Source organism: Ambystoma mexicanum, chromosome 1p (assembly GCF_040938575.1).
Source record: "Ambystoma mexicanum isolate Mex_15411 chromosome 1p, UKY_AmexF1_1, whole genome shotgun sequence".
NCBI classification, from domain to species: Eukaryota; Metazoa; Chordata; class Amphibia; order Caudata; family Ambystomatidae; genus Ambystoma; species Ambystoma mexicanum.
The window spans coordinates 56,278,024-56,566,381 of NC_090921.1; positions in this window are offsets into that span (position 1 = coordinate 56,278,024).

Here is a 288,358-nt window from a genome sequence, read left to right on the forward strand (position 1 = left end):
TTTGGGAGACTAGCCTTTTTGGATTCAATCTTGTTTTGTAATAGGGTGATTTTGTCAGGAAGGACTTGTTGAATTTTTGTACACCATCCAGCATCTTTAGTACAGTCCTGAGAGGGAGGTGCAGGGGATCCGAGCTCTTTTATGATACTGAAGAGCTCCTTAGTGCTTGATTTTGCATTGTGGATTCTCGAGTTATAAGCTTCTTTTTTTGCAGAGAAGATAGCAGCTTTGTACGTTGCGGAAGCTGACGAAAATGCAGTTTCATTAGTGTTGGTGGTCGATTTCCGCCAGGTGGATTCCTCTGATCATTTGGTGTTTCTGAGGATTTTTAGTTCTGGGGTGAACCATTTATTAAGGTGTTCGATGGGTTTGGCTTTTCTAAATTTAAGCGGTGCTGCAATATTTAGCGCTGATTTTAGAGTGTCATTGTATAGGTCTACCAGTTTATTAGGTCCAGGTTCTTGAACTTAGACTCCTCAAGAATGTTGTTGATGAGGGGCTGCAGGCTGTCAATGGTGATATTACGACAGTTTCTAGATAGGGATGGGGGCTGAGGAGGCCTTAGAAGGGCAAGATTCTGGGATGGAAAACAAGATGAGATGATGATCTGACCAGGCTACTGGGTCATTTTGGAGAAAAGTGATGGAACAGTTATGGTCTGACACCCAGTCCAATTTACGACCTTTGAAATGAGTTGGTGTTGTGACTCTGTGTTTAAAGCCCAGATGTGTGATGGAGTTATCCACAGCTAGGGCAAGAGCATCATTGGGGTCTTGAAGGCCAAGGTTAAGGTCTCCTAAAAGGATAGTTTGTACCCGAGTTTGGTGTTGGTGGAAAGGAGGTTTGAGATGTGTACCATGAAAGAGGGAGAGGGGACGGGGGCCGGTAGATTAGGTGCATGAGTATAATTTGAGTGGGCGAGAGTGTAAGTTTCACTGATAGGAGCTCTGCAGATGGGAAGCTGGTAGGGGGTAAGGCTCTGAGGGCCAGTTGGGTTTTCGCAATGAACACTACTCCTCTGCCTTTGTTTGTGTTTCTGTCTGCCACAATAATGGTATAGCCATCTGGAAGGGCTAGGGAGATTGCTGGGCCAGCTGCATGGTGTAACCAGGTTTCTGTAATAGCCAGGAAATTGAGGCTATTGGCGATGATGAGGTCAGAAATCTCTATGGCATGGGCTACGAGAGATCGAGCGTTGATGAGTGCTGCTGTAATGCCGATTGGTAGAGGGATGGGGCTGGGGTGGTTTGAGCTCATGTTAAGTGGTGGGTTGATGGTTGGGGCGCGGCAAGGAAGCTGCTTGATGGGTGGAGAGGCTTTTTTAGTTTTGGCGAGACGTTGTGGTTTGGGAATCGGGAGCCTAGTATCAGATTCCTAATGTGGACCGGTAGTGGTAGAAGTGGCATGGGAGGTGTTGCAAAATGCTATAGCCATTCAATAGGGCTGAGTATGGTGCCGGCTGCTGTGTTCATGGAAGATTTTCCGGTTGGACTGTGAATGAAAGTGGATTGGATAGATGGCAGGAAGTGTGTCGGGGTACTAGTTTAAACTAAGTGTAGGCTTGAGGCCATGGCCAGAGTAACTGTATGAAATGCGGTCACTGTATGGAATTCTGGGAGCGGAATCCAGTAGGAGGAAGGTGGGCAGCTGGGCGATAATGGCTGAGAGGGCAAGCAGTAGTGCGGCTCAGTGGGGAGTGCAGAGCAATAGGTCTAGCGCTGTCTGATGCCGGAGGCAGAGGAGGTCACAGTAAGTTCAATTACTTGATAACCCTCTGTGTGGAGTATAATGGGCTGGCGGGCATGAGACCAGATATATCACGGGAGGCTGGTTGAGTGAGAACAGGCTGGGATGTGTGCCGGATCCTGGTAGGGCAGCTCAGGCAAAGTGTGAACACAGTGGGAGACGTGAGGAGCTTTCTCCGCAGAAGTGCATAGTGCACGTTCAATGAGTGAGCATGTGCGTTCCCATTAATGATACGCTGAATGAGCTGGTACGAGGGATGCACCAAGGGAATAAATGGAGCAGGAGTGCGCAATGGGCATGAATAGAGCAGGGCACAGAGCATATGCAGATGGGAACATAGCAATTACGAATGGCTAGTACAGTTAATGTCCTACGGGACAGGAACACAGTACATATGTAGTGGGCACTTGGTCAAAACAAAGTAAGCTGGTTCAAAAGATAGCGAGGGGGGCAGGAACAAAGTATATATGCAATGGACACTTGATCAAAACAAAGTAGGCTGGTTCAAAAGATAGCGAGGGGGGCAGGAATACATTATAATTGCAATGGGCACTTGATTAAACAATACAATACATGTGCAGTGGGCACTTGGTCAAAACAAAGTAGGCTGGTTCTAAAGATAGCAAGGGGGGCAGGAACACAGTATATATGCAATGGGCACTTGGTCAAAACAAAGTAGGCTGGTTCAAAAGATAGCGAGGGGGCAGGAGCACAGCATATATGCAATGAGCACTTGGTCAAAACAAAGTAGGCTGGTTCAAAAGATAGCGAAGGGCGCAGGAACACAATATATATGCTCATATATGCAATGGGCACTTGGTCAAAACAAAGTAGGCTGGTTCAAAAGATAGCGAGGGGGGCAGGAACACATTATATATGCAATAGACAGTTGATCAAACAATGCAATACATGTGCAATGGGCACTTGGTCAAAACAAAGTAGGCTGGTACAAAAGATAGCGAGGGGGGCAGGAGCACAGTATATATGCAATGGGCACTTGGTCAAAACAAAGTAGGCTGGTTCAAAAGATAGCAAAGGGCGCAGGAACACATTAAATATGCAATGGGCACTTGGACAAGATAACATAGTACATGTGCAGTGGGGTGATTCGTCAAATTGGGGGCACAGATCGTATGCACAAGCACTTGTCATAGTTAATATTTCTGATGGTGGAAGTTCAGTGTTTGGGGCTGGGGGAGGTAGGTACTCACTTAGTATCCGGAGCAACGCTGGATCGTCAATAATTTATGGTGAAAGTGGTCTGGCGGCCACAGACAGGCACAGACAGGTTGCGTGTGCCTTAAGGGTGCCTTTAGGTAGGAGCCGGCTTGTGCCTCCTGGTGCCAGTGGTGTAGGGAAATAGGCCACACTCACCAACAGGATGCAGGCCAGTTGCTTAGCAACCTAGAAACAAAACAAGCAGCGGCCATTTGCAGAAGCTCCACGAGGTAAATGGCGGTGCATGGAGCAAGAATCAGCTGTGTGGCGGCCGAGGCTGCTGCTGGCTGATCAGGCCTTTGCTGGCCATGAAATAAACAGGGTGTGAGGCAGCCACTGCATCAGGGAGTTGGCAGGTAGCTTTACCATAGCACTATTAAGCAGTGCAGTTGGTTCTTTTTGTCGTGTAGAATTACTGTGGAGGTGATCTCGAGGATGGACTCCTGCCCATCCAGAGGTCGGGAAGAGGAGTCACAGGTCCAGACAGGCTGCATGTGCCTTAAGGGTGCCTTTGGGGAGGAGCCGGCTCGCGACTTCCAGTGCCGGAAGTGCAGGAAAATAGGCCACACTCACCAATAGGATGCATGCTGGTTGCTTAGCAACCTACAAACAAAACAAGCAGCAGCCATTTGCAGAAGATCCACCAGGTAAATGGTGGCACATGGAGCAGGAATCAGCTGGGCGGTAATCGGGACTGCTGCTGGCTGATCAGGCCTTCGCTTGCCATGAACTAAACAGGGTGCGAGGCAGCCACTGCATCAGGGAAATGGCAGGTAGCCTTACCATAGCACGATTCAGCAGTGAAGTTGGCTCTTTTTGTCATGTAGAATCACTGTGGCAGTGATCTCGAGGATGGACTCCTGCCTATCCAGAGGTCCGGAAGAGGAATCACAGGCACAGACAGGTTGCTTTTGCCTTAAGGTCCCTCAAATCCTCAGCTTAGACCACAGCCTCTCCCTAATAACTCGATCGAAAGCACATGTCATGCCCATGCTTGCACTATAGATATTTTACCCAAATTCAATTAAGAAAGATAATGGAGATGAGTTAGCAAAGTGCTATTGGGTGAGGTGTCCTGTGACTTTTGAAAGCCCACTTGGAACTATAGAATGAGCACAATTTCTCTACGCAGGAATCCATCTCTCTAAGCAACAATGCTGCAAAGACCGTGCTACAGGTGTCCAGAATTCCTATTGGTCTATCATTTCTTGCACTCTCTCTCTATCTCCTTTCTTATAGATAGGAATGATATACGAAAGTTTCGAAGTAGGGAGTAGGATATCTTTTTGGATAATATCATTGACCAAAAAATACTGCAACCTAGCCCACAACAAGGGGTTTGACTTAAGGATACAAGGAAAAACATACACCAGTCCTAGGGCCTTTGAAGCCTTCAACATTTTGATCGTTGTCAGGATGCCATCCCCCGAAAAGCATCCTTCCCATTTAGGAAGTTCATGAAGTAGCAACCACTACCATTAAAGAGGAGGAGTCAATGGAAGCATATTATATAGTCTTGAAATGAGATATTCCTCTGTTTTGGTTGCATAGAATGGTCATAGTTGGTAGCTTCAAAAATGTATGAGGTTCTCTTGCCGTTAAGTGTGTATAACATTTTGTGGCTATCAGCCACATCAATAGCTCATGCTCTTACAAAGGTTTTGATATCTCTGTCGAATTCTCTTGTTAGCTTTGGTCTATCCCTTAGGATACATCAACTCAGCTCTTTTCACTCTTTTGGCTTCTGTTGTTTGTTCATTATAGACATGTTCTACCATTTTTCTAACCATGTAAATACCTCTTAAAAATCTTGAGAGGCAAGCAAATATAGTCTCGCTATAGGTAAAAATACTTCTCATACCAAAAGCCAGATTGTTCTCAAGAAACATAAGCAAAGAGAGATTTAATTTATCTAGTTTTACTGAATTCCCAAAAACACTCAGACCATTTCTACAAGGAGTAGTAAGAGTTAAGGACAGCGCTCAAGCAAGACTTGTGAATTAAATATTGAGTGTAAAGGTGATAGGCATGTCAGCGCTTAGGAGGTTGGGCTGATTAAATAAGGGGGAACTAATGATACACATTCCAAGAGGATGATCTCCCTCGCTCCCAGGTTACGATGATAGGCAATAGGAGATGAATACCCCAGGAATTCATACCATTTATCCAGATGTCCCTGCTTTAATTCTCTGGTTGTTGATTTCAAGAGAGAACGAGATTCCCTATAAGAAGAAGCAAGAGTCCCTATAAAAAAGAGCTGCCCAATCCGAATGAAAGTCTCCCGCTATGATAACATTGTTGGGGTTTACATTACCAAACCACATCTCCAAAATTGATTTTTAATATATTGCAGGGCCTGCGGTAGCGTCCCTGTAGTTATGGTTCAGTTGATCAACCCAAAGGAAGAGCACTTTTTGATCCGCTTATAAGTTCGCCCCCCCCTTGCACGAATCCTCACCAAACTGCAAAAGAAGTATATATGGCCCCCTTGGAGTGATTCTGTGAAGTTTGGTGAGGTTTCGTCCAGATGGGAAAAGTTATAGTAGGGGTTCCAAAATGGGTGGTTTTCCTCATAGACTTAATGGCAAAAAAGGTTTTGCTCACGCCTAAAGCTGAAACTGCTGGATCGATTTTCACCAAATTTGCTGAAGCTTGGTCCTGAAAGCGTGCTTTTGTTATTTGAGGGAAAATCCGCCCACTCATTTTTTTTTAAAACAGACAAAAAGTAGGTCCCAAAAAAATTGTGATATCTGGTTTCAGTCTGTGGACTCACTTCCCTGTTTGGTCAGCGGACATGCCTCTGATTGGTCCAGGGACCTGCGTGATGTTTGCAGACATGTTCGTGGACATCAGACGTGCCCATCATATTTTTGGATACGCCGCCATGTTGGATTCACGGACAGCGGCTGGTGTCCCCGAACATTGCAGAAAAAACGTCAAACTAATGAAACAATCACTTGGGAGCTGAAGAGAAATGTTCGACCAAATCATAAACTCGGTTCTGGGGGCTGCGGGGGTGTCCCCTGCAACCTTGCTCACTATAGTGTGGCCCCCGCAGCCATCCACAAAAAAAGAAAAGGACACTGCAGCTCTGAGTCCCGATCACAGAAGTGAAAGGGAACAGGCGTCACAGGGGCCCACGGTAAGTAAGGGTATGGGGGTGTTGTGGGGGAGTTGGTGTGGTGGGGGTGTGGTAGGGGTGTGCATTGGGGCGGGTGCCAGGTTGTAAATGTTCAGGGAAGAAAAAACAGAAGATTATTTTGGAACATTTGCATTGCGCGCTTTCAACCCCGATCCAACCCCAAAAAGCCACAAAACAGGCGGTTTTTAATCTCCGAAGTCTGTAAAAAGTTCGGGGACAGCCCTGTGATGTTCGCGAAAATCTGAGAGGTTCGGGGGCATCCATACATATTTTTGCATTACAGGGTTGGTAAAAAGCCGTTTTTGGATGGTGTATAACTTTGGCGCCAATCAATGAAGCTGCATGAAATGTTGCGATTTCACTGTAAACACATGTTTAAATTGTCCTACAAATTTTGGTGCTGTTTTGCCGAGAGGGAACAGAATTAGAAGGGGCATCCTGTTTGCGTCCTGGAGCGCGCCGGAGCGCCCTACTCTGCTCTTCCTTATACTCAAACTATGTTCACTGCACCAGTATCTCCACTGAAGTCTAGAGGAGAAGGAGCTCCCTCCATTCTTTGTAGGAGTAGCAGGCTACAGGATCGATGCCCGCGTGCCCTGCCATATGCAAGGTAGGCCATATGCCTCCCTCATCTGCATTCCAGATGTCGGCAGCATGCTTGTTTCTTCTCGTGCCTATAGTTCTTGGGCTCTCACTAGCAAAACGGCATCGAGACTGCTTTTTCTGCCACATGTAGTAATTGTACCCCAGCATCCTAACCTGCCAGCTTGTGCCTTATAGATTTGCGCTCTGACACACTACTGCTGTCTTCGCACATGACACCTTAGATTTACAGCTTTAAGGTACGACTCGGAACTCAGTTGCTGCCCCACTGCATTATTAGCTAAAGTGTCCCACCTGAACCCAGGCGTTGCCTAACTCCTTCTCAGCTTATGTCCTATTCTGAACTTAGATGCTGCCCCAGTGCATTATATGTTATACCTTATGGTCGCTAACAGACCACACTGTTTGTGTTGTGCATTATGGTCGCTAACAGACCACATTGATTGTGTTGTGCCTTATGGTCGCTAACAGACCACATTGATCGTGTTGTGCCTTGTGGTCGCTAACAGACCACTTTGATTGTGTTATGCCCTATGGTCGCTAACAGACCACATTGATTGTGCCTTATGGTCGCTAACAGACCACATTGATCGTGTTGTGCATGGTCGCTAACAGACCACATTGATTGTGTTGTGCCTTATGGTCGCTAACAGACCACTTTGATTGTGTTGTGCCTTATGGTCGCTAATAGACCACATTGATTGTGTTATGCTCTATGGTCGCTAATAGACCACATTGATTGTGTTATGCTCTATGGGCGCTAATAGACCACATTTGACTTGTGTTGTACCTTATAGTTGCTAGCTAGCTACTACCTGATTCCATATCTGAACTATGCCAGCCTGGCTAGGATTCATCATGTTCCCTTTCTGCATTATGCCCGATTGCACGCCATGTAGCAGTAATAGTTATATCCCATTCAGCAATGGACTTGCCAAGCTTGGCTGTCCTAGACACCACCCCATTCCCTTCCCCACACCCTTCTTGCCCTCCCTACCTCCTTTCCCCCACAGTGCACCTACAGACCATAGCACTAAAATCAGCGTTACTTTAGGTAACCCTCCACCTAACCTCGCCACAGATGACCATTCAGACAACATCCTGAATTCACGCAATTTGCTAGAACATCACCCTACAGCCTACCGCAACCTCATGACCCGTAATGACAGACTAGGTTGTAGACTCCCCACCTTACTTAGCAAAATGACCAACAAATTACTATTAAAAACGCCATTGCAAACTCTATGCCACTTAAAGGAGCCTTACTTAATGTTAGATCCCTTGTGTCCCACCCTACGGAAATTGCAGATATTATCCGTTCAGCAGACCTGGATTTCCTCGCCACCACAGAAACTTGACTTCATGCCACAACAGGTCCATCTCTAACACTTGCAGTTCCAGACAACTACTCCATCCTCAGGGCCGACAGACCTAATGCCCGTGAAGGAGGTGTAGCACTTATATTCAAATCTTTGCTTGACATTAGATCTGTGCGCTCCCTTCCTCTAAATTCCTGTGAACACCTATCCATTAAAATTCAAACTACCCCTAAGAACTCCATCACACTGGAACTATTATACAGACCCCCTGGTCCCATAGGTTCCTTTGAGGAAGATATAACATCCCTCATAGCTGAAAACTCTAAACCTCTATCACAGAATATTATTCTAGGTGACTTTAACTTGGATTACAATGATCCCCACGACACTCCAGCATCTTCCCTTGCTAATGCACTTGGCGAACACAACTACATTCAATTTAACACCTTACCTGCACATCAGAAAGGCAGAACCTTAGACTGGCTAGCTGCCCACAACTGTAACATTATCTGCAAGGACCCCCAACCACTTATATTTACCGACCACTTCCTACTCTCATTTGCCATTAGTACTAACAACCCTCTCCACACACAGCGCACACCTGCACCAGCATGTCTGACATGAAATAAGTGGAACATCACCGCTGAAGCCCTCATTCCACTAATTCTACCCACCCTAAACATGATCCCCTAACACATCGGACCTCAATTTACTAGTAGACACCTACAATAACACCATGACCAAAGCTTTTGACCTTGTTGCCCCTCTAAAGCTACGCAAAATCAAACCCAAAGCACATCTTTCCTGGTACACACCAGAACTCAAAATATTAAGAAATAAAAAGTCCAAAATGGAAACCCTATGGAAAACGAATCCATCAGAGGAACACAAAGTCAATCTCATAAATTAATCCTCCCTTTATAAAAAAGAAATAATTTGCACTAAAAAGGAAGCCTACAATACAAGAATAAGTAATGCTAGTACCAGTAGTGCATACAGGTGATATCTCTGAGGATCTGAGATATATCTTGGCATCAAGGGCAAAAGCGTTAGGGAGTTCCATCGCGAAGAAGGAGTCCCTCTCACCATGAGGGGAGTCTCTCCCTGCGAGGTCCCACTTTCCGCCACCCCGTGGGAAATTACTGCGTAGAGGATTTGTCTCCCTATCCTCACATGGAAGGATAACCCCCGTGGAAAAGTGAAGAGATCCCTTAAATTGTTACACTCTGCACTTCCGACAAATTATCTATTAGTCTGTTAGTCCTCTTGCTTGCTCCAGAAAACTCAGTGGCCTTGGGGGTCTATTCCTTTTAAGGCAGACCTTTAGAGATCCACTGCATCTCAGCTCAATCGCCTCAATATTAAGTCATCTTTACTCTCCGTTGAAACAGTCTGCGCCGGCTTCTGACTTCACCAGTCTATTGATGGGGCACTGAAGTTCAATAAGGGGCCTCCACTTAGGTTCAAATTCTATCCTCAGGCGTTGTAGGCTCTGTCAGCTCAACTTCATGATGACTGCCTCCACATTATTAACCACAGAAAATCAGATTTCGTGGTCTTTCAGCATTTTCACGTTACCCTCTATGTGCATCAATGTTGCTGAACATTTTCTCCTCACTGCTGATCATCACTTTGAGGTCTGGTTAGATGCAGGCTATTCCAACCTCTGGGCATCATCATACTCTTAATGAGCCATAAACTGCCCTTAAACATCTCCGGTTGCTGTCTAAAAGCACACAATGTTGGCTTCATGCTAGACCATGCACTGGTATAATTATTTAACTATTGTTGAATGCCTCATGAGTTAATGTAGCAGTCGTGCTACAGAAAACAAGCATATACATAATATCTGGAAATGAGTCCTGTGTCTGTATGGGATTTCCTCTGTAAAATGCAAGCACATTGCTTTGCTTGTTTCCTCAGCGGACATATTCCAAGCCAGCAATGAAAATGGATGTTTACTGTTTTCGTTTGGACCATATGTCCCACACACACAGGAATGACACACACAACAGGAACGAAATACAAAGTTGAGCCATACTCTCTGTGCATTGGAACTAGTGCTCCCCTTACTATTAGATTTCACTAACAGCAACCTATTAGTTCACAAACCAGATTTAAATATGGTGGGCCTCATTACGACCCAGGCGGTAAGTTACCGCCTGGGCCGTGACTTTACCACCATGGCGTAAACTACGTTTACGCCATGGTGGTTGGCGGACTTACCGCCCCATTCCGACCTTGGCGGGTCGGTAAGTCCCCAATCCCCATTTACCCTTCCCCATTCCCATTTTTGCCCCATAGGGCATAATGGGAGTGGGGAAGGCGTTAATTACGCCAACGTAAATTACGGTGGCGTAATTAACTCCATGGTCCCTTAGCGCCATGGATTTTAACACCCGCTAAAAGCAGGTGTTAAAAGCACCATGGCGCTAGGGGAACTCGTAATTGGCGGTAAGGGGTCGGCGCAGCTAACGCTGGCGTTAACCCCTTACCGTCAGGGTCGTAATGAGGCCCGGTGTGTTATAGCAGCCATATATATTTTGTATTGGTTACTTTCACCCTTCAGAATAAAGACAAAACAGGAAAGGGTGTTACCACTTTCAAATACTTCACCTTATTGTGAACTTCCTCAACACGCCACATAAAGTAGAGGCGTTCAGAGCCTTATTTCTCTTACAATTTAAAATTTCAGTTTATACTTCACTATCCACACCTCCAAAGGCCATACACTCCGGTGAAAATGTATTTAGATATAGGCTGCCAGGGTTATTCAGCCCTCCTCGTTTACTCAGAGGAAATACTCCAAGTCAGTACACAGAATAAAGAAAATGGACACTTACCTGCAGTTTGGGATCCATAGTTGCTGCCTCCTAGAAGAGGATTGCAAGACAAAGTTGAGCAATTCCCTGTTTGAATTGTATATATTTTTGCTCTCATCAGTAATGCTCAGTACCAACAATGCATTACATTAGAAACCAGATGTACATATAATGTATATCAAAAGTCACACATGTTATGACTTGCTGTCATTCACCCTTCAAATTCAAGACGTGAGAAGAAATTGTGCTACCCCTTCCACATGCTAAAACTCATCCTGCCCTTCCTTAATATGTCACACAAAGTAGTGGTGCCCCGAGCCAAAATTGTTCACTGCTCCAGACTATTCTTGATTGCACCCAAAGGCTTGATTCTGCAGTTATAAGTTATTCAGAAAAAGATGGCCAGGTTCATCCAGGGCCTGAGAGGAAACCTCCACATCTTAGTAGTCCTCAGTTCCCTGCATTAACTCCCAGAAGACAAACACATTTCCATAAAACCCTTGTGTGCTACTCGCTAAGCGTACTGGGATGTTTGCGAGGATACGTTCATTGGAACGTCACCACGCACTGCCCTCCCACGGTATTTTGATCAGCAAACTAATTTGTATTTGTATTTTATTGTTATTTATATAGCGCTTTAATCAAAAGCGCTTTACAGTTTAACAACCTGGAAACAACCAACAAGGAACATAGAAGCAATAACAGTATACATGATTCAAACCAGGAAAACAGTGGGCCTCATTCTGACCCTGGCGTTGCCTTGGTTGACGGCGGTATTTTTCCAACTCCGCCATGGTGAATGGCGGAATTACCGCCCCATTCGAAGATTGGCGGGGCGGTAATTCCCCATTCACCATGGGCCTTTCCCCATTCCCATTTTCGCCCCCATAGGGCTGAATGGGAATGGGAAAGGAGGTAATTACGGTACCGTAAATTACAGTACCATAATTACCTCAAAGGTCCCTTTGCGGGTTTGTTTTTTAGCACCTGCAAAAAGCAGGCGTTAAGTACCAACCCGCAAAAGGAACTCAGAATAGGGCGGTAAGGGTTTAGCAGCACCGGTCTCGTTTCCGGTGACTGTTAACCCTTACCGCTCGACTCGGAATGACCCCCAGTATGTGGAACAATTTGCATTTGAAAAGGAAGAAGAAAGGAGGGGTAGGAGAGGAGAAAAGGAAGAGAGGGTGGTGAGTAGCGGGAGAAGTAGGGAGGATGTAGATCATGGGGAGATAGGAAGATAGAGGAGCAAGGAAGAGGGTATTGGGAAGAGAGAGAAAAGGTGAAAGGGTGGGGGGAAGGAGTCACGGAGGGGAGCAAAGGAGTGCTTTCAAGGAGGACCGGAAGGAAGAATAGGTGGACGTGGAGCGGATAGTGAGTGGAAGGGAGTTCCAATGAAGGGGGGCAAGGAGCTGAAAGGAGTGGAAACAAGAAGAGGAACAAGGAGGAGGGGGGACAGAAAGTAAGAAGAGATCAGCCGAACCAAGGGAGTGAGAAGGGGTATAGAATGAGAGAAGAGAGGAGAGGAAAGGAGGGGCAAGGCCATGAAGAGATTTAAAGAGAAGACAAAGGAAGTGAAATTTAAGTTGGGAATGGAAAGGAAGCCAGCCTAGGTTGGAAAGTGAGTTGGAGATGGAGTCATGGGGAGAGAGAAGACAGAGGGTATGGATGGCAGAGTGGCAGATGGATTTAGGGGGGCAAGATGAGAGGTAGGGAGACTGTAAACGAGAGAAGAGCAGTAGAAAAGGCGAGAAGAAATAAGGGAGGAGATTAAGAGCTTAGTAGCATGGAAGGTGAGAGAAGAACAGACTTTACGGATATTGCAGAGGTGGTAGCGACATGAGCGAGAAGTAAGGGAAATATGGTGAGTAAAGGAAAGGGATGAGTAAAAGTAGATTCCAAGATTCCTGGCATGGGTGGAAATAGGAAGATTAGAAGGGGGAAAATGAACTGAAGGAGGGGAGAGGGAGGAGGAATTGTGTTAGAAGGGAAGAATAAGTCCTCAGTCTTGTCAGTATTAAGAGAGCGATAATAAGAAGACATCCAGTTTTTAATGGCGGTGAGTCAGGAGGTGAGATTTAGATGTAGATCAGGAGGGAAGGGAGAAAAGGAGAGGAACAGCTGAGTATAATCAGCGTAGAAATAGTGAGAAATTCCAAAAGAGGAGATGAGAGGAGTGAGAAGAAAACTATAGAGAGAGAATGAGAAGGTTCCAAGGACAGAGCCTTGGGGAATGCCGTAGTCCAGAGGGAAGGTGAAGTAGGTTTGATCTGCCCAAGAGACGGCAAAAGTGCGGTCGGAAAGGTAAGAGGAGAGCCAGTTAAGGACTGAGCCTTTGACGCCAAAGGAGGAAAGAGTATTGAGAAGTAGGGGGTGATCGACAGTATCGAAAACAGCAGAGATGTCAAGGATGATAAGGATAGTGGATTGTTTAGCATAGCGAGCTGTAAGGAGGGCGTTAAGGACATAGGTAAGAGCAGATTCAGTGGAATGTTTGGGGCGGAAGCCAGATTGAGAGAGAGGAAGGAGGGAGTGGTTAGAGATAAAGGTAGAAAGTTGAGAATAGGCTAGGCGTTCAAGTAGTTTGGAGAGAAAAGGAAGAAGTGAGATTTGGCGAAAGTTAGATGCAAGAAGGGGATTAGCAGAAGGCTGCTTAAGGATAGGGGTAATAGTGGCATGCTTAAAGGCAGTAGGAAAGGTGGCCGTAGAGAGACAAGTATTGAAGAAGGAGGTTAGATAGGGAATAAGAAGGGGTAAACCTTGGGAATACAATGGTAGGGATGGAATCAGAAGAGGAAGCAGTAGGGTGGGATTTGGTTAGATATAAGTGTGCACACTGATTTAAGACCGAGATTTGAATGCTTTCACAAAGTTTGGTGGGGTTTTGTGAAGAGGTGGCACATTTATAGGGGGGTTTCAACATTTTTAGATGGATTATAACTTTATTGCCATTTGAAGAATGTGCACAAAAGATTTTCGAAGGATTATAGACTGATACATTGAATTTTGCTGCAAAGTCTGAATGGATTTTGTCAACGGGGAGCTAAGTTATATGACTATTTTATGTACATACATTTTGACACTTTCCAAAAAATAAAACATGGATGGGTTTGCAGGAAATTTCTGCAAGGAGCATTGGCAAGGACCTGTAAGCATGGTTTGGCAAATGTGTCTGTGTTTTATTTTTGGAAAAGTGTATTAATGTAGGTACATAATATAGTGGTATACATTTGGGCAATGAGATATAGCCTGTGGCCCTGGGAAGTGGAGTCATGGCCTGTGCTCATGGGCAGTGGCCAGATTGTCCGGGTCATGGCCAAAGGCCATGACTCGGATAATCTGGCTACTGGCAATGACCACAAAGGACTGGCAATGGGGTTAAAGTGGGCATACCCACCAGGTCCTGGCTATGTGGTGAAGTCTTTCAAAATCGGGATATATTTGAATAGGAAAATAAGTTCTGGCCGTGACTAAAGCTCTGTTTGTGGCTAGAGCCTACAGTGCTGCAAAGGATTGCATTAACATATCGCTGTGACTTTCACTATATACACTCAGAGAAAATGCTAATCAACAGATAATTACCAAGCACGCTGAACCAGGTGCCCACGTGGTCACCAAGCCACCCCTTGAAATCATTAACCACCCTTATTTGTGACCTTAGTAGGACAAGATATTGGGATTGGATGCCAAACTCATTCCCACAACCTCGCAGCAATGACTGTCCCACAATCCACATGCCTTGAGAAAGACCCTAGATCGCTGAATCACGTGTCGGCTGACTTCTGACAATAAACATAGCATGAAGAATGGTTTTGAAGACTGCTTCATTACGGCAACAGTTACTTATTGAATAACTGAGTTCTGAGGTGAACAGGGCTCACGCTCCTATTCGGAACCTAACACTTGTAGAAGGAAGGGCACATTCACCAAAGAACCCCATCACCTGCAGCAAGGTGATCTTTTTAAAGTACTAGATGAATCGCAGTCATCTACCCATTCCAGAGCCCTGCAATTACTTGGTAATCATGCACTCTGATTTGATTATTGGGGCATGCAGCATGGACGAAAACCTAGGTTTGAATGGGAAGAAATATACTGCTTGCGGGTACAGCTTGAAGGTCTGTACTGAATTACAACAAACCTGCGAAAGGAACATCAGCAAGGACTGAAATCATGGTTTTGAGAATCTATTTTGTGTTTTATTCTTTCAAAGTGTACAAATGTAAGCACAATATATGTTTGGTGCATGGACAACGGGCCTGACCCTCACCAAGGACAAATGCCTAATCTGAGTTACTTATTGGGGCATACGACATAGCCGAAGCTCTAGGTTGAAATGGGGAAAACAATTCTGCTTAAGGCTGTCTCTCCCTGTGAGGTCCCACTTTCCGCCACCCCGCGGGAGAATACTGTGTAGAGGATTCATCTCCCTATCCTCACATGGAAGGATCCCTCCTGTGGAAAAGTGAAGAGATCCCTTAAATTGTTACACTCTGCACTTCTGACTAATTTTCTATTTGTCTGTCACTCCTCTTGCTGGCTCCAGAAATCCCAGATGCCTTTGGCGTGTATTCCTTTTAAGGCAGGCCCTTAGGGATCCACTGCATCTCAGCTCAATCGCCTCAGTATTAAGTCATCTTTACTCTCCGTTGAAACAGTATCTGCCTCCTTCTGACTAAACCAGTCTGTTGATGGGGCATTGAAGTTCAATAAGACGCCCCCACCTAGGTTCAAATTCTGTTCCCCAGGCTGGCATTAGGGTTTATTTTAGTGAAAGGTTGTAAAGGCATCCTGACACAGTTTATATTGTTCACCACAGTGTGGCAGAAATCTCTGATCAAGTGAAATGTGCCTTTCTGATAGGGTGCACCCTAGTGAAAGGGCTCTAAAATGAGTCCAGCAGCCACCACACAAGTCACTCAGTTCCTGATAAGGGAGACAGGGATCCATCTTCATCTGAAAACGACTCTACTGCCTGATGGTACTCATGCTCTCACCCTCACATTTCTAGTGTTAAACATGTTCTCTAGTGATCAAACTCTTAAGTTATGGGCCATCCCAGTGCGGTGTAGGCTCCATCAACTCCACTTCATGACGACTGCCTCCACATTAGTAAATCAGATCTCGTGGTCTTTCAGCATTTTCACGTTACCCTCTATGTGCATCAATGTTGCTGAACATCTTATCCTCACTGCTGATCATCATTTTGAGGTCTGGTTAGATGCATCATGAGGTAATTTAGCAGTTGTGCTACAGAAAACAAACATATACATAATATCTGGAAATGAGTCCTGTGTCTGTATGGGATTTCCTCTGTAAAATGCAAGCACATTGCTTTGCTTGTTCCCTCAGCGGACATATTCCAAGCCGGCAATGAAAATGGATGTTTACTGTTTTCGTTTGAACCATATGTCCCACACACAACTGCAACGAAACACAAAGTTGAGCCATACTCTCTGTGCATCGGTACTAGTGCTCCCCTTACTATTAGATTTCACTAACAGCAACCTATTAGTTCACAATCCAGATTTAAATATGGTGTGTTATATCAGCCACCTATATTTTGCCTTGATTACTTTCACCCTTCAGATTAAAGACAACACAGGAAAGGGTGTTACCACTTATAAATGCTTCACCTTATTATGACCTTCCTCAACACCCCACATAAAGTAGAGGCGTTCAGGGCCTTGTTACTCCAAATTGATCACCGTTTCAGTTTATACTTTACTCTCAGCACTTCCAAAGGCCAAAAACTCCAGTTAAAATGTATTCAGAAATAGGCTGCCATGATGATTCTGCTCTCCTGGTTTACTCAGAGGAAAATTCCAAGTCCAAGTGTATAGAATAAAGTTAATGGACACTTACCTGAAGATGCGGGGGTAGAGGGGGTTTCTAGAAGAGGATTGAAAGACAAAGTTGAGCCATTCTCTTTTTGAATTGCATATAGTCTTGCTCTTATTAGTAATGCTCAGTACCAGCAATGCATTACATTAGAAATCAAATGTACATATAATGCATATCAAAAGTCACACATGTTACGACTTGCTGTCATTCCCCCTTCAAATTCAAGACGTGAGAAGAAATTGTGCTACTCCTTCCACATGCTAAAACTCGATCTGCACTTCCTTAATATGTCACATAAAGTGGAGGTGGCACGAGCTAAAATAGATCACTCCTCCAGAATATTCTTGATTGCACCCAAAGGCTTGATTCTACAGTTACACGTTATTCAGAAAAGGTGGCCCGGTTCCCACAAGACAAACACATTTCCATTAAATCCTTGTGTGCCATTCCTAAGCGTACTGGGATGTTGGCGAGGATAAATTCATTGGGACGTCACCATGCAAGGTCCTCCCAAGAGTCATGTGATCAGAAAACTACTTTGAACTTGCCATTGACTGTTTACGTAGGAGAAACTCCTGGTCGGACTGCACAGCGCTGCAGGTTTCTGCTTATGGACCAATTTCTTCAGCTGCATGAAATCATTGTGCACCCGTCTGCACTTGGCCTCACACTTTTGTCTGTGTTTGCCTAAGAGTCGGGTCACATATTACGTGGTGAGAGATCCTTTTCAGGTGTAGGATTCTCCTTGATCCTGATTGCACCAGAATGGTTAAACAAGATACTGCTGCAGACTGCATCTGCACTTGGCCCCAGATTTGTCTTGTGTGCGCCACGGATGAAGCACATGTAGCGTATTTAGCGTGATTATCCAGGGTCAGGTTTTTCCTGCATCTTAAAGCTGCTGCCTTGCAAAAATGAACGATTGCTGTAGATTTTATCTGCACTTGGCTACTCTAAAGGGTTGGTACTACTAACTGAAAAAAAACTGGATGGCATCTCACTCACTCATTGTCAACTCCACTGCAACTGTATTTTACTATTTCTCATCCAAACAGCCTATCTCTTCCTCTCCCCCTCTTCTATTTTTTTCTCTTGACTACCTTCCCTACTATGCTTCTGCTTGCAACCCATGGTGTCGTCTTCGACCAATCTCACAACTTCTGACTCTACATCTCCAAAATAGGGCACACATAATCTTCTCAAGATCAAAAAAATAACACTGTAAAGTAACTAATCTCCCCTTTAGTACTCTCTCTACTGTGCAGGTCTACTCTATGGCCTTCCCAACCATTGTTGTTTAACCTCTCGACACAATCTTCACCATTACTGTCCATTCATATTTCAACCTTCACTGCTTCAGCTCCACCTCACAGCCTGTCGTCAGTCAGGACGGTTAACTATGCAACAGAGGGCATAGTATAAACTCATTCCCATCATCTTCAAAACTATATACAAACTTGCACCACCCTATCTATCGGCCAATCTGACTCCCTACTCTCTCCTTCACCTGTTAAGATCATCCTCGGCTCGCCTCATTACTACCTCCCGTAACTCGTGCCGCCCTCTGGTTTTTGCTCACTTCTTCGCATAGATCCCTTACTCTGTAATGCTCATAATCAACATCTCCTGACTACTGCCACTGTATTTCTATGTTTAAGCCAACCTCCTAACTCTCCTCCCATCTGAAGAACCACGTGCATAGCATTCTACACCACTACATATCCCTGTTCTCCTCTGCCCTTACTTTGTTTCGGCAAAGCACTTATCCCTCACCCCTTCATCCTAAAACATAGCACTTAATCCACTATCCCATTCCTACGTGAAGCCCTACTGTCCTTGTGCCTTGCTCATGACTCTACCTCCCCAGGTCTTATATCAATACTCTCTCTCCCATTGTTAAGGACACTGGTCCTCCACTCTGTAAATTAATGTTAACACTTTTGGTAAGCAATGTCCATTAAATAAATAAATACTATTGCACAACCCTGAGGAAGTATTCTATAGGCCCTTATATATTTAGTGTATTTCTTAGATCTTGTTGAACTGTACTGACAATCCTGGGTGCTTCCTTTTAGTTAGTTCCCTGCCTATTAGATTGTCTTGGTTGCAATCTTGGTTGAACATGCGCGTTCTAATTTCTTGAAGCCCTGACAGCGTTTCTTCTTTTGTGCAGTTTTCCCGTTGGTGCACCAGTGCGCCAGTCACTGAGATCCTCAGGAAGACTTGGGTTTCCCCTTTTCCTGATTTTGGAGCTAGGTTCCTGCCTGGTGGCCCTCTTTATATTTCTTGAAGGATTCCGCTATTCTCCATGTATTCTGCAACGCCACCATGGTTCTGACAGATCACCTGTTTGTTTACCTCATTCCATCTGACTCAGGAGAGCCAAAGGTCTGCTTGTTCTCTCCCTTTTAAGACATGACCCTGGGGATCCACACACTGTCAGCTTCATCTCTTCACTGTTGTGCTATGTGCCTGCTACTGGGCTACATCACCCTTATTCATAGGGCGCGGAAAGTGCAACAGACGCTCCCTACATAGGTCAACTTTGGTCCCCATTCTAGCTCTGCTCTTTGTAAGCAATAGATTCTACTGGCATCTTGACCAAACATATATATTTAATGTACCCTGCCAGTAAAACTCTCCGGCTAAGTAATATTTTACTTTTGTCTAGGCTACACCCTAATGGACGTAATTTAACAATTTCTAATTTCATCTCAATTTAATTCTAGTTGCAGACAAATGTTCTATGTAAAAGCCACAACCATGCAAGGAAGTGTTTTATATGTTCCTTGAAATAGTGAGGGTGGTCCTCTTTACAAGGGCAGCCTCTTTGCCCGGCTTTTACTCAGAGGTTATATGCAAAGTCAACATTCTGAGTGATTAAACTGACACTTAACTGGTGCACTTTCACCTGAGTTGGAACCTACATAGGAAAAAACAATCAGTTGAAGTTTTCTGTGTCCTCTTATGCACAGCCTGCCTCTTACTCACAAGCCGATTTCACAAACAGCAGCTTCTGTTTCCAAACCAGATTAATAACCTTTATTGCAAACTATATTTCTCAATGTGTGAACCTTATACTCATTTGAGTTCCAGATTCGGAATTTAATGGTTGGAGTTACTTTATCTCCGGGCACAGCTTGAGTGGCTCCTGAAAGCAGGTCTGTTCACTGCTTAATGAGGTGGTCCTTTCCCAGAGAGGTTGGTTCATTGCATATGGGTGTCGCCCAGAACAGCAATACTCCCTTTGCCTACATATAACTACTTTTATTGATTGTGTTTACCAAACCGATATCTTTTATACTTTCATATTGAATTGATTTGTATTATATATATTGTTTGCATACATATAATAAAGGAATATTCATTACATCCATTAAGTCAATAAATCTATTTTAATAGTACATACAATATAGACACATATTAAATATAAACCTAAAATCAACATACTTTGGGCATAATTCTAAGTTTGCTAGTATGCTGGCAATCAGCATCACTTTTACTGGCACTTGGTCTGCCGGCATTACCTGCAGATTACAAGTGCCAGTAAGGGCGGTAAATCCCCATTCCATGGAGTCCCCCAGGACTGCATGGGGGGATTTGCTGGTATTAACGGCACTGGTATTACCGGCACTGGTAATTACTGGCTATTTCTGCTGGTGGGGTGGTGGAATAACCTTCAGCTTTTAGCTGTGTGGGTGCAATAGGTAATTTCAGCACCCCCAGCAGCAAATGTGGAGTTTGGATCAAGGAGATCATTGCTCCAAGCATAAGGGAAGCCCACAGACGCTCACCAACAGCAACATATTTATTTATTTATTTATCTGCATTTATATAGCTTGCACACAGCCTGGGGGCATCAAGGCACTGTTACAGGATAATGGCTTAGTTACAGTACATAGATAGGCGGCTAGGTTACATTTGCTCACAGGGTAACATGGCTTGGTTGTATTCCTTGCAGGTGCCTGGGTTACATTGGCCCATACCTGAGTTTAGATGAGACGGATTGGCTACACATGTGATAGTGCAGCACAGGGTTACAGGTTGAGCTGCATATCATGCTTCATTGTCAATAGAATAAAGTTGTTTGACATTAGACATGTAGTGGTAGCTGGATAGAGCCTTAGGGTGGTGTGTGTGACTTTTTAGGCAAACTGTCTTGTTTTGATTGCTTTGCGGAAGGAGGGATGAGAAGGCTCAGCTCTGAGGATGCGTGGCAGGGAGTTCCAGTGCCTGGAGGCAATGAACGGATAGCTCACCTCTCCCCCTCTTGCACGTTTAACTCTGGGAACCGGCAATATATTGGCATATGGTGTTTTTGTTGGTCTGGAGGCGTGAGGAATGATGACTTTGTGAGAAAGGTAGGAGGTGCTGTATGATGGATGCATTTGTGCAGGAGAGCAAGCGTTTTGAAAAGAATGCGCTGGCGGACAGGCAGCCAGTGCGCTTGCTGTTTGGCTACTGAGATGTGTTCTCTTTTGTGGATGCCCAGAGATGCACGAAGGGCATTAATTTGAATGGTTTGGAGTTTTTCCAAAGTATTAGTTGAGGTGCCCGTGAAGAGGCTATTGCAATAGTCCAACCATGAGCCTATTAGGGCTCTAGCAATTGACAGGCAATTTGTGGTGGAAAGGAACGGTCTGGCATTGAGGAGTTTGTAGTAGTAGGCTGCCGAAGCAGCAATTGTGCTCACTTGTCTAGACATAGGTTGGAATCTAAGTTGACTCCCTGTATTTTGACTGATTGGTGGATGGGGATGGTAGTGTTGTTGATGATGAAGGATAGATTCTTGTCATCAAGTTTGATGCAAGAGTCAGTGGCCCTAACAATAGTAGTTCAGTCTTATCCCCGAAAATTTCCAGCCATCCATGGTTGAGAAACTTATAAAAGTATTGGACTCTATATGAGTATGATTTTTGAAAGTCCACATGGAACTATAGAATGAGCCCAATTTCGCTACCCAGGAATCCATCTCACTAAGCAACAATGCTGCAAAGACCGTGCTACAGGCATCCAGGATTGCTATTGGTGGATAATTTCTTGGGCTCTCTCTCTATCTTTTTTCTTATCGATAGGAATGATACAAGAAAGGTTCCAAGTAGGGGTTATTTGACATAAGGATACAAGGAGAAACATAGTCCATCCTAGGGCCCTAGAAGCCTTCCATTTTGTGATTGTTGTCAGGATGCCATCCGCCGAAAAGCGTCCTTGCCATTTAGGAAGTTCATGAAGTAGCAACCACTACCGTTAAAGAGGAGGAGTTAATGGCAGCATTTATAGTCTTGAAACGAGATACCCAGGCCTCCTCCGTGATCGTAGAAACGGCAATGTTGGTTGCATAGAATGATCATAGATGGTAGATTCCCAAATGTATGAGGTTCTCTTGCCGTTAAGTGGGTACAAATTATTCTGGCTATCAAGCACATCAATATCTCATGCTCTTACAAAAGTTACTATATCTCTGTCGAATTCTCTTGTTTGCCTTGGTCTATCCCTTAGGATACATCTCAACTCAGCTCTTTTCACTCTTTTGGCTTCTGTTGTTTGTTCATTATAAACATGTTCTACCCTTTTTCTACCCACACAAATACCTCTTAAAAATCTTTATAGGCAAGCAGAAATGGTCTCGCTATAGGTAAAAACACTTCTTATACCAAAAGCCAAATTGTTCTCAAGAACAGTTAGCAAAGACAGATTTGATTTATCCAGTTTACCTGAATTACAAAGTACACTAAAACCATTTCTACAAAGAGTAGTAAGAGCTAAGGACGGAGCCCAAGTAAGACCTGTGAATGAAATATTGTGTGTAAAGGTGATAAGTCAGCACTTAGGAGGCTGGGCTGATAAAATAAGGGGGAACTAATGATATATATTCCCCTAGAGAGAAAAACATGGTCTGTCCAAGAAGATGATCTCCCACGCTCCCATTTACGATGATAGGCAATTGGAGATGAATACCCCAGGATTTCATACCATTTATCGGGATGTCCCTGCTTTAATTCTCTGGTTGTTGATTTCAAGAGAGCGAGATTCCCTATAATAAAGAGCTGCGCAATCCGAATTAAAGTCACCCGTTCTGATAACATTGTTAGGATTTACATTACCAAACCACATGTCCAAGAATAATTTTTAATATATACATATATTACAGGGCCTGCAGTAGCAGCCCTGTAGTTATGGTTAAGTTGATCAACCCATAGGAAGATCACTTTTCGGGTGGCTTATAACTTTGCCCCCCCTGCAGAAATCCTTGCTAAACTGCAAAAGAAGTATATGGCCCCCTCGGATTGATTTTGTGAAGTTTGGTGAGGTTTAGTTCAGGATGGAAAAGTTATAGGGGGGGTCCGAAAATGTGTGGTTTTCCTCATAGACTTATTGGCTATAAAGGTTTTGCTAACGCCTACAGCTGAAACCACTGGACGGATTTTCACCATATTTGCCGCAGGAGTGCAGACTTGGTCCTGAAAGCGTGCTTTTGTAATTTTAGTGTAAATCCGTCCAGCAGTTTTTTAAAAAACAGCCAAAAAGTAGGTCCCAAAAAATTGCTAATATCTGGATTCGGACACGGACTCATTTCCCTGTTCGTTCTGTAGACAGGCCTTCGTTTGGTCCAGGAACCTGCATGATGTTTGTGGACATGTTCATGGACTTCAGACGTGCCCACTGATTGGTTGGTGAAAAGCGTGAGGTGCATCATATTTTGGGAAACAGCGGCCATGTTGAATTCGCGGACAGCGGCATGTATCCTTGAACATCGCGGAAAAACATTTTATAAAACACAACATTGCAACTAATGAAACAATCTCTAGGGAGGCGAGGGCTAATAAGGATGGGATGGGATATGGAACTGGCCAAAATGACCAAGCTTAAAAGCCTTAATGGGTGATTTGTCCGAAGTGCGGCAGAAAAGTTTGACCAAATCACCCGTTCGGTGCTCTGGCCTGTGGGGGAGTCCCTTCACCCTTGCTCAGTATATTGTAAGCGAGGGTGTCCCACAGAGCCACCCAATTTTGTTTTTGTTTTACATTTTTAAAAAAAGACCATGCAGTGCCGGTTCACGATCATGGATGTGAAAGGGAACAGGCGTTGCAGGGACACAAGGTAAATAAGGGTGTGATGGTGTGGTGAGGGGTGGGTGTGGCGGGGGGTGTAGAATGGGTGTGGGTGGGGGCGGGTCCATGTTGTACATTTTCAGGGGAGAAAAGACCGAAGAATATTTCAGAAAAATAATCTTCAGTCTTTTCCCCCTTGAATAGGGTTGGTGAAAAGCAGTTTTTGGATGGCGTATAACTTTGGTGCCACTAAATGAAACTGCATGACATGTTGCAATATCACTTTATTGCCATTTGACGAATGTGCACAAACGATTTTAGAAAGCTTTTAGACCGATGCATTGAATTTTACTGCAAAGTCTGACTATTTTATGTACGTACATTTTGACACTTTTCAGAAAATAAAACATGGATGGGTTTGCAGGAAATTTGTGCAAGGAGCATTGGCAAGGACCTGTAAGCATGGTTGTGCAAATGTGTCTGTGTTTTATTTTTCAAAAGTTTCATAATGTAAGTACACAAAATAGTGCTATACATTTGGTGACTGAGGTATAGCCTGTGGCCAAGGGAAGTGGCCAGATTGTCCATGCCGAAGGCCATGACTCGGATAATCTGACTACTGGCCATGACCACGAAGGACTGGTAATGAGATTAAAGTGGGCATAGCCAGCAGGGCCTGGCTATGTGGTGAAGACTTTCAAAATCGGGATAGGGTTGAATGGGAAAAGAAATTCTGCCCATGGCTAAAGTTCTGTTCGTGGCTACAGGCCGCAGTGCTGCACAGGTTTGCATTAACATATCACTGTGATTATCGCTGCTTACACTCAGAGAAAATGCTAATCAGCAGTAATTATCAAGCACGCTGAACCAGGTGCCCATGTGGTCACCAAGCCACCCCTTGAAATCATTAACCACCCTTAATTGTGACCATAGTGGGACAAGATATTGGGATTGGGTGCCAAACTCATTTCCACAACCTTGCAGCAATGACTGGCACTCAATCCACATGCCTTGAGACCCTAGATCGCTGAATCACATGTCGCTGACTTCTAACAATAAATATAGCATGAAGAATGGTTTTGAAGACTGCTTCATTACGGCAACAGTTATCTATTGAATAACTGAGTGCTGAGGTGAACAGGACTCACTCTCCTATTCGGAACCTAACACTAGACGAAGGAAGGGCACATTCACAAAATAGCCCCTTCACCTGCAACAGGGTCATCTTTTTAAAGTACTAGATGAAGCGCAGTGTTCTACCCATTCGACCGCCATGCAATTACTTGATAATCATGCACTCTGACTTGATTATTGTGGCATGTAGCATGGCCGAACCCTAGGTTTGAATGGGAAGAAATATTCTGCTTGCGGCTAGAGCTTGAATGCTGTACAGAATTACAACAAACCTGCACAAGGAACATCAGCAAGGACCTGAAAGCATTGTTTTGCAAATCTATTTTGTGTTTTATTTTTCCAAAGTGTACGAATGTAAGCACAATATATGTTTGTTGCATGGACAATGGGACTGGCCCTCAGCAAGGACGAATGTCTACTCTGAGTTACTTATTGGGGCATGCGGCATGGCCGAAGCTCTTGGTTGAAATGGGGAAAACAATTCTGCTTAAGGCTGCAGCCCGGAGCGCTGGACGGGATTGAAGCAAACTTGCGCAAGGAGCATAAGCAAGACCTGTATGGATGCTTTTGCAAATCTGTTCTGAGTTTTACTTTTTTGAAATTGTCAAAAATAAGTACAAAAAATAGTGATATAACTTTCTGCCGTGGACAGAGGGGCTGGCATTAGACAAGGACAAATGTCTACTGTGATTTGTCTATTGGGGTATGCGCTGCTGATAACGACTCACATAAGTATGTGTTGCAAACAATATGTTTGTTAAAGGAGGTTTATAGTTCTTTCATATATGTTAAAAGAGGAACTATTAATAACTTATATACAATGATGTCATATTATGAAACATTTTCCTTTATGAAAACGTATTCAATAGACAGAAAAAATGTTGTTAAAGGGACATTAAAGGTTAAGATGTACCCCACCCTGGGGACTCCTGTGGGACTCCTGGGCCCCAGCAGTTAGCTAGTGGCCTCACACCTTGGGAATCGCCCGGCACGTAGATACCAGATTTAAGTATAATGTGTTATAACAGCCACATATGCTACGGCTTGCTCACTTTCAGCCTTCAGATTAAAGACATCACATGGTGTTACCATTTCCAAATGCTTCCAAATACTACACATTATTCTGACCTTCCTTAATAAGTCAAAAAAAGTAGAGGCGTTGAGAGCCTTACTGCTCTTTCAAATGTATCACTGATATACGGTTTATACTTAGCTCCCCTCACCTCTAAAGGCAAAACACTCCAGTTAAAACATATTCAGAAATAGGCCACCAAGATCATTCAGCTCTCCTCATTTACTCCACATTCCAAACCAGTACAAAGAATAAAGACAATGGACACTTACCTGCAGTTGTGTTTGCAGGTGTAGTTGCTAGAAGAGGATTGCAAGACAAAGTTGAGCCATTCTCTGTTTGAGTTGTATGTAATCTTGCTCTTATTAGTAATGTTCAGTACCAGCAATGTATTACATTAGAAACCAGATGTACATATAATGTGCATCGTAAGTCACATATGTTACGACTTGCTGTCATTCACCCATCAAATTCAAGATGTGAAAAGAAATTGTGCTACGACTTCCACATGCTAAAACTCATTCTACACTTCCTTAATATGTCACACAAAGTGGAGGTGCCCCGAGCCAAAATAGATCACTGCTCCAGAATATTCTCGATTGTACCCAAAGTCTTGATTCTGCAGTTACAAGTTATTCAGAAAAAGATGGCCCCGTTCATCCAGGGCCTGAGAGGAAACCTCCACATCTTAGTAGTCCTCAGTTCCCTGCATTAACTCCCAGAAGACAAATACATTTCCATAAAATCCTTGTGTGCCATTCGCTAAGCGTACTGGGATATTGGCAAGGATACAATCATTGGGTCGTCACGATGCAAGGTCCTCCCAGGGACTTGTGATCAGCAAATTACCTTGAACGTGCCATTGACTGTTCAAGTAGGAGAAACTCACAGTCGGACTGCACAGTGCTGCAGGTGTCTTCTTATGGAGCAATTTCTTTAGCTGCATGAAATCATTGTACACCTGTCTGCACTTGGCCTCACACCTTTGCTCTGTGTTTGCCTAGGGGTCGGATCACCTATTACGTGGTTAGAGACCCTTCTCAGGTGCAGGATTCTTCTTGATCCTGATTGCACCAAATTGGTTAAACAAGATACTGCTGCAGACTGCATCTGCACTATGCCCCAGATTTTGCTGTGTGTGCACTACAGATGAAGCACATGTACCGTATTCAGTGTGATTATCCAGGTTCAGGCTTCTCCTGCATCTTAATGCTGCTGCGCTGCAAAAATTAACGATTGCTGTAGATTTCCTCTCCCCCTCTTCTATTTTTCTCGCCTGACTACCTTCCCTACTATGCTTCTGCTCGCAACACTTGGTGTCGTCTTTGACCAATCTCACAACTTCTAACTCGACATCTCCAAATTAGGGCACACATAATTTCCTCAATATCTGAAAATAAGACATATTCTTCTCTTCACTCTGTGAAGACCCAAATCTCCTTGTTAGTACTCTCTCTACTGTGCAAGTCTACTCTAAGGCCTTCCCACCTATTTTTTTTCTCCTCTCGACACACTCTTTGCCTTTCCTGTCCATTCATTCTTCAACCTTCACGCTTCGCCTCCACCTCCACAGCCTGTCGTCAGTCAGGACGGTTAATTATGCAACAGAGGGCATAGTATAAACTCATTCCCATCATCTTCAAAACTATATACGAACTTGCCCACCCCATCTATCGGCCAATCTGACTCCCTACTCTCCCCTTCACTAGATAAGATCATCCTCGGCTCGCCTCATTGCGACCTCTCGTAACTCGTGCCGCCCTCTGGTTTTTGCTCACTTCTTCTCCTAGATCCCTTACTCTGTAATGCTCATAATCATCATCTCCTGACTACTGCCACTGTATTTCTTTTTTGACCCAACCTCCTAACTCTCCCCCTATCTGAAGAACCACGTGCATAGCATTCTAGGCCATGAAATATCCCTGTTCTCCTCTGTTCTTACTTTGTTACGGCAAAGCACTTATCCCTCACCCCTTCAGCCTAAAACATAGCACTTACTCCACTATCCCATTCCTATGTCAAGCCCTACTGTCCTTGTGCCTTGCTCATGTTTCTACCTCCACAAGTCTTATATCAATACTCTCTCTCCCATTGTTAAGGACAATGGTCCTCCGCTCTGTAAATTAATGGTAAAACTTTTTGTAAGCATTTTTTTATGAAAAAATGCATTGCATTCCCTGTAATTTCCATTAAATAAATAAATACTATTGCACAAACCCTGATGAAGTATTTTGTAGGCCCTTATATCTTCAGTGTATTTCTGAGAACTTGTTGAACTGTACTGATGTCAAGGGTGCTTCCTTTTAGTTCATTCCTTGCCCCTTACATTGTCTTGTTTGCAATCTTGGTTGAACATGAGCCTTCTAATTTCTTGAAGCCCTGACAGCGTTTCTTCTTTTGTGCAGTTTTCCCATTGGTGCACTGGCAGCTTGGAGCCCCACTGCGCCAGTCTCTGAGATCCTCAGGAAGACTTGGTTTTCCCCTTTTCCTGATTGTGGAGCTGTTCCCGCCTGGAGGCCATCTTTTTACGTCTTGAAGGATTCTGCTATTCTCCACTATGCTGCAGCACCTCCATGGTTCTGACAGATCACCTGTTTGATTACCTGATTCCATCTGACTTAGGAGAGCCAAATTTCTGCTCTTTCTCTCCCTTTTAACACATGGCCCTGGGCATCCACAGGCTGCCAGCTCCATCTCTTAACTGGGCTACACCATCCTGTTCATAGGGTGCGCAAGGGCAACAGACGCTCCGAACATATTTTACTTTTTTCTATGCAACACCCTAATGGAAGTAATTTAAAATGTTCTAATTTCATCTCAATTTTATTCTAGTTGCAGACAAATGTTCTATTTAAAAGCCACAACCACACAAGGAAGGCTTTTATATGTTCCTTGAAATAGTGATGAGGGGTACACTTTACAAGGGCAGCCACTTTGCCCGGCTTTTACTCGGAGGTCATATGCCAAGCCAACATTCTGAGTGATTAAACTGACACTTACGTGTTTCACTTGCACTTGTGTTGACACCTAAAGAGGAAAAAACAATCAGTTGAAGCTTTCTGTGTCCTCTTATGCACAGCCTGCCTCTTACTCACAAGCCGATTTCACAAACAGCATCGCCTTCTGTTTCCAAACCAGATTAATAGCCTTTATTGCAAACTATATTTCTCAATGTGTGAACCTTATACTCATTTGAGTTGCAGGTGCTGAATTTAATGGTTGGAGATACTTTATCTCCGGGCACAGCTTGAGTGGCTCCTGAAAGCAGGTCTGTTCATTGCTTAATGAGGTGGTCCTTTAGCCGAGGGGCTGGTTCATTGCATATGGGTGTCGCCCAGAACAGCAGTAATCCCTTTGCCTACATACTACTTCTTTTGTGTTTACCAAACATATATCTTTTATACTTTCATATTGAATTGATTTGTATTATATATATTGTTTGCATACATGTAAGAAGGGAACATCCTTTACACCCATTAAGTCAGGGAAACTATTTTAATAGTATAAACAATATAGACACATATTAAATATAAACCTAAAATCAACATACTTTGGGCCTAATTCAGAGTTTGCCGATATCCTGGTATCCCCCAGGATACTGGCAATCTGCATCACTGTTACTGGCACTTGGTCTGCCGGAATGACCAGAATTTCAAGTGCCGCAGGACTCTATGGGGGGATTTGCTGGTATTACCGGCACTGGTAACACCAGTGCCAGTAATAATGGCTATTTCTGGTGGTGGGGTGGTGGAATGGCATTCAGCTCTTAGCTGTTTAGCTGCCAGGGGAATTTTCAGCACCCCCAGCGGAAAATTTGGAGTTTAAATCAAGGAAATACTCTCTACAAGCATACGGGAAGCCCACATGCGCTCACCAACATCAGAATAAAAGGGGTTATTTATTTCGTTAATTGCATTAATATAGTGTGCGGACAGCCCAGGGGCATCAAGGCGCTGTTACAAGATAATGGCTTAGCGACAGTACAAGATAGGCGGCCCCGTTACATTTGCGCACAGGAGAACATGGCTTGGTTGTATTACTTGGTAGGTGCCTGGGTTACATTTGCCCATACCTGCGTTTAGATAACACGGATTGGTGACGCATGTGATAGTGCAGCACAGGGTTACAGGTTGAGCTGCATATCATGCTTCATTGTCAATATAATACAGTTGTTTGACTTGTGACACAAATAGTTCAATGTCAATGGAATACATTTGTTTGGTTTGCATTTACATTTGATAGACATGTAGTGGCAGCTGGGTAGAGGCCGTAGGACGGCGTGTGTGACCATTCAGGCAAAAACAATCATGTTTTGATTGTTTTGCGGAATGCAAGATGAGAAGATTGTGGCACAGAGTTCCGGTGCCTGGAGGCAATGAAGGAGAATCTCGCCCCTCCAAATCTGGCACGTTTAACTCTGGGAACAGGCAATAGATTGGCGTATGGTGTTCTGGTGGGTCTGGAGGCGTGAGGAAGGATGACTCTGTGAGATAGGTATGGGGTGCTGTGTGATGGATGCATTTGTGCGCGAGGACAAGCGTTTAGAAAAGAATGCGCTGGCGGACAGGGAGCCAGTGCGCTTGCTGTCTGGCTATTGAGATGTGTTCTCTTTTGTGGATACCGAGAGCTGCACGAAGGGCAGTATTTTGAATGGTTTGGAGTTTGTCCACATTTTTAGTAGAGGTGCCCGTGAAGAGGACATTGCAATAGTCCAACCTTGAGTCTATTAGGAATCTAGCAATTGACAGGCAATTGGTGGTGGAGAGTTACGGTCTGGTGGCGTTGAGGAGTTTGTAGTAGTAGACTGCAAAAGCAGAGATTGCGCTAACTTGTCTAGACATATTTAGGTTCACATCTAAGTAGACTCCCAGTGTTTTGACCGATTGGGAGACGGGGATGGTGGTCTTGTCAATGGTGAAGGAGAAATACTAGTCATCGAATTTGATGCGAGAGTCAGTGGGGGCTAACAATAGTAATTCAGTATTCTGCCCATTCAAGCAAAGCCAATTTTCAGCCATCCATCGTTGATAAACTTATAAAAGTATTGGACTCTATATGTGTACCCTTTTTGAAAGCCCAGGTGGAACTTTAGAATGAGCCCAATTTCTCTACCGAGGAATCCATGTCACTAAGCAACAATGCTGCAAAGACCGTGTTGCAGGTGTCCAGGATTAGTATTGGTCGATCATTTATTGGGCTCTTTCTCTATCTCCTTTCTTATAGATAGAAATGATATAAGAAAGGTTACAAGTAGGGGGTAAGATATTGTCACGACCTTCGCCCAAAACCCCGTCTGTCAAACCCATTGGCCAGGTGGAGTCAGGACTCGGGCCTCTAGAGCCTGGCATCCTCTTCAAAAACCCTCATGGGGCCAATCCTGGCGCCTATGGCGCCAGGCTCATACACCATGAAACACAATGTGCTTGGGAACTTCTTTATTGTATTGTCAGCCAACATGGAGGCATACACATAGTTTGGTTCCTAAGAATATTTTGTTGGAGCTATTTAAACCATACCCGAGCAAGACAACACGCTTTGCGTTACTTTGCAGCTGGCAACGCGACGCTCACCGTGTCCAGCTATTCCCTCGAACCTCGGAGAAGCAGAACCTGCAAGGAGACAAAAGGAACATCATTAGCAGCAGCATCGTACCTGCAGTCTTCATCTTTAGCCACTCGCAGCTACTGACAACAGCTTCCTCGAATCTGCACGCCTCCTGGACAGAACGACCTGAAAGCAGAAGATAGAGGCAACATTAAAGAAAGCAGTAGAGACATTTCTAAATTACGAACTGTTCAAAAGGCTCACCTGGCTGGTCGCCTCTTGGCGGGCTCCACTCCGGACATCCACTCACGCTGAAGAACACTGCAACCTACAAGGAAGGAAAACACAGGTTAGCAAAGGCAAGACTTTGCAGCGCTGCGCATAGCGCTTACTTACCGCATCATAGCGCTCTTAATGCGCCATCATTTACCAGCGGGGCTCAACCAAGCTTGTTCGCCGCGCTGAAGCTCTGCATTCCTAAGGGAGAAAAAAATACATTTTAAACAAAGAAAGGCATGCAGGATAGCAACAAAACTAAAGAACAGCAATAAGACCTATCTGAACAATATCAAACGGGCCGACGTCAGTGAAGTAACTGGACCGCACTCGCCCATGAAAGACAAAACGCCCCTGCAAAGAAGGCAGGACGGAGAGCATGCCTAATTCTACCACAAGGTGAGGAGAGGGCGCCAGAGGGACTAAAATCATACGGGGGAGGAGGGAGGATACTTACCCCAGTCGGTCAGTCTTGAACACAGTCCTCCTATATTTTCAAGCAGAACCTTCCCCGCAGACCACATCAGGGCAAAGCTGAGAAGCATACCAGCGAGTAATACGGCTGGGTGGGGTCCCTGTGGATACCAGGTGAGCGTAACAGATATCTTTTTGGATAATATCAACCAAAAAATACAGGATCCTGGCCCACAACAAGGGGTTTGCTTAAGGATATAGTGAGAAACAATGCCCAGCCTGGGACTTCGAAGCCTTCAACTTTTTGATCGTGGTCAGGATGCCATCCTCTGAAAAGCATCCTTCCCATTTAGGAAGTTCATGCCTAGCAACCACTACTGTTAAAGAGGAGGAGTCAAAGGCAGAATATAGAGTCTTGAAATGAGATACCCCTCCGTGATCGTACAAACAACGGTATTGGTGGCATAGAATGATCAAGTTGGTAGCTTCCCAAATGCATGAGGTTCTCTTGCCGTTAAGTGTGTACAAAATGATCTGGCTATCAAGCACATCAATATCTCATGCTCTTACAAAAGTGACTATATCTCTGTCGAATTCTCTTGTTAGTCTTGCAAAATCATCTTGATTGAAAAATGGTCTATCCCTTAGGACACATCTCAACTCTGCTTTTTTCACTGTTTTGGCTTCTGGTGTTTGTTCATTATAGACATGTTGTGCCCTTTTTCTACCCATGAAAATACCTCTTAAAAATCTTGAGAGGCAAGAAAAAATAGTCTTGCTATAAGTAAAAACACTTCTTTTACCAAAAGCCAAATTGTTCTCAAGAAACGTAAGCAAAGACAGATTTAATTTATCTAGTTTACCTGAATTCCAAAGTACACTTAAACCAGTTCTACAATGAGTAGTAGGAGCTAAGGACGGAGCCCAAGTAAAACCTGTGAATGAAATATTGTGTGTAAAGGTGATAGCCAAGTCAGCACTTAGGAGGCTGGGCTGATAAAATAAGGTGGACTAATGATATACATTCCCCTAGAGAGAAAAACATGGTCTGTCCAAGAAGATGATCTCCCTCGCTCCCAGGTTACGATGATAGGCAATAGGAGATGAATACCCCAGGATTTCATACCATTTATCCAGATGTCCCTGCTTTAATTCTCTGGTTGTTGATTTCAAGAGAGAGCGATATTCCCTATAATAAGAAGCGAGAGTCCCTATAATAAAGAGCTGCCCAATCCGAATTAAAGTCACCCGTTCTGATAACATTGTTGGGATTTACATTACGAAACCACATCTCCAGGGTTGATGTTTAATATATACATATATTACAGGGCCTGCGGTAGCGTCCCTGTAGTTATGATTCAGTTGATCAACCCATAGGAAGAGCACTTTTTGGGTGCTTATAAGTTCGCCCCCCCTTGCACAAATCCTCACCAAACTGCAAAAGAAGTATATGGTCCCCTTGGATTGATTCTGTGAAGTTTGTTGAGGTTTCATCCAGGGGGGAATAGTAATAAGGTGGGTCCCAAAATGCGTGGTTTTCCTCATAGACGTAATGGCAAAAATAGGTTTTGCTCACGCCTAAAGCCGAAACTACTGGATCGATTTTCACCAAATTTGCCGAAGATTGGTCCCGAAAGCGTGCTTTTGTAATTTGGGGAGAAATCCGCCCACTCATTTTTTATAAAACAGACAAAAAGTAGGTCCCAAAGAATTGATGATATCTGGGCTCTGTCCACAGACTCACGTCCCTGTTTGCTCTGCGGATAGGCCTCTGATTGGTCCAGGGACCTGCTGATTGGTTGATGAAAAGCATGAGGTCCTTTTTTGGATACGCCCGCTATGTTGGATTCACTGACAGCGACCGGTGTCCTCGAACATCACGAAAAAACATATTTAAAAACACAACATTGCACTTGTCAAACTAATGGAACAATCTCTTGGGAGGTGAGGGGATTTGGTGCTGGTGGCTAAGGGGGTGTTCCCTGCACCCTTACTCACTATATTGTGGCCCCCGCAGACATCCCCCAAAAAAAAAAAAAGGACACTGCAGCAGCGGTTACCGATCACAGAAGTGAAAGGGAACAGGCTTCACAGGGACCCAAGTGGTGGGGGTGTGGTAGCGGTGTGCATGGGGGCGGTTACCAAGTTGTAAATGTTCAGGGAAGAAAAGACAGAAGAACAAGTTACTTACCAACTGTAACGTTCTTTCGACTGGGTGTTCCTCCCACGTATTCCTCATCTTATGATATTCGTATCTGCCAGCTTTGCTGCTTCGGAAAAAAAAAATTCGGCAGAGGGTGCTGTGCATGACGTCCTGGCATCGATGTTCATCGACGGGCTCTGTACCTTGTTGACCTCACCATCAGTATAAGTAGCTCGTGCCGTGCCCCGTTAGCTTCAGTTCTGTTTTTTCGAGTGAATATTCGAGGAACACCCAGGCGTGCCCCATGACTGAAAGACCCTTTGTGTGAGAGAAGTGTAACTAACGTAAACTGTACTGCGGGGTAGGATGGGAGGGGCGATGAGGAATACATGGAAGGAACATCCAGTCGAAAGAACGTTACAGTTGGTAAGTAACTTGTTCACCGAAAGGATTGTGTCCTCCCACGTATTCCTCATTTTATGATAGACTCCCATAGCAGTGGTAATTTTGGAGGTGGGAGTACTAATTATTTTTGTCATGGACGGAATGGATTAACGCTTTGGCAAATAAACCTTCATTGGAAGAAGAAGCATCTAAGCAATAATGCTTGATGAAGGTATGCATTGATGCCCATGTTGCAGCTGAACAAATATCTGCTGCAGGGACTCCCCTCTTCAGTGCCGAGGAAGTAGGCATCCCCCTAGTGGAATGGGATCAACGCCCATCCGGTGCGTCCTTTCCCGCCAATCTGCAGTACTCAATTATAGCCAAAATGATCCAGTGGGATATGGTCTGTTTTGTCACCGCTAATCCCAATTCATGGCCAGTATAACTTACAAAAAGTTGGTCATCCTGATGCAATTTTGACATTCTTGAAATGTAAAAACTGAGACTCCTTTTAGGGTTCAGTCTATGCAATCTCTCCTCTTCTTTTCCCAAATGAGGAGGAGGGTAGAACGTTGGTAATATGATCTTTTGTGACAAGTGAAAGTCAGAAACTACTTTTGGTAAGAAAGAGGGTTTAACCTTAAGAACTACTTTGTCCTTGTAAAAAGTAGTATACAGGGATTTGCATGAGAGAGCCTGTAGCTCACTAACCCTGCGGACTGATGTTAAGGCCCCAAGAAGGACCGTTTTTAATGTTAGAAGCCTGAAGGGACAGGAGTGCAGAGGCTCAAAAGGTATACAAGTTAGAAAATTAAGTACCAGATTTAAATCCAAGTTGGGACATGAAAAGGGACTGGAGGGTACACATTAGTAAGCCCTTTCAAGAATTGAATCATTAATGGAATTTTGAAGTAGGAAACTTCTTCTGAGGAATGCGTGAAAATGGACAGCGCAGCCAGATATCCTTTAATTGTCCTGATCTGGAACCCCAGATTGGCTAGATGCAATAGAAAAGAAAGCACCATTGGGTTGCCACATTGGAAAGGGTTCACATTCTTATCCCTGCACCAGATACTGAATTCATTCCGACGACATCGGTACATGGATTAAGTGGCTGGCCTTCTGGCCGAAAGCAAAATCTCCATTACGTCATCTGGAAGATCCCAATCCTTGTATCAGAACCTCTCAGAAACCATGCGTCAAGGTTGAGTGTTTTGACCTCTGTATGGAGAACCCGACATTCCTCTTGCGAGAGAAGATCCTCTCTTTGCGGAAGATGTATTCGAGGACAGATGGACATGTCCAGAAGGTCCGGGTACATTGTCCTCCTGGCCCAATCTGGGGCAATTAGGATCATGGTCTTCCAGAACTTTCTCAGTCTCCTGATAACCTGAGGAATCACGGGGACTGGAAGAAACACGTACAGAAGTGGAAACTTCCAGTCCACCACGAACGCGTCTCCTAGAGCTCCTCTCGAGGAAATTCCCTTGAGAAGTACTGTTCGCACTTCCGGTTGACCATGCTTGCAAACAGATCCACTTGAGGGGTTCCCCAAAGGGCAAAGTTATCCAGAAGGACTTCCTGAGATAGCTCCCACTCATGGGAGAATGTGCTCTGCCTGCTCAGAGTGTCTTCCGCTGTGCTCTGATCTCCGGCTTGGTGAACTGCAGATAGAGAGATTCCTTCTCTTATCGCCCAGAACTAGAGCGCCATTGCCTCTCTGCGGAGTGGTATTGACCCTACGCCTCATCTCTTGTTGAGGTAGTACATGGCCTCCGTGTTGTCCGTCATTGCCCCCGGCTAGAATAGGTTGTTTTGTAGTTTGGACTCTGATGGAGACCAACGACCGCTGATCGTCAGATCGTTGGTGTGGGCTCCGCACTCCGTGAGTGAGGCGTCCGTCACTACTGTTATCTCCGGCCATAGTTGCCAAAAAGATTCTCCCTTGAGGATGTTGTTGCTGCAAGCCCACCATAGTAGAGTAGAGTAGAGTTCTGAGGGCCCATCGAAGAGAACTCATCCTTAGTCGAGCCTGTGGCACCAGAAAAATGCAGGATGTCATGAGGCCGAGCAACCTCAGAAATCGAAGGCCAGCAGAAGCTGGGCACTCTGGAACTTTGTTACAATCTGCAGAATGTGGAGAGCTCTCACCTTGGGAGGCGAGGTTTTTCCCAAGGCAGTATCCAAGACTGATCTGATAAACTGGAGATTTTGGGATGGTATCATGTAGGACTTCTTGAAATTGAGGGAGAACCCCAGTTTGTGAAGGAAGTGACAGGTGATCGACAGATGGTCCTGAGCTTGTTCAGGAGAAAGCGCTCTGATCAACCAATCGTCCAGGTAAGGGTAGACGTGAATCGCCCCTCTCCTGAGACTCTCTGCCACAACCGCCATCAGTTTGGTGAACACCCTCTCACACAAAGACCCTTTGTGTGAGAGAAGTGTAACTAACGTAAACTGTACTGCGGGGTAGGATGGGAGGGGCGATGAGGAATACATGGAAGGAACATCCAGTCGAAAGAACGTTACAGTTGGTAAGTAACTTGTTCACCGAAAGGATTGTGTCCTCCCACGTATTCCTCATTTTATGATAGACTCCCATAGCAGTGGTAATTTTGGAGGTGGGAGTACTAATTATTTTTGTCATGGACGGAATGGATTAACGCTTTGGCAAATAAACCTTCATTGGAAGAAGAAGCATCTAAGCAATAATGCTTGATGAAGGTATGCATTGATGCCCATGTTGCAGCTGAACAAATATCTGCTGCAGGGACTCCCCTCTTCAGTGCCGAGGAAGTAGGCATCCCCCTAGTGGAATGGGATCAACGCCCATCCGGTGCGTCCTTTCCCGCCAATCTGCAGTACTCAATTATAGCCAAAATGATCCAGTGGGATATGGTCTGTTTTGTCACCGCTAATCCCAATTCATGGCCAGTATAACTTACAAAAAGTTGGTCATCCTGATGCAATTTTGACATTCTTGAAATTTAAAAACTGAGACTCCTTTTAGGGTTCAGTCTATGCAATCTCTCCTCTTCTTTTCCCAAATGAGGAGGAGGGTAGAACGTTGGTAATATGATCTTTTGTGACAAGTGAAAGTCAGAAACTACTTTTGGTAAGAAAGAGGGTTTAACCTTAAGAACTACTTTGTCCTTGTAAAAAGTAGTATACAGGAATTTGCATGAGAGAGCCTGTAGCTCACTAACCCTGCGGACTGATGTTAAGGCCCCAAGAAGGACCGTTTTTAATGTTAGAAGCCTGAAGGGACAGGAGTGCAGAGGCTCAAAAGGTATACAAGTTAGAAAATTAAGTACCAGATTTAAATCCAAGTTGGGACATGAAAAGGGACTGGAGGGTACACATTAGTAAGCCCTTTCAAGAATTGAATCATTAATGGAATTTTGAAGTAGGAAACTTCTTCTGAGGAATGCGTGAAAATGGACAGCGCAGCCAGATATCCTTTAATTGTCCTGATCTGGAACCCCAGATTGGCTAGATGCAATAGAAAAGAAAGCACCATTGGGTTGCCACATTGAAAAGGGTTCACATTCTTATCCCTGCACCAGATACTGAATTCATTCCGACGACATCGGTACATGGATTAAGTGGCTGGCCTTCTGGCCGAAAGCAAAATCTCCATTACGTCATCTGGAAGATCCCAATCCTTGTATCAGAACCTCTCAGAAACCATGCGTCAAGGTTGAGTGTTTTGACCTCTGTATGGAGAACCCGACATTCCTCTTGCGAGAGAAGATCCTCTCTTTGCGGAAGATGTATTCGAGGACAGATGGACATGTCCAGAAGGTCCGGGTACAGTGTCCTCCTGGCCCAATCCGGGGCAATTAGGATCATGGTCTTCCAGAACTTTCTCAGTCTCCTGATAACCTGAGGAATCACGGGGACTGGAAGAAACACGTACAGAAGTGGAAACTTCCAGTCCACCACGAACGCGTCTCCTAGAGCTCCTCTCGAGGAAATTCCCTTGAGAAGTACTGTTCGCACTTCCGGTTGACCATGCTTGCAAACAGATCCACTTGAGGGGTTCCCCAAAGGGCAAAGTTATCCAGAAGGACTTCCTGAGATAGCTCCCACTCATGGGAGAATGTGCTCTGCCTGCTCAGAGTGTCTTCCGCCGTGCTCTGATCTCCGGCTTGGTGAACTGCAGATAGAGAGATTCCTTCTCTTATCGCCCAGAACTAGAGCGCCATTGCCTCTCTGCAGAGTGGTATTGACCCTACGCCTCGTCTCTTGTTGAGGTAGTACATGGCCTCCGTGTTGTCCGTCATTGCCCCCGGCTAGAATAGGTTGTTTTGTAGTTTGGACTCTGATGGAGACCAACGACCGCTGATCGTCAGATCGTTGGTGTGGGCTCCGCACTCCGTGAGTGAGGCGTCCGTCACTACTGTTATCTCCGGCCATAGTTGCCAAAAAGATTCTCCCTTGAGGATGTTGTTGCTGCAAGCCCACCATAGTAGAGTAGAGTAGAGTTCTGAGGGCCCATCGAAGAGAACTCATCCTTAGTCGAGCCTGTGGCACCAGAAAAATGCAGGATGTCATGAGGCCGAGCAACCTCAGAAATCGAAGGCCAGCAGAAGCTGGGCACTCTGGAACTTTGTTACAATCTGCAGAATGTGGAGAGCTCTCACCTTGGGAGGCGAGGCTTTTCCCAAGGCAGTATCCAAGACTGATCTGATAAACTGGAGATTTTGGGATGGTATCATGTAGGACTTCTTGAAATTGAGGGAGAACCCCAGTTTGTGAAGGAAGTGACAGGTGATCGACAGATGGTCCTGAGCTTGTTCAGGAGAAAGCGCTCTGATCAACCAATCGTCCAGGTAAGGGTAGACGTGAATCGCCCCTCTCCTGAGACTCTCTGCCACAACCGCCATCAGTTTGGTGAACACCCTCGGGGCGTAGGTAAGCCCGAATGGCAGAACTCGAAACTGATAGTGAGAACCGCCAACAGCGAACCTCAGGTATTTTCTGTGCTTGGGATGGATTGGCACATGAAAGTAAGCATCTTGAAAGTCCAATGATACCAACCCGTCTTGGAGTTGAAGAGCCTGAAGGATCTGAGAAAGGGTTACCATCTTGAACGTGTCCTTGCTAAGGTACTTGTTCAAGTTTCTTAAGTCCAAGATGGGTCTCAATCCTCCGTCCTTCTTTGGGATGAGAAAGCAGAGGGAATATTAAACCTTGTTCCTCTCCGCAACAGTTACATGTTCTATTGCACCTTTCTCTAGCAGGGTTAAAATTTCCTGCACAATGAGCGGATCTGGAATTTTGACAGAGTTGGTTCCCGGTGGATGGTCATGAGGCCTTTTTAGGAAGCAAAGCCAGTAACCTTGAGCTACTGTCTCCAGTGCCCAAGCATCAGAAGTAAGGCCCTGCCATTCTTTCAGATGCTGTGAGATTCTGTCTCCTACCAGGGTTTTGTGTGATAAGGCCTCAGAGTGACTTCGAGGCGGCTGCAGAAGCGGCTGAGGGCAAAGATGTCGTTCCTGAGGCTAGTTTTGCACTTTTTCCTCGTCCACCACGAGCAACATTTCCTTTACCTCTTTGGATGGACTGTCCTCTTCCTCTACCAAAAGAGGAGTAGTACCGAAAAGAACAACCTCTCCAGGAAGAGAATAAGGTTTCTGAGGCTGTCTCATAGAGGCACTAAGAGATATAGCCGCCGCTTTTGAGGTTTGCAGTTTTTGTAAGCTTTCATCAGCTTTACTGCCAAACAGCCTCAATCCATCAAAAGGCATGTTGAGTAGTCTGGCTTGCACGTCTGGTGCAAACTCCGACTTCCTCAACCACGCAAATCTGCGTAGCACAGTGCTTGCAGCCATGGATCTGCTGATACTATCAGCAGTATCCAGTAGAGACTGGAGACATTCCCCCATTGCCTCCTTTCCATCTTTGACAATATTCAGGAAGCCGAAGCCTTCCCTTTCCTCACCTTCCGGAATACACTTAAAGAAGTCTGACTTTCCTGTGCTTGAGTTTGGGTCGAAGGAATTTATGGAATCTTTGATGGTATCGAAGGAATCTTCGACGGCACCCTTGACGTCGTCGACAAAGGTGTCGAAAACAGCTGTGGCTTCGATGTTAAAGCCATTGGTGCCAATGGCATCAACAAAGTCGTCGAGGGTATCGACGATTTATGTTTTTTGTCGGTGTGGGGGAAACACTCGATTCATGATGAGTCTTCGACGATTTAACGTCGACTCGAGATTTTCGATGTTCACCTTTACTACTGGATCTTTCCAAAGTAGTTCCTGACATCCCTGTGTCGTCCAACGGAGCGACTGAGGTCTAGCTATTTTGAAGTTTCTTTGAGAGGGTCGAGGCTGCATTCTCAGAGACCTTCATAATCTTCCTTCTAAATTCATCCCATTTTCCTGTGGAATCCGACTTAGTCGGACATCTTACCACTTCGGTAGATGTATCAGAGGAAGAGGAGGGAGATCTATGCATCCTTTTAACCTTCTTCAATGAAGAAGATGAAGAACGTCTCGATCTACTGCGTGATCGAGGCCTCTTAGAATGTTTACGGCGATCCGATTCCTTCGAATCGCTCGACTTTTTATATTTTTTTGATGAGGCCTTTCCTCTCACGAAGGGCGTTCTCCTTCATCAACTGCAGGAGCCACAGTCGCCGAATCGATGGTCTGAACCTAGGCACCGAAGACAAACGCAGTGAGGGTCTGTAAACTTAATTTTCGATCTGCAGTCGAAACATTTTTTGAACCATGTCTTGGGAGTAGAAGTGGTGGAAAAAGACGACATTTTCTTGAAGAACACTTCGAAGGGCGACGTTGACGAGAGCAAAGCAATCAGATAAATGGAACTGAAGCCAACAGACGCGGCACAAGCAACTTATACTGATGGTGACGTAGACACGGTACGGAGCCCGTCAAGGAACATCAATGCAACAACCTTGTGCAGAGCGCCCTCTGGCGAGAAAACCTTTTCCGAAGCAGCGAAGCTGTCGGATACGAATATCATAAGATGAGGAATATGTGGGAGGACACAATCCATTCAAAGATTATTTTAGAAAAATAATCTTCAGTCCTTTCTCCCTCAAACATTTGCATTGGCGCTTTCAACCCTGATCCATGAGTAATGGCCACAAAAATCCACAAAACAGGTGGTGTTTAATCTCCGAAGTCCGTAAACAATTTGGGGACAGCCCTGTGATGTTCGCGACCATCTGAGATGTTTGGGGGTATCCATACATATTTTTGCATTACAGGGTTGGTGAAAAGCAGTTTTTGGATGGTGTATAACTTTGGCGCCACTCAATGAAGCTGCATGAAATGTTGCGATATCACTGTAGACGTGTGCTTGAATGGTTCTACACATTTTTGTGCTGTTTTGAACAAAATTAGAGGGGGCGTCCCAAAATATTTGAAAGGCTTATAAATGTTATACTACACAGGAGTGTGCAAAATTATTTAAACGCCGGATGTGAATGCTTTTGCAAAGTTTGGTGGGGTTTTGTGAAGAGGGGGCAAAATAATTGTGGGGTTTCAACTTTTTTAAATGGCTTATAACTTTGTTGCCATTTGACAAATGAGCACAACAGATTTTAGAAAGATTATAGACCTTGAATTTTGCTGCAAAGTCTGAATGGATTTTGTCAACGGGGAGCTACGTTATAGGACTATTTTATGTGCGTAACGTTTGATAAACATGGATGGGTTTGCAGGAAAGTTGTGCAAGGAGCATTGGGAAGGACCTGCAAGCATGGTTTTGCAAGTGTGTTTGCGTTTTATTTTTTGAAAAGTGTCATAATGTAGGTACACAGCATAGTTATATACATTTAGTGACTGAGGTATAGCCTGAGCCATGGGCAGTGGACAGATTGTCCGAGTCATGGCCAAAGGCCATTACTCAGATATTCTGTCTACTGGCCATGACCACGAAGGACTGGCTATGAGGTTAAACTGGGAATAGCAAAGACATCACAAAGAAATTGTGCTACCCCTTCCACATGCTAAAACTCAACCTGCACTTCCTTAATATGTCACATAAAGTGGAGGTGCCCCAATCCAAAATAGATCACTGCTTTAGACTATTCGAGATTGTACCCAAAGGCTTGATTCTACAGTTACACGTTATTCAGAAAAAGATGGCCAGGTTTATACAGGGCCTGAGAGGAAACCTCCACATCTTAGTAGTCCTCAGTTCCCTGCATTGACTAAAACTGTGCAGTACTGGCATGGAAAACATCATGATGGCCAGAACTCCCCAGAGAGTGCACAGGGAAAACATGAAGAATAGGCTGCCACCCATTTTTGCCTATGTTGTGAGCACAGGAGGGCACTTCCTAAAACCACCATTGGGCTTGTCATGCCGTTTGCAAAGAGATTCCCTTGGAGTCTGAGAAGCCAATGGCAACTCCGCCGTCATTGATTGTTCCACTTTTTTCCCCATTTCCTGTTGCTACGCTCTAGTCTTTTTCCGGCCTCTTCCTGGTTTCGCTCTTAACCACGCCTCTTTGTTTTGTCCGGCGCGTTGCAACTGAAGCTTTCATGCTCCGTTTCGCTAGCGCTCACTCTCGGGTTCCTTGCCCGCTGCTTGGCCGGTTTTTTGCCAGTTATAGTCCCTTTCTGCCTTCTTTCTTAGTTTTTCTCCTTCTGGTGCCCTTTCCCTCCTTGGTCCTTCGCTATTTCGTCTATCTGCTCTTTGCCTCCTCTCCCGGTTCCCTCTCTCCTCGTCCTGCTTTCTTTTCCCGGTGCCTCGGTCCTCCTCTTTTTGTGCTTACCTTCTTCTGTGCTTACCTGTTTCCTTACCCTTTCTTTACGGGTCTTTTATTCTTCCTCCGTTCTGACCTCTTACTTTCTCTCTCCTTCTTCCTTTTCGGTCTTCGCTTCCATTCTTCCGCTCCCCGGTCTACCGCCGCTCTTCCGGCATTCCTCTCTTACCTTTTCCCCTTCCAGCCAGTCATTCACTTGATCCTCTGCGGTCTCTGCTATCCTCTTCAACCCGGAACTTCCTCTCCTTCGGATACCTGGAGAAACAACTTGTCTGGTTTACCTTGCTCCACATCAAGATCGAAATACAAGAGAGAGGTTTTTTTTAGCATACGCTTTTTTCCTCTCCTACGGCTTCTGCGGAAAGGGTGTCCCTTGTTTCCCTGGTTTACTAGGGGGAACAGGGTGGCTTCTAACCGCGGAAGACCATATCTCTTCTCAAAAAAGAAATCCACAAGAAAAAAGGGGCAAAGACGCGAGGAGCCTACTGAAGAATCAGGTGAGGAGGAGTGGGTTCTGCATAAAGACGATTCTGGTTCCGACAAATTGAGTGATCAGCCTGACATTCATGAGAGATTGCAATGCCTAAATGATCCTACAATGGCTACAGCTGAACAGATACAGGAGTTGCTTGCTGCGGTACATAATCTCACACAGGAACTACAAACTGTCAAGGTAGAGAATGCGGCCCTAAAGCAACGTATTGATAACCAAGAAAGAGCACGTGCAGAATTACCCCCTATGCCCCTGGCATCGGGTAAATACGACGGCTCTCCACAGAAATTCAAAGAATTCATGGAGGCATGTATAATACATTTTACTTTCAGACCCCAGACATATGCCTCCGATAATGCCCGCATAGGGTTTCTCATTTCCAACCTTACTGGAAATGCACTGGCATGGGCCACCCCATTAGTAACCAGTGCTAGCCCACTGCTGCAAGACTATAGTGGTTTTACGGCACAATTCAAAGAAGCCTTTGAGAGACATGAAAAAGCCTTGATATCCAGTGAGCAGTTGCTTGACATTCGTCAGGGTAACTCAGATTTGCTATCCTACATTTCCCGTTTTAAGAGGGTCGCCGCTGATACCGGGTGGCAAGAGGCGGCTCAATACACCATTTTCCGTCGTGGCCTCAGAGAAGAACTGAAAGATGAATTGGCACGCATGCCCAGACCTGCAACCTTGTCGGAATTGTGGTCTACCGTTCTCCAATTGGATTTCCGCCTTTCCGAGAGACGTTCAGAAAAACGAAGAGGTCGATTCACACCTATTCTCTCCGAGCCTTGTCTACCCACTGCCTCCTTCACCCATCAAACCAAGGATGAACCCATGCAGATAGGTACTACCCGGGGGCCCCTTTCGTCTGATGAACGAAGGAGAAGAAAGGACAATAATTTGTGTCTGTATTGTGGTTCTAACCAGCACCTGTTACGTGACTGTCCAGAAGTACCTCCACGACGGTCGGGAAACGCCCCACCTCGGAACTAGTGGGGACAAGTTACCGAGGGGGATTTCCTGGTCCCTACGTCTCAATGTCGATAACATCCATCTCATCCACAGAGGACACCCGTCTTATGGTTCTGGCAGTTCAGCTCACCCTTCATCAAAGAACTTATGATGTCCTAGCTTTACTGGACTGCGGAGCAGCAGGATGTTTCATGGACATCATGTGGGCTAACCAATCTGGCATAGAACAACTAGAGAAAGATGAAGTCCAGAAGGTGGAAGGAGTTGATGGCAAGCCCTTAAGTTCTGGTCTGATTACCCATACCACTCCACCCATGACTATGAAGTTGCTTCAGCATACAGAGACTATCCAGTTTGACCTAATAAGAGCTGCCCATTTCCCGGTCATACTAGGGGTATCATGGCTACGCAAACACAATCCTACCATAAACTGGAAAACCAATCAGATGTCTTTTTCTTCTGATTATTGTTTGAGGAAATGTCTCCCGGAGACCAACTATGCCACTGTCCAAGCCATCTCTGAATTCTGTCCAACAACTGATACCTTGGGAATTCATACCATTCCCATCGACCTGGCTCAGTATAGTGAAGTTTTCCAAGACCAAGAAGTCCAAGAATTACCTCCACATAGACCTGAGGACTGCACCATTGATCTAGTCCCAGAGGCCCTAGTTCCGTTTGGGCGAATGTTCTCCCTTTCTCTGAAGGAAAAAGAAGTCCTCAAGAAATACCTTGACTCCAATCTCCAAAACGGTCTCATTCAACCTTCACGTTCTCCTGCTGGGGCATCCTTGTTGTTTGTGCCCAAAAAAGATTCTGTAGAACTAAGACCCTGCATCGACTACCGAGGTCTGAACAACATCACCATTAGAGATCGGTACCCGATGCCATTGATTAAGGATATATTAGAAGCCGTACAAGGGGCCACTGTATTCTCCAAGTTCGACCTTCGAAGAGCCTACCATTTGCTATGCATTCGATCCGGCGATGAATGGAAGACTGCTTTTAGGACCCCCTTCGGCCACTTTGAGTATAGGGTGATGCTGTTCGGTCTGGTAAACGCTCCATCAGTTTTCCAGCGATTTATGGACTGCACCTTTTCTGACTTGTTGTATAACTGTACCATCATCTACTTGGACGACATTCTAGTGTTTTCTAAATCCCAGGAATTACATGCACAACATCTTCATCAAGTTGTCCAAAGACTTAAGGATGCCCATCTAAAGGCTAATCCAGACAAGTGTGTTTTCCAGGTAGCTAAGGTTCCTTATCTTGGGTTTATCTTGTCTGCCGAGGGAATTCAGATGGACCCTCGGAAGGTAGAAGCCATCCTACAGTGGCCAAGTCCGACTTCATTAAAGGAAATCCAAAGATTCCTCGGGCTAGCGAATTTTTATCGCAAATTCATTTCTGATTTCTCCAATAAGGTATTGCCCATTACCTGTTTGTTGAAGAAATCTACTTCTCCCTTTCTTTGGTCCAAAGAAGCAGAGGACGCCTTTCACCAACTTAAAACTGCTTTTTGTTCGGCCCCAGTTCTACGTCAACCAGATCAAGACCTCCCATTCATAGTAGAAACTGACGCTTCGTCTGCAGCTTTGGGAGCAGCATTGCTACAAGAACGTGATGGCGTTGAATTTCCGGTAGCCTATGTGTCAAAGACTCTAACCCCTAGCCAACGGAACTATTCCGTAATAGAGAAGGAGCTGCTCGCGTTGAAGGTGGCATGTGAATAGTGGCGACATCTCTTACAAGGGGCTGCTTTCCCCTTTGAACTGCGCACGGACCATAAAAATCTAAAGGTCATACAAAATATGGAGTGTATAAATTCACGACAAGCCCGATGGGCCCATTTTTTTTCCCAATATGACTTTGTGCTCACTTACTTACCTGGAACCCAAAATGTGCTTGCTGATGCATTATCCAGAAGACCGTCTCCTGAATGTTTGCCCGATCAACATCTAAACCTCATGTTGCCTCAGAAAAGGGTGATATGTACTGTTAATGCCGTTCTAGAAGGGGTACGCAAGGCCACAGCCAACCTGGACAAACCCCCTTTGGTAAGGGCTTCAGAGGATCTCTTCCTCCAGGATGGCATATAGCTTTGCAAAGGACATCTCTTTCTTCCAGACTCCACCTCCCCTCTACAGGTTTTAAAATGGTGTCACGATGACCAAGTAGCTGGACATCGAGGTATTAAGAACACTCTGGATTTACTCAGACGTCATTTTTGGTGCTCAGGAATGGGAAAGACAGTAGATAAGTATGTTTTGACCTGTCCCATCTGCTCCAGATCTAAGTACAGTACTCAGAAACCGGTTGGATATCTACAACTAGAAGAACCACCTAGGAGACCATGGAGAATAATTTCCACCGATTTCGTAGTTGACTTACCACCTTCGGATGGTTGCTCCTGCATCATGGTGACCGTGGACTGTTTTTCTAAGATGGCACATTTTACCCCCTTGGCAGGACTACCAACAGCAGCCGAAATGGCTTCTATTTTTTCCAAGGAAATATTCTGGTTACATGGAATTCCAGACAAGATTATATCTGACAGAGGTACTCAGTATACCTCCCGCTTTTGGAAAGAGCTCTGTAAGAGGCTTGGTATTGAAAGGGCTATGTCCTCAGGGTTCCATCCGCAAACTAATGGTCAGACAGAATGGATAAACGCTCTGTTAGAGCAGTATCTTCTTTGTTTTACTAATTCTCAACAAGATGATTGGGTGGGCCTGTTACCTACAGCCGAGTTTGCTTACAACAACTCCACTCATAGTGCCACCAAACTAAGTCCTTTTTTTTGTACCTATGGCTTTCATCCCCGTTTCTTGCCAATCAGAACCTTTCCTCCTGGGGATGTACCTTCCGTTGACGCTTTGCTTGCCAGCATTTCTGAGGCACATAAGACTGCTTATACTAGTCTGCAAGCCAGCAAGATCCGCTATAGCTCTTCCAGCAATCCACAGCGTCTTCCTTCTCCCCATTGGCAAAAAGGGACCCAAGTCTGGTTATCTACAAAGTACCTTCCACGCTGGTTGCATTCTTCCAAACTAACACTGCGCTATCTGGGTCCTTATGCCATCTTGGAAAGGATAAACCCAGTGGCCTATCGACTTCTGTTGCCCAACTACATGAAGCGTATTCATCCGGTCTTTCATTCCTCTCTTTTGAAAGAATATCGGGAAGACCCCTACAAGCGAAGAATACCGAAAGGTCAGAAACCCAAAGACTTACCACCTGACGAATATGAAGTAGCAGCCATCCGAGACTCCAGATACAAGGGAGGCAGACTGGAATATCTCATTCATTGGAAAGGCTACCCGCATTCGGATGATTCTTGGGAACCTGTTTCCCATATCCATTCACCTCGTCTGGTGCGGATATTTCACAGACTTCACCCCGGCAAGCCAGGGGTGTGCCCCATGGAAGGGGGCATACTGTCATGCCGTTTGCAAAGAGATTCCCTTGGAGTCTGAGAAGCCAATGGCAACTCCGCCGCCATTGATTGTTCCACTTTTTTCCCCATTTCCTGTTGCTACGCTCTAGTCTTTTTCCGGCCTCTTCCTGGTTTCGTTCTTAACGACGCCTCTTTGTTTTGCCCGGCGCGTTGCAACTGAAGCTTTCACGCTCTGTTTCGCTAGCGCTCACTCTCCAATTCCTTGCCCGCTGTTTGGCCGGTTTTTTGACGGTTATAGTCACTTTCTGCCTTCTTTCTTAGTTTTTCTCCTTCTGGTGTCCTTTCCCTCCTTGGTCCTTCGCTATTTCGTCTATCTGCTCTTTGCCTCCTCTCCCGTTTCCCTCTCTCCTCGTCCTGCTTTCTTTTCCCGGTGCCTCGGTCCTCCTCTTTTTGTGCTTACCTTCTTCCGTGCTTACCTGTTTCCTTACCCTTTCTTTACGGGTCTTTTATTCTTCCTCCGTTCTGACCTCTTACTTTCTCTCTCCTTCTTCCTTTTCGGTCTTCACTTCCATTCTTCCGCTCCCCGGTCTACCGCCGCTCTTCCGGCATTCCTCTCTTACCTTTTCCCCTTCCAGCCAGGCATTCACGTGATCCTCTGCGGTCTCTGATATCCTCTTCAACCCGGAACTTCCTCTCCTTCGGATACCTGGAGAAACAAACTTGTCTGGTTTACCTTGCTCCACATCAAGATCGAAATACAAGAGAGAGGTTTTTTTTAGCATATGCTTTTTTCCTCTCCTACGGCTTCTGCGGAAAGGGTGTCCCTTGTTTCCCTGGTTTACTAGGGGGAACAGGGTGGCTTCTAACCGCGGAAGACCATATCTCTTCTCAAAAAAGAAATCCACAAGAAAAAAGGGGCAAAGACGCGAGGAGCCTACTGAAGAATCAGGTGAGGAGGAGTGGGTTCTGCATAAAGACGATTCTGGTTCCGATGAATTGAGTGATCAGCCTGACATTCATGAGAGGGCTACACACATAGTAGCCTGAAACCATTGGGAATGGCAATGCAGATGCCAAAAAAAGCAACTCGGAACTGTGGGGAATTCATTTTCTTAATCCCAAAAATGGTTGCATTACCAGTACTCACCACTATCAGAAAGCCGGCGTTTTAAAACCACCAGACCTTTGTGTAAAACTGCACAAATGAAACAAAACCAAACCAAGGAAAGACTTGCTAAGAGGTGGATACAATGTAAAACTATATTCTGAAATGACTTGAAGGAAGTAATTATTTAATGTATATGTAAAAATTGTAAGTGATTTAAACTGGGAACAAAAAGTGACATTTAGCTGAAACCTGGCTTAGTGAAACTGGATTCTGCCTGACAACTACCCCCGACAGGAGAAACCTGTTCAGCCACTCTTCCCAGGCCTAGCTGCATCCTGCTGCCCCTGGCCAAAAGGAGTTGTCACCTCTCTGATTAGATTAGGGGTGGAGCAGCTGGGGACTACTGGGAGTTGAACAAAGGCCTGTCCTGGACTCAGGCAAATGTTATATTGGGGGCGGCGTAAAAGTGGCTTCCTCTTAGGAGAAACTGGGAGGGGCAGTGCCTCTGCTAGCAGCTGAGCTTGGGGGAAGTGGATAAACCCGTTATTCCACCCTGTGATGTGGGAAGCCACACCCCTTTTTGACCAGAGCATAATTTTAAAAAGATAGATAACTCATAGTGCGGACTTGTCAGAAATATATAAGTAATATCATTATTTTTGTGATTTTTCTGTGAACATTTTAAGAGGCATTAGGACCCTGTGGTCTATTCTGGGGGGTTGCTAGCGGAAAATAGGGTCTCACTCCAAATGTATGCATGTTAAAAATCTGACACTTTATCATCTGTAAACCATATCCCTGGTGCACATTTGTGTAAAATCTGGAAAGGTTTAGAGGTCATTATCTGGATGAAAAGGGGAGAATTCCATCATCAGTGGACACGACATCGTACAAAGACAGGGATCAGATGGTTTGGTGCTTCAGAAAATATGTTAACTGGACCTATAATATTAGAAAAATGGTGCATAGATAAATATGTATTTGGGTCAGAAATAGATTTGTGTGCAATCTGACGAGGGGAGGTTCCTCTGACCATAAAACCTACAGCATCACTCTGACTCACATTTCCTTCCCCCAATCAAGGGAGAGAGGAGGAATTGGCCAATGATAAGTGAGAGGGGCAGGCTTAGACTTCAATCCATCAATCTCCAAAGACCAGAACTTTACTTCAGAACTTAAAGCAAGGGCCTAAACCCACAAACTGAGAACTCTTCTCAGCAGGCCTCAGCAACCTTAAAATCATTTGCAAACTCTTCCACAGCCGGGGGAGCTGTTCGAATTCTTTTGTCAAGAACAATTGCCAGAGACCAGACCATAGATCCAGAGTGACCCAGACCGCTGTGAGCAGAACCAGAGAGCTGACCCAGATCACTGTGAAGTGCCGAGACCAGAACCGGAGTCCAGTCCAAAACCTGACCAGATCCGTGGCGAGGCCTATTTCAAAAATATATTGTGAGTACCTAGCAGAACTGTGCAGAACCAATCTCTTAGTTAAAATAATCTAATCCAAACTATTTTAACCTAAGTAGAACAGCCTCATAGAAATCGTGTCATCTGTCATTTTTAAAGCTGCACAACTGTCACCTGTCAATTCTGCAGCTGCAAGCTGTCACCTGTCATTTTGAGTTTTACTTTAAATCCAAAAATCTACCTTAATTTAATCTTCCGTATCTCTGGAACCGTTTGGGCTAGGAACGAAATTTAACTTAGAATCTAAGCTTTCCAATGAACCTAAAACGACTTGCGTTTGTGCTTTTTTAGCACATTTCTCACTTCATTGTCATCACATTCAAAGCATTTTGGGCCTGTGTTTCAAACTTCTACCTGTTTCCTCTAAGCTTGCTGGGGGGGGGTCTGAATTTCATATTGTATTTGATTGCATTCCTGAGAACTGTGTGCTCCTCTTTCCATCTCCTTCCATTTCTTACATTGCACAGGGGGTGGGGGGTGAATTGCCAGAGAAAAAGTGATTATCTTATCTTTTGCTAAAATCATATCAAGTATTTCTGTACTGCATTTTATTCCTCATTGCTTTTCACTTGAAATCACAAAAGTATTTTTGCTACTTTATCCATCCTATACTAACTCCTCATTGATTGTAAAGAAGTGTGCTAATGTCAGATTACCCATTGTTGATTAACATTATATTTATAAGGGCGATATCGATTATTAATTTATTATAAAAGCGTGGTATCTATATTTTGTTTTATTTCTCAAATAAACCTTTTAAACTTGCAAAACAGAACTACTTCTTGGCTCAGTGGGGTCAGGGGGATTCTAAGAGAGGGGTGTTATATAGGGGTAGTCATCCAGAACTCATGAACTGGACATAAAGATATATCAAGGGTTTCCATTCAGTATCCCAGACTAGGCATTGACATAGCTATAGTGTTGGATTGAATCCTCTTACAAAGTGGGGGCTCGAGCCGGGATATTCTGGGTTAGATTTACCATTTGTGCAGATTAATACAGTGTGCCAGCTGACCAGATACACATATCCGGTCAGATCACCACGCTGTGTTACGCTGTAAAGCACTCCTCAAAGGAACGCTCTAAGGAAACGGTCTGTTTTGCAAAATAAAATACAAACTTCTGTAAGTCAGGAAGGAACTCAAATTCCAGAATGACGACCGTGGTAGACATAAAAATAGCGAGGGAGCACCTCTTACATAAGCTATTTGTGAGAGGTGAGTGGACTCATCAGGACCAGGCGGTCTGGTTGTAGGCAATCGCGCAACAGGTCACTGAAACAGGGTCAGATATCTGGAGAGATCAGGGTCCCCTACATGTGGCCCTGAGTGAACTATATATGGCCCCTAAGGCAAAAGAGGAACACAATAATATTGCCAGGATTGCGGCATATTTGTATCTATATATGGGAGCCATGCAGGACAAATGTGCTGAAGGCCAAGATCTGGCAAATAGGCAACAGATAGTGTTAGAAAAGGCCCAATCTGACCTGGTCTCTTCTGAGCAGAGGCTGCAGAGGAGCCAGGAGTCAGAAAATGATAGCAGACAGTACATCACTAAAATAAAGGAGGATATGGATATGCTGCAAAAGGAAAAGGCTGACCAGGATACCAGATTTCTGGCCTTGCAGAAGGAGTACCAAGAAGGTTTGGACTCCCTTCTGCAGAGCCAGAAAAAGCTGGAGCAACAACTGGACTTCAACAGGTCATGCACAGAGCAGGTAGCCACCCTGCAAATTCGATTAGACAGAGAGAAAGAGGAAAGCAATAAATTGATTCTGAAAGACCTGGATACCCAGGCAGAGTTTGATCAGGAGCGCCAGAAAGCTGGTGCCTTCCAAAGGCAAAGGGACGACCTGGCGGCACAGATGCAGGCTCTTAGTCAGGAAAGGGATACCTTAAGCCAGGAAGTCTGCCACTTAAAAAGGAAAATGGAAGAAAATCACATGGCCCTCCAGGGACTGGGTAACCTCCAAAAAGAACACCAGAACTTGTTAGAGCACACCAGGAGGGTGGAGGATGCTCTGGCAAGAAAGGAGCAGGCCAATAGGGACACAGCTCAGGAGGTAAACCTCCTGCAGCAGAGACTGGCCCAGTACTCCAGGACCAATCAGGAGGCACAGAGAGAAAATGAGGCTCTCTGTCAGCACAATGATAGGCTCCAGCAACAGGTAGCAATGCAGGAGAGACTGATAGAGTCTAGTAAGGCCTTAACTGAGGAACTGAAAGCGCAGGCTCTTGCATTGCAACAGGAAGCAGGGGCGGATAGAGATGAGGTTCGCTGGGAAAGAGAAACTCCTGAGCATAACCTCAGGAGCCCTAGTACCAGAGGCCTTCATCTCTCCCAGTCCCTGGACTCTGCCAACCCCATGTCGCCTCGCGCACATGAGCCCAGGGCCACGGGGATGGCAGATTACTATCCAGCTAGAAGTATGGGGCTCATAGGCCAATACCTCCCAGGAATGGATGGGCGGGCATCCGGGTATGGGCACCCAAGCACAGTGCAATTTAGTGGGGAACCCCAGGAGAGTAGGCCCATTAAGGGCATCCTGAAAACCTCTGCCCAGTTAGGTCAGTGGGGGGGTACCCATCAAATCCTGGCAGCAAGGAGGGGTCTGAAGACTCCTCTGAGCATTACAGGACACAGGAGACCAGGTCCCACATTCTGCCAGCCATTTCCAGGCTTGCAGAATCCGGGAAAACCTGGAAGATCAGACGGGCACCTCTGGGAGCAGCGCTTCTGAGTCGGAGGATGAATGGACCAGGGTTACCCGAACCAAAAAGGCCAATAAGGCAAAAAGGGCCTTGCTTAAGGATCCATTGAAACAAATAAAGGCAATAAGGAGTGTCATCACGCCTTATCATAAGAAAGCCAAGTATTCTGTTTGGGAACACTTGGAGCTCTATGAGAAAATGATGGAGACTTTCCATTTGAAGGACAGCCAAAGCTGATTCAATATGTAAAGTGGACCTTCTCACCAGAATACTCCAGTTTCTTTGCGGGGCTGGAGGATCAAAATCATTCAAGGTGGTCCACATACAGGGCGGCCATCTTGAAACATTTTTCTGTGCACAGAAATCCTCAAGAGGCTCGCAAGGCAGCCTACAATTTGCAATGTGGGGAGGATCAGGCCCCACAAGAGTTTGTGCAAGAATTAAAGCGTGCTTTTGCGCAGACCACCAAAAGGGTGCGCACGGATAGCAGATAATTTATCAATACGTTTTTCCATGCCTTACCCAAATACATAATGACCCAGCTCGTGAGAGATTTTCATGAGAAAAGATCTTTAGACTGGGTCATTGAACAGGCTACCCGGATATATGAGGTGCAGAAGCCTATCGAAAATAAAAATAACGCGCCGAAAAACCCCAAAACCAACAGCACCCCTGCTGCTGCCAAGGTGGCAGAGGTAAAGGTTGCCCCCGTTTTAGATTTGGAGATGGGGGGGCCTAAAAACCTGCCTGCACCAACTAATTCACAGCCCAGAAGGCCCTGTGGCCAGTCACAGACAGGGAGTCGAGGAGGTAGTCCCACAAATGGGGTCCCCCGCTCTCCTCACTATGTAAGTCCCCGCTACAAGGGAAACCGACCAATCCTGGGTTATGTGTGGACTCCTCCAGCCCAAGGGGGGGATCCAGCCAAGCACCTGACCCGGGGAACTTCCCTCCTAACTTCCCCCAGGAGGGCAGAAATTCTCCAAATCCGGGCAGAACTTTTTCCCCAGGTATCCGCCCAATTTCCAGCCCCAAAACTATCCATCCTTCTTTCCCCAATTCCCTGAGCCCAGACAACCTAATCCGGGAGAGGGGAGGCCAAGGGTGGAGGGTTACCCAAATCTTCCCAATCCGGGGTATTACCAGAGAAGGGATAGCTACCCTTCCCGGGATCAGCCCAGGGGAGAAAATAGAGCCCCGTATCAGCCTGAGCGGGTTTCACAACTTGAGCGCCAGGTCCAAAATATGGCACGGGATCTGGGGCACATACTGAGGGCTCAACAGAACCCTCAGATGAGCATGCCACCGCAGAATGCCCCAAACTCTGGACCTGGTGCTCCAGAACAATGACGGGGGCAGCACCCCGATAACCCACCGGTTCCCAGGGAGGAGGCACAAGGGGAAGGGGTGTGTAAAGCCTTGGAGGAAGCTTCCTTCCCAACTTGTAAACAGCCCCTGGAAAACCAGGAACCGGAAACAAAATCTCCTGCCCCTGAAAGCCTGCCTCCCAAGGAGCAGAGGGGGGGTAGGAGAAACAAAGGACCCAAACAGGAGGTACAGGTCTTCCAATTTGAGGGAGAGAGATCCTCAGAAGATCCTGGGAAAAGGATCTTCTCCTTCAGAGATGGGGGAACTCCTCCCAAGGAAAAATGGGTCCCAAGGGATGCCAATTCAGACTGGGGAGATGTGGAGACTGAGCTACCGCCGCCTATCATCTCATCCCAGAACCGACAATACCAAAATCCTGTGGGTCAAACCCATCCTGAGGACTGCCTCCAAAAAGGGGGGGTGGCCCAGAACCCGAAACCATTTCCAGTTGCCAACTTTTTCTTTCAGATTCCCCAGGCTCTCCACAGAATTCTCCCCAAATCTCTTCACTAGCAATGTCCAAAACCAGAAAGTTAGCCCACCAGTTGTCCAAAAATGTGCAATATCTGTGCCCCCTTGAGGAGAAGGAGGGAATATACTATGCCCCGGTACAAGTACAGGGGCAGGGTACAATTTTGGCACTGGTGGACACTGGATCCCAAGCTACCCTTCTGTCCAAAAGGGCCTTTGAGGAACTAAACGCAGGAAGGGGGAGAATTACCGTATTCCTCTCACCTCTCTTCCTGGACAACTGCAGAACTTTGACAGGAAGGAAATTCCTGTCGAGGGGACTGTAGATTTGGACATCAAAATTGGGCGACACAAGGAGAAACACCCGGTCATAGTAGTGACTTCAGAGGGCACCCCTTGTTTACTAGGGAATGACCTCCTGAGAAGGTTGTCACCCCTAATAGATTGCGTAAACAAGGTCCTCTGGACCCAGACTAGCCGACCAATAAAATTAAAACAGAGTGTCAACCATGTCAGTTTAAACGGCACCTGCCACATGATTGAACAAAAATCTGACCAAGTAGAATTTCACTTCCAGAACAACCAAACTCCAGACGTGACAGTAATAGCAGTAGGACACAGACTGGTGATGGGGGGTCCTCTCTATTTCTGAAAATCAACCTTCCTTCCAGTTTAAGGTGGTATTCCACACTGGAAGGAAATAGCCTGAAATTCTTTACTAATCCACAATCAGAAACTCCCACTCCTATAGTCCAGAAAGATGTGAAATCAGCTCAGAGCCTGGCTGATATTCAGCAAATTGGAGAGCAGTTGTTCATCCCTGTTCAGTTAAATGATGGGAAGGACTCTGTTCTCACTCGAGTGTGTGTGAACAACGGTAAGAGCTTCATCAGCGAAGCCATGTTCCGCCAACTCCCAAAAGATCCAGCCATTCCCACATTTAAACTGATAGACAAACGGGAAATGGATCTGGAAGCACCTAAATCCAAACATCTCCTGCCAAGCAGGTGTATGCTCAAGATCTCCATTGGCAACAAGAGCATAGTCCATAATTGTTGGGTCGTGCGAGATGTCACTGCCGCCTTTTACTTAGGCAGTGACATTCTCAATCGCTATGCCATTAGTTTGGACCTAATAAACTTCAAAGCTTGGTCCCGATTAGCGGATAATCCCGTGGGCTTTGATGATCCAGAAAAAGCATTTAGGTCAGCTCAATTGCTACCTTATGCAGTTGAAATTCAGATTAAAGAGGAAGTCACTATCCCAGAAAGGACCCGACAATTCTCCCTGGAAGTGAAAGTTAAAAGAGGACAAAAATTGAAAAACCCTGATGCTTATATTCATTTAAATGCTTCACCCCAACAGCAAGGGTTGGGGGTAAACCCAACACCATTAGTCAAAATAGAACATGACACCATTCCAATAGAGGTGGATAACAGCGACTTAAAGAGTATTATTCTAGCCGCAGGCACCATTATTGGAATGGCGGTTGATGACCGACATTTCTCCATTGATTTAGGAAATGAACTGTTAGGACCAATCCCCAAGGACTGTTTTGACAGTGACAGTGATGACGACACACCAGACAGGATTTTCACCCAGCATGGGGGGAACTTCCTGGTGTACACTTCTTGCCCTTATGGTAAGGAAGATGTGACTTGTGACTTCAGGAGGGATGAGGTGATTTTCCAGGTCCATCAGGGCTGCCTTTCCCGCCTGAAGCCTCCAGTCCAAATCAGCACTCTGACCAGGGACTTCTCCGCCCAGCTGGAGGAGGCCGCTGAGATAGCCAAACCAGAAGTCTTTCCAGGCTTCAGGCAGATGGTTGAAGAGAGAGTCAACCTAGCTGATGCCTGTGTGACTCTGGAACAGAAGCAAAAGTTGAAACAAGTTTTCTTGGATTTCCAAGATCTCTTTGCGGTAGACTCATATGACTGTGGTCGCACCGACATCCACACCACAACAATTCCCACGGACCCTGGAATGACTCCAGTGTTTGGGAAGCAATATCGCTTGCCTCTCGCATCCATGGAGTCCCTTACTGAAATAATTAAGAACCTTGAGTCCCGGGGAATAATCCGTCCAGTCCACAGCACTTTCAATAATCCGGTGCTGGGAATATTGAAGCCAAACGGCCAGTGGAGACTCTGCGCCGACCTTAGGGAGCTCAACAAACGGGTCCATACTTCCCGATGGCCTCTGCCCTACATTGACCAAGGGCTGGCCCAGATTCAGGGGTCACAGGTATTCACAGCAATAGACCTGACCAATGGATACTGGACCGTGCCGGTCAGTATGGAGGACCAATACAAACTGGCTTTTTCCTTTGGGGGCCAGCAGTACACATGGACCCGGACTCCCTTCGGATACCTCAACTCCGGCAACGAATTCAACATTTTCCTACATAAGGCCATGCCCGACCTGGGTGCGAGGGGTAACCTGGCTTATGTAGATGATGTCCTCATCAAAAGTTCATCTGTGGAGGAACACATAGCGGAGATCCGTTATGTTCTGACACAGTTGAGGGCCGCCGGAGCAAAACTTTCCTTTCAGAAAGCACAGTGGTGTAGAACCCGTGTTAATTTCTTGGGGCATGAGATTACTTCTCAGGGTCTCTGTCCCCAAGAAACGAAAGTGGAAGCACTCCAGAAACTGAAAGACCCCACAACTCTGCGGGAACTAAGGAGCCTCCTTGGACCGACTAAACTAATTACAGCAGAAAGTTAATTGAAGGCTACGCAGAGATCACTAGACCCCTAATTTATCTCTTGAAGCTGGGGGTCAAGTGGGAATGGGGTCCAGAACAATCAGAGGCGGTAAGACAACTCAAAAGAAGCCTCTCACAAGCGCCTTGCCTAGCTTACCCTGTCAGAAACAAGGAGTTCTTCCTGGAGATGGGGTTCTCTAATACGTGCTTGACGGCAGTATTATACCAAAAGCATGACAAGGTCAATAAAGTAATCTCCTATGCGAGCAAAACTTTATCCTCTGTTGAGGAAAAATTCAACGATTCTGAGAAGGCACTCCTGGCAACGGTGAGGGCATTGAAGAATTACCGCCCGTTTATCCAGGGGGAACACATCATAGTGGAGACTCCACACCAGCCTCTGCAATATCTCCAAAGTGACAGAATCCGGGCCGGAAATGTGAGTAATTCCCGAATTACTTCCTGGATTCTGTCAATGCAAGGCTTTCCTGTGGAGGTCAGATATGGCCAAAACAAGAAGAGTCCCCTCGCGCAAGGTCTGGCTGACTTGCATGATTGTGCCAGAGAAAACTGTCTCGAGGACGAAAGTCTAAAAATCAAGGACAACATGGAGGCATAGCTTCATTCCCCACACAAAGTCTTTGAAGAAGACAAGTGTGAGGGAATGCCCACTGTCTATGTGGATGGATGCTCTTACCATGTTGACAACGACGGGGAGAAAGAACTGGTGGCTGACGTAGGGAATGCATGGGTGAAGGAGTTCCCAGAACCCTCCGCTGGATACAAAATTGGTCCCCGAAGTAGTCAGGTGGCAGAATTGATGGCTGTGCATCAGCCATCCTCACTGCTGTCCAGCATCAACTCCACGAACTGGACATAATCACAGATTCGGATTATGTACGGAACGGGTTAGTGGAGCACCTGGTCAACTGGAAAACCAGAGGCATGTTATGCGCTAATAACAAACCCCTGAAACATGGGAAGTTAATCCAAAACATTGATGATCTGTTCAACTCGAATGGGATGACCATCTACTGGTAGAAGATCAAGGGTCATTCCAAATTAGAGGGACCAGACAAAACTGGAAATGACTTAGCTGATCAGCTGGCCAAAACCGGGGCCATCCAAGGGGATCTAATCGAAATAGAGTCCCTGTTGGGGGAAATCCAGGTCACCGCTATCACTAGGTCCCAGACAAATGCTCACAATGATCTTTCAACTGCACAATGGAGTAAGGAGACCCCTGATGCTGATTTAATTAAAGCTCAGAAGAGGGATCCAATTATTGGTAAGTTTTACCAACACCTTGAGGACCCTGAGAACTTTCCCCTGACGGATCCACGACGGTTTGTTGGTAAGGAAATCCCAAGCTGGCCATGATCAGTGGGTGGTTCCTACCTCATTCCGAAGCCTGATGTTAAGTCACACCCATGATGCGGCCACCGCCGGTCATAGGGGGTTTCACACAACGCTGGAAATCTTAAGAGAGGTTGCATACTGGCCACACATGGGGCAGGACCTCGACCAATACTTGAAGGGGTGTCTTGTGTGTGCACAATTTCAACCATCATCCCTCACACATCGTGCGCCTCTCCAAAAGAGGGGGATGACACTGCCATGGTCAGATTTGCAAATCGAATTTGTAGGCCCTGTGATTCGCTCGTCTAGAGGAAACAAGTACATGTTGACCGTTACATGCTTGTTTACCAAGTGGGTGGAATGTCTCCCAGCCCCAAACTGCAAAGCAGAAACAGCAGCTGCCCTGATGATTAACCACATCTTTTCCCGTTTTGGTCTACCTCAAAGGATTGAGTCAGACAGGGGTAGCCACTTCACCAGTGAAGTAATGACGAAGATGTGGGAGATACTGGGGGTCAAAAGAAAGCTACATATCGCTTACCGGCCAGCTTCTTCTGGAGCAGTGGAGAGATATAACCGAACCATTGTGAGCATCTTAAAAAAGTTTGTGGCAGATTCTGGGCCAAGTTGGGATATCCGATTACCTCTGGTCCTAATGGCCATCAGATCTACCCCTTCATCTGCAACCAAAATGTCACCATTTGAGTTGATGACTGGACGCAAGATGGTGCTTCCCCAGCATTTGCTCTACAGAACCCAAGAGCAAACATTGATAAATGCCTCCACAACTCATGAGTATGTGGAGAATTTAAGGAAACACCTTCAGCATGCTTTTGCCTATGCGTAGCGGAATCTAGAAAGATCAGCCGAGAGCATGAAGACCCACTATGATTTAAAAACTACCCGAAAGGAATATAAGGTGTGTGATCGGGTCTATCTATAGAATTGCCAAAGGAACCAGGCCAAACAGCGAAAATGTTTGCCTACATGGAAGGGACCGTTTGAAATTATAGACAAGATCTCCCTTGTAGCGTACAAAATCCGCATCCCCAAAGGCAGTTCGGCAGAGGGGGAAGACAAGTGCGTCCATATTAACCAGCTAAAGTGTTGCCATCCCAGGCACAATTTGCAGCAACTGGAGGAGTCCTCTGCAATACCAGAGGGGATCGCTCCAGATGAATTCAGTTCCAACCCTAAAATATCCCACATATAGTCTCTAAAATATTATACTCTTGTAAGCCACTGTCTTTGAATGATAACTTGTATCTCAAAAGTAAAATGTTAGATATGTTAAAGTATAAAATGTATATGTCTGCCACACCATTAGTAGTGATGGAAAAATGTCTATGAATAGGTATTGCTGCTTTTCCTTTGTCGTCCTAGGAGAAAGAAAACCTGGAGACTGGCCAAGGAGGACGATCCGGAGACCGGGAGCAGAGACCCAAGGGGCCCGGGGTACCGCCCAATCCTCCCATCAGGACCAGCAAGGAGAACTGATTGATCGACTGGAGGGAGGAAAAGATGCTGAACTGTGCCACCTATGGAATTGGAAGAAGAGGAAGCGAACATCCCAGATCTTGCGAGTTCCATCAGTGAAAGGACAGAATGGCCATTGCAAGAGGGGGGGCTTGTGGGATGTTTTTACCCATGCATCCAAGCCCTACAATAAAACTGTGCAGTACTGGCATGGAAAACATCATGAAGGCCAGAACTCCCCAGAGAGTGCACAGGGAAAACATGAAGAATAGGCTGCCACCCATGTTTTGCCTATGTTGTGAGCACAGGAGGGCACTGCCTAAAACCACCATTGGGCTACACACACAGTAGCCTGAAACCATTGGGAATGGCAATGCTGATTGCCAAAAAAAGCAACTCAGAACTGTGGAGAATTCATTTTCTTAATCCCAAAAATGGTTGCATTACCAGTACTCACCACTATCAGAAAGCCGGCATTTTAAAACCACCAGACTTTTGTGTAAAACTGCACAAATGAAACAAAACCAGACCAAGGAAAGACTTGCTAAGAAGCGGATACAATGTAAAACTATATTCTGAAATGACTTGAAGGAAGTAATTATTTAATGTATATGTAAAAATTGTAAGTGATTTAAACTGGGAACAAAAAGTGACATTTAGCTGAAACCTGGCTTAGTGAAACTGGATTCTGCCTGACAACTACCCCCGACAGGAGAAACCTGTTCAGCCACTCTTCCCAGGCCTAGCTGCATCCTGCTGCCCCTGGCCAAAAGGAGTTGTCACCTCTCTGATTAGATTAGGGGTGGAGCAGCTGGGGACTACAGGGAGTTGAACAAAGGCCTGTCCTGGACTCAGGCAAATGTTATATTGGGGGCGTCGTAAAAGTGCCATCCTCTTAGGGGAAACTGGGAGGGGCAGTGCCTCTGCTAGCAGCTGAGCTTGGGGGAAGTGGATAAACCAGTTATTCCACCCTGTGATGTGGGAAGCCACACCCCTTTTTGACCAGAGCATAATTTTAAAAAGATAGATAACTCATAGTGCAGACTTGTCAGAAATATATAAGTAATATCATTATTTTTGTGATTTTTCTGTGAACATTTTAAGAGGCGTTAGGACCCTGTGGTCTATTCTGGGGGGTTGCTAGCAGAAAATAGGGTCTCACTCCAAATGTATGCATGTTAAAAATCTGACACTTTATCATCTGTAACCCATATCCCTGGTGCACATTTGTGTAAAATCTGGAAAGGTTTAGAGGTCGTTATCTGGATGAAAAGGGGAGAATTCTGTCATCAGTGGACACGACATCGTACAAAGACAGGGATCGGAGGGTTTGGTGCTACAGAAAATATGTTAACTGGACCTATAATATTAGAAAAATGGTGCATAGATAAATATGTATTTGGGTCAGAAATAGATTTGTGTGCAATCTGACGAGGGGAGGTTCCTCTGACCATAAAACCTACAGCATCACTCTGACTCACATTTCCTTCCCCCAATCAAGGGAGAGAGGAGGAATTGGCCAATGATAAGTGAGAGGGGCAGGCTTAGCTAAGCCCAGGCACACACCCATTTTCAAAACACATAAAAAGAGACTGCTGGGAAAGGTAGAGACATTCAATTCCATTTGCTGCGGAGCATGCTGACCGACGACTTCACATCCAGAGATCCAGACTTCAAATCCATCAATCTCCAAAGACCAGAACTTTACTTCAGAACTTAAAGCAAGGGCCTAAACCCACAAACTGAGAACTCTTCTCAGCAGGCCTCAGCAACCTTAAAATCATTTGCATACTCTTCCACAGCCGGGCGAGCTGTTTGAATTCTTTTGTCAAGAACAATTGCCAGAGACCAGACCAGAGATCCAGAATAAATCTCAGACCCAGACCGCTGTGAGCAGAACCAGAGAGCTGACCCAGATCACTGTGAAGTGCCGAGACCAGAACCGGAGTCCAGTCCAAAACCTGACCAGATCTGTGGCGAGGCCTATTTCAAAAATATATTGTGAGTACCTAGCAGAACTGTGCAGAACCAATCTCTTAGTAAAATAATCTAATCCAAACTATTTTAACCTAAGTAGAACAGCCTCCTAGAAATCGTGTCATCTGTCATTTTTAAAGCTGCACAACTGTCACCTGTCAATTATGCAGCTGCAAGCTGTCACCTGTCATTTTGAGTTTTACTTTAAATCCGAAAATCTACCTTAATTTAATCTTCCGTATCTCTGGAACCGTTTGGGCTAGGAACGAAGCGAGCGTGAGGTGGGGCATTGTTGTTCAGGCATTTGTGAGTCAAGGCTAGTGTTTTCAGGGCGATTCTTTGTTTTACCGGGAGCCAGCGTAGGTCCGATCTGACGGAGGAGATATGGGAGCGTCTCAGGATGTTTAAGGCTGCCCTTACGGCATTATTTTGTACAGTTTGCAATTTATTGAGGTTAGACTGACTGGTCCCTAAGTAGAGAGCACTGCAGTAATCAATTTTGGACATGACAAGTGTTCTGGCGAGGGTGATGCAGTTGGTATAGTATAGGAAGGGTCTACAGGCGGTGATAAGTTTACAAGTGTAGGCGGATGCCGACCTGACTGCATTAGTTTGTATGTTCAGGGAAAGCGTGGAGTCGAGATAGACGCCTAGAGTCTTAGTGTCTTTGGAGCCCTTAATATCGTTGCCGTCGATAATGAATGATTTGTAGGTATGATCTAGTTTGTTAAGCCAATGTTTTGATCCTAGAAGTAGGAGCTCGGTCTTATCATCGTTAAGGCAAAGTTCGTGATGTGCCATCCAGGCCTGAATGACCAAGTAGACATCGTTAAGGGCTTTAGTGTCAGCTGTGTAATCTCCCGTGATAGGGATGAGTATCTGGGTGTCATCTGCGTAGTTGGTTTATGAGACACCCAGATAGTCAAGCACATCGGAGAGGGGCTTAGTGAATACGTTATACAACGTAGGGGATACACACAAGCATTGGGGGACGCCACAGTGAGCCTTGGGGGACGCCTAAGGGTTGGGTCACATATTAAGTGGTGAGAGACCCTTCTCAGGTGTTGGTTTCTCCTTGATCCTGATTGCACCAGATTGGTTAAACAAGATACTGCTGCAGACTGCATCTGCACCTGGCCCCAGATTTTGCTGTGTGTGCACTATGGATGAAGCACATGTAGCATATTCAGTGTGATTATCGAGGTTCAGGCGTTTCCTGTATCTTATTGCTGCTGCATTTCAAAAATGAACGATTGCTGTACTTTTCATCTGCACTTGGCTACTCTAAAGGGTTGGCCCTACCTAACTGAAAAATAACTCGGCTGCTCGTTGTCAAGGTGGTGTCAAACTAAGGAGTCTGTCCTCTGTGCAACTCTGCCCTGCACTGGCTCTACCACTAATCAAAAGAAGGTTTTAATAAACAGAAATAGATCCAGGATAATGACTTCCTTCTCCTGGTAAACTGAGTCAATCTTAGGCTGTTCATCAACAATCATTTGCAATGGCTTCTGATTCAACAAAAGGTAAGAGCAGGACAATGACTCCCTTCTCCTGGTCTCAGCGGCTCAGCCTTAAGGGCTGTCCCCAGAGAGTCTATGTTAACATTCCTTAAATGTTCTTGTAGTTCTTCCCAGGGATTTCCCTGGCTTGACCAATGTCCAGCAGTTGGCTCTTTTCAGCGCTATATATATTCAGGTACTTCCATTGTATTCTTCTTTATTAACTAAACAGGGGAGACCACTCCCAAAGTGGTTTTGGCTTCTTCTACTATTCCCACCAACACTATTGTTGGAAAGACCACTCTAGTAACTTCCTTGGTCTAGAATGTCTCTCTTATGATCATTGTGACGAGGGAGATTACTCCTCATGCACTCTTCACTTGTGATGCCTTTAACACTGTTACTGTGAAGAGGGAGATTACTCCTCATACACTCTTCACTTGTGATGCCTTTAGCACTGTTACTGTGAAGAGGGAGATTACTCCTCATACACTCTTCACTTGTGATGCCTTTAACACTGTTACTGTGAAGAGGGAGATTACTCCTCATACACTCTTCACTTGTGATGCCTTTAACACTGTTACTGTGATGAGGGAGATTACTCCTCGTGTGCTCTTCAATTGTGATGCCTTTAACACTGTTACTGTCACAAGGGAGATTCGTCCTGCTGCACTCTTTAACCTGGGAAGCTTTAGCGCTGTTACTGTGACGAGGGAGATTTCTCCCATTATATTCTTCACTCTTGATAACTTTGACACTGTTACTGTGATGAGGGAGATTACTCCCGAGGTTACTCTTGGTAGCTCTAGTGCTCTTACTTTGACGAGGAAGATTTCTCCCATTATATTCTACACTCCTGATAACGTTAGCACTGGTATTGTCACAAGAGGGATTACCCCTGATGCCCTCTTTAAGCTTGGTAGCTTTCACGCTGTTACTGTGACAAGGTTGATTTCTCCCATTATATTCTTCACTTCTGAGAAATTTGACAGTGTTACTGTCACAAGGGAGATTACTCCTGATGCACTCTTTAAGCTTGGTAGCTTTAGCGCTGTTACTGTGACGAGGGAGATTTCTCCTGATGCCCTCTTTAATCTTGGTATTGGTTGTTTGTTTCCCTCGACCCCACCAGGTTGTTCAGAAGCTCCTGTTACCTTCCCTGTCCTGTGAAGGCATCTCTGGTTCTTCCCAGGTTTTTCATTCCTCAATCAACACTTTCAGCATCTATTCTTTCAGACTCTTGTTCGAATATGTGTCTCCCGGAGTCTTTGAGCTGACAGCCTCGGCGTCCTTGTTCAACCTCATTGTTCAACTCCCAGAGATCATGCCACCGCCTGGACTTCCCCAGTCCTTAAGTGAGTCGGCTCCCTGTTGGATCACATAGTGCTTCCTCTGCTGCTGCTCCTTCTGCTTCTCGTTACCTTCTCCTCCAGGGACCAGCTCCTTCGCAGAACTGTCATGGTCTGAGGTTTGAACTTCCCGGGCTCTGCTGGCTCGATACCAGCTGTTTATTTCATCAAGTCCTTTTTTTGTTTTTTTGTCTTGTAGCTGGTTCCTCCCCAGCACAGTGCCAAAGTCCCTCCTTAGTGTCACTGAAGTACTTTACATGCCTCTTCGGTGTACTGTCTGGACGTAAAAGAGGCGTAGGTTGCATTACTCCTTCAATATTCCTCTCTCAGTAGTTTGGGGAGATAAGTTATTATCACTGTGTCTGTACTTTCCATTCTTCCTCGTCTCAGTGATGTCAAGTCTTAAACAAGGAAGGACGGGAATATTGCAGTAACGAACAGTCGTTCAGGTGAGATTTCTGAGGACCTGAGATATATCATGGCCTCAAGGGCAACAGCGTTAGGGAGTTCCATCGCGGAAAAGGAGTCTCTCCCTGTGAGGTCCCACTTTCTGCCACCCTGCGGGAGAATACTGCGTAGAGGATTCATCTCCCTATCCTCACATGGAAGGATCCCTTCTGTGGAAAAGTGAAGAGATCCCTTAAATTGTTACACTCTGCACTTCCTACCAATTTTCTATTTGTCTGTCACTCCTCTTGCTGGCTCCAGAAAGCCCAGTGGCCTTTGGCGTGTATTCCTTTTAAGGCAGGCCTTTAGGGATCCACTGATTCTCAGCTCAATGGCCTCAGTATGAAGTCATTTTTATTCTCTGTTGAAACAGGCTCCGCCGGCTTCTGACTACACCAGTCTGTTGATGGGGCACTGAAGTTCAAAAAGAGGCCCCCACCTATGTTCAAATTCTGTTCCTCGTGCTGGCTTTAGGGTTTATTTTAGTGGAAGGTTGTAAAGGCATCCTGACAAAGTTTATATTGTTCACCCCAGTGTGGCAGAAATCTCTGATTAAGTGAAATGTGCCTTTTTCTGATGGGGTGCACCCTAGTGAAAGGTCTCTAACATGAGTACAGCAGCCACCACACAAGTCACACAGTTCCTGATGAGGGAGACAGGGATCCCTCTTCACCTGAAAGCGTCTCTTCTGCGTGATGCTACTCATGTTCTCACCCTCACATTTCTAGTCTTAAGCATGTTCTCTAGTGAACACACGCGTAAGTTATGGGCCTCCCCAGTGCATTGTAGGCTCTGTCAGCTCCACGTTACCCTCTATGTGCATCAATGTTGCTGAACATCTTATCCTCACTACTGATCATCACTGTGAAGTCTGGTTAGATGCAAGCTCTTCCAACCTCTGGGCATCTTCATACTCTTAATGAGTCATACACTGCCCTTAAACATCTCCACTAAAGTTAGCAATGGATTAGCCATGTGGTCTAGTAGATTTGGGGTTACATTCTGTCATTATCCTGGACACATTTTCCTTTTCACCCCCGGCCAACGGTTGCTGTCTAAAAGTACACAATGTTGACTTCATGCCAGACCATGCACTGGTGTAATTATTTAACTATTGCTGAATGCATCATGAGTTAATTTAGCAGTCGTGCTACAGAAAACAAGCATATACATAATATCTGGAAATGAGTCCTGTGTCTGTATGGGATTTCCTCTGTAAAATGCAAGCACATTCCTTTGCTTGTTCCCTCAGCTGACATATTCCAAGCCAGCAATGAAAATGGATGTTTACTGTTTTCGTTTGGACCATATGTCCCACACACAACAGGAATGACACACACAACAGGAACGAAATACAAAGTTGAGCCATACTCTCTGTGCATTGGAACTAGTGCTCCCCTTACTATTAGATTTCACTAACAACAACCTATTAGTTCACAAACCAGATTTAAATATGGTGTGTTATAGCAGCCATATATATTTTGTATTGGTTACTTTCACCCTTCAGAATAAAGACAACACAGGAAAGGGTGTTACCACTTTCAAATACTTCACCTTATTGTGAACTTCCTCAACACGCCACATAAAGTATAGGCGTTCAGAGCCTTATTTCTCTTACAATTTAAAATGTCAGTTTATACTTCACTCTCCACACCTCCAAAGGCCAAACACTCTGGTTAAAATGTATTCAGAAATAGGCGGCCAGGATTATCTGCTCTCCTCCTTTACTCAGTGGAAACACTCCAGGTCAGTACACAGAATAAAGACAATGGACACTTACCTGCAGTTGTGTTTGCAGGTGTAGTTGCTAGAAGAGGATTGAAAGACAAAGTTGAGCCATTCTCTGTTTGAATTGTATATAGTCTTGCTATTATTAGTAATGCTCAGTACCAGCAATGCATTACATTAGAAACCAGATGTACATATAATGTGTATCAAAAGTCACGTATGTTACGACTTGCTCTCATCCACCCTTCAAATTAAAAACATCCCAAATAAATTGTGGTACCCCTTCCACATGCTAAAACCCATTCTGCACTTCCTTAATATGTCACATAAAGTGAGGTGCCCTGAGCCAAAATAGTTCACTGCTCCAGACTATTCTTGATTGTACCCAAAAGCTTGATTCTGCATTTACAAGCTATTCAGAAAAAGATGGCCCGGTTCATCCAGGGCCTGAGAGGAAACCTTCACATCTTAGTAGTCCTCAGTTCCCTGCATTAACTCCCAGAAGACAGACATTTCCATAAAATCCTTGTGTGCCATTCCTAAGCGTACTGGGATGTTGGCGAGGATACATTCATTGGAATGTCACCATGCAAGATCCTCCCAGGGTCATATGATCAGCAAACTACTTTGATCTTGCCATCGACTGTTCAATTAGGAGAAACTCCTAGTCGCACTGTGCAGCGCTGCAGGTGTCTGCTTATGGAGCAATTTCTTTAGCTGCATGAAATCATTGTGCACCCGTCTGCACTTGACTTCACACTTTTGCTCTGTGTTTGCCTAAGGGTCGAGTCACATATAACGTGGTGAGAGACCCTTCTCAGGTCGAGGATTCTCCTTGATCCTGATTGCACCAGATTTGTTAAACAAGATACGGCTGCAGATTGCATCTGCACTTTGCCCCAGATTTTTCTGTGTGTGCACCAAAGATGAAGCACATGTAGCGTATTCAGTGTGATTATCCATGGTCAGGCTGTTCCTGCAGCTTAATGCTGCTGCGTTGCAAAAATGAACGATTGCTGTAGATTTCATCTGCACTTGGCTACTCTAAAGGGGTGGCCGTACCTAACTTAAAAAAACTGGATGAAATCTCACTCACTCATTGTCAACTCCACTACAGCTGAAGTGATCTACTTGTCATCCAAACAGCCTATCTCTTCCTCTCCCCCTCTTCTATTTTTCTCTCCTGACTACCTTCCCGACTGTGCTTTTGCTCGCAACCTTGGTGTCGTCTTCGACCAATCTCACAACTTCTTACTCTACATCTCCAAAATAGGTCACACATAATCTCCTCAATATCAAAAAAATAAGACATCTTGTTCCCTTCACACTGTAAAGCACGTAATCTGCCGTTTAGTACTCTCTCTACTGTGCAAGTCTACTCTAAGGCCTTCCCAACTATGCTTATTCACCTCTCGACGCAGTGTTCCCCTTTCCTGTCTTCAACCTTCACTGCTTCACCTCCGACTCCACAGCCAGTCGTCAGTCAGGTTGGTTATCTATGCAACAGAGGGCATAGTATAAACTGATTCCCATCATCTTTAAAACTATATACAAATTTTCCCCACCCTAACCCCCACCTAATCTGACTCCCTACTCTCCCCTTCACCAGATGAGATAATCCTCGGCTCGCCTCATTGCCACGTCTCGTAACTCGTGCCGCCCTCTGGTTTTTGCTCACTTCTTTGCTTAGATCCCTTACTCTGTAATGCTCATAATCATCATCTCCTGACTACTGCCACTGTATTTCTTTTTTGACCCAACCTCCTAACTCTGCTCCCATCTGAAAACCACGTGCATAGCATTTTACGCCACGAAATATCCCTGTTCTCCTCTGTTCTTACTTTGGGACGGCAAAGAACTTATCCCTCACCCTTTCATCCTAAAACATAGCACTTTCTCCACTATCCCATTCCTACGTCAAGCCCTACTGTCCTTGTGCCTTGCTCATGTTTCTATCTCCCCAGGTCTTATATCAATACTCTCTCTCTCTTTAAGGACACTGGTCCTCCACTCTGTAAAGAAATGTTAAAACTTTTTGTGAGCATTTGTTTATGAAAAAATGCATTGCATTCCCTGTAATGTAGGTTAAATTAATAAATACCATTGCACAACCCTGAGGAAGTATTTTGTAGGCCCTTATATCTTTATTGTATTTCAGAGACCTTGTTGAACTGTACTGTTGTCAAGGGTCTTCCTTTTAGTTAGTTCCCTGCCCATTAGATTGTCTTGGTTGGAATCTTGGTTGAACATGCGCATTCTAATTTCTTGAAGCCCTTACAGCGTTTCTTCTTTTGTGTAGTTTTCCCGTTGGTGCACTGGCTGCTTGGAGCCCCACTGTGCCAGTCACTGAGATCCTCAGGAAGACTTGGGTTTCCCCATTTCCTGATTTTGGAGCTAGGTTCCTGCCTGGTGGCCCTCTTTATACGTCTTGAAGGATTCTGCTATTCTCCATGTATGCTGCTGCGCCACCATGGTTCTGACAGATCACCTGTTTGTTTACCTCATTCCATCTGACTCAGGAGAGCCAAAGGTCTGCTTGTTCTCTCCCTTTTAACACATGACCCTGGGGATCCATAGACTGTCAGCTCCATCTCTTCACTGTTATGCTATGTCCCTGCTACTGGGCTAAATCATCCTGTTCATATGGCGTGGAAGTTCAATAGACGCTCCCTACATAGGTCAACTTTGGTCCCCATTTTAACTCTGCTATTTGTAAGCCATAGATTCTACTGTCATCTGGACCAAACATATATATTTAATGTCTCCTGGCCAGTAAAACTCTCCGGCTAAGTAATATTTTACTTTTGTCTAGGCTACACCCTAATGGAAGTAATTTAACAATTTCTAATTTCATCTCAATTTAATTCTAGTTGCAGACAAATGTTCTATGGAAAAGCCACAACCACACAAGGAAGGGTTTTATATGTTCCTTGAAATAGTGAGGGGGGTCCACTTTACAAGGGCAGCCACTTTGCCCGGCTTTTACTCAGAGGTCATATGCAAAGCCAACATTCTGAATGATTAAACTGACACTTACATTGTTCACTTTCACTTGAGCTGCCACCTATAGAGGAAAAAACAATCAGTTGAAGTTTTCCGTGTCCTCTTATGCACAGCCTGCCACTTACTCACAAGCCGATTTCACAAACAGCATCTCCTTCTGTTTCCAAACCAGATTAATAACGTTTATTGCAAACTATATTTCTCAATGTGTGAACCTTATACTCATTTGAGTTGCAGGTGCTGAATTTAATGGTTGGAGATACTTTATCTCCGGGCACAGCTTGAGTGGCTCCTGAAAGCAGGTCTGTTCAGTTCTTAATGAGGTGGTCCTTTAGCCCAGGGGCTGGTTCATTGCGTATGGGTGTCGCCCAGAACAACAATAATCCCTTTGACTACATATACCTACTTCTTTTGTGTTCAGCAAACCTAGATTGATATTGATATTGATATTTTATTTCTATTGCGCTCATAGACAAATGTTTCAGAGCGCGACAAGGCAAGGGAAGGGGAACAGAGGAGAAACAAAAACAACAACCTTACTAGGCCCTTTGACATTGAGAACGCGCAAGTGCATGGTAGAGGGGGAGAGGGAGAAGTGCATGGAAGGGGGAACAAAAGGAGGAAAAAAAAAACATAAATAATAATAAATACATTAATAAATAAAAAAGTCAACAGAGGGAGTGCAGCCAGCAAGTGGCAGTACTGGGTTTAAGGCAGCAGGCTGGGTAGGTCTGATAAGTGCAGGAAGAACAAAACCAAGGGGTGGGGGCTGTATGGGTACAGATACAGACCCCAGTGCAAGGGGTGGCCTGGAGGCAGTGCGTGTGGGTGGCAAGAGGCGCAGGTACCTGGGCCCAGAGGAAAGAGGGTGTCCAGGTACATGGTGCAGAGGGAGAGTAGAGTCAGCAGGGGAGAGGGGGGCAAAGGCAGAAGCAAAGAGGAAGGACTTGAAGTGCTTCCGGAACCGGAGATGGTTCTCGTCAAGTTTTAGAGTGGCAGGGAGGCTGTTCCAGAGGGAGGCCCGAGCCAAAGACAGAGATCTACCCCCAGCTCGTTTCTTTGAGAAACCACAGACCATGAGGGAGTTAGAGGTAGAGGAGTGCCCGAGATGGGAGGTATTTGCGGAGGGTTAGCTGAAGGTATGTTGGACCCAGGCCCCAGAAAGCCTTGTGGACAATGCAGAGGGTTTTGAATTTAATCCTGGCATCCACTGGGAGCCAATGGAGAGATTTCAGAGCTGGAGAAATATGATCCCAGGGCTTGAGGCCAAGGACAAGTCTTGCAGTCCTGTTCTGAATAAGTTGCAAATGGCGGAGAGTAGAGGTAGGTAGATTAAGAAAGAGGCTGTTGCAATAGTCCAACTTAGAGAGAACCAGATCTTGAGAGACAGTGAGCTGCTGGGGGAATGAGAGGGAAGGAAGAGTACCTCTGAGGAGGTGCAGTAGGAAATTTGACTTTTTTGATACATCAGCAATGTGGGCGGAGAAGGAGAGTGTGGAATCAAAAGTCAGACCAAGGTTCTTGGCCTCGCAGGTAGGGATAGGAGGAGGGCCAAGGGAGGCCGGCCAGAAGGTGAGGGGAAAGGAAGGTGATGGTGTCCCGATGAGGAGGATCTTGGTCTTGCTGGCATTCAGACAGAGATCGCTGGCAGCACACCAATCTTGAATGGCAGTTAGGCAATCAGTAATGAGAGAGGTGGAGGAGGTGGCTGAGGGCAGCCTGAAAATGAGCTGAGTGTCATCTGCGTAGCACTGGAAGTTTGAGCAGAAAAAGGCAATACAGCGGGTGAGAGTTGCTAGGTATTGGTTGAAAAGCCACGGCGAGAGGTTAGACCGCTGGGGAACACCTCAGGTGGAGAGGAAGATAGATGATAGGAAGGACCCAAGTTGGACCTGGGAGGGTTGATCAGAGAGGAAAGAGGTCAGCCAGGCCAGTGCCTGATCGGTGATGCCCAGGTTATCACGGAGACGGTTGAGCAGGATGGTATGGTTGACCGTGTCGAAGGCAGAGGAGATATCGAATAGGATGAGGACAGAGGGAATGCTAGAGTAAAGGTTGGCAAACAGATCTTCACGGATGTTCAGGAGAGCAGTTTCCTTGCTTCTGCCAGATCTAAAGCCAGACTGATGGCCATGGAGACAGCCAACAGAGTCAGAATGAAGGATTAGCTGAGAGATGGCCAGCTTTTCAAGGGGTTTGCCCAAGAAGGGGGTAATGGAAATTGGGCGATAGTTGCCTGGACAAGAGGGATCAGCTATGGGTTTCTTGAGGAGAGGATTCACAAAGGAGTGCTTAAGGGGGGATGGGAAGGATCCTGAGGCAAAGGAGTGGTTGCAGAAATCGGCAAGGGCCGGAGCAAGGGTATCAATGTGGTCCTTGATAGATCTAGAGGAACAGGGATGGACCTGTTTTGACGAGGCTTTCATAGATCGGACTTGTCTAGCGACCTCATCAGGGGAGAAAAGAGGAAAGGAAGTGAAGGAGGGAGGGGGGATGGCTGGAGGAGAGTCAGTGAGTACAGACGGAGAGGGGCAGGGGAGGGAGTGGAAGAGAGGGTGGACAAGATGTCCACCCTATATCTTTCATACTTTCATATTGAATTGATTTGTATTATATATATTGTTTACATACATGAAAGAAGGGAACATTCATTACATCCATTAAGTCAAGAAAACTATTTTAATAGTACAAACAATATAGACACATATTAAATATAAACATAAAATTAACATACTTCGGGCCTAATTCAGAGTTTGCCGGTATCCTGGTATCCCCCAGAATACTGGCAATCTGCATCACTGTTATCGGCACTTGGTCTGAAGAAAATTACCAGAATTTCAAGTGCTGCAGGACTCTATGGGAGGATCTGCTGGTATTACCGGCACTGGTATTACTGACTCTATGGAAGCATCTGCTGGTATTACCTGCACTGGTATTACCGGCACTGGTAACACCAGAGCCAGTAATAATGGCTATTTCTGGTGGTGGGGTGGTGGAATAGCATTCAGCTCTTAGCTGTTTAGCTGCCAGAGGAATTTTCAGCACCCCCAGTGGAAAATTTGGAGTTTAAATCAAGGAAATATTCTCTCCAAGCATACGGGATGCCCACATACACTCACCAACATCAGAATAAAAGGGGTTATTTATTTAGTTAATTGCATTTATATAGTGTGCGGACAGCCCAGGGGCATCAAAGCGATGTTACAAGATAATGGCTTAGCGACAGTACAAGATAGGTGGCACAGTTACATTTGCTCACAGGAGAACATGGCTTGGTTGTATTACTTGATAGGTGCCTGGGTTACATTTGCCCATACCTGCGTTTAGATAACACGGATTGGTGACGCATGTGATAGTGCAGCACAGGGTTACAGGTTGAGCTGCATATCATGCTTCATTGTCAATATAATACAGTTGTTTTACTTGTGACACAAATAGTTCAATGTCAATGGGATACATTTGTTTGGTTTGCATTTACATTTGTTTGACATTAGACATGTAGTGGTAGCTGGGTAGAGGCCTTAGGGCGGCGTGTGTGACAATTTAGGCAAAAACAATCATGTTTTGATTGCTTTGCGGAAGGCAAGATGAGAAGATTCAGCTCTGAGGATGCGTGGCACAGAGTTCCGGTGCTTGGAGGCAATGAAGGAGAATCTCGCCCCTCCACCTCTGGCACGTTTAACTCTGGGAAATGGAAATAGATTGGCGTATGGTGTTCTGGTGGGTCTGGAGGCGTGAGGAAGGATGACTCTGTGAGATAGGTAGGGGGTGCTGTGTGATGGATGCATTTGAGCGTGAGGGCAAGCATTTAGACAAGAATGCGCTGGCGGACAGGCAGCCAGTGAGCTTGCTTTCTGGCTACTGAGATATGTTCTCTTTTGTGGATACCCAGAGCTGCATGAAGGGCAGTATTGTGAATGGTTTGGAGTTGGTCCACATTTTTAGTTGGTGTGCCTGTGAAGAGGACATTGCAATAGTCCAACCTTGAGTCTATTAGGAATCTAGCAATTGACCGTCAATTTGTGGTGGAGAGTTACGGTCTGATGCCGTTGAGGAGTTTGGAGTAGTAGGCTGCAAAGGCCACAATTGCACTAACTAGTCTAGACATAGTTAGGTTTGCATCTAAGTAGACTCCCAGTGTTTTGACTGATTGGGAGACGGGGATGGTGGTCTTGTCGATGGTGAAGAAGAAATACTGGTGTCATTAGGTTTGATGCGAGAGTCAGAGGTGGCTAACAATAGTAGTTCAGTCTTCTGCCCATTCAAGCAAAGCCAAATTTCAGCCATCCATCGTTGATAAACTTATAAAAGTATTGGACTCTATACGTGTACCATTTTTGAAAGCCCAGGTGGAACTATAGAATGAGCCCACTTTCTCTACCCGAGAATCCATCTCTATAAGCAACAATGCCGCAAATATTGTGCTGCAGGCGTCCAGGATTGCTATTGGTCGATCATTTATTGGGCTCTTTCTCTATCTCCTTTCCTAAAGATAGGAATGATATAAGAAAGGTTACAAATAGGGGGTAAGATATCTTTTTGGATAATATTAACCAAAAAATACAGGATTCTGGCTCACAACAAGGGGTTTGCCTTAAGGATATAGGGAGAAACATTGTCCAGCCCTGGGCCTTCGAAGCCTTCAACTACTTGATTGTGGTCAGAATGCCATCCTCTGAAAAGCATTCATCTCATTTAGAAAGATCATGCCTAGCAACCACTACTGTTAAAGAGGAGGAGTCATGGGCAGAATATAGAGTCTTGAAATGAGATACTCCTACTTGATAGTACAAAAAACGGTGTTGGTTGCATAGAATTATCATAGTTGATAGCTTCCCAAATGTATGAGGTTCTCTTGCCGTTAAGTGTGTACAAAATATTCTGGCTATCAGCCACATCAATATCTCATGCTCTTAGAAAAGTTACTATATGTCTGTTGAATTCTCTTGTTAGCTTTGGTCTATCCCTTAGGATACATTTCAACTCAGCTTTTTTCCCTCTTTTGGCTTCTGTTGTTTGTTCATTATAGACATGTTGTACCCTTTTTCTACCCATGCAAATACATCTTAAAAATCTTGAGAGGCAAGCAAAAATAGTCTTTCTATAAGTAAAAATACTTCTCATACCAAAAGCCAGATTGTTCTCAAGAAACGTAAGCAAAGAGAGATTTAATGTATCTAGTTTACCTGACTTCCAAAGTACACTAAGACCAGTTCTACAAGGAGTAGTAAGAGATATGGACAGAGCCCAAGTAAGACCTGTAAAGGTGATAGCCAAGTCAGCACTTAGGAGGCTGGGCTGATAAAATAAGGTGGACTAATGATATACATTCCCCTAGAGAGAAAATCATGGTCTGTCCAAGAAGATGATCTCCCTCGCTCCCAGGTTACGATGATAGGCAATAGGAGATGAATACCTCAGGATTTCATACCATTTATCCAGATGTCCCTGCTTTAATTCTCTGGTTGTTGATTTCGAGAGAGAGCGAGATTCCCTATAATAAAGAGCTGCGCAATCCGAATTAAAGTCACCCGTTATGATAATGTTGTTGGGATTTACATTACGAAACCACAACTCCAGGGTAGATGTTTAATATATACATATATTACAGGGCCTGCGGTAGCGTCCCTGTAGTTATGGTTCAGTTGATCAACCCATAGGAAGAGCACTTTTTGGGCGCTTATAACTTCGCCCCCCACCCTGGCACGAATCCTCACCAAACTGCAAAAGAAGTATATGGCCCACTTGGATTGATTCTGTGAAGTTTGGTGAGGTTTCATCCATAATAATAGGGTGGGTCCCAAAATGCGTGTTTTTCCTCATAGACGTAATGGCAAAAAAAGCTTTTGCTCACGCCTAAAGCCGAAACTGCTGGATCGATTTTCACCAAATTTGCCGAAGATTGGTCCAGAAAGCGTGCTTTTGTAATTTGGGGGGAAATCCGCCCACTCATTTTTCTAAAACAGACAAAAAGTAGGTCCCAAAAAATTGGTGATATCTGGATTCAGTCAGCGGACTCACGTCGCTGTTTGCTCTGCGGACAGGCCTCTGATTGGTCCAGGGACCCGCTGATTGGTTGATGAAAAGCATGAGGTCCGGCATATTTTTGGATACGCCCGCTATGTTGGATTCACTGACAGCGACCAGTGTCCTCGAACATCGCGGAAAAAACATATTTAAAAACACAACATTGCACTTGTCAAACTAATGAAACAATCTCTTGGGAGGTGAGGAGATTTGGTGCTGGGGGTTGGGGGGGTGTCCCCTGCACCCTTGCTCACTATATTGTGGCCCCCGCAGCCATCCCCCAAAAAAAGAAAAGGACACTGCAGCGGCGGTTCCCGATCACAGAAGTGAAAGGGAAACTTCTTCTGAGGAATGCTTGAAAATGGACAGCGCAGCCAGATATCCTTTAATTGTCCTGATCTGGAACCCCAGATTGGCTAGATGCAATAGAAAAGAAAGCACCATTGGGGTGACACATTGAAAAGGGTTCACATTCTTATCCCTGCACCAGATACTGAATTTATTCCAACAACCTCGGTACATGTATTTAGTGGCTGGCCTTCTTGCCGAAAGCAAAATCTCCATTACGTCATCTGGAAGATCCCAATGCTTGTATCTCAACCTCTCAGAAACCATGCGTGAAAGTTGAGTGTTTTGACCTCTGGATGGAGAACCCGACATTCCTCTTGCAAGAGAAGATCCTCTCTTTGCGGAAGATGTATTCGAGGGCAGATGGACATGTTCAGAAGGTCCGGGTAAAGCATTCTCCCGGCCCAATCCGGGCAATTAGGATCATGGTTTTCCCGAACTTTCTCAGTCTCCTGATAACCTGAGGAATCACAGGGACTGGAGGAAACACGTACAGGAGTCGAAACTTACAGTCCACCACAAACGCGTCTCCTAGAGCTCCTCTCGAGGAAATTCCCTTGATTAGTACTGTTCGCACTTCCGGTTGACCATGGTTGCAAACAGATCCTCTAGAGGGGTTCCCCAAAGGGCAAAGTTATCCAGAAGGACTTCCTGAGATAGCTCCCACTCATGGGAGAATGTGCTCTGCCTGCTCAGAGTGTCTGCCATCGTGTTCTGCTCTCCGGCTTGGTGAACTGCAGATAGAGAGATTCCTTCTCTTATTGCCCAGAACCAGAGCGGCATTGCCTCTCTGCACAGTGGTAGTGACCCTACGCCTCCTCTCTTGTTGAGGTAGTACATGGCCTCTCTGTTGTCCGTCATTATCAGGGCATTATTTCCCTGTACAGTGGGCAGGATGGCCTAAAGCACTAGTCTGATTGCCCTTGGCTAGAATAGGTTGTTGTGTAGTTTGGACTCCGATGGAGACCAACGACCGCTGATCGTCAGATCGTTGGTGTGGGCTCCGCACCTCGTGAGTGAGGCGTCCGTCACTACTGTTATCTCCGGCCATAGTTGCCAAAAAGATTCTCCCTTGAGGATGTTGTTGTTGGAAGCCCACCATAGTAGATCCTGAGCGACTGCACTCAGGACTTGCAGAAGATGCGACATATTCCCCGAGAATTGGGATCACTGAGTTCTGAGGGCATATTGAAGAGAACTCATCCTTAGTCGAGCCTGTGGCATCATAAAAATGCAGGGTGCCATGAGGCCGAGCAATCTCAGAAATCGAAGGCCGGCAGAAGCTGGGCACTCTGGAACTTTGTTACAATCTGCAGAATATGGAGAGCTCTCACCTCTAATCGCCAGCCTCAAACCATCCAACTGCAAAGGTGACATTTGCCCAGCATCCGCCATAAAAGATGGTGCTAATGAGTTAGCCCCTCTCCTCACCTCTCTGATCAACTCCTCCTTCAAAAATTCAGTGGTCCCCAACAACCTTAAAGAAGCGTGGGTCCTACCCCTGCTCAAAAAACCTAACCTAGATCCCAACATTCCCACAAATTACAGGCCCATCACCACAGTCCCATTTCTTCTCAAAATCTTGGACAGGGTAGCCTATCTCCAAATACAACAACATTTGGAAGATAACAACCTAGGCCTGCGACAATCCGGCTTCAGACCAAGGCACGGGAATGAAACTGCCCTCTTGGATCTAAAAATCCAAATGGATGACGCCAAAGACAAGGGCAAACTGGCCATTTTGCTCTTGGTGGATCTCTCTGCTGCCTTTGATCTGGTTGACCACCAGATCCTCACTCAACACCTCTCCTCGGCTGCTGCATTCTCCCAGAATGCCACTAAGTGGATCCCGTCATTTCTGTCTGACAGGACGACTAGAGTCTTCGCCCCCACTGCGGCTGCGGACCCTATCCCAATCACATGTGGAGTGCCACAAGGCTCCTGCATTTCTCCCACACTTTACAACATCTTCACAAAACTCCTATTTGACCGTCTTGACGATCTGGGTGTCAGCTACACTAATTATGCTGACGACACCCAGGTCCTCATCACGCTCACTGGTAGCTATGAGGAAGATGTTGCAAAGCTTAATGATATCTACTTAGAAATCCAAGCCTGGATGGCCACACACAGTCTTTGCCTTAACGTCGATAAGACAGAATTGCTTATCGTAGGCTCCCAGGCGCGCCTCAACAAACTGGACCAAAGGTACCATTCCTTTACTATTGATGGCAACATCATAAAAGTCTCCAAAGAGGTTAAAACACTAGGTGTATACCTCGATTCTACCCTATCACTAAAGAAACAAATAAACTCTACCATCGCAGCTACCTCATACACCAATAAATTGATCAATGCCTGCAGGCCTTTTCTCTCCACCTCTAGCTGCATCACTCTATCTAGAGCGCTGATATTGTCTAAATTAGACTATTGCAACACACTCTACTTAGGCACTACCACTAAAAACTTGAATAGACTCCAGATCCTGCAAAATAATGCACTAAGATGTGCCCTCAACCTCCCGCGCAAGGCGCACATATCTATGGCTAGAAAAGAAGTCCACTGGCTCCCGATCCGTGACAGAATTAAGCTAAGAACACTGGTCATCACCCACAAGTGCCTATCACACACTGCCCCACGGTACCTTTCTGACAAATTTTCTAGACACTGCCCCATTAGACCCACCAGAACACCTTACCTACACCAACTAAAGATCCCGAATTATAACCTAAAAACAGCAGGGGGCTCCAGTTTTCCAGTGCTCGCAGCACAATGCTGGAACACCCTCCCCACTACAATTAGATCGGAAGCCGCATTCTGGCCATTCAGAGCCATGGTAAAATCATGGCTACTAGCCTAAACACCCAGATTCTCACCGTCATGACCTGCTATCCGCCGCTCTCCACCTGTAGTAATGTTTACTCTACCTACAGCATAGTCAGGACCAACCTGTAACCTGGTCCGCATTAGCCACTGTAACTTTTATTCCTCATTCCATATTCTCTGTACATACTTTTCTTTTCTTGGTATATTCTACTCTTGTATGTAAGCACTCAGAGCTTGGACTAATGTACGCTCTGTCTGTTGTAATATGATGTTTGTGCAACGATATGTAACCCTGCTGTACACATGATTATGCGCCCAGTTACCTGAGGGTTCGGATGCGCTTTATAAATAAACAAAAAAAAAAATACTTCGGGAGGCGAGGCTTTGCCAAAGGAAGTAGCCAAGACTGCTTCGATAAACTGGAGCTTTTGGGATGGTATCATGTAAGACTTCTTGAAATTGAGGGAGAACCCCAGTTTGTGAAGGAAGTGACAGGTGATTGACAGATGGTCCTGAGCTTGTTCAGGAGAAAGCGCTCTGATCAACCAATCGTCCAGGTAAGGGTAGACGTGAATCGCCCCTCTCCTGAGACTCTCTGCTACAACCGCCATCAGTTTGGTGAACACCCTCAGGGCGTAGGTCAGCCGGAATGGCAGAACTCGAAAGTGATAGTGAGAACCGCCAACAGCGAACCTCAGGTATTTTCTGTGCTTGGGATGGATTGGCACATGAAAGTAAGCATCCTGAAAGTCCAATGATACCAACCCGTCTTGGAGTTGAAGAGCCTGAAGGATCTGAGAAAGGGTTACCATCTTGAACGTGTCCTTGCTGAGGTACTTGTTCAAGTTTCTTAAGTCCGAGATGGGTCTCAATCCTCCGTCCTTCTTTGGGATGAGAAAGCAGGGGGAATATTAAACCTTGTTCCTCTCCGCTACAGTTACATGTTCTATTGCACCTTTCTCTAGCAGGGTTAAAATTTCCTGCACAATGAGCGGATCTGGAATTTTGACAGAGTTGGTTCCCAGTGGATGGTCATGAGGCCTTTTTAGGAAGGGAAGGCAGTAACCTTGAGCTACTGTCTCCAGTGCCCAAGCATCAGAAGTAATGCCCAGCCATTCTTTCAGATGCTGTGAGATTCTGTCTCCTACCAGGATTTTGTGTGATAAGGCCTCAGAGTGACTTTGAGGCGGCTGCAGGAGCGGCTGAGGGCAAAGATGTCGTTCCTGAGTTCCTCGTCCACCACGAGCGACATTTCCTTTACCTCTTTGGATGGCCTGTCCTCTTCCTCTACCAAAAGAGGAGTAGTACCGAAAAGAACGACCTCTCCAGGAAGAGAATAAGGTTTCTGAGGCTGTCGCATAGAGGCACTAAGAGATTTAGCCACCGCTTTTGAGGTCTGCAGTTTTTGTAAGCTTTCATCAGCTTTACTGCCATACAGCCTCAAGCATTCAAAAGGCATGTTGAGTAGTCTGGCTTGCACGTCTGGTGCAAACCCCAACTTCCTCAACCACGCAAATCTGTGTAGCACAGTGCTTGCAGCCATGGATCTGCTGATACTATCATCAGTATCCAGTAGAGACTGGAGACATTCCCCCATTGCCTCCTTTCCATCTTTGACAATATTCAGGAAGCCGAAGCCTTCCCTTTCCTCACCTTCCGGAAATGATCAACCGCCACCAAAATGCAGTCCCACAGGGTATGGGTGAACCTGGCCAGGGTACAGGTGACATCTGTAGACTCGAGAGCCATGCTACCCGAAGTAAAGACCTTACAGGCCCAAGCATCCACCTTTTTATCCTGTTTATCCGGGGGGATAGATGGATAGGCTGTTTGTCTTGATGAAGTTGCTGCCTGACTAACCAGATTTTCTGGAGTGGGATGGCTCCTTAAGTAATCGGGGTCAGAACTCGCAGTTCTGTACTTCTTTGTAAAATTACTGTTGACTGCAGCAGTATCAAGAACCTCCCAGTTTTTGTCCACTGTTCTCTGAAGTGCCCTATGGAAGGGGAGAACTGGGTCCTTCTGGGGGCCCTGGTCAAGCATATCAGTCATATCATCCTGATCAAATGTGGGTGAGGTTCTAACCCAGCCCATGTATTCCACAACCCTATTCATCAAACTCCTGTAACCTGAATCTGCATGTTCTGCAGGGTCAGGTTTTGCAAACTCTAGCTCTGGTGACATATCAATGCCACTAGAAGAGTGACGAGTGTCACAGAGGTCTCTCATTTTCGATTCTGGATCGATTAATTCTTCTGGAACCTCTCTGGTACAATATTGCACTCCAAAAGGAGAAATTTCCTCTTCTTCTGAGGCACTTTCTTCAAATATAGAAGACATAGACTTAAAGAATTCTGACTTAGGTAAGTAAATCTTCCTTCTTGTGCTTGAGTTTTGGTCGAAGGAATTTAGGGAATATTCGATGGTATCGAAGGAATCTTCGAATGCACCGATGACGTCTTCGACAAAGGTGTCGAAAACAGCTGTGGCTTCGATGTTAAAGCCATTGGCACCGATGGCATTGACAAAGTCGTCAAGGGTATTGACGATTTATGTTTTTTGTCGGTGTGGGGGAAACCCTTGATTCTCGATGAATCTTCAACGATTTAACGTCGACTCGAGTTTTTCGATGTTCACCTTTACTACTGGATCTTTCCAGAGTAGTTCCTGACTTCCCTGTGTCGTCCAACAGAGCGACTGAGGTCTGGCTATTTTGCGGTTTCTTTGAGGGGGTCGAGGCTGCATTCTCAGAGACCTTCATCATCTTCCTTCTAAATTCATCCCATTTTCCTGTGGAATCTGACTTAGTCGGACATTTTACCAATTCGGTAGATGTATCAGAGGAAGAGGAGGGAGATCTATGTATCCTTTTAAACTTTTTTAATGAAGAAGATGAAGAACGTCTCGATCTACTGCGTGATCGAGACCTCTTAGAATGTTTACGGCGATCCAATTCCTTCAAATCGCTCGACTTTTTATATTTTTTTGATGAGGCCTTCGAAGAGGTCTTGGAAGCTTCCCGCCCCCCCGCCAGTTTACCTTTCCTCTCATGAAGGGCCTTCTCCTTCATCGACTGACAGGAGCCACAGTCGATGGTTCGATGGTCTGAACCTAGGCACCGAAGACAAACGCGGTGAGGGTCTGTAAACGTCATTTTCGATCTGCAGTCAAAACAATTTTTGAACCCCGTCTTGGGAGGAGAAGTGGTGGAAGAAGACGACATTTTCTTGAACAACATTTCAAAGGGTGACGTTGACGAGAGCAAAGCAATCGGAAAAATGGAACTGAAGCCAACAGACGCGGCACATGCTACTTATACTGATGGTGAGGTAGACACGGTACGGAGCCCGTCAAGGAACATCGACGCCACAACCTTGTGCACAGCACCCTCTGGCGAGAAAACTTTTTCTGAAGCAGCGAAGCTGGCGGATAGGAATATCATAAGATGAGGAATATGTGGGAGGACACAATCCATTCGAAGATTATTTTAGAAAAATAATCTTCAGTCCTTTCTCCCTCAAACATTTGCATTGGCGCTTTCAACCCTGATCCATGAGTAATGGCCACAAAAAGCTACAAAACAAGTGGTGTTTAATCTCCGAAGTCCGTAAACAATTTGGGGACAGCCCTGTGATGTTCGCGAACATCTGAGATGTTCGGGGGCATCCATACATATTTTTGCATTACAGCGTTGGTGAAAAACAGTTTTTGGATGGTGTATAACTTTGGCGCCACTCAATGAAGCTGCGTGAAATGATGCAATATCACTGTAGATGTGTGTTTGAATGGTTCTACACATTGTTGTGTCTGTTTTGAACAAACAAATTAGAGGGGGCATCCCAAAATATTTGAAAGGCTTATAAATGTGGTGCTGTTTCACGAATCTACACACGAGTGTGCAAAATTATTTAAATTTATTTAAATGCTTTTGCAAAGTTTGGTGGGGTTTTGTGAAGAGTGGGTAAAATTATCGGGGGTTTTCTTTTTTTTTTTTAAACTTTTATTTTTGTCGGCAGAGGTTCACAAGACACAAACAACAAGGCAACACGCATAAACCAGGCAGATCATAAAGCAACACAATGATCGCAATACATTAGTTACAACAGTCATTTCAGAGCATCAGGGGGAAGGAGAACACAACAGAGATCACGATGCATGGTCAGATGCCGGAGACAGGCCCGACCCAGGCGTGCTCCCACACTGATTGTTGAGGTACGTGTTAAATTCGCTCCAAATGTTCTTGGGGCGAGAACGAGCGGGCAACATAGTCAAATATTCCTCCTCACAGTTTCGAGACCATGTGAGCAAACCCAGCCACTTCCTATGGACCGGGGGAGAGGAGGACTTCCAGCTCTGAAGTAAACACTTCTTGGCAATCATACAGCTTATGTTTAAGAACTTTTTAAACCGCTTAGTGTCATCAGTCTTCCAGATCCCAAACAGTACTGCTAAAGGATCGGGGTCAATTACAGTTTCAGTTACTGCAGTGAGACAATTTGTTACAGGACCAGAACATATATAAATGATCAGCTTCAGCCGCCTTGCAACGCGGACAGAGGTGTACCTCGGAGCGAGTAAACCCTGAAGTCCTACGTGGAGTATAATAAAGCCTATTAAGGAGCTTATATTGCATGGCGCGAAAACGGAAGTTGAGAGAGACTTTTTGGGTATGAAGGCACATATTCTCCCAGACTTCATCGGGTATTTCTAGGCCAAGTTCTGTCGCCCTTCCACCCCGTTCCCCCAGAGATGGAGTGGGAGTGGTGTCCTGCAGAATTTGATACAGTGAAGAGATGACACCCCGAGCACCACCCGAGTTGGCGATATAAGCTATTGCCAGGTTATCTGGGGGTTCATCCGGAAATGAGGGCCATGTGGTGCGGAATGTGGCACGGAGCCTGTAGTATTGGAGAATCTCTAAGGGGGATCTGGTGTGCCCCGGTTTCCAAGTTTGGGGATCCATGAATCTACCCTCAGGATAGAAGTCAGACCCCGCCCGATATCCCAGCGCGCCCCAGTGTCGGGCCAAAGCTGCATCCAGCGTGGGTTCCAGGCCAGGGAAGGCCCACACAGGGAGCCATTTGTAGTACGGAGGAAGCCCGCCTGTCGAGTCTAGCAAGCGTGACCAGGCATATAGGGTCGCGGCAACGGGGTCAATAGGGGACTCAGGTGAATAGTGTCGATTATGTTGATACCAGCAGACGCTAGTCGCTCCAGCCCGACATGTTGGCGCACCGGGGAGCCGGGGTACCAATGAGTGGCATACTGGGCCTGGGCTGCAATCCAATAGAGTGTCAGGTCAGGAGCCGCAATACCCCCCCGTTTGTACGGGAGCGCCATGTCAGCCCACTTCTTGCGCACCGCACCAGAGTGCCATAGGAATTGTGCACATAGCGTATGCAATTTAGTGAAATATGCCCTCCTAGGTCATATAGGTATATTACTAAAAGTGTAGAGGAGCTTGGGGAGCAAAATCATTTTAATAAGAGATAGCCGACCGGCGATGGACAACGGAAGAGGGCGCCATCGTGAGATTTTAGTCTCAACCGTCCGTGCCACCGCTGTGTAGTTATCAGCAAGCAGAGTGCATTTGGTGAGGGATATCTGCACACCCAGGTACCCAACACCCTCCGGGGACCAGCGCAGGGGATATTCGGTAGTGGGCTGTATGGTAGATTTAGTGAGCCGGAAGATCTCAGATGTTGAATACTTAATTGTAAATCCGGAGTGGGTGCCAATGCGGGTGATGTCTCTTAATATGGGATCAAGGTGGGTCTTGGGATCTCTGACATGTAATAGGACATTGTCCGCATATAGGGATATAATTTCGGGATCCTCTACCAGTCTCAACCCTTTACGGGAGTGCCGTGCATGACAAAGTCCGCCATTGGTTCTATCACCAACGCAAAGAGGATTGGGGATAAGGGGCAACCCTGCCTGGTACCCCTGAATAGCGTGAAAAGCTCAGACGTCAGTGAGTTAGCCCTTACTCGCGCCACGGGTAGGTATACAGTAGTTTGATGAACCCAATCATGTTCGGGCCAACACCCATTGTTTCAAGCACCAGCCACATGTATTTCCAAGAGACCATGTCAAAGGCTTTTTGAGCGTCCAACGTAACCGCTACAGCCTGGACGTCTTGATCCACACGGGACATGACATTAAACAATCTCCTGATATTATGAGAGGTGGACCTGCCGGGGACAAAGCCTGCCTGGTCTTCATGTACCAAATGTGTCATAATGGGCAGAAAGCGATTAGCAATGATCTTAGCAAAAATCTTTCTTTGTGTCAAGATTCATGAGGGAGAGAGGTCTATAGGACCCACACTCGTCATCAGGTTTACCTGGTTTGAGCAACACCGTGATAACAGCCTCACCCATGGAAGGGGGAAGGATAGAGGCACGAAGTGCCTCATTCCAGACCTCAAACAGCCGGGGGGCCAGAATGACCACATGTTCTTGATAGAAGCCTGTGGTGAGGCCATCAGGGTCAGGCGCCTTGCCTTTGGGTAAGTCCGAGATGGCCGACACTATCTCGTCCAGTGTAATCGGGGAGTCTAGTTGGTCCCGGGTAGAAGAAGAGATCTGAGTGGGGATCTGATCAAGGAGCTCGCCCATATGATGTTCGGTATGCTCAACGGGCTGAGAATAAAGGGACCTGTAGAACTCAGCAAATATATCCAATATCTGCTGGTCCGCCCATCGAGCATTGCCATATTGATCTTTAATGGAAGTGATTTGTGTACGGCCCGATTCCCCTCTCACAAGTGTCGCTAGGGTTTTCCCGGGTCTGTCCCTCTCACCGTACTTCCTGGCTGCCCGTGGGCGACTGAAGTATTGAATTTCGTTGGTAGCTAGTGTGTTGTATACTTGGAGTTCATCTGAGATCTGGGCGAGTATATTGGGGTCAGCACCCGCGGCACATAGCTGCTCCAGCCGTTTTAGCTTGATCTCAGAGCGATCAAGGGCAGCTCTAATAGATTTCAACACCCCAGCCTCCCGAGAGATAGACATACCCCTAATGTACACCTTAAACGCGTCCCATCTAACCGCGGCAGACGTGTCCTGAAGGGAGTTGAGTTCAAAGAACGATTCAATGTCTGCGAGTATGCCAGACTTAAACACAATGTCTTTTAGGGCTTTGGACTTAAAACGCCAGGTGCTGAGTGTCGGAATGGAAATTCCCAGTCCCAAGGATAGTATGACCGGAGCGTGATCAGAGAGTGTGCGGGGCAAGATACTAGTACGCTCCACCCTACCCATGACCTCCCTGGAGACCAAAAACAAATCTATCCTGGATGAGCTGTCGTGAACAGACGAATAGAAAGTGTAGTCCCTCTGCTGAGGATAAAGCGTTCTCCAAGCGTCACAGATGTTGAGCGATTGTATGTGGCCACGCAGCCTGCGCGCCGCACCAGACAGAGCTCTGGTAGCAGTACCAGTCCTGTCCAGAACAGTGTCCAGGATGAGATTCAGATCTCCCCCCCATATAATCCGCACTCCCACAAATCCAAGCAGTGTGGTGGTTACCGTGTCGAAGAACTCTGGAGAATCTACGTTGGAACAGTAAGTGTTGACTAACAGATATTCTGTATTGACTAATGTGCAATGTAGTATGACATAGCGACCTTCCGGGTCGATGTAGCTTTTATGTAATACAAACTTAATTGATTTGTGGATCATCGTGAGGACGCCCCTGGATTGAGTAGAGTAGGAGGTAAAGAATCTGGCAGGACCCCAGGATGGAGCAACAGCCCTTGAAATGACTCCGTTGGAGTGTGTTTCCTGCAGAAGTAGTATCTTGCAGTTGTGTCTGCTAGCATAGGCCATAATTTTACGGGCCTTAGTGTAATTGCTCAGTCCCCGGATATTCCAGGACATTATGACAGTAGACATTCCTGTGCAGCTATCAATATCCACAATAACCATGTTTCAGTGAACCTCCCACCTCCAGTGATGGTGTGAGCTCCCAAAGTTAGAACTGCTGGCATGCATGCAGCCTTTCAGTGTGCGCGCTGCGAAACCTCGTGTGCCTTTTTGAAAAACCACCCCTTTCCCGCCCCCCACCCTCACCACCAACCATGGATCAGCAGTGCGAACGCCACCCACCCTAAACTGCGTGCAGATGAGCCGTCCCCAACTTGGCCCAACCTGCCTCAAGGCCCAACCGGGGCCAACAACTACTAAAGACATAGAGAACAACAATGCACTCGCAGTGGGGTGCAGAACAAGAATGAACATTGCAATCGCAGTGTGGTGCGCTGTTGCCGTGAGGCGGAACCAGGACAGATACGGATGAAGTATCAGGCGGTATAGTAAACATTAGTGTGCATGTTAGACACATTATGCCACAGCTAGCAGAGGAGCACTGGGGTAAATGCGAGACCTGACGTGAGTAACTGAGGACAAACCCGCGGGGGCCAAGGAAGGACCGCAGATGGCCATCCAGTAAACAGTGCCGGGCATAGTTAATGTGAAGATCTAGTGTAAATGCGCACTTAGGGCGGTGTAACGTTGTTACCATCGGCACATCAAGAATAAACAGCAATGACTAGACTACATGATAAGGGATCAACTAGGATTCAGTCACAGGCATCAGGATCCTCGTTTGCATTATGTAGTGGTATCTGAGATTCTATGAATTTCACAGCTTCCTCCGGGACCGTGAAGAAGTATAGCTTGTCCCTGAAGGTGATCTTGAGGCGAGCCGGAAAAAGGATTGCATAGGGAACATTACGTTCCCGTAGTAGCTACTTGACGCCAAGGAACTGGCGTCTCTCCTGCTGCACCCCGATGGAAAAGTCGGGGAATATCCTGATAGTGTGTGAATCAAGGCGAAGGTCTCCTTTCTCGCGGGCCAGGCGGAGGATGAGGTCTCTATCCCTATAATTAAGGATCCTAGCAATTATAGGCCTGGGGAGGTCCCCAGGCTTGGGGCGTGGTGATAAGGCATGGTGGGCTCGCTCGACCGTAAAGTACGGTGACAGGGCAGGGTCACCTAGGAGATCCTTAAGTAGAGTCTCAACTGCCAATTCCATACGCCCATTAAGGGCGTTCTCAGGAACCCCGATAATGCGACGGTTGTTCCTGCGTGAGCGGGATTCGAGGTCATCGCATTTTGCCTTTACAGTTTTCATGTCCCGGGTCAGAGTGGCCACCACGCCTTGCAGTGAGTTTAAAGTATCTTCATTTGCCCCAATGCGATTTTCGGCCTCCGTGATCCTGGCTCCCGCCTGGTCGACACAAGATTTGAGAGACGCCACATTAGCGTTGATGTCATTGAGTTTTTCATGGAAGGATGCAAAGTTTTTAGCCATAGATTCCATCATTGCTGGCTCCAGAAAACCCAGTGGCCTTTGGCGTGTATTCCTTTTAAGGCAGGCCTTTAGGGATCCACTGCGTCTCAGCTCAATCGCCTCAGTATTAAGTCATTTTTACTCTCTGTTGAAACAGGCTCCGCCGGCTTCTGACTACACCAGTCTGTTGATGGGGCACTGAAGTTCAAAAAGAGGCCCCCACCTAGGTTCAAATTCTGTTCCTCGTGTTGGCTTTAGGGTTTATTTTAGTGTAAGGTTGTAAAGGCATCCTGACAAAGTTTATATTGTTCACCCCAGTGTGGCAGAAATCTCTGATTAAGTGAAATGTGCCTTTCTGATAGGGTGCACCCTAGTGAAAGGGCTCTCATGAGCATAGGACATGGGGGGGACAGGGGGGACAAATCCCCCCCAAAATTGTAAGTGGGGGGGTGTAATGTCATTTATCCCCCCAGAATATGTTTGGTGTGTCATAGAGGCATCTGTTTTTGAATTGGGGGGAGTGGCGGCGTACTATGTAAGCAGCCCTCTTCCCCCCAACCCCCAAAGCATGGGGGCAATACCCTGGGGGCAGTTGGGTGATCATCTGCCCCCAGGGAAGGGGGCAAAAAAAAAATATCTATATTTTTTAAATGTAGTTTTGGGTGGGTGCGGGTGGTGCCACTAGCCACCGGAGATTTTTGCAAGGGGGCGGACCTCTCCCTCCACCCTAAGTGGATGGGGGCACCTATGTAGCCCTCCCTGGGGGCAGATTTCTGCCCCTAGGAAGGGGTACATGCGATGCCCCCCATCCATTTGGGGTGGGGGAGAGGCCAGTGTAAATATTGGCAGAGCCACCGCCCAAGCCTGGGGCAGTACATTTTGCCCCCTGAGGGCAGATGGCCACACACATGTGCCCTTCTGCCCCTAGGGAAGGGGCAAAACAAAAAACATATTATATCTTGTTTTGGGTGGGGGTGGGAATTTCCTAACCTAGTGAGTCCCCCAGCAGCTTTGCTGGATTTTTGGGGTTTATTTTTTTCTCCTGCCAAGAGTGAGACTCTTTTACCCTCACTCTTGGGCATGTGTTGAGTGTGTTTCTTTGAATCTAGATGTGTTTAATGGGCTATGGGGTCTTTTACTCCATAGGGCTTCATGTGTTTTTGTGATGTGTGTTACACAGCACCCTCAGTTCAGTGACACAGGGGTGTAATAGTCACCCCCAGTATAGACTCCATACCCTGGGGCTGACTACTGTCTCCCAGGGCATGTAAAGTCACCATTTTTTTACTAGTCTTAAATTCTGAACAGAACCAGTACAAACCATCATATTGTGGATGTACTGACTTAGCATGTTTGAGTGACAGCTAGGCTAAGTGAATGGGGGTTCTCTGCCTAAAAGCAGGGCTTTGGGGACTGGAACTTCAGAAGTCACCACAGGACCTAAGAATCCGACGAGGGAGAAGCTAAGCCGACCTGCCACGACACCACCACCGGTGGAGCCCTGCTGGACCGTCTCACCACTTTTCCCAACGACAGAGGAGATCTCCCGCCGGAGAGTCTTCTTCCTTTGACTGGTGGGGATAACCAGTTTCACCATCATTTTTGCCTTCCCGATGTACCTCATGGCCCCCTTGCCTGTGCCAAGCACCCCGGCAACCGGGATACCACGTTTTACCACGACCGTAAACAAAGGTACCACCTTTAACCGGAAAACTCTGCGGCTGGTTTCTTCCCTGGTAGTGCAACGACCTTCATCTTTCCTCCAAGTCGAGATCTTCTCTTCCCCTGGACGGCGACGTGACTTGCACCCACTGCCAGGAAAAACTGCCACCGCTGGAGGATCCTTCCCACTTAAGGTACCGTGTCCCGCCTGGCTTCCCTTGCTACCGACTGTACGGGGTGGATTTAGCCCCCGGCTTTCGAACCTGGGTTAGCCTGGAACACCGTGGCCAAACTTTCCGAAAGCCTCTCTAAACTCTTTTTGAACCCTCTGCAAGACTTTCCAAGCCTAGTGTAACTGTGTGATCTTGGGCGCATTTGTGCTCTGCTCTCTCTAAGAGTGGGCCCAGCCTTTGGACTTTGGCTCACCAGTGACTTTTGCTCTTCTGCCTTGCTAACAGTGTTCCTGAATCTTAGAGGGGTGTACCTTTCCATATTCTGTCTTTTTCCCTCCCTTTCTCACAAACTTATTGGAGTGCCATCTAGTTAAGCGCTCACCACTGTATGAAAATAAGTAGTGTTTTACTGTGACTTATCTGATAAGGAAAAAGGGGTGTATATATTACAATAGTAACTGTGTTTAGAATATTTTACAATAAGAGTGCTGGAGTGTTTCAAACAGTGTGTTTTTAAATAAATAATTATATACCTTGATACCAAAGCTCTGGTCAGTGTTTGCTTGTATTGGTGTGTCTGAGTGCCTATTGTGTATACTTTGCATACTGCCTAACTCTTCTTGAGAGAAGTCTGACTGCTCAGCCACAGCTACCAGGTAAATCTGGGTGGTACAGGCTACTACCAAGTGGGTTTACTGCCAACACCTGTAGCCTTAAATCTTTTACAGTGCTCCCTAAGGGAACTGCACAGGTTTCTGCCTAACAGTGGGGTGACCGGGGGACCCACTAGACCACCAGGATTTCTTGTGTTTGAAAGGGGGGTGGCTCTCTCCCCCCACCCTAAGTGGATGGGGGCACCTTATGTAGCCCTCCCTGGGGGCAGATTTCTGCCCCTAGGAAGGGTTACATGAGATACCCCCATCCATTTGGGGTGGGGGTAGGTCACTGCAAATATTGGCAGGTCTGGCCCCCAAGCCTGGGGCAGTACGTTTTGCCCCCCCCTGGGGGCAGATGGCCACACACATGTGCCCATCTGCCTGTAGGAAAGGGGCAAAACAAAAATAAAACAAATTATAACTTGTTTTGGGTGGGTGTGGGGGTCCACTGAACCACCACGGATGTTATTGGTGGAAAGGGGGTTGCCCTCTCCCCCCACCCCAAATGGATGGGGGGCATCTCATGTAGCCCTCCCTGGGAAAAATTGCTATATTGGGGTTATCAGTGGGTTAGCCTTTTCCTTTTGCGCCCAGGTAGGTAACCCCAAGCCGTTCGGCAGAGCAGATTTTGCTCATGTGGACAACATACAGATTTGGGCCTAGGGTGTCGAAGCCACCAAGGAAAACAGGGAACCTCATGCATTTCCGAAAAGAGGAAACCCGTGGGAATCCACAGAGGCCTGACTTGCGCAAATCGCCCCATAATTTATTACCCACAATCCCCGGAAAAGTCAGAAACGTTACGACCGCCTACATTTGGGGAAAAAAGGGGCCAAATTTGGCCGAGATATCTTATGTAACAAAAAAGTTACAAGGGATTGAATGGCGACAAACCGAAATCACCAAAAAAGGCCTTGGCAGAAATACCCATGGAAGTTAAGGGGTTAAGACAGTAAAGCCTCAGTAGAGATATCATTTGTAAGGTAGCTCAGTGAGTTAATGCTCCAAATGCAGATTGTACACAGGAATATGCAAAACCTGTGTTCAGCACCTGCCTTAATCTTCCGGTGGGATAATATGCGAAGTGACTGCATTCAGCTTCCGATGCAACACAGCATTTTCCAGGTCAATTGGTTCAGAAAAAGTGGTCGAAAACACTATTACTGTCGCTTTTTGTAATTGGCCGGATTTTCGTGCATTTTCTGGGTGGAGTTCGGGAGCCGAGTGGACACACCAGGACCCCCTGTATTTCCCGCTCCACCAGACAAATGCAGCCTTACTGCCAGCATGAATTCTCATGCTGGAAATAAGGAAAGGCATTCCTCTGGGATCTCCTTGGAAATTAAACCCGGTAAAAGCGGGCGGAGTCCAGAGGAAGCCATTGTCAATTACGCCAATAATCGCTAATTGTGCTAGGTATTTACACTCTTCCACAGTGGAAAAGCAATGTGATTTCACCTGCCTTTTACACTAAAATCTTCCATTTTGTGGCGGAAAAGTAAAAACTTGTGCCAATGGAGGTGGTCCACTCCATGCAGTTTACTTTGCGCCTTGATGCTTGTGGGTTTTGCGTGATGCTACACATGTAATAAATAAATAAATACATTTAATCTGACCCCAGATAAATGGCAATTCGTGATCAGAATGAGTGAGCATGGCATTTCACTGATAAGAGGGTGTGATTCTTGAGTGTGTTGGCAAATTCCCTTAATTGCCATCTCACATTAAACAGGTGCTTAAACCCATCAGTGTGGATTGCACAATAATAATTCGACAGAGGTATTTCAAATGGCCAATTTAGCTCTTTGGGTGACATTGTCAAAGTGGGAGAATGTTGCCCAGAATGTGCCACTTTCTCTGCGGAGTGAATTGTGCCCACCCCGAGGAAGAAGTGTGAAAAACCCACAAGGGCACCTTGCCCTACTCTTTCTGTCTGTTTCTTCCCCACAGGGCGACAGATGCCGACTCAGACATGGGTAAGTCTCAGGTGGCAAGCCTTGTACCCTAGTTGATGTGGCAAAGGATTCCAGACTTCCGAGGCTGATAACATTAGTAGCATTGAGTTGCATGCCATCTGACAGGTATGTGTGATAAAGTTGCAAAGCAGTGCTGTTAGTGGGCTAAAGCAGGAGGCAATGTCTGCCCACCGTCAAAGGGTATGTACGACCAAAAGTAATAGGCCCCTCCCCCCATCATGGCCGGAAGGGCCAGGCTCCAAACCAGGGCAAGAATGCCCTCCAATCATCCATGCCCACGAGTAGGGTACCCCTTGTGCTCCAGGAACCCTGTTGAGCAATCTCTTTGCTTTCCAGGTGATACTAACATTATTTAAAGCCAGAAGTCTAAAAGGTAATCGCTAAATTGCAGCTGGAAATTAGCTCCTGGCAGGATCAAAATGTCTTAACCAAGTGTGACATCATCTCCTTCATTTATAAGCAATATGTGTGTTCTTGCCTTTCTTCATCCACTGAATTACTGTTAGAAACAAAGGCAAGAGTTGTGTCTCTTGTGTAGGCATAAGGAAGGCAGTTGCCAGCCTCTGGCACAATATGCCCATGTTCTTCCAATAGTGGCTAGCTGTTACCCTCTTAAGGCCAGGTAGAACCATATGGCAGTGACTGGCAAATGCCTTTCCCCGGCAGACAGTAAAGCGGAAATAAGAGGCCAATTCAAGACACAGAACAAATAGCAGTTAAGACAGACTGCAGCTGACATTGCTGTGTTAGGGAGAACATGTTGAGTGTTCAAGCAAGGAGGTATGTATTAAGCAAGTAAGCAGTGAGACAAGGGAGAGGCAAAGAAAGGCCAGAGGGGTTCTTTGAATAGTGTAACAGGGCAGAGTACCCATGCTCTGCCGTCCTAGTAACATATAAGAGAATCAAATGGATCAGGCTTTGCAGAAAATGTTAAACGAGAAAGGACAGAGTCCAGCTCTGCATTCAGAATAACAAAGGCAAAGAAAGGCTAGGCTCTAAAGCATGAGATGGAATAAGAGGGACCAGACTCATCATGAGAAGCTGGCCTGGCCCTCGCAGGAGCACTAGAGGGGGGCAGCCCACATAGCAGGCTGCCCCTCTGGCCACCCCCCTGGGTCCACATACACCCCACTTACTAGGCATCCCCTGGGTCTGACGCAACCCGGCGCGGACCTGGGGAGTGCTTATAAGGGGGTGGGCTTGCAATCGCTCATCCTCCTTATTTGCTGTACCCCCCACCCCCCGGAGGACAATCAAAGCAGCAACATCACACACCTGGTCCCTCTACTCCTATAACAGGGCTTTCTCAGTGGTACAAACAAGATTTCCTCTTTCTTTGAAACCCCCATCCTTCCATTCCAAGAGACACACACGTCTCCTTGCCCCACACAAAAAAGTAGCAACTTGCAGTTGGTAGAAAAGGCGCAACTCCTTTATTTGGCAGGAATCTGCTTACAGGCGATCTGCCTCTTAACGAGCTGGCGTCCTAGCTGTGGCCCACTGGAAGTAATTGTTTTTTCCTCTCTCTTACCATGAGCTCATAGTCAGATGGCAAATCCAGAAATGCAACATATAAAGACATGTTCTTTGCTGCTTCATCCTTTAATTGTATTCTGTTTTCTTTTCTTCTTTTCTCTTGTTTTATACAGTGATATTTGTAATTTAATACTTACTGCTATTTTAATTTTAATGTTGTGAAAATTCGAGTTCTTTGACTAAAACACAATAAATAAAGAAAGCAAAGTCCCCAAGGTGTCCCCTGTCCCCCCCAGATTTTATGTGTCTCCTTCGCCCCTGAGGGCTCTAACATGAGTCCAGCAACCACCACACAAGTCACTCAGTTCCTGATGAGGGAGACAGGGATCCATCCCAAGCGTCTCTTCTGCGTGATGGTACTCATGTTCTCACCCTCACATTTCTAGTCTTAAACATGTTCTCTGGTGATCACACTCTTAAGTTATGGGCCTCCCCAGTGCATTGTAGGCTCTGTCAGTTCCACGTTACCCTCTATGTGCATCAATGTTGCTGAACATCTTATCCTCACTGCTGATCATCACTGTGAAGTCTGGTTAGATGCAAGCTATTCCAACCTCTGGGCATCTTCATATTCTTAATGAGCCATAAACTGCCCTTAAACATCTCCACTAAAGTTAGCAATGGTTTAGCCATGTGGTCTAGTAGATTTGGAAGGGGTTACAATCTGTCATTATCCTGGACACATTTTCCTTTTCACCCCAGGCCAACGGGTGATGTCTAAAAGTGCACAATGTTGACTTCATGCCAGACCATGCACTGGTATAATTATTTACCTTTTGCTGAATTCATCATGAGCTAATTTAGCAGTCGTGCCACAGAAAAAAAGCATATACATAAGGGGCCTCATTACAACCCAGGCGGTAAGGGGTTAACAGCGCCGTAAAATGTGGTGGCGCCTTTAACCCCTTACCGCCTAATTACGAGGTCCCTTTGCGGGCCCCACCTTAACGGCTGGTTTTACCAGCCATTAAGGAAGGAAACCGCAAAGGGACTTTTGAGGTAATTATGGTACTGCAATTTGCGGTACCGTAATTACCACCTTCCCCATTCCCATTGAGCCCTATGGGGTCAAAAATGGGAATGGGGAAGGGCCAATGGTGAATAGGGAATTACCGCCCCACCAACCTTGGAATGGGGTGGTAATTCCGCCATCCACCATGGCGCAATCGGTAAAATACCGGCGTCAACCATGGCGCTACTAGCGCCATGGTTAACGCCTGGGTCGCAATGACCCCCAATATCTGAAAATGAGTCATGTGTCTGTATTCGATTTCCTCTGTAAAATGCAAGCACATTGCTTTGCTTGCTCCCTCAGCATACATATTCCAAGCCAGCAATGAAAATGGATGTTTACTGTTTTCGTTTGGACCATATGTCCCACACGCAACAGGAACGAAACACAAAGTTGAGCCATTCTATCTGTGCATCAGAACTAGTGCTCCCCTTACTATTAGATTTCACTAACAGCAACCTATTAGTTCACAATCCAGATTTAAATATGTGGTGTTATAGAGTTCACATACATTTTGTATTGCTTACTGTCACCCTTCAGATTAAAGACAGCACAGAAAATGGTGTAACCACTTTCCAATGCTTCACCTTATTATGACCTTCCTCAACACGCCACATAAAGAAGAGGCATTCAGAGCCTTATTACTCTTCCAAATTGATCACTCTTTCAGTTTATAATTTACTCTCCACACCTCCAAAGGCCAAACACTCCAGTTAAAATGTATTCAGAATAGGCGGCCAGGAATATTCTGCTCTCCCCAATCACTGAGAGGAAATACTCCAAGTCAGTACACAGAATAAAGACAAGGCACACTTACTTGTAGCTGGATTTCCATAGTTTGAACCTAGAAGAGGATGGAAAGCCAAAGTTGAGCCATTCTCTGTTTGAATTGTATATAATCTTGCTCTTATTAGTAATGCTCAGCACCAGCAATGCATTACATTAGAAACCAGATGTACAAATGATTTGTATCAAAAGTCCCATATGTTATGACTTGCCGTCATTCACCCTTCAAATTCAAGACATCACACAGAAATTGTGCTACCCCTTCCACATGCTAAAACTCACCCTGCTCTTCCTTAATATGTCACATAAAGTGAGGTGCCCCCAGCCAAAATAGATCACTGCTCCAGACTTTTCTGGACTGTACATAAAGGTTTGATTCTGCAGTTACACATTATTCAGAAAAAGATGGCCAATTTCATCCAGGGCCTGAGAGGAAACCTCCACATCTCAGTAGTCCTCAGTTCCCTGCATTAACACCCAGAAGACAAAGACATGTCCATAAAATCTTTGTGTGCCGTTCGCTAAGCATACTGGGAATATGGCGAGGATACGTTCATTGGAACATCACCATGCAAAGTCCTCCCAGGGTCATGTGATCAGCAAACCTCTTTGAACTTGTCATTGCCTGTTCAAGTAGGAGAATCTCCATAGTGGAAAAGGAGTCCTTATCACCATGAGGTGAGTCTCTCCCTGTGAGGTCCCACTTTCCGCCACCCCGCGAGAGATTAGTGCTTAGAGGATTCATCTCCCTTTCCTCACATGGAAGGATACCCCCTGTGGAAATGTGAAGAGATCCCTTAAATTGTTACACTCTGCACTTCTGACCAATTATCTATTTGCCCGTCACGCCTATGGCTGGCTTCTGAAATCCCAGTGGCCTTTGGCGTGTATTCCTTTCAAGGCAGGTTTTTAGGGATACACTGTGTCTCAGCTCAATCGCCTCAGTATTAAGTCATTTTTACTCTCCGTTGAAACAGGCTCCGCCTGCTTCTGACTACACCAGTCTGTTGACGGGGCACTGAAGTTCAATAAGAGGCCCCCACCTACATACAAATTCTGTTCCTCGGGCTGGCTTTAGGGTTTATTTTAGTGATAGGTTGTAAAGGCATCCTGACAACGTTCACATTGTTCACCCCAGTGTGGCAGAAATCTCTGATTAAGTGAAATGTCCCTTTCTGATAGGGTGCACCCTAGTGAAAGGTCTCGTACATGAGTCCAGCAGCCACCACACAAGTCACTCAGTTCCTGATGAGGGAGACTGGGATCCATCCTCACCTGAAAGCGTCTCTTCTGCGTGATGGTACTCATGTTCTCACCCTCACATTTCGAGTCTTAAACATGTTCTCTAGTGATCACACTCTTAAGTTATGGGCCTCCCCAGTGCATTGTAGGCTCTGTCAGTTCCATGTTACCCTCTATGTGCATCAATGTTGCTGAACATCTTATCCTCACTGCTGATCATCACTGTGTGGTCTGGTTAGATGCAAGCTATTCCGACCTCTGGGCATCTTCATACTCTTAATGAGTCATAAACAGCCCTTAAACATCTCCACTAAAGTTAGCAATGGATTAGCCATGTGGTCTAGTAGATTTGGGGTTACATTCTGTCATTATCCTGGACACATTTTTCTTTTCATCCGAGGCCAACGGGTGATGTCTAAAAGTGCACAATGTTGACTTCATGCCAGACCATGCACTGGTGTAATTATTTAACTATTGCTGAATGCATCATGAGCTAATTTAGCAGTTGTGCTACAGAAAACAAGCATATACATAATATCTGGAAATGAGTCCTGTGTCTGTATGGGATTTTCTCTGTAAAATGCAAGCACATTGCTTTGCTTGTTCCCTCAGCTGACATATTCCAAGCCAGCAATGAAAATGGATGTTTACTGTTTTCGTTTGGACCATATGTCCCACACACAACAGGAATGACACACACAACAGGAACGAAATACAAAGTTGAGCCATACTCTCTGTGCATTGGAACTAGTGCTCCCCTTACTATTAGATTTCACTAACAGCAACCTATTAGTTCACAAACCAGATTTAAATATGGTGCGTTATAGCAGCCACATATATTTTGTATTGGTTACTTTCACCCTTCAGAATAAAGACAACACAGGAAAGGGCGTTACCACTTTCAAATGCTTCGCCTTATTGTGAACTTCCTAAATACACCACATACAGAAGAGGCGTTCAGAGCCTTATTTCTCTTACAATTTAAAATGTCAGTTTATACTTCACTCTCCACACCTCCAAAGGCCAAACACTCTGGTTAAAATGTATTCAGAAATAGGCGGCCAGGATTATCAGCCCTCCTCGTTTACTCAGTGGAAACACTCCAGGTCAGTACACAGAATAAAGACAATGGACACTTACCTGCAGTTGTGTTTGCAGGTGTAGTTGCTAGAAGAGGATTGAAAGACTAGAGTTGAGCCATTCTCTGTTTGAATTGTAAATAGTCTTGCTATTATTAGTAATGCTCAGTACCAGCAATGCGTTACATTAGAAACCAGATGTACATATAATGTGTATCAAAAGTCACGTATGTTACGACTTGCTCTCATCCACCCTTCAAATTCAAAACATCCCAAATAAATTGTGCTACCCCTTCCACATGCTAAAACCCATTCTGCACTTCCTTAATATGTCACATAAAGTGAGGTGCCCTGAGCCAAAATAGTTCACTGCTCCAGACTATTCTTGATTGTACCCAAAAGCTTGATTCTGCATTTACAGGCTATTCAGAAAAAGATGGCCCGGTTCATCCAGGGCCTGAGAGGAAACCTTCACATCTTAGTAGTCCTCAGCTCCCTGCATTAACTCCCAGAAGACAAAAACATTTCCATAAAATCCTTGTGTGCCATTCCTAAGCGTACTGGGATGTTGGCGAGGATACATTCATTGGAATTTCACCATGCAAGATCCTCCCAGGTCCATGTGATCAGCAAACTACTTTGATCTTGCCATCGACTGTTCAATTAGGAGAAACTCCTAGTCGGACTGTGCAGCGCTGCAGGTGTCTGCTTATGGAGCAATTTCTTTAGCTGCATGAAATCATTGTGCACCCGTCTGCACTTGACTTCACACTTTTGCTCTGTGTTTGCTTAAGGGTCGAGTCACATATAACGTGGTGAGAGACCCTTCTCAGGTGGAGGATTCTCCTTGATCCTGATTGCACCAGAGTGGTTAAACAAGATACGGCTGCAGATTGCATCTGCACTTTGCCCCAGATTTTTCTGTGTGTGCACCAAAGATGAAGCACATGTAGCGTATTCAGTGTGATTATCCATGGTCAGGCTTTTCCTGCAGCTTAATGCTGCTGCGTTGCAAAAATGAACGATTGCTGTAGATTTCATCTGCACTTGGCTACTCTAAAGGGGTGGCCGTACCTAACTTAAAAAAACTGAATGAAATTTCACTCACTCATTGTCAACTCCACTACAGCTGAAGTGATCTACTTGTCATCCAAACAGCCTATCTCTTCCTCTCCCCCTCTTCTATTTTTCTCTCCTGACTACCTTCCCCACTATGCTTTTGCTCGCAACCTTGGTGTTGTCTTCGACCAATCTCACAACTTCTTACTCTACATCTCCAAAATAGGTCTCACATAATCTCCTCAATATCAAAAAAATAATCATCTTGTTCCCTTCACACTGTAAAGCACCTAATCTGCCGTTTAGTACTTTCTACTGTGCAAGTCTACTCTAAGGCCTTCCCAACTATGCTTGTTCACCTCTCGACGCAGTGTTCCCCTTTCCTGTCTTCAACCTTCACTGCTTCACCTCCGACTGGGCTAAATCATCCTGTTCATATGGCGTGGAAGTTCAATAGACGCTCCCCACATAGGTCAACTTTGGTCCCCATTCCCCATTCTAACTCTGCTGTAGGCAATAGATTCTACTGGCATCTTGACCAAACATATATATTTAATGTATCCTGGCCAGTAAAACTCTCCGGCTAAGTAATTTTTGTCTAGGCTACACCCTAATGGAAGTAATTTAACAATTTCTAATTTCATCTCAATTTAATTCTAGTTGCAGACAAATGTTCTATGGAAAAGCCACAACCATACAAGGAAGTGTTTTATATGTTCCTTGAAATAGTGAGGGGGGTCCACTTTCCAAGGGCAGCCACTTTGCCCGGCTTTTACTCAGAGGTCATATGCAAAGCCAACATTCTGAATGATTAAACTGACACTTACATTGTTCAATTTCACTTGGGCTGCCACCTACAGAGTTAAAAACAATCAGTTGAAGTTTTCTGTGTCCTCTTATGCACAGCCTGCCACTTACTCACAAGCCAATTGCACAAACAGCATCTCCTTCTGTTTCTAAACCAGATTAATAACATTTATTGCAAACTATATTTCTCAATGTGTGAACCTTATACTCATTTGAGTTGTAGGTGCTGAATTTAATGGTCTGTTCAGTGCTTAATGAGGTGGTCCTTTAGCCGAGGGGCTGGTTTATTGCGTATGGGTGTCGCCCAGAACAACAGTAATCCCTTTGACTACATATACCTATTTCTTTTGTGTTTAGCAAACCTAGATTGATATTGATATTGATATTTTATTTCTATTGCGCTCATACACAAGTGTTTCAGAGCGCGACAAGGCAAGGGAAGGGGTACAGAGAGAAAAACAAAAACAACAACCTTACTAGGCCCAGTGACATTGAGAACGCGCAAGTGCATGGTAGAGGGGGAGAGGGAGAAGTGCATGGAAGGGGGAACAAAAGGAGGAAAAAAACCCATAAATAATAATAAATAAAATAATAAATAAAAAGTCAACAAACAGAGGGAGTGCAGCCAGCAAGTGGCAGTGCTGGGTTTAAGGCAGCATGCTGGGTTCGGTCTGATAAGTGCAGGAAGAACAAAACCAAGGGGTGGGGGCTGTATGGGTACAGATACAGACCCCAGTGCAAGGGGTGGCCCGGAGGCAGTGCGTGTGGGTGGCAAGAGGCGCAGGTACCTGGGCCCAGAGGAAAAAGGGTGTCCAGGTGAATGGTGCAGAGGGAGAGTAGAGTCAGCAGGGGAGAAGGGGGGCAAAGGCAGAAGCAAAGAGGAAGGTCTTGAAGTGCTTCCGGAACCGGAGATGTTTCTCCTCAAGTTTTAGAGTGGCAGGGAGGCTGTTGCAGAGGGAGGCCCCAGCCGAAGACCGAGATCTACCCCCAGCTCGTTTCTTTGAGAAACGACTGACCCTGAGGGAGTTAGAGGTAGGGGAGCAGAGTGCCCGAGATGGGAGGTATTTGTGGAGGGATAGCTGAAGGTATGTTGGACCCAGGCCCCAGAAAGCCTTGTGGACAATGCAGAGGGTTTTGAATTTAATCCTGGCATCCACTGGGGGCCAATGGAGAGATTTCAGAGCTGGAGAAATATGATCCCAGGGCTTGAGGCCAAGGACAAGTCTTGCAGTCCTGTTCTGAATAAGTTGCAAAGGGCGGAGAGTGGAGGTAGGTAGATTAAGAAAGAGTCTGTTGCAATAGTCCAACTTAGAGAGAACCAGATCTTGAGAGACAGTGAGCTTCTGGGGGAATGAGAGGGAAGGAAGAGTACCTCTGAGGAGGTGCAGTAGGAAATTTGACTTTTTTGATACATCAGCAATGTGGGCGGAGAAGGAGAGTGTGGAATCAAAAGTCAGACCAAGGTTCTTGGCCTCGCAGGTAGGGATAGGAGGAGGGCCAAGGGAGGCCGGCCAGAAGGTGAGGGGAAAGGAAGGTGATGGTGTCCCGATGAGGAGGATCTTAGTCTTGCTGGCATTCAGACAGAGATCGCTGGCAGCACACCAATCTTGAATGGCAGTTAGGCAATCAGTGATGAGAGAGGTGGAGGAGGTGGCCGAGGGCAGCCTGAAAATGAGTTGAGTGTCATCTCGGGGCACTGGAAGTTTGAGCAGAAAATGGCAATACAGCGGGTGAGAGTTGCTAGGTATTGGTTGAAAAGCCACGGCGAGAGGTTAGACCGCTGGGGAACACCACAGGTGGAGAGGAAGATAGATGATAGGAAGGACCCAAGTTGGACCTGGGAGGGTTGATCAGAGAGGAAAGAGGTCAGCTAGGCCAGAGCCTGATCGGTGATGCCCAGGTTATCACGGAGACGGTTGAGCAGGATGGTATGGTTGACCGTGTCGAAGGCAGAGGAGATATCGAGTAGGATGAGGACAGAGGGAATGCTAGAGTAAAGGTTGGCAAACAGATCTTCACGGATGTTCAGGAGAGCAGTTTCCGTGCTTCTGCCAGATCTAAAGCCAGTCTGATGGTCATGGAGACAGCCAACAGAGTCAGAATGAAGGATTAGCTGAGAGATGGCCAGCTTTTCAAGGGGTTTGCCCAAGAAGGGGGTAATGGAAATTGGCCGATAGTTGCCTGGACAAGAGGGATCAGCTATGGGTTTCTTGAGGAGAGGATTCACAAGGGAGTGCTTAAGAGGGGAGGGGAAGGATCCTGAGGCAAAGCAGTGGTTGAAGAAATCGGCAAGGGCCAGAGCAAGGGTATCAATGTGGTCCTTGATAGATTTAGAGGAACAGGGATGGACCTGTTTTGACGAGGCTTTCATAGATCGGACTTGTCTAGCGACCTCATCAGGGGAGAAAAGAGGAAAGGAAGTGAAGGAGGGAGGGGGGATGGCTGGAGGAGGGTCAGTGAGTACAGACGGAGAGGGGGGAGGGGAGGGAGTGGAAGAGAGGGTGGACAAGATGTCCACCCTATATCTTTCATACTTTCATATTGAATTGATTTGTATTATATATATTGTTTACATACATGAAAGAAGGGAACATTCATTACATCCATTAAGTCAAGAAAACTATTTTAATAGTACAAACAATATAGACACATATTAAATATAAACATAAAATTAACATACTTCGGGCCTAATTCAGAGTTTGCCAGTATCCTGGTATCCCCCAGGATACTGGCAAACTGCATCACTGTTATCGGCACTTGGTCTGCTGGAATACCAGAATTACAAGTGCTGCAGGACTCTATGGAAGGATCTGCTGGTATTACCTGCACTGGTATTACTGACTCTATGGAAGCATCTGCTGGTATTACCTGCACTGGTATTACTGGCACTGGTAACACCAGTGCCAGTAATAATGGCTATTTCTGGTGGTGGGGTGGTGGAATAGCATTCAGCTCTTAGCTGTTTGGCTTCCAGGGGAATTTTCAGCACCCCCAGTGGAAAATGTGGAGTTTAAATCAAGGAAATACTCTCTCCAAGCATACGGGATGCTGACATACACTCACCAACATCAGAATAAAAGGGGTTATTTATTTAGTTAATTGCATTTATATAGTGTGCGGACAGTCCAGGGGCATCAAAGCGCTGTTACAAGATAATGGCTTAGCGACAGTACAAGATAGGCGGCACAGTTACATTTGCTCACAGGAGAACATGGCTTGGTTGTATTACTTGATAGGTGCCTGGGTTACATTGGCCCATACCTGCGTTTCGATAACACGGATTGGTGACGCATGTGATAGTGCAGCACAGGGTTACAGGTTGAGCTGCATATCATGCTTCACTGTCAATAGAATACAGTTGTTTGACTTGTGACACAAATAGTTCAATGTCAATGGGATACATTTGTTTGATTTGCATTTACATTTGTTTGACATTAGACATGTAGTGGTACCTGGGTAGAGGCCTTATGACGGTGTGTGTGACGATTTAGGCAAAAACAATCATGTTTTGATTGCTTTGCGGAAGGCAAGATGAGGAGATTCAGCTCTGAGGACGCGTGGCACAGAGTTCCGGTGCCTGGAGGCAATGAAGGAGAATCTCGCCCCTCCACCTCTGGCACGTTTAACTCTGGGAACAGGAAATAGATTGGTGTATGGTGTTCTGGTGGGTCTTGAGGCGTGAGAAACGGTGAATCTGTGAGATAGGTAGGAGGTGCTGTGTGATGGACGCATTTGTGCACGAGGTCAAGCATTTAGAAAAGAATGCGCTGGCGGACAGGCAGCCAGTGAGCTTGCTTTCTGGCTATTGAGAAAGGTTCTCTTTTGTGGATGCCCAGAGCTGCATGAAGGGCAGTATTTTAAATGGTTTGGAGTTGGTCCACATTTTTAGTTGGTGTGCCTGTGAAGAGGACATTGCAATAGTCCAACCTTGAGTCTATTAGGAATCTAGCAATTGACCGTCAATTTGTGGTGGAGAGTTAAGGTCTGATGCCGTTGAGGAGTTTGGAGTAGTAGGCTGCAAATGCCACAATTGCACTAACTAGTCTAGACATAGTTAGGTTTGCATCTAAGTAGACTCCCAGTGTTTTGACTGATTGGGAGACGGGGATGGTGGTCTTGTCAATGGTGAAGGAGAAATACTGGTGTCATCAAGTTTGATGCGAGAGTCAGTGGTGGCTAACAATAGTAGTTCAATCTTCTGCCCATTCAAGCAAAGCCACATTTCAGCCATCCATCGTTGATAAACTTATAAAAGTATTGGACTCTATACGTGTACCATTTTTGAAAGCCCAGGTGGAACTATAGAGTGAGCCCACTTTCTCTACCCGAGAATCCATCGCTATAAGCAACAATGCCGCAAATATTGTGCTGCAGGCATCCAGGATTGCTATTGGTCGAACATTTATTGGGATCTTTCTCTATCTCCTTTCTTATAGATAGGAATGATATAAGAAAGGTTACAAATAGGGGGGTAAGATATCTTTTTGGATAATATCAACCAAAAAATACAGGATCCTGGCTCACAACAAGGGGTTTGCCTTAAGGATATAGTGAGAAAAATTGTCCAGCCCTGGGCCTTCGAAGCCTTCAACTACTTGATTGTGGTCAGAATGCCATCCTCTGAAAAGCATTCTTCTCATTTAGAAAGATCATGCCTAGCAACCACTACTGTTAAAGAGGAGGAGTCATGGGCAGAATATAGTGTCTTGAAATGAGATACTCCTACTTGATAGTACAAACAACGGTGTTGGTTGCATAGAATTATCATAGTTGGTAGCTTCCCAAATGTATGAGGTTCTCTTGCCGTTAAGTGTGTACAAAATATTCTGGCTTTCAAGCACATCAATATCTCATGCTCTTACAAATGTTACTATATGTCTGTTGAATTCTCTTGTTAGCCTTGGTCTATCCCTTATGATACATTTCAACTCAACTCTTTTCCCTCTTTTGGCTTCTGTTGTTTATTCATTATAGACATGTTGTACCCTTTTTCTACCCATGCAAATACATCTTAAAAATCTTGAGAGGCAAGCAAAAATAGTCTTTCTATAAGTAAAAACACTTCTTTTACCAAAACCCAAATTGTTCTCAAGAAACGTAAGCAAAGAAAGATTTAATTTATCTAGTTTACCTAAATTCCAAAGTACACTAAAACCATTTCTACAAGGAGTAGTAAGAGATAAGGACGGAGCCCAAGTAAGACCTGTAAAGGTGATAGCCAAGTCAGCACTTAGGAGGCTGGGCTGATAAAATAAGGGGGAACTAATGATATACATTCCCCTAGAGAGAAAGTCAAACTAATGAAACAATCTCTTGGGAGGTGAGGAGATTTGGTGCTGGGGGCTGAGGGGGTGCCCCTGCACCCTTGCTCACTATATTGTGGCCCCCACAGCAATTCCCCAAAAAAAGAAAAGGACACTGCAGCGGCGGTTCTCAATCACAGAAGTGAAAGTGAACAGGCTTCACAGGGACCCAAGTGGTGGGGGTGTGGTAGCTGTGTGCATGGGGGTGGAGAAAAGACAGAAGAACAAGTTACTTACCAACTGTAACGTTCTTTCGACTGGGTGTTCCTCCCACGTATTCCTCATCTTATGATATTCCTATCTGCCAGCTTCGCTGCTTCGGAAAAAAAAAATTCGGCAGAGGGTGCTGTGCATGAGGTCCTGGCATCGATGTTCATCGACGGGCTCCGTACCTTGTTGACGTCACCATCAGTACAAGTAGCTTGTGCCGCGCCCAGTTAGCTTCAGTTCTGTTTTTTCGAGTGAATATTCGAGGAACACCCAGGCGTGCCTCATGAGTGAAAGACCCTTCGTGTGAGAGAAGTGTAACTAACGTAAACTGTACTGTGGGGTAGGATGGGGGGCGATGAGGAATACATGGGAGGAACATCCAGTCGAAAGAACGTTACAGTTGGTAAGAAACTTGTTCTTCGAAAGGATTGTGTCCTGCCACGTATTCCTCATTTTATGATAGACTCCCATAGCAGTGGTAGTTTTGGAGGTGGGAGTACTAATTATTTTTGTCATGGACGGAATGGATTACCGCTTTGGCAAATAAACCTTCATTGGAAGAAGAAGCATCTAAGCAATAATGCTTGATGAAGGTATGCATTGATGCCCATGTTGCAGCTGAACAAATATCTGCTGCAGGGACTCCCCTCTTCAGTGCCGAGGAAGCAGGCATCCCCCTAGTGGAATGGGATCAATGCCCATCCGGTGCGTCCTTTCCCGCCAATCTGTAGTACTCAATTATAGCCAAAATGATCCAGTGGGATTTGGTCTGTTTTTTCACTGCTAATCTCAATTCATGGCCAGTATAACCTACAAAAAGTTGGCCATCCTGATGCAATTTTGACATTCTTGAAATGTAAAAACTGAGAGCCCTTTTAGGGTCCAGTCTATGCAATCTCTCCTATTTTTCCCCAAATGAGGAGGAGGCTAGAACGTTGGTAATATGATCGTTTGTAACAAGTGAAAGTCAGAAACTACTTTTGGTAAGAAAGAAGGTTTAACCTTAAGAACTACTTTGTCCTTGTAAAAAGTAGTATACAGGGATTTGCATGAGAGAGCCTGTAACTCACTAACCCAGCGGGCTGATGTTAAGGCCCCAAGAAGGACAGTTTTTAATGTTAGAAGCTTGAAGTTGGGACATGAAAAGGGACTGGAGGGTACACATTAGTAAGCCCTTTCAAGAATTGAACGATTAATGGAATTTTGAAGTAGGAAACTTCTTTTGAGGAATGCTTGAAAATGGACAGCGCAGCCAGATATCCTTTAATTTTCCTGATCTGGAACCCCTGATTGGCTAGATGCAATATAAAAGAAAGCACCATTGGTGTGCAACATTGAAAAGGGTTCACATTCTTATCCCTGCACCAGATACTGAATTTATTCCAGCAACCTCGGTACATGTATTTAGTGGCTGGCCTTCTGGCCGAAAGCAAAATCTCCATTACGTCATCTGGAAGATCCCAATGCTTGTATCTCAACCTCTCAGAAACCATGCGTGAAAGTTGAGTGTTTTGACCTCTGGATGGAGAACCCGACATTCCTCTTGCGAGAGAAGATCCTCTCTTTGCAGAAGATGTATTCGAGGGCAGATGGACATGTCCAGAAGGTCCGGGTACAGCGTCCTCCCTACCCAATCCGGGGCAATTAGGATCATGGTTTTCCCAAACTTTCTTAGTCTCCTGATAACCTGAGGAATCACAGGGACTGGAGGATACACGTACAGGAGTGGAAACTTCTAGTCCACCACGAACGCGTCTCCTAGAGCTCCTCTCGAGGAAATTCCCTTGAGTAGTACTGTTCGCACTTCCGGTTGACCATGGTTGCAAACAGATCCACTTGAGGGGATCCCCAAAGGGCGAAGTTATCCAGAAGGACTTCCTGAGATAGCTCCCACTCGTGGAGGAATGTGCTCTGCCTGCTCAGAGTGTCTGCCGCCGTGTTCTGCTCTCCGGCTTGGTGAACTGCCGATAGAGAGATTCCTTCTCTTATCGCCCTGAACCAGAGCGGCATTGCCTCTCTGCACAGTGGTAGTGACCCTACGTCTCCTCTCTTGTTGAGTAAGTACATGGCCTCCGTGTTGTCCGTCATTATCAGGACTTTATTTCCCTGTACAGAGGGCAGGAAGGCCTAAAGCGCTAGTCTGATTGCCCTCGGCTAGAATAGGTTGTTGTGTAGTTTGGACTCCGATGGAGACCAACGACCGCTGATCGTCAGATCGTTGGTGTGGGCGCCGCACCCCGTGAGTGAGGCGTCCGTCACTACTGTTTTCTCCGGCCATAGTTGCCAAAAAGATTCTCCCTTGAGGATGTTGTTGTTGCAAGCCCACCATAGTAGATCCTGAGCGACTGTTCTCAGGACTTGCAGAAGATCCGACATACTCCCCGAGAATTGGGACCACTGAGTTCTGAGGGCCCATAGAAGAGAACTCATCCTTAGTCGAGCCTGTGGCACCAGAAAAATGCAGTATGCCATGAGGCCGAGCAACCTCAGAAATCAAAGGCCGGCAGAAGCTGGGCACTCTGGAACTTTGTTACAATCTGCAGAATGTGGAGAGCTCTCACCTCGGGAGGCGAGGCTTTGCCCAAGGAAGTAGCCAAGACTGCTTTGATAAACTGGAGCTTTTGGGATGGTATCATGTAGGACTTCTTGAAATCGAGGGAGAACCCCAGTTTGTGAACGAAGTGACAGGTGATCGACAGATGGTCCTGAGCTTGTTCAGGAGAAAGCGCTCTGATCAAACAATCGTCCAGGTAAGGGTAGACGTGAATCGCCCCTCTCCTGAGACTCTCTGCCACAACCGCCATCAGTTTGGTGAACACTCTCGGGACGTAGGTCAGCCCGAATGGCAGAACTCGAAACTGATAGTGAGAACCGCCAACAGCGAACCTCAGGTATTTTCCGTGCTTGGGATGGATTGGCACATGAAAGTAAGCATCCTGAAAGTCCAATGATACCAACCCGTCTTGGAGTTGAAGAGCCTGAAGGATCTGAGAAAGGGTTACCATCTTGAACGTGTCCTTGCTAAGGTACTTGTTCAAGTTTCTTAAGTCCAAGATGGGTCTCAATCCTCCGTCCTTCTTTGGGATGAGAAAGCAGAGGGAATATTAAACCTTGTTCCTCTCCGCTACAGTTACATGTTCTATTGCACCTTTCTCTAGCAGGGTTAGAATTCCCTGCACATTGACCGGATCTGGAATTTTGACAGAGTTGGTTCCCGGTGGATGGTCCTGAGGCCTTTTTAGGAAGTGAAGGCAGTATCCTTGAGCTACTGTCTCCAATGCTCAAGCATCAGAAGTAATGCCCAGCCATTCTTTCAGATGCTGTGAGATTCTGCTTCCTACCAGGGTTTTGTGTGATAAGGCCTCAGAGTGACTTCGAGGCGGCTGCAACAGTGGCTGAGGGCAAAGATGTCGTTCCTGAGGCTGGTTTTGCACTTTTTCCTCGTCCACCACGAGTGACATTTCCTTTACCTCTTTGGATGGCCTGTCCTCTTCCTCTACCAAAAGAGGAGTAGTACCGAAAAGAACAACCTCTCCAGGAAGAGAATAAGGTTTCTGAGGCTGTCTCATAGAGGCACTAAGAGATATATATCCGCCGCTTTTGAGGTCTGCAGTTTTTGTAAGCTTTCATCAGCTTTACTTCCAAACAGCCTCAATCCATCAAAAGGCATGTTGAGTAGTCTGGCTTGCACGTCTGGTGCAAACCCCGACTTCCTCAACCACGCAAATCTGCATAGCACAGTGCTTGCAGCCATGGATCTGTGACACTATCAGCAGTATCCAGTAGAGACTGGAGACATTCCCGCATTGCCTCCTTTCCATCTTTGAAAATATTCAGCAAGCCAAAGCCTTCCCTTTCCTCACCTTCCGGAATATGATCAGCCGCCACCAAAATGCAGTCCCACAGGGTATGGGTGAACCTGGCCAGGGTACAGGTGACATTTGCAGACTCGAGATCCATGCTACCTGAAGTAAAGACCTTAGAGGCCCAAGCATCCACCTTCTTATCCTGTTTATCCGGGGGATAGATAGATAGATAAGCTGTTTGTCTTGATGAAGTTGTTGCCTGACTGACCAGATTTTCTGGAGTGGGATGCCTCCTTAAGTAATCAGGGTCAGAACTCGCAGTTCTGTACTTCTTTGTAAAGTTACTGTTGACTGCAGCAGTATCAGGAACCTCCCAGTTTTTGTCCACTGTTCTTTGAAGTGCCCTATGGAAGGGAAGAACTGGGTGCTTCTGGGGGCCCTGGTCAAGCATATCAGTCATATCATCCTGATCAAATGTGGGTGAGGATCTAACCCAGCCCATGTATTCCCCAACCATATTCATCAAACTCCTGTACCCTGAATCTGCATGTTCTGCAGGGTCAGGTTTTGCAAACTCTAGATCTGGTGACGTATCAATGCCACTAGAAGAGTGAAGGGTGTTACACAGGTCTCTCATTTTCGATTCTGGATCGATTAATTCTTCTGGATCCTCTCTGGTACAATATTGCACTCCAAAAGGAGAAATGTCCTCTTCTTCTGAGGTGCTTTCTTCAAATATAGAAGACATGCATTTAAAGAAGTCTGACTTAAGTAAGTAATCCTCCTTTCCTGTGCTTGAGTCTGGGTCGAAGGAATTTAGGGAATCTTCAATGGTATCGAAGGAATCTTCGAAGGCACAGTTGACGTCTCGTGTTGAAAACAGCTGTGGCTTCGATGTTAAAGCCATTGGCGCCAATGGCATCAACAAAGTCGTCGAGAATTTCGATGTTCACCTTTACTACTGGATGTTTTTCTAGAGTAGTTCCTGACGTCTCTGTGTCGTCCAACGGAGCGACTGAGGTCTGGCTATTTTGAGGTTTCTTTGAGAGGGTCGAGGATGCATTCTCAGAGACCTTCATCATCTTCCTTCTAAATTCATCCCATTTTCCTGTCAAATCCGACTTAGTCGGACATCTTACCAATTCAGTGGATGTATCAGAGGAAGAGGAGGGAGATCTATGTATCCTTTTAACCTTCTTTAATGAAGAAGGTGAAGAACGTCTCGATCTACTGCGTGATCGAGACCTCTTAGAATGTTTACAGCGATCCGATTCCTTCGAATCGCTCGACTTTTTATATTTTTTTGATGAGGCCTTTCCTCTCACGAAGGGCCTTCTCCTTCATCGACTGCAGGAGCCACAGTCACCGGATCGATGGTCTGAACCTAGGCACCGAAGACAAACGCGGTGAGGGTCTGTAAACTTCATTTTCGATCTGCAGTCAAAACATTTTTTGAACCCTGTCTTGGGAGTAGAAGTGGTGGAAGAAGACAACATTTTCTTGAAGAACATTTCGAAGGGCGACATTGACGAGAGCAAAGCAATTGGAAAAATGGAACTGAAGCCAACAGACGAGGCACAAGCAACTTATACTGATGGTGACGTAGACACGGTACGGAGCCCGTCAAGGAACATCAACGCCACAACCTTGTGCACAGCACCCTCTGGCAAGAACATTTTTTCCGAAGCAGCGAAGCTGTCGGATACGAATATCATAAGATGAAGAATACGTGGGAGGACACAATACATTCGAAGATTATTTTAGAAAAATAATCTTCAGTCCTTTCTCCCTCAAACATTTGCATTGGCGCTTTCAACCCTGATCCATGAGTAATGGCCACAAAAAGCCACAAAACAGGTGGTATTTAATCTCCGAAGTCCATAAACAATTTGGGGACAGCCCTCTGATGTTCGCGACCATCTGAGATGTTTGGGGGCATCCATACATATTTTTGCATTACAGGGTTGGTGAAAAGCAGTTTTTGGAGGGTGTATCACTTTGGCACCACTCAATGAAGCTGCATGAAATGTTGCAATATCACTGTAGACGTGTGCTTGAATGGTTCTACACATTTTTGTGCTGTTTTGAACAAAATTAGAGGGGGCGTCCCAAAATATTTGAAAGGCTTATAAATGTTATAATATGATTTCACGAATCTACACAGGAGTGTGCAAAATTATTTAAACCCCGGATGTGAATGCTTTTGAAAAGTTTGGTGGGGTTTTGTGAAGAGGGGGCAAAATAATTGTGGGGTTTCAACTTTTTTAAATGGCTTATAACTTTGTTGCCATTTGACAAATGCGCACAACAGATTTTACAAAGATTATAGACCTTGAATTTTGCTGCAAAGTCTGAATGGATTTTGTCAACAGGGAGCTACGTTATAGGACTGTTTTATGTGCGTACAGTTTGATAAACATGGATGGGTTTGCAGGAACGTTGTGCAAGGAGCATTGGGAAGGACCTGCAAGCATGGTTTTGCAAGTGTGTTTGTGTTTTATTTTTTGAAAAGTGTCATAATGTAGGTACACAACATAGTTATATACATTTGATGGCTGAGGTATAGCTTGGGCCATGGGCAGTCGACAGATTGTCCGAGTCATGACCAAAGGCCATGACTCAGATATTCTGTCTACTGGCCATGACCACGAAGGACTGGCTTTAGGTTAAACTGGGAATGACAAAGACATCACAAAGAAATTGTGCTACCCCTTTCAAATGCTAAAACTCATTCTGCACTTCCTTAATATGTCACATAAAGTGGAGGTGCCCCAATCCCAAATAGATCACTGCTTCAGACTATTCTAGATTGTACCCAAAGGCTTGATTCTACAGTTACACGTTATTCAGAAAAAGATGGCCAGGTTTATACAGGGCCTGAGAGGAAACCTCCACATCTTAGTAGTCCTCAGTTCCCTGCATTAACTCCCAGAAGACAAACACATTTCCATAAAATCCTTGTGCCATTCGTTAGCGTACTGGGATGTTGGCAAGGATATAATCATTGGAACGTCACCGTGCCAGGTCCTCCCAGGGTCATGTGATGAGCAAACTACTTTGAACTTGCCATTGACGGTTCAAGTAGTGGAAACTCGTAGTTAGAGTGTGCAGCGTTGCAGGTGTCTTCTTATGGAGCAATTTCCTTAGCTGCATGAAATCCTTGTGCACCCTTCTGCACTTGGCCTCACACTTTTGCTCTTTGTTTGCCTAAGTTTAGTTTAGTTTATTTATTTATAAAGCGCAGAAACCAGGCCCTGGGGCAACCGGGCGCATACACTTGAGGACATGTTACAAAAACAGTAAGTACACAGTAAATTTACACAAATATACAGCAATATACAAAAAGGGTAACCTTAGCAGATAATGGTACAAGTACATTTGCAGGTGTAAATACATGACCTATAATACACGAGGGCACTGGACTGAGTGAGGGTCTCATAAATCATGGCAAAACAGCCACGTTTTAACGTTGTTCTTGAAGGATTGGAACGTTGGTTCAGTTCTGATAGGCGTGGGCAGAGTGTTCCAAAGTTTGGAAGCTAGGACAGGGAAACTCACCCCACCTGCTTTTTGGAGTTTGAATCTAGGCAAGGTGAGGCTGTGAGTTTGGGCTGATCTGATGGGTCGAGAGGATGTGTGGAGTGTAAGGCGAGCGTGAGGTGGGGCACAGTTGTTCAGGCATTTGTGAGTCAAGGCTAGTGTTTTCAGGGCGATTCTTTGTTTTACCGGGAGCTAGCGTAGGTCCGATCTGACGGAGGAGATATGGGAGCATCTCGGGATGTTTAAGGCTGCCCTTACTGCATTATTTTGTACAGTTTGCAATTTATTGAGGTTAGACTGACTGGTCCCAACGTAGAGAGCACTGCAGTAATCAATTTTGGCCATGACAAGTGTTCTGGCGAGGGTGATGCAGTTGGTATAGTTTAGGAAGGGTCTACAGGTGGTGATAAGTTTACAAGTGTAGGCGGATACCGACTTGACTGCATTAGTTTGTCTGTTCAGGGAAAGCGTGGAGTCAAGATAGACGTCTAGAGTCTTAGTGTCTTTGGAGCCCTTAATATCGGTGCCGTCGATAATGAAGGATTTGTAGTGTGATCTAGTTTGTTAAGCCAATGGTTTGATCCTAGAAGTAGGAGCTCGGTCTTATCATCGCTAAGGCACAGTTTGTGATGTGCCATCCAGGCCTGAATGACCAAGTAGACATCGTTAAGGGCTTTAGTGTCAGCTGTGTAATCTCCCCTGATAGGGAAGTGTGCACTACGGATGAAGCACATGTAGCGTATTCAGTGTGATTATTGAGGTTCAGGCGTTTCCTGTATCTTATTGCTGCTGCATTTAAAAAATGAATGATTGCTGTACTTTTCATCTGCACTTGGCTACTCTAAAGGGTTGGCCCTACCTAACTGAAAAATAACTCGGCTGCTCGTCGTCAAGGTGGTGTCAAACTAAAGAGTCTGTCCTCTGTGCAACTCTGCCCTGCACTGGCTCTACCACTAATCAAATGTTTTAATAAACAGAAATAGATCCAGGATAATGACTTCCTTCTCCTGCTAAACTGAGTCAATCTTAGGCTGTTCATCAACAATCATTTGCAATGGCTTCTGAGTCAACAAAAGGTAAGAGCAGGAGAATAACACCCTTCTCCTGGTCTCAGAGGCTCAACCTTAAGGGCTGTCCCCAGAGAGTCTATGTTAACAATCCTTAAATGTTTTTGTAGTTCTTCCCAAGGATTCCCCTGGCTTGACCAATGTCCAGCAGTTGGCTCTTTTCAGCGCTATATATATTCAGGTACTTCCATTGTATTCTTCTTTATTAACTAAACAGGGGAGACCACTCCCAAAGTGGTCTTGGCTTCTTCTACTATTCCCACCAACACTATTGTTGGAAAGACCACTCTAGTAACTTCCTTGGTTCAGAATGTCTCTCTTATGATCATTGTGACGAGGGAGATTACTCCTCATGCATAATTCACTTGTGATGCCTTTAACACTGTTACTGTGAAGAGGGAGATTACTCCTCATACACTCTTCACTTGTGAGGCCTTTAAAACTGTTACTGTGTTGAGGGACATTATTCCTCATGTACTCTTCAATTGGGATGCCTTTAACACTGTTACTGTCACAAGGGAGATTCGTCCTGCTGCACTCTTTAACCTGGGTAGCTTTAGCGCTGTTACCGTGACGAGGGAGATTTCTCCCATTATATTCTTCACTCTTGATAACTTTGACACTGTTACTGTGATGAGGGAGATTACTCCCGATGCACGCTTTACTATTGGTAGCTCTAGCGCTCTTACTTTGACGAGGAAGATTTCTCCCATTATATTCTTCACTCTTGAGAAATGTGAGAGTGTTACTGTCACAAGGGAGATTACTCCTGATGCACTCTTTAAGCTTGGTAGCTTTCGCGCTATTACTGTGACAAGGTTGATTTCTCCCATTATATTCTTCCCTCTTGAGAAATTTGACCGTGTTACTGTCACAAGGGAGATTACTCCTGATGCACTCTTTAAGCTTGGTAGCTTTAGCGCTGTTACTGTGACGAGGGAGATTTCTCCTGATGCCCTCTTTAATCTTGGTATTGGTTGTTTGTTTCCCTGGACGCCACCAGGTTGTTCAGAAGCTCCTATTACCTTCCCTGTCCTGTGAAGGCGTCTCTGGTTCTCCCCAGGTTCTCAGGTTTTTCATTCCTCGATCAACACTTTCAGCATCTATTCTTTCAGACTCTTGTTCGAATATGTGTCTCCCGGAGTCTTTGAGCTGACAGCCTCAACGTCCTTGTTCAACCTCATTGTCCAACTCCCAGAGATCATGCCACCGCCTGGACTTCCCCAGTCCTTAAGTGAGTCGGCTCCCTGTTGGATCACATAGTGCTTCCTCTGCTGCTGCCCCTTCTCCTTCTCGTTACCTTCTCCTCCAGGGACCAGCTCCTTCGCAGAGCTGTCATGGTCTGAGGTTTAAACTTCCTGGGCTCTGCTGGCTCGATGCCAGCTGTTTATTTCATCAAGTCCTTTTTTGTTTTTTTGTCTTGTAGCTGGTTCCTCCCCAGCACAGTGCCAAAGTCCCTCCTTTGTGTCAGTGAAGTACTTTATATGCCTCTTCGGTGTACTGTCTGGACGTAAAAGAGGCGTAGGTTGCATTATTCCTTCAATCTTCCTCTCTCAGTGGTTCGGGGAGATAAGTTATTATCACTGTGTCTGTACTTTCCATTCTTCCTCGTCTCAGTGATGTCCAGTCTTAAACAAGGAAGGACGGGAATATTGCAGTAACGAACAGTCGTGCATACAGATGAGATCTCAGAGGACCTGAGATATATCATGGCCTCAAGGGCAACAGCGTCAGGGAGTTCCATCGCGGAAAAAGAGTCCTTATCACCATGAGGGGAGTCGTTCCCTGTGAGATCCCACTTTCTGCCACCCTGCGGGAGAATACTGTGTAGAGGATCCCTATCCTCACATGGAAGGATCCCTTAAATTGTTACACTCTGCACTTCCGACCAATTTTCTATTTGTCTATCACTCCTCTTGCTGGCTCCAGAAAACCCAGTGGCCTTTGGTGTGTATTCCTTTTAAGGCAGGCCTTTAGGGATCCACTGCGTCTCAGCTCAATCGCCTCAGTATTAAGTCATTTTTACTCTCTGTTGAAACAGGCTCCGCCGGCTTCTGACTACACCAGTCTGTTGATGGGGCACTGAAGTTCAAAAAGAGGCCCCCACCTAGGTTCACATTCTGTTCCTCGTGCTGGCTTTAGGCTTTATTTTATTGGAAGGTTGTAAAGGCATCCTGACAAAGTTTATACTGTTCACCCCAGTGTGGCAGAAATCTCTGATTAAGTGAAATGTGCCTTTCTGATAGGGTGCACCCTAGTGAAAGGGCTCTCATGGGTGTAGGACATGGGGGGGACAGGGGGCACAAATCCTCCCCACAATTGTAAGTGGGGGGGATGTAATGTCATTTATCCCCCCCAGAATATGTTTGGTGTGTCACAGAGGGATCTGTTTTTAAATTGGGGGGAGGGGCGGCGTACTATGTAAGCAGCCCTCTCCCTCCCCAACCACCAAAGCATGGGGGCAATACCCTGGGGGCAGATGGGTGATCATCTGCCCCCCGGGAAGGGGGCAAACAAAAAAAAAAATCTATATTTTTTAAATGTAGTTTTGGGTGGATGGTGCCACTAGCCACCGGAGATTTTTGCAAGGGGGTGGCCCTCTCCCTCCACCCTAAGTGGATGGGGGCACCTATGTAGCCCTCCCTGGGGGCAGATTTATGCCCCTAGGAAGGGGTACATGAGATGCCCCCATCCATTTGGGGTGGGGGGGAGGCCAGTGCTAATATTGGCAGAGCCACCCCCCAAGCCTGGGGCAGTACATTTTGCCCCCCTGGGGGCAGATGGCCACACACATGTGCCCATCTGCCCCTAGGGAAGGGCAAAACAAAAAATATATTATATCTTGTTTTGGGTGGGAGTCGGAATTTCCCAACCTAGTGAGTCCCCGAGCAGCTTTGCTGGATTTTTGGGGTTTATTTTATTCTCCTGCCAAGAGTGAGACTCTTTTACCCTCACTCTTGTGCATGATTTGAGTGCGTTTCTTTGAATCTAGATGTGTTTAATGGGCTATGGGGTTTTTTACTCCATAGGGCTTCATGTGTTTTTGTGATGTGTGTTACACAGCACCCTCAGTGCAGTGACACAGGGGTGTCATAGTGACCCCCAGTATAGACTCCATACCCTGGGGCTGACTACTGTCTCCCAGGGCATGTAAAGTCACCATTGACTTTACTATTCTAAAATTCTGAACAGAACCAGTACAAACCATCATATTGTGGACGTACTGGCTGGGGCAATTCAATAGCCCCGGGGTCTGTTAGTCGAGGGGGCACGTCTCCGTCCCCCCTGATCGAGTTTTGGCTGGTGGCAGTGGATACTACTTTTTATATTCAACCGGCAATATTTTCATATGGGATTTCCTATTGTTTAAGGCTACTAACTTTATTTAATTATTTACGGTAGCCTCGAACATACCGCCGGTTTATTTAATTAATATTAATTCTCCGGTTGGTATTTTTTGCCAAAACTTGATTCTAAAATGGCGTTTGTGTTCTCTTCTGTGACTCCAACCCAAGTCGAGCCCTTTGTTCCACTTTTTGGCGAGCTTCTCCACAGAGCCCTCCAAAGTGGTGCCACTCTGTCTGGGGTATTTAGGAGGGGTGGAGGGGAATTTAGGAACCCTGGACTGAGTTGACTAGGCAACCCAAGTCGCACTCCGTCCTGATTGTCCCAAATGGTGAGCCGGACGGCTCACCACTTAGCATGTTTGAGTGACAGCTAGGCTGAGTTATTGGGGGTTTTCTGCATAAAAGCAGGGCTTTGGGGACTGGAACTTCAGAAGTCGCCACAGGACCTAAGAATCCGACGAAGGAGAAGCTAAGCCGACCTGCCATGACACCACCACCGGTGGACCCCTGCTGGACCGTCTCACCACTTTTCCCAACGACAGAGGAGAGCTCCCGCCGGAGAGTCTTCTTCCTTTGACTGGTGGGGATAACCAGTTTCACCATCTTTTCACCTTCCCGACGTACCTTGTGGCCGCCTTGCCTATGCCAAGCATCCCGGCAACCGGGATACCACGTTTTACCACGACCGCGAACAAAGGTACCACTTTTAACCAGAAAACCCTGGGGCTGGTTTCTTCCCTGATAGTGCAACGACCTTCATCTTTCCTCCAAGTCGAGATCTTCTCTTCCCTTGGACGATGACGTGACTTGCACCCACTGCCAGGAAAAACTGCCACCGCTGGAGGATCCTTCCCTTGCTACCGAATGTACGGGGTGGGTTTAGCCCCCGGCTTTCGAACCTGGGTTAGCCTGGAACACCATGGCCAAACTTTCCTAAAGCCTCTCTAAACTCTTTTTGAACCCTCTGCAAGACTTTCCAAGCCTAGTGTAACTGTGTGATCTTGGGCGCATTTGTGCTCTGCTCTCTCTAAGCATGGGCCCAGCCTTTGGACTTTGGCTCACCAGTGACTTTTGCTCTTCTGCCTTGCTAACAGTGTTCCTGAATCTTAGAGGGTTGTACCTTTCCATATTCTGTCTTTTCTCCCTTTCTCACAAACTTATTGGAGTGCTATCTAGTTAAGCGCTCACCTCTGTATGAAAATAAGTGGTGTTTTACTGTGACTTATCTGATAAGGAAAAAGGAGTGTATATATTACAATAGTAACTGTGTTTAGAATATTTTACAATAAGAGTGCTGGAGTGTTTCAAACAGTGTGTTTTTAAAATAAATAATTATATACCTTGATACCAAAGCTCTGGTCAGTGTTTGCTTGTATTGGTGTGTCTGAGTGCCTATTGTGTATACTTTGCATACTGCCTAACTCTTCTTGAGAGAAGTCTTGACTGCTCAGCCACAGCTACCAGGTAAATCTGGGTGGTACAGACTACTACCAAGTTGCTTTACTGTCAACACCTGTAGTCTTAAATCTTTTGCAGTGCTCCCTAAGGGAACTTCACAGGTTTCTGCCTAACACTGGTGTACAGCGGTGGGATTTGTATTGAGTATACATTTTAGAGTGCTTGAGGATACCTTAGTACAACTAACCACAAAGCTTAGCAATGAAAAAGTAATCTTTCTAACATGTCAACTATGGAAACTTATCGTCAAGAGTCCCTTGCTACAAAAACTGCAGATTGTTTAAGAGTTCTATGTAAGCATAAGAATCTCCTGACTAAAGGCAAGAAAATGGAATTGATAGAAAGGTTGTTACCTAACCAAAGTCTGGATGATGGTTCAGAGGAACCTGCCATGCCGGAAAATGTAGATAACAGTATAGAAATCGATATTGATCAAAATGTTGATAATCTTGAGGAAGAGTCAGAAGAGGAGGGTGAGGCTGCTGTGACCGTCCCCTCTAGGCCTCTGTCTGCTCTACCTGCTGTACCTAATGGGCCTTTGCCAAGCCCCACACTTAGTCCTCAATATCTTAGTCCTCTGGAACAGCCTTCCTGCCCCCCTGAAACTTGAGGAGAACCATCTCTGGTTCCGGAAGCACCTCAAAACCTTCCTCTTTGCTTCTGCTTTCTCTCTCCCTCTCCCCTGCTAATTCTTCGCTGAAACTGCACTGAATCTGCAACTGGGCCACTCTCACCGACCTCGGTCCTGGGCCCAGCCACTCTCCACTTGCACTGCCTCCCTGGCAACCCCTGCACTGCGTGACTGTCTCTGTATCCCTACAGCCCCCCCTTCCCAGCACTTGTTCTGCACTTACCTTGCACTTGCCACCAGCTGGCCCTTTTATTTATTTATTCTACTTACCTTGTACTGCACTTCCCCCTCCCCTTCCCCATGCACCTCTCCCCTCCCCCTCCCCCTGCACTTGCGCGATCTGAATGACACCTGGCTTAGTAGGATCGTTGTCTGTCTTCCCCTTGTTCCCCCCTCCCTGTCTCGTCGCGCCTTGAAACACCTGTGTATAGGCGCGTTACAAATGCCTTATCATATCATATCATCATATCTTGAATTAGAGAAAATGACACTTGAACTAGAGTTCAAAAGACTGAATACTCAGGCTGAACAGAGACATCAGGAACTGAATCAAGAACTAAGGCTAAGGGAAATGGAGCTCAAGCATGAGCTAGAAATGAAGAAATTATCTGTCGAAAATGCTTCTCTCTCTGGCTCCTCTAGAAGTTTCAGTCCTAAAAGACCCCGGATGCCTAAAGAATTGGTTGGTAAGTATGAGCCTAAGTTGGATGTGTTGGATTGGTTGTCTCTGTTTGAATATAATCATGGGCTCCAGAACATCACAGGAAATGACTTGCTCACCTGGTTGTTCTCTAGGCTTCCCCCTGTTGCAACTGATGTGGTAATGGAGTTGGGGGAGGAGGATAGGAAAGAGTATGAATGTGTGAAACTAGCTCTGATAGTTAGATTTGGGAAGACCCCTTCCCAGTATCTTAAGAGGTTTAGAACCCTCAAAAAGCATGATGGTACCCCTTGGGCTGCCTGGGTGAGTGAAGGGTTGAAAAACATAGAGGGATGGATTAAGGGTTACAAAGTGAACACTTATGAAGGTATGAATAATCTTTTTATGTTGGAGTCAATTTACGATGCCTGCTCTCCTGAGCTCTGACAGCACTTGGCTGATTCAAAGGAATTAGATTCCCGAAAACTAGCTAAGGCTGCTGACTTTTGGGTTGCCAAAAGGGCCACTCACACGGATTCTGGGGTAACTCAGAAGAAGGATGAGGGGAAACAGCCAAAAAAGGGCTCCAAAGAGAATTCTAATACTGCAAATTCCAAAGAGGGCCCCAAACAAAACCAGAAGGGTAAGCCACCAGGGAAACCACAGCAGATTAGTGTCTCCTCTAGTGCCAAACCAGAGGGTGGTCAGAACAAGCCTCCATTCCAGAAGGCATTTGGTAAATGCTTTGTTTGTGGCTCTACTGACCATGTGAAAGGAGATCCCAGATGCAAGGGTAAACCTTCAGGGATCCAACTTGCCTCCTTAGCCTTCGCTCCAGAAGAGGAAGTCCCAATGGCAAGTGGAAACTTTCTACTGCTGCCTGATGAACCCATTGGTGTCTCAGCCAGTGTTTCATTAGTCTCTCTGGGGTTGTGGGAACAACAGAACTTAGATGTGTATAATTCTATCCCAGATAATACTATAATACTAAAGAGTATTAAAAAGACAGTGTCCAGGTGAATGGTCAGGAGACACCTGCCATTAGAGACACTGGGGCCAGCATAACTGTGGTGGATGAATCATTTTTCAAGGCAGAGGATGTTGCTAAGGCACCCAAATGCCTCACCAAGTTAGTTGGAGGGCCTGTGCAGATGTGTCCCCAGTTACCAGTTCTCATCCAGTGTAATGACATGGCTGTAAAAATGCCTGTCAGTGTACAATGTGAAGTACCAGGTAGGGTTCTGTTGGGTAGTGACCTGAAAGCTCTTGTAGTTGTGTCACATACCTCCAGACCACCTAGTAAAAGGTTACAGGAGCTCACAAAACCTGCAAGAGAGAAAACCCTGCGAGGGTTATCTCAGGAGATGATGACAGAGATCACTCCTTTACCACTGGAGCAACTCACTGCAGTAACTACCAGATCAGGAGCAAAGGGGCAACCCAAGACTCCTAGGAAAAAGTCAGCAGCAAGCACTCCAGTGCTTCCAACAGTTACACCTGTAACTCCACCTCCAGCAGAGGCTGAGAGGGAGGTACAACCCTGTATGGTTGAACTAGACTCTGAAGAAGAGCTAGTGGGAGGCCAAGAACTTATTTGAGATCTAGACCCTGAGGACCATCCTGAGCTGCAGTCTTTACTGGCAGAAGGTGGGCCCAGCAGGGCAGCTTTCCGTAAGGGACAAAGAGAATGTCCAACTCTGGAGGGTCTCCGCCACCAGGCAGCTGCTCAGGCTGATGGGCAAGAGCCTGGGAAGTATAGGTTGCACTGGGAAGATGGCCTCTTCCACAGTGAACCAACTGAGTCTGAATCTGGAGACTACAAACGCCTTGTAGTACCTCAAGAAAACAGACAACAGTTCTTGCACTTAGTCCACGAGATTCCTTTGGCTGGTCACTTGAGCTTCAAGAAGAACAAGGAAAGGCTCTCACTCTACTTCTATTGTCCAAAAATGAGGGCTGAAGTAGATAAGTTTTGCAAGAGCTGCCATACCTGCTAAACCTCTGGTAAGGTTGGCTCCAAGAATGTGGCACCATTAGTGCCTCTCCCAGTTGTGGGAGTCCCATTTGAGAGGGTAGGGATTGACATTGTTGGTCCCCTTGATCCCCCTACCTCCTCAGGCAACAGGTTTATCCTTGTTGTAGTAGACCATGCTACTAGATACCCTGAGGCAATTCCGCGAGGACTGTTACAGCTCCGGCTGTGGCTAAGGCCCTCCTTGGTATTTTTACCAGGGTTGGGTTTCCTAAGGAAGTAATATCCGACAGGGGGTCAAACTATATGTCCCACTACATGAAAGCCATGTGGAAAACCTGTGGAGTTACTTACAGGTTCTCAACCGCCTACCACCCCCAAACCAATGAGTTGGTAGAAAGATTTAACAGAACCATGAAGAGCATGATAGGTGCTTTAGAGGAACTTCTGAAAAGAAAGTGGGACCTTCTACTGCCATGCCTTCTCTTTGCTTATAGAGAAGTCCCTCAGGAGGCAGTAGGTTATTCTCCCTTTGAACTTCTCTATGGCCATCCGGTCAGAGGTCTATTGGCCCTGATTAAGGAGGGGTTGGAAGGTGCTCCTCCCCTCCCCTCAAGCCAGTCAGAGTGACTGACTATGTGATAGGTCTCCAAAGGAGAATGTCACACATGATGGCAGAAGCTAGTGATAACCTGAAAGCTGGACAAGCTTTGGTCAAGCATTGGCATGATCAAAAGGCTAACATGGTTGAGTTTACCCAAGACCAGCTAGTTCTCGTTATGCTCCCAACAAGGCAGAGGGACTTGCAAGACAAATGGATGGGCCCCTTCAAAGTTGTGGGAAAACTTGGAGAGGTCAACTATCTGGTGGATCTGGGCAGACCCAGGGAAGCTCCTAGAGTCTTCCACACCAACCGACTGAAAGCATACGCCTCCAGACCTGAAGTAGGAGCCTTGCTTCTAGCTTCAGCAGCAGAGGAAGAAGAGAGTGAGTCTCTCCCTGATCTCCTCAGAGGTGTAGCTTTAGATGAAAACATTGAAGGAGTCAATCTCTCTTCAGATCTGACACCTGAGCAACAAGAGGAGTGCAAATCTATGTTAAATCAGTTTGCCTCCCTGTTCTCACTCTCACCAGGCTTGACCCCTTGGGGACAGCACGAGATACTCACTGGTGACTGTCTGCCAGTCAAAAAGCAGAGGATACCGAATGTCAGAAAATGTGAGAACCCATATCAAGGGGGAGGTCAAGAAGATGTTTTATCTCGGGGTAATAGAACCCTCTACTAGTCCATGGTCTAGCCCAGTTGTGTTAGTACCAAAGTCAGGATCCAAAGACTTGAGATTCTGTGTGGACTACAGAGCTCTTAATGCAGTCACCAAGACTGATGCCCACCCTTTACCAAGGACAGATGAGTTGGTGGATAAACTTGGCGCAGCCAAGTACCTCAGCGCATTTGACCTTACGTCAGGTTATTGGCAAATAGCCTTGACAGACCATGCCAAGGAGAAAACTGCATTTTCCACCCCAGTTGGCGTGTACCAGTTTAAGGTCATGCCTTTTGGACTAAAAAATGCACCTGCTACATTCCAAAGGATGGTGAACCAAGTTCTAGCTGGGATGGAGGACTTCTGCATGGCATACTTGGATGACAGTGCAGTCTTCAGCCACTCCTGGGAGGATCATGTGAACCACCTAGGACATGTTTTGCAGGCTCTTGGACAGGCCAATTTGACTATCAAGGCAAGTAAGTGGCAGATAGGTCAAAGTAAGGTGGTCTACCTTGGGCATGAGGTAGGAGGTGGAGAAATAAGGCCTTTGCTCAGCAAGATTGAAGCTGTGCAAAATTGGACAACACCTACTACTCAAACCCAAGTGGGAGTCTTCCTAGGCCTCACTGGGTATTACAGGAATTTCATTGAGAACTATGGGACCATAGCTTCTCCACTGAATATAATCTCCTCTCCAAAATTCCCTAAAAAGGTCAAATGGAATGAGAAGTGCAATCAGGCCTTTGAAAAACTGAAGAAAGCTCTTTGCCAAGCTCCAGTATTGAGAGCTCCTGACTACCACCAAATTTTCATTGTACAAACTGATGCTTCCAATGTAGGTATAGGTGCAGTTCTAAGCCAACTGGATGAGAAGGGTAGGGAGCACCCCATTTGCTTCATCAGCCGTACGCTGAAGGATCCTGAGACAAGGTGGGCAACAGTCGAAAGAGAATGCTTTGCTATTGTGTGGGCACTGAAGAAGTTTAGGCCATACTTGTATGGTTCTACTTTTGTCATTCAGACTGACCACCAACCCTTGAGATGGTTAATGCAAATGAAGGGAGAAAATCCAAAACTATTGAGATGGTCAATCTGCCTGCAAGGGTTTGATTGCACCATTGAGCACAGGTCAGGGTGTCACCATCAAAATGCTGATGGACTCTCTAGAATGTATGTCATCGACTAGAGGTATGAGGTTCATCCAGGAGTGGATTAAATCCTCGTGTCCCTTAGTCTGGGAGGGGCGAGTGTTAGGGGGAATTCTCTGTTTAGGCTGAATTTCCTATCCTAGTGAGTCTCCCAGCAGCTTTGCTGGATTTTTGGGGTTTATTTTTTTCTCCTGCCAAGAGTGAGACTCTTTTACCCTCACTCTTGGGCATGATTTGAGTGTGTTTCTTTGACTCTGGATGTGTTTAATGGGCTATGGGGTCTTTTACTCCATAGGGCTTCATGTGTTTTTGTGATGTGTGTTACACAGCACCCTCAGTGCAGTGACACAGGGGTGTCATAGTGACCCCCAGTATAGACTCCATACCCTGGGGCTGACTACTGTCTCCCAGGGCATGTAAAGTCACCATTGACTTTACTAGTCTTAAATTCTGAACAGAACCAGTACAAACCATCATATTGTGGATGTACTGGCTGGGGCAATTCAATTGCCCCGGGGTCTGTTAGTCGAGGGGGCACGTCTCCGTCCCCCCTGATCGAGTTTTGGCAGTGGATACTTCTTTTTATATTCAACCGCAAATATTTTCTTATGACATTTCCCATTGTTTTAGGCTACTACCTTTATTTAATTATTTACGGTAGCCTCGAACATACCGCCGGTTTATTTAATTAATATTAATTCTCCGCTTGGTATTTTTTGCCAAAACTTGATTTTAAAATGGCGTTTGTGTTCTCTTCTGTTACTCCAACCCAAGTCGAGCCCTTTGTTCCACTTTTTGGCGGGCTTCTCCACAGAAGCCCTCCAAAGTGGTGCCACTCTGTCTGGGGTACTTAGGAGGGTGGAGGGGAATTGAGGCACCCTGGACTGAGTTGCCTAGGCAACCCAAGTCGCACTCCGTCCTGATTGACCCAAGTGGTGAGCCGGCCGGCTCACCACTTAGCATGTTTGAGTGATAGCTAGGCTGAGTGAATGGGGGTTTTCTGAATAAAAGCAGGGCTTTGGGGACTGGAACTTCAGAAGTCACCACAGGACCTAAGTATCTGACGAGGGAGAAGCTGAGCCGACCTGCCACGACACCACCACCGGTGGAGCCCTGCTGGACCGTCTCACCACTTTTCCCAACGACAGAGGAGATCTCCTGCCGGAGAGTCTTCTTCATTTGACTTGTGGGGATAACCAGTTTCACCGTCTTTTTGCCTTCCCGACATACCTCGTGGCCGCCTTGCCTGTGCCAAGCACCCCGGCAACCGGGATACCACGTTTTACCACGACCGCGAACAAAGGTACCACCTTTAACCGGAAAACTCTGCGGCTTGTTTCTTCCCTGGTAGTGCAACGACCTTCATCTTTCCTCCAAGTCAAGATCATCTCTTCCCTTGGATGACGACGTGACTTGCACCCACTGCCAGGAAAAACTGCCACCGCTGGAGGATCCTTCCCACTTAAGGTACCGTGTACCGCCCGGCTTCCCTTGCTACCGACTGTACGGGGTGGATTTAGCCCCCGGCTTTCAAACCTGGGTTAGCCGGGAACACCGTGGCCAAACTTTCCTAAAGCCTCTCTAAACTCTTTTTGAACCCTCTGCAAGACTTTCAAAGCCTAGTGTAACTGTGTGATCTTGGGCGCATTTGTGCTCTGCTCTCTTAAGAGTGGGCCCAGCCTTTGGACTTTGGCTCACCAGTGACTTTTGCTCTTCTGCCTTGCTAACAGTGTTCCTGAATCTTAGAGGGGTGTACCTTTCCATATTCTGTCTTTTTCCCTCCCTTTCTCACAAACTTATTGGAGTGCTATCTAGTTAAGCGCTCACCTCTGTATGAAAATAAGTGGTGTTTTACTGTGACTTATCTGATAAGGAAAAAGGAGTGTATATATTACAATAGTAACTGTGTTTAGAATATTTTACAATAAGAGTGCTGGAGTGTTTCAAACAGTGTGTTTTTAAAATAAATAATTATATACCTTGATACCAAAGCTCTTGTCAGTGTTTGCTTGTATTGGTGTGGCTGAGTGCCTATTGTGTATACTTTGCATACTGCCTAACTCTTCTTGAGAGAAGTCTGACTGCTCAGCCACAGCTACCAGGTAAATCTGGGTGGTACAGACTACTACCAAGTGGGTTTACTGCCAACACCTGTAGTCTTAAATCTTTTGCAGTGCTCCCTAAGGGAACTTCACAGGTTTATGCCTAACACTGGTGTACAGCGGTGGGATTTGTATTGAGTATACATTTTAGAGTGTTTGAGGATACCTTAGTACAACTAACCACAAAGCTTAGCACTGAAAAAGTAATCTTTCTAACATGTCAACTATGGAAACTTATAGTCAAGAGTCCCTTGCTACAAAAACTGCTGATTGTTTAAGAGTTCTATGTAAGCATAAGAATCTCCTGACTAAAGGCAAGAAAATGGAATTGATAGAAAGGTTGTTAGCTAACCAAAGTCTGGCTGATGGTTCAGAGGAACCTGCCATGCCGGAAAATGTAGATAACAGTATAGAAATTGATATTGATCAAAATGTTGATAATCTTGAGGAAGAGTCAGAAGAGAAGGGTGAGGCTGCTGTGACCGTCCCCTCTAGGCCTCTGTCTGCTCTACCTGCTGTACCTAATGGGCCTTTGCCAAGCCCCACACTTAGTCCTCAATATCTTAGTCCTCTGGAACAGCCTTCCTGCCCCCCTGAAACTTGAGGAGAACCATCTCTGGTTCCGGAAGCACCTCAAAACCTTCCTCTTTGCTTCTGCTTTCTCTCTCCCTCTCCCCTGCTAATTCTTCGCTGAAACTGCACTGAATCTGCAACTGGGCCACTCTCACCGACCTCGGTCCTGGGCCCAGCCACTCTCCACTTGCACTGCCTCCCTGGCAACCCCTGCACTGCGTGACTGTCTCTGTATCCCTACAGCCCCCCCTTCCCAGCACTTGTTCTGCACTTACCTTGCACTTGCCACCAGCTGGCCCTTTTATTTATTTATTCTACTTACCTTGTACTGCACTTCCCCCTCCCCTTCCCCATGCACCTCTCCCCTCCCCCTCCCCCTGCACTTGCGCGATCTGAATGACACCTGGCTTAGTAGGATCGTTGTCTGTCTTCCCCTTGTTCCCCCCTCCCTGTCTCGTCGCGCCTTGAAACACCTGTGTATAGGCGCGTTACAAATGCCTTATCATATCATATCATCATATCTTGAATTAGAGAAAATGACACTTGAACTAGAGTTCAAAAGACTGAATACTCAGGCTGAACAGAGACATCAGGAACTGAATCAAGAACTAAGGCTAAGGGAAATGGAGCTCAAGCATGAGCTAGAAATGAAGAAATTATCTGTCGAAAATGCTTCTCTCTCTGGCTCCTCTAGAAGTTCCAGTCCTAAAAGACCCCGGATGCCTAAAGAATTGGTTGGTAAGTATGAGCCTAAGTTGGATGTGTTGGATTGGTTGTCTCTGTTTGAATATAATCATGGGCTCCAGAACATCACAGGAAATGACTTGCTCACCTGGTTGTTCTCTAGGCTTCCCCCTGTTGCAACTGATGTGGTAATGGAGTTGGGGGAGGAGGATAGGAAAGAGTATGAATGTGTGAAACTAGCTCTGATAGTTAGATTTGGGAAGACCCCTTCCCAGTATCTTAAGAGGTTTAGAACCCTCAAAAAGCATGATGGTACCCCTTGGGCTGCCTGGGTGAGTGAAGGGTTGAAAAACATAGAGGGATGGATTAAGGGTTACAAAGTGAACACTTATGAAGGTATGAAGAATCTTTTTATGTTGGAGTCAATTTATGATGCCTGCTCTCCTGAGCTCAGACAGCACTTGGCTGATTCAAAGGAATTAGATTCCCGAAAACTAGCTAAGGCTGCTGACTTTTGGGTTGCCAAAAGGGCCACTCACACGGATTCTGGGGTAACTCAGAAGAAGGATGAGGGGAAACAGCCAAAAAAGGGCTCCAAAGAGAATTCTAATACTGCAAATTCCAAAGAGGGCCCCAAACAAAACCAGAAGGGTAAGCCACCAGGGAAACCACAGCAGAATAGTGTCTCCTCTAGTGCCAAACCAGAGGGTGGTCAGAACAAGCCTCCATTCCAGAAGGCATTTGGTAAATGCTTTGTTTGTGGCTCTACTGACCATGTGAAAGGAGATCCCAGATGCAAGGGTAAACCTTCAGGGATCCAACTTGCCTCCTTAGCCTTCGCTCCAGAAGAGGAAGTCCCAATGGCAAGTGGAAACTTTCTACTGCTGCCTGATGAACCCATTGGTGTCTCAGCCAGTGTTTCATTAGTCTCTCTGGGGTTGTGGGAACAACAGAACTTAGATGTGTATAATTCTATCCCAGATAATACTATAATACTAAAGAGTATTAAAAAGACAGTGTCCAGGTGAATGGTCAGGAGACACCTGCCATTAGAGACACTGGGGCCAGCATAACTGTGGTGGATGAATCATTTTTCAAGGCAGAGGATGTTGCTAAGGCACCCAAATGCCTCACCAAGTTAGTTGGAGGGCCTGTGCAGATGTGTCCCCAGTTACCAGTTCTCATCCAGTGTAATGACATGGCTGTAAAAATGCCTGTCAGTGTACAATGTGAAGTACCAGGTAGGGTTCTGTTGGGTAGTGACCTGAAAGCTCTTGGAGTTGTGTCACATACCCCCAGACCACCTAATAAAAGGTTACAGGAGCTCACAAAAACCTGGTCTTGTCGATGGTGAAGAAGAAATACTGGTCTCATCAAGTTTGATGCGAAAGTCAGTGGTGGCTAACAATAGTAGTTCAGTCTTCTGCCCATTCAAGCAAAGCCAATTTTCAGCCATCCATCGTAAAAGTATTGGACTCTATAGGTGTACCATTTTTGAAAGCCCAGGTGGAACTATAGAATTAGCCCAATTTCTCTACCCAGGAATCCATCTCTATAAGCAATGCCGCAAATATTGTGCTGCAGGCGTCCAGGATTGCTATTGGTCGATCATTTATTGGGCTCTTTCTCTATCTCCTTTCTTATAGAAAGGAATGATATAAGAAAGGTTCCAAATAGGGGGTAAGATATCTTTTTGGATAATATCAACCAAAAAATACAGGATCCTGGCTCACAACAAGGGGTTTGCCTTAGGGAATAGGGAGAAACATTGTCCAGACCTGGGCCTTCGAAGCCTTCAACTTTTTGATTGTGGTCAGAATGCCATCCTCTGAAAAGCATTCTTCTCATTTAGAAAGATCATGCCTAGCAACCACTACTGTTAAAGAGGAAGAGTCAAGAGCAGAATGTACAGTCTTGAAATGAGATACTCCTACTTGATAGTACAAACAGCGGTGTTGGTTGCATAGAATTATCATAGTTGGTAGCTTCCCAAATGTATGAGGTTCTCTTGCCGTTAAGTGTGTACAAAATATTCTGGCTATCAAGCACATCAATATCTCATGCTCTTACAAAAGTTACTATATGTCTGTTGAATTCTCTTGTTAGCCTTGGTCTATCCCTTAGGATACATTTCAACTCAGCTTTTTTCACTCTTTTGGCTTCTGTTGTTTGTTCATTATAGAAATGTTGTACCCTTTTTCTACCCATGCAAATACATCTTAAAAATCTTGAGAGGCAAGCAAAAATAGTCTTTCTATAAGTAAAAACACTTCTTTTACCAAAAGCCAAATTGTTCTCAAGAAACGTAAGCAAAGACAGATTTAATTTATCTAGTTTACCTGAATTCCAAAGTACACTAAAACCATTTCTACAAGGAGTAGTAAGAGATATGGACAGAGCCCAAGTAAGACCTGTAAAGGTGATAGCCAAGTCAGCACTTAGGAGGCTGGGCTGATAAAATAAGGGGAACTAATGATATACATTCCCCTAGAGAGAAAAACATGGTCTGTCCAAGAAGATGATCTCCCTCGCTCCCAGGTTACGATGATAGCCAATAGGAGATGAATACCTCAGGCATTCATACCATTTATCCAGATGTCCCTGCTTTAATTCTCTGGTTGTTGATTTCCTATAATAAAGAGCTGCGCAATCCGAATTAAAGTCACCCGTTATGATAATGTTGTTGGGATTTACATTACAAAACCACATCTCCAGGGTTGATGTTTAATATATACATATATTGCAGGGCCTGCGGTAGCGTCCCTGTAGTTATGATTCAGTTGATCAACACATAGGAAGAGCACTTTTTGGGCGCTTATAACTTCGCCCCCCACCCTTGCACGAATCCTCACCAAACTGCAAAAGAAGTATATGGCCCCCTTGGATTGATTCTGTGAAGTTTGGTGAGGTTTCATCCAGGGGGGAATAGTAATAGGGTGGGTCCCAAAATGCTTGGTTTTCCTCATAGACGTAATGGCAAAAAAAGGTTTTGCTCACGCCTAAAGCTGAAACTGCTGGATCGATTTTCACCAAATTTGCCGAAGATTGGTCCAGAAAGCGTGCTTTTGTAATTTGGGGGGAAATCCGCCCACTCATTTTTCTAAAACAGACAAAAAGTAGGTCCCAAAAAATTGGTGATATCTGGGTTCAGTCCGCGGACTCACGTCCCTGTTTGCTCTGCGGATAGGCCTCTGATTGGTCCAGGGACCCGCTGATTGGTTGATGAAAAGCATGAGGTCCGTCATATTTTTGGATAGGCAGGCTATGTTGGATTCACTGACAGCGACCGGTGTCCTCGAACATCACGGAAAAAACATTTAAAAACACAACATTGCACTTGTCAAACTAATGAAACAATCTCTTGGGAGGTGAGGAGATTTGGTGCTGGGAGCTGAGGGGGTGTCCCCTGCACCCTTTCTCACTATATTGTGGACCCAAAGCCATCCCCCAAAAAAAGAAAAGGACACTGCAGCGCTGGTTCCCGATCACAGAAGTGAAAGGAAACAGGCTTCACAGGGACCCACGTGGTGGGGTTGTGGTAGCGGTGTGCATGGGGGCGGTTGCCAAGTTGTACATTTTCAGGGGAGAAAAGACAGAAGAACAAGTTTCTTACCAACTGTAACATTCTTTCGACTGGGTGTTCCTCCCACGTATTCCTCATCTTATGATATTCGTATCTGCCAGCTTTGCTGCTTCGGAAAAAATAAATTCGGCAGAGGGTGCTGTGGATCCCCAGATTGGCTAGATGCAATAGAAAAGAAAGCACCATTGGGGTGCCACATTGAAAAGGGTTCACATTCTTATCCCTGCACCAGATACTAAATTTATTCCAACGACATCGGTACATGGATTTAGTGGCTGGCCTTCTGGCTGAACGAAAAATCTACATTACGTCATCTGGAAGATCTCAATCCTTGTATCTCAACCTCTCAGAAACCACGCATGAAAGTTGAGAGTTTCGACCTCTGGATGGAGAACCCGACATTCCTCTTGTGAGAGAAGATCCTCTCTTTGCGGAAGATGTATTCGAGGGCAGATGGACATGTCCAGAAGGTCCGGGTACAGCGTCCTCCGGCCCAATCTGGGGCAATTAGGATCATGGTTTTCCCAAACTTTCTCAGTCTCCTGATAACCTGAGGAATCACGGGGATTGGAGGAAACACGTACAGACGTGGAAACTTCCAGTCCACCACGAACGCGTCTCCTAGAGTTCCTCTCAAGGAAATTCCCTTGAGTAGAACTGTTCGCACTTCCGGTTGACCATGGTTGCAAACAGATCCACTTGAGGGGCTCCCCAAAGGGCGAAGTTATCCAGAAGGACTTCCTGAGATAGCTCCCACTCATGGGAGAATGTGCTCTGCCTGCTCAGAGTGTCTGCCGCCGTGTTCTGCTCTCCGGCTTGGTGAACTGCCGATAGAGAGATTCCTTCTCTAATTGCCCAGAACCAGAGCGGCATTGCCTCTCTGCACAGTGGTAGTGACCCTACGCCTCCTCTCTTGTTGACGTAGTACATGGCCTCCGTGTTGTACGTCATTATCGGGACATTATTTCCCTGTACAGAGGGCAGGAAGGCCTAAAGCGCTAGTCTGATTGCCCAAGCAGCCACCTTCTTATCCTCTATATCCGGGAGGATAGATGGATAGGCTGTTTATCTTGACAAAGTTGCTGCCTAAATAACCAGAATTTCTGTAGTGGGATGCCTCCATAAGTAATCAGGTTCAGAACTCGCAGTTCTGTACTTCTTTGGAAAATAACTGTTTACTGCAGCTGCAGTATCAGGAACGTTGCAGTTTTTTTCACTGTTCTCTGAAGTGGCTTATGGAAGGGGAGAGCTGGGTCCTTTTGGGGGCACTGGTCAAGTATATCAGTCATATCATCCTGATCAAATGTGGGTGAGGATCTACCCCAGCCCATGTATTCCACAACCCTATTCATCAAGTTCCTGAACCCTGAATCTGCATGTTCTGCATGGTCAGGTTTTGAAAACTCTAGCTCTGTTGATGTATCAATGCCACTCGCAGAGTGAAGGGTGTCACACAGGTCTATCATATTCGATTATGGATCGATTAATTCTTCTGGAACCTCTCTCGTACTATATTGCACTCCAAAAGGAGAAATGTCCTCTTCTTCTGAGGCACTTTCTTCAAACATAGAAGACATAGACTTAAAGAAGTCTGACTTAGGTAAAGGAGTAAATCTCCTTTCCTGTGGTTGAGTTTGGGTCGAAGGAATTGAGGGAATCTTCGATGGTATCGAAGGAATCTTCGAAGGCACTGATGACGTCTTTGACAAAGGAGTCAAAAAACCAGTGGCTTCCATGTTAAAGCTGTCAGCACCGATGGTGTCATCAAAGTCGTCAAGTGTTTTGACAATTTATGTTTTTTTGTCGGTGTCGGGGAAACACTCGATTCTCGATGAGTCTTCGACGATTTAACCTCAACTCGAGATTTTCAATGTTCCCCTTTACTACTGGATCTTTCCACTGTAGTTCCAGACTTCCCTGTGTCGTCCAACGGAGCAACCAGGGTCTGGCTCTTTTGAGGTTTCTTAGAGGGGGTCAAGGCTGCATTCTCAAAGACCTTCATCATCTTCCTTCTAAATTCATCCCATTTTCCTGGGGAATCCGACTTGGTCGGACATCTTACAATGCGGTAGACATATCAGAGGAAGAGGAGGGATATTTATGTCTCCATTTAACCTTCTTTTATGAAGAAGATGAAGAATGTCTCAATATACTCTGTGATCGAGACCTCTTACAATGTTTACAGCAATCCGATTCCTCCGAATCGCTCAACTTTTTATATTTTTTTGATGAGGCCTTCGAAGAGGCCTTGGAAGCTTCCCACCCCACCGCCAGTTTACCTTTCCTCTCACAAAGAGCCTTCTCTTTCATCGACTGTCAGGAACCACAGTAGCCGGTTCAATGGTCTGAACCTCGGCACCAAAGACAAACGCAGTGAGTGTCCGTAATGAACATTTTCGATCCGCAGTGGAAATTTTTTTTTAACCCCGTCTTGGGAGTAGAAGGGGTGGAATAAGACTACATTTTCTTGAAGAAAATTTCGAAGCATGCTGTTCACGAGAGCGAAGCAATTGGAAAAACGGAACTGAAGCCAACGGGAACGGAACGGCACAAGCTACTTAGCTGATGGTGACGTCGACACGGTACGGAGCAAAATCGCGGAACATCGACGGCATGCCGAGAATTTTTTTTTTCAAAGCAGCGAAGCTGGTGGATACGAATATCATAAGATGAGGAATACGTGGGAGGAAACAATCCATTTGAAGATTATTTTGGAAAAATAATCTTCGGTCCTTTCTCGCTCAAACATTTGCATTGGCACTTTCAACCCTGATCCCTGGGATATGGCCACAAAAAGCCAAAAAACTGGTGATTTTTCATCTCCTAAATCCGTGAACAGTCCGGGGACAGCCCTGAGATGTACGCGAACATCTGAGATGTTCGGAGGCATCCATACATATTTTTGGATTAAAGGGTTGGTGAAAAGCAGTTTTTGTATGGTGAATAACTTTGGCGCCACTCAATGAAGCTGCATGAAATGTTGCGATATCACTGCAGATTTGTGTTTAAATGGTTCTACAAATTCTGGTGCTGTTTTGCCAAGAGGGAACAATTAGAGGGGGTGTCCCAAAATCTTTGAAAGGCTTATAAATTTGGTGCTGTTTCACGAATCTGTATATGAGTTTGCAAAATGAGTTAAACCCCTAATGTGAATGCTTTTGCAAAGTTTGGTGGGGTTTTGTGATGAGGGGCCAAAATATAGGGGGATTTCAACATTTTTAAATGGGTTATATCTTTGTTGCCATTTGACCAATGTGTACAAAAGAATTTAGAAAGATTATAGACCTTGAATTTTGCTGCAATGTCTGAATGGAGTTTGTCAACGGGGAGATAAGTTAGAGAACTATTTTATGTACGTACATTTTGACACTGTTTAAAAAATAAAACATGGATAGTTTTGCAGGAAAGTTGTGCAAGGAGCATTGGGAAGGGCCTGGAAGCATGGTTTTGCAAGTGTGTTTGTGTTTTATTTTTTGAAAAGTGTCATAATGTAGGTGCACAAAATAGTGATATACATTTGGCGACTGAGGTATAGCCTGTGGCCATGGGAAGTGGCCAGATTGTCTGAGTCATGGCCTGTGGCCAAAGGCCATGACTCGGATAATCTGGCTACTGGCCATGACCACGAAGGACTGGCAATGGGTTTAAAGTGGGCATAGCCACCAGGGCCTGCCCATGGCTAAAGTTCTGTTTGTGGCTAGAGCCGGCAGTGCTGCACAGGATTGCATTAACATTCTATTTGACTATCGCTGCATACACTGTGAGGAAATGATAATCAGCAGATAATTACCATGCCCACATGGTCACCAGGCCAACCCTTGAAATCATTAACCACCATTATTTGTGACCAGATATTGTGATTGGATGCCAGACTCATTTCTACAACCTCGCAGCAATGACTGACCCACAATCCATATGCCTTGAGAAAGACCGTTGATCACTGAATCACGTGTCAGCTGATTTCTAACAATAAATATAGCATGAAGAATGGTTTGGAAGACTGCTTCATTACGGCAACAGTTACTTATTGAATAACTGAGTGCTGAGCTGAACAGGGCTCACTTTTGTATTCAGAACCTAACACTTGAAGAAAGAAGGGCACATTCACCAAAGAACCCCATCACCTGCAGCAGGGTAATCTTTTTAAAGTACTAGATAAAGTGCAGTCATCTATCCATTCTAGCGCCCTGCAATTACTTGATAATCATGCACTCTGATTTGATTATAGGGGCATGCAGCATGGACGAAACCCTAGGTTTGAATCGGGTACAGCTTGATGTGCTGTACAACACACCTGCGCAATGAACATCAGCAAGGACCTGAAAGCATGGATTTGCAAATCTATTTTGTGTTTTATTTTTCCACAGTGTACAAATGTAAGCACAATTTATGTTTGCTGCATGGACAATGGGCCTGGCCCTCAGCAATGACGAATACCTACTCTGAGTTACTTATTGGGGCAGACAGCATGGCGAAGCTGCAGGTTTAAATGGGGAAAGGAAATCTGATTGCGTTTGCAGCCCGGCGTGCTGGATGAGATTGCAGCAAAGTTGCACAAAGAGTGTCAGCAAAGACCTGAAAGGATGCTTTTCTGTGTTTTACTTTTTGGAAATTGTCACAACTAAGTACAAAAAATAGTGATATAACTTTTCTGCCGTGGGAAGTGGTTCTGGCATTTGACAAGGACAAATGTCTACTTTGATTTGTCTTTTGGGGTATGCACTGCTGACAACGACTCACATAAGTATGCGTTGCAAACAATATGTTTGTTAAAGGAGGTTTATAGTTCTTTCATATATGTTAAAAGAGGAACTATTAATAACGTATATGCAGTGTTGTAACATTATGAAACATTTTCACTTAAAACATAAAAACGTATTCAATTGACAGAAAACGCTTTATTAAAGGGAATTTACAGTTAAGATGTACCCCACCCTTGGTACTCCTGTGAACCAGCAGTTAGCTAGTGGCCTCCCACCGTGGAAACCACCTGGCACTTAGACACCAGATTTAAGTATGATGCGTTATAATAACCACATATGTAATGGCTTTCTCACTTTCACCCTTCAGATCAAATACATCACATGCTGTTACCATTTCCAAATGCTTCCAAATGCTACACGTTATTCTGACTTTCCTTAATAGGCCAACAAAAAGTAGAGGCATTCAGAGCCTTACTGCTCTTTCAAATGTATCACTGTTGCGGTTTATACTGAGCTCCCCTCGCCTCTAAAGGCAAAACCCTCCAGTTAAAACGTATTCAGAAATAGGCCACCAAGATCATTCAGCTCACCTCATTTACTCCATATTCCAAACCAGTACACAGAATAAAGACAATGGACACTTACCTGAAGATGTGTTTTCAGGTGTGGTTACTAGAAGAGCATTGAAAGACAAAGTTGAGCCGTTCTATGTTTGAATTGTATATAGCCTTGCTTTTATTAGTAATGCTCAGTACCATCAATGCATTACATTAGAAACCAAATGTACATATAATGTGTATCAAAAGTCACGTATGTTACAACTTGCTGTCATTCACCCTTCAAATTCAAAACATCTGAAATAAATTGTGCTACCCCTTCCACATGCTAAAACCCATTCTGCACTTCCTTAATATGTTACATGAAGTGAGGTGCCCGAGCCTTAATAGTTCACTGCTCCAGACTATTCTAGATTGTTCCCAGAGGCTTGATTCTGCAGTTACACGTTATTCAGAAAAAGATGGCCAGGTTCATCCAGGGTCTGAGAGGAAACCTCCACATCTTAGTAGTCCTCAGTTTCCTGCTTTAACTCCCAGAAGACAAACACATTTCCATAAAATTCTTGTGTGCTGTTCGCTAAGCATACTAGGATGTTGGCGAGGATACATTCATTGGAACATCACCATGCAATGTCCTCCCAGGGTCTTGTGATCAGCAAACTACTTTGATCTTGACACTGACTGTTCAGGAAGGAGAAACTCCTAGTCGGACTGCGCAGCGCTGCAGGTGTCTGCTTATGGAGCAATTTCTTTAGCTCCATGAAATCATTGTTCACCCGTCTGCACTTGACCTCTAACTTTTGCTCTGTGTTTGCCTAGGGGTCGGGTCACATACGTGGTGAGAGACCCTTCTCAGGTGTAGGATTCTCTTTGATCCTGATTGCACCAGACTGGTTAAACGAGATACTGCTGTAGACTACATCTGCACTTGGCCCCAGATTTTGCTGTGTGTGCGCTACGGATGAAGCAAATGTAGCATATTCTGCGTGATTATCCAGGTTCAGGCTTTTCCTGCATCTTAATGCTGCTGCGTTGCAAAAATGAACGATTGCTGTATATTTCATCTGTACTTGGCTACTCTAAAGGGTTGGCCCTACCTAACTAAAAAAAAGCTGGAGTGCATCTCACTCACTCATTGTCAACTCCACTACAGCTGAAGTGATCTACTTGTCATCCAAACAGCCTATCTCTTCCTCTCCCCCTCTTCTATTTTTCTCTCCTGACTACCTTCCCTACTATGCTTCTGCTTGCAACCTTTGGTGTCGTCTTCGACGAATCTCACAACTACTAACACTACGGCCCTCATTACAACCCTGGCGTTAAGGGGTTAACGGCGTCGTAAAAGGTGGCGGCGCCGCTAACCCCTTAATGCCCGATTACGAGGTCCCTTTGCGGGTTGGAGATTTTAACGCCTGCTTTTTGCAGACGTTAAAAACCAACCCGCAAAGGGACCTTGGTGCTCAGTACGGTGCTGCAATTTGCGGCACCGTACTTAGCGCCTTCCCCATTCCCATTGAGCCCTATGGGGCAAAAATGGGAATGGGGAAGGGCCATGGCGGCAGGGGGAATTACCGCCCTGCCAACCTCGGAATGGGGCGGTAATTCCCCATTCCGCCATGGCGGAGTCGGTAAATTACCGGCATGGACCATGGTGCTATTAGCACCATGGTCCAGCGCCAGGGTCGTAATGAGGGCCTACATCTCCAAAATAGGATACACATAGGGCCTCATTACACGGTAGGCGGTGAGCCATGGCGCTATTAGCGCCATGGCTCATGCCGGTAAAATACCGGCACCGCCTTGGCGGAAAGGGGATTTACCGCCCCATCCCAAGGTTGGAGGGGCGGTAAATCCCCCTTCCGCCATTGCCCTTCCCCATTCCCATTTCTGCCCCATAGTGCTCTATGGGAATGGGGAAGGCGCTAATTACGGCACCGCAATTTTGCGGTGCAGTAATTAGCTCCGAGGTCCCTTAGCGGGTTGGTATTTAACGCCTGCAGGCGTTAAAATTCCAACCCGCTAAGGGACCTCGTAGTAAGGCGGCAGGGATTTACTGGTACCAGTATTTTACCGGTGCCGGTAAATCCCTACCGCCTACCGTGTAATGAGGCCCATAATCTCCTCAATATAAATACGTCATCTTCTTACCTTCACACTGTAAAGCACCTAACCTCCTCGTTAGTACTCTCTCTACTGTGCAGTTCTACTCTATGGCCTTCCCAACTATGCTTTTTCACCTCTCGACACAGTCGTCACCTTTCCTGTCCATTCATTCTTCAACCTTCACTGCTTCACCTCCACCTCCACAGCCTGTCGTCAGTCAGGACGGTTAACAATGAAACAGAGGGCATAGTATAAACACATTCCCATCATCTTCAAAACTATATACAAACTTGCCCCACCCCATCTATCGGACAATCTGACTCCCTACTCTCCCCTTCACTCCCTAAGATCATTCTCGGTTCGCCTCATTACCACCCGTCGTACCCCGTGCCCATCTCTCATTTTTGCTCTCTTCTTGCCCTAGATCCCTTACTCTGTAATGCTCATAATCATCATCTCCTGACTACTGCCACTGTATTTCTTTTTTAACCCAACCTCCTAACTCTGCTCCCATCTGAAGAACCACGTGCACCCACAGGATACTGGCAATCGGAATCACTGTTACCGGCACTTGGTCTGCCGGAATTACCGGCAGATTACAAGTGCCGGTAAGGGCGGTAAATCTCTATTCTATGGAGTCCCGCAGGATTTTCTGGCATTATCAGGACTGGTTTTACGGGCACTAGCTATTTCTGCTGGTGTGGTGGTGGAATAACTTTCAACTCTTAGTAATTGGTAATTTCAGTACCCCCAGCGGCAAATCTGGAGTTTGAATCATAGATAAGGGAAGCCCACAGATGCTCACCAACCTCTGCATATTTATTTATTTATTTGCCTTTATATAGCATGCACACCGCCCGGTGTCATCAAGGCACTGTTACAGGATAATGGCTTAGTTACAGTGCATAGATAGGTGGCTAGGTTACATTTGCTCACAGGATAACATGGCTTGGTTGTATTACTTGCTAGGTGCATGGGTTACATTGGCCCATACCTGAGTTTAGATAATCCGGATTGGCTACACAGGTGATAGTGCAGCACAGGGTTACATGTTGAGCTGCATATCATGCTTCATTGTCAACTAATAGTTCAATGTCAATAGGATACAGTTGTTTGACATTAGACATGTAGTGGAAGCTGGGTAGAGGCCTTAGGGCGGTATGTGTGACTTTTTAGGTGAACTGTCCTGTTTTGATTGCTTTGCAGAAGGCAAGATGAGAAGGCTCTGATCTGAGGATGCATAGCAGGGAGTACTAGTGCCTGGAGGCAATGAAGGGGAAGCTTGCCTCTCCCCCTCTGGCACGTTTAACTCTGGGAGCAGGCAATAGATTGCCGTATGGTGTTCTTGTCGGTCTGGAGGCGTGAGGAATGATGACTCTGTGAGAAAGGTAGGAGGTGCTGTGTGATGGATGTATTTGTGCGGGAGAGCAAGCATTTTGAAAATAATGCACTGGCGGACAGCAGCCAGTGCTCTTGCTGTCAAGCTGCTTAGATGTGTTCTCTTTTGTGGATGTCCAGAGCTACACGAAGGGCGTTATTTTGAATGGTTTCTAGTTTGCCCAAATTTTTAGTTGATCTGCCTGTGAAGATGGCATTGCAATAGTCCAACCTTGAGCCTATTAAGGCTCTTGCAATTGACAGGTGATTTGTGGAGGAGAGGAACTGTCTGGTGGCAATGAGGAGTTTGGGGTAGTAGGTTGCTGAAGGAGCAATTGTGCTATCTTATCTAGACATAGTTAGGTTGGAATCTAAGTAGACTCCCTGTGTTTTGACTGATTGGGAGAAGGGGATGGTGGTCTTGTCGATGTGAAGGATAGATAAAGGTCATCAAGTTTGATGCAAGAGTCAGTGGGGGCTAACAATAGTAGTTCAGTCTTATTCACGTTTAAGCAAAGCCAATTTTCAGCCATCCATGGTTGAGAAATGTATAAAAGTATTGGACTCTATACGTTTATGATTTTTGAAAGCCCATTTGGAACTATAGAATGAGCCCATTTCTCTACCCAGGAATCCAGCGATAATGCTGCAAAGACCGTGCTACAGGCATACGGGATTGCTATTGGTCGGTCATTTCTTGGGCTCTCTCTCTATCTCCTTTCTTAACTCCTTTCCAGGCCTTTTCTCCCTCTATAGGACTCTAAAATCTAGGTGGCTATCCACTGGTTTAAATGTGCCTTTATCTGCCATACCAACATTTGCATTGCTTGCATTGTTTAAATTGCTTGTTTCTGCCTCAACTAAAATTGCATTGTGAAACCTAGGCCTTTTCTCCCTCTCTAGAACTCTAAAGTTTAGGCTTCTCCTCTCTCCAGTCTTAGAATGTGATGTGTTTTTCTGCGCTTGCATCCAGATTGCCGTCTTCTTGTCCCATAGCTCTACTCACTTGCCTCTATCTGTCTCGTCTGTCTACCCCTGGTACCTCCTCTCCTACCTACTCTGTGGTGCTCTCTATCTCCCCTATCTTTTCTAAATGCTTCTCTATTGACTATCCTGCTCTCCTCACTAAGTCTGGTAGGAAGAAGTTTAAAAAGGACATCCTGGTCTCCAACCCAGGTCTCCCTATCGCCGACACCTACACCAGTGCCTCCTCCAAGGAAACTCTCACCGACATCCTCTTTTTCGTGCCTTCACCTAACCTATGGACCCTTCATATGGTCTATGTGCTCTCTCCTTTCTCCTCTTCTCCCATTAATGGTGGCACCCGTTGGGATGTCCTCTTGGCCTCCTTCCACTCCTCTAAGGCCATCATTAATATCTACTCTAATGGAACCGTCTTGGTCCAAGGCCCTCAGGCCAACCTCCACCTCTTTGATAGACGCTTCCCATGCCTCATCAACTTCCTTTCCTCTCCTGCTGTCCCCCTCCTCTGTCCTCGGCTACCTTGCCTCCTCCCTCCCACCCTCCCCCCGCCAGTGCTCCTTCTTCACCTCCGCAGGGCGTACCTCTGATCTGTACCCCTCACCGGAAGTCCTTCAAGGATGGCAAACTTCTCCACATTGCTACTCTTAACTCTCGCTCTGCTGTCAAACATTCCACTGATATCTGTCGCCTTCTTGAGGAACTGGACCTTGATGTCCTCGGACTCACTGAGACATGGTTCACGGCCAGCTCTGTCACCAGCTTTGACACACTCCTACCTGACGGCTACAAGATCCTCTCCGTGCCTAGGCACAACCGTGCTGGGGGGGTGTTGCCCTTATCTTCCCAGAGTGGATTCCTGCCACTGTCACTGCTACACAGGCCTACTCCTCTTTTGAATGCCTTGTCTGCCGACTCTCTCTCTCTTAGCCATTCCCTTACTGTGGCTACTATCTATCGGCCACCAGGTCAAATTTCCTCCTTCCTCTCCGAGTGGGCGGATCTCTCCTCCTCACTCCTGTTCTCTACCACTCAACTCCTCTTTCTTGGAGACTTCAACATCCACCTGGATGCCTCCTGTCCCCCCTCTGGACACCTCTCTGACATCTTTTTCTCTACCTGTGGTGTCCCCAGGGATCTAACCTCTCTCCCTGGCTGTTCAACCAGTATCTGGCACTCCTTGCCCACCGCATCGCCGCTCTCTGCCCCAACTTTCAGTGCTATGCAGTGATACCCAGCTCATTTTCAGGCTACCCTCGGCCACCTCCTCTCCTTCCCTCATCTCTGACTGCCAGTCTGCTATCCAGGAATGGTGTGCCGCCAATGACCTCTGCCTTAATGCCAGTAAGACTGAGATTCTACTCATCGGCACACCCACTCCCTCCTTGCCCGCAGCCCTCTGGCCAGCCTCTCTTGGTCCTCTTCCTGCTCCTACCTGCAAGGCAAAAAACCTTGGTGTCATATTCGACTCCACACTCTCCTTCTCTCTGCACATTTCTGACGTGTCCAAGAAGTCACACTACCAGCTGCACCTCCTCAGAGGTATTCCTCCTTTTCTCTCCTTCCCCCAGAGGCTCACTGTCTCCAGAGCCCTTGTTCTCTCTAAACTGGACTACTGTAACAGCCTCTACCTAAATCTGCCTGCTTCTACTCTCCACAATCTGCAACTCATCCAGAACAGGACTGCGAGACTTGTCCTTGGCCTCAAGCCCAGGGACTGTATCTCTCCAGGACTGAAAACTCTACACTGCCTCCCATTGACATGCGAGGATTAAGTTCAAAACCCTCTGCATTGTCCACAAGGCCTTCTGGGGCCTGGGCCAAAATACCTTCAACTCTCTCTTCCTAAATATCTTCCCTCTCGAGCTCTTCACTCATCCGCATCCAACTCCCTCAGAGTCAGCCACTTCTCCAAGCAACGAGTTGGGGGTAGATCTCTCTCCGCGGCAGGGGCCTCCCTCTGGAACAGCCTTCCTGACTCCTTGAAACTTGAGGAGAACCATCTCCGGTTCCGGAAGCACCTCAAAACCTTCCTCTTTGCTTCTGCTTTCTCTCCCCCTCTCCCCTGCTAAATTCCTGACTGAATTTGCACTGATTCGGCAACAGGGCTACTCTCATCGATCTCGGTCCTTGGCCCTGCCACTCTCCCCTTGCACTGCCTCCCTGGCAACCCCTGCACTGCGGGACTGTCTCTGTATCCCTACAGCCCCCCTTCCCAGCACTTGTCTGCACTTACCTTGCAATTGCCACCAGCTGGCCCTTACTATTTATCTTGTTATTCTACTATCCCTTTACTGCACTTTCCCCTCCCCCTTTTCCCCTTGCACTTTTCCCTTCCCCCCACCCATGCACTTGCGCGATCTGAATGACACCTAGCCTAGTAGGATCGTTGTCTGTCTTCCCTTTGTCCCCCTCCCTGCCTCGTCGCGCCTTGAAACACTTGTGTATAGGCGCGTTACAAATGTCACATCATATCATAGATAGGAATGATATAAAAAAGGTTCCACTTAGGGGGTAAGATATCTTTTTGGATAATATCATCAACCAAAAAATACAGGATCCTGACCATCACTCCTCAAGACCATCTTCTTTTCCTCTACCTTCTCTCCCCTCTACCCAGCTAACTTAGCTCTCTGCTCTTTCCCTCTCTCCCTCCTCTACCTTACAGCTGCCGTCTGGCCGGCAAGTGTACCTCAGAGTCTCACAGGTCCCTGGCACCGCCCACCAGTCCTCTTTGCACTTGCCTTAGGGCCCTACACCCCACCCACACTCACTGCACTTGTAAATTAACCAATGAGAGTGGCTCTCTCTGCACTTACTCCAGTCTGCTCCGACCAGGTGCACTTGGACCTCCCGCTTCCTGTGACCGTCTGTGCACTTGCATGATCCGTATGCACCGTAACTGAAGATCGTCTGTCTGTTCTCCCTTTTATTCACCCCTTAATTTGCACTGGTAAAACTGCACAATCCCCGTCAGGGCTATTTGGTGTATCTCAAACTGTTAAATGTATTTTACGCACTTACTATGCCTGTGCAGACTATTATCATCTCAGAATTTCAAGGGCTCTGAGCCACTGTTGTTTTTTCCCCTGTTCCCACCCTCCTTGGGTATACACGCATTTCACTGCGGTATTTTTCATTGCAGGTTTTTTCATCGCTGTTTTTATTTCGAAAAAAAACTTTTTTTTTTGGGGGGTAAAAAAATTAAATATATGGTTGTGGGTGTAAGGGAATAGAAAAAAGGGGGGTTTTGAGGGGGAAACCCCCACCATAAAAAAAAAATGAAAAAAAAGAGTTTTTCGAAAAAAAAACACGATGAAAAAACCTGTGATGAAAAATAACGCGGCAAAATAACATAGAACCCCTCCTTGAAAGCTTTGAAACACTTGCCTGTGTATAGGCGCTTTATAAATAAACAATACTATACCATACCATTTGTGGACAGTAGATAATCAGATGTTTCAGGTGCATTTATTTTAGGGCATAGCTTACAGCTTTTTTTTGGATACCAAGCACAATCGTGGACGTAGGGTATTCCAGGGTACCAATCTCATTCAATGTGAGTCGCATACATGGGGTTTCAATTTATTGCAGAGAAAGAGTCTCAGGCAGCTAGTTAAGTACTCACATCTATGAGCTGTTTATTTGGAATATAGAGAATAGGTTCCCATTTGCTGTATGGTTTGCCTCCATTCCCACAGATGAACAAGTTACTTACCAACTGTAACGTTCTTTCGATTGGATGCTCCTCTCACGTATTCCTCATGTTAGATATATCCTTACCTTCAGCTTGCTGCTTCAGATTTTTTTTTTCTCTCTCTCTCCACTAGAGGGAGCTCCACTCGAGGCCGTGGCGTCGATGTTCCTGGGCGGCATCCGTGGAGCACTGACGTCATCCGCTGTATAAATGCCTCATGCGTGCCCGTTGGCCTTAGTTCTGTTTTTTCGTATATTATAGCCCATGGATTATGGTTAAAGGGCATGCCTCTTTTGACGCATGTCTTAAAAAAATTTAGAGTGTAAATCACGTCAACTGTATTGTGGGGTTGGCTGGGACGGTCGATGAGGAATACGTGGGAGGAACATCCAATCGAAAGAACGTTACAGTTGGTAAGTAACTTGTTCTACGAATGGATTGTGTCCTCCCACGTATTCCTCATCTTAGATAGTCTCCCAAAGCAGTTTTGTCTTGGAGGTGGGAGTACAGAAATGTTCTAGTCATGTACAGAATGAAGTACAGATTTATTTATTTATATGTTTGTAAAGCGCTGAAAGCCCGCGGGCATCAGAGCGCTGACAAGGAGACAGGACAACGAATAGTGAAAAACAGGACACAGTGTGTATTGACAGATTTCCTCGTGAACGATTTGACCTGTTGAAAAGTATTTTTTTCCGGAAGAGAGTGTAGTTGGACTCGAGCTTCAGTGAGGTAGGAAGTTCGTTCCATTTTTTTATGCTTAGAGTCGGAAAGGCTTTATCGAGTCTGTGCTGCTTTTTTGTTGTGGTGGTTTGCAGTTGGCCTGTATTAGAGGAACTCAGCAGCCTTGTGGTCGCATACCACTTGAAATGTTTCTTGAGGTAAGCTGGTGCATTGCCATATAAGCAACGGTGAACCATAGTGAGAGACTTAAACGTAATTCTTTCTTTCATAGCCAACCAATGGAGGGCCTTCCTTTCGCCGGTGATGTGTTCCCTCGAAGTTCTTCCTGTGATGGTCCTGATGGCGTTATTTTGAATTATTTGGCATTTCTTCACGCAGTTGCTATTAGCTCCTAAGAGTAGGGCATTACCATAATCCAATCTGGATAGTATTGTAGTTCTAGCAATGGTCGTGCTATTTTTTTGGTCTAGCAGTGGTCTGATTTTTTTCAGTAGTATTTGGTGATATTGACAATTTTTCTTTAGGTAGGCTGTATGTGCTTCAGCACCTAATGTAGTTTGAAGATATACTCCTAGAGTCTTCACTTTTCCTGAAATCGGAATAGGGGTGTTTTTAATGGAGAATGAAGAGTAGAGTGGGCTCAATTTGTTTCTGGCCTGTGTAGAATCGAATATCATGAGCTTGGTCTTAGAGCTGTTTAAACACAGCCAATTTTCTTTCATCCAGCATTCTATGACGTTGTCTAAAGATGAAAGAGTGTCACAGTCCTTGTTGTAATTTAGCAAAGAGACCTCCTTGAGAAGAAGTTGTATCTAGAGAATAATGTTTTATGAATGTATGCATGGATGACCATGTGGCTGCTGCAAAAATATCTTGTACAGGGACACCCCTTTTTAGTGCTGTCGAAGTTGCCATGCCCCTGGTTGAATGAGTCTTCAGCCCATCTGGTGGTTCTTTTCCAGCATTCTGTTATAGCCAAAATTATCCATCTAGATAATGTTTGATTAGTTACAGCAAGTCCTAATTTGCGGCCAGTGTATCCCACAAAATGTTGATCACACTGACGTATTTTTGCCAATCTTGAAATATAGAAGCTAAGAGCTCTTCTGGGATATAGTCTATGTAGCCGTGCCTCTTCCTTACTTGCGTGAGGATAGAGGTAGAAAGTAGGCAGTGTTATTTTTTGTGACAGGTGAAAATCTGAAACAATTTTTGGAAAAAAAGGTGGTTTTACTCTAAGGACTACTTTGTCTTTATAAAAGATAGTGTGAGGAGAACCGCTAGAAAGCACCTGTAACTCACTACCCCTGCGGGCTGATGTCAATGCTACAAGAAGTATTGTTTTTAAAGTAAGAAGCCTTAGTGGACAAGAATGTAAAGGCTGAAATGGAATGCATGTGAGGAATTTCAGAACTAAGTTTAAATCCCACACAGGAACTTGAAAATGTATTGGAGCTAACACATTATTTAGACCTTTTAAGAATTGAATTATTAAAGTTATCTTAAAATAAGATTCTTCCTCTGAGGAGCGCTTAAAAATGCAAAGCGCTGCTAAGTATCCTTTTATCGTACCAACCTGGAGCCCCAGATTAGCCAAGTGTAATAGAAAAGACAATATTGTGGGAATATTACATTGAAACGGGTCCACATTCTTTTCTCTGCACCAGTTACTGAACTTGTTCCAACGACACTGATACAGAGATTTTGTTGCTGGCCTTCTGGGCCAAAGCAAAATCTCCATCACGTCATCCGAAAGGTCCCAATCCTTATATCTCAACCTCTCAGAAGCCATGCGTGAAGGTTGAGTGTGTTGACCTCTGGATGGAGAACATGACCTTCCTCTTGTGAGAGAAGATCCTCTCTTTTTGGAAGACGTATTGGAGGGCAGATGGACATGGCCAGAAGGTCCTGGTACCACGTTACCCTGGCCCAATCCGGGGCAATTAGGATCATGGTTTTCCTGAACTTCCTCAACCTCCTGATTACTTGAGGGATCCCAGCGACTGGAGGGAATGCGTACAGAAGTGGAAACTCCCAATCCACCACGTACGCGTCCCCTAGAGCTCCTCTCGGGGGAAATTCCCTTGAGCAGTACAGTTCGCACTTCCGGTTGGTACCAGTCACAAACAGATCCACTTGGGGGTTCCCCAAAGGGTGAAGATCTCTTGAATGACTTCCTGAGCTAAATCCCACTCGTGGGAGACTGTGCTCTGCCTGCACAGAGAGTCTGCTGCTGTGATTTGCTCTCCGGCTAGATGAACTGCTGATATAGAGATCCCTTGTTGTATTGCCCAGAACCAGAGCTGCACTGCCTCTCTGCACAGTGGCAGTGACCCTACTCCTCCTCTCTTGTTGAGGTAGTACATGGCCACCGTGTTGTCCGTTATTATCAGGGCATTCTTTCCCCGTAGAGAGGGCAGGAAGGCTTTCAGCGCTAGTCAAAATGTTGATGTGTAGTTTGGACTCCGATGGAGACCAGCGACGGATGACCAACGACCACTGATTGTCAACTCGCTGGTGTGAGCTCCCCAGCCCGTGAGTGAGGAGTCCATTACTACTGTTATCTCCGGCCATGGTTGCCAAAAAGATTCTCCTCTGAGGATATGATGTCTGCAAGCCCACCGTTGTATATCCTGTGCTACTTCGCTGGAAACTGCAATAGATCTGACATTTCCCCTGAGAATTGGGACCATTGAGTCTCAATCTGGCTTCTGGCACCAGAAAAATGCAGGATGTCATCAGGCCGAGCAACCTGACAAAATTGAAGGCCGGTAGATACTGGGCATTCTGGAATTTTGTTACCATCTGCAGAATATGGTAAGCCCTCTCTTCGGGAGGTGAGGCTTTGCCCGAGGAAGTATCCAGCACTGCTCCAATAAACTGGAGTTTCTGTGATAGTATCAAGTTTGACTTATTTAAATTCAGAGAAAACCCTAGTTTGTGAAGGAAGTGACAAGTCTTGGAAAGATGATTGTGGGCTTGTTCTGGAGAACGTGCCTTGATCATCCAATCGTCCAGATAGGGGTAGACATGAATCCCCCCTCTCATGAGACTCACTGCCACGACCGCCATCAACTTGGTGAAAACTCTTGGGGCGGAGGTTAACCCGAATGGCAGAACTCGAAACTGATAGTGAGAACTGCCAATCGAAAACCTCAGGTACTTTCTGTGCTTGAGGTGGATTGGCTAATGAAAGTAAGCATCCTGAAGGTCCAATGATACCAACCAGTCCTGGAGTTGGAGAGCCTAAAGGATCTGAGAAAGTGTGACCATCTTGAACTTGTCCTTCCTTAGGAACGTGTTCAAGTTTCTCAGGTCCAAGATGGACCTCAGTCCTCCGTCTTTCTTTGGAATGAGGAAATATGGGGAATACCAACCCTTGTTCCTCTCCGCTACAGGTACATGTTCTATTGCACCTTTCTGTAGCAGGGTTAAGACTTCCCACAACAGGAGCGGATTTGGATGTTTGACAGAGTTGTATCCCGGTGGGTGATTCTCAGGTTTCTTTTGAAAAGGAAGGAAGTAACCTTGGGATACTGTTTCCAGTGCCCAAGCATCTGAAGTAATGCCCCGCCATTCTTCCAGATGCTCTGAGATCCTGACTACGACTGGGGTCTTGTGGGTCAAAACCCAGGGTGGTTTTGTGGCAGCTGCAGCAGCGGCTGAAGGAACAGATGCCATTGCTGGGGCAGATCTAGCACCTTTTCCTCGCCCCTGACCTCTCTGACTGGCCTGTACTCTTCATCTTCCAAATGAGGAATAAAAACGAAAAGTACGACCCCTCTGGGAAGATGCACCTGTGTAGGGGCGTTGTTGAGGTTGTCTTATAGCTGCACTGAGTGATTTTGCCACCACTTTGGAGGTCTGCAGCTTCTCCAAACTTTCATCCACCTTGCTGCCAAACAACCTCGAGTGGTCAAATGGCATGTTAAGAAGCCTGGATTGCACATCTGGTGCAAAACCTGACTTTCTTAGCCACACACAACTATGTAGCACAGTGCTAGATGCCATGGACCTACTGATACTGTCAGCTGTGTCCAAACCTGATTGAAGGCATTATCCCGAAGCCTCCTTTCCATCCCTTATTATGGATAGAAATCCATCACGTTCCTCACCTTCTGGGATGTGTTCAGCTGCCGCTGACATGCAGTCCCACAGGGTATATGTAAACCTTGCCAGGGTGCAAGTTACATTAGTGGATTTTAAAGCCATGATCCCTGACGTAAAAATCTTCCTGGACCATGCATCAACCTTTTTATCATCCCTATCTGGGGGAATTGTGAGGTATGCAGCATTTCTAGCAGAGGTAGCTGCTTGAACTACCCGACTTTCTGGAGATGGGTGTTTACTGAAGTATTCTGGGTCAAAATTACAGGGTCTATATTTTGACACAAACTTTTTATTAACTATTAACTGCTGGAATGGCTTCAGGATGTTCCCATGCAGAATTAACCCTCCTTTGTAAGGCTACTTGAAAGGCAAGTATGGGGTCTTGCTGAGGTCCTCCTGAAAGGATATCAGTCATGTCATCATCTTGACAGACAGGCACATTTCTACTCCATCCCATGCATTCAGTCACTCTACACATGAATATTCTATAGCCCGCATCAGCATGTTCTGCTGGGTCTGGTTTTTCAAATTCGTATTCTGGAGAGGTATCCAGACCACTTGTTGATTGCAAGCATTCATGTAGATCTTGAATTTTAGATTGAGGTTCAACTAACTTCTCAGGGACTGGTCTTGTGCCAAATTTAACACCAGCAGCAGAAACCTCTTCATCTGCTGATGACTCTCCCTCATATATGGATGACATGGTCCTAAAGAAATCATGTCTACTCTCAGGATGAAAAACCTTTTCAGATGGTATAGGTTTTAACATTGGTATAGGCCTGGGCGTCGACAAAAACGTTGATGAAGTCGAAGTTGTAGCAACAGCCTTCAATAATATCGAGGTTTCTATGCCCTCGAAGGAATCGTCGAAGGAATTGTCGAGACCATTGACCCTGTCGAAGAAGCCTTTGATGATGTCGACTGTATACTCGATGTGACCTTTTTAGATTGGGTCGTTGATGCCTTGTGCTCGACCCCCTTTGATGGCTTTGAGGGCGTTTTCGATACAGACCTCGATGACGCATTAGAGTCTGAAGCCATTTTGTTTCCTTCTACCACCAGTTTATGCACCGGTAAGCTTTTTCCATGAGGTGTCTGGGAAGAGTACCTGGATGACACCCTCAAACATTTTTTGTTGGATTTTCTTGTTTTAGATCTTCCCCTGTCACATTTCTCATGAGCAGGGGCATGGTCTTCGTTAGACTTTTTTGAGGGGGTCTGGCCCGCGTTCTCAACATTTTTTACCATAGAAGTTCTAAATGCTTCCCATTTTCTCGGGGAGTCATGTCTTGAAGGACATGTTATAACTTCCTCAGATGACGTTGAGGAAGAAGAAGACGAGGGAGATCAGTGTCATTTTTTTTTCGTCTTTTTGGAGGACGATGAAGAGGTCTTCCCGGATCTGCTCCTCCACCTATATTTTTTATGGTGTTTTACCGAAGACTCAGCCCAGTCCTTTCTCCCCTTCGAAGAAGACTTCGATGAACCCTCCCCCATTGCCAGTTTACCTCTTCATTCTTTTAAGGCCTTCTGGGTCATCGACTGACAAGAACCGCAGTCATCAATACGGTGGTCGGAACCGAGGCACCAGAGGAACATTTTTACGGGGATCAGTCAACGACATTTTCTTCCCACATTTCTGGCATTTCTTGAATCCCGTCTTCGGTGTGGAAGGGTTTGATGAAGACAACATCATTTCTCACAAAACTGAAGCGCCGTTTGTAACGATCCGAAGCGAAGCTAACAGAAAACGGAACTGAGACCAAAGGGTGCGTCAAGGCATTTACACAGCGGATGACATTGGTGCTCGACAGATGCTGCTGAGGGACATCGATGCTGCGGCATCGAGTGGAGCACCCTCTAGTGGAGAGAGAGAGAGAGAGAGAACAAAAATTTCGAAGCAGCAATCTGAAGGTAAGGATATATCTAAAATGAGGAATACGTGGGAGGACACAATCCATTTGAAGTAACTTTTTATGTACCCCGACTGGTTTGTTTGTTAGTTCCCATATATCAGAGCTAATTTTTCTCAGTATGTATTCTTGTGGTGAGGCAAATAATACCTGCGAGGGAATTGTGTTCTCTAACAAATTCTTTCTGAGATCCGCAAATAGAGAATTCTTAGGCGGACAGACAAACTTTGCAAACAATGAATGATAGCTTTTTCTATGGTACCAAGCACTTTAATGAGATCAAACCCAGCTCATGCCTGAGAAATGCAGTTTGGAACAAACAGAGCAATTCAAAAGGTCCTCGTCCAGAGCAAGTCTTCAAGTGTCTTAAGAAAGTCAAAATATCTAGACCATGCATCAAATCTGGGACGACTTTCCAAAAAAAAAACTTATTTAGTGGTAAAACTGAAACCCTCTGAAAGCGTCAATATATATGCTGACGGTGGGCCTGCAAGGGCTTGATCTTATCCCTCAGTCTCTGTTCTTGAAGTATCCTAGTGAAGCGATTAGAAATAGTAAAGCCAAGGTAGGTCAGAACATCAACTCCATCCAGTCGGGTGTCGCCAAGCGACCAACGACAGATCGTACCAACCTGTTTCTTTGTGAAAATAACAGTTTTTGATAATTGATCTATAAGATCTGCATATTGTGAGAAACTTTCAATTTTACTCTGTAGACCGATATGGGTAGGGTGAAAAAACAATAAATCATCAGCTAATGCCAGCCATTGCAGTGAAATTGACCATCATTTTTCAGGAAGGCAGCTGGAATGACCCCATAATCAGTCAAGATGGGCAATGTATACGTTGAAGAGCTTGGGGGCGAGGATACAACGCTGGCGTAACCCAACAAAGGTCACTAAAGAGCACGACAGAGAACCCTCTTTGTTGAGTTTGACTTTTATAATTCTTATTAATCCTTCCAGTAATTAAAATATAGATGTTTATACCCAAAATCGAGTGAGAAAGAGCATGGAGATGAGATAGCAAAGTGCCATTGGGTGATGTGCCCCGTGATTTTTGAAAGCCCACTTGGAAACATAGAATGTGCCCAATTTCTCTACCCAGGAATCCATCTGAACAGCTTCTACGCTTCCTGCATTCAGATGCCGAAATGCTGGTAGACATTATATCTGTAAGATGCAACAGCGCAGGATTAATTAAGGCACACAAAATTGACTCTTTGGCTGAATAGCCCTCTCAGTTAATGGTGTCCACTCAAGAACGTTAAAGCCTTTGAAGAAGAGCCTTGTTCTGCTCTGAACGCGTGCCAGACTGATCTTTGGAAACATTAAATATTTCTGCAATGGTTCAGCAAATCTCACAGTGATTGGCCCAGTGTGATTGTATAATTTGTAAACTACTCTTTCAAATGTATCACTGTTGTGGTTTATACTTAGCTCCCCTCACCTTTAAAGGCAAAACCCTCCATTTAAAAGGTATTCAGAAATAGGCTACCGAGATCATTCAGCTAACCTCATTTACTCCATATTTCAAATCAGTACACAGAATAAAGAAAATTGACACTTACCTGAAGGTGAGGACTCATTGCTGGGTGCTAGAAGAGGATTGAAAGACAAAGTTGAGCCATTCTCTTTTTGAAATGTATATATTCTTGCTCTTATTAGTAATGCTCAGTACCAGCAATGCATTACATTAGAAACCAGATGTACATATAATGTGTATCAAAAGTCACATATGTTACAACTTGCTGTCATTCACCCTTCAAATTCAAGACGTGAGAAGAAATTGTGCTACTCCTTCCACATGCTAAAACCCATTCTGCACTCCCTTAATATGTCACATAAAGTGAGGTGTCCCGAGCCAAAATAGATCACTTCTCCAAACTATTCTTGATTGTACTCACAGGCTTGATTCTGCCGATACAAGCTATTCAGAAAAAGATGGCCAGGTTCATCCAGGGCCTGAGAGGAAACCTCCGCATCTTAGTAGTCCTCAATTCCCTGCATTAACTCCCAGAAGACAAAGACATTTCCATATAATCCATGTGTTCCGTTCGCTAAGCGTACTGGGATGTTAGCAAGGATACGTTCATTGGAACCTCATCATGCACTGCCCTCCTCGGGACTTGTGATCAGCAAACTACTCTGCACTTGCTGCAGATTACATCTGCACTTGGCCCCAGATTTTGCTTTGTGTGCCATATGGATGAAGCACATTTAACGTATGCAGCATGATTATCGAGATGCAGGCTTCTCCTGCATGTTAATGCTCCTGCGTTGCAAAAATTAACAATTGCTATAGGTTTCATCTGCACTTGGCTACTCTAAAGGGTTGGCCTTACCTAACTGAAAGAAAACTGGATGGCATCTCACTCACTCATTGTCAACTCCACTACAACTGAAGTTCTTTAATGCTCATCCAAACAGGCTATCTCTTCCTCTACCCCCTTCTATTCTTCATCCCTGACTACCTTCCCTAATCTGCTTTTGCTCGCAACCTTGGCGTCGTCTTCGACCACTCTCACAACTTCTAACTCTACATCTCCAAAAAAGGCCACACATAATCTCCTCAATATCAAAAAAATAAGACATCTTCTTCTCTTCATACTGTAAAGCACCTAATCTCTTCTTTAGTACTATATCTACTTTAGTCTACTTTAAACCCTTCCTAGCTATACTTTTTCAACTCTCGACACAGTCTTCACCTTTCCTGTCCATTCATACTTCAACCTTCACTGCTTCACCTCCACCTCCACAGCCTGTCGTCAGTCAGGACGGTTAATTATGCAACAGAGGGCATGGTATAAACTCATTCCCATCATCTTCAAAACTATATACAAACTTGCACCACCCTATCGACCAATCTGACTTCCTATTCTCCCCTTCACTTGCTACGATCATCCTCGGCTCACCTCATTGCCACCTCTCGTACCATGTGCCCCCCTCTCGTTATTGCTCTCTTCGTGTACTAGATCCCTCCCTCTGTACTGCTCATAATCATCTTCTCCTGACTACTGCCACTGTATTTCTTTTTTAACCTAACCTCCTAATTCTCCTCCCATCCGTAAGAACCACGCGCATAGCATTGTATGCCACTACATATCCCTTTTCTCCTCAGCCCTTACTTTGTCATGTTACTTTGTCATGTCAAATCACTTATCCTAAAACCCTTATCCTAAAACATACCACTTACAACAGTATGCCATTCCTACGTCAAGCCCTACTGTCCTTGTGCCTTGCTCTTGTTTCTACCTCCCTGTGTCTTATATCAATACTCTCTCTCCCATTGTTAAGGACACTAGTCCTCTGCTCTGTAAATAAATGTTACAACTATTTGTAAGCATTTTTTTATGAAAAAATGCATTGCCTTCCCTGTAATGTCCATGAAATAAGTAAATACCACTGCACAACACTGAGGAAGTATTTTGTAGGCCCTTATATGTTTAGTATATTTCCGAGAACGTTTTGAACTGTACTGACGTCTAGGGTGCTTCCTTTTAGTTCTTTCCCTGCACCTTAGATTGTATTGGTTGCGATCTTGGATGAAAATGCGCCTTCTAATTTCTTAAAGCCCTGACAGCGTTTCTTCTTTTGCAGTTTTTCCTTTGGTGCACTGGCTGCATGGAGCCCCACTGCGCCAGTCACTGAGATCCTCAGGAAGATTTGGGTTTCCCTTTTTCCTGATAGTGGAGCTATGTTCCTGCCTGGTGGCCCTCTTTATACGTCTTGAAGGATTCTGCTGTTCTCCACGTATGCTGCTGCGCCACCAGGGTTCTGACAGATCACCTGTTTGTTTACCTCATTCCATCTGACTCAGGAGATCCAAAGGTCTGTTCTTTGTCTCCATTTTAACGCATGACCCTGGGGATCCACAGGCTGCCAGCTCCATCTCTTAACTGTTGTGTTATGTGCCTCCTACTGGGCTAAATCATCCTGTTCATAGGGCGCCGAAGTACAATAGATGCTCCCTACATAGGTCAACTTTGGTCCCCATGCTGGCTCTGCAATTTGTAAGTAATACGTTCTACTGGCATCTTGGCCAAATGTGTATTTATTTTACGCTGGCCAGTAAAGCTCTAAGACTAAGTAATATTTTACTTTTTTCTAGGCAACACCCTAATGGAAGTAATTTAACATTTTCTAATGTCATCGCAATTTAATTCTAGTTGCAGACAAATGTTCTATGGAAAAGCCACAACCATACAAGGAAGGGTTTTATATGTTCCTTGAAATCGTGACGGGGGTCCACTTTACAAGGGCAGCCACTTTGCCCGTCTTTTACTCAGAGGTTGTATGTCTCTATTACCCACGAGGGGAATCTACGAAAGTGGCTGCACCGTAAAATGGCTGTTGACCAACGAGATTTGGTTTTATTTCCATCTGTTGCCTAGCACCTTAATCCAGTACGGCTATTAAGCCAATAGCGAGCGGCCAGAGGCAGCAGCCGGCCTCACTCGACTAAGGCCTCCTGAACAAGGCCTTTACCTGTCTGTGCCTGTCCATAGCTGTTCTAGTCGTCGTCCAGAATGGCTGCCGCTCTGATATCCGCTTCAGCCACGTGAGTACAGAATATGTTGACCACTGCGCCCTGTGGTATTGGCCTCTCCTAAGGCCAAACTTTAAGAGTCTCCACTGTTCTGCACCCTCCGATCAGCTGCCGCCTCACCATAACAGAGTCCGGCACCTCAGAATAACGCTTTACGCCACTCACCACTGCAGCATACAATTTACATATTGCGAGTCTCTGTCCCCTGGAGTCCTGTTGATACCCGTATTTTGAGAATACTATAACTGACTGTACCTACGTGCTTATTCGACGATCCGTCTAATATTGCAATAAGCCTAATTCATAAAACCTGTCACGTTATTTTTATTCATTATATCCTATGACAAAGCATAATATTGTTGGTAGAATGCATCTCTGCGATTAATTGCCCATGCAGGGGCGAAATCTTATCCCTCACTGTACATTTTACCCAGAAGTCTGCTACTTTGCTAACCCAATGTCGCTACCACAAGCAAGATTGTAATATGTGGCTGATGCTCTGAATAATGTGTTAACACTGCGCCTATTGTCAAATTGTGCCCTCAGGTTAGCATCTTACATTTAGCCTACTGTGCTGCTATGCACTGTTATATGTTACTGAGAGCCCTCAGCGCCTCGCACACCCAGCCATTCCGTCTTACTGTTAGCATTTTGCATTTAGCCTACTGTGCTGCTATGCACTGTTATATGTTACTGAGAGCCCTCAGCGCCTTGCACACCCATCCATTCCGTCTTACTGTTAGCATTTTGCATTTAGCCTACTGTGCTGCTATGCACTTTTATATGTTACTGAGAGCCCTCTGCGCCTTGCACACCCAGCCATTCCGTCTTACTGTTAGCATCTTACATTTAGCCTACTGTGCTGCTATGCACTTTTATATGTTACTGAGAGCCCTCTGCGCCTCGCACACCCAGCCATTCCGTCTTACTGTTAGCATTTTGCATTTAGCCTACTGTGCTGCTATGCACTTTTATATGTTACTGAGAGCCCTCAGCACCTTGCACACCCAGCCATTCCGTCTTACTGTTAGCATTTTGCATTTAGCCTACTGTGCTGCTATGCACTTTTATATGTTACTGAGAGCCCTCTGCGCCTCGCACACCCAGCCATTCCGTCTTACTGTTAGCATTTTGCATTTAGCCTACTGTGCTTCTATGCACTTTTATATGTTACTGAGAGCCCTCTGCGCCTTGCACACCCAGCCATTCCGTCTTACTGTTAGCATTTTGCATTTAGCCTACTGTGCTGCTATGCACTTTTATATGTTACTGAGAGCCCTCAGCGCCTTGCACACCCAGCCATTCCGTCTTACTGTTAGCATTTTGCATTTAGCCTACTGTGCATTCATGCATTCATGTATCACTGAGAGTCTAATGCGCACCCAGCCATTTTGATTTACTGCTAGCATCTCACATTCAGTCTACCCTGACTACTGTACTATGGATAGAATCCCAGCCAAGTTGTAGTCACCACAGCATCTTGCATTTTGCTTACTGTGCCTTATTGCAATATTGGGAATACACTGCATATTGCACTCTGCTTTTCCTACCCCTTCAGCATAGAACGGCACACCCGGCCTAGTGCCCGTCAAGCTGTATATCAATTTGCCTATGACTGCCCGTGACCGCCAATCCTAACTGCTTACACACTTCGATCCAGTCACATCCGACATTGATTTTAACTATGTTAGTCTGGTTACTTATTACCATGTCCCATACTGCATTATCCCAGACAGCATTCCTTTTCTTGCAGATGTTAAAGCAACCAGGAAAGCTGTTTTCAATGTTAATAATCTTAATGGACACATGTGCAAGGGTTCAGAAGGGGCACACATTAATAACTTTAAAACCAGATTAAGGTCCCAAACTGGGACTTGCAAAGGGTAAGGAGGGAACACATTGGTGAGTCCCTTTAAGAATTGTATTATCAAAGGAATTTTAAAGTAGGGACATTCTTCCGAAGAGCGCTTGAAAATGTAAAGTGCTGCAAGATAACCTTTAATTGTCCCAATATTGAGGCCTCTATGTGCCAGGGACAAGGGAAAGGACAACACTTCCCGGATATAACCCAGAAAAGGATCAACATTCTTTTCTCTGCACCAGTTGCAAAACTTATTCCAACGGCAACGGTATAGAGATTGTGTTGCTGGCCTTCTTGCCGAAAGCAACACCTCCATGCTGCCATCTGGAAGGTCCCAATCCATGTATCTCAGCCTTTCAGATACCAAGCATGAAGGTTGAGAGTCTTGACCTCTGGATGGAGAACCTGGCCCTCCATTTGTGAGAGAAGGCCCTCTGAGGAAGACGTATTGGAGGGCAGATGAACTTGTCTAGAAAGTCCAGGTACCACGTTCTCCTGGCCCAATCCGGTGCAATTAGGATCATGCAGTTTTCGAACCGTCTCAATCTCCTGATGACCTGAGGAATGACGGGACTCTGAGGGAATGTGTATAGTAGTTCCACTCCACCACAAACGCGTCCCCTACGGCTTATCTCGGGGGAAATTCCCTTGAGCAATACTTTTCACACTTATGGTTGATTCCGGTCGCAAATATGTCTACTTGGGGGGGTTCCCCAAAGGGAGAAGATCTGTCATGATTCCTGCCCCTCATGTCCCCAGCCCTCCAAGATGTCAGGCTGGAGCCAGGCCACAATCACCTACATGGCCCTCAAGGGCCTCTCCATCCCTCCAAAGACCCACTTGGAGTCAGACTTGGCGCTTGTGGCACCAGACTCACTCACTTCCATAGGATAACATTGGGGATTGGACTTGTAGTGCATTAATGGGGACAAGATGGATGCCCCCACATATTTCTGTTCCCAGAACTGCATGTGCAGTCTAGTCTTTTGGGTGTGGTTCAGCCCAGAGACACCTGGGATACCCAGAGGCTATTTAAGCCACGCCCAGGCTGAGAAACATGCTTTGTGTTTTCTGCACCTGCAGCGTGACACTCACCGTGTTGGGATCGGTCTCCAGTAGGCCTGCATCGTTCTTCTGCGCTCAGCTCCTGCAAGGACAAGAACACAGTTAGGAACAGTCTTACCTTGCGGCGCTTCTGCCAATCATTCATCGCTTCTTCTGTTCTGCGGGCATCGTCGGTGGTGTCATTCCCATCCCGGCCGCCGCTTCCTAAGGAAAAGAGAAAAGAACAGAAAAAAGGCATTAGTAAGCATTCAGCAAATCTTGGCTTATTTTTAAAGACTGTACAAGCTTCAATTGCTTACCTGAATCCCAGCCGCTCTGGAGGAACTCTGTCTCCGGATCTTCTCACCCATCTGCAAGAGGGAAAAGACACTCCAGGTTAGCGTGGAAACATCTAGAGGCGCCGCATACCACGCTTACTCACCGCATTTGTTCTTCATAACCGGCATCCACGCTGAAAATGTTGCAGCACCTAAAAGACACAGAAAAAGAATTCAGTTCAATACAAATACGAAAAGGTTGCATCGCACATCGCGCTCTCACTCACCTTCAGCGCTACTCATCTCAGCAGCACATCGCCATCCCCAGACGCTGGCCATCATCTAAGGAAGGAAAGGAACGACGTTAGAGAACTGTTCAAAAGACTCATTATACTTACCTGTCAGACTCTTGCCAGTGAAGTAACTAGGCAGCAACGAGCCTGCATCAATCAACGCGCCCCTGCAGGACGGAGAGCACACTTTCCAAGAAAACAAGGTGAGCTGTGGATCAAAGGGAAAGGTTGGACCCGGGGAAGAAGGGGTTCAAGCACACAGAGACAATAGGGAGATAATCTCTACCAATCTGTTTTTCAGGCCCAGTCTCCAGTCGAGTAACCTCCAGGGAAGGGTTTGAGGTCGTAAGAGGTCAGAACAGGCTGAGTTACATCACCGTGGATACCAGGTGAGCATTACACAAAGTGCCATTGGGTGAGGCACCCTGTGATTTTTGAAAGCCCACTTGGAAACAAAAAATGTGCCCAATTTCTCTACCCAGGAATACATCTCTCTAAGCAACAATGCTGCAAAGACCGCGGTGCAGGTGTCCAGGATTTCTATTGGTCGATCATTTCTTGGGCTCTCTCTCTATCTCCTTTCTTATAGATAGGAATGATATAAGAAAGGTTCCAAGTAGGGGGTAGGATATCTTTTTGGATAATATCATCAACCAAAAAATATAGCTTCCTGGCCCACAAAATGGAGTTTGACAAGGAGAAACATAGTCCAGTCCTAGGGCCTTTGAAGCCTTCAATTTTGTGATCGTTGTTAGGATGCCATCCCACGAAAAACGTCCTTCCCATTTAGGAAGTTCATGAAGTAGCAACCACTACCGTTAAAGAGGAGCAGTTAATGGCAGCATATATAGTCTAGAAATGAGATACCCAAGCCTTCTCCGTGATCATACAAACTGCAATGTTGGTTGCATAGAATGATCGTAGTTGGTAGCTTCCCAAATGTATGAGGTTATGTTGCCATTAAGTGTGCACATAATACTCTGGCTATCAGCCACATCAATATCTCATGCTCTTACAAAGGTTTTGATGATTATTCTCTTGTTAGCCTTGGTCTATCCCTTAGGATACATCTCAACTCAGCTCTTTCACTCTTTTGGCTGATGTTTTTTGTTTCTTATAGACATGTTCTACTCTTTTTCAACCCACGCAAATACCTCTCATAAATCTTTATAGGCAAGCAAAAATGGTCTTGCTATAGGTAAAAACACTTCTTATACCAAAAGCCAAATTAATCTCAAGAACAGTTAGCAAAGACAGATTTAATTTATCTAGTTTTACTAAATTCCAAAGTACACTAAGACCATTAATACAAGGAGTAATATGAGTTAAGGACGGAGCCCACCCAAGACCTGAGAATGAAATATTGTGTGTAAAGGTGATAGGCACGTCAGCGCTTAGGAGGTTGGGCTGATTAAATAATGGGGAACTTATGATATACATTCCCCTAGAGAGAAAACATGGTCTATCCAAGAGAATGATCTCCCTCGCTTCCAGGTTACGATGTCAGGCAATAGGAGATGCATCACCACTTTAATTCTCTGGTTGTTGATTTCAAGAGAGAGCGAGATTCCCTTACTAAGAAGTGAGATTCCCTATTATAAAGAACTGCACAATCCGAATTAAAGTCACCCGCTATGATAACATTGTTAGGATTTACATCACATATTACAGGGCCTGTAGTAGCAGCCCTGTAGTTATGGTTAAATTGATCAACCCATAGGAAGAGCACTTTTTGAGCGCTTATAACTTTGCCCCCCCCTGCATGATTCCTTGCTGAACTGCAAAAGAAGTATATGGTCACCTCAGATTGATTCTGTGAAGTTTTGTGAGGTTTCCTCCAGCGTGGAAAAGTTATTGGGGGGAGGGTTCTAAAATTAGTGGATTTCCTTATAGACGTATTGGCTATAAACGTTTTGCTCACGCCTAAAGCCGAAACCGCTGGACGGATTTTCACCAAATTTGCAGCAGGAGCACAGGCTGAATGTGTGGTGTGAATCTGTCCAGCAGTTTATTTTTAAAACATCCAAAAAGTAGTTCCCTTAAATGGGTAATATCTGGATTCGGTCCGCGGACTCACTTCCGTGTTCATTCTGCGGCCTGGCCTCCAATTGGTCCAGGGGCCTATGTGATGTTTGCAGACATGTTCGCGGACTTCAGACGTGCCCGCTGATTTGTTGATGAAAAGCGTTGTCATGTTTTTGGAAACGCCAACCATGTTGGATTTGCAAACAGCGGCAGGTGTCCTCGAACATCGCGGAAAAAACATAATAAAAAATCACACATTCGGTGCTGAGAGCTGCGGTGGTGACCCCTGCACCTTTGCTCACTATATTGTAAGCAATCCCAAAAGAATTAAACACATTAAAAGAAGAAAAGGACCCTGCAGCGCCGGTTCTGATCACTGAAGTGAAATGTGTGGGGGGGTGGTGTGTGTGTGGGTGTGGTGAGGGTATGGGTGGGGGCGGGTCTCAAGTCGTCAATGTTCAGGGGAGAAAAGACCAAAGTTTATTTCGGAAAAATAATCTTCAGTCTTTTCTCCCTTGAACATTTGGCATGCAGGCTTTCAACCCGGACCCAAGGGTTATGGCCACAAAAAGCAAAAAGAGCGGGCAGTTTTTCATCTCCTAAATCCGTGAACAGTCCGGGGACAGCCCTGTGATGTTCACGAACATCTGAGATGTTCCGGGGAATCCATACATATTATTGCATTACAGAGTTGGTGAAAAGCAGTTTTTGGATGGTGTATAACTTTGGCGCCACTCAATGAAGCTGCATGAAATGTTGAGATATCACTGTAGACTTGAGATTGAATGGTTCTACAAAGTTTGATGCTGTTTTGCCAAAAAGGGAACAAAATTAGAGGGGGCTTCCCAAAATATTTGAAAGGCTTATACATTTGGTGCTGTTTCACAAATCTGCACATAAGTGTGCACAATTATTTAAGACCAAGATTTGAATGCTTTCGCAAAGTTTGGTGGGGTTCTGTGAAGAGGTGGTACATTTAACTTTTTTAGATGGCTTATAACGTTATTGCCATTTAACAAATGTGTAGGAAAGATGTTAGAAAGATTATAGACTGATAATTGAATTTTCCTGCAAAGTCTGAATGGATTTTGTCAACGGGGAGCTGAGTTATATGACTATTTTATGTACATACATTTTGTCACTTTTCAAAAAATAAAACATGGATGGGTTTGCAGGAGAGTTGTGCAAGGAGCATTGGCAAGGACCTGTAAACATGGTTCTGCAAATGTGTCTGTGTTTTATTTTTTGAAAGTGTCATAATGTAGGTACACACAATAGTGATATACATTTGGTGACTGAGGTAAGCCTGTGGCCATGGGCAGTAGCCAGATTGTCCAGGTCATGGACAAAGGCCATGACTCGGATAATCTGACTACTCGCCATGACCACGAAGGATTGGCAATGGGGTTAAAGTGGGCATAGCCACCAGGGCCTGGCTATGTGGTGAAGTCTTTGAAAATTGGGATAGTTTGAATGGGAAAAGAATTTCTGCCCACGGCTAAAGTTCTGTTTGTGACTACAGCCCACAGTGCTGCACAGGATTGCATTAACCAATCGCTGTGACCATTGCTGCATACACTCTGAGAAAATGCTAATCAGCAGATGATTACCAAGCACACTGAACCAGGTGCCCACGTGGTCACCAAGCCACCCCTTGAAATCATTAACCACCCTTATTTGTGACCATAGTGGGACAAGATATCTGGATTGGATGCCAGACTCATTTCCACACCCTTGCAGCAAAGACTGGTCCACAATCCATATGCCTTGAGCAAGACCCTAGATTGCTGAATCACATGTCAGCTGACTTCTAACAAATAAATATAGCATGAAGAATGGTTTTGAAGACTGCTTCATTACAACAACAGTTACCTATTGAATAATTGAGTGCTGAGGTGAACATGGCTCACTCTCCTATTCGGAGCCTAAAACTTGAAGAAGGAAGGGTAATCTAGATGAAGCGCAGTGATCTACCCATTCTACCACTTTACAAATACTTGATAATCATGTACTGTGATTTGATTATTGGGGCAAGCAGCATGGCCGAGCACTAGGTTTGAATGGGAAGAAATATTCTGCTTGCGGATACAGCTTGAAGTGCTGTACTGAATTACAACAAACCTGCGCAAGGAACATCAGCAAGGACTTGAAAGCATAGTTTTGCAAATCTATTTTGTGTTTGATTTTTCCAAAGTGAACAAATGTCAGCACAATATATGTTTGGTGCATGGACAATTGGCCTGGCCCTCAGCAAGGACGAATGCCTACTCTGAGTTACTTATTGGGGCATGCGGCATGGCCAAAGCTCTAGGTGGAAATGGAATGAAAACATTTCTGCTTAAGGCTGCAGCCCGGAGCGCTGGACGGGAGTGCAGCAAACTTGCTCAAGGAGCGTCAGCAAGGCCCTGAATGGATGCTTTTGCAAATCTGTCCTGTGTTATATTTTTTTGAAAGTGTCAAAACATAAGCATGAAAAATGGTGATATGAGTTTGGTCCATGGACAATGGGCGTGACCCTCGTCACAGTTGAATGCCTACCCTGATTTACTTACTGGGGCAGGCGGCATGACCAAAGCTGTAGGTTTAAATGGGGAAAGAAAATCTGCTTGAAGCTGCAGCCCGGCGTGCTGGATAGGGTTGCAGCAAAGTTGCACAAGGAGCGTCAGCAATGACCTGAAAGGATGCTTTGGAAATATGTCTAGTGTTTTACTTTTTTGAAATTGTCAAAACTAAGTACAACAAATAGTGATATAACTTTTCTGCCGTGAGCCGAGGGCCTGGCATTTGACAAGGACAAATGTCTACCTTGATTTGTGTGTTTTGGTACGCACTGCTGAGAACGACTCACATAAGTATGCCTTGCGACCAATATGTTTGTTAAAGGAGGTTTATAGTTCTTTCATACATGTTATAAGAGGAACTATTAATAACTTATATACAGTGATGTAATATCATGAAACATTTTCCCTTATGAAAACGTATTCAATGGACAGAAAAAACGTTGTTAAAGGGACATTAAAGGTTAAGATGTACCCCACCCTGGGGACTCCTGTGGGACTCCTGGGCAGTTAGCTGGTGGCCTCCCACCTTGGGAATCGCACCAGATACCAGATTTAAGTATGATGTGTTATAACAGCCACATATGCTACGGCTTGCTCACTTTCACCCTTCAGATTAAAGAAATCACAAAAAATGGTGTTACCATTTCCAAATGCTACACGTTATTCTGACATTCCTTAATAGGTCAAAAAAAGTAGAGGCGTCCAGAGCCTTACTACTCTTTCAAATGTATCACTGTTGCGGTTTATACTTAGCTCCCCTCACCACTAAAGGCAAAACACTCCAGTTAAAATGTATTCAGAAATAGGCCACCAAGATCATTCAGCTCTCCTCATTTACTCCATATTCCAAATCAGTACACAGAATAAAGAAAATGGACACTTACCTGAAGGTTGGGATCCATAGGTGCCTCCATAGTTGCCTGCTAGAAGAGGATTGAAAGAAAAAGTTGAGCCATTCTCTGTTTTCATTGTATATAGTCTTGCTCTTATTAGTAATGCTCAGTATCAGCCATGCAATTCAATTAGAAACCAGATGTACATATAATGTGTATCAAAAGTCACATATGTTACGACTTGCTCTCATTCACCCTTCAAATTCAAAACCTCACTAATAAATTGTGCTACCCCTTCCACATGATAAAACGTATCCTGCACTTCCTTAATATGTCACATAAAGTGAGGTGCCCTGAGCCAAAATAGTTCACTGCTCCAGACTATTCTAGATTGTACAAAAGCTTGATTCTGCAGTTACCAGCTTTTCAGAAAAAGATGGCCAGGTTCATCCAGGGCCTGAGAGGAAACCTCAACGTCTTAGTATTCCTCGGTTCCATGCATTAACTCCCAGAAGACAGAGACATTTCCATAAAATCCTTGTGTGCCGTTCGCTAAGCATACTGGGATGTTGGCGAGGAAACATTCATTGGAACGTCACCATGCAAGGGCGTCTCAGAGTCATGTGATCAGCAAATGACTTGCCATTGACTGTTCAAAAAGGAGAAACTCAGAGTCGGACTGCGCAGCACAACAGGTGTCTGCTTATGGAGCCATTTCTTTAGCTGCATGAAATCATTGTGCACCCATCTACACTTGGACTCACACTTTTGCTCTGTGTTTGCCTAACGGTCGGGTCACATATTAACTGGTGAAAGACCCTTCCCAGGTGCAGGATTTTCTTTGACCCTGATTTCACCAGATTGGTTAAACAAGATACTGCTGCAGACTACATCTGCACTTGGCCCCTGATTTTGCTGTATGTGCGCCACGGATTAAGCAAATGTAGCGTAGTCGGGGTGATTATCGAGGTTCAGGCTTTTCTTGCATCTTAATGATGCTGCATGGCAAAAATGAACGATTGCTGTAGATTTCATCTGCACTTGGCTACTCTAAAGGGTTGTCCCTACCTAACTGAACAATAACTCGACTGCTCGTCTTCAGGGTGGTTGTCCAACTAAAGTGTCTGTCCTCTGTGTAACTACGTCCCGCACTGACCCTATCACTAATCAAAGGAAGGTTTTAACACACAGAAATAGCTCCAGGGTAATGACTCCCTTCTCCTTGTAAACTGTGTCAATCTTAGGCTGTTCATCAACAATCATTTGCAATGGCTTCTGAGTCAACAAAAGGTAAGACCAGGGGAGTGACTCCCTTCTTCTGGTCTCAGTGGCTCAGCCTTCAGGGCTGTCTCCAGAGATTCCTTAAATGTTCTTGTAGTTCGTCCCAGGGATTTCCCTGGCTTGACCAATGTCCAGCAGTTGGCTCTTTTCAGCACTACATATATTCCGTTATTAGCCCCAGATTTTGCTGTGTGTGCATCACGGATGAAGCACATGTAGCGTAATCAGCGTGATTACCATCTATTCCTACACATAGTGAAACTCATAGGTCCCATTGTTCCATATCCTGCTTCCCTGTTCAACTCCTCTCTTGACAGTGCCACGTTTCCATAATTTGTATTTTATTGTTATTTATATTGTGCTTTAATCCAAAGCTCTTTACAGTTTAACAACCCGGAAACAACAAACAAGGTAGATAGAAGCAATAACAGTATACATGATTCAAACCAGGAAAACAGCATGTGGAACAATGTGCATTTGAGAAGGAAGAAGAAAGGAGGAAGAAGGGAGGATAAAAGGGAGAGAGCATGATGAGTAGCGGGAGAAGTACGGAGGATGGCGATCATGGGAAGACAGGGAACATAGAGGAACAAGGAAGAGGGTATTAGGAGGAGAGAGAAAAGGTGAAGGGGGGAGGAGTCAGGGAAGGAAGCGAAGGAGTGCTTTCAAGGATTAACAGAGTAAGAATAGGTCGAAGTGGAGCGGATAGTGAGTGGAAGGGAGTTCCAATGAAGGGGGGCAATTAGCTGAAAGGAGCAGAATTGAGAAGAGGCATAAGGAGGAGGGGGGACAGAAAGTAAGAAGAGATCAGCCGAACAAACGGAGCAAGAAGAGGTATAGAATGAGAGAAGCGAGTAGAGGTAAGGAGGGGCAAGGTCATGAAGAGATTTAAAGACAAGACAAATGAAGGGAAATTTAAGTTGGGAATGGAAAGGAAGCCAGCCTAGGTTGGAAAGTGAGTTGGAGATGGAGTCATGGGGAGAGCGAAGACAGAGGGTACGGAGGGCAGAGTGGTAGATATATTTAAGGGGTGGGCAAGATGAGAGGTAGGGAGACCGAAAAGAGAGAAGAGCAGTAGAAAAGGCGAGAAAAGATAAGGGAGGAGATTAAGAGCTTAGTAGAATGGAAGGTGAAAGAAGAACAGACTTTACAGATATTGAAGAGGTGATAGTGACATGAGCGAGAAGTAAGGGAAATATGGTGAGTAAAGGAAAGGGATGAGTCAAAGTAGATTCCAAGATTCCTGGTATGGGTGGAAATAGGAAGATTAGAAGGGGGAAAATGAATTGAAGGAGGAATTTTGTTAGAAGGGAAGAATAAGACCTCAGTCTTGTCAGTATTAAGAGAGAGATAATACGAAGACATCCGGTTTTTAATGGCGGTGACACCTCCCACAAACAAGCCCACTACATCCCAAGTTGGCATCTTAGCCATCGCAGGCTCCCTAAAGCGGCCGGGAGGCATGTTACAGAATCTTCCTTCAAAAAGAGCTGTTAAACAAACATTGCAGCCGCATACCCAAAATCAAAAACAAAAACAACTGCCAACGATCTGGTTTCAGCCCACGTCTGGATTTACCTTGCCATCTGAGGTTGCTTGTACCATGGACCAGAAGGCGGGGGCACCTGGAGAGACGCCGAATGCACGAGGCACGCAGGAGAACGTGGACCCGTTGCGCCCTTGCCATTGTCCCTCCTCGTGGAAGGCATGGAGGAGCCGTCCCTCGAAGGAGGGGGGGCACCCATGCCAGGGTCCGGGGGGGCTATGGGCCAGCGATGCGGGCACTCAAGCCTCTGCCTCGGAAGAGTGAGAGGCGGCAGAGGAGCTGACCCGGACCCAAGCTACCAGCCGTCAGATCTCCGACGTGCAAACCAGCGACTCCGGGGTGGCTACGACCTTAAACTTCCTGGAAACTGGCGCAGCCGCCACACAGCGCCATCTGGCGGCCGCCAAAGTTAATGCGATGGCACTTGTTATTACAAGTGCACAGATTCATGATCCACCGGCAGCCACACCTGCCACACAGCAGGGCCAGCCTGCTGCGAACGCACATACTGGCTCAAGCAAAGCACCGGTCCCCGAGGAGGACCCCAAGGATGAAGCTCGGCCTCAAGGCCATATTCCAGCCACTTTTGAACCTTCATCAACTGCAGAGGCCCTAGAAGTTCTCCAGACTTCAAATGAAGAACAGAGGAATGAAGAAATGAAGGAGGGAGCCAGGCAAGGCCCTCCAACTCGCCGCTTGCATGGTATTCCTTTACGCCTGATCACTAAAAAATGTGATCTCCCGACAGCCAACAAGAGATCATCTACAAAAAAGCCTAATAAAAAGGGCCCCTCGCCAAACCTATCTACAAGCACGCGCTTAGAAAAGTCCTTGAAACATCTCTTCCAAAGGCAAGCTAAAAGAAAACAAAATGGGCTAGGTGAAATTTCGGATGCTGACCTATTGGAAGCACATCTGGACCCCTTGTTCACTTCCTCAATATCTCATCCAACGAGTGTATCTAGCACTTTGGATAAAGTTCCTCCACCAACAGTAAAAGAGCAAGGAAAAGAAGTTACTAACCTCATGCCAGCAGTTCTACTATCTATTGCTGAGATACAGGGGGGCCAGGTCCAGTTAACCCCTCCACTGTCAAAACTGGCTCACAACCAGAGGTCTCTCTTGCAGACTCACCATTTCATCATACTGATCAAGCCAGCCGATACCCATCTGGAAGCCGGTAACTCAAGCACAGACTGGCTCCACAGGTCTGTCAACAATACCTACAGGTCCAGCGCACAAAAGCAACTTTTGACCTCAGGTCACCCTAACTTCACCGACTCAAATTCATGACCAGAGGAAGACTGATAATGCCCCCACCTGACCTATGGCTCATGCTCCTAGTTTCAACCAAGGGCCAACTAATAGGAAAGAGCAAGACAGAGAAGCACTTGTGGGATCACCTCCCATGTCTGCTGTACCTCATCACAAATCCCAACAAATTCCTCGGCCGTGGCTGCCAACATCACCACCAAGATTCTCTGCCAATAGAAGATTAAGTGACACATCTTATAACAACCCGAGGGACACTCCTTCCAAGAAAATCGACACCATGTCCACCATGTCTTCTGTGACTATTGCATTATCACCTTTTTGCAAGTTATATGAGACGATCAACGACTCTTTAAAAGATCATACATCCATCTTTGCGATGATAAACTCAAAACTCATTTATCTGCCCTGGAGAGACGGAGAAATGATCCAGGCACTATGCCCCACACGTGCCGACCCGATTCCTCTGAGATCTCCAGTGACATCAGGAAAGCCATGAATCAAGGCACAACGGTGGACTCAAGCTCTCAAACAGAAACACAAGAAATGCTCTGGACGGAGGCCATCCAGACGGATTGCGGAACAAGACCAAAACCCTCCTCCAATTGCTCTGCGAGCTATGCCATTCATCGTTAACCAGATCTCACCCACCGTCTAACAATCCTAGGCATAACGTCGTGATGTGCTTGGACGATATGCCCTCGCCTAAAGAAAACAAAGGAGCTAGGCTAACTAAGGAAATAAAAGCACCCCAAGTGGATCCGGTGGTGGCCAACAGCAACATCTTGACTATGGGAAGCAAGACTTAGGCGTCCTCTCTACAGGTGTGCCTCAAAACGGCCGCTATGTTTAAGCCAACTGCACCTCCACAGAAACCCGAACAATCATCTGAGGCTACTACTCTTCAACACAACAATCTAATACCTGGGGCGGAAGACACAGATCCAAAAGAACCCTTAAGGCAGCAGAAACAATCCAAACTTAATTCCCATTCTCCTAAATCGATAAATGACGTTCTCAATCACAAGGAGCTGATGGATCTAAGCCAATATCTTGACGTCAGTGATGACAGTCAGCCAGAAGCGGTTTCCCTTCATTCTCCAAGTGAGATGCCCTTCCTCCAAACTGTCACCCGAGATCTCTCAAGCTTCTGTTCGTTGAGCGACTGCTTCAAAGACTTGCGTAATAACCCAGGGTCTCGACCCAGCAAGAATAATGAAGATCGTACACAACATGGCCTTCTGCCAGATCCATCAGCTCGATGGCCATTGACGAAATACACTTCGAGGGTCCACACATAAAGACAAACAGAACTCTCGGACAAGGCTGCCAATAACACCCATATTCAGTATGGACAACCTCACCATAATAATTACACACAATCGAGAACCTCTTATAAAACTCAACAGCAGAAGCCCTCTAACCAAGAACATCATAAGCAGAGGCTGAGCCCTTCCTTCAAATTGAGCCAACGCACAGGCAACCAAAAATACTTAGTGCTAAATAGATGCACAGTGATGAAATTGATTCATAGCATCTCAGCTTTAAGAGAAATTAAATCAGAAGACTTCAAAACAGTGGAACCATCCCACAAAGGGCAAAAGGCCTCCTGTTTTCTCTACACTACATCTGACAAAGTGGACACTCTGCTGGCAAAGGCAATGGACGTGATGTACAAACAAGGATTTGAATTAACACGTCTCAAATCAGACAGAAATGAGCACACCACACTGAAGGACCGAGGTATGGAGTCTACGCAAACCGCCTTACAAAATCTTGAATCGCTGCCAAGAGAATGGCCATACTTGTCAGGCTATAGATGGGTCGCCGTTCAGTCATCTTCCCAAAGGGAAGACCCAACACCCCGTTAAAAAAATCACCCAATATCTATCAGGGTACTAGGGGAACAAAAGAAGGTGGCCCCCTGTAGACCAGCTCTTCAGTCCCAAACATGGTCGTGGCTCCCGAAAGCCCTTTCAACTCGTCTTCACAAATAGCCACCATCGCATGCTGGAATACAAGAGGGTTCATTCACCTAACATCCCCAGGCGACATCAACCTAGGGGGAAATGACATTTTATGTTTACAAGACCTGTGGCTGAACACAAAACCAACGCTTGACGGATTTGAAATTGCTTTCTCAGAGGCACTGATGGGGGAAAAAGGCAGGCCTTCTGCGGGATTGATAATCGCAGTTCGGATGGGTAGTGGCTTACAAATATTTAAGACCACCTTGAAGTCCCCATTCGTCCGAGAGGTCCTCATCTCATGGCTTCGCAAAGAGGATGGCGCAGAATCTTTTACACACACATACCTGCTGATTATGACCATCTACTGGAACCCCAAGGCAATCCAAGTGACTCACTGTTCGACCTAGTAACAAGCACGCTGGACTCCATATACTTAGAGCTGGGAGCTTGTGAGGTCATTATTTGTGGAGACCTTAACATCAAATGCCCCATATAGCTTCAAGAATCTGCAGAGTCTTCACCTTACCAAGCTTGCCTACGGGGAAAGCAGTGGCCTAATCTAATGACAGCAAGACAACGCTTCAATACAGCACTACACTACCCGACACCACTAATACACCAACATGGAAGCGTGGTCTGTTTTACTCAACCATTGATTACATCTTCATCTCAAAACTTCTTCTTGCTTGGTTGACTGAATTCAGTTTTCAACAGACAACTCAAAGCAACCACAATCTTCTGGTTATAAAATGGTCATCAGAAAAGCCTATGAATACCCACTACCTGGGATTAGTCGAACCGGAATGCAAAGGAAACCGGGAAAGGGTTACCCGGGCGAACATCCGAGTATCTTATGGAAGCAGCGGAAACTACCTCGAGGTAGACTATAGACCGCTCCTAGAACCCTACAGATCCGTCATTAACGGTGCAAACGATTCCAACTCGGAACCTCTGTGTCATACACACACATTCAACGCCTTGTTGGCGGCAAAGCGCAATATGCTCTGCAGAGCCAAAAGAACTGCTGCACGACACAACACGGCTACCAATAGAACCTATGCAAATGAGGCAACAAGATCTTACAAAAATTGGTTAAGATTATATCGGCTTGCTCTCTACCAAAATGATTCCGAGGCCATGTTGGAGCAAATCAAGAACAGCAACTCTAGAGACTTCTGATAGCTGATCAATCCACAGAGCAAAGTCACAGAGTCAAAGCTGTCAAACAGTATTCCGTAGTCAACATGGATACATTTTTATTCAACACTGTTTAGCTCCCCAGATGTGCTTCCTCTAGCTGCTCCACCACCGGCATGTGTTCCCTGGGTCGACCTCCATGAGAAAACTGACATATTACCTTCAATAACCAAGCTGAAGAATTCAAGGGCACCAGGGCCTGACGGTCTCTTCAACGCAAACTTAAAATCTGCTCCAGAAGACTGAGCAAATCTTCAAAAGATGCATGATACACAGCTGGATCCCACCTACTTAGACCTCTGCGGTGATCATTCCGATATTCAAAAAAGGAAGAAAAGACAACCCAAGGAATTTTTGCCCGGTGGCTCTACTTGATGTCATAGGGAAGGTTTATGGCTCTTACTCCTGGAACACTTCAATTCATGGGCAAATAAATCACCCTGCGACGACCCTTTACAATCCGGGTTTAAAAAGGGAATAGTGTTACACCATTCCTGCAATGGCAGATCAGACGCCACTGGTCTCTGTGTGGAGGCATGTTGCATGGAATCTCCAATAGGGGAAAGAATTGTTTCAGCAGTCTAGTTGTTCCACCCTGCCGGTGGAGGCACGTGCCTGATCGCCTGACTCCTCTTAAGGAAACCGGAACACCGCTTCGATGCGTTGCTTCTGCTGAATGTGATGCTTCGTAAGTTCGCAGAGGATTCTACCCTCGTATTCTAACCTCGTATTCTAACCTATTGAAAGCAATCTAACTCTCCCTTCTGAATAACATTCTTTCTCCCATAGAATTGTGTCCCATCTCGGTCTCCCTGCTTCCGCTCCCTCTTTTCGTCTCTGGGTTTCCCCCGTTCGTTCGAGCTGGGCTCTCGATTCGAAATTCCGACCCGATTCAGAGAGAAAGTCTGCCTTGCGGAAGTAAGTTCCGTTCTTACGATTGATTCTTACTTTTCCTCCTCGTTATGTGCCTTTAAATAACCACTCTTACCTTGTCAGTTATTCCCCTCCCCTTTGGGTTACAACACTCCCAGTCAACAGGATTGATCTACTCGAAGGACCTAATTCTAGTCACGCCAGTCATTAGTAAGTGCACTCACTGCCACAGATTGCCTTTCTTCCCTTTCATTCTTTCTACTACTTACTTGTCATTCTCTCGTCCTTTGGACTCCTTCCCACTTTCACCGCCCTGAGAAGAGTCATCTATCCGAGAAAGCCAGTCCAAGACGTCCCGAGTCGTCAATCCAAGAAGGCTGATCCCGGAGGTCCAGGGTTTTTTCCCCCAGAGGGTTTCCCTGGGGTTCGTGTTTCCCTTCGCTGGTACTCTGATTTCCAGTGAGTGGGGGAGACAGGGACTCTCAGGTGATTCTTTATTTCTGAAGTTGTTGCTCCAGATGAGTTGGTACCCCATCAGGTTAGTGTCTACTCCTGTCTATTCTCCTTATGGGATTTGGCTATAACCATTACTGTGTTGTAATTATTTCACCGGTATCAGTAACAAATAGGACCCAGCATCAATATCTTTCTATTGAGCATACTAAAATCAAAAGTCCTGGAAGGCAATCAGAAACTATACATGGCATTCATAGACCTTACGAGGGATTTTGACTTATTTAACAGAAGAAAACTTTGGGAAAAATGAAGCGACTGGAAGTGTCCACCGGAGATCCTGGGTCCGCTACAAGCCTTACACGAGTCCACCACCGTCCAGGGGGGCTGCTTTCTGCAATGATACCAACCACCCGAGGGGTCAAACAGGGCTGCCCTCTCACCCCGGCCCTATTCCTGGCGTATTTTGGGGACTATAAAGAAACAAATGCCGAGACACAATCTTTTCCCTCAGTTATGGGCAACACAAAAGTTCCAAGACTCCTGTACGTGGATGATCTCATACAACTTGACCAGACCCCAATTGGTTTACAACGCCAGCTGGCCTCCTTAACTAAGTACACTGAAAACAACGATCTGGAAGTTAACAAACAAAAAACGAAGATCATGATCTTTGAAAAAAGGATCAGAAAAAATGCAATCCCTCATGGTTCTTGGCAGGAGAAAAATTGGAACAAGTGCCAGAATTTAAATATCTCGGGGTGCTGATCGATTCTACAAGTAAAGATCTAGCAATACAATTACATCTCCATGCTAAAATGAGAAATCTCATCTCACAGGCCAAAGTCTTAGACAGGAAATATGGCCGTTTCTCTCTGATGCCCCTACTCAAATTCTATCGGGGGAAAGTGATTCCAACAATCACTTATGGAACAGGCGACATGCCCTCTCTGTCTGACAACTTGTGGCCCAGACTGGAGAGCCTTTTCTGGCGTTTGGTCCTGAACCTCCTGACTACTACACCTTTAGCACTGATCAGACGGGAACTTTCACTCTTGTCCTAGGCGTCAATAGTAATAAGAGCTTCTATTATGCTATACCGGAAGATCAAGGACCCATCCTCTCCTATGATTTTCTCCATGGTACAAGAGGAGATGAACACAGGCAAATGCAAATTGCTGACACCACCTGGGAGTCTAAATGCAAAATACATCTAGAAGTGTGTGGCAGCTCCACTGAAGAACTGGTATGTAATCCGACAAAAACCAAAAAACGCTTAGATGAAATGGACTGGATAAACACGTTAGAGAAGGCAGCTGCTTACAAACTGACCCAGCATCTGCCCCAAAGGGCAGAACATTGAACGAAGTCCAAACATTTCTCATAAGACACTCAAACAGAAAAACACAATCGACACTTCTTCGCTCCAGGCTGAATCTATTGCCCACAAATGAGATCCTGCACACAAGACATCTCTCAGCCACTAATAGCTGCCGCTTTTGTAAATCTAAAGAAACCATTGAAATGCTCCGGCATCTTCTCCTATCATGTCCAGGGACATCTCCATACAGAACTCCCTACTTGCTTCATCACTTGGAGAAAGCTTATTTGCCAGACAAAGCTCTCTGGTGGGAACGACTAATAGGGGGCCTCAGACCTTCATGGACGATAGCAGCTACCAGAATCTTGGATTTAATCTTTAAAGATAAAGCTCTGGAGGCCTTGGCAGAAAATGTAGAGTCTGCATAAACTTTTTCGAAGGGGCTGTTCTTTCTCTCCTCTGATTATCGAGCGGAAACTACTGAATGTTCCACTTCTTTCTCTTTCTTCTTCCTGCTTTTTATGTTCTCTCTGCTTTAGTTTCATCATCTCCATTTGTTTTTGACTCTATATCTATCTTGTAAAAATCACTTGGGTGATTAAAACTTGTAATTAAAAAAAAATGTATTCAGAAATAGGCAGCCAGGATGATTCTGCTCTCCTTGTTTACTCAGAAGAAATACTCTGATACAGTATAAAGACAATGGACACTTACTTGTAGTTGTATTTGAGGTGTCAGGTGGTGTTTCTAGAAGAGGATTGAAAGACAAAGTTGAGCCATTCTCTGATTGAATTGTATATAGTCTTGCTCTTATTAGTAATGTTCAGTACCAACAATACATTACAATATAAATGAGATGTACATATAATTTGTATCAAAAGTCACATATGTTACGACTTGCTCTCATTCACCCTTCAAATTCAAAACATCACAAATACATTGTGCTACCTCTTCCACATGCTAAAACACATTCTGCACTTCCTTAATGTTTCACATACAGTGGAGATGCCACGAGCCAAAATAGATCATTGCTTCAGACTATTCTTGGTTGCACCCAAAGGCTTGATTCTGCATTTACAAGCTATTCAGAAAAAGATGGCCCGGTTCATCCAGGGCCTGAGAGGAAACCTTCACATCTTAGTAGTCCTCAGTTCCCTGCATTAACTCCCCGAAGACAAAGACATTTCCATAAAATCCTTTTGTGCCATTCGCTAGGTGTACTGGGATGTTGGCGAGGATACATTCATTGGAATGTCACCATGCAAGGTCCTCCCATGGTCATGTGATCAGCAAACTACTTTGATCTTGCCATCGACTGTTCAATTAGGAGAAACTCCTAGTCAGACTGCGCAGCGCTGCAGGTTTTTGCTTATGGAGCAATTTCTTTAGCTGCATGAAATCATTGTGCTCCCGTCTGCACGTGGCCTCACTCTTTTGCTCTCTATTTGCCTAGGGGTCGGATCACATATTACGTGGTGAGAGACCCTCTCGGGTATAGGATTCTCCTTAATCCTGATTGCACCAAATTGGTTAAACAAGATACTGCTTCAGACTGCATCTGCACTTGGCCCCAGATTTTGCTGTGTGTGCACTACAGATGAAGCACACATAGCATATTCAGTATGATTATACAGGGTCAGGCTTTTCCTGCATCTTAATGCAGCTATGTTGCAAAAATGAATGATTGCTGTAGATTTCATCCGCACTTGGCTACTCTAAAGGGGCGGCCGTACCTAACCGAAAAACTGGATGGCATCTCTCTCACTCATTGTCAACTCCACTACAACTGAAGTTCTCTACTTCTCATCCAAACAGCCTATCTCTTCCTCTCCCCCTCTTCTATTTTTCTCTCCTGACTACTGTTAGGGAGTATTCTCTGTTAAGGCTAATTTCTTAAACCTAGTGAGTCCCCCAGCAGCTTTGCTGGATTTTTGGGGGTTTTTTTTTTCTCCTGCTAAGACTGAGACTCTTTTTCTCCCACTCTTAGGCATGATTTGAGAATGTCCTTTGACTTCGTAATGTGTTTTATGGGCTATGGGGTCTTTTACTCCATAGGGCTTCATGTGTTTTTGGTATGTGTGTTACACAGCACCCTCAGTGCAGTAACACAGGAGTGTCATAGTGACCCCCAAACATAGACTCCATACCCTGGGACTGACTACTGTCTCCCAGGGCATGTAAAGTCACCATTGACTTTACTAGTCTTAAATTGTGAACAGAACCAGTACAAACCATCATATTGTGGAAGTACTAGTAGGGGTAATTAGATTGCCCCTGGGTTTGTTTTTCAAGGGGGCACTGTGCAGTCCCCCCTCGTCGAGTTTCTGGCTGGTGGCAGTGGTTACCACGCAAAATATTCCACCGGAATATTTCGTATGGGATTTTCCCATTCATTTTAAACGCACCACTTTTTTGGTGCAATGTTAAAGATACCGCCGGGTTATTTATTTAATATTTATTCCCCGGTTGGGTCTTTTTGCCAGGACTCGGTTTTAAAATGGCGTTTGTGTTCGCCTCTGTAACTCCAACCTAAGTCGAGCCCTTTGTTCCACTTTTGGCAGGCTTCTGCACAGATGCCTACAAAAGAGGTGCCACTCTGTCTGGGTCTACAGGATGTGTGGGAGGGGGGAATAAGGCACCGTGGACTGAGTTGTCTTGGCAACTCAAGTCACACTCTTGTGTGATTGGCCCAGTGGTGAGCTGCCCGGCTCACCACTAAGCATATTTGAGTGACAGCTAGGACTGACGAATGGGGGTTTTCTGCATAAAAGCAGGGCTTCGGGGACTGGAACTTCAGAAGTCGCCACAGGACCTAAAGAATCCGGACAGGGAGAAGCTGAGCCGACCTGCAACGACGACACCACCGGTGGAGCCCTGCTGAACCGACTCAGCACTTCCCAATGACAGAGAAGATCTTCTTCCTGGAGAGTCTTCTTCCTTTGAACTGGTGGGGTTAACCAGTTTGCCCTCTTTTTGACTTCCTGGATCATCTCATGGTCAATTCGCCCGTGCCAAGCAAGCACCCCGGCAGCCGGGTAGCCACGCTTCACCACTACCGCGAATAAAAGGGTAGTACCTTTTAACCGGGAAACTATGCGGCTGGTTTCTTCCCTGGCAGTGCAATGACCTCCAGCTGTCCTCCAAGTCGAGATTTTCTCTTTCTCTGGAGGAAGCACCGACTTGCACCCGCTGCCAGGAACAACTGCCCCCGCTGGAGCTTTCTCACCATTTCAGGTACTGTGTCCCGCCTGGTCTCCCTTGCAACAGACTGTTCAAGGTGTCCCATAAATCCTTGACTCTCTATCCTCGGGTGACCTGGGACCTGTTAACTAACTTTTCTGAACTGATACAACTCCTTTTGAACTATCTGCAAAAACTTTTAAAGTGTACTTCAACTGTGTGATCTTGGGCACATTCCGCCTTGCTCTCTCCAAGAGTGCGCCTGGCTTATGAACTTTTTGCTCTACAGTAGACTCTGTCTTTCTTGACTTGCTGTGGTTCTTTTAAAAGTGTTGGTATTGTGTGCTTTCCTAATTCTGCCTTTTCCCTAACTTTTTAAATAATTATTGGAGTGCCATCTTGGTTAAGCGCTCACCTCTGTATTGATAATAAGTGGTGTTCTTTTCCTAAGACTTGGCAAATAATTAATCAGGGAAGTGTATATATTTCTAGTGACTGTGTTTGAACTTGCTTGACATATTAGTGCCAGTATATTTTTACAAGTGTGTTTTAAATAAATAATTATATACTTTTGTACCCAATCTCTGGTCAGTGTTTGCTTGTGCTTCTGTATTTTTGTACCTAATGTGTATACTCTATATACTACCTAACTCTTCTTGAGAGAAGTCCGACTGCTCAGCCACAACTACCAGGTAAATCTGGGTGGTACAGACTGCTACCAATTGGGTTTACTGACAACACCTGTAGTCTTAAACTTTTTGCAGTGGTCCCTAAGGAAACTGCACAGGTTTCTGCCTAACAACTACCTTCCCTACTATGCTTCTGCTTGCAACCTTGGTGTCGTCTTTGACCAATCTCACAGCTTCTAACTTTACATCTCCAAAATAAGCCACTCATAATCTCCTCAATATAAAAAAAGACATATTTTTCCCTTCACACTGTAAAACACCTAATCACCCCTTTAATACTCTCTGTACTGTGCAAGTCTACTCTAAGGCCTTTTCAACTTTGCTTTTTCACCTCTCGACACAGTGTTCCCCTTTCCTGTCTTCAACCTTCACTGCTTCACCTCCACCTACACAGCCGGACATCAGTCAGGTTGGTTATCTATGCAACAGAGGACATAGTATAAACTGATTCCCATCTTCTTTAAAACTATATTCGAACTTACCCCACCCTATCTATCGGCCAGTGTGACTCCCTACTCTCCCCTTCACTAGCTAAGATCATCCTTGGCTCACCTTATTACCACCCGTCGTACCCCGTGCCCCGTCTCGTTTTTGCTCACTTCTTCTCCTAGATCCCTTACTCTGTAATGCTCATAATCATCATCTCCTGACTACTGCCACTGTATTTCCTTTTTAATCCAACCTCCTAACTCTGCTCCTATCTGAAGAACCACGTGCATAGCATTCTATGCCACTACATATCCCTGTTCTCCTGTGACCTTACTTTGTTACGGCAAAGCACGTATCCCTCACCCCTTCATTCTAAAACATAGCACTTAATCCACTATCCCATTCCTATGTCAGGCCCTACTGTCCTTGTGCCCTGCTCATGTTTCTACCTCCCCAGGTCTTATATCAATACTCTCTCTCCCGTTAAGGACACTGGTCCTCCACTCTGTAAATAAATGTTAAAGCTTTTTGTAAACATTGTTTTTATGAAAAAATGTATTGCTTTCCCCGTAATGTCCATTAATTAAATACATACCAGTGCACAACCCTGAGGAAGTATTTTGTAGGCCCTTATATCTTTAGTGTATTTCTGAGACCTTGTTGAACTCTCCTGACTTCTAGTGTGCTTCCTTTTAGTTAGTTCCCTGCCCCTTAGATTGTCTTGGTTGCAATCTTGGTTGAACATGCGCCTTCTAATTTCTTGATGCCCTGACAGCGTTTCTTTTTTTGTGCAGTTTTCCCATGTTGTGCTATGTGCCTGGAACTGGGCTACATCATCCTGTTCATAGGGTGCGGAAGTGCAACAGACGCTCTCTACACAGGGTAACTTTGGTCTCCATGCTGGCTCTGCAATTTGTAAGCAATAGGTTCTACTGGCATCTTGGCCAAATGAATATTTATTTTACCCTGGCCAGTAAAGCTCTCCGACTAAGTGATATTTTACTTTTTTCTAGGCTACACCTAAAGGAAGTAATTTAACAATTTCTAATTTCATCTCAATTTAATTATAGATGCAGACAAATGATCTATAGAAAAGCCACAATCATACAAGGAAGGGTTTTATATGTTTCTTGAAATAGTGAGTAGGGTCCACTTTACAAGGGCAGCCACTTTGCCCAGCTTTTGCTCAGAGGTCAGATGCAAAGTCAACATTCTGAGTGATTAAAATGACACTTACGTTGTTCACTTTGACTTGCGTTGACACCATCGGAGGAAAAATCAATCAGTTGAACCTTTCTGGGTCCTCTTATGCACAGCCTGCCTCTTACTCACAAGCTAATTCCACAACAGCACCAAACCAGATTAATAACCTTTATTAGTACCCCGGCGAGAGACAATCAGAATGAAACAAGCATTCTGATTGGCTCTTGCCAGGTCCATACCCGGCCGGGAATCCCTCTGTCGGGATTCCACTGCCTTTTTCCCCGGCGGGGGGCGTGGCAACCCCTCAGCCTATGGGGAGGCTCGAAGCGGGGTCTCCCCGCAGCTGAGAGGCTGCCTTTGCCCCCTGCCGGGGACTCAAGTATTTTTTTTTCCCTTCCCTCTCCTCCCTCCCGCCCCCCCAACTTACCCTCTTGTTTCTGCGTCCCCGGCAGGGGACGAGGGAAATCTCCAGCCGTGTGGAGACTGGAGCGGGGCCATCCCCGCTCCGCGCCTCCACACGGCTGGGGGCTTTCCTCGTCTCCCGCCGGGGACGCAGGTACGTTTTTTTTTCCCTCTCCACCCTCCCACCCCCACTTACCTTTGTCTTGATCCTTTTTTGCGTCCCCGGCGGGGGACGAGGAAAGTCTCCAGCCGTGTGGAGACTCGGAGAGGGGCCATCCCCGCTCCGCGCCTCCACACGGCTTGGGGCTTTCCTCGTCCCCCGCCGGGGACGCAGGTACGTTTTTTTTTTTTTCCCCTCCCACTTTTTCTTGATCCTTTTTTGGGAGCGGACGCGCTGGGAACACGTGTGTTCCCAGCGCGTCCGCTCCCGATGACCGCCATGGAAAGGGACAACGGACTCCGTTTTCCCTTGCCATGGCGGCGGCCATTTTCTTGGTCGTTTTTTTTCTGTCCCGAAACGCTGCAGCATTTCGGGACAGAAAAAAATTGCTTTTAGTACCCCGGTCACACAAATATTACGGGTCGGGATACTAATAGCAATATGACCCTCGGGGCGGGCATTACCGACTCTGGTAATGCCCCGGGGCCTTCGTTAACTAAACCTGTGTCGGTAATGCCCCCGCCGCTTGGGTCATATTGCTTAATTGCAGACTATATTTCTGTGTGAACTTTATACGTAATTGAGTTGCAGGTGCTGAACTTAATGGTTGGAGTTACTTTATCTCTGGGCACAGCTTGAGTGGCTCCTGAAAGCAGGTCTGTTCATTGCTTAATGAGGTGGTCCTTTAGCCGAGGGGCTGGTTCATTGCATATGGGTGTCGCCCAGAACAGCAATGATCCCTTGGCCTACATATACCTACTTCTTTTGATTGTGTTTATCAAACCTATATCTTTTATACTTTCATATTGAATTTATTGGTATTATATATATTGTTTGCATACATGTAAGAAAGGAATATTTAGTACATCCATTAAGTCAAGAAAACTATTTTAATAGTACATTCAATATAGACACATATTAAATATAAATCTAAAATCAACATACTTTGGGCATAATTCAGAGTTTGCTGGTATCCTGGTATACCCCCAGGATACTGGCAATCAGAATCACGGTTACCGGCACTTGATCTGCCAGCATTACCGGCAGATTACAAGTGCCGTTAAGGCCGGTAAATCCACATTCCATGGAGTCCCGCAGGACTCCATGGGGGGATTTCCTGGCATTATCGTCACTGGTATTACCGGCTATTTCTGCCAGTGGGATGGTGAAATAACTTTCAGCTCTCATATGAGTGACTGCCCTAGGTAATTTCAGCAACCCCAGCAGCAAATTTGGAGTTTGAATCAAGGAAATAATCTCTCCAAGCACAAGGAAAGCCCACAGACGCTTACCAACATTAGAATGAACAAGTTACTTACCAACTGGTAACGTTCTTTCGATTGGATGTTCCTCCAATGTAATCCTCATCTTAGATGTATTCCATCCAGCTTTGCTGCTCTTTGGAAATTTTTTCAGCAGAGGGCGCCATGCGTCGATGTCGTTGAGTCGATGGTCCTTCGAAAGCCTCTGTCGAGAGTGACATCATCGGGTGTATAAGTAGCACGCGCGGCGCCCGTTGGCCTCAGTTCTGTTTTTCCCCTTTTTTTCTTTGATCTTGTACTGTGTAGATTGTACTGGCAGACAGGTATGAGCCTTGCGAGATTTGAGATGGCAATAACCCGGAAAAATCTACAGAGGGGTAGGCTGGGAGGTCGATGAGGAATACGTTGGAGGAACATCCAATCGAAAGAACGTTACCAGTTGGTAAGTAACTTGTCCTTCGAGTGGATTGTGTCCTCCAACGTATTCCTCATCTTAGACTCCCAAAGCAGTAAGGACAATTCCTCTGAAGGAGGGGGTAGATTTTTCGATACTCTTGGATGGCTTTGTATAGTACTGCTTTTCCAAAAGTTAGCTCCCTAGACTGGGAAGCATCCAGGTTATAGAATTTTGAGAAGGTGTGTAGCGAAGACCAAGTTGCTGCTTCGCAAATGGATCTTATTGGAACACTACTTTGAAGTGCCGTGGAGGAGGCGATGCCTCTGGTGGAATGAGCCCTTAACCCTTCCGGACAGTGTTTTTGAGCTAGCCTGTAGCATTCTGAAATGCAAAGCACAATCCAGCGTTAAATTGTCTGTTTTGTCACCAATTGACCCAGTTTCCTTCCTGTGTAACCTATAAACAGCTGTTTGTCCACTCTAAGTCTGGAAAATCCAGAGATGTAAAACCTTAAAGCTCTTTTCGGATCCAACCTGTGTAATCTTTCCTCCTCCTTCGAAGGATGGGGTGGAGGATAGAATGCGAGTAAGACAATTTTTTGACTTAAATGAAAATCAGATATTACTTTTGGTAAAAGTGATGGTTTTACCCTCAACACAACTAATAATAATAATTAGGCATTTATATAGCGCTACTGAGCGCTGCTTATTATTACCCATGGTGTGTGGTGCTCATTTATCGACCTCGGAAGGATGAAAGGCTGAGTTTGGCCCTGCCGGGATTCGAACCTGCGTTAACAGGCTCTGCACGGATGTCAAAGCGAGCGCTCTTCTCGCTGTGCCACTCTGTCCTTATGGAACACAGTATAGGGTGGCCCAGTATAGGGTGGCCCAGAGGACAGTGCCTGCAATTTGCTCACTCTTTCTGATGATGTTAGAGCAACCAAGAAGGCTGTTTTACACGTTAGCAATCTTAATGGACATGTCTGCATAGGCTCAAAAGGAGCACACATTAAGAATTTTAGGAATAAATTTAGATCCCAGATCGGTACTTGAAATGGGTGAGGAGGAAACACATTAGTAAGTCCTTTTAAGAATTGTATTATCAAAGGCATTTTGAAGTAGGAGCATTCTTCCGATGAGCGCTTGAAAATGGAAAGCACCGCAAGGTAACCTTTTATTGTTCCGATATTCAGACCTCTATGTGCTAGGGTCAGAAGGAAAGATAATACTTCCGGAATAGAACATAGAAAAGGATCGACATTCTTTTCTCTGCACCAGTTGCAAAACGGTTTCCAACGGCAACGGTATAGAGACTTTGTTGCTGGCCTTCTTGCCGAAAGCAAAACCTCCATAACGTCATCTGGAAGGTTCCAATCCCTGTATCTCAGCCTTTCAGATACCAAGCATGAAGGTTGAGTGTTTTGACCTCTGGATGGAGAACTTGACCCTCCATTTGAGAGAGAAGGTCCTCTCTCTGAGGAAGATGTACTGGAGGACAGATGGACATGTCTAGAAGGTCCGGGTACAACGTTGTTCTGGCCCAATCCGGGGCAATTAAGATCATGTGGCTCCGAAACATTCTCAGCCTCCTGATGACCTGAGGAATGACAGAAATCAGAGGGAACGCGTAAAATAGTGGGAAATTCCACTCCACCACAAACGCGTCTCCCAGGGCTCCTCTCGGGGGAAATTCCCTTGAGCAATACCTTTCGCATTTTCGGTTGATTCTGGTTGCACACAGGTCTCCTTGAGGGGTTCCCCAAAGGGCGAAGATCTCTTGAATAACTTCCTGAGCCAGTTCTCATTCGTGGGATACCGTGCTCTGCCTGCTCAGAGCATCTGCCGTCATATTCTCTTCCCCGCTAGATGAATTGCCCTTAAAGAGATTCGTTCCCAAATCGCCCAATACCAGAGCTGCATTGCCTCTCTGCACAGGGGTATTGACACCACACCTCCTCTTTTGTTTAGGTAGTCCATGGCCACTGTGTTGTCCGTCATTATCAGGACATTCTTTCCCCTGACAGATGGCAGGAAGGCCTTCAGCGCTAGTCTGATTGCCCTCAGCTCTAAAAGGTTGATATGTAGGTTGGACTCCGATGGAGACCAGCGACCATTGATTGTCAAATTGTTGGCATGAGCTCCCCACCCCAGGAGTGAGGCGTCTGTCACTACTGTGATCTCCGGCCATGGTTGCCAAAAAGGTTCTCCTTTTAGGATGTTCTCTGTACAGGTCCACCATAGAAGGTCTTGTCTGACCTTGTTCGGAATCTGAACATTTGACCCGAGAACTGGGACCACTGAGTCTTTATGGCCCATTGAAGGGATCTCATCCTCAAGCGTGCCAATGACACCAGAAAGATGGAGGATGCCATGAGGCCGAGCAACCTTACAAAGTCGTAAGCCTGGAGATTTTGGGCATTTTGGAATTTGGAAACCATCTGGAGAATGTCTTGATCCCTCGACTTGGGAGGCAAGCTCTTTCCCTAGGACGTGCCTAATACAGCTCCTATGTACTGAAACCCCTGGGAAGGTGTCATCTGTGAATTCTTGAAATTGAGGGAGAAGCCCAGTTTATGGAGGAAGTGGCAGGTGACTTTCAGATGATCGAGTGCTTGCTCGGCAGAACACACTATAATCAACCAATCGTCCAGGTAGGGGTAGACATGAATCCCCCCTCTTCTGAGGTGCGCTGCCACCACTACCATTAACTTGGTGAAGACCCTTGGGGTGGAGGTCAACCCGAAAGGCAGGACTCGAAACTGATAATGTGAGTGGCCAACTACGAACCTCAGGTATTTTCTTTGTTTGAGATGAATCGGCACATGAAAATAAGCATCATGGAGGTCCAATGACACCAACCAGTTCTGGAGTTGAAGGGCCTGAAGGATCTGAGAAAGGGTAACCATCTTGAACTTGTCCCTTCTGAGGAACTTGTTCAAGTTTCTTAAGTCCAAGATGGGTCGCAGTCCTCTGTCCTTTTTGAGGATCAAAAAATACGGGGAGTATCATCCCTTGTTCCTCTCTGTTGCAGGTACTGGTTCTATCACACCTTTCTCCAGCAGGGTTAAAACTTCCTGCTGTAGGAGCGGGCTTGAAGACTTCAAAGGGTGTCTCTCTGGTGGATTGCTTTGAGGTTGCGTTGGAAAAGGAAGGCAGTAACTTGGGCTATTATTTCTAGAGCCGAAACATCTGAAGTAATGGCTCGCCATTCTTGCAAATGCTGTGACAGCCTCCCCCCTATAGGTGTTTTGTGATGCAAGTCCTCAAAGCGGTTTTGTGGCGGATGTTGCAGCCGCTGATGGCAGAGAGGCTGCAGCTGGAGCTGGTTTAGCACGTTTTCCTGGTCCACCACGAGTGGCCTTTTTCTGGCCCCTTTGACTGGCCATTCCTCTCGCCTTTCCATATGAGGCGTAGTAACGATAGGATCATCCCCTGCATGACTGTCCTTGTGCACGAAAAGGCTGAGGTTGCCTAATAGCAGCTCCTAAAGATTTGGCAGTTGTTTTTGAGGTCTGCAACCTCTCAAGGCTCTCGTCAGCCTTGGGGCCAAAAAGGTGAGACCCGTCAAAAGGCATGTTCAGAAGGCAGTTCTGTACGTCCAGCGCGAAACCCGACTTCCGTAACCACGCAAACCTGCGTATTACCGTCATAGTGCCCCTGGACCTGCTAACACTACCCGCAGTGTCCAATCCAGATTGAAGGGATTCCTGCATGGCTTCCTTTCCATCTCTAACGATGGCTAGGAAACCTTCCCTTTCTTCCCCTTCTGGTATGTGCTCCTCCGCCATTGCAATTCACTCCCACAGAGTGTACGACAATTTTGCCAAGGCACATGTGGAGTTGGCAGATATTAATGCCATACTCCCGGCTGAAAATACCTTCTGTGCCCAACCATCCACACGCTTATCATCCCTGTATGGAGGGATAGACGGGTATGCAAGTTTGTTAGAACGTGTGGCTGCCTGTATGACCAGACTCTCGGGAGTTGGGTGTTTGGACAGATAGCCGGGGCCGCTACTGGCCGGGCGGTATTTTGAGGTGAGGGATTTATTTACCAGAGGAATAGAATGCAGAGTTTCCCAATTCTTGGCCACCCCATTTTGCAGGGCTACATGAAAGGGTAGTACTGGGCCTTCGGTGGGACCATGGTCCAATATATCTGTTAAATCATCCTGGATGAATTGGGCTAATGGTTTAGTCCATCCTAAGTAATCTACTACCTTTGTCATTAATTGACGGTATCATGGACTGGCATGCTCTCCTAGTTCTGGTCTGCCAAAGTCATTTTCAGGAGATGTGTCAATGCCACTTGCATTGTGTAATGATTCCACCAAGTCCCTCATTCTGCTTTCTTCTGAAATCAAGAATTCTGGGACATTTGGGGTGCCATATTCCAGCCCAAAAGGTACATTCTCCTCATCAGATCTCTCCTGTTCCTCAAAAATTGAGGTCAGCGATTTGAAAAACTCCTTTCTGGGGAGAGGCTTGAAAACCTTCTCTGGTAGAGGAGGAGGAAGAGGTCTAGTACCTGGCTCTGAGGACAATACAGGTTTTGTAAACTTATCCTTCTCTTTTCTGGCTTCCCTGGCTTGGCTGGAGCCTTGGGCGCAGAGGGTTTCGGCGTCGACGTCGATAACGGCATCGACAGCGTCGACAACACTGTGGTCGTCGACAGAGTCTGCTTCGAGGGCGTCGAGGCGACCTTCAAAGATTTTCCCTTCGAGGTATGATGGGTCTCGGACGGCGTCGATGACCTCGAGCGGTCGACTCGAGCTTTTTTCACTCGGCGTCCTGGAAGGTTCCCTTTCCTTTCTTTTTCGTTCACCCGGGCTCGCGGGTGCGCGAGTGTCGGAGCGATGACACTCCCGGCCGGCTTCCGAAGAAGGCGCGGACCAAGGCTTCGCTTTTTCAAACACCTCCATCATTTTGACCCTGAATGCTTCCCACTCTTCGGTAGACAAATGTTTTGTGGGGCATTTCATCTTTTTTGGAGACTCGTCTGACGACAAGGTGGAGGGAGACCTGTGGCGTCGTTTCTTCGATCTTTTTGACAAAGACGACGAGGGATGGGAATCGCTACGGGACCTCAATCGATGCCTTTCGCGTCGAGGAGAATTCTCCTCACGGGGTCTCGACTCGACGCTAGAGGTTTTTTGATCGGTTTTTCGACCTACCTGTAGCTTTCCTCTCCTCTCTGGCAAGGCCTTCCCCATCATCACCTGCCACTTCGTACAGGCCTCCATGTCGCGGCCTTCTCCGAGGCACCACAAACACTCTTGATGCGGGTCCGTGATCGACATTTTTGACCCACACGATTTGCACTTTTTGAATCCCGATTTCGGGGTCGTGGTCGGCATCGATGACGAGGACATATTTCGTTATTATATATCTTCTCACAGAACTCGAGGCGCGCTGAAGAGCAGCAAAGCTGGATGGAATACATCTAAGATGAGGAATACGTTGGAGGACACAAACCACTCGAAATGTATTTATTTATTTGCATTCATATAGCGTGCATGCAGCCTGGGGCATCAAGGCACTAGTACAAGATAAAGTGCCCCATTATGAGACTGGATGCCGCTGGTATGATGTTTTTTTTCCGGCACCCAGGAATGGGCAATTACTGTGTCATTACGGGTCCGCCAGTTTCGGTAATCGCCCATTCGCGGGCGCCGGAATAAAATGCACCCCATTACCATTGAGCCACATAGGGCTCAATGGGATTGGGGAGGTCGGATGCACCAGCAACATTCAGAATGGTGCTGGTGCATCCGACATGGTGTGCAAGCTGGTGCCGGTCCACCCCCCTGCAGAACTTGTGGTTTGCCGGTCCGGTAGTAACGGTGTCAGTAGCTTACCGACACCATTACTAACGGACCGGCAAACTTATAATGAGGCCCAATGGCTTAGTTACAGTACATAGATAAGTGGCTAGGTTACATTTGCTCACCGGTTTACATGGCTTGGTTGTATTACTTGCTAGGTGCCTGGGTTACATTGGCCCATATCTGCGTTTAGATAAGGCGGATTGGTTACGCATGTGATAGTGCAGCACAGGGTTACTGGCTGAGCTGCAAATCGTGCTACATTGTCAATAGAATACAGTTGTTTGACTCATGACACAAATAGTTCAATGTCAATAGGATATATTTGTTTGACATTAGACATGTAGTGGTAGCTGGGTAGAGGCCTTAGGGCGGTGTGTGTGACTTTTTTTGCAAACTGTCTTGTTTTGATTGCTTTGCTGAAGGCGAGATGAGAAGGCTCAGCTCTGAGGACGCATGGAAGGGAGTTCCAGTGCCTGGAGGCAATGAAGGGGAAGCTTGCCCCTCCCCCTCTGGCATGTTTAACTCTAGGAACAGGGAATAGATTGGCATATGGTGTTCTTGTGGGTCTGGAGGCATGAGGAATGATGACTCTGTGAGTAGGTAGTGGGGTGCTGTGTGATGGATGCATTTGTGCAGGAGAGAAAGTGTTTTGAAAAGCACTTGATGTCTGGCTACTGAGATGTGTTCTAGTATGTGGATGCCCAGAGCTGCGCGATGGGTGTTATTTAGAATGGTTTGGAGTTTGTCCCAATTTGTTGTTGAGGTGCCCATGAAGAGGACATTGCAATAGCCAATTAGGGCTCTAGAAATTAACAGGCGGTTTGTGGTGGAGAGGATTGGTCTGGTGGCATTGAGGAGTTTGGAGTAGTAGGTTGCCGAAGCAGCGATTATCTTATCTAGACATAGTTAGGTTGGAATCAAAGTAGACTCCCTGTGTTTTGACTGATTGGGGGAAGGGGATGGTGGTGCTGTCGATGGTGAAGGATAGATACTGTACATCAAGTTTGATGCGAGAGTCATTGGGGGCTAACAATAGTAGTTCAGTCTTATTCACGTTCAAGCAAAGCCAATTTTCGTTAAAAAAAGTATTGGACTCTATACGTGTGCGGTTTTGAAAGCCCACTTGGAAATACAGTAAGAGCCCAATTTCTCTCCCCAGGAATTCACCCCTCTAAGCAGTAAGGCTCCAAAGACCATGCTACAGGCATCCAGGATTGCTATGGGTCAATCATTTCTTGGGCTCTTTCTCTATCTCCTTTCTTATAGATAGGAATGATATAAGAAAGGTTTCAAGTAGGGGGTAAGATATCTTTCTGGATAATATCATCGACCAAAAAATATAGGATCCTGGCCATAACGCCTCAAGACCTTCCTCTTCTCCTCTTCCTTCTCTCTCCCTCTACCCTGCTAACCTAGTTCTCTGCTCTTTCCCTCTCTCCCTCCTCTTCCTTACAGCTGACGTCTGACCGGCAGGTGTACCTCAGAGTCTCACAGGTCCCTGGCACTGCCTCCTAGTTCTCTTTCGCACTTGCCTCAGGGCCCTACCCCCCACCCACACTCACTGCACTTGTAAATTAACCCAAGATCGTGGCTCTTTCTGCACTTACTCCAGTCTCCTCTGACCGTGTGCACTTGGACCTCCCCTTCCTGTGACCGTCACTGCACTTGCATGATCCCTATGCACAGTGCTGAAGATCGTCAGTCTGTTCTCCCTTGTCTTTAGCCCTCAATTTGCACTGGTAAAACTGCAGAATCCCTGTCAGGCCTATTTGCTGTAGCTCAAACTGTTAAATATATTTTACGCACTTACCCTGCCTGTGCAGACTATTCTCATCTCAGAATTTCAAGGGCTCTGAGCGACTGTTGTTTTTCCCTGTTCCCACCCTCCGTGAGCGCTTTGAAACACTTGCCTGTGTATAGGTGGTTTATAAATAAACAATACTATACCATACCATTCGTGGACAGTAGATAATCAGACGTTTCAGAGTTTCAGGTGCATTTATATTAGGGAATAGCCTACAGCTTCTTTTTGGGATACCAAGCACAATCGTGGACTTAGTCTATTCCAGGGTACCAATATCATTAAATGTGAGGCACATATATAGGGTTCTCACCCTGTTGCAGGGAAAGAGTGTCAGGCAGATAGCTAAGTACTCACGTCTATGAACAACAGCTGCATATAGAGAATAGGTTCCCATTTGCTGTATGGTTTGCCTCCATTCCCACAGATACAACTTTTTGTTTACCCCGATTGGGTTGTTTGGTAGTTCCCATATATCGGAGCCAATTTCTCTCAGTATGGATTCTTGTGGTGAGGCAAATAACACCAGCGAGGGAATCGTGTTTTCTAACAAACGCTGTTTGAGTTCCGCAAATAGAGAATTCTTATGCGGACAGACATACTTTGCAAACAATGAAAGAAAGCTTTTTCTATAGTACCAAGCATTTTAATGAGTTCAAAACCGGCCGATGCAGTTTGGAACCGACAGTGCTATTCAAAGGGTCCTCTTCCATAGCACGCCTTCAAGTGTGTTAAGAAAGTCAAAATATCTACACCATGAATCAAACCTGGGATGATTTTCCCAAAATAAAACTTAATTAGTGGTATAAGTGAAACTATCTGAAAGCACCAATAAATATGCTTTACCTCAGTCTCTGTTCTTGAAGTATCCTAGTGGAGCGATTAGAAATAGTAAAGTCCAGGTAGATGAGAACATCAACTCTATCCAGTCGGGTGTCGCCAAGCGACCAACGACGTATCGTCCCGACCTGTTTCTTTGTGAAGATAATGATTTGTGATCATTAATCTCTAAGTTGTTAAGTTCTGCATATTGTGATTAACTTTCAATTTTCCTCTGTAGACCGATATGGGGAGGGTAAAAAAAGAATACATCGTCGACTAATGCCAGGCAGTGAAATTGACCGTCGTTTTTCAGGAAGGAAGCTCGAAGCACCCCATAATCAGTCTAGATAGGCAATGTATACGTTGAAGATCTTAGGGGCGAGGATACCACCCTGGCACAGCCCTACAAAGGTCACTAAAGATCATGACAGAGAAACCTCTTTTCTGAATTTGAATTTTATAATTCTCGTGAAATAGCATTATCAATTTTAATTATCCTTCCAGTATTTTGTATTTGTATTTTTTGTATTTGTTTATTATTTGTATCCTGCACTGAACACTGGGGTAACTGGGCACTTGAGAGACTTAGGAGTTACATACATATGAGGCAATATACAATGACAGGTAAATAGTAGAACATGAGGAGGAACCATGGTTACAGATTTGTCAGGCAACAGGTGTGTCAGGTAACAAAGGCATTTGTACAGTCTCATAATAGGAAGGTCAAATAGGTGAAAGTGCAATAGGTGGTGAGGTGGAAGTGCTGTGAGGTGGCCGGATACAGAGTTTCATCGTTTGGCAGCTTGGACGGGGAAGCTAGCTCCTCCAGCTGTCTTTGGGACCTTGGTACCACCAGATTGAGTGAGTGAGTTCATCTGGTGGTGTGTGAGGCTTGGTGTTTGCATATTTTGTCAAGCAGGTATTTAGGGTCTGAGTTTGTGAGGCATTTGTGTGTGATAGCCAAGGTGCATAGTTTGATTCTGTCACGTATAGGCAGCCAATTGGCATTGTGTCTGAGAGTGGAGATTCGGCTGGATCTGGGTAAACTGAGTGCTGCTCTCAACACGTTATTCTGGAGGACCTGAAGTCTATTTAGGTTGAGTTTGGTGGAGCCTAAGAATAGTGTGTTACAGTAGTCTAATTTAGACAAAGCAAGAGCCCTAGCTAGCGCTAAGCAACTGTTTGTCGATAAATATGATTTACAAATATAAATCAGTCTATTGGTCTAGGCTGTAGAAGTCGCCAAACTGCTGACTTGTTTTTTAAGGGGAAGTGTTGCGTCGAGATAGACCCCCCAGTGTTTTTATTTCTTTGGATACCTTAATGGTATTACCATCAATGTCAAAAGATGAGTACCTAGAGTCGAGTTTAATCAATCATGCCTGAGTGACCACAATCATTAGCTCGGTTTTATCGTCATTAAGACATAAACTATTGGTGGCCATCCACGTTTGGATTTCAAGATAGATGTTGTTCGGTAGTTTAGAGTCTTGGTCGTAACAGCCTGTGTTAGGCAGAAACCTGTGCCGTTCCCTTAGGGAACACTGCAAAAGATTTAAGACTACAGCTGTTGGCAGTAAACCCACTTGGTAGCAGTCTGTACCACCCAGCTTTACCTGGTAGCTGTGGCTGAGCAGTCAGACTTCCCTCAAGAAGAGTTAGGCAGTATGCAAAGTATACTCAATAGGCACTCAGATACAATAATACAAGCAAACACTGACCAGAGCTTTGGTATCAAAGTATATAATTATTTATTTAAAAACACACAGTTGAAACACTCCAGCACTCTTATTGTAACATATTCTAAACACAGTTACTATTATGATATATACATCCTTTTTCCCTGTTAGATAAATCACAGTAAAACACCACTTATTTTAATACAGAGGTGAGCGCTTAACTAGATTGCACTCTAATAACTTTGTGAGAAAGGGAGGGAAAAAGACAGAATATGAAGAGGTACACCACTCTATGATTCAGGTCTATGATTCAGGAACACTGGTAACAAGGCGGGGAGCAAAAAGTCACTGGTAAGCCAAAGTCCAAAGGCTGGGCCCACTCTTAGAGGGAGCAGAGCACATATGCGCCCAAGATCACACAGTTACACTAGGCTTAGGAAGTCTTGCAGAGGGTTCAAGAAGAGTTTAGAGAGGCTTAGAAAAGTTTAGCCAAGGTGTCCCAGGCTAACCCAGGTTCGAAAGCCGGGGGCTAAATCTACCCCGTACAGTCGGTAGCAAGGGAAGCCAGGCGGGACATGGTACCTTAAGTGGGAAGGATCCTCCAGCGGTGGTAGTTGTTCCTGGTAGTGGGTGCAAGTTGCGTCGTCGTCCACAGGAAGAGAAGATCTTGACTAGGAGGAAAGATGAAGGTCGTTGCACTACCAGGGAAGAAACCAGCCGCGGAGTTTTCCGGTTAAAAGTGGTACCTTGGTTTTGCGGTCATGGTAAAACATGGTATCCCGGTTGCCGGGGTGCTTGGCACGGGCAAGGTGGCCATGAGGCACGTCGGGAAAGCGAAAAGACGGTGAAACTGGTTATCCCCACCAGTCAAAGGAAGAAGACTCTCCGGCAGGAGATCTCTGTCGTTGGGAAAAGTGGTGAGGCAGTCCAGCAGGGCTCCACCGGTGGTGGTGTCGTGGCTGGTCGGCTCAGCTTCTCCCTCGTTGGATTCTTAGGTCCTGTGGCGACTTCTGAAGTTCCAGTCCCCAAAGCCCTGCTTTTATGCAGCAAACCCCCATTCACTCAGCCTAGCTGTCACTCAAACATGCTAAATGGTGAGCCGGCCGGCTCACCACTTGGGCCAATCAGGATGGAGTGCGACTTGAGTTGCCTAGGCAACTCAGTCCAGGGTGCCTAAATTCCCCTCCACCCCTCCTAAGTACCCCAGACAGAGTGGCACCACTTTGGAGGGCTTCTGTGGAGAAGCCCGCCAAAAAGTGGAGCAAAGGGCTCGACTTGGGTAGGATTCACAGAAGAGAACACAAACGCCATTTTAGAATCAAGTTTTGGCAAAAAATACCAACCAGAGAATTAATATTAATTAAATAACCGGCGGTATGTTCAAGGCTACCGTAAATAATTAAATAAAGATAGTAGCCTAAAACAATGGGAAATCCCATATGAAAATATTTGCGGTTGAATATAAAACGTAGTATCCACTGCCACCAGCCAAAACTCGATCAGGGGGGACGGAGACGTGCCCCCTCGACTAACAGACCCTGAGGCAATGGAATTGCCCCAGCCAGTGCGTCCACAATATGATGGTTTGTACTGGTTCTGTTCAGAATTTTAGACTAGTAAAGTCAATGGTGACTTCACATGCCCTGGGAGACAGTAGTCAGCCCCAGGGTATGGAGTCTATACTGGGGGTCACTATGACACCCCTGTGTCACTGCACTGAGGGTGCTGTGTAACACACATCACAAAAACACATGAAGCCCTATGGAGTAAAAGACCCCATAGCCCATTAAACACATCTAGATTCAAAGAAACGCACTCAAATCATGCACAAGAGTGAGGGTAAAAGAGTCTCACTCTTGGCAGGAGAAAAAAATAAACCCCAAAAATCCAGCAAAGCTGCTGGGGGACTCACTAGGTTAGGAAATTCATCCTAAACAGAGAATTCTCCCTAACAGCCTGTGAGGGGGATGAGGACTTGGGTGTCATCCGCATAGTTGGTGCAGATGACACCCAGCTTGCCAAAGCGATCGAATAAAGCTTTGTAAATATATTGTATAGTGTGGGTTACACACACGAGCCTTGAGTGTGGGTATCGGGTTTGCTGAGGCTGAAGGGGAGAAAACTCTAGTGGTCTGATTTCAGAGTAAGGAATTGACTCAGATGCATTTGTGGAGAATGATGCAGCTGCTGCTGAAGTGAGGTGCTTTGTGAGAATTTGGTGGTCGATGACGTCGAAGGTCGCTGATAGGTCTAGGAGTAGGAGGATCGCTAGCTTACTTTTGTCCTTTGCCTAATCCATTTGGATCTTTAGATCAAGCAGAGCTGTCTCGTTGCCGTGTCTGGGCCTAAAGCCTGATTGTCTAAAGCCTAGAAGTTCATTTTCCTGTAAATGCTTCTGAATTTGCAAATAGGCCACTCGGTCCAGGATTTTTAGGAGGAACGGGACGGTGTTGATTGGCCTATAGTTAGTAGGGATATTTGTATCAAGGTTGTTTTTTTAGGAGGGGCATCACCCAGGCTTCCTTGAGGTTGTTAGGTACCTGGTTGGTCGAGAAGGAAGTTTTTATCAGGGTGCTGATGAAGGGGGCTAGGTTTTCTGCACCTTCCTTGATGATGGAGGCTGGGCAAATGTCCCCTTGACAGTGAGAGGGTATTAGACTTATTAAGATATCCTCTACTTTCTCTGGAGTTACTTGTGAGAACGTGAAGGGGGTAGAGTGAAGTAGGTTATTAGCAGGGGCCGGTAAGAATTGGAAGGCGTTTGGGAGACTAGCCTTTTTGGATTCAATCTTGTTTTGTAATAGGGTGATTTTGTCAGGAAGGACTTGTTGAATTTTTGTACACCATCCAGCATCTTTAGTACAGTCCTGAGAGGGAGATGCAGGGGATCCTAGCTCTTTTATGATACTGAAGAGCTCCTTAGTGCTTGATTTTGCATTGTGGATTCTCGAGTTATAAGCTTCTTTTTTTTGCAGAGAAGATAGCAGCTTTGTACGTTGCGGAAGCTGACGAAAATGCAATTTCATTAGTGTTGGTGGTCGATTTCCGCCAGGTGGATTCCTCTGATCATTTGGTGTTTCTGAGGATTTTTAGATCTGGCTTGAACCATTCATTAAGGTGTTCGATGGGTTTGGCTTTTCTAAATTTAAGCGGTGCTGCAATATCTAGCGCTGATTTTAGAGTGTCATTGTATAGGTCTACCAGTTTATTAGGTCCAGGGTCTTGAACTTAGACTCCTCAAGAATGTTGTTGATGAGGGGCTGCAGGCTGTCAATGGTGATATTACGACAGTTTCTAGATAGGGATGGGGGGCTGAGGAGGCCTTAGAAGGGCAAGATTCTGGGATGGAAAACAAGATGAGATGATGATCTGACCAGGCTACTGGGTCATTTTGGAGAAAGGTGATGGAACAGTTATGGTCTGACACCCAGTCCAATTTACGACCTTTGAAATGAGTTGGTGTTGTGAAACTGTGTTTAAAGCCCAGATGTGTGATGGAGTTATCCACAGCTAGGGCAAGAGCATCATTGGGGTCTTGAAGGCCAAGGTTAAGGTCTCCTAAAAGGATAGTTTGGGACCCGAGTTTGGTGTTGGTGGAAAGGAGGTTCGAGATGTGTACCACGAAAGAGGGAGAGGGGACGCGGGCCGGTAGATTAGGTGCATGAGTATCATTTGAGTGGGCGAGAGTGTAAGTTTCACTGATAGGAGCTCTGCAGATGGGAAGCTAGTAGGGGGTAAGGCTCTGAGGGCCAGTTGGGTTTTCGCAATGAACACTACTCCTCTGCCTTTGTTTGTGTTTCTGTCTGCCCCAATAATGGTATAGCCATCTGGAAGGGCTAGGGAGATTGCTGGGCCAGCTGCATGGTGTAACCAGGTTTCTGTAATAGCCAGGAAATTGAGGCTATTGGCGATGATGAGGTCAGAAATCTCTATGGCATGGGCTACGAGAGATCGAGCGTTGATGAGTGCTGCTGTAATGCCGATTGGTAGAGGGATGGGGCTGGGGTGGTTTGAGCTCATGTTAAGTGGTGGGTTGATGGTTTGGGTGCGGCAAGGAAGCTGCTTGATGGGTGGAGAGGCTTTTTTAGTTTTGGCGAGACGTTGTGGTTTGGGAATCGGGAGCCTAGTATCAGATTCCTAATGTGGACCGGTAGTGGTAGAAGTGGCATGGGAGGTGTTGGAAAATGCTATAGCCATTCAATAGGGCTGAGTATGGTGCCGGCTGCTATGTTCATGGAAGATTTGCCGGTTGGACTGTGAATGAAAGTGGATTGGATAGATGGCAGGAAGTGTGTCGGGTACTAGTTTAAACTAAGTGTAGGCTTGAGGCCATGGCCAGAGTAACTGTATGAAATGAGGTCACTGTATGGAATATGGGAGCGGAATCCAGTAGGAGGAAGGTGGGCAGCTGGGCGATAATGGCTGAGAGGGCAAGCAGTAGTGCGGCTCAGTGGGGAGTGCAGAGCAATAGGTCTAGCGCTGTCTGATGCCGGAGGCAGAGGAGGTCACAGTAAGTTCAATTACTTGATAACCCTCTGTGTGGAGTATAATGGGCAGGCGGGCATGAGACCAGATATATCACGGGAGGCTGGTTGAGTGAGAACAGGCTGGGATGTGTGCCGGATCCTGGTAGGGCAGCTCAGGCAAAGTGTGAACACAGTGGGAGACGTGAGGAGCTTTCTCCGCAGAAGTGCATAGTGCACGTTCAATGAGTGAGCATGTGCGTTCCCATTAATGATACGCTGAATGAGCTGGTACGAGGGATGCACCAAGGGAATAAATGGAGCAGGAGTGCGCAATGGACATGAATAGAGCAGGGCAGAGAGCATATGCAGATGGGAACATAGCAATTACGAATGGCTAGTACAGTTAATGTCCTACGGGACAGGAACACAGTACATATCTAGTGGGCACTTGGTCAAAACAAAGTAAGCTGGTTCAAAAGATAGCGAGGGGGGCAGGAACAAAGTATATATGCAATGGACACTTGATCAAAACAAAGTAGGCTGGTTCAAAAGATAGCGAGGGGGGCAGGAATACATTATAATTGCAATGGGCACTTGATTAAACAATACAATACATGTGCAGTGGGCACTTGGTCAAAACAAAGTAGGCTGGTTCTAAAGATAGCAAGGGGGGCAGGAACACAGTATGTATGCAATGGGCACTTGGTCAAAACAAAGTAGGCTGGTTCAAAAGATAGCGAGGGGGCAGGAGCACAGCATATATGCAATGAGCACTTGGTCAAAACAAAGTAGGCTGGTTCAAAAGATAGCGAAGGGCGCAGGAACACAATATATATGCTCATATATGCAATGGGCACTTGGTCAAAACAAAGTAGGCTGGTTCAAAAGATAGCGAGGGGGGCAGGAACACATTATATATGCAATAGACAGTTGATCAAACAATGCAATACATGTGCAATGGGCACTTGGTCAAAACAAGGTAGGCTGCTACAAAAGATAGCGAGGGGGGCAGGAGCACAGTATATATGCAATGGGCACTTGGTCAAAACAAGGTAGGCTGGTTCAAAAGATAGCAAAGGGTGCAGGAACACATTAAATATGCAATGGGCACTTGGACAAGATAACATAGTACATGTGCAGTGGGGTGATTCGTCAAATTGGGGGCACAGATTGTATGCACAAGCACTTGCCATAGTTAATATTTCTGATGGTGGAAGTTCAGTGTTTGGGGCTGGGGGAGGTAGGTACTCACTTAGTATCCGGAGCAACGCTGGATCGTCAATAATTTATGGTGAAAGCGGTCTGGCAGCCACGGACAGGCACAGACAGGTTGCGTGTGCCTTAAGGGTGCCTTTAGGTAGGAGCCGGCTTGTGCCTTCCGGTGCCAGTGGTGTAGGGAAATAGGCCACACTCACCAACAGGATGCAGGCCAGTTGCTTAGCAACCTAGAAACAAAACAAGCAGCGGCCATTTGCAGAAGCTCCACGAGGTAAATGGCGGGGCATGGAGCAAGAATCAGCTGTGTGGCGGCGAGGCTGCTGCTGGCTGATCAGGCCTTCGCTGGCCATGAAATAAACAGGGTGTGAGGCAGCCACTGCATCAGGGAGTTGGCAGGTAGCTTTACCATAGCACTATTAAGCAGTGCAGTTGGTTCTTTTTGTCGTGTAGAATTACTGTGGGGGTGATCTCGAGGATGGACTCCTGCCCATCCAGAGGTCCGGAAGAGGAGTCACAGGTCCAGACAGGCTGCATGTGCCTTAAGGGTGCCTTTGGGGAGGAGCCGGCTCGCGCCTTCCAGTGCCGGAGGTGCAGGAAAATAGGCCACACTCACCAATAGGATGCATGCTGGTTGTTTAGCAACCTACAAACAAAACAAGCAACAGCCATTTGCAGAAGATCCACCAGGTAAATGGTGGCACATGGAGCAGGAATCAGCTGGGCGGTAATCGGGACTGCTGCTGGCGGATCAGGCCTTCGCTTGCCATGAACTAAACAGGGTGCGAGGCAGCCACTGCATCAGGGAAATGGCAGGTAGCCTTACCATAGCACGATTCAGCAGTGAAGTTGGCTCTTTTTGTCATGTAGAATCACTGCGGCAGTGATCTCGAGGATGGACTCCTGCCTATCCAGAGGTCCGGAAGAGGAATCACAGGCACAGACAGGTTGCTTTTGCCTTAAGGTCCCTCAAATCCTCAGCTTAGATCACAGCCTCTCCCTAATAACTCGATCGAAAGCACATGTCATGCCCATGCTTGCACTATAGATGTTTTACCCAAATTCAATTAAGAAAGATAATGGAGATGAGTTAGCAAAGTGCTATTGGGTGAGGTGTCCTGTGACTTTTGAAAGCCCACTTGGAACTATAGAATGAGCCCAATTTCTCTACGCAGGAATCCATCTCTCTAAGCAACAATGCTGCAAAGACCGTGCTACAGGTGTCCAGAATTCCTATTGGTCTATCATTTCTTGCACTCTCTCTCTATCTCCTTTCTTATAGATAGGAATGATATAAGAAAGGTTCGAAGTAGGGAGTAGGATAACTTTTTGGATAATATCATTGACCAAAAAATACTGCATCCTGGCCCACAACAAGGGGTTTGACTTAAGGATACAAGGAAAAACATACACCAGTCCTGGGGCCTTTGAAGCCTTCAACATTTTGATCGTTGTCTGGATGCCATCCCCCGAAAAGCATCCTTCCCATTTAGGAAGTTCATGAAGTAGCAACCACTACCATTAAAGAGGAGGAGTCAATGGCAGCATATTATATAGTCTTGAAATGAGATATTCCTCTGTTTTGGTTGCATAGAATGGTCATAGTTGGTAGCTTCAAAAATGTATGAGGTTCTCTTGCCGTTAAGTGTGTATAACATATTGTGGCTATCAGCCACATCAATAGCTCATGCTCTTACAAAGGTTTTGATATCTCTGTCGAATTCTCTTGTTAGCTTTGGTCTATCCCTTAGGATACATCAACTCAGCTCTTTTCACTCTTTTGGCTTCTGTTGTTTGTTCATTATAGACATGTTCTACCATTTTTCTAACCATGTAAATACCTCTTAAAAATCTTGAGAGGCAAGCATATATAGTCTCGCTATAGGTAAACATACTTCTCATACCAAAAGCCAGATTGTTCTCAAGAAACATAAGCAAAGACAGATTTAATTTATCTAGTTTTACTGAATTCCCAAAAACACTCAGACCATTTCTACAAGGAGTAGTAAGAGTTAGGGACAGCGCTCAAGCAAGACTTGTGAATTAAATATTGAGTGTAAAGGTGATAGGCATGTCAGCGCTTAGGAGGTTGGGCTGATTAAATAAGGGGGAACTAATGATACACATTCCAAGAGGATGATCTCCCTCGCTCCCAGGTTACGATGATAGGCAATAGGAGATGAATACCCCAGGAATTCATACCATTTATCCAGATGTCCCTGCTTTAATTCTCTGGTTGTTGATTTCAAGAGAGAACGAGATTCCCTATAAGAAGAAGCAAGAGTCCCTATAATAAAGAGCTGCCCAATCCGAATGAAAGTCTCCCGCTATGATAACATTGTTGGGGTTTACATTACCAAACCACATCTCCAAAATTGATTTTTAATATATTGCAGGGCCTGCGGTAGCGTCCCTGTAGTTATGGTTCGGTTGATCAACCCATAGGAAGAGCACTTTTTGAGCCGCTTATAAGTTCGCCCCCCCTTGCACGAATCCTCACCAAACTGCAAAAGAAGTATATATGGCCCCCTTGTAGTGATTCTGTGAAGTTTGGTGAGGTTTCGTCCAGATGGGAAAAGTTATAGTAGGGGTTCCAAAATGGGTGGTTTTCCTCATAGACGTAATGGCAAAAAAGGTTTTGCTCACGCCTAAAGCTGAAACTGCTGGATCGATTTTCACCAAATTTGCTGAAGCTTGGTCCTGAAAGCGTGCTTTTGTTATTTGAGGAAAATCAGCCCACTCATTTTTTTTTAAACAGACAAAAAGTAGGTCCCAAAAAAATTGTGATATCTGGTTTCAGTCTGTGGACTCACTTCCCTGTTTGGTCTGCGGACATGCCTCTGATTGGTCCAGGGACATGCGTGATGTTTGCAGACATGTTCGTGGACATCAGACGTGCCCATCATATTTTTGGATACGCCGCCATGTTGGATTCACGGACAGCGGCTGGTGTCCCCGAACATTGCAGAAAAAACGTCAAACTAATGAAACAATCACTTGGCAGCTGAGGAGAAATGTTCGACCAAATCATAAACTCGGTTCTGAGGGCTGCGGGGGTGTCCCCTGCAACCTTGCTCACTATAGTGTGGCCCCCGCAGCCATCCACAAAAAAAGAAAAGGACACTGCAGCTCTGAGTCCCGATCACAGAAGTGAAAGGGAACAGGCGTCACAGGGGCCCACGGTAAGTAAGGGTGTGGGGGTGTTGTGGGGGAGTTGGTGTGGTGGGGGTGTGGTAGAGGTGTGCATTGGGGCGGGTGCCAAGTTGTAAATGTTCAGGGAAGAAAAAACAGAAGATTATTTTGGAACATTTGAATTGCGCGCTTTCAACCCCGATCCATGGGTAATTACCCCAAAAAGCCACAAAACAGGCGGTTTTTAATCTCCGAAGTCTGTAAACAGTTCGGGGCCAGCCCTGTGATGTCCGCGAAAATCTGAGAGGTTCGGGGGCATCCATACATATTTTTGCATTACAGGGTTGGTGAAAAGCCGTTTTTGGATGGTGTATAACTTTGGCGCCAATCAATGAAGCTGCATGAAATGTTGCGATTTCACTGTAAACACATGTTTAAATTGTCCTACAAATTTTGGTGCTGTTTTGCCGAGAGGGAACAGAATTAGAAGGGGCATCCTGTTTGCGTCCTGGAGCGCCCCGGAGCGCCCTACTCTGCTCTTCCTTATACTCAAACTATGTTCACTGCACCAGTATCTCCACTGAAGTATAGAGGAGAAGGAGCTCCCTCCATCCATTGCAGGAGTAGCAGGCTACAGGATCGATGCCCGCGTGCCCTGCCAGATGCAAGGTAGGCCATATGCCTCCCCCAGCTGCATTCCAGATGTCGGCAGCATGCTTGTTTCTTCTCGTGCCTATAGTTCTTGGGCTCTCACTAGCAAAACGGCATTGAGACTGCTTTTTCTGCCACATGTAGTAATTGTACCCCAGCATCCTAACCTGCCAGCTTGTGCCTTATAGATTTGCGCTCTGACACACTACTGCTGTCTTCGCACATGACACCTTAGATTTACAGCTTTAAGGTACGACTCGGAACTCAGTTGCTGCCCCACTGCATTATTAGCTAAAGTGTCCCACCTGAACCCAGGCGTTGCCTAACTCCTTCTCAGCCTATGTCCTATTCTGAACTTAGATGCTGCCCCACTGCATTATATGTTATACCTTATGGTCGCTAACAGACCACACTGTTTGTGTTGTGCATTATGGTCGCTAACAGACCACATTGATTGTGTTGTGCCTTATGGTTGCTAACAGACCACATTGATCGTGTTGTGCCTTGTGGTCGCTAACAGACCACTTTGATTGTGTTATGCCCTATGGTCGCTAACAGACCACATTGATTGTGCCTTATGGTCGCTAACAGACCACATTGATCGTGTTGTGCCTTATGGTCGCTAACAGACCACATTGATCGTGTTGTGCCTTATGGTCGCTAACAGACCACTTTGATTGTGTTGTGCCTTATGGTCGCTAATAGACCACATTGATTGTGTTGTGCTCTATGGTCGCTAATAGACCACATTGATTGTGTTATGCTCTATGGGCGCTAATAGACCACATTTGACTTGTGTTGTACCTTATAGTTGCTAGCTAGCTACTACCTGATTCCATATCTGAACTATGCCAGCCTGGCTAGGATTCATCATGTTCCCTTTCTGCATTATGCCCGATTGCACGCCATGTAGCAGTAATAGTCATATCCCATTCAGCAATGGACTTGCCAAGCTTGGCTGTCCTAGACACCACCCCATTCCCTTCCCCACACCCTTCTTGCCCTCCCTACCTCCTTTCCCCCACAGTGCACCTACAGACCATAGCACTAAAATCAGCGTTACTTTAGGTAACCCTCCACCTAACCTCGCCACAGATGACCATTCAGACAACATCCTGAATTCACGCAATTTGCTAGAACATCGCCCTACAGCCTACCGCAACCTCATGACCCGTAATGACAGACTAGGTTGTAGACTCCCCACCTTACTTAGCAAAATGACCAACAATCCCACAACTAAAATAACTATTAAAAACGCCATTGCAAACTCTATGCCACTTAAAGGAGCCTTACTTAATGTTAGATCCCTTGTGTCCCACCCTACGGAAATTGCAGATATTATCCGTTCAGCAGACCTGGATTTCCTCGCCACCACAGAAACTTGACTTCATGCCACAGCAGGTCCCTCTCTAACCCTTGCAGTTCCAGACAACTACTCCATCCTCAGGGCCAACAGACCTAATGCCCGTGGAGGAGGTGTAGCACTTATATTCAAATCTTTGCTTGACATTAGAGCTGTGCGCTCCCTTCCTCTAAATTCCTGTGAACACCTATCCATTAAAATTCAAACTACCCCTAAGAACTCCATCACACTGGAACTATTATACAGACCCCCTGGTCCCATAGGTTCCTTTGAGGAAGATATAACATCCCTCATAGCTGAAAACTCTAAACCTCTATCACAGAATATTATTCTAGGTGACTTTAACTTGGATTACAATGATCCCCACGACACTCCAGCATCTTCCCTTGCTAATGCACTTGGCGAACACAACTACATTCAATTTAACACCTTACCTACACATCAGAAAGGCAGAACCTTAGACTGGCTCGCTGCCCACAACTGTAACATTATTTGCAAGGACCCCCAACCACTTATATTGACCGACCACTTCCTACTCTCATTTGCCATTAGTACTAACAACCCCCTCCACACACAGCGCACACCTGCACCAGCATGTCTGACATGAAATAAGTGGAACATCACCGCTGAAGCCCTCATTCCACTAATTCTACCCACCCTAAACATGATCCCCTAACACATCGGACCTCAACTTACTAGTAGACACCTACAATAACGCCATGACCAAAGCTTTTGACCTTGTTGCCCCTCTAAAGCTACGCAAAATCAAACCCAAAGCACATCTTTCCTGGTACACACCAGAACTCAAAATATTAAGAAATAAAAAGTCCAAAATGGAAACCCTATGGAAAATGAATCCATCAGAGGAACACAAAGTCAATCTCATAAATGAATCCTCCCTTTATAAAAAAGAAATAATTTGCACTAAAAAGGAAGCCTACAATACAAGAATAAGTAATGCTAGTTCCAGTAGTGCATACAGGTGATATCTCTGAGGATCTGAGATATATCTTGGCATCAAAGGCAAAAGCGTTAGGGAGTTCCATCGCGAAGAAGGAGTCCCTATCACCATGAGGGGAGTCTCTCCCTGCGAGGTCCCACTTTCCGCCACCCCGTGGGAAAATACTGCATAGAGGATTCGTCTCCCTATCCTCACATGGAAGGATCACCCCCCGTGGAAAAGTGAAGAGATCCCTTAAATTGTTACACTCTGCACTTCCGACCAATTATCTATTATTCTGTTAGTCCTCTTGCATGCTCCAGAAAACTCAGTGGCCTTGGGGGTCTATTCCTTTTAAGGCAGACCTTGAGAGATCCACTGCATCTCAGCTCAATCGCCTCAATATTAAGTCATCTTTACTCTCCGTTGAAACAGTCTGCGCCGGCTTCTGACTTCACCAGTCTATTGATGGGGCACTGAAGTTCAATAAGGGGCCTCCACTTAGGTTCAAATTCTATCCTCAGGCGTTGTAGGCTCTGTCAGCTCAACTTCATGATGACTGCCTCCACATTATTAACCACAGAAAATCAGATTTTGTGCTCTTTCAGCATTTTCACGTTACCCTCTATGTGCATCAATGTTGCTGAACATTTTCTCCTCACTGCTGATCATCACTTTGAGGTCTGGTTAGATGCAAGCTATTCCAACCTCTGGGCATCATCATACTCTTAATGAGCCATAAACTGCCCTTAAACATCTCCGGTTGCTGTCTAAAAGCACACAATGTTGGCTTCATGCTAGACCATGCACTGGTATAATTATTTAACTATTGTTGAATGCCTCATGAGTTAATGTAGCAGTCGTGCTACAGAAAACAAGCATATACATAATATCTGGAAATGAGTCCTGTGTCTGTATGGGATTTCCTCTGTAAAATGCAAGCACATTGCTTTGCTTGTTTCCTCAGCGGACATATTCCAAGCCAGCAATGAAAATGGATGTTTACTGTTTTCGTTTGGACCATATGTCCCACACACAACAGGAATGACACACACAACAGGAACGAAATACAAAGTTGAGCCATACTCTCTGTGCATTGGAACTAGTGCTCCCCTTACTATTAGATTTCACTAACAGCAACCTATTAGTTCACAAACCAGATTTAAATATGGTGTGTTATAGCAGCCATATATATTTTGTATTGGTTACTTTCACCCTTCAGAATAAAGACAAAACAGGAAAGGGTGTTACCACTTTCAAATACTTCACCTTATTGTGAACTTCCTCAACACGCCGCATAAAGTAGAGGCGTTCAGAGCCTTATTTCTCTTACAATTTAAAATTTCAGTTTATACTTCACTATCCACACCTCCAAAGGCCATACACTCCGGTGAAAATGTATTTAGATATAGGCGGCCAGGGTTATTCAGCCCTCCTCGTTTACTCAGAGGAAATACTCCAAGTCAGTACACAGAATAAAGAAAATGGACACTTACCTGCAGTTTGGGATCCATAGTTGCTGCCTCCTAGAAGAGGATTGCAAGACAAAGTTGAGCAATTCCCTGTTTGAATTGTATATATTTTTGCTCTCATCAGTAATGCTCAGTACCAACAATGCATTACATTAGAAACCAGATGTACATATAATGTATATCAAAAGTCACACATGTTATGACTTGCAGTCATTCACCCTTCAAATTCAAGACGTGAGAAGAAATTGTGCTACCCCTTCCACATGCTAAAACTCATCCTGCCCTTCCTTAATATGTCACACAAAGTAGTGGTGCCCCGAGCCAAAATTGTTCACTGCTCCAGACTATTCTTGATTGCACCCAAAGGCTTGATTCTGCAGTTATAAGTTATTCAGAAAAAGATGGCCAGGTTCATCCAGGGCCTGAGAGGAAACCTCCACATCTTAGTAGTCCTCAGTTCCCTGCATTAACTCCCAGAAGACAAACACATTTCCATAAAACCCTTGTGTGCCGCTCGCTAAGCGTACTGGGATGTTTGCGAGGATACGTTCATTGGAACGTCACCACGCACTGCCCTCCCAGGGTATTTTGATCAGCAAACTAATTTGTATTTGTATTTGTATTTTATTGTTATTTATATAGCGCTTTAATCAAAAGCGCTTTACAGTTTAACAACCTGGAAACAACCAACAAGGAACGTAGAAGCAATAACAGTATACATGATTCAAACCAGGAAAACAGTGGGCCTCATTCCGACCCTGGCGTTAACCAAAGCGCTATTAGCGCCTTGGTTGACAGCGGTATTTTTCCAACTCCGCCATGGTGAATGGCGGAATTACCGCCCCATTCGAAGATTGGCGGGCGGTAATTCCCCATTCACCATGGGCCTTTCCCCATTCCCATTTTTGCCCCATAGGGCTGAATGGGAATGGGAAAGGAGGTAATTACGGTTCCGTAAACTACAGTACCGTAATTACCTCAAAGGTCCCTTTGCGGGTTCGTTTTTTAACGCCTGCAAAAAGCAGGCGTTAAGTACCAACCCGCAAAGGGAACTCAGAATAGGGCGGTAAGGGTTTAGCAGTTCCAGTATGTGGAACAATTTGCATTTGAAAAGGAAGAAGAAAGGAGGGGTAGGGGAGGAGAAAAGGAAGAGAGGGTGGTGAGTAGCGGGAGAAGTAGGGAGGATGGAGATCATGGGGAGATGGGAAGATAGAGGAGCAAGGAAGAGGGTATTGGGAAGAGAGAGAAAAGGTGAAAGGGTGGGGGGAAGGAGTCAGGGAGGGGAGCAAAGGAGTGCTTTCAAGGAGGAACGGAAGGAAGAATAGGTGGACGTGGAGCGGATAGTGAGTGGAAGGGAGTTCCAATGAAGGGGGCAAGGAGCTGAAAGGAGTGGAAACAAGAAGAGGAACAAGGAGGAGGGGGGACAGAACGTAAGAAGAGATCAGCCGAACCAAGGGAGTGAGAAGGGGTATAGAATGAGAGAAGAGAGGAGAGGAAAGGAGGGGCAAGGTCATGAAGAGATTTAAAGAGAAGACACAGGAAGTGACATTTAAGGTGGGAATGGAAGGGAAGCCAGCCTAGGTTGGAAAGTGAGTTGGAGATGGAGTCATGGGGAGAGAGAAGACAGAGGGTATGGATGGCAGAGTGGTAGATGGATTTAGGGGGGCAAGATGAGAGGTAGGGAGACCGTAAACGAGAGAAGAGCAGTAGAGAAGGCGAGAAGAAATAAGGGAGGAGATTAAGAGCTTAGTAGCATGGAAGGTGAGAGAAGAACAGACTTTACGGATATTGCAGAGGTGGTAGCGACATGAGCGAGAAGTAAGGGAAATATGGTGAGTAAAGGAAAGGGATGAGTAAAAGTAGATTCCAAGATTCCTGGCATGGGTGGAAATAGGAAGATTAGAAGGGGGAAAATGAACTGAAGGAGGGGGAGAGGGAGGAGGAATTGTGTTAGAAGGGAAGAATAAGTCCTCAGTCTTGTCAGTATTAAGAGAGCGATAATAAGAAGACATCCAGTTTTTAATGGCGGTGAGTCAGGAGGTGAGATTTAGATGTAGATCAGGAGAGAAGGGAGAAAAGGAGAGGAACAGCTGAGTATAATCAGCGTAGAAATAATGAAAAATTCCAAAAGAGGAGATGAGAGGAGTGAGAAGAAAACTATAGAGAGAGAATAAGAAGGTTCCAAGGACAGAGCCTTGGGGAATGCCGTAGTCCAGAGGGAAGGTGAAGTAGGTTTGATCTGCCCAAGAGACGGCAAAAGTGCGGTGGGAAAGATAAGAGGAGAGCCAGTTAAGGACTGAGCCTTTGACGCCAAAGGAGGAAAGAGTATTGAGAAGTAGGGGGTGATCGACAGTATCGAAAACAGCAGAGATGTCAAGGATGATAAGGATAGTGGATTGTTTAGCATAGCGAGCTGTAAGGAGGGCGTTAAGGACATAGGTAAGAGCAGATTCAGTGGAATGTTTGGGGCGGAAGCCAGATTGAGAGAGAGGAAGGAGGGAGTGGTTAGAGATAAAGGTAGAAAGTTGAGAATAGGCTAGGTGTTCAAGTAGTTTAGAGAGAAAAGGAAGAAGTGAGATTTGGCGAAAGTTAGATGCAAGAAGGGGATTAGCAGAAGGCTGCTTAAGGATAGGGGTAATAGTGGCATGCTTAAAGGCAGTAGGAAAGATGGCCGTAGAGAGACAAGTATTGAAGAAGGAGGTTAGATAGGGAATAAGAAGGGGTAAACCTTGGGAATACAATGGTAGGGATGGAATCAGAAGAGGAAGCAGTAGGGTGGGATTTGGTTAGATATAAGTGTGCACACTGATTTAAGACCGAGATTTGAATGCTTTCACAAAGTTTGGTGGGGTTTTGTGAAGAGGTGGCACATTTATAGGGGGTTTTCAACATTTTTAGATGGATTATAACTTTATTGCCATTTGAAGAATGTGCACAAAAGATTTTCGAAGGATTATAGACTGATACATTGAATTTTGCTGCAAAGTCTGAATGGATTTTGTCAACGGGGAGCTAAGTTATATGACTATTTTATGTACATACATTTTGACACTTTTCAAAAAATAAAACATGGATGGGTTTGCAGGAAAGTTGTGCAAGGAGCATTGGCAGGGATGTAAGCGTGGTTTGGCAAATGTGTCTGTGTTTTATTTTTGGAAAAGTGTCTTAATGTAGGTACATAATATAGTGGTATACATTTGGGCAATGAGATATAGCCTGTGACCCTGGGAAGTGGCCAGACTGTCTGAGTCATGGCCTGTGCTCATGGGCAGTGGCCAGATTGTCCGGCCAATCTCGGATAATCTGGCTACTGGCAATGACCACAAAGGACTGGCAATGGGGTTAAAGTGGGCATAACCACCAGGCCCTGGCTATGTGGTGAAGTCTTTCAAAATCGGGATATATTTGAATAGGAAAATAAGTTCTGGCCGTGACTAAAGCTCTGTTTGTGGCTAGTGCATACAGTGCTGCAAAGGATTGCATTAACATATCGCTGTGACTTTCACTGTATACACTCAGAGAAAATGCTAATCAACAGATAATTACCAAGCACACTGAACCAGGTGCCCACGTGGTCACCAAGCCACCCCTTGAAATCATTAACCGCCCTTATTTGTGACCTTAGTAGGACAAGATATTGGGATTGGATGCCAGACTCATTTCCACAACCTCGCAGCAATGACTGTCCCACAATCCACATGCCTTGAGAAAGACCCTAGATCGCTGAATCATGTGTCGGCTGACTTCTGACAATAAACATAGCATGAAGAATGGTTTTGAAGACTGCTTCATTACGGCAACAGTTACTTATTGAATAACTGAGTGCTGAGGTGAACAGGGCTCACTCTCCTATTCGGAACCTAACACTTGAAGAAGGCAGGGCACATTCACCAAAGAACCCCATCACCTGCAGCAGGTTGATCTTTTTAAAGTACTAGATGAATCGCAGTCATCTAGCCATTCCAGAGCCCTGCAATTACTTGATAATCATGCACTCTGATTTGATTATTGGGGCATGCAGCATGGACGAAAACCTAGGTTTGAATGGGAAGAAATATACTGCTTGCGGGTACAGCTTGAAGGTCTGTACTGAATTACAACAAACCTATGAAAGGAACATCAGCAAGGACTGAAAGCATGGTTTTGAGAATCTATTTTGTGTTTTATTTTTTCAAAGTGTACAAATGTAAGCACAAAATATGTTTGGTGCATGGACAACGGGCCTGACCCTCACCAAGGACAAATGCCTAATCTGAGTTACTTATTGGGGCATACGACATAGACGAAGCTCTAGGTTGAAATGGGGAAAACAATTCTGCTTAAGGCTGTCTCTCCCTGTGAGGTCCCACTTTCCGCCACCCCGCGGGAGAATACTGTGTAGAGGATTCATCTCCCTATCCTCACATGGAAGGATCCCTCCTGTGGAAAAGTGAAGAGATCCCTTAAATTGTTACACTCTGCACTTCTGACCAATTTTCTATTTGTCTGTCACTCCTCTTGCTGGCTCCAGAAATCCCAGATGCCTTTGGCGTGTATTCCTTCTAAGGCAGGCCCTTAGGGATCCACTGCATCTCAGCTCAATCGCCTCAGTATTAAGTCATCTTTACTCTCCGTTGAAACAGTATCTGCCTCCTTCTGACTACACCAGTCTGTTGATGCGGCATTGAAGTTCAATAAGACACCCCCACCTAGGTTCAAATTCTGTTCCCCAGGCTGGCTTTAGGGTTTATTTTAGTGAAAGGTTGTAAAGGCATCCTGACAAAGTTTATATTGTTCACCACAGTGTGGCAGAAATCTCTGATCAAGTGAAATGTGCCTTTCTGATAGGGTGCACCCTAGTGAAAGGGCTCTAAAATGAGTCCAGCAGCCACCACACAAGTCACTCAGTTCCTGATAAGGGAGACAGGGATCCATCTTCATCTGAAAACGACTCTACTGCCTGATGGTACTCATGCTCTCACCCTCACATTTCTAGTGTTAAACATGTTCTCTAGTGATCAAACTCTTAAGTTATGGGCCATCCCAGTGCGGTGTAGGCTCCATCAACTCCACTTCATGACGACTGCCTCCACATTAGTAAACCCAGAAAATCAGATCTCGTGGTCTTTCAGCATTTTCACGTTACCCTCTATGTGCATCAATGTTGCTGAACATCTTATCCTCACTGCTGATCATCATTTTGAGGTCTGGTTAGATGCATCATGAGGTAATTTAGCAGTTGTGCTACAGAAAACAAACATATACATAATATCTGGAAATGAGTCCTGTGTCTGTATGGGATTTCCTCTGTAAAATGCAAGCACATTGCTTTGCTTGTTCCCTCAGCGGACATATTCCAAGCCGGCAATGAAAATGGATGTTTACTGTTTTCGTTTGAACCATATGTCCCACACGCAACAGGAACGAAACACAAAGTTGAGCCATTCTCTCTGTGCATCGGTACTAGTGCTCCCCTTACTATTAGATTTCACTAACAGCAACCTATTAGTTCACAATCCAGATTTAAATATGGTGTGTTATATCAGCCACCTATATTTTGCCTTGATTACTTTCACCCTTCAGATTAAAGACAACACAGGAAATGGTGTAACCACTTTCCAATGCTTCACCTTATTATGACCTTCCTCAACACCCCACATAAAGTAGAGGCGTTCAGAGCCGTATTACTCTTCCAAATTGATCACCGTTTCAGTTTATACTTTACTCTCAGCACTTCCAAAGGCCAAACACTCCAGTTAAAATGTATTCAGAAATAGGCTGCCATGATGATTCTGCTCTCCTGGTTTACTCAGAGGAAAATTCCAAGTCCAAGTGCATAGAATAAAGTTAATGGACACTTACCTGAAGATGCGGGGTTAGAGGGGGTTTCTAGAAGAGGATTGAAAGACAAAGTTGAGCCATTCTCTTTTTGAATTGCATATAGTCTTGCTCTTATTAGTAATGCTCAGTACCAGCAATGCATTACATTAGAAATCAAATGTACATATAATGCATATCAAAAGTCACACATGTTACGACTTGCTGTCATTCCCCCTTCAAATTCAAGACGTGAGAAGAAATTGTGCTACTCCTTCCACATGCTAAAACTCGATCTGCACTTCCTTAATATGTCACATAAAGTGGAGGTGGCACGAGCTAAAATAGATCAATCCTCCAGAATATTCTTGATTGCACCCAAAGGCTTGATTCTACAGTTACACGTTATTCAGAAAAGATGGCCCGGTTCCCACAAGACAAACACATTTCCATTAAATCCTTGTGTGCCATTCCTAAGCGTACTGGGATGTTGGCGAGGATAAATTCATGGGGACGTCACCATGCAAGGTCCTCCCAAGGTCATGTGATCAGAAAACTACTTTGAACTTGCCATTGACTGTTTACGTAGGAGAAACTCCTGGTCGGACTGCACAGCGCTGCAGGTTTCTGCTTATGGACCAATTTCTTCAGCTGCATGAAATCATTGTGCACCCGTCTGCACTTGGCCTCACACTTTTGTCTGTGTTTGCCTAAGAGTCGGGTCACATATTACGTGGTGAGAGATCCTTTTCAGGTGTAGGATTCTCCTTGATCCTGATTGCACCAGATTGGTTAAACAAGATACTGCTGCAGACTGCATCTGCACTTGGCCCCAGATTTTGCTGTGTGTGCACCATGGATGAAGCACATGTAGCGTATTCAGCGTGATTATCCAGGTTCAGGTTTTTCCTGCATCTTAAAGCTGCTGCCTTGCAAAAATGAACGATTGCTGTAGATTTTATCTGCACTTGGCTACTCTAAAGGGTTGATACTACTAACTGAAAAAAAACTGGATGGCATCTCGCTCACTCATTGTCAACTCCACTGCAACTGTATTTTACTATTTCTCATCCAAACAGCCTATCTCTTCCTCTCCCCCTCTTCTATTTTTCTCTCCTGACTACCTTCCCTACTATGCTTCTGCTTGCAACCCATGGTGTCGTCTTCGACCAATCTCATAATTTCTAACTCTACATCTCCAAAATAGAGCACACATAATCTTCTCAAGATCAAAAAAATAACACTGTAAAGTAACTAATCTCCCCTTTAGTACTCTCTCTACTGTGAAGGTCTACTCTATGGCCTTCCCAACCATTGTTTTTTAACCTCTCGACACAATCTTCACCATTACTGTCCATTCATATTTCAACCGTCACTGCTTCAGCTCCACCTCACAGCCTGTCGTCAGTCAGGATGGTTAACTATGCAACAGAGGGCATAGTATAAACTCATTCCCATCATCTTCAAAACTATATACAAACTTGCACCACCCTATCTATCGGCCAATCTGACTCCCTACTCTCTCCTTCACCTGTTAAGATCATCCTCGGCTCGCCTCATTACCACCTCCCGTAACTCGTGCCGCCCTCTGGTTTTTGCTCACTTCTTCGCATAGATCCCTTACTCTGTAATGCTCATAATCATCATCTCCTGACTACTGCCACTGTATTTCTATGTTTAAGCCAACCTCCTAACTCTCCTCCCATCTGAAGAACCACGTGCATAGCATTCTACACCACTACATATCCCTGTTCTCCTCTGCCCTTACTTTGTTTCGGCAAAGCACTTATCCCTCACCCCTTCATCCTAAAACATAGCACTTAATCCACTATCCCATTCCTACGTCAAGCCCTACTGTCCCTGTGCCTTGCTCATGACTCTACCTCCCCAGGTCTTATATCAATACTCTCTCTCCCATTGTTAAGGACACTGGTCCTCCACTCTGTAAATGAATGTTAACACTTTTGGTAAGCAATTTCCATTAAATAAATAAATACTATTGCACAACCCTGAGGAAGTATTCTATAGGCCCTTATATATGTAGTGTATTTCTTAGATCTTGGTGAACTGTACTGACAATCCTGGGTGCTTCCTTTTAGTTAGTTCCCTGCCTATTAGATTGTCTTGGTTGCAATCTTGGTTGAACATGCGCGTTCTAATTTCTTGAAGCCCTGACAGCGTTTCTTCTTTTGTGCAGTTTTCCCGTTGGTGCACCAGTGCGCCAGTCACTGAGATCCTCAGGAAGACTTGGGTTTCCCCTTTTCCTGATTTTGGAGCTAGGTTCCTGCCTGGTGGCCCTCTTTATATTTCTTGAAGGATTCCGCTATTCTCCATGTATGCTGCAACGCCACCATGGTTCTGACAGATCACCTGTTTGTTTACCTCATTCCATCTGACTCAGGAGAGCCAAAGGTCTGCTTGTTCTCTCCCTTTTAAGACATGACCCTGGGGATCCACAGACTGTCAGCTTCATCTCTTCACTGTTGTGCTATGTGCCTGCTACTGGGCTACATCACCCTGTTCATAGGGCGCGGAAAGTGCAACAGACGCTCCCTACATAGGTCAACTTTGGTCCCCATTCTAGTTCTGCTCTTTGTAAGCAATAGATTCTACTGGCATCTTGACCAAACATATATATTTAATGTACCCTGCCAGTAAAACTCTCCGGCTAAGTAATATTTTACTTTTGTCTAGGCTACACCCTAATGGACGTAATTTAACAATTTCTAATTTCATCTCAATTTAATTCTAGTTGCAGACAAATGTTCTATGTAAAAGCCACAACCATGCAAGGAAGTGTTTTATATGTTCCTTGAAATAGTGAGGGTGGTCCTCTTTACAAGGGCAGCCTCTTTGCCCGGCTTTTACTCAGAGGTTATATGCAAAGTCAACATTCTGAGTGATTAAACTGACACTTAACTGGTGCACTTTCACCTGAGTTGGAACCTACATAGGAAAAAACAATCAGTTGGAGTTTTCTGTGTCCTCTTATGCACAGCCTGCCTCTTACTCACAAGCCGATTTCACAAACAGCATCGTCTTCTGTTTCCAAACCAGATTAATAACCTTTATTGCAAACTATATTTCTCAATGTGTGAACCTTATACTCATTTGAGTTCCAGATTCGGAATTTAATGGTTGGAGTTACTTTATCTCCGGGCACAGCTTGAGTGGCTCCTGAAAGCAAGTCTGTTCACTGCTTAATGAGGTGGTCCTTTCCCAGAGAGGTTGGTTCATTGCATATGGGTGTCGCCCAGAACAGCAATACTCCCTTTGCCTACATATAACTACTTTTATTGATTGTGTTTACCAAACCGATATCTTTTATACTTTCATATTGAATTGATTTGTATTATATATATTGTTTGCATACATATAATAAAGGAATATTCATTACATCCATTAAGTCAATAAATCTATTTTAATAGTACATGCAATATAGACACATATTAAATATAAACCTAAAATCAACATACTTTGGGCATAATTCTAAGTTTGCTAGTATGCTGGCAATCAGCATCACTTTTACTGGCACTTCGTCTGCCGGCTTTACCTGCAGATTACAAGTGCCAGTAAGGGCGGTAAATCCCCATTCCATGGAGTCCCCCAGGACTGCATGGGGGGATTTGCTGGTATTAACGGCACTGGTATTACCGGCACTGGTAATTACTGGCTATTTCTGCTGGTGGGGTGGTGGAATAACCTTCAGCTTTTAGCTGTGTGGGTGCAATAGGTAATTTCAGCACCCCCAGCAGCAAATGTGGAGTTTGGATCAAGGAGATCATTGCTCCAAGCATAAGGGAAGCCCACAGACGCTCACCAACAGCAGCATATTTATTTATTGATTTATCTGCATTTATATAGCTTGCACACAGCCTGGGGGCATCAAGGCACTGTTACAGGATAAAGGCTTAGTTACAGTACATAGATAGGTGGCTAGGTTACATTTGCTCACAGGGTAACATGGCTTGGTTGTATTCCTTGCAGGTGCCTGGGTTACATTGGACCATACCTGAGTTTAGATGAGACGGATTGGCTACACATGTGATAGTGCAGCACAGGGTTACCGGTTGAGCTGCATATCATGCTTCATTGTCAATAGAATAAAGTTGTTTGACATTAGACATGTAGTGGTAGCTGCGTAGAGCCTTAGGGTGGTGTGTGTGACTTTTTAGGCAAACTGTCTTGTTTTGATTGCTTTGCGGAAGGAGGGATGAGAGGGCTCAGCTCCGAGGACGCGTGGCAGGGATTTCCAGTGCCTGGAGGCAATGAAGGGGAAGCTTGCCTCTCCCCCTCTTGCACGTTTAACTCTGGGAACCGGCAATATATTGGCGTATGGTGTTTTTGTTGGTCTGGTGACGTGAGGAATGATGACTTTGTGAGAAAGGTAGGAGGTGCTCTGTGATGGATGCATTTGTGCAGGAGAGCAAGCGTTTTGAAAAGAATGCGCTGGCGGACAGGCAGCCAGTGCGCTTGCTGTTTGGCTACTGAGATGTGTTCTCTTTTGTGGATGCCCAGAGATGCACGAAGGGCATTAATTTCAATGGTTTGGAGTTTGTCCAAATTATTAGTTGAGGTGCCCGTGAAGAGGACATTGCAATAGTCCAACCATGAGCCTATTAGGGCTCTAGCAATTGACAGGCAATTTGTGGTGGAAAGGAACGGTCTGGCATTGAGGAGTTTGTAGTAGTAGGCTGCCGAAGCAGCAATTGTGCTCACTTGTCTAGACATAGGTGGAATCTAAGTTGACTCCCTGTATTTTGACTGATTGGGGGATGGGGATGGTAGTGTTGTTGATGATGAAGGATAGATTCTTGTCATCAAGTTTGATGCAAGAGTCAGTGGCCCTAACAATAGTAGTTCAGTCTTATCCCCGCAGATTTCCAGCCATCCATGGTTGAGAAACTTATAAAAGTATTGGATTCCATATGAGTACGATTTTTGAAAGTCCACATGGAACTATAGAATGAGCCCAATTTCGCTACCCAGGAATCCATCTCACTAAGCAACAATGCTGTAAAGACCGTGCTACAGGCATCCAGGATTGCTATTGGTGGATTATTTCTTGGGCTCTCTCTCTATCTTTTTTCTTATCGATAGGAATGATACAAGAAAGGTTCCAAGTAGGGGTTAAGATATCTTTTTGGATAATATCATCGACCAAAAAATACAGCATCCTGGCCCACAACAAGGGGTTTGACATAAGGATACAAGGAGAAACATAGTCCATCTTAGGGCCTATGAAGCCTTACATTTTGTGATTGTTGTCAGGATGCCATCCCCCGAAAAGCGTCCTTCCCATTTAGGAAGTTCATGAAGTAGCAACCACTACCGTTAAAGAGGAGGAGTTAATGGCAGCATTTATAGTCTTGAAACAAGATACCCAGGCCTCCTCCGTGATCGTAGAAACGGCAATGTTGGTTGCATAGAATGATCATAGATGGTAGATTCCCAAATGTATGAGGTTCTCTTGCCGTTAAGTGGGTACAAATTATTCTGGCTATCAAGCACATCAATATCTCATGCTCTTACAAAAGTTACTATATCTCTGTCGAATTCTCTTGTTAGCCTTGGTCTATCCCTTAGGATACATCTCAACTCAGCTCTTTTCACTCTTTTGGCTTCTGTTGTTTGTTCATTATAAACATGTTCTACCCTTTTTCTACCCACACAAATACCTCTTAAAAATCTTTATAGGCAAGCAGAAATGGTGTTGCTATAGGTAAAAACACTTCTTATACCAAAAGCCAAATTGTTCTCAAGAACAGTTAGCAAAGACAGATTTGATTTATCTAGTTTACCTGAATTACAAAGTACACTAAAACCATTTCTACAAGGAGTAGTAAGAGCTAAGGACAGAGCCCAAGTAAGACCTGTGAATGAAATATTGTGTGTAAAGGTGATAAGTCAGCACTTAGGAGGCTGGGCTGATAAAATAAGGGGGAACTAATGATATACATTCCCCTAGAAAGAAAAACATGGTCTGTCCAAGAAGATGATCTCCCACGCTCCCAGGTTACGATGATAGGCAATAGGAGATGAATACCTCAGGCATTTATACCATTTATCCAGATGTCCCTGCTTTAATTCTCTGGTTGTTGATTTCAAGAGAGCGAGATTCCCTATAATAAAGAGCTGCGCAATCCGAATTAAAGTCACCCGTTCTGTAACCGTTCTGATAACATTGTTAGGATTTACATTACCAAACCACATGTCCAAGATTGATTTTTAATATATACATATATTACAGGGCCTGCAGTAGCAGCCCTGTAGTTATGGTTAAGTTGATCAACCCATAAGAAGCTCACTTTTCGGGTGGCTTATAACTTTGCCCCCCCTGCACGAATCCTTGCAAAACTGCAAAAGAAGTATATGGCCCCCTCGGATTGATTTTGTGAAGTTTGGTGAGGTTTAGTCCAGGATGGAAAAGTTATAGGGGGGGGGGGTCCGAAAATGTGTGGTTTTCCTCATAGACTTATTGGCTATAAAGGTTTTGCTAACGCCTACAGCTGAAACCACTGAACGGATTTTCACCACATTTGCCGCAGGAGTGCAGACTTGGTCCGGAAAGCGTGCTTTTGTAATTTTAGTGTAAATCCGTCCAGCAGTTTTTTAAAAAACAGCCAAAAAGTAGGTCCCAAAAAATTGCTAATATCTGGATTCGGTCACGGACTCACTTCCCTGTTCGTTCTGTGGACAGGCCTTCGGTTGGTCCAGGAACCTGCATGATGTTTGTGGACATGTTCATGGACTTCAGACGTGCCCACTGATTGGTTGGTGAAAAGCGTGAGGTGCATCATATTTTGGGAAACACCGGCCATGTTGAATTCGCGGACAGCGGCATGTATCCTTGAACATCGCGGAAAAACATTTTATAAAACACAACATTGCAACTAATGAAGCAATCTCTAGGGAGGCGAGGGCTAATAAGGATGGGATGAGATATGGAACTGGCCAAAATGACCAAGCTTAAAAGCCTTAATGGGTGATTTGTCCGAAGTGCGGCAGAAAAGTTTGACCAAATCACCCGTTCGGTGCTCTGGCCTGTGGGGGTGTCCCTTCACCCTTGCTCAGTATATTGTAAGCGAGGGTGTCCCACAGAGCCACCCAATTTTGTTTTTGTTTTACATTTTTAAAAAAAGACCATGCAGTGCCGGTTCACGGTCATGGATGTGAAAGGGAACAGGCGTTGCAGGGACACAAGGTAAATAAGGGTGTGATGGTGTGGTGAGGGGTGGGTGTGGCGGGGGGTGTAGAAGGGGTGTGGGTGGGGGCGGGTCCATGTTGTACATTTTCAGGGGAGAAAAGACCGAAGAATATTTCAGAAAAATAATCTTCAGTCTTTTCCCCCTTGAATAGGGTTGGTGAAAAGCAGTTTTTGGATGGCGTATAACTTTGGTGCCACTAAATGAAACTGCATGAAATGTTGCAATATCACTTTATTGCCATTTGACGAATGTGCACAAACGATTTTAGAAAGCTTTTAGACCGATGCATTGAATTTTGCTGCAAAGTCTGACTATTTTATGTATGTACATTTTGACACTTTTCAGAAAATAAAACATGGATGGGTTTGCAGGAAATTTGTGCAAGGAGCATTGGCAAGGATGTAAGCATGGTTGTGCAAATGTGTCTGTGTTTTATTTTTCAAAAGTTTCATAATGTAAGTACACAAAATAGTGCTATACATTTGGTGACTGAGGTATAGCCTGTGGCCAAGGGAAGTGGCCAGATTGTCCATGCCGAAGGCCATGACTCGGATAATCTGACTACTGGCCATGACCACGAAGGACTGGTAATGAGATTAAAGTGGGCATAGCCAGCAGGGCCTGGCTATGTGGTGAAGACTTTCAAAATCGGGATAGGGTTGAATGGGAAAAGAAATTCTGCCCATGGCTAAAGTTCTGTTCGTGGCTACAGGCCGCAGTGCTGCACAGGTTTGCATTAACATATCACTGTGATTATCGCTGCTTACACTCAGAGAAAATGCTAATCAGCAGTAATTATCAAGCACACTGAACCAGGTGCCCATGTGGTCAGCAAGCCACCCCTTGAAATCATTAACCACCCTTAATTGTGACCATAGTGGGACAAGATATTGGGATTGGGTGCCAGACTCATTTCCACAACCTTGCAGCAATGACTGGCACTCAATCCACATGCCTTGAGACCCTAGATCGCTGAATCACATGTCGCTGACTTCTAACAATAAATATAGCATGAAGAATGGTTTTGAAGACTGCTTCATTACGGCAACAGTTATCTATTGAATAACTGAGTGCTGAGGTGAACAGGACTCACTCTCCTATTCGGAACCTAACACTAGACGAAGGAAGGGCACATTCACAAAATAACCCCTTCACCTGCAACAGGGTCATCTTTTTAAAGTACTAGATGAAGCGCAGTGTTCTACCCATTCGACCGCCATGCAATTACTTGATAATCATGCACTCTGACTTGATTATTGGGGCATGTAGCATGGCCGAACCCTAGGTTTGAATGGGAAGAAATATTCTGCTTGCGGCTAGAGCTTGAATGCTGTACAGAATTACAACAAACCTGCACAAGGAACATCAGCAAGGACCTGAAAGCATTGTTTTGCAAATCTATTTTGTGTTTTATTTTTCCAAAGTGTACGAATGTAAGCACAATATATGTTTGTTGCATGGACAATGGGACTGGCCCACAGCAAGGACGAATGTCTACTCTGAGTTACTTATTGGGGCATGCGGCATGGCCGAAGCTCTTGGTTGAAATGGGGAAAACAATTCTGCTTAAGGCTGCAGCCCGGAGCGCTGGACGGGATTGAAGCAAACTTGCGCAAGGAGCATAAGCAAGACCTGTATGGATGCTTTTGCAAATCTGTTCTGAGTTTTACTTTTTTGAAATTGTCAAAAATAAGTACAAAAAATAGTGATATAACTTTCTGCCGTGAACAGAGGGGCTGGCATTAGACAAGGACAAATGTCTACTGTGATTTGTCTATTGGGGTATGCGCTGCTGATAACGACTCACATAAGTATGTGTTGCAAACAATATGTTTGTTAAAGGAGGTTTATAGTTCTTTCATATATGTTAAAAGAGGAACTATTAATAACTTATATACAGTGATATCATATTATGAAACATTTTCCTTTATGAAAACGTATTCAATAGACAGAAAAAACGTTGTTAAAGGGACATTAAAGGTTAAGATGTACCCCACCCTGGGGACTCCTGTGGGACTCCTGGGCCCCAGCAGTTAGCTAGTGGCCTCACACCTTGGGAATCGCCCGGCACGTAGATACCAGATTTAAGTACGATGTGTTATAACAGCCACATATGCTATGGCTTGCTCACTTTCAGCCTGCAGATTAAAGACATCACATGGTGTTACCATTTCCAAATGCTTCCAAATACTACACATTATTCTGACCTTCCTTAATAAGTCAAAAAAAGTAGAGGCGTTGAGAGCCTTACTACTCTTTCAAATGTATCACTGATACGGTTTATACTTAGCTCCCCTCACCTCTAAAGGCAAAACCCTCCAGTTAAAACCTATTCAGAAATAGGCCACCAAGATCATTCAGCTCTCCTCATTTACTCCATATTCCAAATCAGTACACAGAATAAAGACAATGGACACTTACCTGAAGGCGAGGAACCAAAGCTGCCAGCTAGAAGAGGATTGCAAGACAAAGTTGAGCCATTCTCTGTTTGAGTTGTATATAATCTTGCTCTTATTAGTAATGTTCAGTACCAGCAATGTATTACATTAGAAACCAGATGTATATATAATATGCATCGAAAGTCACATATGTTACGACTTGCTGTCATTCACCCATCAAATTCAAGATGTGAAAAGAAATTGTGCTACGACTTCCACATGCTAAAACTCATTCTACACTTCCTTAATATGTCACACAAAGTGGAGGTGCCCCGAGCCAAAATAGATCACTGCTCCAGAATATTCTCGATTGTACCCAAAGTCTTGATTCTGCAGTTACAAGTTATTCAGAAAAAGATGGCCCCGTTCATCCAGGGCCTGAGAGGAAACCTCCACGTCTTAGTAGTCCTCAGTTCCCTGCATTAACTCCCAGAAGACAAATACATTTCCATAAAATCCTTGTGTGCCATTCGCTAAGCGTACTGGGATGTTGGCAAGAATACAATCATTGGGTCGTCACCATGCAAGGTCCACCCAGGGACTTGTGATCAGCAAATTACCTTGAACGTGCCATTGACTGTTCAAGTAGGAGAAACTCACAGTCGGACTGCACAGCGCTGCAGGTGTCTTCTTATGGAGCAATTTCTTTAGCTGCATGAAATCATTGTACACCTGTATGCACTTGGCCTCACACCTTTGCTCTGTGTTTGCCTAGGGGTCGGATCACCTATTACGTGGTTAGAGACCCTTCTCAAGTGCAGGATTCTTCTTGATCCTGATTGCACCAAATTGGTTAAACAAGATACTGCTGCAGACTGCATCTGCACTATGCCCCAGATTTTGCTGTGTGTGCACTACAGATGAAGCACATGTACCGTATTCAGTGTGATTATCCAGGTTCAGGCTTCTCCTGCATCTTAATGCTGCTGCGCTGCAAAAATTAACGATTGCTGTAGATTTCATCTGCACTTGGCTACTCTAAAGGGTTGGCCCTACCTAACTGAAAAAAACTGGATGGCATCTCACTCACTCATTGTCAACTCCACTACAACTGAAGTTCTCTACTTCTCATCCAAACAGCCTATCTCTTCCTCTCCCCCTCTTCTATTTTTCTCTCATGACTACCTTCCCTACTATGCTTCTGCTCGCAACACTTGGTGTCGTCTTTGACCAATCTCACAACTTCTAACTCGACATCTCCAAAATAGGGCACAACTAATCTCCTCAATATCTGAAAATAAGACATATTCTTCTCTTCACTCTCTGAAGACCCAAATCTCCTTGTTAGTACTCTCTCTACTGAGCAAGTCTACTCTAAGGCCTTACCACCTATTTTTTTTCTCCTCTCGACACACTCTTTGCCTTTCCTGTCCATTCATTCTTCAACCTTCACTGCTTCACCTCCACCTCCACAGCCTGTCGTCAGTCAGGACGGTTAACAATGCAACAGAGGGCATAATATAAATTCATTCCCATCATCTTCAAAACTATATACGAACTTGCCCACCCTATCTATCGGCCAATCTGACTCCCTACTCTCCCCTTCACTAGATAAGATCATCCTCGTCTCGCCTCATTGCGACCTCTCGTAACTCGTGCCGCCCTCTGGTTTTTGCTCACTTCTTCGCTTAGATCCCTTACTCTGTAATGCTCATAATCATCATATCCTGACTACTGCCACTGTATTTCTTTTTTGACCCAACCTCCTAACTCTCCCCCTATCTGAAGAACCACGTGCATAGCATTCTAGGCCACGAAATATCCCTGTTCTCCTCTGTTCTTACTTTGTTACGGCAAAGCACTTATCCCTCACCCCTTCAGCCTAAAACATAGCACTTACTCCACTATCCCATTCCTATGTCAAGCCCTACTGTCCTTGTGCCTTGCTCATGTTTCTACCTCCACAAGTCTTATATCAATACTCTCTCTCCCATTGTTAAGGACAATGGTCCTCCGCTCTGTAAATTAATGGTAAAACTTTTTGTAAGCATTTTTTTATGAAAAAATGCATTGCATTCCCTGTAATTTCCATTAAATAAATAAATACTATTGCACAAACCCTGAGGAAGTATTTTGTAGGCCCTTATATCTTCAGTGTATTTCTGAGAACTTGTTGAACTGTACTGATGTCAAGGGTGCTTCCTTTTAGTTCATTCCCTGCCCCTTACATTGTCTTGTTTGCAATCTTGGTTGAACATGAGCCTTCTAATTTCTTGAAGCCCTGACAGCGTTTCTTCTTTTGTGCAGTTTTCCTATTGGTGCACTGGCAGCTTGGAGCCCCACTGCGCCAGTCTCTGAGATCCTCAGGAAGACTTGGGTTTCCCCTTTTCCTGATTGTGGAGCTGTTCCCGCCTGGAGGCCATCTTTTTACGTCTTGAAGGATTCTGCTATTCTCCACTATGCTGCAGCACCTCCATGGTTCTGACAGATCACCTGTTTGATTACCTGATTCCATCTGACTTAGGAGAGCCAAATGTCTGCTCTTTCTCTCCCTTTTAACACATGGCCCTGGGCATCCACAGGCTGCCAGGTCCATCTCTTAACTGGGCTACACCATCCTGTTCATAGGGTGCGCAAGGGCAACAGACGCTCCGAACATATTTTACTTTTTTCTAGGCAACACCCTAATGGAAGTAATTTAAAATGTTCTAATTTCATCTCAATTTTATTCTAGTTGCAGACAAATGTTCTATGGAAAAGCCACAACCACACAAGGAAGGCTTTTATATGTTCCTTGAAATAGTGATGAGGGGTACACTTTACAAGGGCAGCCACTTTGCCCGGCTTTTACTCGGAGGTCATATGCCAAGCCAACATTCTGAGTGATTAAACTGACACTTACGTGTTTCACTTGCACTTGTGTTGACACCTAAAGAGGAAAAAACAATCAGTTGAAGCTTTCTGTGTCCCCTTATGCACAGCCTGCCTCTTACTCACAAGCCGATTTCACAAACAGCATCGCCTTCTGTTTCCAAACCAGATTAATAGCCTTTATTGCAAACTATATTTCTCAATGTGTGAACCTTATACTCATTTGAGTTGCAGGTGCTGAATTTAATGGTTGGAGATACTTTATCTCCGGGCACAGCTTGAGTGGCTCCTGAAAGCAGGTCTGTTCATTGCTTAATGAGGTGGTCCTTTAGCCGAGGGGCTGGTTCATTGCATATGGGTGTCGCCAAGAACAGCAGTAATCCCTTTGCCTACATATACCTACTTCTTTTGTGTTTACCAAACCTATATCTTTTATACTTTCATATTGAATTGATTTGTATTATATATATTGTTTGCATACATGAAAGAAGGGAACATTCATTACATCCATTAAGTCAAGAAAACTATTTTAATAGTACAAACAATATAGACACATATTAAATATAAACATAACATTAACATACTTCGGGCCTAATTCAGAGTTTGCCGGTATTCTGGTATCCCCCAGGATACTGGCAAACTGCATCACTGTTATCGGCACTTGGTCTGCCGGAATTACCAGAATTACAAGTGCTGCAGGACTCTATGGAAGGATCTGCTGGTATTACCAGCACTGGTATTACCAGCACTGGTAACACCAGTGCCAGTAATAATGGCTATTTCTGCTGGTGGGGTGGTGGAATAGCATTCAGCTCTTAGCTGTTTGGCTGCCAGGGGAATTTTCAGCACCCCCAGTGGAAAATGTGGAGTTTAAATCAAGGAAATACTCTCTCCAAGCATACGGGAAGCCGACATACACTCACCAACATCAGAATAAAAGGGGTTATTTATTTAGTTAATTGCATTTATATAGTGTGCGGACAGCCCAGGGGCATCAAGGCGCTGTTACAAGATAATGGCTTAGCACAGTACAAGATAGGTGGCCCAGTTACATTTGCTCACAGGAGAACATGGCTTGGTTGTATTACTTGGTAGGTGCCTGGGTTACATTTGCCCATACCTGCGTTTAGATAACACGGATTGGTGACGCATGTGATAGTGCAGCACAGGGTTACAGGTTGAGCTGCATATCATGCTTCATTGTCAATAGAATACAGTTGTTTGACTTGTGACACAAATAGTTCAATGTCAATGGGATACATTTGTTTGATTTCCATTTACATTTGTTTGACATTAGACATGTAGTGGTACCTGGGTAGAGGCCTTATGACGGCGTGTGTTACGATTTAGGCAAAAACAATCATGTTTTGATTGCTTTGCGGAAGGCAAGATGAGGAGATTCAGCTCTGAGGACGCGTGGCACAGAGTTCCGGTGCCTGGAGGCAATGAAGGAGAATCTCGCCCCTCCACCTCTGGCACGTTTAACTCTGGGAACAGGAAATAGATTGGCGTATGGTGTTCTGGTGGGTCTTGAGGCGTGAGGAACGGTGACTCTGTGAGATAGGTAGGAGGTGCTGTGTGATGGACGCATTTGTGCACGAGGTCAAGCATTTAGAAAAGAATGCGCTGGCGGACAGGCAGCCAGTGAGCTTGCTTTCTGGCTATTGAGAAAGGTTCTCTTTTGTGGATGCCCAGAGCTGCATGAAGGGCAGTATTTTAAATGGTTTGGAGTTGGTCCACATTTTTAGTTGGTGTGCCTGTGAAGAGGACATTGCAATAGTCCAACCTTGAGTCTATTAGGAATCTAGCAATTGACAGGCAATTTGTGGTGGAGAGTTAAGGTCTGATGCCGTTGAGGAGTTTGGAGTAGTAGGCTGCAAATGCCACAATTGCACTAACTAGTCTAGACATAGTTAGGTTTGCATCTAAGTAGACTCCCAGTGTTTTGACTGATTGGGAGACGGGGATGGTGGTCTTGTCGATGGTGAAGAAGAAATACTGGTGTCATCAGGTTTGATGCGAAAGTCAGTGGTGGCTAACAATAGTAGTTCAGTCTTCTGCCCATTCAAGCAAAGCCAATTTTCAGCCATCCATCGTTGATAAACTTATAAAAGTATTGGACTCTATAGGTGTACCATTTTTGAAAGCCCAGGTGGAACTATAGAATGAGCCCACTTTCTCTACCCGAGAATCCATCGCTATAAGCAACAATGCCGCAAATATTGTGCTGCAGGCGTCCAGGATTACTATTGGTCGATACTTTATTGGGCTCTTTCTCTATCTCCTTTCTTATAGATAGGAATAGTATAAGAAAGGTTCCAAATAGGGGGTAAGATATCTTTTTGGATAATAAAAAAATTGGTGATATCTGGATTCAGTCCACAGACTCACGTCCCTGTTTGCTCTGCGGACAGGCCTCTGATTGTTCCAGGGACCTGCTGATTGGTTGAAGAAAAGCATGAGGTCTGTCATATTTTTGGATACGCCCACTAGGTTGGATTCACTGACAGCGACCGGTGTCCTCGAACATCACGGGAAAAACATATTTAAAAACACAACATTGCACTTGACAAACTAATGAAACAATCTCTTGGGAGGTGAGGAGATTTGGTGCTGGGGGCTGAGTGAGTGTCCCCTGCACCCTTGATCACTATATTGTGGCCCCCGCAAAAATAGAAAAGGACACTGCAGCGGCGATTACCAATCACAGAAGTGAAAGGGAACAGGCTTCACAGGGACCCAAGTGGTGGGGGTGTGGTAGCGGTGTGCATGGGGGCGGTTGCCAAGTTGTAAATGTTCAGGGGCGAAAAGACAGAAGAACAAGTTACTTACCAATTGTAACGTTCTTTCGACTGGGTGTTCCTCCCACGTATTCCTCATCTTATGATATTCGTATCTGCCAGCTTCGCTGCTTCAGAAAAAATAAATTCGGAAGAGGGTGCTGTGCACAAGTTCCTGGCATCGATGTTCATCGACGGGCTCCGTACCTTGTTGACATCACCATCAGTATAAGTAGCTCGTGCTGCGCCCTGTTGGCTTCAGTTCTGTTTTTTCGAGTGAATATTCGAGGAACATCCAGGCTTGCCTCATGACTGAAAGATCCTTCGTGTGAGAGAAGTGTAACTAACGTGAACTGTACTGCGGGGTAGGATGGGAGGGGTGATGAGGAATACATGGGAGGAACATCCAGTGGAAAGAACGTTACAGTTGGTAAGTAACTTGTTCTTTGAAAGGATTGTGTCCTCCCACGTATTCCTTATTTTATGATAGACTCCCATAGCAGTGGTAATTTTGGAGGTGGGAGTACTAATTATTTTTGTCATCGACGGAATGGATTACCGCTTTGGCAAATAAACCTTCATTGGAAGAAGAAGCCTCTAAACAATAATCCTTGATGAAGGTATGCATTGATGCCCATGTTGCAGCTGAACAAATATCTGCTGCAGGGACTCCCCTCTTCAGTGCCGCAGAAGTAGCCATCCCCCTAGTGGAATGGGATCGACGGCCATCCGGTGCGTCCTTTCCCGCCAATATGTGGCACTCAATTATAGCCAAAATAATCCAGTGGGATATGGTCTGTTTTGTCACTGCTAATCCCAATTCATGGCCAGTATAACCTACAAAAAGTTGGTCATCCTGATGCAATTTTGACATTCTTGAAATGTAAAAACTGAGAGCCCTTTTAGGGTCCAGTATATGCAATCTCTCCTCTTCTTTGCCCAAATGAGGAGGAGGGTAGAACGTTGGTAATATGATCTTTTGTGACAAGTGAAAGTCAGAAACTACTTTTGGTAAGAAAGAAGGTTTAACCTTAAGAACTACTTTGTCCTTGTAAAAAGTAGTATACAGGGATTTGCATGAGAGAGCCTGTAACTCACTAACCCTGCGGGCTGATGTTAAGGCCCCAAGAAGGACAGTTTTTAATGTTAGAAGCTTGAAGGGACAGGAGTGCAGAGGCTCAAAAGGTATACAAGTTAGAAAATTAAGTACCAGATTTAAATCCAAGTTGGGACATGAAAAGGGACTGGAGGGTACATATTAGTAAGCCCTTTCCAGAATTGAACGTTAAATGGAATTTTGAAGTAGGAAACTTCTTCTGAGGAATGCTGGAAAATGGACAGCGCAGCCAGATATCCTTTAATTGTCCTGATCTGGAACCCCAGATTGGCTAGATGCAATAGAAAAGAAAGCACCATTGGGGTGCCACATTGAAAAGGGTTCACATTCTTATCCCTGCACCAGATACTGAATTTATTCCAACGACCTCGGTACATGGATTTAGTGGCTGGCCTTCTGGCCGAAAGCAAAATCTCCATTACGTCATCTGGAAGATCCTAATGCTTGTATCTCAACCTCTCAGAAACCATGCGGGAAAGTTGAGTGTTTTGACCTCTGGATGGAGAACCCGACATTCCTCTTGCGAGAGAAGATCCTCTCTTTGCGGAAGACGTATTCGAGGGTAGATGGACATGTCCAGAAGGTCCGGGTACCGCGTCCTCCTGGCCCAATCCGGGGCAATTAGGATCATGGTTTTCCCGAACTTTCTCAGTCTCCTGATAACCTGAGGAATCATGGGGACTGGAGGAAACACGTACAGGAGTGGAAACTTCAAGTCCACCACAAACGCGTCTCCTAGAGCTCCTCTCGAGGAAATTCCCTTGAGTAGTACTGTTCGCACTTCCGGTTGACCATGGTTGCAAACAGATCCTCTTGAGGGGTTCCCCAAAGGGAAAAGTTATCCAGAAGGACTTCCTGAGATAGCTCCCACTCGTGGGAGAATGTGCTCTGCCTGCTCAGAGTGTCTGCCACCGTGTTTTGCTCTCCGGCTTGGTGAACTGCCGATAGAGAGATTCCTTCTCTTATTGCCCAGAACCAGAGCGGCATTGCCTCTCTGCACAGTGGTAGTGACCCTAAACCTCCTCTCTTGTAGAGGTAGTACATGGCCTCTGTGTTGTCTGTCATTATCAGGACATTAGTTCCCTGTGCAGAGGGCAGGATGGCCTAAAGCACTAGTCTGATTGCCCTCGGCTAGAATAGGTTCTTGTGTAGTTTGGACTCTGATGGAGACCAACGACCGCTGATCGTCAGATCGTTGGTCTGGGCTCCGCACCTTGTGAGTGAGGCGTCCGTCACTACTGCTATCTCCGGCCATAGTTGCCAAAAAGATTCTCCCTTGAGGATGTTGTTGTTGGAAGCCCACCATAGTAGATCCTGAGCGACTGCGCTCAGGACTTGCAGAAGATGCGACATACTCCCCGAGAATTGGGACCACTGAGTTCTGAGGGCCCATTGAAGAGAACTTATCCTTAGTCGAGCCTGTGGCACCATAAAAATGCAGGGTGCCATGAGGCCGAGCAACCTCAGAAATCGAAGGCCGGCAGAAGCTAGGCACTCTGGAACTTTGTTACAATCTGCAGAATGTGGAGAGCTCTCACCTCGGGAGGCGAGGCTTTGCCCAAGGAAGTATCCAAGTGTAACGCTCACCTGAATCCCTCGGAGGCGCGGGTCTGGTCTGGGTGTTCTCCCAACCTTCCAGAGTCACTCGCAGGTCTTTGGCACCACCCTGGAAGGGCCCCCTCCTTACTGTGATCTTAATCCGAAGAGTGAGATGTCTGCGGGCAGAGAGGAAACAGGGGTTAACGTCTGCCTGACAGGGTTTCGGCCCTTTCCTCTTCCTGAAACTCCTACGACTCCCCTAGGCCGCACGTGCTCACCTTAGGTAAGTAAATGCGGCGCTCTCCATCCTGCGTCTGTTCAGGGGCGCTGTAGCCAGTTACTTCACTGGACGATAGTTCAGCCTTTTATTGCGGAGCTAGAGTCCAGAAGGCAAGACCGTCGTTAGCTGCACGAACGGTAAGTGCCTTATTTGAGTCTTTTATTGTCCTTTCAGAATCTTGCCTCTTTGCAGGTCCGGTATGTTGATCCGGTAAATGGAAAAGTCTGGAGTTTTTTGCAGGCAAGCAAAAGGTTCATCTGAAGTTAAATGCACTTTTAAATGTCTTTTTCCCCTTTTCTTTCAGGTCGCGGTGCAACCGGCGATGAAGACTGATGCCGAAGGATCGTGCCGGAGGACCACTTGAGGCACGTGAGTAGAAATGGAGTCCTGAGCTCTAATAATGTCCTTCTTGTATTTTACAGGTGCGGACAAATGGCGCAGAACGGAGCTCGCGGAGACCGTGGCACAGGTAAGCAGATATCATGGAGTTATCGCTAACCTGTATTCTTTGTTGTTGCAGATGGCTGGAGAACGAAAAATCGCGGCACGGGGCCTTGGAAGGCGCCGACGGGTGGTAAGAGCATCTCTGGTATTTTCTCGTGCTACTCTAATGTTCTCGTTTTCCTTTTCAGATGTCACGGAAGGCTGGAGCTGGATTTCAGGAAGGTAAGTTGAAGATTGTCCTGTTTTCAGGTGCAGAAGAAGAAGATCAGCTGGAGCCGACACGGTGAGTGTCCTGCTGCTATTGCAGAATAACGCGAAGCACGTGAAACCGATCGGGTGTGGTTTAAATAACCTTCAGTAGTGCTTAGGCGTCTTCTTCCACAGCCTCCAGAGGTAAGAAAAGAGTTCCAGTATGTGGTTCTTGGGAGTGGTGCTGGCCCCACCCAGCAGTTAAAGTAGTCCCAGCAGGATTGGAGTTCATCCTGCAGGTAGGAAGGCAGCATGGTCTGCAGCAGGTAAGTCCACCCAAGCACCAATCCCTTTTATATGAGCCCGGCGCTTCCAGTGCCGGGACTGGGTCCCTTTATGAGCATGAGCCTGGCGCCACTGGCGCCAGGACAAGGTCCAAAAGGCCCCTACGGGGGCCGGCTGGTGCCTGGAATGAGGATCATGACCCTGCTTCCAAGGATGTTGGGCTAGGTCTGACACCTTGGGGCCAGTGGTCATGACAGCACCCCCCCTCAAGGCCCCTCCCAAATTGGTCTTCCCCGGAGGCTTTGTTTGGGGAAGGTCCGATGAAATTTTCTGATTAGACGAGGAGCATGGACATCTTCTGAAGGTTCCCAAGATCTCTCCTGGGGGCCATACCCTTTCCAATCAATCAGGTAATACAGTTTTGACTTGAAAAATTTAGAATCCAAGATGTTCTGAACCTCGTATTCGGTTTCTCCGTCTACTTGGATTGGCTCTGGAGGTTTAGTCAGGCGGGTTCCGGGTTGCATAGGTTTCAGGAGTGAAAAATGGAATACGGGGTGTATTTTCATCCGAGTGGACAATTCTAATTTAACTGCCACAGGATTTATCACAGCCGTGATCGCGTAGGGTCATATAGTACTTTGGGTTAAAGGTGCGTGGTCCTTTTAGAGATAGATGTTTAGTAGACAGCCAGACTTGGTCTCCTACTTGGTACTGAGGGGCCTCTTTCCGATGTTGATCAGCACCTTTCTTATAAGATTCTTTGGCTCGTTGAAGGTGTGCGATGGCTTCCTTAAATGTTTGAGTTATGGTCGCATGAAGATGGTCCACAGCGGGTGTTCCTAGATCTTGAGGCGGATCTAAATTAGAGGTCCGAGGATGAACCCCATACGACAGGAAGAAAGGGGTTTTACCTGTTCCGGTATGTATTGAGTTGTTGTACGCATATTCAGCAATCCAAAGAATGTCCCTCCAAGTACCCTCTGATTGTTGTAACATGCAACGAAGATACTGTTCCAGAGTTTGGTTAGTCCTCTCAGTCTGTCCGTCAGTTTGAGGGTGGTGGCTGGTAGAGAGTCGCACGTCAATTTGTGCAAGACGACAACAACTCCTCCAGAAATGGGAAATGAATTGGCTCCCTCGATCAGAGATTAGGACTGAAGGGAACCCGTGCAAGCGAACGATGTTTTCAAGGAATTCTCGGGCTAGAATGGAAGCTGTGGGTAATCGAACAAAATGAGCCATCTTTGAAAAAAGATCGACAATTACTAGAATTGTATTATATCCGGAACAAGGGGGTAAATCCGTGATAAAATCCATTGAGAGGGTGTGCCAAGGGCACGGTGGAATGTCTATCGGATGCAGTAGCCCGGCTGGTTGTTCTCTCTGGCTCTTGTTTTGTGCACAAATGCCGCATGAGGCCACAAAGTCTTTGATATCCTTTCTCCAGGACGGCCACCAGAAATGTCTTTTAATTTTTTCGGAGGTTTTGGCTACACCCGGATGTCCCTCTATTAAGGAATCATGATAGCAGGTGATGACCTGTTTCTGTAAGTCATCAAACGGTAAATAAAGTCTGCCTTGGAAGTATAATAGATCTTGTTCTATCGTAAAATCCTTTCCTTTCTGCAGCCAAGTCAAGGAATCTTCGGGAGTTATTACTTGCTTGATCTTCTTTTTTATGTCGTCAAGAGACATTGTGTTGATGACTCCCAAAATCTTTTGTTCGGGGATTATGGGTACTGGTTCTGGATTAGCATCGAGTTTGTTAACACCTATTCGTGAAAGGGCATCCGCTTTTCCGTTTTTGACGCCCGGCCGAAACGTTATCACAAAATCATATTCCGCGAAAAATAAAGCCCAACGGAGTTGTCTTGAAGATTGGGCCTTGGCTGACTTCAAATATTGGAGATTACGATGATCAGTAATTACAGTGACAGTGTGCCAGGCTCCTAGGAGATAATGCCGCCAGGCCTTAAAGGCGGACTTGATTGCCAGAAGTTCCTTGTCCGTGATTGTGTAATTGATTTCCGGGGCTGAAAATTTGCGGGACCAAAACGCCACAGGGTGTAATTGGTGTGTTTCAGGATCTCTTTGTGACAAAACTGCCCCCATTGCAAGGCTAGATGCGTCGGTCTCGACGATATAAGGAAGGTCTGGACGAGGATGTTTCAGGACTGGAGCAGAAATAAATTTGGCTTTCAAATCTTGGAAGGCTTGTTCGGCCTCTGGAGTCCACTCGAATTTTTTGTTCTTTTTTAGGAGAGCCGTGATAGGTTGGACTATTCGAGAGAATTCGGGGATAAACCTTCGGTAAAAATTAGCAAAGCCCAACATGCTCTGTACTCCTTTTACCGAAGTCGGAGACGGCCATTTGGTGATAGTATCCACTTTTCTTGTGTCCATGTGAACACCGTTGGGTGATAAAATGAACCCCAAAAATTCGACTTCCTTTACATGAAAGGTACACTTTTCCAACTTAGCAAATAAACGATGGTGGCGAAGCCTCTGCAAAACTGCGGTGACATGTCGTCGGTGTTCAGCTTCTGAGGAGGAGTATACCAAGATGTCATCAATGTAGACGACTACACAAACATCAATAAGCTCTCGGAGAACGTCATGCATAAAGAACTGGAAGGCGGCCGGTGCATTACATAGTCCAAAAGGCATTACTTGATACTCGAATAATCCGTATTTTGTGCGAAAGGCCGTCTTCCATTCGTCCCCCTCCCTGATTCGTACCAAGTGGTAGGCTCCTCTGAGATCTAGTTTTGTGTAAATGCAGGCGCCCTTTACTTGGTCCAATAGTTCGGGAATCAGAGGCAGCGGGTACCTGTTTTTGACTGTAATCTGGTTCAGGGCGCGATAATCTATACACGTTCTCAGGTCACCTTCCTTTTTCGGGACGAAGAACAAAGCTGAAGAAGCTGGAGATTTTGAGGGACGAATAAATCCGTTAGCCAGGTACTGGTCCAAGTATTGTCTGAGGTGAAGATTTTCTGGCTCAGTAAGAGCATATATTCTACTGCACGGTGGAGTGGATCTGGGTATCAGGTCTATCTGGCAGTCGTATGACCTGTGCGGAGGCAAGGTGTTGGCCTGATCTTTCTGGAAGACATCACTAAACTCTTGATATTCAGGAGGCAATTGGAGGTTCTCGGAAGCGATGGCTGCCAGCCTGATGTCGGGCCGAGAATAACAAGTTTGGGCGCACTCTGGAAACCGGATTACCTTGGCTCGCCAGTCGATCTGAGGATTGTGTTTTTCCAACCAAGGAACTCCTAGAATTACTTGAAACTGCGGGGCCTTGATTACATCAAACACGATTCCTTCCCGATGTCCGTCCTGGCAGAGCAGCGTCACTTCCACGGTGGTGTGAGAGACTGGTCCGGAAACTATTTCTGTACCATCCACTGTAGTGATTACATATTTTACCAATTTAGGACACAAAGGAAGATTCATCCTAGCTGCCATATCTTGATCCACGTAGTTACCGATTGATCCGCTATCAATGAATGCCTTAATAGCATGCATACGATCTGGTTGGTCGGGGCTTATGAGGACCATAGGCAGTACGAAATGCAAGGTGAAGGAACTGGTTTTTACGCTCGGCAAGCGGACCTCTACGCTTGCCGGGCGAGGTCGTTTCCCGATTCTTGTTGTTTTGCATCCTTTTCGGAAGCTCCCAAGGCTTTCTTGACCGGTTTCACTGAACAATCTCGAAGGAAGTGTCCAGACTTCCCACAGTAGAGGCATAGCTGTAACTGTCTTCGCCTTTCTCGTTCCTTTTGAGTTAAAGGTCCTTTCACGATGCCTATCTGCATGGGTTCCACGGAATCATTTCCTTTAGCAGGGTTTTGAGTCTTTGAGAACGCCCTGGTTTCAAATCTGGAGCGATCGGCCTTTCTATTCTGTAGTTGATACTCTAATTGAACTACTAAGTCGATATAATCGGAGCACTCTTGCAGAGGATTTACCACCTGTGCTAAGACATCTTTAAGTTCTCCACGTAGCCCCCTGTGGAAAAGCGTGATCCTCTTGTCTTCAGGCCACCTGGTTTCAACCACCAGTCTGTTAAAAGATGCTATGTACGCCAGGAGATCTTGGTTACCTTGTCTTAGCGATAGGAGTTCATTGTCCAAGGCCTGCCCTTGTGAATGCCGTGCGAACAACTTTTCCATACTGGCCTGAAAGTCTTGAAAGTTTTGGAGGATCGGATCATCCTGTGTCACTAAAGGAATGGACCAATCAGCCGCATTGCCACTAAGATAAGAAAGTACGAACGCTACTTTAGCTTGGTCAGTTGGGAATGCAGCGGGTCTACACAAAAAGTGCAAGCGGCATTGGTTGATGAATACTGCGTAGCGTCTAGGATCACCTGAGAAACGTTCTGGTGGAGCCAGGGGCACGTTCCCTGGCAGATTAATCTGCACCGGATTGCTTGAGGTTGTATGTGGATAATTCCCTCCCGAGGTAGGCAAAGGTGCTTGCCCAGCTTGAATTTGTAGCAATTGCCTGGCCAGGTCGTCCGCTCGCTCTTTGGAAACGATCAATTCCCTTCGTAAGGCTTTTGTTTCTTGACGAGATGCATGTACCTCGGCCCTCAGCTCCCCAAGCAATTGGGCCAATTGGTCTGTATCCGAGGTTTCCGTTGCGCCTGGGTGGGATATTTGTGGTAGGCTTTGCGTTCTGTAACGCTCACCTGAATCCCTCGGAGGCGCGGGTCTGGTCTGGGCGTTCTCCGAACCTTCCAGAGTCACTCGCAGGTCTTTGGCACCACCCTGGAAGGGCCCCCTCCTTACTGTGATCTTAATCCGGAGAGTGAGATGTCTGCGGGCAGAGAGGAAACAGGGGTTAACGTCTGCCTGACGAGGTTTCGGCCCTTTCCCCTTTCTGACACTCCTACGACTCCCCTAGGCCGCACGTGCTCACCTTAGGTAAGTAAATGCGGCGCTCTCCATCCTGCGTCTGTGCAGGGGCGCTGTAGCCAGTTACTTCACTGGACGATAGTTCAGCCTTTTATTGCGGAGGTAGAGTCCAGAAGGCAAGACCGTCGTTAGCTGCACGAACGGTAAGTGCCTTATTTGAGTCTTTTATTGTCCTTTCAGAATCTTGCCTCTTTGCAGGTCCGGTATGTTGATCCGGTAAGTGGAAAAGTCCAGAGTTTTTTGCAGGCAAGCAAAAGGTTCATCTGAAGTTAAATGCACTTTTAAATGTCTTTTTCCCCTTTTCTTTCAGGTCGCGGTGCAACCGGCGATGAAGACTGATGCCGAAGGATCGTGCCGGAGGACCACTTGAGGCACGTGAGTAGAAATGGAGCCCTGAGCTCTAATAATGTCCTTCTTGTATTTTACAGGTGCGGACAAATGGCGCAGAACGGAGATCGCGGAGACCGTGGCACAGGTAAGCAGATATCATGGAGTTATCGCTAACCTGTATTCTTTTCTGTTGCAGATGGCTGGAGAACGAAGAATCGTGGCACGGGGCCTTGGAAGGCGCCGACGGGTGGTAAGAGCAGCTCTGGTATTTTCTCGTGCTACTCTAATGTTCTCGTTTTCCTTTTCAGATGTCACGGAAGGCTGGAGCTGGATTTCAGGAAGGTAAATTGAAGATTGTCCTGTTTTCAGGTGCAGAAGAAGAAGATCAGCTGGAGCCGACACAGTGAGCGTCCTGCTGCTATTGCAGAATAACGCGAAGCACGTGAAACCAATCGGGTGTGGTTTAAATAGCCTTCAGTAGTGCTTAGGCGTCTTCTTCCACAGCCTCCAGAGGTAAGAAAAGAGTTCCAGTATGTGGTTCTTGGGAGTGGTGCTGGCCTCACCCAGCAGTTAAAGTAGTCCCAGCACGATTGGATGAAGAGTTCATCCTGCAGGTAGGAAGGCAGCATGGTCTGCAGCAGGTAAGTCCACCCAAGCACCAATCCCTTTTATATGAGCCCGGCGCTTCCAGTGCCGGGACTGGGTCCCTTTATGAGCACGAGCCTGGCGCCACTGGCGCCAGGACAAGGTGCAAAAGGCCCCTACGGGGGCCGGCTGGTGCCTGGAATGAGGATCATAACCCTGCTTCCAAGGATGTTGGGCTAGGTCTGATACCTTGGGGCCAGTGGTCATGACACCAAGACTGCTTTGATAAACTGGAGCTTTTGGGATGGTATCATGTAGGACTTCTTGAAATTGGGGGAGAACCCCAGTTTGTGAACGAAGTGACAGGTGATCGACAGATGTTCCTGAGCTTGTTCAGGAGAAAGCGCTCTGATCAACCAATCGTCCAGGTAACGGTAGACGTGAATCGCCCCTCTCCTGAGACTCTCTGCCACAACCGCCATCAGTTTGGTGAACACCCTCGGGGCTTAGGTCAGCCCGAATGGCAGAACTCGAAACTGATAGTGAGAACCGCCAACAGCGAACCTCAGGTATTTTCTGTGCTTGGGATGGATTGGCACATGAAAGTAAACATCCTGAAAGTCCAATGATACCAACCCGTCTTGGAGTTGAAGAGCCTGAAGGACCTGAGAAAGCGTTACCATCTTGAACGTGTCCTTGCTGAGGTACTTGTTCAAGATTCTTAAGTCCAGGATGGGTCTCAATCCTCCGTCCTTCTTTGGGATGAGAAAGCTGGGGGAATACCAACCCTTGTTCCTCTCTGCTACAGTTACATGTTCTATTGCACCTTTCTCTAGCAGGGTTAAAATTTCCTGCACAATGAGCGGATCTGGAATTTTGACAGAGTTGGTTCCCGGTGGATGGTCCTGAGGCCTTTTTAGGAAGGGAAGGCAGTAACCTTGAGCTACTGTCTCCAGTGCCCAAGCATCAGAAGTAATGCCCAGCCATTCTTTCAGATTCTGTGAGATTCTGTCTCCTACCAGGGTTTTGTGTGCTAAGGCCTCAGAGTGACTTTGAGGCGGCTGCAGGAGCGGCTGAGGGTGAAGATGTCGTTCCTGAGTTCCTCGTCCACCACGAGCGACATTTCCTTTACCTCTTTGGATGGCCTGTCCTCTTCCTCTACCAAAAGAGGAGTAGTACCAAAAAGAACAACCTCTCCAGGAAGAGAATAAGGTTTCTGAGGCTGTCGCATAGAGGCACTAAGAGATTTAGCCACCGCTTTTGAGGTCTGCAGTTTTTGTAAGCTTTCATCAGCTTTACTGCCAAACAGCCTCAAGCATTTAAAAGGCATGTTGAGTAGTCTGGCTTGCAAGTCTGGTGTAAACCCCGACTTCCTCAACCACGCAAATCTGCGTAGCACAGTGCTTACAGCCATGGATCTGCTGATACTATCAGCAGAATCCAGTAGAGACTGTAGACATTCCCCCATTGCCTCCTTTCCATCTTTGATAATATTCAGGAAGCCAAAGCATTCCCTTTCCTCTCCTTTCCGGAATATGATCAGCCGCCACCAAAATGCAGTCCCACAGGGTATGGGTGAACCTGGCCAGGGTACAGGTGACATCTGTAGACTCGAGACCCATGCTACCCGAAGTAAAGACCTTACAGGCCCAAGCATCCATCTTCTTATCCTGTTTATCCGGGGGATAGATGGATAGGCTGTTTGTCTTGATGAAGTTGCTGCCTGACTGACCAGATTTTCTGGAGTGGGATGCCTCCTTAAGTAATCGGGGTCAGAACTCGCAGTTCTGTACTTCTTTGTAAAATTACTGTTGACTGCAGCAGTATCAGGAACCTCCTAGTTTTTGTCCACTGTTCTCTGAAGTGCCCTATGGAAGGGGAGAACTGGGTCCTTCTGGGGGCCCTGGTCAAGCATATCAGTCATATCATCCTGATCAAATGTGGGTGAGGATCTAACCCAGCCCATGTATTCCCCAACCCTATTCATCAAACTCCTGTACCCTGAATCTGCATGTTCTGCAGGGTCAGGTTTTGCAAACTCTAGCTCTGGTGACATATCAATGCCACTAGAAGAGTGACGAGTGACACACAGGTCTTTCATTTTCGATTCTGGATAGATTAATTCTTCTGGAACCTCTCTGGTACAATATTCCACTCCAAAAGAAGAAATGTCCTCTTCTTCTGAGGCACTTTCTTCAAATATAGAAGACATAGGGCCTCATTACACGGATGGCGGTAAGGTTTTACCGGTACCGGTAAAATACTGGTACCGGTAAATCCTTACCGCCTTACTACGAGGTCCCTTTGCAGGTTGGGGGATTTAACGCCTCTTTTTGAAGGTGTTAAAATCCAAACCCTGAAAGGGACCTCAGAGCTAATTACGGCACCGCAAAATTGCGGTGCCGTAATTAGCGCCTTCCCCATTCCCATAGAGCCCTATGGGGCAGAAATGGGAATGGGGAAGGGCAATGGTGGAAGGGGGATTTACCGCCGCTCCAACCTTGGAATGGGGCGGTAAATCCCCTTTCCACCAAGGCGGTGCCGGTATTTTACCGGCATGAGCCATGGCGGTAATAGCGCCATGCCTCACCGCCTACCGTGTAATGGGGCCCATAGACGTAAAGAATTCTGACTTAGGTAAGTAAATCTCCTTTCCTGTGCTTGAGTTTGGGTCGAAGGAATTTAGGGAATCTTCGATGGTATCGAAGGAATCTTCGAAGGCACCGATGACGTCTTCGACAAAGGTGTCGAAAACAGCTGTGGCTTCGATGTTAAAGCCATTGGCGCTGATGGCATTGACAAAGTCGTCAAGGGTATCGACGATTTATGTCTTTTGTCGGTGTGGAGGAAACCCTTGATTCTCGATGAGTCTTCAATGATTTAACGTCGACTTGAGATTTTCGATGTTCTCCTTTATTACTGGATCTTTCCAGAGTAGTTCCTGACTTCCCTGTGTCGTCCAACAGAGCGACTGAGGTCTGGCTATTTTGAGGTTTCTTTGAGGGGGTCGAGGCTGCATTCTCAAAGACCTTCATCATCTTCCTTCTAAATTCATCCCATTTTCCTGTGGAATCCGACTTAGTCGGACATCTTACCAATTCGGTAGATGTATCAGAGGAAGAGGAGGGAGATCTATGTATCCTTTTAACCTTCTTTAATGAAGAAGATGAAGAATGTCTCGATCTACTGCGTGATCGAGACCTCTTAGAATGTTTACGGCGATCCAATTCCTTAGAATCGCTCGACTTTTTATATTTTTTTGATGAGGCCTTCGAAGAGGTCTTGGAAGCTTCCCGCCCCACCGCCAGTTTACCTTTCCTCTCATGAAGGGTCTTCTCCTTCATCGACTGACAGGAGCCACAGTCGCCGGTTCGATGGTCTGAACCTAGGCACCGAAGACAAACGCGGTGAGGGTCTGTAAACGTCATTTTCGATCTGCAGTCGAAACATTTTTTGAACCCCGTCTTGGGAGTAGAAGTGGTGGAAGAAGACGACATTTTCTTGAAGAACATTTCGGAGGGCGACGTTGACGAGAGCAATGCAATCGGAAAAATGGAACTGAAGCCAACAGACGCGGCACAAGCTACTTATACTGATGGTGACGTAGACACGGTACAGAGCCTGTCAAGGAACATCGACGCCACAACCTTGTGCACAGCGTCCTCTGGCGAAGCTGGCGGATACGAATATCATAAGATGAGGAATACGTGGGAGGACACAATCCATTCGAAGATTATTTTAGAAAAATAATCTTCAGTCCTTTCTCCCTCAAACATTTGCAATGGTGCTTTCAACCCTGATCCAAGAGTAATGGCCACAAAAAGCCACAAAACAAGTGGTATTTAATCTCCGAAGTCTGTAAACAATTTGGGGGCAGGCCTGTGATGTTCGCGGACATCTGAGATGTTCGGGGGCATCCATACATATTTTTGCATTACAGGGTTGGTGAAAAACAGTTTTTGGATGGTGTATAACTTTGGCGCCACTCAATGAACCCCGGATGTGAATGCTTTTGAAAAGTTTGGTGGGGTTTTGTGAAGAGTGGGCAAAATTATCGGGGGGTTTCAACATTTTTAAATGGCTTATAACTTTGTTGCCATTTGACGAATGCGCATAACAGATTTTAGAAAGATTATAGACCTTGAATTTTGCTGCAAAGTCTGAATGGATTTTGTCAACGGGGAGCTATGTTATAGGACTATTTTATGTGCGTACAGTTTGACACTTTTCAAAAAATAAAACATGGATGGGTTTGCAGGAAAGTTGTGCAAGGAGCATTGGGAAGGACCTGCAAGCATGGTTTTGCAAGTGTGTTTGTGTTATATTTTTTGAAAAGTGTCATAACGTAGGTACACAACATAGTTATATACATTTGGTGACTGAAGTATAGCCTGGGCCATGGGCAGTGGACAGATTGTCCGAGTCATGGCCAAAGGCCATTACTCAGATATTCTGTCTACTGGCCATGACCATGAAGGACTGGCTATGACGTTAAACTGGGAATAACAAAGACATCACAAAGTAATTGTGGTACCCCTTCCACATGCTAAAACTCATTCTGCCCTTCCTTAATATGTCACATAAAGTGGAGGTTCTCCAATCCAAAATAGATCACTGCTTCAGACTATTCGTGACTGTACCCAAAGGCTTGATTCTGCAGTTACACGTTATTCCGAAAAAATGGCCAGGTTCATCCAGGGCCTGAGAGGAAACCTCCACATCTTAGTAGTCCTTTCCCTGCATTAACTCCCAGAAGACAAACACATTTCCATAAAATCCTTGTGTGCCATTCCTTAGCGTACTGGGATGTTGGCAAGGATACAATCATTGGAACGTCACCATGCCAGGTCCTCCCAGGGTCATGTGATGAGCAAACTACTTTGAACTTGCCATTGACCGTTCAAGTAGTGGAAACCCATAGTTAGAGTGTGCAGCGCTGCAGGTGTCTTCTTATGGAGCAATTTCCTTAGCGGCATGAAATCCTTGTGTACCTGTCTGCACTTGGCCTCACACTTTTGCTCTTTGTTTGCCTATGTTTAGTTTAGTTTATTTATTTATAAAGCGCAGAAACCAGGCCCTGGGGCAACCGGGCGCATACTATTGAGGACATGTTACAAAAACAGTAAGTACACAGTAAATTTACACAAATATACAGCAATATACAAAAAGGGTACCATTAGCAGAAAATGGTACAAGTACATTTGCAGGTGTAAATACATGACCTATAATACACGAGGGCACTGGACTGAGTGAGGGTCTCATAAATCATGGGAAAACAGCCATGTTTTAACATAGTTCTTGAAGGATTGGAACGATGATTCAGTTCTGATAGGCGTGGGCAGAGTGTTCCAAAGTTTGGAAGCTAGGACAGGCAAACTCACCCCGCCTGCTTTTTGGAGTTTGAATCTAGGCAAGGTGAGGCTGTGAATTTGGACTGATCTGATGGGTCGAGAGGATGTGTGGAGTGTAAGGTGAGCGTGAGGTGGGGCATTGTTGTTCAGGCATTTGTGAGTCAAGGCTAGTGTTTTCAGGGCGATTCTTTGTTTTACCGGGAGCCAGCGTAGGTCCGATCTGACGGAGGAGATATGGGAGCGTCTCGGGATGTTTAAGGCTGCCCTTACGGCATTATTTTGTACAATTTATTGAGGTTAGACTGACTGGTCCCTAAGTAGAGAGCACTGCAGAAATCAATTTTGGTCATGACAAGTGTTCTGGCGAGGGTGATGCAGTTGGTACAGTTTAGGAAGGGTCTACAGGTGGTGATAAATTTACAAGTGTAAGCGGATGCCGACCTGACTGCATTAGTTTGTCGGTTCAGGGAAAGCATGGAGTCGAGATAGACGCCTAGAGTCTTAGTGTCTTTGGAGACCTTAATATCGTTGCCGTCGATAATGAAGGATTTGTGGGTATGATCTAGTTTTTTAAGCCGATGGTTTGATCCTAGAAGTAGGTGCTCGGTCTTATCATCGTTAAGGCAAAGTTCGTGATGTGCCATCCAGGCCTGAATGACCAAGTAGAGATTGTTAAGGGCTTTAGTGTCAGCTGTGTAATCTCCCGTGATAGGGATGAGTGTCTGGGTGTCATCCGCGTAGTTGGTGTATGAGTCACCCAGATAGTCAAGCACATCGAAGAGGGGCTTAGTGAATACGTTATACAACGTAGGGGATACACACGAGCCTTGGGGGACACCACAGTGAGCCTTGGGGGACGCCTAAGGGTCGGGCCATGTAGTAAGTGGTGAGAGATCCTTCTCAGGTGTAAGATTCTCCTTGATCCTGATTGCACCAGATTGGTTAAACAAGATACTGCTGCAGACTGCATCTGCACCTGGCCCCAGATTTTGCTGTGTGTGCACTACGGATGAAGCACATGTAGAGTATTCAGTGTGATTATCAAGGTCCAGGGATTTCCTGCATCTTATTGCTGCTGCGTTTCAAAAATGAGCGATTGCTGTAGTTTTCATCTGCACTTGGCTACTCTAAATGCTTGCTAATTGAAAAATAACTTGGCTGCTCGTCTTCAAGGTGGTGTCCAAAGAGTCTGTCCTTTGTGCAACTCTGCCCTGCACTGGCCCTACCACTAAACAAAAGAAGGTTTTAATAAACAGAAATAGGTCCAGGATAATGACTTCCTTGTCCTGGTAAACTGAGTCAATCTTAGGCTGTTCATCAACAATCATTTACAATGGCTTCTGTTTCAACAAAAGGTAAGAGCAGGAGAATGACTCAGTTCTCCTATTCTCAGCAGTTCAGCCTTAAGGGCTGTCCCCAGAGAGTCTATGTTAACAATCCTTAAATGTTTTTGGAGTTCTTCCCATGGATTTCCCTGGATTGACCAATGCCCAGCAGTTGGCTCTTTTCAGCGCTATATATATTCAGGTACTTCCATTGTATTCTTCTTTATTAACTAAACAGGGGAGACCACTCCCAAAGTGGTCTTGGCTTCTTCTACTATTCCCACCAGCACTATTGTTGGAGAGGCCACTCTAGTAACTTCCTTAGTTCAGAATGTCTCTCTTAAGATCATTGAGAAGAGGGAGATTACTCCTCATGCACTCTTCACTTGTGATGCCTTTAACACTGTTACTGTGAAGAGGGTGATTACTCCTCATACACTCTACAATTGTGATGCCTTTAACACTGTTACTGTGAAGAGGGAGATTACTCCTCATGCACTCTCCACTTGTGATGTCTTTAACACTGTTACTGTGAAGAGGGAGATTACTCCTCATACACTCTTCCCTTGTGATGCCTTTAACACTGTTACTGTGATGAGGGAGATTACTCCTCATGTACTCTTCAATTGTGATGCCTTTAACACTGTTACTGTCACAAGGGAGATTTGTCCTGCTGCACTCTTTAACCTGGGTAGCTTTAGCGCTGTTACCGTGACGAGGGAGATTTCTCCCATTATATTCTTCACTCTTCATAACTTTGACACTGTTACTGTGATGAGGGAGATTACTGCCGATGCACGTTTTACTCTTGGTAGCTCTAGTGCTCTTACTTTGACGAGGAAGGTTTCTCCCACTATATTCTACAATCTTGATAACTTTGGCACTGGTATTGTCACAAGGGAGATTACCCCTGATGCCCTCTTTAAGCTTGGTAGCTTTCGCGCTGTTACTGTGACAAGGTTCCAAATACCATATCATAAGGTTGATTTCTCCCATTATATTCTTCACTCTTGAGAAATTTGACAGTGTTACTGTCACAAAAGAGATTACTCCTGATGCACTCTTTAATCTTAGTATTGGTTTTTTGTTTTTTTGTCTTGTAGCTGGTTCCTAACCAGCACAGTGCCAAAGTCCCTCCTTTGTGTCAGTGAAGTACTTTACATACCTCTTCGGTGTACTGTCTGGACGTAAAAGAGGCGTAGGTTGCATTACTCCTTCAATCTTCCTCTCTCAGTAGTGTGGGGGGATATGTTATTATCACTGTGTCTGTACTTTCCATTCTTCCTCGTCTCAGTGATGTCAAGTCTTAAACAAGGAAGGACGGGAATATTGCAGTAACGAACAGTCGTGCATACAGATGAGATCTCTGAGGACCTGAGATATATCATGGCCTCAAGGGCAACAGCGTTAGGGAGTTCCATTGCGGAAAAAGAGTCCTTATCACCATGAGGGGAGTCTCTCCCTGTGAGGTCCCACTTTCTGCCACCCTGCGGGAGAATACTGTGGATTAATCTCCCTATCCTCACATGGAAGGATCCCTCCTGTGGAAAAGTGAAGAGATCCCTTAAATTGTTACACTCTGCACTTCCGACCAATTTTCTATTTGTCTGTCACTCCTCTTGCTGGCTCCAGAAAACCCAGTGGCCTTTGGCGTGTATTCCTTTTAAGGCAGGGCTTTAGGGATCCACTGCGTCTCAGCTCAATCGCCTCAGTATTAAGTCATTTTTACTCTCTGTTGAAACAGGCTCCGCCGGCTTCTGACTACACCAGTCTGTTGATGGGGCACTGAAGTTCAAAAAGAGGCCCCCACCTAGGTTCAAATTCTGTTCCTCAGGCTGGCTTTAGGGTTTATTTTAGTGGAAGGTGTAAAGGCATCCTGACAAAGTTTATATTGTTCACCCCATTGTTGCAGAAATCTCTGATTAAGTGAAATGTGCCTTTGTGATAGGGTGCACCCTAGTGAAAGGGCTCTAACATGAGTCCAGCAGCCACCACACAAGTCACTCAGTTTCTGATGAGGGAGACAGGGATTCATCTTCACCTGAAAGCGTCTCTTCTGCGTGATGATACTCATGTTCTCACCCTCACATTTCTAGTCTTAAACATGTTCTCTAGTGATCACACCCCTAAGTTATGGGCCTCCCCAGTGCATTGTAGGCTCTGTCAGCTCCACGTTACCCTCTATGTGCATCAATGTTGCTGAACATCTTATCCTCACTGCTGATCATCACTGTGAAGTCTGGTTATATGCAAGCTCTTCCAACCTCTGGGCATCTTCATACTCTTAATGAGCCATAAACTGCCCTTAAACATCTCCACTAAAGTTAGCAACGGTTTAGCCATGTGGGTTAGGAGATTTGGAAGGGGTTACAATCTGTCATTATCCTGGACACATTTTCCTTTTCACCCCAGGCCAACGGTTGCTGTCTAAAAGTGCACAATGTTGACTTCATGCCAAACCATGCACTGGTGTAATTATTTAACAATTGATGAATGCATCATGAGTTAATTTAGCAGTTGTGCTACAGAAAACAAGCATATACATAATATCTGGAAATGAGTCCTGTGTCTGTATGGGATTTCCTCTGTAAAAATGCAAGCACATTGCTTTGCTTGTTACCTCAGCTGACATATTCAAAGCCAGCAATGAAAATGGATGTTTACTGTTTTCGTTTGGACCATATGTCCCACACACAACAGGAATGACACACACAACAGGAACGAAATACAAAGTTGAGCCATACTCTCTGTGCATTGGAACTAGTGCTCCCCTTACTATTAGATTTCACTAACAGCAACCTATTAGTTCACAAACCAGATTTAAATATGGTGCGTTATAGCAGCCATATATATTTTGTATTGGTTACTTTCACTCATCAGAATAAAGACAACACAGGAAAGGGCGTTACCACTTTCAAATACTTCACCTTATTGTGAACCTCCTCAACACGCCACATAAAGTAGAGGCGTTCAGAGCCTTATTTCTCTTACAATTTAAAATTTCAGTTTATACTTCACTCTCCACACCTCCAAAGGCCAAACACTCCGGTTAAAATGTATTCAGAAATAGGCGGCCAGGATTATCTGCTCTCCTCCTTTACTCAGTGGAAACACTCCAAGTCAGTACACAGAATAAAGACAATGGACACTTACCTGCAGTTGTGTTTGCAGGTGTAGTTGCTAGAAGAGGATTGAAAGACAAAGTTGAGCCATTCTCTGTTTGCATTGTATATAGTCTTACTCTTATTAGTAATGCTCAGTACCAGCAATGCATTACATTAGAAACCAGATGTACATATAATGTGTATCAAAAGTCACGTATATTACGACTTGCTCTCATTCACCCTTCAAATTCAAAACATCCCAAATAAATTGTGCTACCCCTTCCACATGCTAAAACCCATTCTGCACTTCCTTAATATGTCACATAAAGTGAGGTGCCCCGAGCCAAAATAGTTCACTGCTCCAGACTATTCTTGATTGTACCCAAAAGCTTGATTCTGCATTTACAAGCTATTCAGAAAAAGATAGCCCGGTTCATCCAGGGCCTGAGAGGAAACTTCACACCTTAGTAGTCCTCAGTTCCCTGCATTAACTCCCAGAAGACAAAGACATTTCCATAAAATACTTGTGTGCCATTCCTAAGCATACTGGGATGTTGGCGAGGATACATTCATTGGAATGTCACCATGCAAGATCCTTCCAGGGTCACGTGATCAGCAAACTACTTTGATCTTGCCATCGACTGTTCAATTAGGAGAAACTCCTAGTCGGACTGTGCAGCGCTGCAGGTGTCTGCTTATGGAGCAATTTCTTTAGCTGCATGAAATCATTGTGCACCCGTCTGCACTTGACTTCACACTTTTGCTATGTGTTTGCCTAGGGGTCGGGTCACATATAACGTGGTGAGAGACCCTTCTCAGGTGGATGATTCTCCTTGATCCTGATTGCACCAGCTTGGTTAAACAAGATACTGCTGCAGATTGCATCTGCACTTGGCCCCAGATTTTTCTGTGTGTGCACCAAAGATGAAGCACATGTAGCGTATTCAGCGTGATTATCCATGGTCAGGCTTTTCCTGCAGCTTAATGCTGCTGCGTTGCAAAAATGAACAATTGCTGTAGATTTCCTCTGCACTTGGCTACTCTATACTATAGGGGTGGCCGTACCTAACTTAAAAAAACTGGATGGCATCTCACTCACTCATTGTCAACTCCACTACAGCTCTACTTGTCATCCAAACAGCCTATCTCTTCCTCTCCCCCTCTTCTATTTTTCTCTCCTGACTACCTTCCCCACTATGCTTTTCTCGCATCCTTGGTGTCGTCTTCGACCAATCTCACAACTCTACATCTCCAAAATAAGCCACACATAATCTCCTCAATATAAAAAAAAATAAGACATCTTGTTCCCTTCACAATGTAAAGCACCTAATCAGCCGTTTGGTACTCTCTCTACTGTGCATGTTTACTCTAAGGCCTTCCCAACTATGCTTATTCACCTCTCGACGCAGTGTTCCCCTTCCCTGTCTTCAACCTTCACTGCTTCACCTCCGACTCCACAGTCTGTCATCAGTCCGGTTGGTTATCTATGCAACAGAGGGCATAGTATAAACTGATTCCCATCATCTTTAAAACTATACACAAACTTTCCCCACCCTATCGATCACCCAATCTGACTCCCTACTCTCCCCTTCACTAGATAAGATCATCCTCGGCTTGCCTCATTGCGACCTCTCGTAACTCGTGCCGCCCTCTGGTTTTGGCTCACTTCTTCGCTTAGATCCCTTACTCTGTAATGCTCATAATCATCATCTCCTGACTACTGCCACTGTATTTCCTTTTTAATCCAACCTCCTAACTCTGCTCCCATCTAAAGAACCACGTGCATAACATTCTACGCCACTACATATCCCTGTTCTCCTCTGACTTACTTGTTACGGCAAAGCACTTATCCCTCACCCCTTCATTCTAAAACATAGCACTTAATCCACTATCCCATTCCTACGTCAAGCCCTACTGTCCTTTGTCCTTGCTCATGTTTCTATCGCCCCAGGTCTTATATCAATACTCTCTCTATCTTTAAGGACACTGGTCCTCCACTCTGTAAATAAATGTTAAAACTTTTTGTGAGCATTTGTTTATGAAAAAATGCACTGCATTCCCTGTAATGTCGGTTAAATTAATAAATACCATTGCACAACCCTGAGGAAGTATTTTATAGGCCCTTATATCTTTATTGTATTTCAGAGACATTGTTGAACTGTACTAACGTCTAGGGTGCTTCCTTTTAGTTCTTTCCCTGCCCCTTAGATTGTCTGGGTTGCAATCTTGGTTGGAAATGTGCCTTCTAATTTCTTGAAGCCCTGACAGCGTTTCTTCTTTTGTGTAGTTTTCCCATTGGTGAACTGGCTGCTTGGAGCCCCACTGCGCCAGTCTCTGAGATCCTCAGGAAGACTTGGGTTTCCCCTTTTCCTGATTGTGGAGCTATGTTCGTGCCTGGAGGCCCTCTTTATACGTCTTGAAGAATTCTGCTATTCTCCACGTATGCTGCTGCGCCACCAGGGTTCTGACAGATCACCTGTTTGTTTACCTCATTCCATCTGACTCAGGAGAGCCAAAGGTCTTCTTGTTCTCTCCCTTTTAACACATGACCCTGGGGATCCACAGACTGTCAGCTCCATCTCTTCACTGTTGTGCTATGTGCCTGCTACTGGGCTACATCATCCTGTTCATATGGCGTGGAAGTTCAATAGACGCTCCCTACATAGGTCAACTTTGGTCCCCATTCTAACTCTGCTATTTGTAAGCAATATATTCTACTGGCATCTTGACTAAACATATATATTTAATGTATCCTGTCCAGTAAAACTCTCCGGCTAAGTAATATTTTACTTTAGTCTAGGCTACACCCTAATGGAAGTAATTTAACTATTTAATTCTAGTTGCAGACAAGTGTTCTATGGAAAAGCCACAACCATACCAGGAAGAGTTTTTTTATGTTCCTTGAAATAGTGAGGGGGGTCCACTTTACAAGGGCAGCCACTTTGCCCGGCTTTTACTCAGAGGTCATATGCAAAGCCAACATTCTGAGTGATTAAACTGACACTTACATTGTTCACTTTCACTTGAGCTGCCACCTACAGAGGAAAAAACAATCAGTTGAAGTTTTCTGTGTCCTCTTATGCACAGCCTGCCACTTACTCACAAGCCGATTTCACAAACAGCATCGCCTTCTGTTTCCAAACCAGATTAATAACCTTTATTGCAAACTATATTTCTCAATGTGTGAACCTTATACTCATTTTGAGTTTGAGTTGCATGTGCTGAATTTAATGGTTGGAGATACTTTATCTCCGGGCACAGCTTGAGTGGCTCCTGAAAGCAGGTCTGTTCAGTGCTTAATGAGGTGGTCCTTTAGCCCAGGGGCTGGTTCATTGCGTATGGGTGTCGCCCAGAACAACAGTAATCCCTTTGACTACATATACCTACTTCTTTTGTGTTCAGCAAACCTAGATTGATATTGATATTGATATTTTATTTCTATTGCGCTCATAGACAAGTGTTTCAGAGCGCGACAAGGCAAGGGAAGGGGAACAGAGGAGAAACAAAAACAACAACCTTACTAGGCCCAGTGACATTGAGAACGTGCAAGTGCATGGTAGAGGGGGAGAGGGAGAAGTGCATGGAAGGGGGAACAAAAGGAGGAAAATAAAACATAAATAATAATAAATAAATTAATAAATAAAAAGTCAACAAACAGAGGGAGTGCATCCAGCAAGTGGCAGTGCTGGGTTTAAGGCAGCAGGCTGGGTAGGTCTGATAAGTGCAGGAAGAACAAAACAAAAGGGTGGGTGCTCTATGGGTACAGATACAGACCCCAGTGGAAGGGGTGGCCCGGAGGCAGTACGTGTGGGTGGCAAGAGGAGCAGGTACCTGAGGCCAGAGGAAAGAGGGTGTCCAGGTGCATGGTGCTGAGGGAGAGTAGAGTCAGCAGGAGAGAGGGGAGGGCAAAGGCAGAAGCAAAGAGGAAGGTCTTGAGGTGCTTCCGGAACCAAAGATGGTTCTCCTCAAGTTTTAGAGTGGCAGGGAGGCTGTTCCAGAGGGAGGCCCCAGCCGAAGACAGAGATCCACCCCCAGCTCGTTTCTTTGAGAAACGACTGACCCTGAATGAGTTAGAGGTAGAGGAGCGGAGTGCCCGAGATGGGAGGTATTTGCGGAGGGATAGCTGAAGGTATGTTGGACCCAGGCCACAGAAAGTCTTGTGAACAATGCAGAGGGTTTGGAATTTAATCCTGGCATCCACTGGGACCCAATGGAGAGATTTCAGAGCTTGAGAGATACGATCCCAGGGCTTGAGGCCAAGGACAAGTCTTGCAGTCCTGTTCTGGATAAGTTGCAAAGGGCGGAGAGTAGAGGTAGGTAGATTAAGAAAGCGGCTGTTGCAATATTCCAACTTAGAGAGAACTAGATCTTGAGAGACAGTGAGCTTCTAGGGGAATGAGAGAAAAGGAAGGGTACCTCTGAGGAGGTGCAGTAGGAAGTTTGACTTTTTTGATACATCAGCAATGTGGGTGGAGAAGGAGAGTGTGGGATCAAAGGTGACACCAAGGTTCTTGGCCTCGCAGGTAGGGATAGGAGGAGGGCCAAGGGAGGCCGGCCAGAAAGTGTGGGGAGTCTTGCTGGCATTCAGACAGAGATTGTTGGCAGCACACCAATCTTGAATGGCAGTTAGGCAATCAGTGATGAGAGAGGTGGAGGAGTTGGCCGAGGGCAGCCTGAAAATGAGCTGAGTGTCATCTGCGTAGCACTGGAAGTTTGAGCAGAAAATGGTAATACAGCGGGTGAGAGTTGCTAGGTATTGGTTGAAAAGCCACGGCGAGAGGTTAGACCCCTGGGGAACACCACAGGTGGAGAGAAAGATAGATGATAGGAAGGACCCAAGTTGGACCTGGGAGGGTCGATCAGAGAGGAAAGAGGTCAGCTAGGCCAGAGCCTGATCGGTGATGCCCAGGTTATAACGGAGACGGTTAAGCAGGATGGTATGGTTGACCGTGTCGAAGGCAGAGGAGAGATCGAGTAGGATGAGGACAGAGGGAATGCTAGAGTCAAGGTTGGAAAGCAGATCTTCACGGACGTTCAGGAGGGCAGTTTCCGTGCTTCTGCCAGATCTAAAGCAAGACTGATGGCCATGGAGACAGCCAACAGAGTCAGAATGAAGGATTAGCTGAGAGATGGCCAGCTTTTCAAGGAGTTTGCCCAAGAAGGGGGTAATGGAAATTGGGCAATAGTTGGCTGGACAAGAGGGATCAGCCGTGGGTTTCTTGAGGAGAGTATGCACAAGGGAGTGCTTAAGAGGGGAGGGGAAGGATCCTGAGGCAAAGGAGTGGTTGCCGAAGTCGGCAAGGGCCGGAATGAGGCTATCAATGTGGTCCTTGATAGATTTAAGGGAACGAGAATGAACCTGTTTTGACGAGGCTTTCATAGATAGGACTTGTCTAGCGACCTCATCAGGGGGGAAAAGAGGAAAGGAAGAGAAGGAGGGAGGGGGATGGCTGGAGGAGGGTCTGTGAGTACAGACTGGGAGGGGGAGGGGAGGGAGTGGAAGAGAGGGTGGACAAGATGTCCACCCTATATCCTTCATACTTTCATATTGAATTGATTTGTATTATATATATTGTTTACATACATGAAAGAAGGGAACATTCATTACATCCATTAAGTCAAGAAAACTATTTTAATAGTACAAACAATATAGACACATATTAAATATAAACATAAAATTAACATACTTTGGGCCTAATTCAGAGTTTGCCGGTATCCTGGTATCCCCTAGGATACTGGCAATCTGCCTCACTGTTATTGGCACTTGGTCTGCCGGAATTACCAGAATTACAAGTGCTGCAGGACTCTATGGGAGGATCTGCTGGTATTACCGGCACTGGTATTACCAGCACTGGTAACACCAGTGCCAGTAATAATGGCTATTTCTGCTGGTGGAGTGGTGGAATAGCATTCAGCTCTTAGCTGTTTGGCTGCCAAGGGAATTTTCAGCACCCCCAGTGGAAGATTTGGAGTTTAAATCAAGGAAATACTCTCTCCAAGCATACGGGAAGCCCACATACACTCACCAACATCAGAATAAAAGGGGTTATTTATTTAGTTAATTGCATTTATCTAGTGTGCGGGCAGCCCGGAGGCATCAAGGCACTGTTACAAGATAATGGCTTAGTTACAGTACAAGATAGGCGGCCCAGTTACATTTGCTCACAGAAGAACATGGCTTGGTTGTATTACTTGGTAGGTGCCTGGGTTACATTGGCCCATACCTGCATTTAGATAACACTGATTGGTGACGCATGTGATAGTGCAGCGCAGGGTTACAGGTTGAGCTGCATATCATGCTTCATTGTCAATATAATACAGTTGTGTGACTTGTGACAAAAATAGTTCAGTGTCAATGGGATACATTTGTTTGTTTTGCATTTACATTTGTTTGACATTAGACATCTAGTGGTAGCTGGGTAGAGGCCTTAGGACGGCGTGTGTGACGATTTAGGCAAAAACAATCATGTTTTGATTACTTTGCGGAATGCAAGATGAGGAGATTCAGCTCTGAGGACGCGTGGCACAAAGTTCCGGTGCCTGGAGGCAATGAAGGAGAATCTCGCCCCTCCACCTTTGGCACGTTTAACTCTGGGAACAGGAAATAGATTGGCGTATGGTGTTCTGGTGGGTCTGAAGGCGTGAGGAAGGATGACTCTGTGAGATAGGTAGGGGGGTGCTGTGTGATGGATGCATTTGTGCACGAGGGCAATCTTTTAGAGAAGAATGCGGTGGCGGACAGGCAGCCTTGCTGTCTGACTATTGAGATGTGTTCTCTTTTGTAGATGCCCAGAGCTGCATGAAGGGCAGTATTTTGAATGGTTTGAAGTTTGTTCACGTTTTTAGTTGAGGTGCCCGTGAAGAGGACATTGCAATAGTCCAACCTTGAGCCTATTAGGAATCTAGCAATTGACAGGGGATTTGTGGTGGAGAGTAATGGTCTGGTGGCATTGAGGAGTTTGGAGTAGTAGGCTGCAAAGGCAGCGATTGCGCTAACTTGTCTAAACATAGGGCCTCATCACGAGTCTGGCGGTAACCCATATATGCGACGGTAGCGCTATTACCGCCGCATTTAACGGTCCGCCAGATCATGGCTTTGGCGGATTTCCCCCCAACTCTGAGCTGGGGGAAATCCGTGGCAAAATTGCCGATTTTCGGCGCGATTACCGCCGGCGGGAAATCCGCCAGCGGTAATAGCGCAAATTTTCCCCATTGGGCCCAATGGGGAAAGAGGAATTCCCGAATGGGCACAATGGGGAATGGGCAATAACCCTTCCGCCAAACCCGTGATCCGTCACTAATAGCGCCGGGGGGTTTGGCAGTAGGGCTAACTCATGATGAGGCCCATAGTTAGGTTCGAATCTAAGTAGACTCCCAGTGTTTTGACTGATTGGGAGACGGGGATTGTGGTGTTGTCGATGCTGAAGGAGAGATACTGTTACTTAAGATTGATGTAAGAGTCGGTGGGGGCTAACAAAAGTAGTTCAGTCTTATGCCCATTCAAGCAAAGCCAATTTGAGCCATACATCGTTGATAAACTTATAAAAGTATTGGACACTATACGTGTACCATTTTTAAAAACTCACGTTGAACTATTGAATGAGCCCAATTTCTCAACCCAGTAATCCATCTCTCTAAGCAACAATGCCACAATGGCCGTGCTACAGGTGTCCAGGTTTGCTATTGGTCAATCATTTCTTGGGCTCTTTCTCTATCGCCTTTCTTATAGATAGGAATGATATAAGAAAGTTCCAAATAGGGGGTAGGATATATTTTTGGATAATATCAATGACCAAAAAATACAGCATCCTGGCCCACAGCAAGGGGTTTAACTTATAGATACAAGGAGAAACATAGTCCAGCCCCGGGCCTTCGAAGCCTTCAACGTTTTGATCATGGTCAGGATGCCATCCTCTGAAAAGCATCCTTTTCAGAGGATGGCATCATGCCTTGCAACCACTACCGTTAAAGAGGAGGAGTCAATGGCAGCATGTATAGTCTTCAAATGAGGTACTCCTCCATGATCGTACAAACAACAGTGTTGGTTGCATGGAATGGTCATAGTTGGTAGCTTCCCAAATGTATGAGGTTCTCGTGCCGTTAAGTGTGTACAAAATATTCTGGCTATCAACCACATCAATATCTCATGCTCTTACAAAAGTTACTATATCCCTGTCGAATTCTCTTGGTAGCCTTGCAAAATCAACTTGATTAAAAATGGTCTATCCCTTAGGATACATCTCAACTCTGCAACCATGCAAATACCTCTTGAGAATAATCTTGAGAGGCAAGCAAAAATAGTCTTGCTATAGGTAAAAATACTTCTTATACCAAAAGCCAAAGTGTTCTCAAGAAACATAAGCAAAGACAGATTTAATGTATCTAGTTTTACTGAATTCCAAAGTACACTAAGACCATTTCTACAAGGAGTAGTAAGAGTTAAGGATGGAGCCCAAGCAAGACTTGTGAATGAAATATCGTATCGCGTGTAAAGGAGATAGGCACGTCAGCGCTTGAATGGTTGGGCTGATTAAATAAGGGAAAACTAATGATATACGTTCCCCTAGAGAGAAAAACATGGTCTATCCAATAGGATGATCTCCCTCACTCCCAGGTTACGATGATAGGCAATAGGAGATGAATACCCCCGGAATTCATACCATTTATCCAGATGTCCCCGCTTTAATTCTCTGGTTGTTGATTTCAAGAGAGAGCGATATTCCCTATAATAAGAAGCGAGAGTCCCTATAATAAAGAGCTGTGCAATCTGAATTAAAGTCACCTGCTATGATAACATTGTTGGGATTTACATTACCAAACCATATATCCAAGATTGATTTTTAATATATATATATTGCAGAGCCTGTGGTAGCGGCCCTGTAGTTATGGTTCAGTTGATCAACCCATAGGAAGAGCACTTTTTGGGCGGCTTGTAAATGTGCCCCCCCTTGCACAAATCCTCACCAAACTGCAAAAGTTGTATATGGCCCCCTTGGATTGATTCTGTGAAGTTTGGTGAAGTTTTGTCCAGGGGGGAACAGTTATAATATTTTTTACATTTTTTTATTTGTTTTTAGTTACGTAGATTTTTTTTTTTTTACATACAAACATTTTCTCAATACAAAAATTCACATTAACCACGTACATTTCAATTATTAAAACAAAAGACTTAAATACACAACATTTTTTGCATACAGACATTTTTCAGTACAAAATTTACATTAACCGCGTACAATTTCAAAATCTTACAGCACTATACATTTAAAAAGATTAATAAAATTAATTTATCCAGATTCTCAATATCCCTCCTAACACATCTGGATGCTTCCAATTTCTAAAAAAATAGCACTGAAATAATCAATCATATTGCCTTGTCGGATAGACCGTTTCCCCTCTATTAGAGACAGCAATAATTCTTCAAGAATCTAACTACGGCCATCTGTAGTTTGACTCTTTTACCATGCAACATATCAAGCCACGGGAGATCTAAATCTATGCATTCAGTGTTTGGTACGTACTTACTAAAATGACTAAAACGTTCCTTCCTTAGTCCATTGCACCTGGTCAGTAGATGCTCCGGGTCTCCAGATTTTCCTTTTGTTTACAAAATCTACAAAAGGAGAAGCCCTTACTCTGCCCACTTCTAATGTCTATTATTTGTCCCGTACTCAACACATTAAAACGGAATCTCATTTAGTCTTGTCTCCAGGCTTTATCAGGAAATTTAATTAGATATGGTGCAAGCTCCCCCATCTTTTTACAGTCAGAGGCGATATGTTTGTATAAATGTGTCATCTTAGTTTCTGAGACTGTTGCGTTCCAGTCGGCATGTAGTAAAAGTTGTTTTACTTTCATTGGGTTCGTAATAAGCGTATCTCTGTCCATTCCCAGTTTATCTAGAACTTCATTTGCTCTTCCAGCATGTCCCTAAGATACTTTGATATTGGAGTACCACTCCTAATACCTCTGCCCATAATATCATATTGGGTTGAATCCTTGCAGATTTTCAGCTTCCTGTATAGGGCCATTCTACGACATTCTGTGGTGCTTCTGATCGAATGCAAACCAAGCTCATATCTTATTGCCACCAGAGGCACACATTTTGGCAGACATCGCACCATAGCTTTTACAATTTTAGATTCGTAGACGGAGACTTCCGTCCTACACCATAACGGTGAAAGTTCTAGTCCATAGCACAATTGGGGCCCTATTCTGATTTTGTATAGGCGAATACAGGGCAATAAAGAAAATTTGCCATATTTCACATCAACTTTACATAATTGAGCTATCATAGGGGCGATTTTCACTTCCAATAGTGCCCGAAAGTTTGCCTTATTCTTATTTCCGAAAACTGGGTAGCTTAGGTATCTTATTGCTATCCTTGACGGCAGTTTCTCATGATTTAAAAACAGTGCATTCATTTTTAGTTTTTTCTTATATGTAAAACATCCAATCATTGTTTTTGAATAGTTGATTTTTAGTGCATTTTTCCTGATGTATTCTTTAAAAGTGGTTAAGAGTCGTTGGAGACCTATGGGAGTATGATTGTAAAGAGTCACGTCATCTGCATAGGCCGTCCACTGAATCTTAGTACCCTCGACTTTAGGTGAGTTTATAATCAATTTTTTAAAACTCTCTCCTATGTCAGAGAAATATAAATTAAATATTGTCGGGGCATATATACACCCCTGCCTAAGACCGTTTTTGACCCTGATTTCTTGAGACAGATTTCCTTCCGTGCTGAGTCGTATCTTTATTCTAGAATCTTGATGCATTTTATATACAATTGACAACAGGGAAGCAGGCATCCCGAGTGTGTGCAAGTTTTGTCTACAATATTGCTCTATCAACTAGATCGAAAGCAGATGTTAAGTCAATTGACGCTAGGTAAATTGGAAGATTTCCCGGGGTCCATGCCGCTCTTTGCATAATGTTGCTTAATAGCCCTTCTGCGTCTGTGCCTACATTCTTTCTAAAACCAAACTGAAAGGGCGATTTTTGGAATCAACGTCCAAAAGGGCTTTTGGTCTGTAGCTGATTGGAAGAGCCCTATCCCTTTTCTTATAAATTGGGACTATATAAGACATGCTCCAGCTATCTGGAATTAGATGTACCTTAATAATGTCTTTGAAAAGGAGAAATAACATTTTGGCCCATAAGTTAGCGTTTACCTTCATAACCTTGTTGCAGAACAGATTCAACAGGAGCCCTGGATGGAGAACATTTGACAAATGATGTCTTCGATATCTTTTACACAGAATGGGATATTCCATGAGGCATTTACAATATCTAACAATGGAACCCATGTCACATTTGGGGGGGAATACAAGCTACTAAAGTGTCCTTCCCACTTCTCTGAATTGACACATGTTGTTTGAGCATACGTTTGGTCATGCCCTCCCTTATTAACCAATGCCCAAAATCTGCGGGTATTCACATCATACAAGATCTTAGCATGTCCTCTGCATCTCCCTGATAAAGCTTTGCACGCATGCACCTTAACTTAGTTTTCCGTTTATTTTTTATTACTTGAAATTTCTGAGCTTCCTCACTGTAAGTAAGCCTACACAGTGCCTACGGAAACCACGAATTCCACGATTTCTACCCTGCTTTAATGTTTTCATTTCTTCTGAGTACGCATGCTTGTGCCACTCTTTACTTTTTGCCTTTTATTTTATGCCTGCTTTGGCCACGGATTACAGATTCTATGTAATTTACAAAAGAGTCGTGGCAATACATCTTTTTTGTTTGGGCATCCACGGTATTTTCAAAATCTGCCTGGAAAAGTATATTAACTTTCTCAATATTCGTTTCATGCCAGGCGATTCTGTTCAATTTGTCGTTAACTGCTACTCTTATGTTGTAATTTTTATCGTCGCCCCCATCTATGTTTACCCACAATGTCATTTTTAGCATTTTGTAGTCACTCTCTTTTGTTTCAATCAAGGCAAAATCCTGGACACAATGAAAAGTATTGGTATAAACATAGATATGATCTATGGTGGAAGACCATTTTCCATTGGACCATATGGAATCTTCCATAAAATCATTTACTCCTTGCATGCCCCAACCTTCCAAAAAAGAAGCCCATATGTCCCCCTGTTGTTGTTTCCGCGAGTCGACCCTTTCGCCAATCAACCGTCCAGACATGCGTTCATTTATACCTTCTTCCAAATATATTTCAGAATTGAAATCCCCACACATAATGATATGTAATTTCTTATTCATGTCCTGACATTCTCGAATTACAATATCTATAGCATCAATAAAAACCTTTAGGTCACCACTTGGTTGCCAGTATATATTTATAATTAGAAGAAGTATGTTTTTTTTCTTGCAACCTATTTTCACTAAGGTGGCTATGCATCGTTTATTTATGTTGAAATTATTTAGAGTAGTGTAAACAATATTGTTCTTAATTGCGATTAAGAGCCCCCCCGATGGTCTCCCCATTAACTTTTTCTGAGCGGGTTCCTGAAATACAGTGAAACCATCTAATGCTATCGGGGTCTCAGCCCACGTTTCTTGTATACAGAGGAATGAGTAAGCAGAGAGCGCCAAGCATGTATCATAGCAATACAATAAAGCTCGCAATCCCCTAGAGTTCCATGATAAGAAACAGAGCTTCGCAGTACTCTAGGTTGAATCTTTCATACATTGGATCTTGGAGATAGATTCTCTCAAGGTCGATGCTAGCCATCTAAGCGCTGCCACCTCATTTAAATGAGCCTCTGCAGGCATATCTCTTGCTCCTTCCCGAGTGTTTCTCCCTTGCATCTCATTTGCGTAACCTCCCGTCCCCCCTCCCTGCTTTTTCCCAGAGCCCTGGCTAAAATGTACTATATCATACCCAAATCATTGCAGTGCCACTCCTTCAGTGAGCGCCAGTTCATATGTGGATCTTGAGTAGAACACAATCCTAACGCAGTCATATCTTGATGGGTGTATGTAATCGATGAGCTTAATGTCACTGGGTGTGATTAGGGAGAGCCGGGGTATCTCGTTGAACAGGGAGAGAATCCGCCCTCTGTTCAGTGAGGGGGGTCCTCCTATTGTGAGCATGAAATTTAGTATGACACTGGGATCGTCCACGAAATTCGGCTTCCTCCATTCTCTTTGATCTTCAGGCCAAGCACAATAAAGATTTGGCTCTTTCTCCTCTATCCTCGAGTTTCTACTTGTTTCCCACTCCCTATTTTCCCCTCTCTCCCTTTCCCTCATTCCTTCCTTATCGCAATTATACACTCTGACTTGTCCAGGGCCCTGCTTTATGTTCCACATTTCAGCTATCTCCCTAATCCGCTCTTCAAAATCCTTAGCCTCATTACGGGATTTGTTTAATATAGGCCCCCCGTCTTTACCCTCTTAACCGCCATGGGTTTTCCCCCCCAGTGCCAAGCCCTTTTTTATTAATTTCAGTATTTCACTGAGCAAATTATTCCAACATTTTCTCCTTCATTAACCCCTTAAGTGCCACCTACGAGCCGGCTCGTCGGTGGCAACCTGGAGGGGTTTCCACTGACGAGCCGGCTCGTCGCTGCCACTTAATGGGTTAACTTCCTCTACCCGATCCTTCCCACCTTCCTGTGTATTTATCAGAACGGCCCCTGTTTTCTGTATGTGTCATGATTACGGGGTTCCCTCGCAAAAGAATTTCCAAGATTTCCTGCTGGTCTAAGGATAGGTAGGTTAGACTCTTCCTCATCACCCAACAGGGCGGCCTAATGTTACAACCTCTAGTTTGGGCCAGCAGTCTAGTTTTCTGTCACTCTGAGTATTTAAGCCCCTCCCCTTTGCTCAACGGCGCTTCGCGTCTTCAGCTGTTTCAGCGAACGCTTACCGCGGTTCAGTCCTCTGACAGGAATTCCTCAGCTTCCTTAGTATTTCATAGATACCCTTTTAGTAGTGCCCTGGTTATTGCTTTCCCGTCCAGTCCGCAGTTCCTTTTTCTGTGAACCCTGTGTGAAGTTGGCGTTCGTCAGCTAAGCTGGCAGTATACGCTTTTACTTTTGGCGTAATTTGTGAGGAGAATTTTCGTGGCGCTCGTTCCAGTTGTCGCCCCTTGTATCACAGCAAGTATTTTTACTCATCTAGTTTTCTCCATTACTAAAGGTGCCATAGGGGCTCTTCACTCATTCGTTCTTAGTGCGCAAGTGAATGCTAAAACCATACTAGTTGTATCTGCCTCACAGAGCTAAGGGGGTTGTGTGGAGAATATTGATTCTAGGAACAGTAGTGTTCGTGTTTTCTGTCGTCATTAGGTACACTAAGTTTACACATTTAGGAATCTAAAATCTTTCGAGTTGTGCACTTCAGTTTCTAGACACATTTGGGTGTTTCTTGCAATTAGTTGGCTAGCGACACCATTCCTGTCTGAGCACTGTTAGGAAGTGTGCCCTTTTAGGTGTTTCTAGGAGTTCCGTAGTGTTCCCTCTAGTCACATTAGTGTAGTTCTGTTGATAGGTAAATTCCATATTGGGCAATTCATCCTTCCTTCTCACATCCCTTCTTCAGAACACGCGCCCCTGCGCAGAAGCAGGATGGAGAGCTAACTAAATCACCAACTAAGGTAACCAAACTATGCAGTTTTTTGGAAAAGGTTCTTATTTTCCCCTACTTCAGGAATCACTCAGTTATTTGGTGTGGTAATTTGTTTTTATGGCATAGATTGAGAGTCCAGTTGGAATAGTGAACAAAAGATAACTGCGCACCCTGAGAAGTTTCCGAATATCACGTGGTGTCCCCGAGGAGTCTAAGGTAAGCGTTACAGTATGTTCTCCCGTATATCAGGACCTTCTTTATTTGTTTGGACCGTGTGGCCCTGTTCCTTCATTTTGTTGTTTTCTCCCACTATCTCATGCTTGGAAATCCTCTGCTGTTTCCCTCATACCCTTTTTGATCCGGTAATTCTAGACTAGATAGTAAAGGTGGACCGAACTTGGAGGAATTTTGAAATATTTTAATAAGAGCCTCTTGTACTAATTTTTTAATATATTCACTAGGTATCACTGGTGACTTTCTACTATTTGGATCCTGCCTATCTTGCTCCTCCACAGATTCAACCTCCCCTGACTGTTTACAGCAGATATGAGCTTTTGGGCTGTCTACTGCCTTAAGGGCTATATTGTCTTCTTCTACTATTTCTACCCTTCGGGAACTCTGTCAGCTATTGGCTTTTGCTTACTTGTTATGCCAAAAAATTGCTGAAGCTCCTTTCCTCCTTAGGTCCTTCTGATTTACCACCATTCATTTTGTTTTGGTTTTTTTTTGTTTGCCTCTATTCCTTTGTTTTTAGGATTAGCTTTACTCATTTCCCCTTTGTGGCTCATAGCTTCTGATAAGGTGTTAATGGCTTCTCCATATTCCTTTTCATTTTTCTCCAGTAAGCTTCCCACATTGCTGTCTATAGCCTCCTTCCTGATTAATTCCTGTCTATCAAGCACTTCCTTCACCTCTAAAGCTATTTTGCGTTCTTCATTTAACTGGGTGAAGTCTAGTTGCCCTCCCTCCTCTGATAAACTGCATATATCTTTAATGTTAGTAGCAGTATTTTTCATCTTAGGAGAAGGTTGATTTTTCAATTTTTTATACGTCATTATATTACCCCCCTTCTCACTCTTTGCTCTTCTCTTAAGCGCCCTTGCTCGCATTTTCTTTTCTTTGCGTGTAATAACATACACGTACGGGGTCTCATCTTCCTGATTCAAATCTCCCCCGCTTTTCTGTTTCGGTGCTTGCATTTGGGCGTCCTCATCCTCCATCACCTTCAGCAGTGCCGACGGACTATCCAGCTTATTTCCTACTATCTCATCTGAGGTATTTGGTCTAATATTTTCTGTTTTTCCCAGCCTCATTTCTCCTTGATTTTCCACAGGTTTCATTTTTTCTTGGTTAAATAGTATCATTCTTTTTAATTCATTTGCATCTTCCCAGGTTATTTTCCCCTTACTTTAATTCTCGCATGGTTCATTCTCTGTTTGGGAGCCTTTATTTGCGGTTATCTTATTTCCCTTAGGAGGGTCTGTGGGTGTATTTGTATTTGTATTTTGTAGTTTGTTTACTTGTATAGCGCACAAGGCCCGAGGGCAACCAGGCACATTTTTTTTAGTTACAGGCAGGTTACATACATACGCAATATTCAATTTGAAAAAAAATATACATGGTTACAAGCACAATAATTACTTTGAAAATATAAAAAATATACATGTACAGGATACATAGTCAGCAAAATAACGGGTCAAGATATAATGCGAAGGCGGCCTAAGATGTTAAGATAAGGTTCCAGTCACGGTTAGGCCTAGTAAAGGGTGGACAGCAAGGCTTTAGCCTTACGCTTGAAGGCAGGGAACAAAGGTTCAGCTCTGAGTAGGTTGGGTAGAGTGTTCCACAGCTTAGCCGCGAGGACTGGGAAACTGTGACCACCAGATTTTTGGAGGTTGAAGCGAGGGATGACAAGGCAATTAGCATGCGTGCCTAAGTAGAGGGCATTGCAGTAGTCAATTTTGGATAGGACCAATGTCCTGGCTGAGTAGTACAGTTGGCTGGTGACAGAAAAGTGCGGCAGGCTGTGATGAGCTTGCATGTGTAAAATGCAGCTGAGGAGACTGCATTGGTTTGTCTAGTTAAGGAGAGGGTGGAATCAAGGTACATGCCTAGTGTCTTGGTGTCCTTGGTCACTTTGATGGAATTACCATTGATGGTGAAGGATTTGAATGAGGAGTCAAGTTTACTGAGTTTATGGGGTGATCCTAGGATAAGGATCTCAGTTTTCTCGTCGTTTAAGCACATTTCATGCTGCGCCATGCAGGGCTGGATGACTTGGTAAATGTCGTTGATAGCTAGGGAGTCAGTTTTATAATCGCCTGTAATGGGAATCAGGATTTGGGTGTCGTCAGCGTAATTCGTGTACCTGACGGCCATGTGGTCCAGTATGTCAAATAGGGGTTTTGTAAAGACATTGTAAAGTGTCGGGGGCACACAAGATCCTTGGGGGACTCCACATGTGACAGGGGAAGGTTCTGCAGTGGCAGAGGGGGAGAAGACCCTCATGGGTCTGTTGTCCAGGAAGGAGGTCATACAGGCTGTAGCTTTCTCTGAGAAGTTGGCTGCAGTTTTGAGGTGGTGACAGAGGATTTGATGGTTGGCTAGGTAAAATGCTGCGGAGAGGTCTAATAGGAGTAAGAGCGCCAGTTTTCCCTTGTCTTTTAAGTCTTCTATTTGCGTTTTTACGTCTAGCAGCGCAGTTTCTGTGCCGTGGCGAGGGCGGAGCCCGATTGCCTTAGACCCAGGAGGTTGTTGGTTTCGAGATAATCTTGGATCTGCAGATATGACGCGCGATAAAGAATTTTTAAGAGGAATGGCACAGTGGTGATTGGCCTATAGTTAGTGGGAATGTTAGCCTCCAGGGTTGGTTTTTTCAGAAGCAGAATGACCCAGGCATCCTTGAGGTTGTCCAGGACGATCCCGGTTCTGAAGGAAGAGTTTATGAGTGTGGTGATGAAAGGCGCCAGGTTGTGTGAGGCCTCCTTGATAATAGTGGCAGGGCAGGAGTCTCCATGACAGTCGGATGGCTTAAGGCTGTTGATGATGTGTTCGACTTCAGAGGTGGAGAGGGGTGAGAAGCAGAATGGGTGCACGGATGCAGTAGTAGGTTTGTGGTTAACCTGAGGGGCAAGCTGTGATATGAGTGAGTGCAGGCTGTTTTTTTCCCATTAAGTTTGGTTTGGAGCATGGTAATTTTGCCCAGGAGAGCCTCTTGGATGTTAGTGCGCCAAGTGCTGTCTTTGGCGCAGTTGTCTGGGAGAGGAGCGGGGGAGTCCAATTCCTTTGGATTTTGAAGAGCTCCTTGGTGTTAGATTGGGCTACTTCAATACGTTTATTGTATGTCTCTTTTTTAGCAGACAGTATGGCTTCTTTATAGTTTAGCGTCGCTAGAGCCATGCTTGCTTTATTAGATTCAGTCTGGTGGCTTCTCCAGCGAGTTTCAAGGGTCCTTTTTTCCTTGCGTAACGTTCTCCACTGAGGCGTGAACCAGGAATTAAGGTGAGCCCGGGGTTTAGGTTTACGTAGTTTGGCTGGAGCGATGAGATCTAATGCTTTTAATATGGTCTGATTGTCTACCAAGACAGTCGGGTCCAAGCATACTGAAGCAAGATCATTGAGGGCAAGTTATGTTTCGCATAGTCCTGGTGAGAGTGGAAGGTGCTATGTTAGGGGTGGAATGGGTAGTTTTAGTGGGGATGCTGAAGGTAATAAGATGATGGTCCGTCCAAGCGCATGGTAGGTTGGAGTTGACCTTAGCGTCACAATTAAGGTCCGCAATCCAATCTAGGATTCTACCCTTAGCATGAGTAGGAGCGGTAACACGTTGTGTGAAGCCTAGATTAAGTAGTAAGCTGTTGACATCATGGGCAGGTGTGTCGTTAGGGTCGAGCAGGCCTAAATTGAAATTACCTAATATGATGATTTGAGAGGTAGTCTTGGTATTTTCAGACACAGTGTGGGTGAGATCCTCAATAAAGGTAGATATGGGGCCAGGAGGTCTGTAAATGATGTGTACAGTGATAGTCTGGTTAGGGGAGATGGCTAGCTTAGCTGTGAGGGATTCTGCTGATTTGAATTGGCCAGGCGTGGAAAGACGGAGATTTATAGCCGTTTTGTAGATAATGGCAATACCTTCTCCTTTAGTTTGAGTAGAATTGCGGTCATTTCTGAAGATGGTGTAGCCATCAGGGATCGCAAGGGAAAGCAGCGGTCCTGAGGCCGCATGGAGCCAGGTTTCAGTGACTGCTATAAGGTCCAAGTCATGAATGGTGATAAGATCAGCGATATCAAGGGCATGGGCAGTGAGAGACCTAGAATTGATCAGGGCTGCTTTGATACTTGTTGGGGGTTGTGTGGTAGGTGGTAAGGTATGTGAGTCAGGGGTGAGGTCAAGCGAGGGTGAATCCAAGGAGGTGGTGGGAGCATCTGTAGGCTTGATGTTAGAAGGTTTGGTGGCCTGGGTGCTGACAGAGTGATGGTAGGCGATGTGTGACAGCCTGGACCCTAGTCTAAGATTTCTCAATGATGTAGCGCACGGTTGGTTAGGTGTGGGTTTCCTGGTGAAATGTTGTAGCCAGAGCGTAGGATTGTTAAGGTAGGGGTTAGCCAGTAGGGCGTCCATTGTTAGATAAGAATGGAGTTGTTGGTGAACGTTGTCACGGAGGATGCTGATGTGTTGTACGTGCTCAGGAAGGTCTGTGCTGGGTGTTTGTTGTGATGCGCAGAGGATAACAGGGAAATGTGATTGTAGTTCTGAGATGGTGCAACTCTGGGGGAGTTTGGGTACGATAATGATGAGTGTAGATGATCTGTGTAATTGATTAACAGGCAAAGTACGAATTGAAGGGAGGTGTTTCTTTTTTGCTCATATTTAGGGCATGTACAAAACCTTCCAGTCTACTATTTTTTCAGTACACTCTACCATCATATATCTTAATTCCTGTAACTCACTGTGAGTCCTTTCCTTTCGTGCCCCTTATCCAGGAGATTGAGAATCCTGGTTAGGACCGGAAAGGACTCAGGTTCTGCCATGTTTTCTTCCACTTCAAGTTCCTTAGTAGGCTGGTTATACATCAGTTCCACAGACTCCCGACTCCTGGGGGGGATAGGGTTGGTCGGGCTGGAGCAATTATTAGGGGTTGGCTTTCCATCTCCCATTTCCCCACCTCCTAACGTGGCCGTTGCTTTACCTATTATGTTCACATTGTGGGTGTGGTTTTCCGGAGTCTCGTACTCCTCCATTATTCCAGTAGTGGATTTGTGTATGTGTACATTTTGAAGTCCCCCTCCCCTAGCCCTTGCGGGGGTAGAGGGGCCCGTTGATAGCCTGACCCTTCTGTCCAGCTCAGCCGTTACTGCGGGGGCCAGAAGGGACGTGTCCTGCTGTGGTGTAGAGGGCATGGAGTCATCCATATTTAGGACCGCGGGTCTTACCGGTATGTCTTGCATGCTTAAAAAGCTTTTCTGTGCTGTCTGTTCAAGAGGATCTATCTTCTTAAATGACTACATATGGGCCTTTATCCGATCACTAAAACACATTTGGTAAAGGTGGGAAATCAATTCCACTTAATTCCCATTTATCCATCTCAGCCACCACCAGGTCACCCCGTGTTTCTTCTTCATTCATTTTTGTGAGGAGGGGGCTTGTCACTAAGGGGTTTATTGACTGTGTGAATACGAAGGACCCACTTGCAATAATTGTGTTTTGCCTCACAGCTTTACCTCTTGTATTTTGCTTCTCAACTTTTTTTTGTGACCCACACAGCGTTGGTATCGTGCCACTCCTAAGGGTTCCCACCATGCTCTACGTGCAGGATCACCCTCTTCCTTGGGAGTCTAGCCCAGTACTGATTTACAAAGAATTCCAAAGTTTATACTTTGTATCTATGGAGTCTTGCAAATTACATCAGAGAAGTCAAGGATCGAACCCTTCAGACATGCACAGATTACATGTGATACTTCGTTTTTGTCGTAACAATATGCAGCACATGTAGGGCACTGCCCATTCTTACACAAGGTTGAAATATGTAGTTTTATTACAAGGTACCACACAAAGTTTAAATGAAATGAATTTAAATGTCTTGCAAGAAAGAGGGCTCAAGTCTTTCAAATCAATAGCACGCTACCCTTAATGCTCTCACAGTCATACTATACCCGGGAACCAGATGCAGGGTGCACAAAGAATGAGAACACCGAAACTTACAGAACCTGTTAGGCAGATACAGTATTCGGGGCTGTCCACTTTCTTACCGTCTCTATATCTAACCCCGCAGCAACACACAGGAATACGGTCCCTTAGTGCCGTAGCAGTGGATATTGGACGTAAAATAGTACCCTTAAAGCACAAAATACTTTACGGATGAATCACTCTTAACGTGCCCGTCAAGTTGCAACAAAACATCGCGCTCCACTAAGCGGACACAGAACCTTTTATACCTTTTGTACCACCGACTACTATACGGCAGTGTAAGAGAGCCTTCCTACAGTGCCTAAGCTACCGTAAATTGTTTATTTGATTTACCTCTCGTCATGCCACTCTGATGATGCCATTTGCTGCCTCTCTTATTCCACTCAAAGCTCGAATTACACAAGCAGCATTTCGAGACCCCTCACCCCCGGCCCCCAGGACAAAAAGGCGAAACAGGCACTTCCGGGCACTTCTCGGTTCGCACAGCTGTGCCTATTTGTCAAATTTCTGGGTTGGTGGGTGGGGCTTATAACTAAAATAAATATAAATGGGTGTTAGAAGGTTAAATATATACTTAGGGAGTGTATATGAGTATATATAGCCTAAACACAGACAAGGCTCACCCAAGGCAACCAGAACAGCTTCAGAAACGGATATTAATAAGTCCAACAAAGTCCACAGGATTGAAGTATTCACAGCCACGGCAGAGTCTCCGCCGGCAAAACAGGCACTTCCGGGCACTTCTCGGAACAGTTATAATGGGGGTTCCACAATGGGTGGTTTTCCTCATAGACGTTAAGACAAAAAAGGTTTTGCTAACGCCTCAAGCAGAAACTGCTGCATCGGTTTTCACCAAATTTGCCAAAGCTTGGTCCCGAAAGCATGCTTTTGTAATTTGGGGGGAAATCCGCCCACTCATTTTTTTTAAAACAGACAAAAAGTATGTCCCAAAATATTGGTGATATCTGGTTCGCGGACTCACTTCCTTGTTTGGTCTTCGGACAGGCCTCTGATTGGTCCAGGGACCTGCGTGATGTTTGCAGACATGTTCGCGGACATCAGACATGTCCGTCATATTTTTGGATACGCCCGCAATGTAGGATTCACGGACAGTGGCTGGCGTCCTCAAACATCGTGGAAAAAACGTATTAAAAAACACAATATTGTACTTGTCAAACTAATGAAACAATCTCTTGGGAGATGATGCGAAACGTTCAACCAAATCATAAATTTGGTGCTGGGAGGTGTGGAGGTGTCCCCTGCACCCTTGCTCACTATAGTGTGGCCCCCGCAGCCATCCCCAAAAAAAAAAGAAAAGGCTACTGCGGCGCCGGTTGCCGATCACAGAAGTGAAAGGGAACAGGCGTCACAGGGACCCAAGGTAAGTAAGGGTGTGGGGGTGTTGTGGGGGTTGGGAGTGGTGGGGGTGTGGTAGGGGTGTGCCTGGGGGCGGGTTCCAAGTTGTAAATGTTCAGGGGAGAAAAGACAGAAGATTATTTTGGAAAAATAATCTTCGGTACTTTTTCCCTCGAACAATTTCATTGCGCGCTTTCAACCCCGATCCATGGGTAATGGCCTCAAAAAGCAACAAAACAGGCAGTTTATTATCTCCGAAGTACGTAAACAGTTCGGGGACAGCCCTGTGATGTTCGCGAACATCTCAGATGTTCGTGGGCATCCAAACATATTTTTGCATTACAGGGTTAGTGAAAAGCAGTTTTTGGATGGTGTATCACTTTGGCGCCACTCAATGAAGCTGCATGAAATGTTGCGATATCACTGTAGACGTGAGTTTAAATGGTTCTACAAATTTTGGTGCTGTTTTTCCAAGAGGGAACAAAATGAGAGGGGGCATCCCAAAATATTTGAAAGGCTTATAAATTTGGTGGCGTTTCACGAATCTGCACATGAGTTTGCAAAATGATTCAAACCCCGGATGTGAATGCTTTTGCAAAGTCTGGTGGGGGTTTTATGAAAAGGGGGCAAAATTATAGGGGGGTTTCAACATTTTTAAATGGCTTATAACTTTGTTGCCATTTGACGAAAGCGCCCAAAAGATTTTAGAAACATTATAGACCTTGAATTTTGCTGCAAAGTCTGAATGGATTTTGTCAAAGGGGATTTAAGTTATATGACTATTTTATGTACGTACATTTTGACACTTTTCAAAAAATAAAACATGGATGGGTTTGCAGAAAAGTTGTGCAAGGAGCATTGGCAAGGACCTGTAAGCATGGTTTTGCAAATGTGTATGTGTTTTATTTTTTGAAAAGTGTCATAATGTAGGTACACAAAATAGTGAAATACATTTGGTGACTGAGGAATAGCCTGGGCCATGGGCAGTGGACAGATTGTCTGAGTCATGGCCAAAGGCCATGACTCGGATATTCTGTCTACTGGCCATGACCACAAAGGACTGGCTATGAGATGAAAGTGGGAATAGCAAAGACATCACAAAGAAATTGTGCTAATTCTTCCACATGCTAAAACTCATTCTGCACTTCCTTAATATGTCACATAAAGTGAGGTGCCCCGAGACAAAATAGATCACTGCTCCAGACTATTCTTGATTGTTCCCAGAGGCTTGATTCTGCAGTTACAAGTTATTCAGAAAAAGATGGCCAGGTTCATCCAGGGCCTGAGAGGAAACCTCCACATTTTAGGAGACCTCAGTTCTCTGCATTAACTTCCAGCAGACAAAGAAATTTCCATAACATTCTCGTGTGCCATTCCTAAGCGTACTGAGATGTTGGCGAGGATACAATCATTGGAACGTCACCATGCAAGGTCCTCCCAGGGTCTTGTGGTAAGCAAACTACTTTGCACTTGCCATGGACTATTTTAAGTAGGAGAAAGTCATAGGGCCTCATTAGGAGGCTAGAGGCCGCGTAATGAACGGTGCCGGTAAGTTACCGGCACAGTTCATTCCGGGCAGCCACATTACAGGGTTCCTCGCGGGTGACGGAATGCACGTCTGGTCCAGACCAGACGTGCATACAGCCACCCGCGAGCAAACCAGGATGCTATCAGGGACCCGTCATTAACGGGTCCGTTGTTAGCATCCTTCCCATTCCCATTTAGCCCTATGGGGGCTCAAATGGGAATGGGGATGTACCGGGTCCTGGTCCTGAGAATGGGAATTACCGGGCCTGCTAAAGTCGGCATGGCCTGGTAATTCCCTATTTTTGGGACCCAGACCCAGGGGGTAGCCATGCCGATAAGAACAGCATGGTTACCTCCAAACTCCTAATGAGGCCCATAGTCTTAGTTTGCAACACTGCAGGTGCCTGCTTATTTAGCAATTTCTTTAGCTGCATGAACTCACTTGGCCTCACACCTTTGCTCTGTGTTTGCCTAGAGGTCGGGTCACATATTACATGGTGAGATACCCTTCTCAGGTGCAGGATTTTCCTTGATCCTGAGTGCATCAGATTGGTTAAGCAAGATACTGCTGCAGACTGCATCTATACTCGTCCCCAGATTTTGCTGAGTGTGAGCCAAGGATGAAGCACATGTAGCATAATGAGCGTGATTATCCAGGTTCAGTCTTTTACTGCATCTTAATACTGCTGAGTTGCAAAAATGAAAGATTGTAGATTTCATCTGCACTTGGCTACTCTACCTAACTGAAATATAACTCGGCTGCTTTTCGTCAGGATGGTTATCCAACAAAAGAGTCTTCTGCTGCGTAACTCTGCCCTGCACTGGCCCTACCACTAATCAAAAGAAGGTTTTAATAAAGAGAAATGGCTCCAGGATAATGACTCCCTTGTCCTAGTAAACTGAGTCAATCTAAGGCTGTTCTTCAACAATCTTTAACAATGGCTTCTGATTCAACAAAAGGTAAGAGCAGGAGAACGACTCCCTTTGCACAGTACCTTTAAATGGAGAAGAATCTGTAGCTGAGGTGGACGTTCCTGGCAGTTCCTGCAGGCTCTCAGTTCCTGAAGCGACTGTCGGACTGACATGAAGTAGGAAGACTGGAGGGTCCTGCAGTGTCCAGGGAAGAAACCAGCCACAGAGCAAAGCAACAAATAAAAGGTGTGCTCTTTAAAACCCAAGCAGAGTCCGACCTTCCTGGCTATCCGGCCCGCTGTAGCTCTGTACAGCGAATTCAACCAGAGGAGGGAGTCCTGGCTTGCAGTTTGGGCGAACTGGTTGGTCCCACCAGCTCAGGGGAAAAAGATTCCGGGAGGCTCTTCTCTGTCGTTGGAGTCTGAAGATTCAGACTGCAGCAGGGCTTCAACGGGCGGTTCAGTCGTTGTAGGGGTCCTCTTCCGTCAGCCCCTCATCAGTTCTTTCATTCCAGTGGCGACTCTGCCTTTCCAATCCCAGAGACCTGCTTTTTATGCAGGTTTTCCCCTGGCGCGACAGTAACCTAGCCAATCAAACTGGAGTGTGACTTGGGTTACCAAGGGAACCCATGGCAGGGGTCCTAAAACCCCTCCCTCACATCCTGCCTACCCAGACTTTCAGGCGCCTAAGGAGGGCTTCTGCGTAGAAGCCCGCAAAAAGACAGTGAACAAAGGAACCAAACCTGGTTTGGCGTGCAGAGAAAAACACGAGAAAGACATTTTCAAAAACAAATGGTGAATAAACCTAGCCGGAACTGTATAAAAATGTATATGGTCTAGCGGGTTTAAGTTCGAGCCTACCAAGATAGCCTAAAACAATACCAAGGTCATTTAAGATAACCGCGGTAGGAAAAATAGGGTAGTGACCACTGCCACCAGCCAAGTCTTTATGAAAAGGGAGCAAAACAATGCTCCAAGAGAAACAGACAAAAAGGGATATTTATTAACCCTTTCCAGTACTCTATGTAAGATAGCTTGTACTGGGTCTGTGGATTAAAAGAGACTAATAAAGTTAATGGCAACTTTACATGTTCTGGGAGACAGTAGTCGGTCCCAGAAAATGGAGTCTGAATTTGGGAAGTCTAAAAGACAACCCTGTGTCACTGCACTGAAGATGCTATGTAACACACAATAAAAAGATGATGCCTATGGAGTAGGTGAGGTTCCACAGTCTATGAACACAAGAAAATATTAAACACACACAGAAAAACAAATGTAAGAGTGGGAAAAAAGGCTCACCCTCTTACCAGGTGAAACAAATAACTAAAGGACAACCCTGTGTCACTGCACTGAAGATGCTATGTAACACACAATAAAAAGATGATGCCTATGGAGTAGGTGAGGTTCCACAGTCTATGAACACAAGAAAATATTAAACACACACAGAAAAACAAATGTAAGAGTGGGAAAAAAGGCTCACCCTCTTACCAGGTGAAACAAATAAATCCTAGAAATACAACATTTTGTGCCGTAGGCTTAGAAAATCCAAGAAGGCTGAAAAGCACATATTTGCGCCAGAATCCAGGAAAACCACACAGTCTTGCGCACACCAAAATGGTCGCCTGACTTGCCACCCACCAGTGTGAGCGTGATGGGCCAGATGCGCCATGAGTGAAATCAGTGCAAAGAAAGATGGTTATGTTCAAAATCTGTTTTTATTGATGTCAAAAATTGCTAAGATCATGGGCACAAAACCACCAAACAAAAATCCAACTCTGGTTGAGTGTTCTACTTTACTCTACTGCAAATCCACGGCAATGCCATGTTAAGCGAGGATCATATACTATCAAGTAAAATCCCCTTTTTGAAATGCATTAATTCAAGACAGCTGCCAAAAATGGGTGCAGTACCGGCATTTGACACTAACCGGCGCTAGCGGTCTAAACTCTGACAGGAGAGCTGTATTTCAGGAGCTGAAAAAGGAACCTGAGTCAGCCTGAACTTCAAAGGCTTGCTGATCAATGAGAATTCTTAACACCTACTCTTCCCAGAACTCCTCACAAGAAGACAGTCTGATTCAATTAAAAGTTCAAGAGGATGGGAAGTCTTCACACCTGCTCTTACCACCAACAGTACAGGATATCGCCTTGACATGTAAATTAGGAGGGGAGGAGAGTTTCCTGCAGCCTGGCAGAAAGGAACAATAGCCTCTTTCCACTGAATAGGATATGCTGATTTGGGTGTTAATTGTCAACAGTTGCTCTGGCAGGAAAGCATGTGACATCTGACTCAGCCAGCTAGAGGCGGGCCAGACTGGGTTGTGGATTTCATATTGCACCAAATGTATGTTTTATCAAATTGCTTATAAAATATTGTACTAAGCTGACAGAAATGTACAATTTGGAGATTCTTAATATGAAAAATGATCCTACAATTTCCACTCTGTGTGACGCTCTAAGACCGAACCCCGCTATTTATTAATATATCAGACACTGTGCTTACACTAGAGAATTGAAAACTTATTGTAATGTGCTCAGGGAGAGGGTGTACCTCTGTGTAAATTTTGAGGATAAACCAATGTTGCAAAAGCTACTAAAAAGCGCAAAATGTTGTCATTTCTGAACCCAAGCTTGCAGGAACATGGGGCTTGATCAGAGACCTGTCCTAATTCATCCATCATGTGTACATGTATTTTCAACAACTTGTGTATCTGGGAAATATGTGTTTTGGGTACAATTGATTTTCTCAGTAAAAGCAAAGGGACGTTTCTTCAATAGATTGTAAAATGGTAGCACTGGATGACTCACAAATCTGTTCTCCAGTGAGAGCACAGAAAATCCTATAGCCTATCAGGATCCTCAGAGGGTTGGGCATAGAAAGTTAGCCTTCCCACCCACTTTCTAAAGACATAAAAGGAGTCATTGAGACCCAGGTAGGGACATTCACTTTCCAATTCAAACTGATTTCTTGCAAAGCATTTTGCCGGACCAGACAATATCCAGAAGGACCATATCCAGAACTTAGAATCCAGACTTCAGAACTTGTAGCAGAGAGGCCCAGTCCACAAGCTGAATCCTTCAGAGGCCTTAGAATCCAGTAACCTAGCCAAACTATTCAACAGCCGGGCGAGCTGTTTGATTCTGGCCTAGAACCCTGTGACAGAAACACCCAGAAAGCAGAGCTGTATCCAGAACCGAGACCAGACCAGACCAGACCGCTGTGCAGTGCCGAGACCGGAACCAGAGATCCAGAACCGAGACCAGACCAGACCAGATCGCTGTGAGCAGAACCAGTGCCAGAGACCGTCCCGTGACGAGAGAACCGCAGCCAACCTGACCAGACCTTGACGGCCTATTTCAAATTTATATTGCGAGTACCCAGCCAGAACTGTGCATAGTCATCTATGAGTTTTAAATAAGCTTATCCCATCCAATTCAACCTGCCTAGAACTGCATAGAAATTGTGTGTTCATTCTGTGAATTCAAACCTGTGAAAGTGTCATTTGCCATTCTGAATCATCATTTCATTTCTGAAAATCTACCTCCACAAAATCGTCTGTATCTTTTGAACCGCATCTGCTAACTTGCATTTGAAAGCTAGGATCCTCAGCTTTCCAACAAGCCCTAATCGCGCTCGACGCACTCGGAAAAAGTGCAGCGAATTGCAACTAGCTCATTTCACCACTTGTAAAAAAATAGCTGCTTTTGCTTTGCATTGCTGAAATCCGTTTTCAACCTAATAATCCCTCATGAATCACTGATAGTGTTGACCTGAACCAATTTTAAGTAGCTATCACCTACCCTGAATCTCCTATAGGGTATTAAAATCATTTTTAGCATATTTTCACTTCTTTGCAAATCACATTTAAAGTATTTTTGCCTGTGTTTTAAAATCAACCCTGTTGCTCTAAACTTGCTAGGGGGGAACTGAATTGATAGTACATTGTGATTGTATTCCTGAAAACTGTGTGCTCACCTTCCATCTCTTTATATTGCATAGGGGGGGAGTGAATTGCCACCAGGGGAAAAGTGATTATATTATCTCCTGTTGAAACCATATCAGTTTATTTCTGTGCTGCATTCTTTCCATCATTGTTTTTCCTTGAAACCATAAAGGAATTCTCAGCTACTTTATCCTCTCTATACCAACTCCTAAGTAAAATTAAAAAAAAGTGTGCTAGTGTAATATTATCCATTGTTGATCACTGTCATATTCATAAGTGGGCTATCAAATATTAATGTATTTATAAAAGTGTGATATATAGATATTGTTGAATTTGTAAAATAAATCTTTTCATTTGCAAAACAAACCTGCTTCTTGGCTCAGTGAGGTCAGGGGGATTCAAAGAGAGGGGCGTTATACAAGGGTTTATCATCCAGATTCATGAACTTGTCATAAAAATATATAATTAAGGGCTTTCCTTGGGCATCCCAGACTAGGCACTGACTTATTTGGAGTGCTGAATTGAAGTCACTTAACAAGATGCAAGCTCTTCCAACCTCTGGGCATCTTCATACTCTTAATTAGCCATAAACTTCCCTTAATCATCTCCACTAAAGTTAGCAACGGTTTAGCCATGTGGTCTAGTAGAATAGGAAGGGGTTACATTCTGTCATTATCCTGGCCACATTTTCCATTTCATCCCAGGACAATCGTTGCTGTCTAAAAGTACGCAATGTTGACTTCATGCTAGACCATGCACTGGTGTAATTATTTAATTATTGATGAATGCATCATGAGTTAATTTAGCAGTTGTGCTACAGAAAACAAGCATATACATAATATCTGGAAATTAGTCCTCTGTCTGTATGGGATTTCCTCTGTAAAATGCAAGCACATTACTTTGCTTGTTCCCTCAGCTGACATATTCCAAGCCGTCAATGAAAATGGATGTTTACTGTTTTCATTTGGACCATATGTCCAACACACAACAGGAACGAAACACATAGTTGAGCCACACTCTCTGTGCATCGGAACTAGTGCTCCCCTTACTGTTAGATTTCACTAACAGCAACCTATTAGTTCACAAACCAGATTTAAATATGGTCTGTTATAGCAGCCACATATATTTTGTATTGCTTACTTTCACCCTTCAGATTAAAGACTACACAGAAAACGGTGTTACCACTTTCAAATGCTTCACCTTATTACGACCTTCATCAATACCCCACATAAAGTAGAGGCATTCAGAGCCTTATTACTCTTCCAAATTGATCACCAGTACACTTACCTGTAGCTGATGTTGCAGGTGTGGTTGCTAGAAGAGGTTTGAAAGACAAAGTTGAGCCATTCTCTGTTTGAATTGTATATATACTTGCTCTTATTAGTAATGCTCAGTACCAGCAACGTATTACATTAGAAACCAGATGTACATATAATGTGTATCAAAAGTCACATATGTTAGGACTTCACCCTTCAAATTCAAAACATCACAAAGAAAGTGTTCTAATCCTTCCACATGCTAAAAATCATTCTGCACTTCCTTAATAAGTCATATAAAGTGAGGTGCCCGGAGCCAAAATAGATCGCTGGTCCAGAGTATTCTTGATTGTTCCCAGAGGCTTGATTCTGCAGTTACACGTTATTCAGAAAAATATGGCCAGGTTCATCCAGGGCCTGAGAGGAAACCTCCACATCTTAGTAGTCCTCTGTTCCCTGCATTAACTCCTAGAAGGCAAACACATTTCCATAACATCCTTGTGTGCTGTTCGCTAAGCGTACTGGGATGTTGGCGAGGATACATTAATTGGAACGTCACCATGCAAGGTCCTCCCAGGGTCATGTGATCAGCAAACTACTTTGTACTTGTCATTGAGTGTTCAAGCAGGAGAAACTCCGAGTCGGACTGCGCAGCGCTGCATGTGTTTGCTTATGGAGCAATTTCTTTAGCTGCATGAAATCATTGTACACCCGTCTGCACTTGGCCTCACACTTTTGCTCTGTGTTTGCCTTAGGGTCGGGTCACATATTAAGCCCCAGATTTTGCTGTGTGTGCGCTACGGCTGAAGCACATGTAGCGTAATCAGCGTGATTATCCAGGTTCAGTCTTTTCCTGCATCTTAATACTGCTGCGTTGCAAAAATGAACGACTGTTGTATATTTCATCTGCACTTGGCTACTCTAAAGGGTTGGCCCTACCTAACTGAAAAAAAACTGGATGGCATCTCACTCACTCATTGCCAACTCCACTACAACTGAAGTTCTCTACTTCTCATCCAAACAGCCTATCTCTTCCTCTCCCCCTCTTCTATTTTTCTCTCCTGACTACCTTCCCTATTATTCTTCTGCTCTCAACCTTTGGTGTGGTCTTCAATGAATCTCACAACTTCTAACTCTACATCTCCAAAATAGGGCACACATAAGCTCCTCACTATCAAAAAAATAAGACATCTTCTTTACTTCACACTGTAAAGCACCTAATCTCCCCTTTAGTACTCTCTCTACTGTGCAGGTCTACTCTATGGCCTTCCCAACTATGCTTTTTCACCTCTCGACACAGTCTTCACCTTTCCTGTCCATTCATTCTTCAACCTTCACTGCTTCACCTCCACCTCCACAGCCTGTCATCAGTCAGGTTGGTTATCTATGCAACAGAGGGCATAGTATAAACTCATTCCTATCATCTTCAAAACTATATACGAACTTGCCCCTGCAATATCTATCAGCCAATCTGACTCCCTGTTAGGAAAGATTTCATAATTGTAGGTAATTTTTCTTCCATGTGGCAACCCCCAAACATTTTGCTGTTGTTTTACAGCCTGATCTAGACATTGCCAGAGAAGTGCAGCCTTCTGCCACACTCCTCTGGGCTGTTGCTCCATTCTTACAGGGAAACTGACATGCCTTTAAGACAGTCAGTACCGGGAGGCTTCGTTTCCCTTAGTCCTTTCCTCATATTGCAGCTTTTGAGCAACATAAAACAAGAGTGCACCGTAACTTACATTACCGCGCTCTTGGGTCTCTAGTCATTCCAAAGGCCCTAGAAACTCTCGCTGGACTGATCATGAAATGTGCAAGTGTGTCACAGACGGGACTGGTGGCAGCTATCGTTTCTTTGTGTTTTGAACCCCTTTTTGCCATGTTAACCCCGCTTCCCGCGTTTGGCCCAAATGGGTGGCCTGGTCTCCAAAATGGCCATGTCACGAGGTACTTTGTCCTGTCCGCTGACCGTCTTGCCCCTTTACCTTTCCCCAGGCCGAGCCGACCCGGGGCACTCCTTATTTGGTCATGCACGTTCCCGTGAAACACAATGCTTTCGCAGGCTTCTGCATTTCTTGTGTGTGCCTCCAGGATGTGGGCCGGGATGTCTGTTCCCAATACACATCCTGGGTGCCAGAGACTCTAGAGTGTCCTTAATGCCTGGGACCACCGTGGTGCGTGATAGGTCCACGTATGGTGTGAGTGTTTGTGAGCGGATCTCCCATTGGGCCCTCTCCATTTTGGCGCAAAGGGAACTCTGGATAAGAGGAGGCTGAAAAACCCACTACCATGTCGATCTCCTGAGTTCTCACGAACAAAGGATAAGGAGCCAAGTATCCTGCAACTAAGAAGCTGAGTCGAGCAATCACTGGTGACCCGCTGAAGGTTTGGCACCCTGCACTGTGGTCGTCCTGCCAGACCACTCGGCCTCTGATCGAACGAGAAGGTCTGCAAAGGTGCTTCGACCCTTTAGAATAGTGGGAACAACTATTCTCGGCATCTTCACCACATCCTGTACGTAAGCCTTCGGAAGCGTCCCTGGGGCATCCAGTGGACTGACCAGCCTACCCAGGAACCTTGCTCTGTCACCGCCGTCTGGCTTACTGCTAATCCCGTGTCCTCGGCATTCTCACACGATTCGTACACTTGGTGATCCCAGGTCTGAAGTGAGACGTGTGCTTTGGGACCGGAATACACGCGGTTGCCGAGTTGCCCTGCTCTGGTAACAATCTGGGCGTGTTCGCTGCATTTGGGACACCCTCGACCCTGACTCCTGCTGTCGCGGAATCTACACAGCGTCGTGTTAACTTTAAATGCTTCTAAATCCGAAACATTGAAAAAGATGTGTGCTGAAAGAGGTGTCTCCTCGCAAGGCACAAAAATGGAAATGATCCAAAGGATCATGGTGTGGCAAGAAGCTCAGCTTGGCGCTATAGCTTCCAAGGACAGTGCAGAAGGAGGTGGGGCTGCTCTCACTGGTAGAACTGACAGCTCTGCCGCTGCACTGGTCCACTGCGACCATGAGGACAGGGAGGATGAAATGTCCAATGTTTCCTCTGCCAGTGCTGATGGGGAGGCCATACTTGAATTCAAGAAGCAAGAACTGCTGTTTAGGCAGAAGGTGCTTGATTTCAATATGGCCAAACTAAAAATCGAACAGGCAGAAAAACAGAAAGACAGGGATCACCAGTTGGAACTGGCCAAGCTTCAAGTTGCCAATGGATCCAAGGGTCCTGGACACGGGTCTGGGGCCTCCTCTCATCCACTGTTTCCAAAAGATCTGCTCAGTGTGTATGAGGAAAAGAATGACATTATGGACTGGCTGAATACATTTGAGTATGCATGTGAAGTTCAACAAGTTGACAATGCTGATAAAATTGCCTCGTTACTCAGCAGACTGCCCCATTCTGGCTGCAGTGCCATTATGGAAATGTCGAAGGCTGAGCGAGCAGATTTTGCAATGTTGAAGCAAACTCTCATTTTAAATTTGGAAAAGACTCCTGCCCAATATTTAAAACGATTCCGAGAGTATATGTAAAAAGAAGGAGGTACTTGGGTATCTTATGTAACCGAATCCTTAAAAAACTTGACTGGCTGGGTCAAAGGTTAGAAGGTTTCTACCTTTGAAGGTATGATAAGTTTTGTCATTCTGGAACATATTTTTGAATCTTCTTCCCCTGAGCTTAAGCAGCATTTGGCAGATTCAAAGGAGATAGATCCTAAGAAGCTTGCCATTGCAGCAGATTTATGGGTGTCACATCGAGTGTCCCATAAGGACAAGACTCAGCCTGGTAAGCAGGAGGAAGGGAAAAAGTCCAAAGATAAGGAGGGTGGGGAAACTGATAAATCTTCTTCCCAAAAGGGCCACAAAAAGAAAAATAAGGGTAAGACACAAGAGAACTCACAGGGTAGTGGAGGCCAGCCTCCGAAACAGAACTCTGGTTATAATAAGCCTCCCTATGTAAACAGACCCAATGGATCTTGTTTTGCTTGTGGAGAAACTGACCATGTGAAGGGGATCCCAGATGTAAAGTCAAAACCTTGGGGGTCCACTCTGCTAATCTGGCCTTCTCCTCCTACAAGGAAGAAGAGATTACCGGAGCATCCTTCTCCTCAGACTCCTTCCCCAGTGGGATAGAAGCTGAGGTAGTTTTAGTTCCTGGGTTCCTGGGAGCCTAAAGTCGTAGAGGCTTATGCTAGGATTCCAGATAACACCAAGCACTACTTTAAAGACAGTGTGCTGTTCAATGAAGTAGATACTCCAGCTCTTAGGTATAGTGGGTGCATTAGAACTGTAGTGGATTCTACCTTGGTACACTCAGAGGAAGTTGCCAGAGCTACTCTGAGGCCCACTAAGTTGGCTGACGGCCCACCTCTCATGTTCCTAGTAATACCTGTAAATCTTACTATCAATGGTACAGCAGTCAGGATTCCAGTGAGCATCCAGAGAAGCGTCCCAGGAAAGGTCTTGTTGGGCAACGATCTCCGAGCGTTAGGGCTCATGGGAGACACTGCCGACAGACCCTGCAAAAGGTCTCAAACAAGGGCAGCACTGACCAAGATCAGTGAGCTGCCCCAGCCAAAGGGGAAACCCAAGGCTAAAGGAGTCAGAAAACCAAAACGAGGGAAAGAAAATATTCCCCTGAACTCACCTACCACTGCGGTGGAGGAAGTTGGTCAATCGCCCGGACCTGACGAGGATGCAGCGATACCTGAAGTATTTGACCCCAATGACCATCCGGAACTAAACGACTTGTTAGTAGAAGGTGGTCCTGACAGGGAAGAATTCAGTAAAGGCCAACTTGAGTGCCCATCTCTGGAAGGCCTAAGGAGACAGGCCTGCTCCCAGCTTGAGGGTGAACCTCCTGGGAAGCATTGGATTTATTGGGAAGGTGGACTCCTGTATAGTGAGCCCACAGAGTCTACAGAAGGAGACCATAGGAGGTTGGTGGTTCCCCTTGCTGTAAGACCCTTCCTCCTGCAGTTGGCGCATGAAGTGCCCCTTGTTGGTCACCTTGGTATTAAGAGGACCAAGCAAAGGTTATCCATGCACTTCTACTGGCCCAAGATGGGGGTGCAAGTAGAAAGTCACTGCAGGAGTTGTGCCTCCTGCCAGTTATCTGGTAAGAGTGGCTCAACAATCCAAGCTCCATTGGTACCACTCCCAGTTGTGGTAATACCATTTGAAAGGGTAGGGACCGACATTGTGCCTCCCCTTGACCCACAAACATCCTCAGGCAATAGGTTTATCCTGGTGCTGGTCGACCGTGCTATCAGGTTTCCTGAGGCCATCCCATTAAAAACTGTGACCGCCAAGTCAGTTGTCAAAGCGTTACTTGGCATCTTTACTAGGGTTGGCTTCACTAAACAAGTTGTGTCTGACCAAGGCAGCAACTTTATGTCGAAGTATTTGCAGGCTATGTGGAAAGAATGTGGGGTCACCTACAAGTTCTCTTCCGCATACCACCTCCAGACCAATGGCCTGGTGGAACGGTTCAACAGAACGTTAAAGAGTATGATTGGGGCTCTGGAAGAAACCCAAAGAAGAAAATTGAATCTTCTTTTACCATGCTTACTGTTTGCCTACCGAGAGGTACCACAGGAGGGTGTTGGCTTCAGCCCCTTCAAACTTCTGTTTGGTCACCCTGGTCATCCTGTGCGGGGACCCTTAGCCATAGTCAAGGATGGATGGGAGATGCCCACTCCCCCTATTACTACCAACGTAGTAGACTATGTGTTAGGGCTCAGAAAACGGATGGTACTCCTGATGGATCTGGCTAGTGACAGGTTGAAGGCAGAACAAGCTTCCCTCATCAACTTCACACCTGGTCAGCAAGTCCTGATCATGAATCCCATAAGGCCTAGAGCTTTACAGGATAAATGATCAGACCCTTACACAGTGGTGGAGCCCCTGGGTGAGGTCAACTATTTAGTGGACCTTGGAAGACCTGGACAGGCTCCAAAAGTGTTCCATGTAAATAGGCTGAAGGCTTTCGTCCCAAGTGTCGACATCGCAGCACTGCTACTGGCTTTAGATTTTGAGGAAGAGGAGTCTGAACCTCTCCCCAACCTGTTCCAAAGCGGTACCTCAGATAGCTCCTTTGAGGGTGTCCGAGTGGCCCCTCCTCACTTTTGACCAGCAGGCTGAGGTGAAAAGTTTGCTTAGGCAATTTTGCCCCCTGTTTTCGCAGTCCCCTGGTTTGACACCTTGGTGCAAACATAACATAGACACAGGAGACAGCGTACCTACCAAAAGTAGAGGATACAGAATGTCAGACAAAGTACGGTCTTACATTAAGACAGAGGTCAACAAAATGTTAGATCTTGGGGTGATTTAACCCTCTAGTAGTCCTTGGTCCAGCCCTGTGGTTTTGGTTCCAAGGGCAGGTACTTCTGAATTGAGGTTCTGCGTGGATTACAGGGCTCTGAATGCTGTCACCAAGGCAGATGCACACCCCTTGCCTCGAACAGACGAGCTGGTGGATACCTTGGGTGCCTCCAAGTATCTCAGCAAGTTTGACCTCACTGCAGGCTATAGGCAAATAGCCCTAGTAGAACATGCCAAGGAGAAGAGAGGGTTCTCTACTCCCGACGTTCTTTACCAGTTCAGGGTAATGCCGTTTGGGTTGAAGAATGCACCTGCCACTTTTCAGAGGCTTGTGAATCATGTGTTAAACGGGTTGGATGAATTCTGTCTTGCATAGCTTGATGATATCGCAGTTTTCAGCGCCACCTGGGAAGACCATGTGAAACACCTCGAGATTGTGCTACAGGCTCTTCAGAAAGCACACTTGACCATAAAGACTAGTAAATGCCAGATTGGACAAGGCTCTGTGGTTTACCTTGGACATGAAGTAGGTGGAGGGAGTACAATACTGGCCTACCCCCACTACACAGACCCAAGTGAGAGCCTTCTTAGGACTCACAGGGTATTACCGCAACTTCATGGCAGACTATGGTACCGTAGCTGCCCCTCTGACTGCTCTCACCACTCCAAAGAAACCCAAGAAGGTAACTTGGACCGACGAGTGTGAGAAGGCCTTCAATGGCTTAAAAGACTCCTTGTGCCAGGCCCCTGTTCTCAGGGCCCCTGATTACCAAAGACCTTTTATTGTGCAGACAGATGCCTCTGACACTGGGATAGGAGCTGTACTATCACAAGTAGATGAGAAGGGTAAGGAACACCCTATTGGTTTCATTAGTCGCCAGCTTAAGGACAGAGAGCTCAGATGGTTCACAGTAGAGAAAGAATGTTTCTCTGTTGTGTGGGCCCTACCGAAGTTGAGGCCCTACCTCTATGGGACCCACTTCACTGTGCAAACTGATCATATACCCTTAAAGTGGCTAATGAACATGAAGGGAGAGAATCCAAAGTTGCTTAGGTGGTCCATAAGTCTGCAAGGCTTTGACTTCACTATTGAGCATAGTCCAGGTGTCCAACATAGCAATGCTGATGGGTTGTCCAGAATGTTTAACTGACCTGAACAAGAAACTCATCCAGGGGTAGATTAGTTCCCCCTGTCCTTAGTCTAGGTGGTCCGTGATAGGTCCACGTATGGTGTGAGTGTTTGTGGGCCCTCTCCGTTTTGGCGCGAAGGGAACTCTGGATAACAGAAGGCTGAAAACCCCACTACCATGTCGATCTCCTGAGTTCTCACGAACAAAGGATAAGGAGCCAAATATCCTGCAACTAAGAAGCTGAGTCGAGGAATCGCTGGTGACCCGCTGAAGGTCATGTATATATATTGTATTGCTTGTGATGTGTTGGTTTATTGGAGTTTTACCGTGATTCTTTACTATGGTCAAAGGCCTTGTAATAAATGTGTCTATATTTTTAATATAACACCTGTCTGGAATAATTTGTAAGCGTCCTTGCTTTGTGTGCTCATTACGGGCATTCAGTCACCCTCACCCCTCTTGAGACCTAGTCTTGACTGCCGCCATCGCTACCCTGATTGGTCTGGCTTGTCCAGAGGTTACCCTGTTCCAAGAAACTAGGCTGGCCTTCTGAACCTCTGCCCCTCCAGGACAGAGTTCAGAAATCCATCTTAACACTCCCTACTCTCCCATTCACTCGCTAAAATCATCCTTGTCTCGCCTCATTGCCACCTCCCGTAACCCGTGCCCCCCACTCATTTTTGCTCACTTCTTCTCCTAGATCCCTTACTCTGTAATGCTCATAATCATCATCTCCTGACTACTGCCACTGTATTTCTTTTTTAACCCAACCTCCTAACTCTCCTCCCAAAAGTAAGAACCACGTGCGTAGTATTCTACGCCACTACATATCCCTGTGCTCCTCTGCCCTTACTTTGTTACAGCAACGCACTTATCCCTCACCCCTTCATTCTAAAACATAGCACTTAATCCACTATCCCATTCCAACGTCAAGCCCTACTGTCCTTGTGCCTTGCTCATGTTTCTACCTCCCCAGGTCATATGTCAATACTCTCTCTAACCATTAAGGACACTGGTCCTGCACTCTGTAAATGAATGTTAAAACTTTTTGAAAGCATTTTTTTATGAAAAAAATGTATTGCATTGCCTGTAAAGTCCATTAAATAAATGAATACTACTACACAACCCTAAGGAAGTATTTTGTTGGCCATTATATCTTTAGTGTATTTCTGAGAGCTTGTTGAACTGTACTGACGTCTAGGGTGCTTCCTTTTAGTTCTTTCCCTGCCCCTTAGATTTTCTTGGTTGCAATCTTGGTTGAACATGTGCCTTCTAATTTCTTGAAGCCCTGACAGCGTTTCTTCTTTTGTGCAGTTTTTCTATTGGTGCACTGGCTGCTTGGAGCCCCACTGCGCCAGTCACTGAGATCCTCAGGAAGACTTGGGTTTCCCCTTTTACTGATTGTGGAGCTATGTTCCGCGCTGGAGGCCCTCTTTATACGTCTTAAAGTATTCTGCTATTCTCCACGTATGCTGCTGCGCCACCATGGTTCTGACAGATCACCTGTTTGATTACCTAATTCCATCTGACAGGGGAGAGCCAAAGGTCTGCTCTTTCTCTCCCTTTTAACGCATGACCCTGGGGATCGACAGGCTGCCAGCTCCATCTCTTCACTATTGCGCTATGTGCCTGCTACTGGCCTACACCATCCTGGTCATAGGGCGCAGAAGTGCAATAGATGCTCCCTACACAGGGCAACTTTGGTCGCCATGCTGACTCTGCAATTTGTAAGCAATAGGTTCTACTTGCATCTTGGCCAAACTTATATTTATTTTACCCTAGCCAGTAAAGCTCTCAGACTAAGTCCTATTTTACTTTTTACTAGGCTACATCCTAATGGGAGTAATTTAACATTTTCTAATGTAATCTCAATTTAAATCTAGTGACAGACAAATGTTCTATGGAAAAGCCACAACCATACAAGGAAGGGTTTTATAAGTTCCTTGAAATAGTGAGGGGGGTCCACTTTACAAGGGCAGCCACTTTGCCCGGCTTTTACTCAGAGGTTATATGCAAAGCCAACATTCTGAGTGATTAAACTGACACTTACCTTGTTCACTTCCACTTGTGTCGCCACCTACAGAGGAAAAAACAATCAATTGAAGCGTTCTGTGTCCTCTTATACACAGCCTGACTCTTACTCACAAGCCAATTTCACAAACAGCATTGCCTTCGGTTTCCAAACGAGATTAATAACCTTTAATTCAAACTATATTTCTCAATGTGTGAACCTTATACTCATTTGAGTTGCAGGTGCTGAATTTAATGGATGGAGTTACTTTATCTCCGGGCACTTGCTTAATGAGGCGGGCCTTTCGCCGAGGGGCTGGTTCATTGCATATGGGTGTCGCCAAGACCAGCAACAATCCCTTTGCCTACATATAACTACTTTTATTGATTGTGTTTACCAAACCTATTTCTTTAATACTTTCATATTGAATTGATTTGTATTAAATATATTGTTTGCATACATGTAAGAAAGGAATATTCATTACATCCATTAAGTCAAGAAAATTATTTTAATAATACATACAATATAGACACATATTAAATATAAACCTAAAATCAACATACTTTGGGCCTAATTCAGAGTTTGCCGGTATCCTGGTATTCCCTCAGGATACTGGCAATCGGAATCACTGTTACTGGCACTTGGTCTGCCGAAATTACCGGCAGATTACAAGTGCCGGTAAGGGCGGTAAATCCCCATTCCATGGAGTCCCGCAGGACGCCATGGGGGGATTTGCTGGGATTACCGCCACTGCTATTACCGGCACTGGCTATTTCTGCTGGTGGGGTGGTGGAATAACCTTCAGCTCTTAGCTGTGTGGGTGCCATTGGTAATTTCAGCACCCCCAGCGGAACGTTTGGAGTTTGAATAAAGGATAAGGGAAGCCCACAGAAGCTCACCAACATCAGCATGTTTATTTATTTATTTGCATTTATATAGCATTCACACAGCCCGGGGCATCAATACACGGTTACACGATAATGTCTTAGTTACAGTACATAGATAGGCGGCTAGGTTACATTTGCTCACAGGTTAATAGGATAACATTGCTTTGTTGTATTCCTTGCTAGGTGCCTGGGTTACATTGGCAAATACCTGAGTTTAGGTAAGACGGACTGGTTACGCATGTCATAGTGCAGCACAGGGTTACTGGTTGAGCTGCATATCATGCTTCATTGTCAATAGAATACAGTTGTTTGACTCATGACACAAACAGTTCTATGTCAATAGGATATATTTGTTTGACATTAGACATGT